The sequence below is a fragment of the Delphinus delphis genome, chromosome 4, assembly GCF_949987515.2.
Source record: "Delphinus delphis chromosome 4, mDelDel1.2, whole genome shotgun sequence".
In the NCBI taxonomy this organism is placed as follows: Eukaryota; Metazoa; Chordata; class Mammalia; order Artiodactyla; family Delphinidae; genus Delphinus; species Delphinus delphis.
The window spans coordinates 125828858-126117215 of NC_082686.1; the positions used below are offsets into that span (position 1 = coordinate 125828858).

Here is a 288358-nt window from a genome sequence, read left to right on the forward strand (position 1 = left end):
CCTCCTGTGAATTCCCCTCCTCCCCTTTTGAAGCCCCAGGCTCCTATCTCATTCCTTAGCTCAGGCTGGTACACAAGGCTCAATTGCTTGGGTGGCTTTGGGCCTTATATCTTTGTGGTGCTCCCCTAGGTATGTAATTAAATTTGTTTTTCTCTTGTTAATCTGTCTTTTAATTACAGGGAGTCTTGGCCGAGAACCTAAAAGGGTAGAGGGAAAATTACTTTTCCTCTCCAACAATAATAATTCAGTTCGCTTGGCAATATTAAGAGCATTTCTCAATCTCTAGTTTTGTAACACTCCATTCTCGTTCGAGGACACACACAGTCTATTGCTAAATGTGCCGCCTGGCATTTCTGTGTTAGGGGAAAGTGAACTAAAAATATCTTTTGAAAAGAATAGGAAAATTTCACAATTCCATCTGAGATTCTGGCCATCTGCAGACCTGTAGAATAAGGTAGGGGAAAGTGAATTAGAACCACACAGACTAAGAAAATTGTAATACATTGTCTCTAGGTGATAAGTTCTGAAATTGACAAGTGTGAAATATTGTAGGAGAAATTGCCAATCTTATGTCCTTCTATTTGTGACTCGGTGGATCGTAAGTATGGAGACTCAGTTCATCGACAGCTGAAAAATATTATGACAGCAAAGCCCAAGTTTCTGAAGGTAGCTTTGTAAACATCTTTTTTTTTTTTTTTTCTTTTGCGGTATGCGGGCCTCTGACTGTTGTGGCCTCTCCCGTTGCGGAGCCCAGGCTCCGGACGCGCAGGCTCAGCGGCCATGGGTCATGGGCCCAGCCGCTCCGCGGCATGTGGGGTCTTCCCGGACCGGGGCATGAATCCGTGTCCCCTGCATCGGCAGGCGGACTCTCAACCACTGCGCCACCAGGGAAGCCCTGTAAACATCTTTTAAAACAGTCTTTCTCACGACTAATGCTAGGACTTCGGCAGGGATGTTTGTAGTGAAGGACAAAATTTATTCTTGATATTTCTGTTAGTGTGCTTAAATAAATTTTTCTTTAAAATTGGAAACTGTAATCCTCTGTTACTACAGTGTTGTGGTGACTTGTGTGTGGGAAATGATGCTTCCCTCCACGTACTCTCTCCCACCCTTCAGAGTGAATTGGAGATTCCGAAATCATCACGGCTGAGAGCAGGAAGCAGATGGAAGGAGACACAGTGAAGGATTTTCTGCAAACCTCCCTCCTGAATATCGTGTTCTTGCCCTTCATCTTCCTATCAATCTACAGGTACTCAGTGGACCTCTTACCAGACTTGACATCCATTAAGCCCAAAACAGGCACGGTACCCAGGACCCACAATATTTTTAAAGGTCCATAAAAATGTTTTAATTTCTCCTAAAATCAAAAGAGAAACTTAATTTTTAGGTTGAAGAAAATATTTTCGTATATTATACTAACATATTTGTCCTTTATAGCAATCCATCAGTAAAATACAATTTAAAATGTTTTTTATGGAGGAAGAGGCCCATGAAGATAGAAGTACCTAGGGCTCTCGAAAGTTATCGTGGGGCCCTGCTCTTTAGGTCCTCGACTCTCTGTCATGAGCTGCAAAGGAAAAGGAGAAAACATAGGTTCTAAACTCTTAGTCCTTCCCAGCCTTATTCCTTTGGTTTTAGCCACTCTGTGGCCAAGCCAGCAAAAGAGGGAGAAGCTGTCCTAGACTTTGGCCCTGAGGTCCAGCAATCCACTGAGTTAAATATCCCCCCAAACTGAGCTTCAAGGGCACCGTCACCAAGTGCATCTAATGATGGAGTTAGCGCGCCAAGTAGATGGCATGGACTCAGTACAGCAAACTCTCTCTGCGGAGCAGCACCTCAGAATCCTAGGGAAATGCTGGAACCCATTCTGAAGCACTCCAAGCTGTGGAACCAACCTTTGGGGAAATGTCTAACCCAGGGCTGGCTGCACTGATAAACCATCCAGCTTGCCCATGGCCACTGCCCGAGACTGAGAGGGTCCACTCCCTCGTTGGCTTACAGGCTGCAGGCAATTTTATTGTTTTGTTTTGTTTTGATCTGAGCCCCCATGAACAGTCTCTGAAATGCAGATCCATTCCAGAAGAGAAAGGAAGTCAGAGGTAGCTATCAGGGATGGGTGGTACGAATAGTGTACACAGTGCAGAGGATGCCTGTACCCAGTTGCTCAGCGAGCTACTCATCCCACTCTGTGGCGTTACCTAGCAACCCCACCTGGCAAGTGTCTGCCATAGTGATCGCAGACTCGGACAGCAGGGTTTCCTGAAGCCATGGGACTGTACTATGACCTTGTCCTAGACCAGACCTAGTCCCCTCCTCTAGGGTATAGAGACCCCAGAGGCCCAGTATCTGACCCAGCAAGGCTGGACTAGAATCCCCTTTAAGCAACAGAAGCAGCCGTGTCACAGCTTGTAGAAGTATCTTCATGAGTGTGTACGTGGGTGTGATTTTTTTTCTTTTTTTTTTGGACTGGAGTGTGGAATTTTAATCCTCAGAGCCATCATGAATGGGTCAGTTCTCCTTCTCTTAGCCAGATGGAGGAACAGACACTCCACGAGGGTTCTGCAATAGGGGGCATCTCCAAGAAAGCTGGCAGTGGTGGCTCAAGGGCTGGTTATAGGGAATAGGTACCTGCAAGGAGTCACAGTAAAGAGTAAAAGAGGGTTCACTGTCATCCCACCATGGTGGGCTGCCACATTTCCCAACGTGCTGATGAAGGTCACCACCCGAATCTCTAACCGCCGTACGTACGTTATTAGGAAGAAAGTCAGCTTTATGGGAATGGAGTCCACTTTATGGGAATGGAGATGGTGTGTAATTTCTTCTAGAAAGTAGTCTATGCATTTATAGCCAGGAGTACTGTTCTGAAATCTTGTTTAAATAATCCCAGAATAATTCAATAGTGTGTTTTGGGGCCTCCTCTTCCACGTACTGGTTAGAGTTTGGAGGACTTGAGACTGGACCTTTTTGCTGATGGCTTCTAGGAATGATGATGCTGGGGTCACGTGCCAGCCCCCACCCAGCAGATCTAAGAGGTCAACTGGTACTGCAGTTATACAGTCAGGCCCCGCACAGCCAGGACCCACCTGAGGCAGGTCTACCAGTGCCCAGAAAATGCCATTCAGGAGAGCCAAGGAGGTGGGTAGAGGGAGCCTTAGAATAAGCTCAACAGCCATCTGGTCTAGACAGGACATGAAACCACACTCTCTATATTATAGGCAATAGGCATCACCCACCCTTCCTCAACCAGGAGCTTTCATAAAGGCAGTAACCTCCACAATGGAGACCATAGCACGAGAGGCTGGCAACTTGACATCAAATATAAACATTATAAAGCATTCAGGGAACACCAACTGATGAGCACACTGGCACTACTTCTGGTTATGCTCACTGTCTAGATTGAATGTAACAATCACCTTCCTTTCTGTTTACTTGAAGCAGACACCCTACAGGACTGCTATGGCTGTCTCTACCAACTTTTCAATGTGTTTTCCCTACACTGCCATATTAGTTTTTTAATCCGTACAGATACTAGTAGTGTTGGGTTCCTGCAGTGGTTCGAGTGATAAAGGCTTAGAAACTACTAGTAGGGATTATTTACTATTAAAAACGTGAGGAATTGTGGGCAGGATGGGAGAAGAGAATCTTGAGTTATAAAGATGACAGGACTCTGGTGGAGAGAAATGCGGGCTTTCAGGGTCAACACTGTGGATTCAAACCCTAGAAGCCTCTGTTTTTCTGTGTGGCAGAATTGCTTCAGCTATGGAAAGATTTTTCACCAAAGTGTGGTTTCTAGATATGAAACTGAGCAGGACACTGTGGGGACCCTCCCAAGTACAAAAGCCTTTCCATGTCCCCCGTTTCTTGTTTGTAGAGAAAAGGTTTCAGCCTCCTCGACATTCCCTGAGTTCCAAAGGGCAGATTCAGTTACTAATTAGAGGAGTGAGGGAATGCAGAAACAAAGGAAAGACAGTCAGGAAACAACAGCGCAGTGATGGGGCAGGGTCCTGGTTCCCCCTCCAGGGGTATACATAACAGTCCGATTCACATCTCTGAGTTCTTCTACAGGAACAAAGGCCCCCATGCAGGTGGGGGATGGCCACAAGAAGTGGACCCCAGACTGGTTGGAACCAAACGGCCGATGACTGAGATTCCTGGAACACCACCCCATTACTTCACCACCAACCAATCTGAGGAAGGTCACACACCCTCAGTCCTCCCCCCATATATTTTGCCTATAAAAACTGTTCCCCGAAAACCATCAAGGCGTTCAGGGTTTTTGAGCACGAGCTGCCCTGGTCTCCTTGTCTGGCGCCTTACGACACACGCTGCACTTTCCTTCACCACAGCTGGTGTTGGTAGGTTGGCTTTACTGTGCACAAGCGGGTGGGCCCAAGTTTGGTTTGGTAACATATAGAGTTCATAGCTGCAGACCAAAGGGAACAGGAAATGGCACACATGTGCTCTCAGACACGAGGGGTGTCTGCAGCGTCCACTCAGCACAGTGCGATGGAGAGATTTGGAGAAGCAGAGCTGAAGCTAGTTCAGAGTGCCTTGTGACCAACAGATAATAAACAACCTTACACTTGGCCACAAACCAAAGGGTCGTCTGAAATCTCACTTTACTAAACTAAGTAAAAAGGAAGAAGAGGATAGAGTGACCATGGAGTTCCTCAGAGAATACCAGGGAGGCACCAAAGTGCACCTGAGGAGCCAGAAATGGTGACAAGCTGGTCGTGGAGGAGGGATGAGCAGGTTTCCATGCCCCGTCCAGGATGCTCTCTGAGTCTCTGCAGGGCTTTGCTCACAGACAGTGTCCCCTAATTTGCTCCTAATACGACTGGGTTGGTCCTAGACAGGATTGCTGAGGGCCTTGGGCAAAATCCTCCCGTGTCCAGGAGATCTCAGCTAATGAGAAACGGACTTGAATCTTGGTGGGTGGAGATAACTGCCATGTAGGTTTCCTGTTTGTCAAAGAGAGACATCTGAAAACGACGGTACCCTGAGGAGAAACAAAACTCAGCAAACACCCCACCTCCCAATCTTAGAAGAAGAAGTAGACCTGGTTTGGGGGTTGGGGTGTGTGTGTATTAGATCAAATTTAGATGTTGACATTCTCCCCTGCCATCTAGTTTCAAACTCCTGGATTTTCTAGAAGGTATTTTACAAACTGTAGTTCTTGGTCTATTCGTGGATTGTGAAATCAATTTAGTGGGGCATGACCAATATTTTTGTTCTGTTTTAAATTTTTATTATGGAAGATATCAAATATATGAAATATTAGAGAGAACAGTATAATGAACCGCCATGTACCACGTGCGTCTCACCGAGTTTCAACAATTATCAGCTTGTGGTCAATCTTGTTTCATCTACACCCCAGCCCTCTGTCTCAACTATTTTGAAGCAAGTTCCAGACCTCATGTCATGTTAGCTGTAAATACTTTGTATCCCTAAAAGCTGATGCTTATTCCCACTTTAAAATGACATACAAGGACTAGAAAATAGCACGGGAAGGTTAAGTAATGTTTTATTAAGCTTTCGTTTCAGCTGTGTGTGTGTCTGTGTGCATATGCGTACACTTGGCTGCAATGTAAAATGTATTTCCTACAATGAGTCTCAGAAAAGCTCAATAGTCATTGCTCTAGAAGAAACTCTGAAGGACCCAGTCCTCACAGGAAGCCTCAGCATCCTCTCCCACCCCACCTCACGGATGGCAGAGGAGAATCTGGCTCAGTCCAACAGGAGACAAGGGTTGGGGGACTTTGCTGGGTGGGTTATGAGTTTGGAAGGTGACCTGGATGCGAGACATCCTCTTCTGAGAGGAGAGCAAACCTTTCACTAGGGAGGATTGTGACGGGGCAGAAGAGAAAGTATAGTGCAATAAATGTTTGCAGTCTCCTCCTTCCTTGCCAGGGAGGTCTTGGAGCCTGGCTTTCTGTTGCTGCTGAGAAGAAAAGATGAATTGAAGGAGGCCTAGGAAAGCTAAATGTGTCTCCTTACTGAAGAGCTGAGCAGAAGTGGGGAGGGGAGAGGGAACCAGCCAACCCTGGAGGAACTTGTGGAGAAAGTTTGCAAAGAGAGAGTGTGGAAAGGAGCCAGGGGAGATTTCTAAGTGGCTGCTGTGGAGACGGGCACGGATGGCTGAGGAGGGATTTTAGGATAAGTTGCTGTGCGTTATGCAATGTAGTTTGATTTAGGCCCTGCTTTTAAAACTTCAGTGGAGTTTAAAATCCTTTTCAGTGCTTTTTGGATGTTGAGCTAGTACTTCCATAGAAAGGAAAGGAGACTCAGCTGGTGTGGGTCAGTGTGAAATGCTTCCAGTCTCCTCCGCTCCCTACTTTACAGATCTGATTCTCATTCTTTCAACCTACAGCTCGGGCAGCCTTGCTGCCAGAAAGCCCCTTCTTGGTGCTGCCAGAGTTCCCATGCATTTCTTGTTATCACACCCCCATGCCCCATGGTATTGAATGATGATTACAGGCTGGTCTCCTTCTATTAGCCTGTGAGCAACTTGAGGGCCAGGACTCTGTCTGATTCATCTCAGCCTTCCCTGGGGCTGCTGGCACGTAACACAGCCTTAGTTGTTTCTCTGTCTTCAAAGAAACTAGGATCCTACCAGGGGTCTCCGGAAACAAAAGGGAAAAATACAATTTGGTATAAAATTAAGCATTAAATTTGTGTTATGGATTATCCTGCGTGCTTTATGAGTTCAGGACAGAAAAGGTGGAGTGATAATAACAACAACAAAAATAATAGTAAACACTTTTTAGTGCTTTCAACGTACCGGGCCCTGTTCTCAGTACTTTACATATATTAACTCATATAATCTGCACAAGAGCCTGATGAATTGGTTACTATTGTTCCCATTTTGCAGATGAGGAAGACAAAGCACAGAGAGGCGAAGTGGCTCACTTGCCCACGGTTCCACTGCAGGTGCGAGGTGGAGCTGGGCAATCTGATTCTAGACTCTGAGCTCTTTACCGGCCACATACTGAGTGATGGGTAGATGTCTTATGAAGGAGGAAGAGGGCTCAAGGTGCTGAGAGAAGAAAGGAGGTCATGCCGGGGCGTGTGCAAACATGCGGGAGGGAAGGAGGTGGGTGTGTTCACTGCCCTGTGAAGAAGGAGTCTTAGAAGGGGTGCTGGGAAATCGGGCTGGATGGGAGGTATGGAGCCTGGTGATGGGGTTGAGAGAGGGTGCTGCCGGAGTTAAGGGGCCACTGAAGTCTTTGGGTGGAGAAGTGCTGTGAAGAAGCCCACTTCCCAGGAAGATTTAGTGTGCGGGGTACAGCTTGGTAGGACTTGTGTGGGTGGGGCTAGAATCAGGGGGTCCCTGGAAGGCTGCTGAGGTTTTGAGACAGAGGCCTGAGGACCGGCACGAGGCAAAGCTCTTCCTCTCTGCCACGTGGGTGGTGAGAACGGCGACCACAGAGCAGATGTGAGAGAGATTTGAGAGGGTGGTCAACTGGACAGGGATCCCCCCCCCCAGCCGCCAAGGGACATGAAGTTCTGAGTGAGAGGAAGCAGAGGCAACCTCAGGGTTCCAGGACCCTGTGGGAGAATAGGGGAACCCCCGGAAGAGGCACATTCATGAAGACTCTGGATTGGCAAAAAGATGAGCCAGGTCTAGGCGAGATGGAGATGAGTGACCTGAAAGCATGGAAACCCTTCCCAGAGCCTTGTCTGCCAGCCTCCTTCCCTGAGAACTTCTCTCAGATTCCCCAGGAGCCAGGCATTTCCTGCCCTCAGGGATCTTCTGCATGGTCTTCTGCTCTCCTCCCTGCCCCCCTGATATCTGACTTTCTCCTCTTTCTCCTTTGGTCTTCGCTAAACTGCTACCTTCTCAGGAAGATGGTTCCCATTCCGCACCCCTGAAACTAAGTTAGTCCATTCACCGTTTGCTCCCATAGTAGCTGGCACTCTTCTTCATCATTCTCATCACACTAGTGATCGTTTCATTCATTTAGTCAACAAACATTTACTCAGCACCTACTATAGGCCAAGCACTGTTCTGGGAGCTGAGGAGGTGGCAGCGCACAAGACAAAACACCTACACTCACAGAGCTTACTCTCTAGGTGCAGGGCGATGGAAAAAATAAGTTAAAAAATACATAATCATGAACAATGTCAGAAAGCATACTAGGCTGGGTAGTCTGAGAAGGAGACGTTGAAGCTGAAGGCTGACTAGCAAGTCAGCCCAGCCAAGAGCTGGTGCAAAGGCCCTGGGGTGAGTGAGCTCGGCCTGTCCCGACGAGGGAAATAAGACCTGCGGCTAGGATGTGGTGGATGAAGGTGAGAGTCACGTGAAATGAAGTCTGAGAGGCCAGATCACGGAAATAAGGACACAGAGTTTAGAAACAAGGGTACGAAGACACAAGCTTTCTAAGCACAATGGAAGCCCTTAAACAGAGGAATCACGTGACACGATTTATATTTCTAACAGATACCCTGGATGCTGTAAGGAAAATGCGTGGTGGAGGGATGAGGGTGGAAATAAGGAGGCTTGAAATGTCAGCGGTCTGCTGAGAGAGGATGGGGGCCTGAACTGAGATGGAGAGGCTGAAGGTGAAGGGTGGGCTCAGGGTATGTTTTGGAGGTAGAGACACTAGGGGTCCCAGCTGGATTGGAGGCGGGAGTAAAAAAAGGAGAGGAATCAAGGACCACTAACCTATCTTAGGGATAGAATTGTGAGGAAGCCATTTACTGGGACAGAGAAGAATGTGAGAGAGGAGAGGGAGGACATCTAGAGTTCTGTGGGCATCATGTTAAGTTTGAGAAGCTTATTAAGATACCTCAGGTGATGTCTAAGTGGAGGGACCAAGCAGGTGGTGTATCTATTGGATATGTACCAGTCTGTAGTTCTGGGCAGGGATTCAGGCCAGAGATACAGATCCCTGGGCCATCAGCCGAAAGATGGTATTTCAAGCCAAGGACTTGGTCGAGATCATCTGTAGCTTGTTTGCTTTCTGACGAATGTGATGGAGAAGTCATCGCGAAGGAGATGGAATCCAGGGCTCAAGTGGTTGTGGTGATCTCCGGGGACACTTCATTCCAAGAAACAAGAGAGAAGGTGGGTGGAGAGTTCCACAGAGATGCTGGTATGTTAGGAGTCTACATCCTAGGTCCCTAAGTGAAGGGGTCCCTCCCTGATTATTTCTGTTATCTCAATGAAAAATGAGAAAATTTAACCAGCTGAGCACAAGAGCAGAGGAGGAGGTATTAGAAGTTTGAAATGATGGATCAATGATTGTTCAACATCTCTCCTTCGGAAGGACTGTCAGCCACATGGAAGTAAGAATTGGATCTGTCTTATTCGTTGCTTATGCCTGGTACCTTGCAAATTGTTGCACATGAAGTAATTGTTCAATGGACAATTGCTAGATGAAAGAATCAGCAACTGAATGAAAGTTAGACGTCTCCTCTGGTTATTTATTACTGCATAACAAACCACCTTGAAACTCTGTGGCTTAAAGCAGACATTTCTTAGTATGTCTCACAATTCTGTGGTCCTGATAAGCTCTACTGGCTAGTGTTCCCTTGGGATTGATTCCTCCCGTTGCGGAGCACAGGCTCTGGACGCGCAGGCTCAGCGGCCACGGCTCACGGGCCCAGCCGCTCCGCGGCATGTGGGATCTTCCCGGACCGGGGCACGAACCCGTGTCCCCTGCATTGGCAGGGGGACCCTCAACCACTGCGCCGCCAGGGAAGCCCCTTATGGCTTCTTAATTCATGTTTGTCTGGTGCTTGAGCTGCAGTGTCTGGGCCACCGGGGACTGGCTGGGCATCGCTCTCTCCATATAGCTTCTCCTTGTGGCTGGTGTGGTCTTCCTCACAACATGGCAGTCTCAGGGTAGTTGGATTCTTTCATGGTGGCTGGCTTCCCTCAGGGCTGGCTTCTCCTAGAATTAGTGTTCTAAGAGGTCCAGGTGGAAGCTGCAAGGCTACTTAAAACCTAGTCTTCGAAGTCTCACAGCATCACACCCATTATTGTTATCAAAGCAGTCACAGGCCCCCCAGATTCACCGGGGGTGAAGGAACAGGCTGTACCGCTCAAAGGGGGAAAGAACTGATGCAGTTTTCTTGGAGACAATGTACCACATCCTCTATATGAATGTGTCCCGTAGACCTGGAATTTAGGTGAAAGGATAGAACTAGAGACAGAAAGTAGAAATCATAGACAGAGATAAGGAGTTGAATTCGTGAGATGAATTAGGTCCCTTAAGGGGGAAATTGTAAGAAGGTTGAAACTTGGAGGACATCCCTGCTCACCCCTCTCCACTCATCAAAGGTAAAGAAGAGAGAAGAGGAATGAGGAAGAGAGAGTGGTAAAGAGGAAGGGGGAAGGATAGAGGGAAAGGGGGTGCAGAGGGAGAGGGGGAGGCAGGGAGGGAGGAAGAGAAGAGAGAGAGACAGAGAGACAGAGAGACAGAGAGAGAGAGAGAGGATTTGGTATCTAAGTGCAACTGAGCAGGACCCTACGGTGCCTTCCTGGGACAGACCCCTCCCTCATAGCCTCTGCTTTAGCTCCTCTCGGAAGTACCTAGGTAATAGTATCTCGTGCATATTTCCTGAGTTTTTCAGATGCTAACCCCCCCACCAAATGGAAGAGATTAACTACTTGATGACCATGAGCACATGGCCCCCTGACCTACTGGCACCTAAGGATGGATAACGTTAACCGCCCTGTTACCTCAGCATCAACCAGAGAACTCTTCACAAGCTGATCACATACCCTGAGCACTCCCTCCCTCCACCCCGCACCCCTGGCCTTTAGAAATGCTTTGCTGAAACCCTTCGGGCAGTTCGGGGTTTTCTTGGGCACAAGCCACTCATTCTCGTTGCCAGGCCCTGCAATAAATCTTTCTCTGCCCCAAACTTCGACCTTTAGGTTTGTTTGGCCTCACTGTGTGTCGGGCACGTGAACTTGTGTTTGGGAACATAACCGTAGCTTGTGGCATAAGTAAGAACCCACTTGCCTGAAGGGTAAAATCAAATGTGCAGATCTGTCTATTTTTAGAGACGACTAAGTCAACCCGATAAAATTAACGGTGGTTGCTGCCCTAGCCCTACATGGAGCAGAACTTTAAAACGTTCCACTTGGGTTTTAGCTTCTATTTACACCCAGGGTTGTTCCAGTTTGGTTTAGGTTCAGGGCAGTGACAGTGCAGGTTGTTTCATTGATGTTGTAAATGTCATCATTCACATACCCCACGGCAGTGTTGATTAAGTTTCACAAAACCTTCCAAAAGGAGTGATTTTGGTTCAGCTCTGGGTTTGAAAAAAGAGAATAGTTACGCCAGATTTAACATTGGGTTTGGGCTCGGGTCAGTTATCAGCTCTTTCAATAATTTCCTTTTTTCTTTGTCAATTCAACCAATTCCTGAGTATACTTTGTATCTGAGTCTCAGTTTTCATTAAGAAATGAGATTTTTATCTTTGCAGAGTTGCAAAAAAAAAAAATATAAAGCAGCAGGTCCTGTCAAAAGGAAAGGTGAATTCAATGTCAAATGATGGAAGCGCAAAATGAGAGATCCAGAGGCTCTAATGAGGAGGAAGTAAAGGGACAGAGAACAATAGGGAGTAGAAAATGATGGAAAGGAGAGGAGGTCAAATCGTCTCCGTTGATCTGACATTTTCTCAGAGAAACCTTTCCAGGTGTGGCAGTGCTGTATCCATGCCTCCGAGGAAAGTGCTTTACTTATCACTTTATTTATCGTAGAATCATACACCGTGTGATTTTCGAACAAAGGATAGCCAAATTAAAGTGTAGTTACAGTTCTTTTATATTAGCTGGTGTCTGTAAATGCTCACGTTCTTACACAGACTCTTCATGCCTTCTGCTCCTGGCTCAGAGTTAAAAGACTGGGATCAATGGCTTGGATTCAGCCTTGAGTTTATGAACTGGTTATGAAAAGCAATTACTCCTAGTTTAAGTTAAATTTCTCATATTGGGATGGCCTCAACATGGGGAATTTAAAGCTGTTGCTGAAGGTTGCTGGAAGGTACTTCCAAGCTTATCCGTCCCTACCCTTCATTTAACAGATGAGAACACACAGGCACCTGAATCTGAGAGATAAACTTACTTATTTTATTTAAAAGACAGTGCATTTCACAAGAGATTTTGTAGATAAACTTGTATAGATACTTTCAAAAAGATCATTAACAGTCAAGGTGTTAATGCCCCCTACACCATCCAAATAAACTCATCCTTCTCATCAATGTTTTGAACTGAGGCACATCAAAATGTGAGATGTCTTTTGAACTTCCTTTCCAATACCTTTGAAGTCCAATATCTTTAAGTCTGAACAGAAAATATCTATATAGTGATACTGTATTAGTCAAGGCAACCTCACTGCTGTAACAAATAAAACTCCTAATCAGTGGCTTAATAACAATATTTTGGGAAGTTATTTAGCTTGTGTTTCAATTTCCTTATCTGTAAAATGGGAATCGTATTAGCACGTGCCTCACAATATTGTTTTGTGTATTAAGTGAGCTGATATTTGTAGAACACTTCGAACAGTGTCTGGCACATAGTAACCTGTGTAAGTGGTTGTTGAATGGATGAACGAATAAATGTATAAGCAAATGAATGAATCAAAATGCTCATTCTTGGGCTTCCCTGGTGGCGCAGTGGTTGAGAGTCTGCCTGCCGATGCAGGGGACGCGGGTTCGTGCCCCGGTCCGGGAGGATCCCACATGCCGCAGAGCGGCTGGGCCCGTGAGCCATGGCCGCTGAGCCTGCGCGTCCGGGGCCTGTGCTCTGCAACTGGAGAGGCCACAGCAGTGAGAGGCCCACGTACCGCAAAAAAAAAAAAAAAAAAAAAATGCTCACTCTTTCTCATTTTCCAGTGTGGGTGCTCCTGGTCTGTTGGTTTTCCCTGGGCCCGTTCAGGGTCCCAGCCTCCTTCCTTCTCAGGGCTCTGCTCTCCTTGAGATGCTCAGGGTCCTCTCCATCCCCCCAGTAGCAGCTAGCCTGAGGCCCCTGATGTGCCCTTCCCTTCCTGACATCAAATTTGGAAATGATTTAAAATTGTCCAAGAGGGGAAAGATGCTGATTCAGCCGCCACTACAGAAAAGAGACCTTATCTGAGAGATGGAGATAATGACTCCGCCTCATTGGGCTCTTTTGAGAATTCCACAAAATAGCACATATAAGGTACCCGGCACACAGTACAAACACATGGCGGCCACTATTCACTTGTCATGGCTTGTGTACATTTGTCTTCTGTATTTTAGCTTTTCTTCTGTTCCTTTTCCTCCTCCTTCTTCTAGACTTTACAAATAGGTATCTGTATTTAACATTTGTGTTGGTATTTAATGACATTTCCCATAGTGTTAGATCTTATTTCTCAATGCCCCTCATGCCTTCCCAATTGTTTTGGCCTCTGGAAGAAACCTTCTGGATGAGGATGGGCAAAGTCCAAAGGCATCCTCTTCATGAACAGAGGTACTGATGCAGGTCATCTTTCAGGCTGAATTCTCCTTCATTCCTTTCTAAGCCAGCAGTCGGATTCCACGTAAAGGATGAGAAGCAGTGACACGGAGGGAACGAGGGTGCAGAAGTGTGAAACTTTATGTTCTTACTTCATATAACTTTTCCAAAGTAATTTATTTTTAGAAGTATTTTCTTTCAATAAATAAGTATTTTATAAAAAATACCAAAGAAAACTTCATAATCTTCGATTTACAATTTCTTAGTCGTTTCATTGTTTCCATTATGTGTGGATTTTTAGATTCAGCCTCAGGTGGAACATCCTTCCTTTTTTTTCCCAGGTGCTTGGGGAAGTCACACCTTTGCCAGGCTTCACATGTCATCTACATCGCATGTCACCTTTTGTACCACCTAGTGCTTTCTTCTCAAAAGCAGTTTTAACACATTCCCATTATAAAGCACAGAGAAGTAGGACCACTTTCTTTGAAATCTTGCAATGCTCTTAAGATGACTAGAGACACTTGGCCTTAGTGCCGCTGGGATGATTAAAGAAGTCGATAGCCAACAACTTCCCAGTTTTCTAAATGACAGGGCAGCTAATGTGGCTGTTATTTCCCCTAAAGACGCAGTGAGATATTAAAAATACTCTTGTTCGGGTCCTACCCCAGATTGATGACAGCAGGCTCTCTGGAGGTGGGACCCTAGCACAAGCGTGTTTTTACTCAAGCTTCCAATTCTGACGTACCTCCAGGGTTGAGAACCGCTGTGGAAGACACTCATAATCCTTCCTGAATCCACAGAGGAGGCACTCGATTATTTTATTTTTCTAGTCGTAGAGAGTTTACTGCCCATAACTGTATAAACATGATGGCACGTGAAGGTGAGAGGCCCAAAAACAACAGGAGCTGGACACTCTGTCCACTCTGTAGGTCAGAAGCCCCCGAAGTGTAGGTGCGGTGGCCATGATTCACTTCTCTGCAGCCCAAATTGCCTAAGGGGAGATGCAGTTGGCCTGTGGGGAATGAGGTTGTGCAATGCTGCTGGTGTTACCCTCTTGCTGAGGGTCCTGTGGTGACGTACTCTGTAGGGATGGGAGCGCCCTCACCATCCTAGGTGCCCTAGTTGACATCCAAATTGACTACGTTTTCCAATTGTTGGTGAGCCCTCTTCCATTTTCCCTCACCCTCTCACTAAACTCTGGTCATTGTGATAAGCAAGGTGTACCAACTGTGTCCCCACCAAAATTAGATCCTCTGTATTATTGCATATAAGTTGTGAAAATAAAGGATAGGTATTGGAGGGAGGTAGCATGAGGAGTAAGACATGTCATCTACTCATACAGGTTGATGTTTACAGTAACATTTTCTAAGCATCTGCATTTTTCAAGTCCCGGCATTGTGCTCAGGGTTAAGGCCAACAGCAGCTGCTAGAAATTCTAAATTTCAGGATCCCCTCATCCCTAGACTTATAGAATCCTCAGTTGACTTGGATGCACGTTTAAGTTTGAGAAACACAGGACAAGGACTCAAAGATGGCTATCTGTAAGGAGCTCCTGGCTTCTGGCAAAGAATACTTTTTTTTAAAAAGGTAAAAACATGATCTAATTCGAAAAGATACACGCACCCCAATGTTTATAGCAGCACTGTTATAGCCAAGACATGGAAGCAACCAATACGTGTTAAATGTCCATCAATAGATGAATGAATAAAGAAACTGTGACATTATACACACACACACACACACACACACACACACACACACAGACACACATACATATACATACAACGGAGTACTACTCAGCCATAAAAAAAGAAAAAATGTTGCCATTTGAAAAAACACGGATGGACTTGGAGGGTATTTTGCTATGTGAAATAAGTGTGACAGAAAGACAAATGCTGTATGCTATCACTTATATGTGGAATCTAAAAGATAAAACAAACTAATGAATAAAGAATGGATTTCCACATATAGAGAAAAAACCAGTGGTTACCAATGGGGAGAGAGAAGCAGGGAGGGGCAATATAGGGGTAGGGGGAAAAAAGTGTTATTATGGTATTATATGAAATCATGTGTATGAAACTTTTGAAAATTATAAAGCACTATGGAATTTAAAGAATCTTTCATTCACTTTGAAAAACATGATCTTGGAAAAATATAATGAGGATGTGCCAAAGATTTAAGACATTAACCATGAGATTGACAAAATGGCAAAACTGGTTCAAAAGAGGATAGGAAAAACTGCTAAATTTTGTCAATGGGAAAAAGAAAATGCTGGAATAAGATTGCAAAGTCCAGTATAAAACCTGTTAATGTCCTACAGCAACCTAAAAACCTTAACCTTTGAGTTTATTTATTTATTATAACATATTTATACTGAAGTATAGTTGATTTACAATATTATTAGTTTCAGGTGCACAGCATAGTGATTTAGTATTTTTATAGATTATATTCCATTTAAAGTTATTATAAAATAATTGCTATATTTCATTTTTTGTGCAATATATCCTTGTTGCCTATCTGTTTAGACACAGTAGTTTGTATCTCTTAATCCCATACCACTGTGCGTTTATTTTTTGATTGGAAAGAAATAGTTTGCCCCTTTACTGAGATACAAATCATTTGCAAATTATCAGTCTTCTACAAATTAACATCTAACTTTCCTGAACCTGGTCTCTAATCAATAGAAAGTAATAGGGACTTCCCTGGTGGTGCAGTGGTTAAGAATCCGCCTGCCGATGCAGGAGACACGGGTTCGAGCCCTGGTCCGGGAAGATCCCACGTGCTGCGGAGCAGCTAAGCCCATGTGCCACAACTACTGAGCCTGCGCTCTAGAGCCTGTGAGCCACAACTACTGAAGCCCACGTGCCTAGAGCCCGTGCTCTGCAACAAGAGAAGCCACCACAATAAGAAGAAGCCCACGCACTTGCTCAATGAAGAGTAGCCCCCACTTGCGGCAACTAGAGAAAGCCCGCGCACAGCAATGAAGCCCAACACAGACAAAAATAGATAAATAAATTAAAAAAAAAATAAAAGAAAGTAATAAGTCAAAAAAAGTTACTTTCCCTTTAGGCCTGCATATCAGATAATGCTTGAGTGTTACCTGAAAGGCTAGATGGTTATCTTAAGTTTGGGATAATTTCTTAAAAATTCAGAGAGGAGATAGATTGAGAAATCAATAATTGCAATAAAATATCATAGGTAGGGAGTGGAATCAAGATGGCTATGTGGGAAGACATGGAGTTCGTGTCTCCCCATGACTAGGGCACCTGCAGGACGCTGGTGGGGGACCTCAATGTCCAAGGTGTTGGGAGGAACCCCCAAGCAAACTGGTAGGATGTGGGGGGACTGAGGGGGGAGGAAAGTGGAGGGCTGATAGGACTGGTGCCTCTGAGGGGGTGGCTGAGATGGGGGAGGGGTTCCCACACCTGAAGGGACCCTTGGGGGCTCGGATCAGCAGGGAGCACACCCAGCGTGCCCCTTGCCCATTCAGCTGGAGAAGTCTGCCCAGCTCTCGGGCCAGGTCCTACACCCTCAGAGGCCCCCTCTGGGCTGTGTGCATCCTGGGAGCATAGGAGGGAGACTGGGGGGAGAAGGAGAACAGGAAAGGTAGGCAGGAGGGACCCTCCAGGACAGGAGGAGTGGGAGAGGAGCGGAGGGCATTGGTCCCACCCACTTGAGCCCAGGAAACTTACTGAGCTCTCACGTGGGGTCCCCCACTCTCTGAGACCAGAGGCGGGAGGCACGTCTGGGCCCCTTCTGTTCTGTTGAGCCTAAGCCCCACCATCCACACACCCAGGGCCTTTTCCAGCCCTGTGGGTCCTAAGCACAGGCCCTGCTCACTGCCCAAACCTCACCCTTGCTTAGGCCCCGCCTTCCACAGCCAAGGACTTTTCCACCTTTATTTTTCCTCCTCCTCTTTTTTACTATTGTGGCTCTGTTTACCTTCCAGTTGTTGTTTCATCTATATTTTTATTTTTATATTTTTTCTAATATATTTGTTAGTTTCCTAGTCTAATTTTATTTTTTGCTTTGTTATTGTTCTCCCACCCTTTTTTTTTTTTTTTTTTGCCTCTCTGCATGGCTTGTGGGATCTTGGTTCACAAGCCAGGGGTCAGACTGAAGCTCCTGTGGTGGGAGCTCTGAGTCCAAACTACTGGACTAAGAGAGAACCTCAGGCCCCAGGGAATACTTATCAGAGTGAGGTCTCCTGGAGGTCCTCATCTCAGCACCAAGACCCAGCTCTACCCAGCAGCCTACAAACTCCAGTGTTGGAAGCCTCAGGTCAAACAACCAGTAAGATAGGAACAAAACCCCACCCATAAAAAAAAGGAAAGAAAAAATGAGACAGCAAAAAAAATATGTCACAGATGAAGGAGTAAGGTAAAAACCTACAAGACCAAATAAATGAAGAGGAAATAGGTAATCTACCTGAAAAAGAATTCAGAGTAATGATAGTAAAGATGATCCAGAATCTCAGAAATAGAATGGAGGCATGGACTGAGAAAATACAAGAAATGTTTATGAAAGATCTAGGAGAACTAAACAACAAACAAACAGAGATGAACAACACAATAACTGAAATGAAAAATACACTAGAAGGAATCAATAACAGAATAACTGAGGCAGAAGAACGAATAAGTGAGCTGGAAGACAGAATGGTGGAAATCACTGCCAAGAAGCAGAATTAAAAAAAAAGAATGAAAAGCATCGAAGACAATCTCAGAGACCTCTGGGACAACACTAAATGCACCAACATTTGAATTATAGGGGTCCCAGAAGAAGAAGAGAAAAAGAAAGGGTCTGAGAAAATATTTGAAGAGATTATAGTGGAAATTTTCCCTAACGTGAGAAAGGAAAGAGTCACCCAAGTCCAGGAAGAACAGAGAGTCCCATCCAGGATAAACCCCAGGAGAAACACATCAAGACACATATTAATCAGACTAACAAAAATTAAATTCAAAGAAAAAATATTAAAAGCAGCAAGGGAAAAACAAAAAATAACATAAAAGGAAACCCCATAAGGTTATCATCTGACTTTTCAGCAGAAACTCTGCAGGCCAGAAAGCAATGGCAGGATATACTTAAAGTGTTGAAAGAGAAAAACCTACAACCAAGATTATTCTGCCCAGAAAGGATCACATTCAGATTCAATGGAGAAATTAAAAGCTTTTCATACAAGCAAAAGCTAAGAGAATACAGCATAAGCAAACCAGCTTTACAACAAATGCTAAAGAAACTTCTCTAGGCGGGAAACACAAGAGAAGAAAAAGACCCACAAAAACAAACCCAAAACAATTAAGAAAATGGTAATAGGAACATGCATATTGATAATAACATTGAATGTAAATGGATTAAATGTCCCAACCAAAAGACACAGACTGGCTGAATGGATACAAAAACAAGACCCATATATATGCTGTCTACAAGAAACCCACTTCAGAACTAGGGACACATACAGACTGAAAGTGAAGGGATGGAAAGAGATATACCATGCAAATGGAAATCAAAAGAAAGCTGGAGTAGCAATACTTGTCTCATACAAAATAGACTTTAAAATAAAGACTGTTACAAGAGATAAGGAATGATCTAATTTTAGATCATTTTAGGTCTAATTTTAGATCATTTTAGGTCTAAAATTAGACACATGATCAAGGGATCAATCCAGGAGAAGATATAACAATTATAAATGCTTATGCACCCAACATAGGAGCACCTCAATACATAAAGGCAAATGGCAACAACTGTGAAAGGGGAATTCGACAGTAACAAAATAATAGTAGGGGACATTAACCCCTCACTTATACCAATGGACAGATCATCCACACAGAAAATAAATAAGGAAACACAAGCTTTAAATGACACAGTAGACCAGTTAGATTTAATTGATACTTATAGAACATTCCACCCAAAAGTGGCAGAATACACTTTCTTCCCAAGTATACATGGAACATTCTCCAGGATGGATCACATCTTGGGACACAAATCAAGCCTTGGAGAATTTAAGAAAACTGAAATCATATCAAGCACCTTTTCTGACCACAATGTTATGAGATTGGAAATCAATTACAGGAAAAAACACTGTAAAAAACACAAATATATGGAGGCTAAACAGTGCACTACTAAATAACCAAGAAATCACTGAAGAAATCAAAGAAGAAATTAAAAAATACATAGAAATAAGTGACAATGAAAACACGACAACCCAAAACCTATGAGACGCAGCAAAAACAGTTCTAAGAGGGAAGTTTATAGCAGTACAATCCTACCTCAAGAAACAAGAAACATCTCAAATAAACAATCTAACCATACACCTAAAGCAACTAGAGAAAGAAGAACAAAGAAAACCCAGTCAGTAGAAGGAAAGAAATCATAAAGATCAGATCAGAAAAAAATGAAATAGAAACAAAGAAAACAATAGCAAAGATCAATAAAACTAAAAGCTGGTTCTTTGAGAAGATAAACAAAATTAATAAACCCTTAGACTCATCAAGGAAAAAAGGGAGAGGACACAAATGAATAAAATTAGAAATGAAAAAGGAGAAATCACAACTGACACCACAGAAATACAAAGGATTATAAGAGACTACTACAAACAACTATATGCCAATAACATGGACAACCATGAAGAAATGGACAAATTCTTGGAAAGGTACAATTTTCCAAGACTGAACCAGGAAGAATTAGATAATATAAACAGACCTATCACAAGTAATGAAATTGAAACTGTAATTAAAAATCTTCCAACAAACAAAAGTCCAGGACCAGACGGCTTCACAGGCGAATTCTATCAAACATTTAGAGAAGAGCTAACACTGACCCTTCTCAAACTCTTCCAAGAAATTGCAGAGGGAGGAAAACTCCCAAATACATTCTACGAAGCCACCATCACCCTGATACAAAAACCAGGAAAAGATATCACAAAAAAAGAAAATTATAGACCAATATCACTGATGAACATAGATTCAAAAATCCTGAACAAAATACTAGCAAACAGAATCCAACAACATCCAACAAAGGATCATACACCATGATCAAGTGAGTTATATCCCAGAGATGCAAGGATTCTTCAATATACACAAATCAATCAATGTGATACACCACATTAACAAATTAAGGAATAAAAATCATATGATCATCTCAATAGATGCAGAAAAAGCTTATGACAAAGTTCAACACCGTTTTTGGTAAAAACTCTCCAGAAAGTGGGCATAGAGGGAACCTACCTCAACATAATAAAGGCCATATATGACAAACCCGTAGCAAACATCATTCTCAATGGTGAAAAACTGAAAGCATTTCCTCTAAGATCAGGAACAAGACAAGGATGTCCTCTCTCACCACACTTATTCACATAGTTTTGGAAATCCTAGCCATGGCAATCAGAGAAGAAAAAGAAATAAATGGAATACAACTTGGAAAAGAAGAAGTAAAACTGTCACTGTTTGCAGATGACATCATACTATACATAGAGAATCCTAAAGATGCCACCAGAAAACTACTAGAGCTAATCAATGAATTTGGTAAAGTTGCAGGATACAAAATTAATGCACAGAAATCTCTTGCATTCCTGTTCATTAATGATGAAAAATCTGAAAGAGAAATTAATGAAACACTCCCATTTACCACTGCAACAAAAAGAATAAAATACCGAGGAATAAACCTACCTAAGGAGACAAAAGACCTATATGCAGAAAACTATAAGACACTGTTGAAAGAAATTAAAGGTGATACCAACAGATGGAGAGATATACCATGTTCTTGGATTGGAAGAATCAAAATTGTGAAAATGACTATACTACCCAAAGCAATCTACAGATTCAATGCAATCCCTATCAAATTATCAATGGCATTCTTCACAGAACTAGAACAAAAAGTTTTACAATTCGTATGGAAATATAAAAGACCCCAAATAGCCAAAGCAATCTTGAGAAACAGAGCTGAAGGAATCAGGCTCCCTGACTTCAAACTATACTACAAAGCTACAGTAATCAAGCCACTATGGTAGTAGAACAGAAACAGAAATATAAATCAATAGTACCGGATAGAATGCCCAGAGATAAACCCATGCACATATGGTCACCTAATTTATGACAAAGGAGGCAAGAACATACAATGGAGAAAAGACAGCCTCTTCAATAAGTAGTGCTGGGGGGCTTCCCTGGTGGCACAGTGGCTGAGAGTCTGCCTGCCAATGCAGGGGACGCAGGTTCGTGCCCCAGTCCGGGAGGATCCCACATGCCACGGAGCAGCTGGGCCCGTGAGCCATGGCCGCTGAGCCTGCGTGCCTGGAACCTGTGCTCCGCAACGGGAGAAGCCACAGCAGTGAGAGGCCCGCGTACCGAAAAAAATAAAAATAAAAATAAGTAGTGCTGGGAAAACTGGATAGCTGCATGTAAAAGAATCAAATTAGAACACTACGTAACACCATACACAAAAATAAACTCCAAGTGGATTAAAGACCTAAATGTAACACCAGACACTATAAAACTCTTAGAGGAATACATATGAAAAACACTCTTTGACATAAACCACAGCAATATCTTTTCTGATCCACCTCCTAGAATAATGGAAATAAAAACAAAAAATAGCAAATGGGACTTAAACTTAAAAGCTTTTGTACAGCAAAGGAAACCATAAACAAGACAAAAAGACAACCCTCAGAATGGGAGAAATATTTCCAAATGAAAAAACAGACAAAGGATTAATCTCCAAAATATATAAACAGCTCATGGAGCTCAATACCAAAAAACCAAACAATCCAATAAAAAATGGGCAGAATGGGGTTTCCCTGGTGGCGCAGTGGTTGAGAGTCCTCCTGCCGGTGCAGGGGACATGGGTTCGTGCCCCGGTCCGGGAGGATCCCACATGCCACGGAGCGGCTGGGCCCATGAGCCATGGCCACTGGGCCTGCAGGTCCAGAGCCTGTGTTCCGCAACGGGAGAGGTCGTGGCAGTGAGAGGCCCGTGTACCGCAAAAAAAAAAAAAAAAAAAAAAATGGACAGAAGACCTAAGTAGACATTTCACCAAGGAATGGTGATGGCCATACAGATGGCCAAGAGGCACATGAAAAGATGCTCAACATCACTAATTATTAGAGAAAAGCAAATCCAAACTACAATGAGGTATCACCTCACATCAGTGAGAATGGCCATTATCAAAAAATCTAGAAACAATAAATGCTGGAAAGGGTGTGGTGAAAAGGGAACCCCCATGCATTGTTGGTGGGAATATAAATTGATACAACCACTATGGAGAACCGTATGGAGGTTCCTTAAAAAACTACAAATAGAACTACCATATGACCCAGCAATCCCACTACTGGACATATACCCTGAGAAAACCATAATTCAAAAAGACATGTACCACAATGTTCATTGCAGCTCTATTTACAATAGCCAGGACATGGAAGCAACCTAAGTGTCCATCGACAGATGAATGGTAAAGAAGATGTGGCACATATATACAATGGAATATTACTCAGGCATAAAAAGAAATGAAATTGAGTTATTTGTAGTGAGGTGGATGGAACTAGAGTCTGTCATACAGAGTGAAGTAAGTCAGAAAGAGAAAAAGAAATACCGTATGCTGACGAATATATATGGAATCTTAAAAAAAAAAAAAGTACTGATGAACCCAGTGGCAGGGCAGGAATAAAGACGTAGACATAGAGAATGGACTTGAGGACACAGGGAGGGGGAAGGGTAAGCTGGGACAAAGTGAGAGCGTGGCGTGGACATATATACACCACCAAATGTAAAATAGATAGCTAGTGGGAAGGAGCCGCATAGCACAGGGAGATCAGCTCGGTGCTTTGTGACCGCGTTGAGGGGTGGGATAGGGAGGATGTGGGGGAGACGCAAGAGGGAGGGGATATGGGGATATATGTGTGCATATGGCTGATTCACTTTGTTGGGCGACAGAGGCTAGCACAGTATTGTGAAGCATTTATACTCCAATAAAGATATATTTTAAAAAATCCCTTTGGGGAAAAGAAAATATCATCGGTAATGATAAAAACAACTAACGTGTGTGGGGTGCTAGTCACCGGTCTCTGTTTTTTCTTGTATTAGCTCTTTTAGTCACTGTCTTAAACCTTCGAGGCAGGAGCTATTGCTGTCCTCATTTTATAGAGCAGGAAACTGAGCTAGTCTGTCTCCAGAACCTGTGTGCTTCACTGCCTCCCGTGAAAAAACAGCTGAGGGTCCAGTAGGATACGTGTGCATTTGTAAATTGGACAGAAGAAGGGACGCAGGGTGATGGTGGACTTAGATACACTCCCATGTTTCGTTTCTAATCTAAATTTTGAATCAGGCAATGAGATCTAACAACTGTGTGCTGTGAGGGCTGCCTGGAAACCCTAGAATGGTTTGGGTAGAATGCTTGATACAGTTGGCCAATCAGAGTCGCTGCCCCTGGTCATCGGACCGCATGTGTCAGCTCATTAAACCATCACTCACTCCCAATACTAGAGCTGAAGCCGTTATGTTGGTGTGGGGAGGGACACCTGGATGTGTATTATAGTTCAGTGGGACGGATATGTCAGTGTTCTTTGTTAAAAAAAAAAAGAATTTCATTAGAAGCTGGCATTATCTGAGAGTCTGAGTGCTTAGTCAGAGGGCTCTTGGGCTTGATTTGGTATCTAGAACCCATTTTAGCCCAAGGCCAATGTGTAGCCGAGCTGAGCTCTTCTTTTCTAATTAAAGAAGTCTACAATCTAACCCTCCCAAAATACATTAGTAAACAGTGGAAGGAATGCTCCAGCTTATAACACCCAGAGTAGGTGTTCGTACCCGTCCCACTGTTCTGCCTTTTGGGGGCTGGCACGCGTTTGAAGCTGGAGTTGTGACTTAATGAGGCACATTGTCCTCCCCAGCCGCCTTTTGTTTTGTCACAATTAGCTGCACGTGCAGAACTGTTTTCATCTGTAATTGCTCCCACGAGGGGGTAATTGCACCCCAAAGTGGTTGGCTGCACCAATGGTAGGAGCAATTAGGAACAAAAATGCAAATAATTGCAGGCATCCGAATTGCAGTTTTATAAAAGGGACACCCAGTAGAAGCTTGGCTGAAGACTTGGCCGCTCTCTTTTTTTGCCAGTGGAAGTATATTTGTTATTTGAAACCAATATTATAATCTCTGAACCTACCTTGACTTTCCACACTTCTAGGGGCCTCTTGGAAATGGTGTACATTACAGGACCAACGAAAACCCAGACCGATCCCAAACGGCAGATCATTTAGGACCTAGAAAATGAAGTAACTTAAAGTCAAAATTATCTTTGGGGGAAAAGAAGTACAAACGATCGAACAAATGCATTTTTATCATAACTGTGCATCTCATTTCCCCACACCAAACATAGGGGAAAATAGGGTTACAGAATTAGTAATAAAGTTATTTTTTATTGACTGAGCCTCTAATCACAGAATTCCAGGAATTCTAGATACACATCCTTCCCATTCCCGACTTCCCACTAAATTGTTCCCAAATAATGCAGGATCATGGCAACCTCAGTGAGACATGATCATAGCCTCTCTCCATGGCTTTGCTCCCTGCGACTGTTCCCTGCGATGTCCTCCTAGACTTCTCCATCCAGGTAGCACTGGGCTATGCCGGGTGGCCTTGGCTTTCTACTGCTCCGGATGGCAATGGGGGCTCCCAGGTTGTCCCCTTTGAAGTGGGGAAAATACACTGTTGTCCAATTGTGTTACGGCCTGTAACACGGGCCACGAGGGAGTGCGTCTTTCTGCTCTCCAGAAATTTTAGTGAAACATCTCTGTTGTGCTGCACCCCGCAGGCCCACAACTGTTTTAGTTGCCCAGACTTGGGACCAAAGAAAGAGCCCAGAGACAGTGAGAGACACTTCAAGGGTTAATTGGACAGGGGCATCTTACCCAAAGGGTCCTGGAGCGACACCACACCAGTGTGCAGCAGAACGTAGGCAGGATGTGGCAGAAACCTTCACTACGCAGGGGAGAAGGAGGCTGCCCTTTATAGGGGGAATTGACGGCAGGTGGGCACAGAAGTTACCAGGGCCAATTAAGCCTTATAATTAAGAGGATTGGATAGTCATGTGAGTGAAGCAGGGACTGATCAAGCAGGGGATGTACAGAGAGCAAGAGAGCAGCCATCTTGAGTGGTCCAACAATACAGCCTCTCCTTTATTTTTGTGCTTCAACTTCCCCAGCTCTAGCCAGACTGGGGAGAGGGGGTATAGGGGAAAGCTAAGCGTGGAGGGCATCAGGAAGACCGATGCGGAGGGCAATGTGAGCGCTGCGCCCTCCACTGTACGCAAAATCACCCCCCACTCAACATTAGCGCACACGCCAATTCTTCTTTTAGGAGTTTCCTCCTGTTAGCTTCTTGGACCCACAGGCAAAACGACCTACAAATGGGCTCCTCTTATTTAACCACAGTGTTCCAGAGGTCCCTGGACAGGCCTGAATTTTCCTGGAAACACAACGTAAGCTGCCTTGGGACCCCAGCTACAATGGTATTGGTTGACAGAGAAACATTGCCCTAAGGATGGGAAGGCAATATTTTATGGCAAAGTGTTTTACAGCAAGGAAATAGCAAGCACCTATTGATTATGGGCCCATGGGGGCCAATGTCACCAACGGAATGAAGAAAATAAACTCTTGATGTGTGTATTGTTTAGCATTCCTGTATTAGCAAAGTCTTTCCCCTGGGGAATAAGTTCTCTACATGAATCAATGCCAATACAACCAGAAGCATGTGGAAGAAATAGAGGAATACATAGTGCATTTCCTTCTGCTAGAAAACCACACTTTTGTCTTACTTGTAGGGTCAAAGTAGAACTTGCAACACTTTGGGGTGGAAAGTGGGAGGGTGAGGGGTGAGCTCCTTTGTGGACAAGAAACAATTTGGAGGAAACACTGGGCCACCTGTGGGCAGAATGTATTTAAAAAACAAAGGTTGGCCCAGCAGTGGAGATCTCGTGCGTGGCTGCTGCTCCAGGCATGAATTCTTAGTCAATTTAATAATAGCCTCCTCTGCCCAGTGCTGGGAAAGAAATGTCGTGTTCCATTTATTCTTGCTGTTTGTAGCATCTGGGATACTGCTCCATCATCCTGCCAATATAATTCTCCCCTCTTTCATAGCTGTAGGCAGCCCTTGTCCAAAAGATTTGCTTTGCAGATAAAAGAAGAGGCATTAAGTGGTCAAAAATGACTAAGGTGAGGGCTTAGAAAGTGTTTTTGCTAAGACTGAGAGAGGAAGTAAACAAAAAAAAAAAAAGAATTGTGCAAGGATATTTAAGAGGGCTGCTCAGATATGGCAACATGAGATGAAATGTGGTCCAGCCAACTATTTGGTTTGGGTAAACAGAGAAGGTAAGATCATTCTGAGTCCTAGAAAATCCCCTTGTGGAAAGTGACTGCCTCTGTGTCCCAGGCCTAAAAGAAACCTTATGACTGTTTGTGGAAGGAATTCTCTGGGCATAGGCTGCTGTCAGATTCTGTTTTCCTACCTTGGTGATCTGGTGTGTGATCCGCAGAAGGGTTTAACATCAGTGGCTCTGTGTGACAATGGCTTGCCTACGGAAAAATGGACAACTGCCGGACTTCGGTGTGTTACAAGGAAGGGCCTCCTTCCCCGTTTGCCTATGCTAAAATTAATTTAAGCTGGGAATAAAGGCTTGAATGACTCGCTTAGGCTTTCAATCCAAATATTATTTGGAGATGGTACATTAGTGGAAAAAAATCACATTAAAATGTAAATGATTGATATGTTCTTCTAAATCAGAAGGAGGCGATGAAAATGGGGAATAGCAAAACAGACATGTGATCTGTTGAGAGCTCTGGGTAGACTGATGCAGGGTGGTTGGCACGTGAGATGGTAGTTTTTGAATAGCGTGAATAAGAGGGATTTCTGGGTTAGCATCAGGAGGGAGAGCAGAGCATTTCAGGATGGCATGGATGTTGGCTGATTTCACCTGATTGGTATTCTTTCTCCTTTCCTTTTGGGGCACTATGCCTCTCACATTCCATGTGGTCCTGGAAGGGCTAAGTTCTCCCATGATCTTCCCCACCTCCCTATGATACTATCTGACCAATCAGAAGTATTAATCCTTCAGGGCACTAGCCTTCCCTGTGACATGACTCACAGACACTGGGAGAGAGAAGGTATCTATTTTATTCTAGGATTTCTAGTTGTAGGGATTGTGTAAGGCTGGAGTTGCTGCAGGCAATCTCCCCAGCAGTGTGGGAAAAACTGCCTGTGGAGCAAAGCGCCAAGAGGTGAAGAGATCTTTTTATGGCTGAGTAATATTCCACTGTATATATGTGTCAAATCTTCTTTATCCATTCATCTGTTGATGGACACATAGGTTGCTGCCATGTCCTGGCTATTGTAAAGAGAGCCGCAATGAACATTTTGGTACATGACTTTTTCTGAATTATGGTTTTCTCAGGGTATATGCCCAGTAGTGGGATTGCTGGGTCATATGGTAGTTCTAGTTTTAGTTTTTTAAGGAACCTCCATACTGTTCTCCATAGTGGCTGTATCCATTTACATTCCCACCAACAGTGCAAGAGTGTTCCCTTTTCTCCACACCCTCTCCAGCATTTATTGTTTCTAGATTTTTTGATGATGGCCATTCTGACCTGTGTGAGATGATATCTCATTGTAGTTTTGATTTGCATTTCTCTAATGATTAATGATGTTGAGCATTCTTTCATGTGTTTGTTGGCAATCTGTATATCTTCTTTGGAGAAATGTCTATTTAGGTCTTCTGCCCATTTGGCCATTTTAAACAGTAAAATCATCAACAAAAAAGCAAAAAAACCCCACAAAAAACAAAAAAACATGGCACTAAGTAGACTATGAAAAGGACACATCTTTTTAGTATGAGAGCTAAAGCATAGGGTAACTCCAAATTTTTGTTACTCTGTCATGTTTGCACATGACCATGAAGGCACTGTGAGTATTGATTTTGGGGTTACAAATAAATTTTAGTGAGTAGATGCATCAGCAAATGTGGAATCTGGGAATAGTGAGGATTAACTGTATATCATACAATGGAATCTCATTTGCCATAAAAAAGAATGAAGTGCTGGTACCTGCTACAACATGAACGAACCTCGAAAACATGCTAAGTGGAAGAAGCTAAACACAAAAGGCCACATACTGTATGATCCCACTTCTATGAAATGTCCAGAACTGGCAAAGTGACAGAGGCAGAAAGTAGATTAGTGGTTGCCAGTAGGGTAAATAGGGAATGACTCTGCTAGAGATATGGGATTTTTTTTTGGTGTGATTAAAATGTTCTAGAATTAGATAGTGATGATTGTTGTATAACTTTGTGAATATACTAATAACTACTGAAATGTATACATTAAAATGGTGAATTTTATGGTATTAAATTGTATTTCAGTTAAAAAATTAAGTAAAGTTTTAAACTAAAAAGAATATAGAAGGCCTAAAAACACTATCAATATATTTTACCTAATTGGTAATTTTAGGACACTTGATATAACAGCAGAATACACATGCTTGTCAAGTATACATGAAACATTCACTAATATAGACGATATTCTTGGCCATAGTACAAACCTCAACAAATTAAAAAGTATTAAAATCATACAAATTATGGTCTCTGTCCACAATTGATTTAAACTAAAACTTAGTAACAGAAAGGTATCTGGAAAATCCTTAAATATTTGAAAATTAATGTTTTGTTTTTTTTTTGGAGTTAAGTACATTTATTCAATTGACACCAATGGGGAGTGTGCGGGGAGACAGGTTATCTTTTCTTCCACACAAACCATCAGACGGTTTCACAGAGTCTCCCCAAGTGGAGAAGTCTAAATCAGTGCACACCCAGTGGACAGAGAAAGCAGATAGCAGCCCACTGTACAGATATTTACACATAATTACAGGACCCACAGGATGTGCCCTGGCCCATCCCCGCCTCTCCAGTCCCTGACCTGGACCCTCCTCTCCCACCCCAACCTCATTGCCTTTAGCTACAATAAATATCCCAGGGCCTGGGACATAACAGACCACTGAGAGGGCTGCTGGCCCTGGATGGCTGGACCCAGCCGGCCATGGGAAAGGGGTAAAGTTCCTTCAGAAGCGCCCCAACACAAAAGAGGGAGGATTTTCCTCAATGGAGTGGGATTCCGGCATTGCACAGGGATTGTGGAGACCCCTCGCTTCACCTCTCCATTCACCTTTGCCTGCGTAGACACTGATGTAGGCTTCTGCTAAAACGCAGTCCTAAAAAACCCACCAGTCAAAGAGGAAATCACAAGGTAAATTACAAAATAGTTTTAATGGAATGAAAATGAAACATAGCATATCAGCTAAAACAGTGCTTCAAGGGAAAATTATAGAATTAGAGACATATTAGGAAAGAAGAAATGTCTCTAAGCTTTCAGTTTAAGACACTAGAAAAAGAAGAGTAAATTAAACCCAGAGCAAGCAGAAAGAAGAAAATATTTATGAGAACAGCAGAAATCAATGAGATTTAAAATGGCAAAACAATAGAGAAAATAATTGAAACAAAAAACCAGTTCTCTGAAAAAAAAAAATCAATATTGGCAAACCTCCAGCAAGATTGACAAAGTAAAAAGAGCCGAAACAAATCACCAATATCAAGAATGAAGAGGGAGATATCACTACAGACCTTGCAGACATCAAAAAGACAATAAGGGAACACTATGAAGGATTCTACGTGCATAAATTTGACAACTTCGATGAAATGGACCAACTCCTTGAAAAGTATAAAACTACCACAGCTCATCCAATATGAAATATTTGAATAGTCCTATAACTATTAAAGAAATTGAATTCATGGTTATAAACCATGGTTTAAAGAAAACTTAATGAAAAGACACAGATTGGCATGACAGACGCAGCAACCTAGGTACACAGGCCCCTTGTTCCTTTTCTGTCCCACTTTGGTCTTGCTTGGATGCCGTGCCGACCTGCTCAGGTTAATTCCAAGGTAGGCTCATGTTAGCATTACTGTTTCAGTTTGCCAGCATCCTGTGTGTGGGGGCGGGAATTTGGTGGAATTTGGCTCTCCGCTATTTTCTGAGGCTAGAATGGCCTCAGTGATCACTTGTTTACTCTTTTGGTTGTTGAGTCCTTGCCCAGGGGCCATTTCCTGTCTTCACATGATTCCACCTTGGTAGGGGTGTTCCATGCAATATTTGGGACTTACACCATTTATCTGCATTTTAAAGTTAACTGGGCATCCTGTATTTTTACTTGTTAAATGTGGCCACACTTACCTCAGGCCACTTCCCCTAGGATTCCACCTACTGTCTGTCCCAGGTAACCCCTGAGAATATCTTTTCCATGAATCTTATCACTTAGGGTTTACAGTGACAATATGTTTACACATCCAGGAACAAAAACAGGCTCCTGTCCAACAACCTGGAAGAAGAATATTGTCCCTTCACGGTTCAGGCTATGTAGAAAGATGCGGGTCTCTTTTCTCTAAGCAGCTGTCTCCTCCACACAGGGAATCAAAAACTACCACAGGAGGAATACTTCTCTTTGCATGTTTAGGGAGAAATAAAAATTAAATTCTCGCCTTAGACTAGTAGTGATAAGTTAAAGATGCGCCCAATCCAATCAAAGATTGATTTGCTTCCTTTTCAATAACTCCTTTCACACAGTTTGTTAGAAAGATCTTATATGATCTGACTTTTTGCTAAGTGTGTCTGAGTCATCTTGAAGGCAATTTCATACCAAGAAAAACATACTGAATTGTGGCATCTGGTGCAAGGACTGGGAATTCTTTATGTCTGATTAGTGTTCTAAAATGTCTTATTCATGAATAAGCCAATATTTTAGACTTCAAGCACAGTCAACTTCATTACTTGAAATCTGTGATCTTATATTTGCCATGTATTTGAACACTTTTAAACTCTTAATAATGAAAATGAGGCTGTTAGTTAAGCTAAATGACATGACTAGGGTTATATACATTGATTATTACAGCATGCTTGAGTCAGAAACTTGCTTCTGCAATTGGTGATGAGATATCTACCTCTACATCTCTATCTATCATCTTTCTACTCTTCTGGTTCTCCATTTCTCCCAACATCCTATAAACCCTAAATTAAAAACATAAATAAAAAATGCTGTGACTTAAATATTTAACAACTGGATAGAAGGGCTTCCCTGGTGGTGCAGTGGTTGAGAATCTGCCTGCCAATGCAGGGGACACGGGTTCGAGCCCTGATCTGGGAAGATCCCACATGCCGCGGAGCAACTAAGCCCGTGCGCCACAGCTACTGAGCCTGCGTGTCTGGAGCCTGTGTTCCGCAACAAGAGAAGGCCGCGACAGTGAGAGGCCCGCGCACCGCGATGAAGAGTGGCCCCCGCTCGCCGCAACTAGAGAAAGCCCTCGCACAGAAAAGAAGACCCAACACAGCCCAAAATAAATAAATTAATTAATTAAAAAAAAAACTGGATAGAAGTATTTATCCACGGTTTAATTTTTCCCAAAAGCTACAATCCCTAGACTAAAACCACATGGGTGAATCATACCTATATGAATCATACCTATATACCTTCTTGCGTATTACATACATATATGTATATATCATGTTGGGATACATATAGTAGGCCTTTATCACATACTCCTAAATGAGTACACATGACTGGATGAAAAGACCAATGTATCTCACATTCCATTTCCTTTTGCCTGTTGCCGTCAATGAGACACAGACCTCAGCTTAAAGCTCCTATAGCAGAGAAAGTCTTTTGCCTCTCAAAAGTGCAAGTGCTCTATCATAAAAAAAACCTAGAGAGTGAGTCTTCCCTTCAACTCATCATTTCCCCAAAGATCCACAGTTTAGGGAGCGAGCAAAAAGAAGAGAACTGGAGAGGAGGTGAGGGGAGGTTAACTAAACTCTAGTGTGCCTTGACAGAGGGTTACCAAGGGCTGCTCCCTCCTCCAGGCTGAGACCGGGGCAAAAGGTGAAGAAAAGGGTGGAAAAAAAAAAACGGATGAGATCATAGGCACTGAAAGTGGTGAGCATCTGTACTCCCTTGCCCCTCCAACCCACTCGAAGGCTGGGGAGGCAGCCAGACACAGGGTCACCTGGAACACCTGCATGTGCCGGAGTGCTGGGTACATGGCCCCAGGCAGCCTCACAGAGCTATGCCCTGACCTCTGACAGCGCCAAACCCTGGGAGCCTTGCAGCCTCCCTGCATGGGCAATGGGATAGCAGACAGGAATGAGGATTTTATTCATTGGAGGAATAGCCATCGTTGGATAGACAATGACCCAGACCAGATGTCTCCTGCTACCCAATACCTGGGCCCAGCAACTTAGGAGGGAGAGGGAAACTTCCCTCGACTGAGGTGTTTCCACATAAGATATACCAAGTATGGTTATAAAGCGACTAAACAAAGTTATATATTTTATGCCACTAAGTTTGTGGCCTGAAATACAGTTCCATTATAGATAGATAGATAGATAGATATCAAATATAATCTTTCATATACTTAAATTACATACATTCTCTATTTTAGGTTTCTAGTTTGGAATTTTGCTGAGGACACAGACGATTAGGAGAGTGGGCTCTTCTATTTATGATGGAGACTTGGGAGACTAAACAGGAAATTATCACAATATAACTGTAGTTACAGTAAGAAAACAAAAAAGAAGATGTGTGTGTTTGTGTGCGTGTGCGTGTGCATGTGTGTGTGTGGTGTAGATAGACACATAGACAGAAATATTAAGCTACCACCTCTTTGCCTAGAGCAGTTATTTTAATGAAGAGGAAAAGCCAGATTGTCTCTAAAGCTTTTGTATAAACCTGAACAACACATCAGGTTTCTTCAATCCACTTTGCCAGCCTCAGCTGTGCATTTAATCTTGTGGCCTCTTGTGCTCTCCCAGAGGACAGGCAGAATTCCGACTGTAACTCCAGTGCTGGATCGCACTTTCTGAAACAGTCAGATGGTGGGAGATGCATGGGCTTAGTTTGACCCAGCAAGGTTTTTTCTCCATTAAGGACAAAGCATGAATAAATCAAACACACTTTCTGAACGTTTTGAGACAAAGCACAGATCTTAGGCTTCCATTCAGGAAGAAGGAAATGATACATTTATTTATCAAATTATGAGAGAAAAAAGAAGAATGTTTCTGGTTTCTCTTCATGAATCACTTAAATTAAAAAAGAGGTAGATTTGTGAAGAGCAACCTAGGTAGGTTATGAGAGAGGCAAAATGGTGGAGTGGCTGAAAGCACGGACCCTGGAGTCAAATGCCATGGATTCAAATCTCAGCTCTGCCTCAGTTTGGCCTCTGCACCTCAGTGTTCCTCCTTGTAAAGTAGGGTTTATAACGGTACTTACCTCACGGGATTGTTGTGAGTATTAAATGAGTACTCTGTCAAGAACCTAGATTAGTAAACATTATGTGTGTTGCTTGTTATTGCTATTTATTGTAAAAGGTTAACAGGCCAAGATCACCAACTTACCTTCCACCACATAGGCAGAATTGGAGGGAACAACCTGGAAATCAATATAACGGATTCAGGTTAGGCATAAGGAAGAACTTGGAAAGTTTTTGTTGTTGTTTTTTAAGTTCTGGAGTAGTTCACCAAAGAAGTTACCAGGACTTGAAAAATGCCTCTTAAGCAGGGTAGTTAGTTACTAATTTGATCAGCATAGTTTTGGTGTAAATTTGTTACCCTAGAGGCATCTCAGATGAGTGCCAACCATCTTGATCTGGATGGCTTGGAATTTTATTTAGTTGTCTCTTCTGACTTTAAATTAGCAATGTCACTGGTGATGATGGTGAATGGTTTGTCATTTCCTAAAGCTAAATTTGTCCTGGTGGTGGACCAACTGCATATGCAATCCCCAGAGAAGAGACTGCTACTAGAATATCATTAAAGTTTTCTTCGTATTCCAGATGATGAAGATTTACAAAGAGCATTTCAACACTCATGTGACCATTCAGGATGATTCTCCATGTGAGTTAATGCTATTGAACAAAACAGAAACTGTCTTAAAGTTTTCCTAAACTCAGTTGTGTGTCTTAATACATGCTCCCCAGTTGTTTGGAAACATGTCAAGAAGACACAGTACAGAACAATTAAAATAAAAAATTGAAAACTAGGTTCCTGGTACTGTCTGTAAGCTGCTAGTGGTTTGCCGAAAACAAAACCAGGAACCAAAAACCATCTGTGGTCAGTTAGTCTTTTGGCCACAACTAATTCAAAGGATGCTTTGAGATCAGGGGAGTAAAGCGTTCCACATCTTGGGGCCTGGTTGGTTTTACAGGGTAACCCTTTCCTAAAGATCAAAATACTAACAAACAAACAAAACCAGGCAGTTTGCAAGAGTTATAACTGACCCCAGTGTTGTCATCATAGAAAGAGTAACACAGCATTCAACCTATATACTGTGCAAATCATAGAGTTGAAATGACCTTAACAATACCAAGGTCCACCACTTCCCCCCAGTTTACAGATGGCAAAACCGAGGCTCCAAGAGCTCAAGCTCTCTATCGAAGGCATAACAGCTTGCTGGTGGCAGAGCTGAGCTAGGAATTCAAAAGTGCTGCCTAGCTCTCCAACTTCATCTCACACCATTCTCCTTCTCCCTCCTTACACTCTAAGAAAAGTCGTCTCCATTCTCTCCAACCAGACCAGGCTTGATCCCCCTTCAAGCCTCGGCACTTGACATTTCCTCTATCTTCCCCCCCACCACACACACATTCCTGTGGCTCCTCCTTCTGTGAGGTGTCACCTCAATTGTGAACTTTATTCCCTAATTAGACCCTGATAACCCACCAATTGCTGTCTATTTATTGTATCACCCTGTTTAATATCTGAAATTATCTTCTTTATGAATTATTTATTTTTCTGTTGTCTCCCTGCCGTTCTCAGGTAACCTCCAGGAGAGCTGGGACCTTACCTGTCTTGTTCCTTACTGTATTTCCTGCTTCTAGAATGGTGTCTGGTACAGCGTATGTACCCACTGAACACTGTTGACTGCAAAAAGGAAGAAAAAAACTTTTTAAGAGTCCCTCTGTTTATCTGGATCTTCTGATTACATCATGCTGCAACTTTTATTTAACACAGCATAAATAATAGCTACTATTTATATTTTCGAATGTTATATTTTCACGTGTTACATTTTCAAATGTTCTGTTAGGCCTGTTTCAAATCTTATTTCATTTAATCTTTGCAACAATCCTAGGTGTTGGTGTAATATCCTTGTTTTTCTGATGCAGAAGCTGAGGCTCAGAGAATTGAAGCGTTTCAAACAAGTGGCAAAGCAGCGTTCAAACCCATGCTTGTCCGACTGGAAAGTAATCAAACCTAAAGTAAGCATACTTGTAACATGCTTTATTTATTATATCTGTTCCCAAGTGTTCTATATCAGGGCCATATCAGTAAATGCCATTACAGAACACTTACCACACTGAGAGCTCAGAACAAGTTTTACTTTCATATTAATAATGAAGCAGTCAGTCGAAAGTACAGAGATGTTTATAATTGCATTGACCTTTGAATGGTCAAGTAAGCTTTGGCATTCTCATTTGTTTAGGATTTGATTTGTTTGTTGTGTCTGCCAGGACTCATGAGAGGAAAGGAGAAATCGTTGAGCTGCAGACTCAAGCCTGATAGGCCAGGAGGAGCTGATGTCAAGTTTTGGATTCGGCCCTGCAACTGTGCAGGAGGCCTGGACCTGTAGGCAATGGGCTCGGGGCTGATCCATTCAGGCTATGAATCAGGATCTTAAGAAGAATTGAAAACTGGACCCATGACCCTAGTCTTGTTCTCTGTTCCGACTGCTAACTGCTGACTGCCATCAGCTCCCCACGCTGTGACTATGGAGAGCTGTGTAAATGCTGACTGACAAACAGGCTGAGAGATAATTGGACATCATTTCTGGCTGGCAGACTTTTTTGACTCTTTTCAAGGCTAGTAAAACTTCTCTGCCTTGATTCTTACATCCTGGCCATTCTTAGAGAAGGGAGGTGGGACTCAGAGGAGGGTCAAACAGTTGTTCACTTCAGGTTCAAGGACGTTTCCAGTCCATCCAGAGAGCACCAGGGGGAGAAGGTTCAGGAGTGGTGGCACTGGTCGAGTCACTGCCACGGATCCTGGCCATGGTCACAGGCATCAGGCACATTCGTGACCACCCCTGGTGGGCAGGCAGCATCCTCCATAGACTCTCTCCCTCACACCCACTCTCTTTCCTCGCCCACCTCAAGCCCTCAGTCCTTATGTTACCACCATCCCTTCCTGCTAGGCTGTCTCCTGAATTACACTGTGCTAAGAGTCTCTTCCCCAGCCTAGAGTTCTACTGCAAGAGCCACTTCCAGGACTGGAGCTTCAGAAAGGGTAGTGTCCGCTATGTTTTTTAAAAAAATTTTTATTCTTATACATTTTTTAAAGGTTACTTTCCATTTACAGTTATTAAAAAATATTGGCTATACTCCCCATGTTTTTCCATCCATCCTTGAGTCTATCTTACACCCAATAGCTCCTACCTCCCACTCCCCCGCCCCTATGTTCCCCCCACCACTGGTAACAAGTTTGTTCTCTAGATCTGTGAGTCTGCTTCTTTTTTTCCATATTTACTAGTTTGTTGTATTTTTTAGATTCCACATATAAACGATACCACACAGTATTTGTCTTTCTCTATCTGACTTATTTTACATAGCATAATGCCCTCCAAGTCCATCCATGTTGCTGAAAGTGGCAAAATTTCATTCTTTTTTATGACTGAGTATTATTTCACTATATATATATATATATATATATATAATATATATATATATATATATACCACATCTTCTTTATCCATTCACCTATTGTTGGACACTTAGGTTGTTTCCATGTCTTGACAATTGTAAATAATGCTGCTATGAACATTGGGGTGCATGTATCAGTTGAATCAGTGTCTTCGGTTTTTTGGGATATATACCAGGAGTGGAATTGCTGGGTCTATTTTTAGTTTTTTGAGAAAATTCCATACTGTTTTCCACAGTGGCTGTACCAGTTTACATTCCCATTAACAGTGTACAAGGGTTCCCTTTCCTTTTCTTTCTTTTTTTTAAAATAAGAGGCTGCTTGCAATATTTTATTCCTTTTTTCCTTTATTTTATTTTATTTATTTTTGGCCTCGCTGCGTGGCTTGTGGGATCTTATTTTCCTGACCAGGGATTGAACCCGCACCCTCAGCAGTGAAAGCACGAAGTCCTAACCACTGGACCACCAGGGAATTCCCCCCTTTCCTCACTATATTTGTTTTCATCCAAATATCTCCTTCAGAAAATCCCTGCATTGATGCTCACCTATAATAACACGGCTGTGTACAAAGGTTACCCAAGGACTCAATGCAAAGGAAGGAAATTTATTTTTTAGGCCCTTCTAAAGTCTCGAACATCTTTTGTGCAAAGTAGAACCATGGGGATCAGATCACGAGTCAGCCTTATACTCTCTAGTGCCGGGCACCACAGAGCAATGAGATGCAGTGAAAAATATAAAGCCGGATTTTCAAACATGTTAATGATCAGAGGAAAGAATAGTACTTGTACATTAAACATTAAAAGGGAGGGGCGAAATATTGTTCTTCAGCAATTTTGGGATGGGAATATAGGAGAAGACAGTAGAGTGTGAAATTTTAATGAAATATTCTGGCTTTTAGGAGGAAAAGCAAATGAAGAGGGCTGGAAGGAAAGCAGGATATACTGAACGGAGCTAGAGGTCAATCTAAGAGGAGTGGTTTTAGGATTAGAATAGACAGGAGGCTGGTTTAGGGAATTTCATGGGCCAGAATCCTGGGGTACCACTGTGCCTGGGGATGCTGCATATGCTTCAAAGTCAAGGAGTGGGGCTTCCCTGGTGGCGCAGTGGTTAAGAATCCTCCTGCCAATGAACACGGGTTCAAGCCCTGGTCCAGGAAGATCCCACGTGCCGCAGAGCAACTAAGCCTGTGTGCCACAACTACTGAGCCTGTGCCCTAGAGCCTGAGAGCTACAACTACTGAGCCCACGTGCCACAACTACTGAAGCTTGAATGCCTAGAGTCCGTGCTCCGCAACAAGAGAAGCCACCGCAATGAGAAGCCCGCACACCACAACAAAGAGTAGCCCCTGCTCACCGCAACTAGAGAAAGTCCGCTGGCAGCAACGAAGACCCAACACAGCCAAAAAAATAAATAAATAAAATAAATTTTTGAAAAAGTCAAGGAGTGGATACGGGGCTCCAGTAGGAAAGGACTCATGTGTGCCGATTGAGATTTTCCAGCGACAGAGCTGGGGAGGACGGGCAGATTTTCAGGCAGGTACGTGGAGCAACTGCACCTTGATTGACCCATCAGTCATGCAGCTCACAGAAGTAGCACAAACATGGGAGCTGTTCCCAGGGTTGGCTGAGCTGTTACTGAGGGTCAGAGGAAGCCTTAGTTGTGGGCTTGTCAGGCTGAGCTCTGATGTGGCCTACGAGTGAAGTGGGGTGAGATGGTGCCCAGACTAGGGCACATCACACAGGGATGGGCAGTGGGCCCCAAGGGGACATGAAGAGGCTCATGAATCCAGATGCCTACAAAGAAGGAAGGGAGTCCACATGAGCGTCTGGGGAACTTGAACAGGAAAACAGGTCTTTGCCCTGCTTTCAGGGGCTTATTCTCATCCTATCCTGGTTAGAGCTCGTCTCTGCATGGGCTGCCTAGAGAGAAATGCAAAGAGGTGACTTGCTTGGAGAAGCCCTCAGTGGAAAAGCAGATATCACGTTCATTACCAGTGTTTCCCTTCGTTACGGGCTGGAGCTGGAAGCCAGGCAGCTAACTGGAAGGGACCAAAGGGGGATGGTCTGGAACAGACTGGGATGGTTTATGTTTATGCTAAGTTATTAGAGTAACTGAGGCTGTGCACCCATTCCTCACCTTGGCTGTATCCATGGGGTGGAGGGTATGAGACCAGGTGGGCTGCAGCTCGTGTCATGTGGAGCCCATGTTGTGAGAAGGCAAGAGTGATGACTTTAGTGGCATTGTCTTAGCAGCTGGATCAAACCTGACCTGCAACACCAATTACTACTGGATTTCAGATACATGAAAAATACATTTATTATTATTATTGTTATTATTGCCAAACTGAATGGGATTTTCTGCTTTTAGTTTTTGACATGGTTTTAATTGATGCCTTAGGGAAGGGTGAAGGGAGCAAAGCCTACAGGAGGAGTTATGATGGGCTACACAGGCCTCTCATTTCAGGAACTGGGTCTTCTAGAAAATAAATCCTACTGGCTTCTCTAGGGATGGTGGTTTTGAATATTACTTAAGAGCAGTCCACTGGAGTGAGGGCTTCCCTTTGGAAGCAGCAGCTCATACCAAAAACCGAACATAAGTTATGCAAGGCCAGTAACCATGTCCGGAAGGTGAATGGTAAGAATGCCGTTACTTTATGTTTGATTTGTTTTTTGAGCTTCCCTAAAAAAGATGGGAGGTGGGTCAGAATTTCTTGTACTCTGCTAAAGGTTTTGTTGAATTCATCTGTGAGGTTGGAGAAAACTCACAAAATTGGCCCTTCCAGATTGTTCTCTAGCTTCTGAGAAAGTAAGACAGCTGGCTGAGCGTGGGTGGTGCCAGGAGAAGGCACAGAAGTGTTCCTGGTAGAAGGCCCCCCAGCGTGATCTTTCGGAAGAAATGTGCTCCTGGGACCAGGACCCACCCTGCAGCCTCAGGCTCTCAGTCCCCGGGGGCACTGAGGCTGCTCTTCCAAAGAACTCTTTGGTTAGGGTTCAAAAAAGCACTCACTCATCCCAGGGAAAAAGTCACCTGCAAAGGAAAACTGCACAGGTAAGCAGTCTCCTTCAGTGGCCTGACGTTACCAAGAGACGGAAGCTCCCCAGTATTTCTATTCCTCTTTCATGGCTTGTATTTTCTCCAACGTTAAAATGCAAATGCTGCCAGGGTAAAGGTATTTTACCTGGGAAAGGAATGTCTTTGTGACCTGCCCTGATTTGAAGCCACACCCCCTTGTAGGACTGACCTTGGGAAGATCCTAAGGGAGTTCATTGTTTCTTGGGCGGAGATTGCTCCCTGGAAAAGGAAGTAGTCTGGGCAGCTGCAAAATGCTGAAGAGTGTTCAGCAGGCCCTCATCCTGGAGGTCCTTTACAAAGGCCTTCATTACATTGTTAACCTCCACAAAAATGGAAAGAACTATATTCATTTTTCTAAGAATGGTAGGTAGGGGTCACATTGTCACGCTAGGGAATTCAGACCGGATACTGCAGAGAGCTGTTCCAGAAGGGGAGTGACTGTCTCAAATATACCTTAAGAGAGTCCCTTCAGACATCAGGATGAATGGGAGGAAGGTGGGAGGATTTTACAATAGTCTAGGAGGGAGCTGAGGGGGACCTGATGTTAAGCTGGGACTGCAGGGGATGGAAAGGAGAGGGTGGGCTCAAAAGAGAGGAGCTAAAGCTGACTTGTATTGCTATTTAAATTGGAGGTTGAAGTAAACATATTGAAAATCAGCAAAGTTGATTTGAGAGTATAATGCTAACACCAAACAAGGCTTTCCTTGCGGGGAGTGGGATAAGATTGGGGATCCTGATGAAATGAAGGATTAAGCTAAGCAGGACGGCTGGGGGGATGGGGATCGTAGTTAGGACTAAAGTCCCCACTCGCTCTTTGATACGGACAACTGAGGTTTGCTCGGTACTGTGAAAGGAGCCATGAAGATGCAGCTTCCAGACTCCAAACATACTGGCCCCCTGGCCCCCTTCTGTTTGGAAATTCTGGAGTCGCCTTAGCACTAAGCATTCTGTAAACTGCTGCACGGTTTTTGCAACCATGCAAACAAGCATGCAACAAACATGCAACAAGCATGAAGATTAGTGGCCCTGGCTTCTTGCTTACCTATACATTAAATACGTATATTCTGCTTTATAATCATTACCATGGAGTCATATCCAGGTGGGTGACTTCTTGAGGCAAAGAACAGAAAAGTGTCTTTTACGACGTAGAGTGTCAACTACAGAGGAACATCATAAAGAAGCACTCACAGCTTAGCTGTGTCATAGGTCGGTGCCACCCACCGCCCAGGGGCTGAGGGCTGCTGGTAATTGTTGCAACTTCACCCATTGTCTCCCAGGCGTATCGGGCCTTGGCAGGATGTGGTGGGCGCCACTCTCTGCTTTCTTTGAACGCTCTCTCTTTCCGCTCCGGCCAGTTCATTAGCTGGCAGCAGGCTGCGGCCTCCTCTCCCACTGCAGCCACCTGACACCGCTTTGGGCTTTGTTCCCGCCCTACTGGAACTCGGTGGCAAAATCAGATCCAAGTCAGCGTTATTATGGGGACTGCAGAAGCAGCCTGTTCTCGGGGTTTAGATGTTCCTCCGTATTTGGCTTTTTTTTCTCTGCTGCCATCCTAGCGATCTCCCCGACCTCTCTCTCGGGCTCTGACTCTAACCTATCCATTGGAGGTCTACCATAAACTGCACTCTATTTGGGGCGTCTCAAAAGGGGCCGGCACGTAGGGACGAGGCAAATCCGCTGGAGAGAGAGGAATATGCACTTAACCCCCTCTTAAGGCACACAGTTCTTTGTCCCCTAGTCTCACTGAGAGGCCTTCTCCTCTTGCCTGTGTGGACGTAAGTGCCGATTCAGAGGTACGATTCAGGAAAATAAAATATCGCTTCTTGTGGGGCTCATAGAGAGCCTTCTGTTCACATTTTTGGGAAAAGTGTAGACCAATGTAGGTAACGTACACATGACCTGGGTGTATAGGGTATAGGAAAGCCTCATCTACTGGGACAGAATACCTTTCATTATGGTTGGTCTGATTCATTTTTATGTCATACAAATGTTAGCCGAGTTTTTTGTTTTTAATTTTCAAATTTTGGGGTAGCTAGATCCTAGGATTATAAATGGAACCTTCAGGAAACTAGATAAATGCAGGTGAGGGGTGGAACAGATGTCTAATTTCAACGTAAACCTGAACAATGTGGTCCCAACAAAACCTATTGATTTTTAGTTTCTCGTCCCTCCTCTGCAGCACAGGAGAGAAACCAGCAGAAAAGATGAACAAAATTCCCAAGGGAGTTTCTAGTTCTTTTGTTTTTCTTCATCTACTCATCTCTCCACCTTGAAGAAATTATATTTAGGACCCTGGTGAAATTCCGCCGCAAAGCATTCCTTTCAGACATTTTGTCCTGTAAGAGAGACAAAAAGCCGTTCCAAAGAGCTGATCTCACCTTTTTGTTGGAGGCTTCCGTGCTCTGTCAGTCAAAAGAATATTCTGCTAATTAGTCAGACAGCCGGTGAGTTAGGGCTGCTTGGTTTTTAAGGGAATAGGAATCGTACAAAGTGTAAGCATCTCTGACAGCTGGGATTTCTGCTTTCAGTTCCTTTGAAAGCAGAAATCCCAACTGAGTTCCTCTCCAGTGTGATCAAAAAAGTCCAGCCCTTCTGTGGTTCTGCGTAGCACTGAGGATTTGAACACAGGCCTGTGTGTGGGATGGAAGAGGAAACTTGCTAGGAGACAGGTCTGGGCTAAACTGCAGGGCTGGGTCGTGGGAGAACGGGGCTTACCCTTTTAGGCACTGAAGAGTGAATCGGAATTTCTTGGCTCATTTACTCCCATCATCTGGACTGGGTTGGCTTATTGCCCTTGGTCGTCTTTAACTTTTTCCTCTGTTCTCCTGTGACTTGTCATATACCAGTGAATCACAGCATAGGGCTTTAGAATCAGACAGACGTGAGCTCCAATCCTAAATCTCCCTGCCTACTTTGGGTGAGATTCCTAATCTCTATAAGCCTCAGTGTTTTCATCTGTAAAATGGGATAATAATAGCATCCAGGGTTACTGTGAAGATTAACCACAATAAAGCATAATGAGTAGCTGGCCTATCGCCTAATCCATTGTAGGTGCTCAAGAGATTATTTCCCTTCCTGGTCCTGGCTTTACAGTTGAATAGCTGGGAGACTTTTAGCAAGTCATTTAAATGTTTCTGGCATCAGTCTTCCTTATCTTTAAATTGGGTAGAAGGAGAACACAACAATAATGCTTGCTCACTGGTATGGTCTGAGGTGTCCGGACACATGTACCTGTGGTTATGGGCGATGGCCACCCCTGTGAGACCTGACCAGGGGCTCAGGGGCTGACCTCACAGCCATTGCCCTTATGGGATGCAAGAGTGTCTGGCTTATGTTTGAAAGGGGTCAGAGCGTGCATCTCCCCAGAGGTGGGACAAGCCTGAGGGCATACTCCTCGCAGGCGGACCTCCTAAAGGCAAATAGTAAATTGCTTTTCCTTTGTAAAGCGTGATGGTTAATTTTTATGTGTCAACTTGGTTGAACCACAGGATGCCCAGACATTATTCTAAGATGTCTGTCAGGTTGTTTCTACATGAGATTAACATTTGAATGGGGGTGGGTAGAGTGAGTAAAGCAGATCGCCCCGCCCAAGTGTGATGGGCTGCGTTCCATCCAAGGAAGGTCTGAACAGAAATAAAAGGCCAAACCTCAAGGGAGTAAGAGGGGATTCCTCCTGCCTGAGTGTCTCTGAGCTGGGACATTGGTCTTTTCCTGCCTTTGGACTTGAGCGGACACATCAGTTCTTTCTGGGTCTTGATTCCTACCGGCCTTCAGGCTGGAACGTACTCCATCTGCTCTCCTGGGTCTCCAGTTTGCCTCCATAACCACATGAGCCAATTCTTTATAATAAGTCCTTCACCTCTCTCTCTCTCTCTCTCTCTCTTTCTCTCTCCTACTGGCTCTGTTTCTCTGGAGAACCCTGACTAGTACAGAAAGTCTCTCATTTGTCACTCTTTCCTCTCTCACTGCTTCTGTCTTAATCCAGAGGCTTCTCATCCCAGAATATGAACAGTAGCAAAACTGATCTTTCTGCTTTCAGCCCTCAGATGAGTCTTTCTAAAATTCCAATTACCTCTTGTCTTTTTGCTACTCAAAAACTCAATGGCCCCATCACCTAGATAAACTGAAGACCCCTCGGTCTGATATACAAGACCCTCCTATCTGGCCCACTTTATCTTACTTCCCATCATTCCCCTCACAAACTCTTCACTCATCCACCAAGTTCTCACCACTATTTTCCAAAGACGATGTGCATATTCTCAACTCCTAGCCTTGGTCCATGTCCTTCCTCCTGCCCAGCACACCTTTCCCTTCAGCCCATCCTAAACACACCCTCATTTTTGCCATGCGGTTGTTACAGCCGTTGCATCTCATTGGTCTGGGAAACAAGTGCCTGAATTTCTGAGCTTAAGAATGGTTACAATAAGTGAAGCTGGGAGGGGAAGCAGGTTTGATGGGGGAATGTTTTGGTAAACCTTGGAGATGTCAAATCTGTGGCAATGGCATTTTGGGGGTATTCTTTCAAAATCACATTGGATTTCAATGAGAGAAATGTTGTTCAGGGGAAATGTTTCTTAAAACTGACAATCTTCTTTTACTCTAATTTTAAAAGTAGAAATAGTTTGATTGTTTTTTTTCTAGTTAGAAAAGAATAAAGAATAAAAGGATAAAGTTTAAAAAGACTAGAAAAAAAGAGGAACTTTCCTGGCGGTCCAGTGGTTAAGACCCCAAGCTTCTACTGCAAGGGGCACGGGTTCGATCCCTGGTCTGGGAACTAAGATTCCACCTGCTGCACAGGCGCAGCCCAAAAAAAAAAAAAAATTAAAAGAGCATTTTAAATGTTTTAAAAAGAAATGATGTCACACATACTCTTTTCAGACATTTTTATACATTATATTCAACAATATATTGTGAATGTCTTCCACAGCAATGAACATAGCTCTAAATAATAATTTTTAATGACCACGTAAGGGTAAACTAAAATGTATGTAATCAATCCTATACTGATGAATATTTAGCTTATTTCAACTTTTCAGTTCTGTAAACGACCTCATCATGTACCTCTAATTATTCTCTTCAAAGAAATTCCTCAATGTGGGACATAATAGTTTGTATAGTTGAGTTTGGAAAATTGTATTGATTTTTAGAGACAAAATTTGCAGGTGTTCATTGTGAAAATAGAAGAAAATAGAGAGATTAGCAAAACAAAGATAAAATAACTCACAATTCCATCCCCTAGCGATAAACTATAGCTAGGTTTCCATAGCACTCCATCCTGGAGATGATGGAACATTTACTGTATTATTCTGATCATTTCCTTCTATTTTCCTGTTTGCCCAAGTGGTTGAAATTTTATCTGGATAGTCATTGATGTCTTTACACTTTACACATTATTACTGTTTTTCTTTCGAGCTTATACGTTAGGTGTCTCAGCAAAATCAAGATTAATTCTGGGGGCTTCCCTGGTGGCACAGTGGTTGAGGATCTGCCTGCCAATGCAGGGGACACGGGTTCGAGCCCTGGTCTGGGAAGATCCCACGTGCCGCGGAGCAACTAAGCCCTTGCGCCACAACTACTGAGCCTGCGCGTCTGGAGCCTGTGCTCCGCAACAAGAGAGGCCGCGACAGTGAGAGGCCCGCGTACCGTGATGAAGAGTGGCCCCCGCTCGCCGCAACTAGAGAAATCCCTCGCACAGAAACGAAGACCCAACACAGCCAAAAATAAAAAAAAAATAAATTTATTAAAAAAAGATTAATTCTGACATGATACATTACAAATGTATCAAGAGGGAAAGTTATACCTCTACTGCTGTGTCTTATCAACTATATATTTAAATTTTTTTTTTTTTTTTTAGCTTCTGGCTCCTGCCTTGGAAACTGGATACGGTGCCACAATGCTGTGTCACCTTCCTCCAGACACACAGAGTTCAGCCTGCTCGGATCATGTGGTAGGAACTTCCCACTCATCCACATCATCAGCTTTTTGAGGAAAGAGTACTTCTCTCTGGGTTATTCCATCGTTTTATTCTTCTCCTCCTATGCCTCTCCGTCACCCAGGACTGTGCCTGGTGAGAACCCTGAGTTCAAAGAGCCTCTCTCCCTCTTCTTTAGACTTCACTCTGCATAGCACTGTATCTGCCTTATAGTAGCTGCTTAAATAATCAAGTTTTGAAGCAAATTATCCACCGGATTAGTAAGAGCAGGATGATGAGAAAAATAGGAACAGATGACTTTCCTGGCCATTAGGCATTTTTGCCTTCCTGGGGCTTTCCTCCACTTTAAAGAAAAGACTTAAAACTATATTTTACAAACTGCATTGATAGAAAAATTAATTTAATCCAGGCTGGATTTATTATTACATATTCATCATTATTTTATTACTTTCCCTTCTGATTTTAAAAGAAATAAAATCTTTTTGTAGGAACTGTGCCTGATGGATAAGGTGCCCATCTGAGTTTTGAAAGTTAAAAGAAATGTGATGCTAGAGGGAAATTCCCCTTCTGGAATTGGCCAGGTTTTTACTTTTGTGCTATTCATTGAGAGTTTGCTATAGTCCGAGGAATCCGCTTATGTGAATTACTCTTATGTAATCACCACACCAGCCCTCTGTGTTAATTACTACAATTATTTCTCATTTTACAGAAAAAGTAACCCAGGCATCCTGGGACAAAATTAAAGCCAAACTCATACGGTTAATAAATGGTGGGGCTGGGATTTCATTCATTGCACAAATACTTCTTGAGCATCTGCTGTGTGCCAGGCGCTGTCCTGGACACTAGGAAATGAGCAAACCAAAGTCCCTGCCCTTGTGAAGCCTCATACTCAGCCTGATCCCAAAGCCTGTGCACTTGACTCCTGTGCCCCAGGTCAAGCTTGTAGGCTTCTCCTATTCTGTGGGCTGAAGTTTTACAAGCGGTGAGGGGCTCTATGTTTTGTGAATGGACGGTCAAGACCCTGGCCAGAATTTCACCTACCTCTCTGCCTCTGCATATGAAATTAAGGCACAGCTACTCATTCCCATGGACTCAAAGGCTCTTCCATTGGGGATCCCTCTTCCATTCACCCTGCCCTGCCTCGGCAAAGACCGGCATGCCTCCTGTCCCCAGTGTTGTCATCTTAGTCTTCCACGATTGTCTAACTCACGGGTGCTGCCGGAGATGCCCATCTGGTCTGGTCCTCACCCCTGTTTAAGACCCTCCATGGCTCCCAATTGCCCTCAGGATAAAGCCCATATTCTCCAACCTGGCCTGTCAGGCCTGTTCTCATGTGGCTCTGGCTTGCCTCCATCCTCACCTCATTTTCCTTCTCTTTTCGCTCCCTTGCTCACCACTTTCCATTCCTAGTGAATGAACTAACTGTCATTCTTCATTAGTCAACAAGCATTAATTGAGCACCTACTATATGCCGTGCTCTGTGTAACATGCCAGAGTATAAAGAAGATGACCCAGTCCCTGATCTTTAGATGCCTACAGCTTGAGACAGAAGAGCAAACGGAACATTGTGCATTCTGTGAGTAGGACGAAAATACAGAAAAGCATGCAGTACTATGGGAGCCCAGGACACGGCAATGATACCTAACCCCACAGGGAGGAGAGCTCGTCCCTGAGGGCAGGTGGGTAAAGCCAGAGGCTTCCCTTGGGATGAGGACGGTGAGCCTAGAGAACAAATGGGGGGAGGTGGAGTGGTGAAGGCAGAGGGTGCTCCGCCCTGGGGGCCAAGGCAGCAGGTTCAGTCTGGCTGGGGCAGGTGACAGGTAGGCAGGGACCAGATCCTCGAGGAGGGGCCGGGGTCCCTGCGCAGGGGTTTGCATTTACCCTGAAGGCTGTGAGGAGGGTTGTTAGCAGGCATATGAGAATGAGGCCAAAGCTGGTATAGTAATGGAGGTGGTGGAGATGGAGAGAAGCGGGCAGGTTGGAGAGATGGTGAGGAAGTAGAAAGTCCAGGACTTGGTGCCAGCATGAAGGGAAAAGAGTGCAGTGATCATTCCCTGGCTTCTGGAACACTGTGATCTCACTGCCCTCCGTGTCTTTGCACTGGTTGCTTGTTGCTTCTGATTGGACCTTTTCTCCCTTTTCACCCAAATGATTCTGCTCACCATTGCCACTGAACTCAGGCATCACCTCTTTCTGGAAACCCTCCCTATCTGTCAGGATCTAGCCGGAAGGAGAGAGCACGTTATCACTGAGCACTTAGGGGGAATTAGTAAAGGGACTAGTTATAAAGGTGTGAGGGGGGTTTAAGGAAACCAGAAATTGATGGTGCCGTACCCCATGGCTAGTCGTACTGTTACCATCCCAGAGGCTAGAAAGGACCAGGGAGGAGATGGTTTCTAGAACCCCAAGGAAAGAGTTGTGTGGCAAGGGCTACCTGTCAGGGGCTGCGTCTTTCAGGAACAGAGGCAGCCAGTCTGCAATGATCCTGAGAGGAGAAATCCCAGAGAGAATTGGCACCCCAGACTTTCCTCCTTTCCACTCATCTTTTGCTTTATCTCTCCATTGGCTGAAGCCAAGCGGACACAGCAGGCGTGGGGGCCTACTGCTGCAGTCCCGACGAGCCAGCCCCAGGGCACAGAGCAGGGTGGAGAGTGGGCCTGGAAGACACCCTGACCAGCCCCAGCCCCAGCCTCTAGCAGCAGCCTCTCCCATTAGGTCCCACAACACCCTGTGAGTCTCACCATCACAGCATTGCTCAGGCTCCCACATCCCCACACACACTAGACTGTGAGCTCCGTGGGGGGCATCGGCCACGTCTTACGCGTCTTGGTGTCTTCCATGCCTAGCACGTGCTAAGGGCTCCATCCATATTGAGCGAATAAGGAGCCCCCTGATCAAATGCCGATTTCACATAGAGGGTAATTTCTCCATCTATTATCAGCTGATGCCTCAGGGTGGCTAATGGCAAGAAAGAACAAGTTTCAGCATTATGAGTTTGAAGTTACCGTCTCCAGAGGACACGTACTTCCTTGCTCTATTCTTTTCTTGCTGGATCAGTGTGTCATCAGTCAACAAGCCTGCTGCAGCTTCCCCTGTGGGGCGGGGTGGGGGGGGGAGGTGCAGAATTCCCACTCGAAATTAACACGCGTCTGCGATTGGTTTCCTTTTGTCACAAAGCTAATGCAAAGCGACGAAGGCAATGATGCGTTATTTCATGCAAGTGGTATAGGACGGATCAAACAAAAAGGTGTGTTGGGAAATTGAAAGTACCAGATAAAGGCAGTAGCACAGAGCTCACAGCTGTTTTGCCACTCGTTGTGTTCACACAACAGTGCAACCCTCAGGCATAAGCAGGATGACCGAGTTGCAGTCTTTCCTGTTTGACCCTGCTTCTCTATTTTCACAAGCATCCCAGGTCACCTCCTCTTTCCATCTGTCCTACACTGAGGAAATGGGGAAATCTATTTCGGCAGCAGTTTTCATCCCATCATATTCTCTAGCTTAATGTTTAAACCCTTTGGACAAGCATCTCCCACTCCACCCTTAGTGATGGAATATGTCCTCTTGTAATTGGGTCTCAATCATGTACCTACAGCTCCTCTTGCTGTTTGTTGTTAAAGGCAAACTCTCTTTCTTCACTTCATTGCAAATTCTTGCCCCGTCCCATACCTAGTAGGCACTCGAGGGGGATTTCTGATTAAAACCCACTTAAATATATCTACTGCCCACATGTCACAGCAGTAGCTCCCCACCTTGCCAAAAGTTGATGGCAGCAGTGTGTAATGACTTGGCTTCGTCCCCATTCAGCCACTAATCCTGTAGATGGATGATTTTGTTCCTACCCCCCACCAAGCCTAAGAAAAATCAGAAATGTTGCCAGCTTGCTACCTGATTCCTCTCTGCCTCCAAACGCAATACAAAACAAGCTCCCGTTTCCATGCTGCACATAAATAGATATTGTTCTCCAACTTCAGAAATGTCCTTGGCACGGAATGTCCGAGCCTACCAGTCACAGGAATTCTCTCTCTCCATCTTACAGGGCCAGGGCTGAGAACTTGGTAATTGTGTTCAGGAAGCCCAAGACGCACTGATCCTTTCCCTGTCCTGATGGCCCTGTGTGATGGAGGGATTAAACATTCCCTATTCAGTCCCCGGAACCTAGAGCCAAACCCACGGGAATTCATGGATGCATTCCATGTCTCCTGCTCAGAGATGCTACCGCCAGGCAGGGCTGCCACATTGCACCAGGTAAACGGTGCTTCCTGGGGCCGTGAAATGTGGTAGGCCTGATACCAAGCCCTGTCTTGCACCCAGCAAGGCCACTGGCTGTGCTGCATGTCTTTGCTCCTTCAGAGGCCCTCTCTGAGCTTCCCACCCTGCTCTGTGACCCAGGAAACAGACCCGTATGCATGGCTTCAACACCTCTGCCCTCCAGCTTCCCACTGGCAGGAGATTGGGAGGAGGGAAGTACCAGCAAACCCGCTTCGCTGCCAGGTTGCTGTGGGTTTGCAACCAAGGGCTGCAGCTCCTGTCAGGCAGCCCAGCCCTCTCCAATCAGTCACCTTCCTTCTCAGAGTTCTGGCGAGCACTCTGATTACCCCGGCGTCACAAGCCCCAGGGGATTGCGCTATCCCTTGTCACCCTCATCTTTCTAAATGGTTCCTCTAGGAAACTCTCTTAATGGTGACTCAGTTCGAGCGTGTCATCATTGATTTCTCGCCGGAATCCTGACCGACGCAGCGGTAAATAAGGCAGAACTAACACTAGCATGGAGAAGAGACAGGCGGCAAACACATCTGCAAATATACGTTATATGATTTTAGATAGCGATAAAGCTAAAAAAGTAAAATGGGGTAATGGGATGGAGTCATCACCTGACTCTGTGCCACTCCCTGCGCTTAACAGCCGTATTCAGCAGAGCACCTCCTTCCTCCTATCTTTTGTTTTTTTTTTTAGATCATGTATCCACATTGCTACTTTCATGTCAATTCCCTGGTTTTAAAATGAATAAATTATTTTCTTCAAAAAACAAAAAGGAGCACGACCTGACCGACATCTAGGGGAGAAAGGCTGTATCCTAGAGAGGCCTGGAAAGGCCTTTCTGAAGAGGGGACCCCTGATGAACACCATAATGATGAGAATGAGGCAATCGCACCAACATATGGAGGAAGAACATTCCAGAACTGCAGATGCAAAGGGCCCCAAATGGAGAAGTGTTTGAATAGCATGGAACCTAGCAGACCAGAGGAGAGTAGTAGTAGAAGGGGTCAGGGAGGGAGGGCACGAGGTGGTTTGGGTTTTATCCTAAGGCCACTGAGAAGTCATCATAGAATTTGGGACAGGGAGTTGTAAGCGCCACAGTCCTAATAGAAATCAGATTAAACCATGAAAGGGTTTAGCTGAAGAGAACGTGATAAAAGGACTATTCACGTAGGTGTGGTCAGGGCTAGGGAACTAATAAAGGGGTGAAACTTGTGGGAACTGGCATTAGAGAGAAGCTGTTAGCAGCCCTACACCTGGAGGGGACAAGGAAGGGGAGCCGTCACTGGCATGGCATCTGGGGAGAGAAGGAGCCGTGAAAGAGGGGCCGCTGATGGGAGCTGCATCTGCTGGCGACTCCCCCAGGCTGTTAGGAAGGTTTGGAGGGTGGAGATGAAGTCGGATTAGGGCACATCCTGAGCCCTGGGGGCTGAGTCCTGGGGAGGGTGGGTGACACAGGAGGTCTGGACTTCAAGGACCACTGGGCACCCAGCCGCCTGCACCTGTGACGTGAAGTAGAGAGGCTGGGAAGAAGGAATTTCATCTTCCGATGATTACCCTTAGTCCCAGAATGTCTCAGCAAATCCTAACAGTTTACTTAAACATGAACACCTTCAGGGCTGGGTCAGGGAACTGGGAGTTTCGGGGGAAGCCAAGAACAAGATGTGGGGACTGAGGTTAGGGGGGATGCCAGCCCACGGAAGGGCTTTCCCACTGAGGAGTTATGGAGGTGAACGCACGAGAGCCGTCTGGTACCTGGAGCCAAACCCCAGCTTCAGGGATGGTTTGTTCAGCCAGCTTCCCAGGCTCGACAAACTTTCCAAAGTCCTTTTACTGCTGTGTTCCCATCACCCCATGAAAGCCCGTCGGGTGCTGGTTTGGGCTGAACAGAGGCCTCACTCCCTTGCACCTGCTCACACCAAGGGGCACTTGTCAACTGGCTGGTCCAGGCTGGCAAAGACAGATGGCTTCCAACCCTCTACTCCTTAGTGCAGAGAAGCACAGAGTTCTTAGTGAGACTCAATTCCAGGGAAAGAAAACACTCTGGGGGTTTTCTCGGAGAAAGTAAGTATATATAGCCTTTTCTCCCCCCTCTCCTGGTTTCTGTCTTGTAGTAAGATACATCTGAAAAAAACAACAGGGCATTGCTTTCTTAGGAAGCCTCAGCTGCCCCCACTGACATGAATCTCATCCAGGGGTTTCTAAATGTTTTTAGCAGCACCACTCTTTTTATAAACAAAATCTGCCACAAAATCATAATGTATGACACAGGCGACATCCCAGTGGACATTTCCTAGACACCCCGGTAGCCCTGATTCTAGCCAGCTGATCAGTCTTCCTGTGTGTGCATATGTGTAAGCGAGGCTTACTGGGGTATAATTTGCATTCAAATTGTTTGAATTTGCATTCAGAAATTCACCCTTTTTCGGTATACAGTTAGATGAGTTTTGACACAGTCTTGTAATAACACCACAGTCCAGACCCAGAACAGCTCCATCACTCCCCAGATTCCCTCCCGTTCCTTCGGAGTCAGTCCCTTCCCCCCACCTCCATTCCCAGAAACCACTGATCTGATTTCTGGCCCTAAAGTTCTGCCTCTTCCAGAACATCGTATGAATGGAGTCATGCTGTATGTAACCTTTGGTGTCTGGCTTCTCCCATTCAGCCTAATGCTTTGGAGAGTCAACCATGGTTTTGCACACATCAGTAACTTGTTCCTTTTTATTGCTGAGTAGAAGTCTCTTGTTCTTGTGTGGTTTTCAGAGTTGCCCTTCAGCTTCTGATTCTTTTCTGCATAGCACATGAAGCCTTCCATTCAGATAATTTTCCTTCTTCCTTGAAATACTGGTAATGCCAGTGAAGGAGCACACGTGGAGGGAGGTTGTTTGACCCCAGAAGTGTCATCAGTGTGCCACACTGCTACATCGGAGCTGTCACTCACTGAACTGGCTCCCCTCACCTCAAAGTACCTCCGACTCATCCCAGGACTAGAATTCCTTGGAATTTTTTTTTTTTTTTTTTTTTTGCGGTACGCGGGCCTCTCACTGTTGTGGCCTCTCCCGTTGCGGAGCACAGGCTCCGGACGCACAGGCTCAGCGGCCATGGCTCACGGGCCCAGCCGCTCCGTGGCATGTGGGATCTTCCCGGACCGGGGCACAAACCTGTGTCCCCTGCATCGGCAGGCGGACTCTCAACCACTGCGCCACCAGGGAAGCCCCCTTGGAATTTTTTAATCAAAGCAAGGGAATACTGCTTGCTTTTTCTTTTAAATTATAATTAGCAGACACATTCTTAAGCTGGGGGAAGAATACAAGGGAATGTACCATGTTCAGAAAGAAACCTTGGCTGCTAAAGGTCTTCGAAGGACAATGATATGTAGTCCAAACACAAATCCGTACAAAAACTACAACCCCAAACTTCAGCTTTGGCCAGTGCTCATTCGACCACACGGTTGCAAGAATCTTTTGGATTCTCGATCCTGCCATCTGACAAATAGATTTTGTTCCTCTCTCAAAGGCCATGCTACCTGCCAATCATCTCACTAAGTTGGAACCTGTGTGCAGAGAATGAGGTGAGGGAGGAGGCAGAATAGGGGGATCCACACAGCCAGATCTCGGGGACTTGGGCGCTCTGCTCTGGAGTCTGGACCTTACGCTACAGCCAACAGGAACGAGCAAAGGACGGTCAGTATGCATTCTGGAGATCTCTCTATTGTCCAAGGTAGGGAAACCTGTTAGGGGACCCTGCCATGGTTCAGGAGAGAGAGAATGCGTCAGTAAGACGATGGAGAGGAGAGAATCCATCTCAGGGGCACGTGGGATGCAGAGTGAATAGTCTGGAAGGTGAGAGAAAGGAAGGTGCAAACAACTTCTTCTGGCTATACCCCAATAACACAGCGATGTATGTGCTGTGGTGTCCATTTCACAGATGGCAAAACTGAGCCTAATGAGGTTAAATTAACTCACACGAGTTTCCTAGTTAATATGCTGGAAATCATACCATGGTAGTGAGGCACCACGCTCGGCGATTACTCAGACATGTAAGATAGTGAGAAACACATTTAAGGGATTATCGGAAACTACCTTTAAAAAACCAAAAAGTTGCTTTGGGAAGAGAGTATCCCTGAGTCCTTGGAGAGCAGTATTTGCGCAGTTACCGCCAGTGACCTAAATGGAATGAGCAGATTTTAAGAGGGTTTGCCCTGGTCTCATCTTCCTCACTTATCCTCTTTTACTTTGTCCTTCCTCTTGCAGCTGGGAAAGAGAGATTTGTATAATAACGTGTTAGCATTTGAGAGCATTTCAGCAAAGCCGGCTGCCAGCTGCCTCTTCTGACAGAGACACATCCCCCAACATCATTTTATTCCTTTTGGGTAAGTGGCCTCCTCCCCATTTCCCAACTGCTTTGGAGATAAAAGAAGGCAGTGAGGGATTTATCCTTTTTCCCATAATATTGTGGCTGTAATTTAAAGCTGCCATAACTCATGTGAAGAACTGTGACCATAATACCATGGAAAAAGTCATCATTCAAACCCCGAGGGAAGAAATGTGGAGTCCTGTTTCTTCCAGCTGTAAATTGCCTCAAAACCTGCAGACAGCTGTGGGCATAGCCAGACAATGGAAACTAAGGTTTGGAAAGTTACCCGTGATGAACTGTGTTTTCTTTCTCCCCTTTTCCACATCTTCACTAGAGTCAAAATAGTTTTCTGTATTGGAAGGTGACCAGGACTAGATCATTGATCTGTACTCAGCTAGTACCTGACTCTCCAAATTTGGGGGATGCCCCCAAAGATTCTTAGAACCGGATTAAATTTGCAGATCATAGAGCCTGGTCAAGTTGGGTTGGATCAGTTAGACTCGTTCTGTGAGGATACCAGCCATGAGTCTTCTGGGGAGTGTGGCGTCTATTTTTCTTTTGTTTCTGGGCTGGGATGTTCAGACCTGTAATTTCTCCCACTCTGTTTTGGTCCATGCCTCCCAGCTGTGGGTGAGCGTAACAGCCTATGCTATGGTTAAAACTCACCGCCCTGATTACTCTCCAGTGAGCCCATGTAGGAGAGCATGAATCCCCTAAAATCTGCTCCCCATGTGTCCCATCACACTTAGCTCCGTCCAGTATGCTATACATAGGTATGAACACCTTCTATACATCAAGAACATTCTAGGTACTTTGTGCTCACTATATTATCTCATTTAATCCTCACTGCAGCTCTGCAAGTTAGAGATTAGCATTCCCAATTAATAGCTGAGGAAATTAAGTCATCAAGTGACTCAGTGAGTAAGGAGAAGAAAATTTCTAACCCAGGTCAATGGAACTCATCAAGCCAGTGCTCTTACCTCTCCTGGTTCACAGTTCTTTTAGGAGATAAGATGCATATGACCTCTGTTAGAAAAAGGAGGACAGGGCTTCCCTGGTGGCGCAGTGGTTGAGAGTCCACCTGCTGATGCAGGGGACACGGGTTCGTGCCCCGGTCCGGGAAGATCCCACGTGCCGCGGAGCGGCTGGGCCCGTGAGCCACGGCCGCTGAGCCTGCGCGTCCGGAGCCTGTGCTCCGCAACGGAAGAGGCCACAACAGTGAGAGACCTGCGTACCGCAAAAAAAAAAAAAAAAGGAGGACAAAATTCTCATACATGCTACTGAATGTATAAACTTCTAAATCAAATATTACCTAAATATTTCTGAGATATTATTTACTTTTGGAAGTTAATAATTTCCTATTCTTGTGCTTCTGCTTTAAGACTTGTGAGTTCAGGTTTTGGGGTTAGATGGCTTGAATTCAATGCCAGCTCTGTCAGTTCTCACCAGTGTGACTTTGGGTAATGAAGTCAATAACCTCTGTGTGCCTTTGTTTTCTCATCTTAGAATGAAGATTATAAGTAGTATCCACTTTATAGGGTATTTTATTTTTTAAAGAGGATAAATTAATGTAAAATGTCCAACACAGGTATGGCAAGTGGGTTGTGTGGTTGACTTACACTGGTGGCCTCAAGTGAACCACGCCTCCCAGTACTAAGCCTGTGTGTAATGCCCTCCCACACTGACTCTGGACGTGGCTGGATAACTTGCTTTGTCCAATGGGTTACTAGCAAGTGGTATGGAAGCAGAGTCTTAATTAGTGCTTGCACATAGGGGTTTGTCCCCTTGAGACATTTGCTCTTGGAGCCCTGAGCCACCATATGAAGAAGTTAGGCGATCCTGTTGGAGAGACCCCCCCCCCCCACCCCCGGAGAGAAAGATAAATGCCCACTGAAACCCTAGCTGTTCCATTCCAGCCATCCCGGCCAAGGCTCCAGATAGCCATCTTGGACATTCCAGCCCCAAAAGACACCGTGTGGAGCAGAAGTACACCCAGCTGAGCCCAATCAACCCACAGACTCCTAAGAAATAATAAAATAGTCTTTTAAGCCACTACATTTCGTAGCGGTTTTTAACACAACAATAGGTAACTGAGATAAAGTGCATTCGATAAATGTCAGCTAATTTTTTAAAGTTGTCATCATTATCCATTGACTTTATTTCCTCCAAAATAATAAACATTAAGACATGAAAAGCTGTGCTCCTTAATAGCTCATTCACGCAACGAAAATGTGTTTTGTTCCTACTATGGGGGGGATCAACAATGACTTGTCTCCCCCCTTTAAAAAATGGCATTTCCCCCCTCAGGTATTCCTTCATAGGAATTTTGAACTCTTAGATTTGCAAAACAGACACATTTAAATTTCTCATCTTGTTGAAATTATGATTTATCAACGGACTCTAATATTTATCCATTTATAAAACCTTTTAAAAATGCATGAGGGAATGAGTGTACAGCCCGACATTATTTTTCATATGATCTCTGACTCTTCTTGATAGGAAGTTGAAATATACTCAGCACCACATCAAAAGCAGGCGTTCAAGGATAAAAGGGCCTTTGAAAGGTCAGCCAGTCTGCTCCAGTCTAGGTAGGCTTTCATCTCAGCTGCCCAGAGAGCTGCCAAGGCTCCTGTTTTTAAAGATCTGCAAGCAACATTCCCTGGGTAGCAGCCGCAAAGCCCTTCACGCACTGGTGTTTCCAGGGGAAACCGTGGGGCGGGGTTCACTTTGCGTCCCCCTCAGGCTCCTACTTTGTGGGCTGCTGTAATTTAGAGTCATGTTGCAGCCCTGAAGTACCGTTTGGTTGAAAATCGTCCACTCCTCGCTAGTCTTACACACAGCTTCTGCTGGGCACACAAACAAGATGAGTTATAACAAAATTGTGCGGTCGAGAGAGCTTGCCTTTCCTCCCACAGTTCTCTTGTGGCCGGGACCTGTGGGCCTTCACCTCCTCAAAGACTGGTCTGACTTCAGTTGTTTATAGGACATATGAGTTTTAGCCTTGCATCATTTCTCCCTCTACGTTTGCATCTTAAGATATATATATATATATATCTCCCAATTATAGAATATAATAGAATATATCTCTTCGTACCCTGTTAATCTAATTTTGAAATCAGAGAGCTAGGAAGTGCAGTCTAATCCAACTCCCACACTTATCTGCTGTAGTCATTTTAAGATATGAATGGGAGTGGCAATGGGGGTCACAGAGGGACAAGGAAAAGCGTTTGGCCTGGAGACAAACATTCACAAAGGATCTCAAATTTAGATTTACGACATTATCTCCAGATGAGGCTTACTATAGAGTCAAGGACACAGATGCTTCTCATTCACCTCTAATCTGTGTCCCATTATGTGCCCACACCACCTCTCAGGTGCTGCGAATTAATTAAAGAAAAACAAACGAACTTGTAATTACCTGAGAATAGCACAGTTATATACCATTGTGGTTTTTGAGTTAAAATCATAACTTGTTAGTGTAAACATTAATATATGCCACAATTTTGTGATCCTGTTTCGACAATACTTTAAAGTAACAATAACGAAGCACTTGTGGAGTCCTTATATGCTAGGCACTTTGCAGGTGACATCACGACAAGCTGGTGAAGTGGGAAGTATTCCCGTTCCATTTATCCCATTTACAACTGAGGAAACTGAGGCCTGATGAGAAGTAGGCCCAGGGCCCATGTAACCGAGCAGGACCCTACGAGGCCTTCTCAGAATAGATCCCCACCCACGTCCTCTGCCTGCCTTTTGTCTGTAGAAAAACTTTAGTCAGAGAATAAATTTAATCAGAGAAGTGAGAAAATGCAGAAAGAAAGGAAAACAGTCAAGCAAGGCAAAATAATAATACTTTAGCCATTAAACAAAGTCATGGACCTTTAGTTCATCCTCAAGGACTATAGATAATATTCTGAGCCATGTCTCTTGAGCCGTTTTGCAGATACTGAAACCCCCCAGGGGGAAGAAGGTAACTGTACGCTGCCCACAAGCACGTAGACCCCAGACAGGCTTGATGATGCCGACTTCCAATGACCTCACCACCAGCCAGTCAGAAGAATGCCCACGAGATGATCACACCCTGCTCCTTGGACACTGTAAGTCTCCCCACTACCCCCTTCAGGGGGGACACACAGTTTTGAGGGCATGAGCCTGCTGTGGCCCCCTTCGCCTGGCAAAGCAATAAAAGCTACTCTTTTCTACTTCGCCCCAAACTCTGGCTCCGTGTTTCTATTCAGCCCTGGGGAACAGAGGCCGAGTTTCGGCAACACCCACAGGTGATCGAGCACAGAGTCGGGGTTTGAGCCCAGGCAGTCTGGCTCCAGAGCTAACACGTTCAGCCCCCAAATCTGCTGTGATTTTCATGTCTGAAAGTCTCCACACGTGGGGAGGACACCTCTTGTATCTCCCAGAGGAGCTGGACAAAGAAGTTGGGGAGGACAGGCGTGGGAATGATGCCGGGAAGGGTGGGCCCAGGTGAGCTGTGTGAGTGCTGAAACACAAACTGCAGTGCCTACTGGAGCCGAGGAGGTGAGGCTGCCTTCTAGAATCCACCAGGAGCCGGCCTGTCCTCCCCGCAACTTCCCAGCCTCGGCCCTGCACTGTGGTCCTGCCCCCTCCACTCTCTCCCTCTCCTCCCGGCTTTGTCTCCATCTCTTTGCCCCAAGACTCCTGCACCTGGGGGGGCCCTGAATCCTTTTCCTCTCTCTTCCCAGCCTGCGCTCCACCCTCAGCTCCCGTCTCTGGCCTCAGGGCCTTTGAGTGGAGGCCATGCTGTCACCCTTAGTGAGCCATGGAAAATTCAAGGCCCAGAATTTCTACTACCTCAAGCTCTGAGTTGACCTTTCTACGCCCAAAGTCCAGGGAGTCGAAGAGTGTGGAGTGGAGACGAACCTGTGAGTAAGAGGAAGGTGGATGGCTCAGGAAGTCCTGTTGTAACAGGTGTGTGGGGAAACGTGTGTTGACGTCACGGGCGGGGTCCCGGAAGCCGGCTGACGCTGCAGTCTGTACTTCCGTGTGCGTGTGCAGTCACGAGGAGATAGTCACTCACCACACTGCCGGTGAGCCTGGCCAGCCAGACAGGTCAGGTCACGGCCGTTTGAATCACGAAGCTCCACGGGCACAGAGGACGTGAGCTTTGTAATGGCCCACAGAATGTTCAAGGCCTGAAAAGAAAATCGATTATGGAAAAATAAAACCAGAAATTAAAAATAAATGTCTAATGAAATGCTTACAAACCGTAAGAGCATATCACCTAGTCAGCCACAAATCAACTCACATGTAACTAATATTTAATGTGGACTGTGGGTGGATTTCCATCTGATTTAATACGTTTGCAAGGATCTTCGACCAGCACTGAGGCAAAGGGGCTTGCTCCCTCTGTGGCAGCTGGCAGTGGGGATAGGATTACAAGTGCCAGAGGATTTGCATAGAGAGGAGGGCTCATGGGTGGGCACCACAGACCCTTAAAGGGGGGCAGAGTGAGACAAAGGGGGCCCTATCAAAGATGCCCCTACGTTCCCCAAAGTGAGGCCTTCCCTCTGGCTCCTTGAATCTTAAGTAAAATTCCAAAAGTTACAGTTTCGGTGCAATTGAATTTCTTGCAGAAGTCAGCAAGGGGAGTGGGTGGGGGATTGAGGAGGGAGGTTTGCCTCTCTCTCAGCATCTCTAAAACTGAATCCACCTCCATCTACAGTTGACAGTACCTAGGTTAGGGACACCCACCCTCCACGCAGCGGAAAATTCACATATAATTTGTAGTCAGCCCTCTGTATACGAGATTCTTCCACATCCATGCTTCTGCATCCACGGATTCAACTAACCGCAGATCACGTAGTACTGCAGTATTTACTTCTGAAAATAATCCACACACGAGTGAACCTGCACAGTTCAAGCCCCTGTTGTTCAAGAATCCACTGTACTTCTATCTTGGCGCCCAGTACCTCGTAGTTCCAGGGCCACTCTCTGTCCCCTGGACAATTGCAAGGGCCCCCTAATGGGTCTCCTGCTTCTCTGCAATCTTCTTTCCACAAAACAGAAACAGTGGTCTTTAAAAACCATAAAGCAGATGCCTTCCGACCCCGACTAAGAATAAACGCTCGTCTCCCTTTGTCTTTCACAAAGCCTGTCGTGACCTGGCCCCAGCTGGCCACGCATCTTCATCACCAGCCCCTCTCCCGAGCGCAGCGAACCTAAGCTACACAGCCTCCCTGCATCTGCCTCAACACGTCCAGCTCGGCCCGACCTCAGAGCCTTGGGCTTGGTGGTTGTCTTTGCCCGCAATTCCTCCCCAGGATCTGCAGGCCATCCAGCTAGCCATTTGGGTCCCAGTCAGAGGTCACCTTTCAGGGAGGACTTCCCTGACCTCCCAGGGGAAATTCACTGCCTCACAGGGCCTCACACCGCCCTGTCTCATTTTCTTCATCAAACTTTTTCACTCCCTGAAACTATCTTTTCTTGCACGTTATTCTTTTATTTTTGTTTACTTCTTTGGCTGCCTCTCACCTACTAGGATGTAAGTTCCTCTGGGACAGGGGCTTGCCTGTGGCTGTGATGCTATTGCCTGCAATAATGCCTGGGATGTAGTAGATGGTCAGTAAAATGCTTGTTGAAAGAATGAGTAGAAAAGTGAATAAGTGGGCCTGAATTGATGTGGGCCACAAGAGTGTGGAAATCATGGGAATTCTTTGAGGTCCTCCAATCAGGGGTAAACTAATTTTAACTAACCCTCCAAGGGGTCTTCAAGTAACATCTGGTTTATGTATGTATTTAATTATACCTTACCTCATTGCAAAAGAATTTGTGGGCATTTTCAAAGATACATAGAGTGCAGTAAAATTGTTTAAAGGGAAATAGTGAATATGGAGAGGAAATTAGCATTGAAAAACTACGATAAAATGATGGCAAGATTAGCAATTAGAATACATATCACAAAGTTCTTTCTTCCTCGACAGAAGTAGACTGCAAATTTGAACTTCTTATTAGCTAGTGACAGCTTATCTACACTAACGTTCTTAAAAGTGAGAAAAAGGGTAAAACTTTACTTGTTGAATTTTCACCTGTTAGCCATGAGTCATAACAACTATGGTAACATTAAAAGTGTTTCCAATTAATCTTATTAACCTTAGTTGTAGCGTTAACTATGATTTGTTACCAATATTTATCGAACATCTGTACTCAAAGGGCTCACGCATTCCAATAAACTCATGTACCTTCCTCATGTGCTGCCCTAATAACCTGGCAGGATTCTAACTACTCAAGACATTTATGGGGAGCAGAACCTGCAGGAAGGTTCGTTGACAAGCCCCCTACGTGATGCCGGTCTGATGTGGCTTAGAAAATTCTTACTTGAATTTAATTTGTAGGCTCCTTAATAATACTGAGTTTCATTTTCTTCATCTGCCTTCTCGGCCCACTTTTCCAGAATAAAACCCCTCTATTGGTTTAATTTTTTTCTAAAATTTATAAATTTTCCAAAAATTTTCTCATCTCTGTTCGTCTGGAAGCTTCCTGTGTTCTCCCTCTCCCTCTCCCTCTCCCCCTCTCTCTGCTATATGCCCACCTTTTTGAAAGGCAGTATAGCACAGTGTTGAAAGCATGGGCCGTGGACTATCGGCCAGGTTGCTTAATATTTTTTGCTTCAGTTGTCTGTTTGCAAAACTGGGGATGACACATGCACATACCTCCCAGGGTGGGTGTGAGGATTAAATGTGTTTGTACATGTAAAGCGCGTAGAAGCCTGGCACGTGGCAAGCACAATGCGAACTTTATGATTACATGCTATTCTGCTTTAAAGTGCCCCTGTGTCTGTCAGCAGAAACTGTATTTACTCCTGTTGTCTTCTATGTCTCTGAACATTACTGGAATGCCTTTCCCCTCTTTTCTGCTTGGAGAACTCCTATTCATCCTTCAAAACTAATCTTAGATGTTTCCTTCTGCAGAAAATCTTTCTTAATTGACACACCCAACCCCTCCCCTAGCTGCCTGTGTGTACCTCTCTATCACAGCATTCAGAGTACTGTGGGGTATTACCTGTTTGTTTGTCTGTCTCCACAAAGGACTATCGAGACAAAGGCTGGAATTTAACCCTTTGTGTCTTCAATGTCTAGCACATTGCTTGCTACATAGCGGTTGCCCAGTTCTAGGTTGGTTGAACTAAAATGAGTACAGGACTGATCCCATGGGGAAAAAATCAGTCAACAAAATGACAGCATCACATTTCTTATATGTTCCATACTTAAGCATTCCAGTATTATGCTTGCTTTTCTGACTGGGACTTAAAGAAACTATGTATTCTTACTCTTTATCATTTACATAAATTTAGATTTAACTCATCATAATAGGAGACAAAGTCCTATTTCCCTTGCAAAACACATTTCAGGAAAGTGGCATAAGCGTTGGACCCTTTACTGAGCCCTGGATTCAAACCCTACTTCTGCCCCTCCTACTAGCTGGGAAATGTGGGGCAAAGTAGTTCACTTTCCTGGACTTTGGTGTTTGTATCTGTAAAATGGGCATTGTGATGCCTGTCTCCCTCTCACACTTCTTGTGCAGATCAGTCGTGACGGTAGATGTGAATGTGCTTTTAGAACAGAATCTCATCCCTCTGCGGATGTTAAATCGTATGTTATTTGGGGAGAAATCTTGGTGTCTAGATTTAGGCACCTATCTAAGCAAGGGGTGGGAAACTATTCTGGTTGAAAGGTTAACTGGAGATAATATTCCTTTTGAATCAAGGTTCAGCTGTGAAGCAATTTGCACATTTATATTTTCAGTCACACCATTTCATTAGCTGTTAAAGAGAGGCAGGGTGTTAGTGCGACCCAAACCCTTAGTAGCTCTTCAGGGCATGCTGAGTATTCCTAAGGCAGAGGATGACTGTATAAAGGAAGGTGGGGACAGGGCCGAACAGTCAGGACAAAGACCAGTTTGCACACTCCAGACACAGGGCTGTGTGAATTATGACTATTTTTACATGGCAACTGAACCATGAAAACTTACGCATAGCGATTTGTCGGCTAGAAGATGTCTACATGCCAGTCCTTTAATTTTTCTTTGCTGCTTTCTAATTTTACTGTGATGATAACAAACGAAACCACAGCACTTCCATCAGAAACCAGAGCATGTCCATGAATAACTAACAGGCTGCATACAGTTTTCCCAGTGAATCTGCAAAGCCAAACGTGGGTTGGCTTTTGTGTATAAATTGCCAATGCTTCTTTTCCATTCTGGCGGGAGCTTTCTGAAGGGAACATTACAGCTGTGATGAATAACAGTCCTTCTAAAGAAGCTGGCGTGAGGCACACATTTCATCCCGCTGAGTGGAACACCATGCCTGTCGCCAAATGTGCCGGGTCTCCCACCATTAAATAAATATATACATATGTCACTTGGCTTTGTTTCCAAGTCCTGGGTTCTATAGAAGCCAAGCACTTTATTACTATTAATAATACTACAGTTACAATAGATGCAAAACCAAAGAATGGCGCTTTGTCCTTAGATGGTGCCTTTGATTACGTTTCCCATTGTTCATTACTTAATTGTTACTTACAACATCCTTTAACTCTTCGTTTACCACCACAATAAATGACGATATTCTTTCTAATATAAATTAGCTCTAATCAGCCAATATGCTAATGAGTCTATAAACATAACACTTACCTCACAGGATAATAACAGTTAACATTGATTATGCGACAGATATTTTTCTAATCATCATTATCCCCATTTTACAGATAAAGAAACTGAGGTTTAGGAAGGTTAAATGACTTCTCTAACATGGCATAGGTAGAATTTGAACCCAGACCACTATGTTCTAATGCTTCTCTATGTAAGTAAAGCATAAAAGTGCTGTTTAAACTTTTTCCCAAACAGTGGCAGAATCATAACCATTCCTGTGTAGAGAGGAGTTTTTTCTAGAGACAACGCTCATCAGTGATCTCGCAATAATTATTGTCATGATGCTTTTTTTTTGAAATGCTATTTAAAAAATTAACTCAGGGGCTTCCCTGGTGGCGCAGTGGTTGCGAGTCCGCCTGCCCATGCAGGGGACATGGGTTCGTGCCTCGGTCCGGGAAGATCCCACATGCCGCGGAGCGGCTGGGCCCGTGAGCCATGGCCGCTGAGCCTGAGTGTCTGGAGCCTGTGCTCCGCAACGGGAGAGGCCGCAACAGTGAGAGGCCCACGTACCAGAAAAAAAAAAAAAAAAAAAAAATTAACTCAGGGTATTAGTGAGAATCAAACAAGAGACTATGGAGGCAAATACCCAGTTTTCTGTTTCTTTTAAGAATTGTATTAGATGTAAATTTTTATTTTAAGATAACATCACTTAGTTTTTGGATGTTTCCTATAAACTTTAAGCTATCTTTCTGACTTCTCTCTCTCTACCCCCTCACTAAACTGAAGAAGCCTATGGAAACTGCATTTCGATAGCCCAGCTCCCAACCTCACATCCACCTCATCTCCTCACTCCCAGCTACAGTGTACCTATTGCCTATGGAACCAAATCCAAAATCCCCATGTCAAAGCCCTCATCAGTGTGGCTTCATCTTACTTATCCATTCTTATTTCCCACAACTGGTCGACATTTATCTTTACTCTCAGTCTAATCTCAGAGTGACATTTCTGTCCTTGAGACACACCGCTTATTCCTGATTCCACACCTTTGATTATACAGTCCCTGCACTATGGAATGCTCACCCCTAACATGTAAAGAAGCTTTAAGACCCATTTCTTCCTCGAAGCCAACCATTCTAGCCCATGTTTCTTTCCCCTGGTCTTCTTCCTTTTTTCCAGGTTTGATTTTTTTTTTTTTTTTTTTATGTGTGCAATAGCTCCTCTCTTCTCCTAGAGGCTGTGAATTCTAATTGTTTCAACATTTTCTTCTGCTCTCTTCATCATCTCTCATTGATCTACATTCCTTTAGGCTGTATATTTGTTTGGGGGTCACTTTCCTTCATACTGGATGATTTGTTCACTGTTGGTTATCCTTGGCCTCTGTTCATCTTGAGGGAAGAATTAAGACGTGTGACGGTTCTGTGTGTATGCGCAGTGTGTGTCACCTAGTGGCCTTCTCTGTAGAAGAAAAATGGCAAATTTTAATAGAAACAATGTCCTGCAATGATTTCCAAGGAAAAAGTAACCCATTCAATACCAAAGATTCATGAATAATGAAAATTTTGCTCATGAAAAAAATAACTGGGTAGATGCAGAAGGAAATTATTTAATTCTAGAGCCTAGTTTAACTGTATATTGCAGAGACAAAGTTGAAGTAATAAATCCCCAGTAAATCAGCTCCACAGTTTATAAAATGTGTAACGGCTCTCTTAGTTCTGAACAGATAAACAGAGTTCCCTTTAAAGCAACTGTTAAGGAAATTCATCTGACAGGATATTTAAAAACTTATTGATGCCTGACGGAAATTTTTTTTTTTTTTTTTGTGGTACACGGGCCTCTCACTGTTGTGGCCTCTCCCGTTGCAGAGCACAGGATCCGGACACGCAGGCTCAGCGGCCATGGCTCACGGGCCCAGCCGCTCCGCGGCATGTGGGATCTTCCCGGACCGGGGCACGAACCCGCGTCCCCTGCATCGGCAGGCGGACTCCCAACCACTGCGCCACCAGGGAAGCTCTGATGGAAATTTTTGAAAAACATAACTTAGAGACAGTTCCATTAATATAGTGTACACTGCCTCACAGTTTCCGTTTTTTAACCATCTTACAAAAATATTCATTTTAAATCACGTTGGCTCCTTAAGAGTTCTGTGGATTATACCTTTGTTTTCTTTTCACCTCATTGTTTCATTTTACCAGTAATTAAAACTGCAGTAAACCAGGAAGAAGTGAATGAGCAAAATATTTCTCTGGGCTGTTTTTCCTGTCTTGTTAGCAGAAAGTCTTCAGAATAGAATATTCTTAAAGTTTTTCAGGAGGTATTGAATTCACTCAAGGGAAACGAAACTTGTAAATGCCATCAAAGCCTCATTAATTCACTTTCACATATTTGCCAGTAAATCATTTTGTCATAATAGCCTCATTAATTCATCATTCTTGTTTTTTCCCTCTTTACCTATTCTTTTGTCATTACTTATTGGTGACCCCCCACAATAGGTAAAAGTACCTTCGGTCTTTGTTGATTGCTAGCTCTCCTGTCTGGTTTGTTTGGGGGAAGGAAGCAGAATGTTACAAATGGTGACCGCCTGGCTTCACACAGGTGCTTGGAGGACGGCTCACTGATTAATGAAAGTCTCAGTTTGAAGAAATTACTCGGCTGGATTTTTACAGCTTGACTCTCTGCCCAATGAGGTAATGGCAGAAAGTTTTCACTTGCCTTAAAGATGACTCCTTGTATATTATATCAAAAAGGAGCTGAGGGTTGCAATTTAACTTGTAAGATATAATTTGAAATATTAAAACGGAGGAAGTGCAGCCAGCAGACAAATTGAAGTGGCAGGGGAAGTAAGTACAGCCGAGGACAAACTCATCCTTGTTCACACAGTGCTCTCAGCTGCACCTTAGTTAAACTCACTGGGGGAGGGTTTTTCTTCCTTTCTTTTTTTTTTTTTTTTTTGGCTGCACTGTGTCTTTGTTGCTGCGGGCGGGCTTTCTCTAGTTGCGGCGAGCGGGGGCTACTCCTCGTTGCGGTGCGCGGGCTTCTCATTGCGGTGACTTCTCTTGTTGCGGAGTACAAGCTCTAGGCGTGTGGGCTTCAGTAGTTGTAGCACGCGGGCTCAGTAGTTGTGGCTCGAGGGCTCTAGAGCGCAGGATCAGTAGTTGTGGCGCACGGGCTTAGTTGCTCCACGGCATGTGGGATCTTCCCGGACCAGAGCTCGAACCCGTGTCCCCTGCATTGGCAGGCGGATTCTTAACCACTGCACCACCAGGGAAGCCCGCTGGGGGAGGTTTTAAACATACATCCAAAGCTGGCTCCTTTCTAGACCTAGTGAAATGAGCTTGAGAATCTGCGTATTTTAAAGTTTCCCGGGTGATTCTAGTGCATTGTGAGGGTTGAGGACGACTGAAATAATAGGGCAAGATGCATTACACAGTGAGTAGAAATAATTAAACTCGCTCTGTCCTCTCAACTCTGGGTCAGACACACCATGCGAGAAGGTGTAAAGACACAGAAGACATGGCTCTCCAGAGTTTTCTATCCTATCTGAGAGACAAGCACAAGTGAAGATAACTGAGTGCCGCGTAAGGCAAAGCATAGTTAGGTGGATGCTACGCCTATAAGGATTCTGGAAACCCCTGTGGGTATGGATAGTAAAGAGGCTTCCTACAGGGGGTGCGTTGAGTTGGAGCTTTGTGGTGAGCAAGGGGAGGGTGTTCATTGCAGGTGAGACAGAAAGCAAGGGAAGGAGTGTGCTTGGGGTATGAAAATAGTGAGCAGACTGCACCAGGGCTGTGGTTGCGGGTTGCCCTACTCTGTCCTCATCACCACCCTCCACCGATGCTTTACATCAGTCTTCACTGGAACCCCTCGGTGAAGTATCATTACAGGTGAAGAAACTGCACCTCAGAGATTTTAGGAAGCTGCTCAGTGTGTAGTCCCCCCTCCGCCAGAGCATTCAGGCAAGGCATCCAGGTGACCTGGTCTTGAGGGCCCGAGGAGGAAGGAGGGAACCCCTGTTAATCTGCAGCTGTGACACCGGTGGGGAGAGTTTGCAGGGTCGAGGTGGAGAAGCAGAGGCAAACTGACCTCTAATGCAAGAGCACCTGATGCCCTTGTCAGGAAGTCAGGTCAAGGTGAAGAGGCTCACAAGCCAAGGTCACCAGAACCAGAGCAGAAGGTCAGGAGTGACCCAGTGCAACACTGGAGACAGGCAGCCCTGCCTACAGCCAGGCATGTCCGTGCTCCTAGAGGCATGCTTGTGTGTGAGGCAGGAAGTTCTGACATGGTCTTCTGGATGCGACAGATAGTCTGTAACCTAAAATAAATTAGCATTCAAGGTTTTCTTAATATGGTTATATAAAAATGTTATACAGTATTATTTTCAGCAACATGCACCTCAACCTGCCTCACCCCATACCTGACCCCCAGAGCTATAAGGAGACGTTTTGTCACCTGGGACAAACAGATGGGCATTATTAACAGTGCACACCATCTGGCGGCTTTCCACTTTAAACCATTACTCTTGCTAACTAGATGTTACGCTTTCAAAATCATTATTTACGATTGTTGTGCCCTCTAAGTCGCAGTGCCTTAGGTCCAAGCCTTTTCGCATGCTTGACCCCTGGGCCACCCCTCCTCCAGCCAGTAGGGCTGTGACTTGGGCATGGGGTAAGGGTACGCTGTGTACATGTATGGGAATGAAGACAGCTAAGGGTTTAATGTTCTGCTTGTCAGGTTCATGAGAGAATGTAAAAGTATTAATGTTTATGGCATCCAGGAGGCCATGTCCAAACAGTACAGACCCTTTGAGTGATGTGATGAGTCCCCTTTAGGGACCTAGGAGGGACAGGAGACTCATGGAATCAAAACAACCAAGTAGCATAGAGACGTGATATGAATTTAGCGCATGTGATTCCCAAGCTAAAAGTTTCTTGCAACCGTATTATACCCTGGCTACTCAGATACCATGCGCATTGCAAAGAGACGTCAGCTGCAGTCCCTGTCCAGTATAGCTTTCAGCTTAGCTATACTGACAGGGCTGGAATGTATAAGAATATAAATAATAGGGCTTCCCTGGTGGCACAGTGGTTGAGAGTCCGCCTGCCGATGCAGGGGACGCGGGTTCATGCCCCGGTCCGGGAAGATCTCACATGCCGTGGAGCGGCTGGGCCCGTGAGCCATGGCCGCTGAGCCTGTGCGTCTGGAGCCTGTGCTCCGCAACGGGAGAGGCCACAACGGTGAGAGGCCTGCGTACCGCAAAAAAAAAAAAAAAGAAAAAAAAGATGAGAGAACATTAGGCACTGAGGTAGACCAATTCTTCTGTGGTTCTCTTTGGAACCTACTGATCTAGGTTATTCAAGATTGAATTTTCATTTCTATGATTTATTCTTTTAATATTTGTATTTTTTGAACAGATATTATAGGCACGTGGCAAAATATTTAAAGGATAGAAAAAGATACCCAGTAACTAGTAAGTTTCCCATTTTTCGGAGTCAGGAAACAAAATTTACCTTCAGAAGACTCAAATTCAGAGACGTTAATAGAGGGGCCGCTCACAGAGGTGTGGGTAGGGTTAAGGGGATTCAAAAAGGGACGTGCAGACTAGCCACAGCCTAAGAAGGAAACGTTGTCAGTGGAGCCCAGTGAGAGCTCGACTAGCTGTGTTCCAGACACTGCAACAAAGCGGGGAGAGAGCATGGAAGAAATCGCTCTTTCTCTCTTCCCAGCCTCAGATCTCCTGCTGGTGCCTCCCACCGGCCAAATCCAAGAGGAAGTCAACCATCAAGGGGAACTGGATGATGGCGGCTGTGGAGGACAGGCTCTCTGAAAGGAACAGAGTAGAGAAAGGAAAATGAGCTGAGGTGTTCTTGGGGTTGGGGACAGACCCAGAGAACAATCAACATAACACCCCTGACCCTCAGTGCCCTGCCCCCCGACCCCTGGCAACAATTGTTCGTGGTATTTTATAACCATCCAGAAATAGTCTATGTACATGCCAGCTCATTTTCTACATAACTAGTAGTGAACCCTTCCCCTGCTTCCCCTTGCCTTTTAGTCTTAGATTGGACCCCTTCTAGCATCCATGGAACTATCTTGTTCTCGGAGACCAGAAGTTCTAAGAGTGCGGTCCCCAAACAGGCAGCAAAAGCGTCACCTGGGAACTTGTTAGAAATGCAAATAAGTTACAAACTCTGGGAATGAGGCCCAGCAATATGTGTCTTAACAAGCTCTCTGGATCATTCCGATGCACACTACAGTTGGAGAACCAGCGTTCTAGCCTTTCTGAATGAGGCTGGCCTCACCCGATCAAGGCTGCTGGCTGCCCCCAGGTCAATGTACCTGAGAAATCAGTGAACAGAGAACCACCTTATCAGCCTCTCAAGGCTGTGTCTTTCCACTGTACCTACCAGTAAGAAAAACAAAAAGCATTAAGTATTGATTCAGTACCTGATCTCAACTCTCAGTACAAACCAGAACTCCAAACCAGCATGGAAAGAAGAGACTCACTCTTCCTCCCGACACATTCCCTTTTCTCTCTGTCTTTTTGTATATTTAGTTCTTTGGGTGCAGGTACTGTTTTCATATGTTTGGTTGAGTATGTGACGCAATACAAGCTAAATATAATCATGGAGACGTACAGTCACCACACGCTTAGGGCTGGCATCCGCTCGGAATCCACAATGAGACTCACTACCTGTCCTAGTCCCTCAGGGCACTGACTCTGTCAGGTGGGCCCAGCCAGGCATTGCTCAGCTGTTTAATGTGGCTCAAACACTTACAGCATATAAGGCAGTGGCCCACACAGAAGATGGACACCTTGTCCTTTGGAAGCTTGCAAACCAGCCTGAGGCTTGGGAGGCACTTATTGGCACTGTGATTCTAAGACCCTCAGTGTGCCTTGGTTCCCTATCTGTAGAATGGCAGTGATAGAAGCCGCTGGCTTGCACAACTCCCAGGAGCATCATTCAGGCAGAGTACGATGTGAGCAGCACCACCTGGAGGGTGAGGGATGAATGAATGAATAAATAAGAACCCCTCTGGTACCTGCTACTGGGCTGAGAAATTCCACCGTGTGGCAAAGAGCTGTAGTGGAAAGTGCACTTTGAGTCAGGCAGTCTGGGGTTAAGTCCGGGCTTCCTTTCTTTCTTAAAATGTTGTGACTCAGGCAAGCTCATTCAACTAGAGGTATCCCTTTGATGTATCACCTAGAGGCAGTGGCTGGCACATAATTACGGCATGCAATAAATATTTGTTGAAGAAAATGAATGTACATTCATGACTCAGTTTCTTACTCTGTATAATGGGGACAATAATATAACTTATAGGGATAAATTAAGATGAGTTGAAATTTAAATATGTTAACAAATGTTTTAAAATGTTAGACACACTGGAAGGAATTCAACATGTGCAGTTATAGTAACCATGTACCAGGGAATAATTTAAATACTTCACAAAGACTGTGAACCTGGGGTACCATGTCCTGAGTCAGACTCCAGAAATAGAACTGTTCTAGATTATTCATGATTAAATTTTCACTTCTATAAGGAACTGGAGAAGCAAGGAAGAGAGAGAGAAACATTTATAATAGTGGGCGCATGATCCTGGCTGTATATTAGATTCACATGGGGAGCTTCTAAAAATTGACAATTAAGTCAAATCCTGGGTCATGGGTCTTGAGCATGGGTATTTTTAAAAACTGCTCCCTGTGATTCCAAAGTGTAACCAAGAGGGAGAACTCTGACTTATGGACACCTATTACATGCCAAGTATTGTGTTCGACGTTAGACAAATACCATCTCCTTCAGTCCTCACAACAACTCTACATATTAGGTATTTTATCCCTATTTCACAGGTAAGGAAATCAAGGATCAGAGGATAAAGAAACATCTCCAAGGTCACCAACCAGTGTGATGGATCCTAGCCTGGAAACCTAACCTGGGACCGTCTGACTTCGAGGCCAGCGCTCTTTTCGCTGCTTTGCACTACATCTGGAAGTATCCTGTAAGAAGGGCATCAGAAGAGGGCATTGGGCCAAGAAGAAGGAGACAAGGGAAGGCGCCAGGGACCATCTGAAGTTTGGTCACTGGGGCAAGGCATAGCAGTATTACCAGAACAGAAAGGCGAAGTCCAGAATGCCCCACCTTATCTCCAACTGGTCCCCCATTGGGCTGAGCCTGGGCTTGCAGTGGGCTCACTGGCCCCCGTGGTACACATAGCGCCCAACAGCATTGGACAGCGTAGGCATGTGCTTCCTCGCGTGGCAAAGGGTCATTTATAACGGAAAATATGCGAGTTGTTTTCCTTTCCAAGTATGTGATATTTCTTGGCAAAATGCCAAGAAAATTCCTGAAAGTGTCAGAAATAGAGTTAAGTGTATTTCTAGTTAAGAAAGATTGGTTTTATGGCAGTAATTGACAGCTTCTCATGTGAACCAAATCCAAAATGCTTACAAAATGTCAGAGTGTGCGTCCAAGACAAACTAGCCCTCTTGAACATCTGTAATTGTGACATGGATGCAATTCTCTTTGGGTCTAGAAAATAAATTTTCATTGTGTATACCACCATCCCATAACTAACTATAAACTGTGAAACCCAAAGCTTGGATGGAGACAAACCCAATGTTTCTGTTCTTCTATGAAAGAATTATATGTGTCCCCTTTAAAACTATCTCCCAAAGCAATTGGGCAGGAGTGGGGGGAATAGCACATTTTTGGGTTATAAATTCAGTTTGTTTGTTTCTCCTGGGCTCAAGCCATACATTTGAGTTGGTCATCCAGGGCATATTTCAACAACTGGATCGTCAAATAAGAGACCTTGGGGAAGAAAATCTCTGCACAGTTAACTTCGTAATCATATAAGCAGTTGGGACTACCCATAGTTTTTACAAATTGCCCTTAAACTATTGGGAAGTGATCTAATCTTTCTGAGAGCTTCCTCATCTGTAAATGAAGGGGTATGGGGGTAGGACTTGATGATACCCAGAGACCTTTCCAGTCCAGAAATTCCATGCTTCTCTGAAACTCTACTGATTGAATTGACTCTTTAGGTCAGAATTTAAAATAATATTTTTTTTTCAGAAAAATAAGTTATTTTTATTTATTAAAAGACTGGTTCAATAGAACCATTTCCCCCAATTTTTTTGGCTTTTTATATGACAGTGATTTTGTAATGTAACTTTCTATATGGGGAACATAAAGATATTTAGTCTCCACTCTAGTATGGGTGATAGAAATTTTTTTTTTTTTTAAAGAAGCAAGTAGCAGCAAAAAAGTTTTTAGATTATACCAAGAGCAGTAAATGATTAAGAGAAAGACATAAATTTCAGATAAAAGTAGAAATGGATTCTTGGACAGCTTGAACATGAAATTAATAAAAACTAAAATATCTGACCACGTTGAAAAAGATTTAAATTTCTTGCCAGTTTCATACAAAATACTGACATCAACTAAGATAACAAAAACTAATAATATGCCACTACATCCTGGGCATCAGTAACAAACTAGTTAAGAGGGGTCATTAATTTAAAGAGTATTTAAGACTAGTCACTACCCAAGAAAACTTGAAATGTTCTGAAATTTTATAGCTTATATATGAAAGAAACTTGGGAGAGAACTTCCCAAATTTGATAACGATCCTAAAAATGTACTTCACCTTACCATTAACAAGGTATAAAACTTAAAGAAAATTTTCCAAGCCATCTAAAATAATGTTTCTTAAATTAAGGACTGGGCTCCAAAGCAGGGCTTACAATGTAATATTGTATATTAGAAACAACAGAGGCTTGAGAGCCAGCCAGACATGCATACAAACCATAGGATGTTCTGCCACTTCCCATGTGAACCATCACTTTGAGCCTCAGGTTCCTCCTCAATAAAATGAAAATAAGTGATAGTTATATCAGAGAGTTACTGTGAGGATTAAAGGAGAGACTCTAAATATAAATAGTACGGTAGTGCTAGTAGGTGTCATTATCGTTATTATGATTAATGAGATGGTCTGACTTCCTCAGCCACCTAGATTCTCCCTCTACTGTGCACTACTTAGAATTTGAAGATAAGGAATTATGTTGAGAAAGTGAGACCAGAATTAGGAGGTACCACAGGTTTCTTATATAGGTGATGGCATGGGGAAGTGATAGCTCGGAAGATGTTGAGGACGACTGAGGAAGAAAAACTAATTTAGAATAACATAGCGATGTTGAGTGTATGCTTCGCGCTGAGGTTTCGGAGGCTGATAACACCCCTTCCTTCCTGTTCCAAATTTGGAACCCACTGAGAGGTAGACACAAAGTCACATACATGGAGATCAAATTGAGACTTTGCTACTCATAAAGCTGGCTTGGAGGGCAGAGATTAAGCACACGGAACATGGCACCTAATTTAAGACTCCGCACAGCTCCCTCAGAAGGGCTGCACCACCGTGGGCCATCCCCACAAGGACCCGCTTTTCTAAGCTCACCTGTGGAGTTGCAGAGTCAGCCTCTTCCCCTGTAGTGGGGGCACTGGGCTGAGTTCCTTCTCCCAAATGTACCATTCAGATAAGTCTGGTAGCCCAGGGAAGAGAGAGTGAGGGACAAAAGAAGCTCCTGGAAGGGAAACTCTCAAACATTTTTTCCCCTCCTCTCTCCTCCTGGGAAATGGAGTGGTTAATCCTTTCCTTCTATGGAAACCTAAGGGGAGGTGGGGAGGAAGTGGGCCCCCCAGCTAACATTTCTTATCTTGGATCTTCATGCTTTATGCTTGCCTGGAACTGTTGGAATGTTTTACCAAATGAGGGTGAAAGAGAATTTTATTCTCTGCTTTTTATTCCTTTCAATTGATCTTAGATATGAGAAATTTGTAGGTAAAGCCTATACACACAGAAAGATATATAGATAGATGACAGATAGGTAGATATAGATGTATAGATACTTGACTACTATAGTGGATGTATTTTTTTTTTTTTTTTTTTTTTTTTTGCGATATGCGGGCCTCTCATTGTTGTGGCCTCTCTCATTGCGGAGCACAGGCTCCGAACGTGCAGGCTCAGTGGCCATGGCTTACGGGCCCAGCCACTCCACAGCATGTGGGATCTTCCCGGACCGGGGCACGAACCTGTGTCCCCTGCATCGGCAGGCGGACTCTCAACCACTGCGCCACCAGGGAAGCCCCGGATGTATTTTTTTTAACAGGCTTTTTTTTCTCCCAAATTTTTATTTTAAATAATTTATAGGATCTCAATACTGAAGAAAATTGCTTTGAAATGCTGACCTAAAATAAATAGATGGCCAGGTAGTTTTCCAGCAAAAATGGGTTTATTTGGGATCAGCAGAGAATTTTAATTTGGGGTCTGTAACCATGGTGAGTCACATGCAAGTGCCAGCACAGTGAAGAAAGGAGAACTCTCATCAAGGGGAAAGGAAGTTGGGAGGGCTGGAGTAAATAAAGAGTCCATGGGTTTTCACTGGTTGAGTTATTGCCAAGGAAGAAGAGGAGTTTTTTTCCTGTTGGGCTCTACTATCATGGCAGGATATGAGGGTCTCTCTTCCCGTCTCTCAATTCAATTTTTTTTTCTTTTTTTATTAGTTATCTATTTTATACATATTAGTGTATATATGTCAATCCCAATCTCCCAATTCATCCCCCCTGCCCCCGCTTTCCCCCCTTGGTGTCCATTCGTTTGTTCTCTACATCTGTGTCTCTATTTCTGCCCTGCAAACCAGTTCATCTGTACCATTTTTCTAGATTCCACATATATGCGTTAATATACGATATTTGTTTTTCTCTTTCTGACTTACTTCACTCTGTATGACAGTCTCTAGATCCATCCACATCTATACAAATGACCCAATTTCATTCCTTTTTATGGCTGAGTAATATTCCATTGCATATATATATACCACACATTCTTTATCCATTCGTCATCAGAAAATCTACAAACAACAAATGCTGGAGAGGGTGTGGAGAAAAGGGAACCCTCTTGCATTTTTGGTGGGAATGTAAATTGATACAGCCACTATGGAGAAACAGTATGGAGGTTCCTTAAAAAACTAAAAATAGAATTACTATACGACCCAGCAATTCCACTACTGGGCATATACCCAGAGAAAACCATAATTCAAAAAGACACATGCACCCCAATGTTCACTGCAGCACTATTTACAATAGCCAGGTCATGGAAGCAACCTAAATGCCCATCGACAGACATATAGTGGATGTATTGGTTATCTATTCTTGCATAACAAGTTACTCTGAACGCAGTGACTTAAAACAGCAATAAATATTATCTTACATAGTTTCTGCAGGTCAAGAATTTGGGAGTAGCCTAGGTCGGTGGTTCTGGCTCAGGATCTCTCACGAGATTGTCATTAAAATGCTGCCTGGGGCTGCAGGGCTGTAGTCTTTTGAAGCCTGACTAGAGCTGGAAATCCACTTCTGAGATGACTCACTCAAGTGGCTGCAGGGAGGAGGCCTCAGTTCCTTGCCACGTGGGTCTCTCCTTAGGGCTGCTTGAGTATCCGCATGACATGGCAGCTGGCTTACTCCAGGATGAGTGATCTAGTAGAAAGCAAAGCAGAAGCTGCAATGTCTTTTATGACCTACCTTTGGAAGCTGCACTTTGTCATTTCTGCAATGTCTTATTAGTTAAACAGTCAGGCCTTTTCAAGTGTGAGGAGACATACAGGTGCATGAAGACTGGGAGATAATTAGGGGCTAATTAGGGCCATCTTAGAGGCTGACTACCAAAGTGGTTGACTCGCCAAAGACTGAATTTTGTTTTCTTCACTTCTGGAGAGAAAATGGTCGGTGAATCCCATTGGTGGTCTTTGAGATATACCAAAGCTACCTCTTGCTCTCACCCCCAGATAAAGTATTATATTATTAATCAGCCTTTTGTGAATTTAGGCTGAAAACAGAAGATGCCAGGAAGGTTGGGACCACCTTTAGTACACAAATGTGGCAGTGCAGGCTATCTGTGGGGGGAATGCCACATGACTCTCAGACATTTTCTGAGCACTTACTTTGTGCTAGGTATTATGGCTTATGTACAGGATCACACTGCCTCCTTGACTGTGAGGTGGGACCTACTTTTCTGTTTTACAGAGCAACAACTCAGGCTCAGAAAAGTGAAGTAACTTGCCTGTAAGTGGTGGAGCTGGGTTGTGATCTCGGATCTGTTGAACTTTAGATCAGTGCTTCCCAAACTAAGACACACACAAATCACCCGGCAGGCGGTGGGATCGGCGGGGGTGGGGGGTTGTCCAGTTAAAGTGCAGAGTTGGTTTCAGTAGACTTTGACCAGGGCTGGGGTTCTGCCTATCTGACAAGCCCCCAGGCGATGCTGACACGGCTGAGGCAGGGACCTCTGTCTGGTAAGGAGGCTGCAGAGTTGTCTCTGAATGACTACACCAAGGGTGAGGACTTCCAAGCAGCACAGTACCTGGCACAACTAGTTGTCAAACAAAAGGCAAAACTCTGCAGAGGGGAGCTGAAACCCACTACACTCAGTCCACTATGGAAGCATCTTGCAACTGTGAAATCAGCAGGTGGGCTTATCCCACTCACCTGAGGAAAGGATGAGGGTTGGTTTGAGGGGCTCCCCTGGGAGGCGAGGATTTCCAACCATGCCCTTTCTGAGGCCTCTTCCTTTTTCTGGGGCCACATGCTCCCAGGTAGCCATTACCTGGAGGTCCCTGAAGGCCATCTGCTTCGGGGAGTGCATTTGGCACCGGGCAGGAAGCTGTGTTTCCCAACCTCACCACACTGGGCTTTCTCAGTGAAACTTCCAAGCTGAGGAAGAGAGCTGGGGTGACGAGCTCTATGTGTGTGTGTGGGGGGGGGGGGGGGCGGGGGGAGTGGGGCGGTAGGGGGGACTGAAGTGGCACCCTCAGCTGGGCTAGGGAGCTCTAGCTCTCCGCTCTTTTTTTTGTCCCCTACAATTGTGGCAAGAAGATCAATCCTCTAAGAATGTGTAGTATTTCCCTGAGAGACAAGACAATGAGTATTTTTCTTAGCTCATCCAGGAAGTTAACATACAATACATTCTTAATTGCATTTAGGAGCATTTATTCAATTGTAACTAGTGTAACTAGTAATTCAGAAAGTGCCCAGTAATACTAATGTTATAGCGCACTTGGAGCGCTTCCCTCCGAAAGCTCCAAGCGTTTCCTCAGTTAGGCTTTGAGGATGATGCTGGCATTTGGCTCCAGAAGCAAATCTGAATTCTTGTGGACTCTGTGTCCAGCGTTCATTACCCTTTGGTTTTCTAAGGCGAGGACCCAGTGGTTCACTTTCTTTCATCTTCAGATCATTTCAGTCACCCTCCAGCGTGATTCCTATAAGCCCTGGTAGGAACTTCAGAATCAAGAGGGAGTCACTCTCCATTTCATGGCAAACCTCCCTTCCCTCCACCCTCACCAAGCCCAGAGCCAGGGAGACACTCCTGTTTGGCATTTAGACTGGTCAGAGAAACCCTGTCTGGCTTTGCCACCTTATCAGCCATATAACCGTGGGTAAATGACATGACTTTCTACACTTTAGATTGCTCATAGTTTGCAGTCGATCCTTCTCAAACTCTTCCAAATAATTGCAGAGGGAGAAACACTCCCAAATTCACTCTATGAAGCCACCATCACCCTGATACCAAAACCAGAAAAAGATATCACAGAAAAAGAAAATCAAAGGGGGCTTCCCTGGTGGCGCAGTGGTTGACAGTCCGCCTGCCGATGCAGGGGACACGGGTTTGTGCCCCGGTCCGGGAAGATCCCACATGCCGTGGAGCGGCTGGGCCCGTGAGCCATGGCCACTGAACCTGCGCGTCCGGAGCCTGTGCTCCGCAATGGGAGAGGCCACAACAGTGAGAGGCCCGCGTACCGCCAAAAAAAAAAAAAAAAAACAGAAAATTATAGACCAATATCACTGATGAACATAGAAGCAAAAATCCTGAACGAAATACTAGCAAACAGAATCCAACAACACATTAATAAGATCATACACCATGGTCAAGTGGGATTTATCCCAGAGATGCAAGGATTCTTCAATATATGCAAATCAATCAATGTGATACACCACATTAACAAATTAAGGAATAAAAACCATACGATTGTCTCAATAGATGCAGGAAAGGCTTTTGACAAAATTCAACACCTATTTATGACAAAAACTCTCCAGAAAGTGGGCATAGAGGGAACCTACCTCAACATAATAAAGGTCATATATGACAAACCCACAGCAAACCTCATTACTCAATGGTGAAAAACTGAAAGCATTTCCTCTAAGATCAGGAAAAAGATAAGGATGTCCATACTCTCCACTCTTATTCAATGTAGTTTTGGAAGTCCTAGCCACAGCAATCAGAGAAGAAAAAGAAATAAAAGGAATACAAATTGGAAAAGAAGAAGTAAAACTGTCACTGTTTGCAGATGACATGCCACTATACATAGAAAATCCTAAAGATGCCACTAGAAAACTACTAGAACTAATCAGTGAATTTGGTAAGATTGTAGAATAGAAAATTAATGCACAGAAATCTCTTGCATTCCTGTACACTAATGATGAAAAATCTGAAAGAGAAATTAAGGAAACAATCCCACTTACCATTGTAATGAAAAGAATAAAATACCTAGGAATAAACCTGCCTAAGGAGGGGAAAGACCTGTACTCAGAAAACTATAAAACATTGATGAAAGAAATCAAAGATGCCATAAACAGATGGAGAAATATACCATATCCTTGGATTGGAAGAATTAATATTGTGAAAATGACTGTACTACCCAAAGCAATCTACAGATTCAATGCAATTCCTATCAAACTACCAATGGCATTCTTCACAGAATTAGAACAAAAAGTTTTACAGTTCGTTGGAAACACAAAAGACCCCAAATAGCCAAAGCAATCTTGAGAAAGAAAAACAGAGCTGGAGGAATCAGGCTCCCCGACTTCAAACTAAATCTTAGCTTTTAAAAACATGTGTATCTACTATATTCCTAGCAGTGGGTAGAACTCAGCAGGGAACCCAGTGTTCAACAATTCATTGCTCCTGTCTTTGACAGTACGAAGGTATAAACGTAGCTATGAAACAGGACAGAATACAAGTGCAGATTGAGAAAGAACACATTGTACCTATGGAGAAAAGGCTGAAGAGGGGGTGGTACAGAAAGAACCATGTTGGAGAACTTGCATTTGATAACCCCATTAATAGCTAATAGCTAGTATTTAATGTGCATTTGTTACATGCCAAGCACCCTCACAAATCCTTCATATGCATCTCATTTAACTCTCTTCATTTTTTTATTGTGTTAAAAAAATAAGACTTACCATCTTAACCTTTTTTTTTTTTTTTTTGCGGTACGCGGGCCTCTCACTGTTGTGGCCTCTCCCATTGCGGAGCACAGGCTCCGGACGCATAGGCTCAGCGGCCATGGCTCACGGGCCTAGCCGCTCCACGGCTTGTGGGATCTTCCCCGACCGGGGCACGAACCTGCATCCCCTGCATCGGCAGGCGGACTCTCAACCACTGCGCCACCAGGGAAGCCCCATCTTAATCATTTTTAAGTGTATAGTTCAGCAATGTATTTTCATTGTTGTGAAACAGATATCCAGAACTTTTTCATCTTGCAAATCTGAAACTATACCCAATTATATAACAACTCCTTTTTTCCCACTTCCCCCAGGCAGTAATAACCAGCATTTTACTTTGTTTCTATTAATTTCACTATTTTAAGATACCTTATATAAGTGGAATTATGTTTGTGACTGGCTTGTTTCACTTAGCATAATGTCCTCAAGCTTCATCCATTCTGCAGCATATGACAGGATTTTCTTCCTTTTTAAGGTTTAATAATATGCCATTATGTGTATATAGTACATTTTGTTTATGTATTTATCTGTCGATGGACTTTTGGTTTGCTTCCACCTCTTGGTTATTATGAATAGTGCTTCTATGAACATGGGTGTGAAAATATTTCTTCAAGACCCCATTTTCTGTTCTTTTTGATGTATAACCAGAAGTAGGATTGCTAGATCATATGGTAGTTTTATTTTTAATTTTTTGAAGCCTCTAAACTGTTTTCCATAGTGGTTGCACCATTTTACAATCCTACCAACAGTGCACAAGGGTTCCAATTTGTCCACATGAAGATCAAAACTTCTTTTCTTTTTTCCTTTCTCTGTTTCTTTCTTTCTTTCTTTCTCTGTTTCTTTCTTTCTTTCTTTCTGTACCCATCCTAATGGGTTTGAGGTAATATCTCATTGTGGCTTTGATTTGTGTTTCTCTGATGATTAGTCATCATTATGCATCATTCCATATGCTTGCTGACCATTTACATTTCATCTTTGGAGAAACAACTATTCAAGTTCTTTGCACATTTAAAATCAGGTTATCTGATGTTTTGTTGCTGAGCTGTAGGAGGTCTTTATATATTCTGGATACTAACTCCTTATCAGATACATGACTTGCAAATATTTTCTTCTGTTCTGCTGTTGCCATTTCACTCTGTTGACTGTGTCTTTTGATACATAAACGTTTTAAGATTTGATGTAGCCCCATTTGTCTATTTTTGCTTTTGTTACCTGTGCTTTTTGTGTCATATTCAAGAAATCACTGCCAACCCAATGTCATGAAAATTTCCCCCTTTGGTTTTTCCTCAGTTTTATTGTTTTAGGTCTTATATTAGGTCTTATATTTTGAGTTAATTTTTGTGTATAGTGTAAGATAAGGATCCAACTTCATTGTTTTACATGTAGTTTTCCAGTTTTTCCAACACCATTTGCTGAAGAGGCTGTCTTTTCCCCATTGGGAAGAGGACACCTCTTGGCACTATTGTCAAAGGTCATTTGACCATTTATGCAAAGGTTTATATCTCGGCTCTCTGTTCTATTCCATTAGTCTATTTGTCTGTCTTTATGACAGTACAAAACTGTTTGATTACTGTGGCTCCATAATATATTTTGAAATCAGGAAGTGTGAGTCCTTCAACTTTGTTCTTCTTCCTCACAATTGTTTTGACTATCCAGGATCCCTTGAGATTACATATGAATTTTAGGATGAATTTATCTATTTCTGCAAAATACACTGTCAGAATTTTGACAGGGATTGTGTTGAATCTGTAGATTGCTTTGGGTGGTGTGGCCATCTTAAAATATTAAGTTTTCTAATCAATGAACACGGGATGTCTTTTCCATTTGTTTGTGTCTTCTTTAATTTTTTCAGAAATATTTTGTGGTTTTCAGTGTACAAGTCTTTCACCTCCTTGGTTAGGTTTATTCCTAAGTATTTTATTCTTCCTGATGCTATTATAAACAGAATTGTTTCTTTACTTCCTCTTTACGTTGTTCATTGTTAGTGTACAAACACACAACTGATTTTTGTGTCTTGATTTCGTGTCCTTCAACTTTGACAAATTTGCTTATTAGTTCTAACAGGGGTTTTTTTGTGTGTGGAATTTTTAGGGCTTTGTACATATAAGATCATGTCATCTGTGAAGAGATTCTTTTTTTCTTTCTTTTCAATTTAGATGTGTTTTATTTCTTTCCCTTGCCTTAGTGCTCTGGCTTTAATGCTCTTCAGTTTGTGGATTAAAACATTAAGGTGTTAGGAAATGTCTTACTACTGCAAACATTTAAGACCTTCATTTCCCAAGATTCTTGTTTTTCATGTTTTATGCACACACTTAATCTCGATGGAATCAGCAGGAAAGCTGTCTTTTACCCAGGGGTCAGAGTCCTCCCTGGTCCTAAGTCCTCTCTGGTGGAGGACTTAGTTTGTTCATTCTGAAAAACAAATTATTTCTACCATTTTCTGAGGCCTTATGTCCTTACCTCCTCTAAAAAGAGCTGCTCTTTTAAAATAATCTCTAAAATTAGACTCTCCCATATTTCTGCACATATCCCCCCTCACCAGTTATGATACTTTAAAAATTGTCTTAAATATTTCATAATTGTTAGAATGCACAGCCAATGCTAAGAATTTTTTATGGATTCCAATACAGTCATTTCAACCATATATATGATATATGATGTTATACAGCACTGTATGCTGTCATTATTTTTCAGATGAGGAAATTGAGGCCCAGAAAATTTTTACATCTTATCCAAAGTCGTAGAGCTTGTGAGTAATGGTGCCAGATTTAGAACCCCGGCAGCCCAAGTCCTGAGTGCCTGCTTATCGCAAATGGCCCAATATCTAGCCTAAGCCTTACTTTTGTGTTTTAAGTGATCCTAAAAATGAATTCTCAGAGAACGTACCGTCAGGATGTGGACGTGGATGTTTAAGTTGCTGGAATTTCCTTCTATCTGGTGGTTCCTCAGAGAGGTATGTTCAGATGTCTGGGAGTCAATTGGTTTTTGAAACAAGAACAAACCCCTCGATATCCATATGGAGACTTGCAATCCTGCCTACACTTTAAATTAACCTTATTGACGGATTTCCTGCCAAGCTTAGTTTCATTTATTATGCATGTTCCTTTTAGTAGGTGGAAGAAAAAAATACATGAGAATTATCCTCTAAATAAAGCAATATATAAACCAGGCTCATAAATTTTCTAAAGTTTATTTTTATTTGCCAAGCTCTTCTGTATTTTGGGGGGGATAAGTGTTTATTTAATAAAAAGAAAAGTGATATCTTGAAATAAGGATATCTTAGTAGTAAACAGCCAGGAGTGGATCTTTTTTCTCTTTCATTCATCATTGTCAGCTGAAGACATTCTCAGCCTGCAGCTAGGGGTGAAATTGATGGCGTCTAGATGGGTGAGCCACTTCACTGTTTCTTCTTGAGCTTAAAGAAATTTCAGCCTGAAATTCCACCCTTTCTGGATTCTAAAATGTGACACCAGATACAGGTAGTACAATAGTTGGGCCTAAGACTTACTGCAGGGCTGCAAGTCAGAATCAGAATTCCCTGGAGGTGATGTGGGGAAAGCACTCATGGGGTGTTCCCATTTTGGGATGAAAAAATATGAATCAAGGAAGGGTGAATAAGGGAAAGTGCCTTTATTTAATATTTTTTGATATTACCTAAGATAGCCAGACAATGCAGTTTGTCGGGAATACTCTTCGCTTTTCATGATCTGGGGAAAAATATTGAAAAAAGAAACTTGGGTCATTGGTACCCATAAATGGCTACTTTATAACTGTTCTATCTCTCCAAACCAAGCTGGAGTTTGGGGGAAGGAGAGTGGTTCCCAAAACAATTTACAGCTTACTGCTTTCTCTAAATAGCTTGGAGCTCTAGAACTTTCTGTCTGACTGGGAAAAATAATGACCCAGTTGATCAGTTACATATGGGCTTGTTCAGAGAATTTCTGATGGAATCTGTGATTGCAATCCTTTCAGACCCCATGCTCCCTTTTATAACACATATTTGAATGCTCTTTTTATTATCCTGAAATGAAATTTAAATATTACACATTAAAAAATAAAACACTTTGTTATAAAAGGAGAACTAAGGAAAGTAATTTTCAATAAGAGATGTTTCTCAATTCACAAATACTCAGACAAGGCAACTGTTAAAAGATAATTTAAAAAACCAAACAAACAGATAAAATCATGACCCTCACCCAGATAAAAAATGTCTTTATGGTAATTAACTCATAAAGAGGAACCAGGCAAATGTTATAACCCATTCAAGAGAGAAAGAATGGATATATTTATAAATTGGGAATATTGAAATGATGTATAAATGGAGGAAAAACTAGTTTTGTCAGCAGTGGGGAAGAGAGGTTAACTGAACCTCTACCAGACAGGACAGAACACAGATGTCTACAGACAAAACTTATCTTGCATTGTTATCACTTATCTACATTTTACAGAGTTGTAGAATTGTTCCCATGGAATCAGATAACGCAGAGCGGTGTGCTATAGATAGCACACAGTTTTTCATCAAAGTACAAATTTTTGCCTACACTATCCTTAATGAAGTAATCAGACATTCACCACTATAGGTAAAAACACCCTGAATAAAGCATCTATACCCACAGAGTGACTCAGTTGGTTGAATTGTCACCTCAAACACATTGAACAGTGATGCTTTCAGATAGTTTCTGAAATGGAGACCAATACTTGGTAAATTTCTGAACAAAGAAAGTACACTGTTCCCTCAATTTGTATGGTACCTGAGCTCCTAGAAAAGGAGGTGCTTATTAAAATCATCTGAGAACACTTTGTATTAGTGTGTATAATGGAGGTGGGTTCTAGGTTAAGATCATTATGTTTTTCACCTATACGAATATCTGGCAGAGCACTCCAAAGCTGTGGGAGATAGAGCAAATCCTTTATTGTGGGGCATTTTCCTGTACATTGCAGGGCATCTACTACCCTGGCCCTGTCCTCTGAAGGCAAGTGGTACCCTCCAATCATGTGACAACCAAAATAAAAAGCCTCACAAGTTACCAACAGACTCCCTAAGGATGGAGTTGCCCTGTTGGAGAAGCAGTGTCAGAGCTGAAATATGCCCAGGGACCCATCGCTTCATCCCCATCTCCAGCAACACCATTTGCTCAGCCGGGCAGCTATGAAGAAAAGCAGAGGGCCTGCTTGAACAGGGTTAGGCCAAAGGTAACTTTTTTATTTTTTTTTTTGCGGTACGCGGGCCTCTCACTGCTGTGGCCTCTCGCATTGCGGAGCACGGGCTCCGGACGCGCAGGCTCAGCGGCCATGGCTCACGGGCCCAGCCGCTCCGCAGCATGTGGGATCTTCCTGGTCCGGGGCACGAACCCGCGTCCCCTGCATCGGCAGGCGGACTCTCAACCACTGCACCACCAGGGAAGCCCCAGAGGTAACTTTTAACTTAAAGAATTGACTCATCTCCTCCGAATCCCTCTCTTCTAGGTTTAACTAACCAAGTTGATAGACCAAGGAGGTCCATCACTGAAAGTAAATACCCATCCCCGCTCTATTTAAGCTGGAGTCTGCTTCTGCCTTTCTGAAGAATTCTTGCCCCAGGACCTGTGGTAGGGGGCGGGGTGGTGGCAGGCACCGATAGAAAATGGCACCGTCAAATGACCAAAGAGCTGGTGACAGAGGAAGGGGCGTGGCCCAGGAAGTGGGGGGACTGTGTGTACTTGCCACGGCTCAGGGAGTCGTCCCCACTTACCCAATGTCGCCAGATTTTCTGATTTTACTTTCAAAAGAAACAGGAAATCTGCACTTTTTGTATGCAATTTTTCAGTTCTTAAACATTGGCTCATGTATATGTATAGATAAATAGATGAGAGATAGAGAGATAGATAATGTACTTAACAAATGTATACACATATAGAAACACAGATACCTCCATTCATACATACGGCTCCTTCGAGTTAGACTCATAAATAATAGTGACTTAGGTACTGACTAGGACCCTCGTTTGAATCAGAATGAAAACTATGAGCTGGGTATTTTACTCCCATTGCAGAGATGAGGGAAAGTGGCTTCGAGAAGGTGAGTGATTTGCCTAGAGTCACAAAATAAGTAGCTGGGCTGTTCTGCTCCTGATACCAGGTTGCTGCCCAGTTTATGAAGAGACCACAAGATGAATGAACATTGTTCTGACCAAAACAAGCCACAGGAATAATTTCTGTTGAAAACTGCCTTTATGCACTTATTTAAGTGAAATCAACATTTCTTAAAGCTTCTTGACCTATGTCCCTAGCAGAAGCGTGGGGAGATTTCTAGAGAAGTCAGAGTATCCGAGTTTGATGGTATTTGCAAGTGACCTGGGTGAGCCATTTGCTGTGTTAGCCTGCCATCCGTCAAAGCCGGTGATGAGAGTGACTGAATCCCCAGAGGTTGCTTGTGAAAAATGTTAAAAGCTTTAATTGAAAGGATCTCAAACACAGACCCCAAGTAACTTACTCACTGTGAATTCCTGTCTTGCCCCCAGATACCCTGAGGCCCTGCCAAATACCAGGGCCAGGTCATTCTCATGTACTTAAGGCATAAACCCCTGGCAGGACCTTTGATGGTGCTCAGCTTGGAGTCCTGCGCAACTCCAACTGGGAGGGACGCACTTGGAGCAATGTCATCTGTCAGGGTCTAACCTCTTTTCTGTGAATGTCTGCAAATTAAACCAGCCTTATTGAAAATGGGGATGTTTCATATTTAAAATGTCTTGATTGGAATGTACATATGATGAAAAACATAAGCTTGGCTTCCTAAAAAAACATTTGTTGTAACAAAGCAGCAGGAATTCCATCAGAAGCTTTCCATGAGCTTCAGGAAAATCCTTTACCAGCTTCCTTTCCCTTGTTTGTGATTCATTCATTCATTCATTGCCTGACTCAGCTTAGGGTATGATCCCAGGCTTACATTCTATTCAAATCAGTAAACATTTCTTCTTCCAGTTCTAACTCTGGGAAGGTGTCCATAACCTTCCCCAGACTGCCTAGGGGGAGCATGGAGCAAAAGTTGTTAAGAATTCCTGAGTGAAATCTCTCATTCATAAGCTCTTCAAACAAACAAATAAAAATTCTGCCCCTTTAAAAATGTTTTTATTACATCCTTAATGCATGCTCATCAAAGACAAAGTAATGAGAGAAAAGATAAACAAAAACAAAAGTCTTGGTGATCTCACTTAAAAACGTGTGTGTTATTCAGGGTAAGTCATCAGACCTAATGAAATGTTCTCTGAATCTAAGGGAAAATTAGGCAAGAGCTGGCCCCCAAGTTCGCTGCATTCTTTTATTCTTGCAAAGTCTGACACAAGATGATCATTCAGTTGCCTAATCTCCCTGTGGATAAAATTTCTTTGTTGATAGATAAGACTGGTAAAACAGTTATCATCTGTATTTAGAATAATATATAATAGTTTAACAATTACCCACCAATATATACTCTGAGCTGACTATCCAAAGCAATTTAGGACCATTCTCTAAATGTATATTTCAAATCACGTCCCATTATGTGGAGCCCTTATGCTTATGAAGAGAGGCAGAGAATACAAATGTGGGAATGAGATGCAGGGAAGCACAAATTGTGTAAATGAAATCTGGACTGTTTCTGGGAACATAATTTCATGAATAAAGATGATCTAGCATCTCTGAACTATGTATTTTAAGATTAATATTTCTCAATAGTACTTGTCAAAGTGAGTGGCAGTAGAATCCATAATAAGTACTTTATTGAATTATATTTAGTTTAAATATAAATGTAAAAAGGCACCATGAATTCTCATGTCAAATTATGTCACCCAGAAGTTAATTAGTTGTACCATGATTCAAAAAAAGAATTCTTTTTAATTTGGCGGAATACAGGTTTGTATTTCTAACAATTCAATCATTTTTTAATTAATAAAATTTAATTTTTAGGTTCACAGCAAAATTGAGCAGAAGGTACAGAGAGTTCCCATATACTCCGTATCCCCACACATGCACAACCTCCCCACGATCAACATCCCAAACCACCGTGGTACATTTGTTGTAATCAGTGAACCTACACTAAAACATCATTTCACCTAATGTCCATAGTTTGCATTAGGGTTCGCTCATGGTGCTGTACGTTCTACGGGTTTTGACAAATTTATAAGGACATGTATCTAATTCCGCCATTGTAGTATCATACAGAATAGTTTTACTGCCCTAAAAGTCCTCTGTGCTCTTCCTATTCATCTCTCCCTCCCTTACAACCCCTGGAAACCAGTGATTTTTTTTTTTTTTTTTTTTTTTTTACTGTCTCCATAGTTTTACCTTTTCCAGAAAATCATTTAGTTCAAAATCATACAGTATAAAGCTTTTTCAGATCAGCTTCTTTCACTTAGCAATATTCATTTGTTTCCCTGTGTCGTTTTATTGACTTGATAGCTTATTTTATTTTAGCCTGAATAATATTCCATCATCTGGACGTACCACAGTTCTGTATCCATTCACCTACTGAAAGACATCTTGGCTGCTTCTAAGTTTGGGCAGTTATGAATAAAACTGCTATAAATATCTGTGCACAGGCTTCTGTGTGGACATAAGTTTTCATTTCATCTGGGTAAACACCAAGGCCCTTACACACCAGGCTGGAAACTGGAAGTCCTCAAAGGCATTATTTTTTAAATTTCTAGAAAACTACAATACTATGGTCAAAAGTTCTGCTGGTTATATTGTTCAGCCTCCTCATCTCAAATTGAAATCAGAACAGATAAGCCCACTTTGGGGCACACATTTTCCTTCCTTTTCTGAGCTTCTTTTCAGCATTCACTGAGTATTATTTATCAGGCAAGGCAAGAAAATAACCTTTTTCTTCTGGTTTCTTGAATCAAGAATCTACTTTGCTATTTTAACAGATCACTTTTCAAGTAAAAAATGGAAAGGAATCAGGAATTTGTATTTCTACATTTCCATTTATCATGTCCTTTTATGTCTATTTCAAATCCAAGTCCAAGTCCATCAACCCAGAATGTGGAATCACATCGAAAAAGCTCTATCAAAATTAGTCTCTGTTCCTACCCTCTATCTGAAAAATAAACTTAGAAGATAAAAATCTAATCTGCTGAGACTCAAATGTTAGGCTTTGTACCAATGGGTGATACAGGGGGTACCAAGGAGTGATAAGTACACTGATGATGTCAGTCAATATACTCATCACCCTCACGGTAACTATTTGTTGCCTGTCTTTTCTGTGAGACTGTCAGCTCCCCAAAGGCAGGGACAAGGCCTGACTGACTACTCTCTGGCACATGGTCAGTATTTCAATATATATTGGTTGAATGTATCATTGGTTCATCAGATATGTTAAATATTAATTAACTTCATTTGTGTAACAGTGATTAAGCACCTACTAGGTACAAGGCTGCATACTGGGTATTTGGGGTGTATGTAGATGAGTGTAGTTCATTCCCTGCCTTCCAAGAGCTTACACAACTGTCAATCGTTGTAGCAGCCTGTCTTTGTCAAGTCCATATCCCCTCGGGCTCCCCCTCCTCCCACTCTGGATAGTTCCATCAGGAATTATGGCTTCCAGCATCACTTCACATGAAGGCATTCTTTAGCCTTGGAGTAGCTCAGCACCTTAGAGGCAGGCTGGAATGATCAGAGAAATAACATCTCCAGAACAACTCACATCAAATGAAGGTGGCAGTTCCTTGCCCTTCAGTAGAACACTCTTGAGTACATGCCACTCAGAGTCTCAGGGGGTCCCCAATGGAGCTGAGACCAGATGCTCACAGTAGTAACCTGCTCATTAAGATACCCTTTATTAGCTTTTCTCCTTTCTTGGTCTCACTTCCTACTCTGTCACAGTGCTTCCTGGGATCTCTTCCCAAATAAATTATTCTCCCCAAATCCATCACTCTGGGTCTGATATTAGAAGAAGCATGGACACTGGAGTGTGATAAGTACGAGAGGTATGAACAGAGAGCTATGAGAATGCAGAGGGGGAGGGGATTAATTCTAGCTGGAGAAGACTTGGCATCGTTTGAATGCGGTCTAGGTGGGGGCAATGAGTGCACCTGTGGGAAGAGATGCTTCAGGCAGAGCAAACAAGGGCACGATGGTGTTGAAGAACACAACGCGCTCAGGGAATTGTAGGCAATTGGGTCCAGAGGGAATGTGGGTAGAAGAGTATCTCAGACTTTCCCGGAAAGTACTCCAGAGCCCCACACATTCCAGCAAGGAGGCAGTTCTCTCTGGCCACTTTCATCCTAAACTTCAGCTCCAGTTCCTTACCCTTCGTACACTGGTACTTTGAAATGGCCAGACATTCTTCTTCTCGTAGGAATCCGAATATAGAAAGAGACATAGCCACACATTATCTATAAAAGCAGCCATATGGTAACCACTGACCAACCCACTGTCTTTTTCAAGCACGGTACTTTCTTTCTGCCTGTAGATTTGAATTCATGTTTTCTGAGTTCCCATGACATGCTGAGCATTAGTATTTTGCTCTTTCTGAGGGCTCACAGTCTAAACATAGTGTCCATGCCACAACCCAGACAGGGAAATTTTCCTCCCTTCTGTTAGAGGGTAATCTTAAATTTTAAAACAAACCAACAAAAAAAGGAAGTGTGTCATGGAGTCAAAGAACATGACCCTGACATGTACACACTGCTCTATTTAAGATGGATACAACAAGGACCTAATGTATAGCACAGGGAGCTCTGCTCAGTGTTACGTGGCAGCCTGATGGGGGGGAGTTTGGGGGAGAATGGATACCTGTATATGTATGGTTGAGTCTCTTTGCTGTGCACCTGAAACTATCACAACATCTTTAATTGGCTATACCCCAATATAAAATTAAAAGTTTAAAAAAAACCCAAAAAACAAAGAACATGACTCAAGCTAACTTTACTTTGCAATCTACTCTGTTACTTCCTAAGCAAGTACCATGCATATGGATGGTCCTGACAAGTCATTCAATCTCCAGTGCTGACTCAATTATAGCCTCTTACCATGATCAACAACTGCTAAATTGATTATAAACCCAGAATGAGAGCTGAAAACCAAAAAATAGAGATGTGGCAGCAGGACGGGAGCAGAATAATTTGGTCGTTTTCCCAGCAGGGGAAAGCCAGTTTAGGAAAGCCAAAATGAGTACTTCTGGAACAGGTATACACTATTGGAAAATAACAGAGAAATTAAAGAAGTTATTAAAGCTCGCAAGAGAATCTGGGGAGAGAACACTACTCATTTCAGCTCAGCAGGAACCACTCTGCATTATTATGTCTTGCTCTATACTTAGCTTTGAAGAAAGCCACAAATTACGATGGTTAAATAGAGCTTTAGAAAATGGAAAATAGCAACATTGCAAGTACAGAAGAGCACTGGGGTAGAACACCCTCCATACCATTCCCAAACTGGGCTGGATCTAGAGAATTCCTGAAATTCCTCCTTCCCTCAAGAAGTTTAGCCATGTGTCCTTTATGAATCCCCATTATTATAATATTGCTTATGTAATAAATACAGCTTTGTTTTGTTTTTAAACCAAAGGATCAAACAAAGGTTGGGGGAGAAAGAAAGCTGCTGGAGTACTTCGACCAGGCTGAGTACTTGGGGAAGATGCTAACTTAGTACATACCTGGATTGAGAAGGGAATGACGGTGATCACATTTTTGAGCTCTTTGTACATTTGAGACATTGCTCTATATCATATCACATGTGTTAGCTAAGTTATCCTCATAACAACCTTATGAAATCGATACGGTGCCTAATCCATTTTATAGGTGAGGAGACTGGAGCGCAGAAAGGCTAACTAACTTGCTCAAGGACACACAGCTGGTGTAAGTGGCAGAACCAGGATTCAGTCTGACCCCAAAGCTTGTGTTCTTGATGACCACGCTCAGAGACCATGTTAGGAACTGAATGTTTGTGTCCCCCCAATATTCATATGTGGAAGTCCTAACTCCCCTATGTGATGGTATTTGAAGGTGGGATTTTTAGGAGGTATAGATGAGGTCATGAGGGTGGAGCCCCACGCTGAAATTACTGCCCTTATCAAAAGAGAAAGGGACACCACACTTCCCTCTCTCCACCATGTGAGGACACAGTGAGGGGCGGAACGGTGAGAAAATAAATTTTCTTTTTTAATTCTTTTCTCTTGAGTTGCGGGATCTTTGTTCCCTGACCAGGGATCGAACCCACACTCTTGCAGTGAAAGCACAGAGTCCTAATCACTGAGCCACCAGGGAATTCCTTAAATTTCTGTTGTTTAAGTCAGCCAGTCTCTGGTATTGTGTTACAGCAGCCCAAGAAGAGTAAGTCCGCAAAGCTATTACAACCAAGCTGTTACCCACGGAGTCAAGGAATTGTAGGCAGGAGAGTTTCAGCTGAGACCCAGGGATTTATTTCAGGGGCTTCGCTGTGAGTACCTTGCTTCCTGCAGGATAGGTCACAGAGAATCGCTTGGCCCAAGGGTGACGTACGGTTGATCCAAGACCAGGAGTTAGACTTTTGTGGGAAGCTGCGTAAACTAAAGCTCGGTACCTTCCCAGCTATCAGTGGTCACTTCATTCCTGAGTGAAGCTGCTGTTATAAGAAAAATATTCAGTGATTTGGAGCTGGACAGGGCTGTTGAAGAAAAACGGGCGAGTCAGTGGAACTAAGAAAAAACCTTCCTCCTCTCCTTCCTTGGAAGATGGTATGAATCAAGAGTTGTGTGAAATATGAGGAGGTTACTATTTGAGGTACCCTAGCGTGTCCCTCTCAGCCTTTCATAGAATCCCAGTCCCAGGGGGTTTAGCTCTAACCCACTTTGTTACAAAATTTTTGCCACTAAGAATAGCAAAACATTTTGTTCCTATAATATCCTTATGCATATATTCGCTATGTATGGGGAATTTTACTTCTATGGAATAGATTCTGAGAAGTGGGGTTTGTAAGAGGAAGACTATTTTTAATTTGAAAGATATTTTCAGGTTTGCTTTTAAACAGGCTCTAACAAATCACTTTCCACTGCTACTGTAGGGCATATTTGTCTTTCTTTCTTAAACATCCTTCCTAAGTTAATGGCTTTCTCCTCAGGGAGAAGCCAGATACTCACTTTCCCAGCATCCCTTGTAGTTTGAATGCAGACATGTGATCTAGGCTCTGCCAATTAGACACCACAAAGACTTCACATTAGTGAGACAAAGATACAGGTCCTCATAGAGTCCAATCGATATTTCCAGCTTCTAGACATAGCACTGGCAGTCATGCCTCATTCTGGAAGCTTTGCTGCTCCATGACAGAGGTATCCTGTCAACCCCTCAGTAGCGGGAACTGGTTTATCATCTCTTAAATGCACTCGCAGCTGTCAATCCCATTGCCTCTACCCCAGTTGGGGCCACCATGATCTCTTGCTGGGACAGCAGCAGCAAACTTCCACCTACTCTCCCAGTCCCTAGCATGATTAGAATCCATTTTCCACTCTGCAGCCTGAATGATCTTCCTAAAACTCAAATGTAATCATGTCATCCCCTTGCTTTTAAAACCTTTCATTTTCTCCCCTCTGCCCCAGGCTGAAGTTGCTATTCCTTAGCCTGGCCCACAGAATCCTCCAAGAGCTGACCAGGGGTTCCCTCCCCAGGCATGCCTCTTTCTTCTCATCGAATTCTATACTCTAGTCATACTGAACATTTCTCAGGGTTTTGATGGTCCCATGCATTTTCTCACTTCTGGGCTTTTGCAAACACTGTACCCACTACTTTCTTCCCTTCTCTTTTGCCTACCTAACTTCTTCTTCTCCAGTTGTCAGCTTACATGTCACATCTCTGATTGCCCGGGACTAGATTATGTGTCCCTTCTCTAGATTACCAGAGCACCTCATAATTCTTATCTCTGTTTTCCACTAAGTTATATAAAGGTAGGGACAGTGACCATTTTGTTCCTTTCTGCATATTCAGTGTCTAATACAGTGCCTGGCACATAGTGGGTAATAAATTCAAGTTTGTTGGATTAATAAATAAATAAACAGATGAGACAGATACTATTATCATCATTCAGTCATAGGGTAACTGAGGTTTACAGAGTCTATTTTCATAAAGTTAGGCTAGTTAACAGTGGACCTGGGACCAGAACACAGATCTTCTGACGCTTAGTGTATTTTCAACTATCCCTCATTGCCCCCTTTAAATGCAATTTATCACTCTTTTAAGCTTAATAAACATCATTGTGATGCACAAAACCCCTGTAAGGCAGGTATCTCAACCTTAGCACTATTGGCATTTGGGGCCAGATAATTCTTTGTCGTGGGGCTGTCCTACACATTGGAAGATGTTCAGCAGTGTCCCAACCACTAGATGCTAGTAGTATCCCCCTCCTGCTTGTCTCCAGACATTGCCAAATGTCCCGTGGGGGCCAAAATAGCCTTCAGATAAAAAACAGTGTTCTAAGGATACCAGGCACAAGCTGTTAAATCTCTACAGCTTTGCGTTGAGAATATAAGTCGCAGCACAGACATACCCCCGCCCCGGTGGAAAGATGCAAGTCAAGTGCAGATTCATGTCCAAACCTCGATCTTGCATCTTTTAAGCCACAGGTCACTGAGCCTCATTTTTCTCCTGTGCAAAACTGAGACCATAACACTCAAGATTGCAGGGAGAATTAGGGAGAAGGTACATAAAGAACTCAGTAAGTTACATTAATTTAACTAAACCACTGCTTTCTTTGGGCCAATAGCTAGTGCGTCAATTCACCCAAACATGCATAAAGAAAACATGACGAAAGAGAGGAGTTAGAAATTCAGGGTGAACTGGGATAGGTTTGATGGCAGAAGGCTTTTGCATTCTGGGAGGCCAAGAAAAAAACCCAAGTTTCAGGAATGAAAACAAGAATGACATTTGAACAAGCTTATGGGCCTGCTGCCTGTTACTTATTCTCTCATAATTTCATGGTTTTATGGAGAAAACAAATAAAAAATTCATACTTAATGGTATGTTACCATTTTTTAATATGATTACACACCCCAGATTGGATTGGTGTTGGACTTGGGGAGGCTGCAAGTTTCAAGATCTATCAGAAGGGGAATGAGGTGCTCAGCAGCTGCTCACATTCTCCCTCTCCTTTATGAATTTTAACGCATTTTTATTTAGTATTTGACATACTGTGTTTGTTTACAGATTCCTTCCATTTTGAATAGCAAGTCTAGAAAAAATATTTTTCTTCTAAGCATCTACCATTTTTTGCTGACTTCCTACTTTGACACAACAATGCTGCTCCGGAAAATGCTTTTTAGGGAATTCCACATGGTGTCACTGCCTGAGGGTTCAAAGGATTAAACTAAAGGGATATAGCATTCCTGCTGGGAACAGTAGAACTCAATCCTCTAACTCCACAGAACCTCCACCCCCTCCCTCTCTCCCTTCTCCTGCCTGGGACTCCAGAATTGCTTACTCCCCTCTATTCCTAGTGAGATGCTCCAAAATGCAATCTTCTGCAACAGAGCTAGATGCTCTTACTTAGGTCTAAGGATGTCTACCTCCTGAACCCTAAACTTGAAGATATAAGGAAATAATATCCACCAAAAGCCACGCATTAAAATGTCCACTATTAATACCTAGAGTCTGTCATACAGAGTGAAGTAAGTCAGAAAGAAAAAGACAAATACCATATGCTAACACATATATATGGAATCTAAGAAAAAAAAATGTCATGAAGAACCTAGGGGCAAGATGGGAATAAAGACACAGACCTGCTACAGAATGGACTTGAGGATATGGGGAGGGGGAAGGGTAAGCTGTGACAAAGTGAGAGAGTGGCATGGACATATATACACTACCAAACGTAAAACAGATAGCTAGTGGGAAGCAGCCGCATAGCACAGGGAGATCAGCTCGGTGCTTTGTGACCACCTAGAGGAGTGGGATATGGAGGGTGGGAGGGAGGGAGACGCAAGAGGGAAGAGATATGGGAACATACGTATACGTATAACTGATTCACTTTGTTATAAAGCAGAAACTAACACACCATTGTAAAGCAATTATACTCCATAAAGATGTTAAAAAAAAATATATTGGCCCAAACCTGGAAACATCCCAAGTGTCCATCACAGTGGAATGGACGGACTGCGGTAAATCCACACAGTAGAACACTACAGAGCAATGAGCATGAACAGAGTACAACTTCATGCAAAGACACCGATGAATCTACCATTAACTAAGGAGGGGAGGCACTAAAGAGTGCATTTGGTGCTCTTCGGTGATCTTAAAAAGCAGCAAGACTAATCTCTGCCGTTAGAAGTCAGCCTAGTGAAAGTCAGGAAGGTGGTAACCCTGTGTCAGGGGTAGTGACAGGGAGGGCTTCTGGGGGCTGGTTACAAGAGTGTGTTCACTTTGTGGAGAACAGTTTCTCTTTTGTTTTGAATTTTATTTATTTTGTTATACAGCAGGTTCTTAGTAGTTATTTATTTTATACATATTAGTGTATACATGTCAATCGCAATCTCCCAATTCATCCCACCACACCACTCCCCGCCACTTTTCCCCCTTGGTGTCCGTGCATTTGTTCTCTACATCTGTGTCTCTGTTTCTGCCCTGAAAACCAGTTCATCTGTACCATTTTTCTAGGTTCCACATATATGCGTTAATATACGATACTTGTTTTTCTCTTTCTGACTTACTTTACTCTGTATGACAGTCTCTAGATCCATCCACATCTCTACAAATGACCCAATTTCGTTCCTTTTTATGGCTGAGTAATGTTCCATTGTATATATGTACCACACCTTCTTTATCCATTCGTCATCAGAAAATCTACAAACAACAAATGCTGGAGAGGGTGTGGAGAAAAGGGAACCCTCTGGCACTGTTGGTGGGAATGTAAATTGATACAGCCACTATGGAGAAACAGTATGAAGGTTCCTTAAAAAACTAAAAATATAATTACCATATGACCCAGCAATCTCACTACTGGGCATATACCCAGAGAAAAACATAATTCAAAAAGACACATGCACCCCAATGTTCATTGCAGCACTATTTACAATAGCCAGGACATGGAAGCAACCTAAGTGTCCATCGACAGATGAATGGATAAAGAAGATGTGGTACATATATACAAGGGAATATTACTCAGCCATAAAAAGAATGAAAGAATGCCAATTACAGCAACATGGATGGACCTAGAAATTATCATACTCAGTGAAGTAAGTTAGACAGAGAAAGACAAATATCATATGATATCACTTATATGTGGAATCTTAAAAATTATACAAATGAACTTATTTACAAAACAGAAACAGATTTCGAAAACAAATTTATGGTTACCAAAGAGGAAAGGTGTGTGGTGGGGGATAAATTAGGAATTTGGGATTAACAGATACACACTACTATATATAAAATAGATAAACAACAAGAACCTACTGTATAGCACAGGGAACTATACTCAGTATGTTGTAGTAACCTATAATGGAAAAGAATACACACATACATATGTATGTATGTATGTATGTATGTGTAACTGAATCACTTTGCTGTATACTTGAAATTGACACAACATTGTAAATTAACTATACTGCGATGAAAAGAAAAAGAGCATGTTCACTTTGTGAAAATTCACCAAGCTCTTCATTTACGACTTGTGCATTTTTCCGGATGTAGATTATATGTAAACATTCACTAAAAAAAAATCAAACAAAAAATAAAACGTTTAAAAAAAAACCCCAGAAATTTCCAACATTTTTATTTCTTTGAAAATCCTCTTTCTTTCACTTTAGGCCTCTCTCTCATAAAAGGATATAGTCTCATAGCAAAATTATTTTAAGCTTTAATAACACTTTTCAGAAACTAGAAGAAGAGCTGAAAGATCTGAGTTCTAGTTTCCACTTAATTTTCCTATTGATTTCTGTGAACTGTGCATTAAGCACAGAATGTTACTGCCGCAAGATACCTCAGGGATCATCCAGTAAGTCTCCTCCAACACCTTCCTTCTCCATAATAGGGAAACCGAGGTCTAGAAAAATGAAGTGACTTACTCAGGGACATGTGTTCTTTAGTAATAAAATGGCATGGAAAAAAATTTCAAAATGAAAGTGGCAATGACAGTTTGTGGCCCCAAATCTTCCCTGATTTCTCCTTCTATTTAAGAATGAAAAGATTACTGATAGGGAGAAGCAACTGGGTCATTATATAAATACAGAACTTTATTTAATTTGCTCAATTTAGATAAGAGCTAATGCTCTCATTTGGTTATTGTGAAACAAAATTGCCTTTTAATTGGCACTTACAAGATAGTTTCTCTTTGAGGCTTAAAAAACAAAGATGAAATAGGAAAGTGTGGGTTATGCTCCCATAACAAACAGCCCCCAAATCTCGGTAGTTTGAAACAGCTCAGGTTTGTAATTATGCCACGTGTCTATCAAATGTCAGCAGGAGCTTTGTCAGAGGGGCCTTTTCATGGTCCTCTGTCTGGGACTCAGGCTGAAAAGTAAGCCAGTCTCTGGATTGAGACTGGTTGTGATGGCAGTGGGGAGAGAGAATGTATAAAGGCACACACTGGCTTTTAAACCTTCTGTCTGGAAGTGACACACACAACTTCCACATCCATCTGTGCATCAGAACAAGTCTCCTGACCACTCCCAACCTCCCATTGCAGGGAAGTACAGTCCTATGGTGAGTCGGGAAGGAGGGAGGCTGGAATATTTGGGAACAGCTCTAATAACTACCTCAAAAAGCAACTGAAAATTTCCCCCATGGGAGTCCCACATTTCCTCGTGAGTTTTACCGTAATCACTGAGACCTATGCTATTTAAATATATGATGGAGTGAAGATAGATAAACTCTGCAGAAAGTAGAACATAGACATAAAAGGCAGCATTGGCAGGTGTAAAAAAAACTCTTTCAACTGTCATTGAAATGATTTTTATGAAAGACACAAAGTGGTTTCATCTACCTTTCTGCAAGTAATTTAGCGGCTGAATGATCAATACTCCTCTAAAGTGCCCAGGAACCATTTTGACCAGAGGCAACTAAATAAATGAATTGCCCTCCAGGGCTGTAACATTAAACTTAAATGAAGGCCGCTTACACGGATGCAAACAAAGGTGTCCCTTGTGGTCACTGTAAGCATTAAACGTCAACTAGGGGAGAGTGCTTTAAAGCAGAAAGGAAAAAAAAAAATTCATTTTGGGGGGGCTCTGATCTCTAATGTTAAATTTTTTAAAAAAAGAAAGAAAGAATTTGACAGGTAATAGTTTGTTTTGCATGACTTTCTCCTGTTTTTTCCTCTGCCCACAACCCTAACCGTAAAGTCATCAGTACTGACAACTTACCCACTTCTCAGCCTCTCTGTCACTTTCCATGCTGAGTTTCAAGGGATATTGTCTTTGCTGAGTAGCAAATAAATATTGTATTAAAAAACATCTAGTTAAGACATGCATTTAAATGCACACGGGTCAAAAAGTAAAACTGGAATGTAAGTAACAGTTTATTAAACACACACCACAATTTGGCTAGTTAGGTGCCAATGCATGCTTTTTCTCTGGAATTAAATATCCTGTTTACGTGCTATCACACTTCAAATGATGCTGAGTTCAAATACTTTCTTTACAACTTGAAAAAAATGTTAATACGTATAATACATCCTTCTGGTACCTCTGCAGTAGGAATACTCGATGCTCTACAGTCATATTATTTGTTAGTTTCAATGTCCAAGTATTTGTGTGTATCACGGTATAAGACCAAACATGGACTTACGGTTGCATCAAGGAACACAACTGATCTAGGTTATAAATGATCTTCCAGTTTTTTAATTCTTAAAGAAAATTTTTTGGTGAAAATTTGTTTCAATGTGTATTATGAGTGAAAAAGTGATATTCAGATATGATTCTGGAATATTAAATAACATTTCAATGTTAACGGATTCTAATAAAGATATAAATTTTGAGGACCACACCAAGGGTATGGGCTCCTGGAACAGAGGTCCAGGAAGGGCAGACAGTCAGGTGCAGATGGTAATTTAGTGAGGCCAGGCCAAGGTGGGCCAAGCTGGGCCAGCGGATGGCGTGAACAGTGGTGGTCAGGGGGGCAAGGAGAGGAAACAAAATGTGAGACAGGGTCTTGCCTGCTGGGTCAGAGGACAAAATGTGAGACAGGGTCTTGCCTGCTGGGTCAGAGGCAGTCCAGATACATGAGAGCATGCCAGGGGACAAATTTCTCTGACACCCTCTGAAGGACTTCTATCTTTCCAACCTAAGGTCTCCTTGCTTGTTTCTATCTCCAATAGAAGTTTAGTCCTTCTGGGGCTGAATGTCAGCCTCATTCTTCTAAGAATTCTCTAGCTGGGGACAAAGGTCTTGCCTACCAGCCTGACTTTGACCTCCAAGGGTGGTCTCCATATTCACATCTGTTACCTCAGTGCCCGAGGTTGGCACATATAGGTGCTTAAATATTTGTTGAATAAATGAATTTTGAATTAATAAAACATGAGCAGAAAAATGGAATCTCAGATAACTTTTGTGTCCCTATAAGTGCTCCACTCAACCAGAAACGTAATATATCCAGTCAGCCAATCCCCAAACACAAGCCAACTCTGGGCCTTCTCACCCCAGACATCAATAGACTATGTGGCGGGCTGTGTGGTACCAGCCAATCAGAGAGTTTCTGTTTTTCTCTTACTTGCTCTTTATTCTTTATCCTATAAAAGCTTCCTGCTTTCCGCCTCATTTTGCAGTTCTACAAAAAAACACTGTCTGCTTCACGATGTGTTAAATAAAGTTCGGTTTCTATCATCTAAATTGTCTTCTTTAATCATTTTCAAACAGCTCTTACATAGGAACTCAAAGCCCCTTCGTTAACATTCATTTATGCTACAAGGTAGTTAGATTAAAAATGTCAACACTCTCATGATACAGAAGGAAGACCAAAGGTACAAGTGTAATTTCATGGGGAGGAAGTGTGGAAGAAGAAGATTAGTAACCTCTTAAATTACATTGATCTTACTGTTGACTAGTGAAGAGTGAGGTACCTAATTTTGTAAATGCCACAAGCAGCAGAAAAACACCCATGTATAAATATATGGCCTTTCAAATAAATTTGACAATGAGTGCATTTTGAAAATGTAGTAACCCTGGCCTCTCAGGAACAACACTCATCTTCAAACACCTAACTAAACTCTGGAGCAGATAAACACCTGAAGTTTGAAGCTGAACACCTTAGGTTAATATTTTATATCACCAAGAAAACAATAACAAAAGGGACACTGATTTTTTTAAAAACACTTTCAAATACTCCAAGCTTTTTTTGCGGTACGCGGGCCTCTCACTGTTGTGGCCTCTCCCGTTGCGGAGCACAGGCTCCGAATCCGCAGGCTCAGCGGCCATGGCTCACGGGCCCAGCCGCTCCGCGGCATGTGGGATCTTCCCGGACCGGGGCACGAAGCCGTGTGCCCTGCATCGGCAGGCGGACTCTCAACCACTGCGCCACCAGGGAAGCCCACTCCAAGCTTTAATGTACACTTTTTTCCAAAGCACACATTGAAAACATCACAAACTAACATTAATATCTTCCTGCATTTATAACTATCCTTGCAAATTTATTGTGAGAACCCTAATTGGGAAGCAGTATTTTCAAAATGAGTTTTATCATCTCTAGAAGAGCTTTTGTCCCCTTTGCTCTCTGGCCGACAGTGCACATCTTTATGCTCCTTCTGACTGGATTAATAGTGGATACAAACATGACATTTCTGGGATGGAGACAGCAGACCAAACCAAACCAAACCAAATTCACGTTGCCCTTAAACTTCCAGTTTCAAAAGGATTCACCAAAGTTCTCAGCAGTTGTCCTTACTTTGGCTGTACACTAAAATAGTCTGTGAGGCTTTAAAAAAAAATACAGATACTCAGACCCCAATAGAGACCCTCTGTAATCTTTGGAGTGTGGAGCCCAGAAATTTGCTTTACCAAAACTCCTATATGATTCTAATCCAGTGCCATGGTCTAAATCTTTTGTCCCCCTCAAATACATATGTTGAAATCCTAATGTCCAATGTGATGGTATTAGGAGGTGGGACCTTTGGGAGGTGAGTAGGTGAGAATGCAAAGTTCTCATGGATGAGATTAATGCCCTTATAACTGAGGCCCGAGACAGCTGCCCTGCCCTTTCCACCACATAAGTATACAAAGAGAAGTCTGCAACCTGGAAGAGAGTCCTCACCCAACCTTCATCTTAGACTGCCAGCCTCCAGAACTGTGAGAAATAAATATCTGTTGTTTGTAAGCCACCTGGTCTGTGGTATTTTGTTACAGCAGCCCGCACAGACTGAGCCATCCAGCTGGGGTTGAGAACCCATCAGGCTACAACCATAGGAACTGAGAAGCTGATCCGATAATGCCTGTTACATCTAACTTTCTTTATTTAGAAGGCCCAAACATCTGTTAGCCTGGAAGTAATAGCTTGATGATGTTCCTCAAAGTTCTCATTTTCTTATCACCTTCATAATTTTTACCACATTCATGGATCTATCACGTGTCCTAGTCTTGAATTAAACTTTTTCTCTAAATTAAATCACATTTTATTTTTTTTGAAGCTCCATAAACATTTAATAAGTTAACTAAAGAAATGTCATCAAAATCCACACGAATAGACAAGTTCTGTTGCAACTTAAAAGGGACTTTCCAAAGTCTTTAGTGGCAGTGGAATTTTGTACTGAACATCATTGAAGTAAGTAGTCCACTGGGCTGGGCCTTTGTTTTAGGGGACCATTGACGGAAACCACCCACCTTGGCCAGGCAACAATAATAACTGCTTGCACCTTTTGTCTCACAACAGGAGGTCCCGATAAGGAACACGGTGCTGCCTCGGAAAACTAACTGGGAGAATTCGGGAGGGGTCAAAAGGAGGGAGGAGACACCAGCCCAACCTCCCAGAAACCCTCACCCTGGAATCCATCTTGGCTGAGAGATGCACAGGCACCACCAGGAAGGACCGTGAGTTAGACCAAATATGGGCACAAGCAAGATGACTGGCCAGAGACAGCCTGGAAGCTAACCCCCTTCCCATAAAACCTGAGACTGCGAGCCACGGGGCAGAGCAGTTCTCCTGGGTTCCCTTACCCTGCTGCTCTAACCTCGAGCACCTCTTTCCAATAAAGTCTTTCGCTTTGTCAGTATGTGTGTCTCCTCGGGCAATTCACTTCCAAGAGTTAAAGAGACCACTCTTGGGCCCTAGAAGCAGGTCCCCCCTTTCCGGTAACGTGTGGACTTTTTGGTTATATGGCCTCTAATGTAAAGGTACTTTGCTATAACTGGATTTGACCTCTTCCATGTAAGAAGATCTAAATTTTAACGCAAAGTACTTTTGGGCTATGTTCTTCATGGCCGTTAGCACTGCTCAACTTGTTCTCATCTTTCTGACAGTTCACACTGGCATCAAAGGTGAATTCACGAGAGTAGAGGTGAGATATTGTTAGGCAAGTCTTCTTCTGACGTGCCTTAAGCATTGCTTCAAAATCAATATCGTCTGCCATTTTCTCTACATACCTGGGCAGGCTTTTGGGTCCCTGCGGCGCTTGTACTCAGAAAGAGGAGGGCGGCCACTGGCTGTTGCTACTGTTCGGTCTCTAGGCCCCAGGCCGTGGAACCGCCCACCCCAAATTTTGGGCTCTTGAGAGCGGACAGGCCCCAGTGAATCTACAAGAAACAATGGGATCAGAGGAGCCCGCAGGGCAGTTCAGGACGGCAGCTTCGGCAGCTCAGGATACAGCAGCAGAAAGCCCTCTGAAATGGCAGCGGCTGCTACCCCACGCTCACATTCACCAACACACACGGCGCCGCACAGAGCCCTCAGCACGGGCTCTCGCGAGAAGCTGCCTCCACTTCTAGTCTGGAGCTGCCGAAACATCACGAGATCTAAGCATGGCCCCAGCAACCCTGGCCCGTTCTCCCGCAGTGACTGAGCCACGGACATTCCCATCCCCCACTCAGAGAGGTACTTTTGACTCCACGCTCCAGATAGGCATCCACATCTCCTAAACTACATTTTAAAACCGAATGATAATTAAAAACAAAAATTTTTATTACAACCGTAAATAAGAAATCAGTAGTATTTGCCATCAAGAGAAGGCAATGGGGGAGAAAAAAGAAAAGCAAAAACAAACACCCTTGTATTATTCAAAGTAAGCCAGACACTGTTGTTTGCCTAAAGGTATCCAGACAGAGGACTGCTCTCTGTTAACAAGGGATTGGAGAGTCTTGTCTAGTCACCTAGCACACTGACCCCTTGCCTCAGACCTAGGTCTAAGGCTTAGGGCTACTCTTGGCCATTAGGATTGTTCAGAAAAGCCAGTGTGAGCCAGTTTGTCCTGATGAAACATGAGGAGGAAATTTCCTGGAGGCTTTTGGGAAAAAAAAATTTTTTCTCTCTTTTGAGAGACCCTGAAAGATAATGCATCTCTTCCTCTAGGTGCCGACTGGGGCCAATGTTGAGTACAAATGCCCTCCCTGGAGCAGCCTCAGTCATGGGAAGGGCTGCTGCCAGCCCGAGAGTGAGGCCAGATACTAGAGGCCCCAGATCCAGCTCAGCAGGCCAGCCAGGACTCCTCCCTCCTGCCCTCTAGGCTATTTCAGTCCTTGAGAACATCCTGAGTTGGGTTTTCTGTTTTTAGCAACCAATCACATCCTAATACAGGGGGAAAAGCAAGTGTTTAAAGATATACTAGCACCTGACAGATACTTGAGGATTGGGAGAGAAACGGTAAAGGAGTGATATCCGTATTGATTCGAGGTCGTCTAATGGCATGTATATCCATCAAATAAGGTTATCTTAATGGCATACAACCCTCACTTGGGAAGTATTTGTCCTAGGTCGGGAGAGATTGATGGCTTAACAGAAACAAAGCTTCAATAGGCTATGCTTGACTTACGTTTACTTCTTGATAACTTTTCTCAATAAGAAAATCCGAAGTGCACGTTGCCAGCTGCACTTCAACTCCCATAGGAGTCTTTGAAAGTGTGGGCTGGGGATGGGGGAAGAATGACTTATCAAAATAGTGTCTGTGCCTCTGGCGTTAAGCATGGAGCTCTCTGAGCATTTCCTATGCCATATCCTTTCATATAATCATTTTATTTGGGGGAATCTAATCTTAAAAGTACAAAACAACTATGCAGAAATATTTTAAATTTCTATATATTTTATAATAATGAAGTGACCTAAATGCCCAACAGTAGGAGAAGATTAGGTAAGTTATAGTACATCCACTTGTTGGCATATTAGACTACTAATTACAATGATGTCTCCACTAACAATGCAATGGCATATAACCACTTCTCTATTAAATTGGTCGGTGGAACATGCAGAAAGAAATATCGTACAGTATTTTTTAAACCTTTTGACCACAACCCAGAGTAAACAGTTAACTGAAAAAAAAAATGCCCAATCTAAAAGTGGCTAGCTATGTTTTATTGAGGGACCTTACTGAGGACAGTAATTGGGGAGGCAGCCTCTCAGATAGCTCTGAGGAACTGTTCCAAAGAGGTAAGGGAGGAGCCGGGATATATAGGAGGTTTTGCGTGGGGGTGGGGGTGGGAGGGGAGAACAGTAGTGGAACATCAAAAGATCCCTGATAATCACAAAACACAGACATCTCAAGTTAATGATTTTAGTGCTTTTCTACCTATGGGAAGATGAAAGAGACTGGGCTCATTGAAACTATTCCTTTGATATGCATCTTAACTATCTAGGGTCAGTATCCTCTTTTTCCTCCATCTTGAGTCCTGAACTCCCGGCAGGGCACACCCACCGTGGTTGGCGGTAGTGCCGTAGTGGATGGCTTGATGGCAACCAACTTTTGTTGTTTACTGGAAAGACAGGCAACCCTCTATCTCCACACAGTTCATTTTGCCTCTTGACCCAGGACATCTTATACATACTTTTATTACTAATACAACGGCTGCAGGAAGCAACGCTTGCCAATGCTGGGTGTCATGCATTTTGGTATTTTATATGAGCTTCCATTGGGTCTTTTCCAGTTCTTAGTTAGACCCACCACATGGGTTTCATCACCAATGACGGCTCGTGACCCTTCACGGATTGAGCATGATCCCAAAGATGGAAAAAGAACGAATGACAAAAACGTATGTCTAGAAAACATGCTTGGGGAGAACGTGCCAAACTGTCAACAGGCTTGCAACTCCAAGGGGTTTATTTATACTTTCCAATTTGTCTCTAATAAACTTTACTACTTTTTATAATAGAGATAATAGTGCCGTAGTAATTCTTAAGTGGTTCCCAAGGCTTCTCCTCTCCAAGCTAAGTAATCTCAGTTCCTCGCAATCCAATAAATTCACTTTATACCTCCTGATAAACTCCTGAGACCAAAGACAGGCGTGGCAGCGAGAGCCACAGGCAGCTTGTGAGCCTGAGTGCCACCCTGAACAGCTCTGGGCTTTAGCACTTCCTGACTCAGTGCCCCACGTGACCACTGCTGAATTATGTACACTTTAATGAGGAGATTGACGTCACAGTTATCTGAATCCTTGACTTCTCCTTTCCTTCCTTTCTTCCCACACAATTTTATTGAGTGCCTGTTATGTTCCAAGTACTATTCTAAAGCTATATAAAAATATCTTTTTGTATTTTTCAGTTTTTCTATAATGAGCATGGATTTCTTCCATAGTTAGAAGAAAATACACATTGTTTTAAAGGAAGACCTTAAGACATAGATCTTGCCTTCAAGGTGCCCACAGCCCAGGAAAGAAGGAGTCAGGTAAACAAATATGTCAGTATGGGACTTACCTCAGTCCCTTGCACACCTGCTGCTCCAGCCAGAAAGTGGCTCCTCCTTTTAATTGTTAGGGGCAAAGGGGTTTGTCTTTCTCCTTGCCCAGGACACCGTGAAATTCGTCTGACTCCCGTCTCTGCCCCCACTCCTTAAATCTCCATTTCCATTTGCTGGTTGAGAGAGAGAGAAAGAGCAAAAGTGGAGAGAAGAAAGAGAGAGAGGAGGGAGAGAGAGGCGTCTAGTCCAGCCAGAGCTGTTTGGATCCGGGGTGGATTGTACCTTGGCCGTAAGCATCTGACTGAGGTTAGTGTTGGGGGAATCCTGTGGTGCTGGGAACCCGTTGGAACTTTGCACCCTTCTGAGCTTGAACAGCATAACACAGGCTAGGTGGTCCATCAGAGTTTATTTCCCTGGTTTTCCAAGTGCGTCGTGGATGGCCTGGCTGGTGACCTCTGGAGGAAAGAGACAGCGGCTCCATATTGGTCTGGCATCAGTGACTGCAGCCAGATCTTTCTGGTTATTTTCAGGTTTTCTCAGTTAATGAGTAATGTTCTGATGGTAGCTTCTTTTCAGGACATTAACTTCTGATTCTGCTATTTCCCCAAAGAGGTTCAAACAAGTTCGCAGACAGCAAGCTGGATAAGTCACTAGAGAAAACTGCATAATACTCTTAAATCTATGCTCCAGTGGCCGCTGTTCCTGTAGAATAATTGATTTATCACCGTCTTGTTGAAGGAAGTGTCTGTTTGTTTTCCAACATGGGCGGCCTGTCAAAATGGAATATAATGCCAGGGGCAACTCCAGTCAGTCAGGGATATTTTAACTCAGCAATTCCTTAACCTTTTGGACTCTTGCTGTAATCAGAAAAATTTCCCCTCAGCATATTCTTTTAATAATCCCTTGGACACAGTCGTGGCAGATTCTGACACGTCTAACCATCACAGACTGCCCGGCCTGAGTGTTCACACAGCGTGTGTGCGCCTTCCAGGACCACGGTTCTGCTGAATTGTGTTCTTCTGATATTTGTGGGGCTGCTCGGGGAAACAAGAGGTGTCCGGGAGGCTGGGAGGCAGGTTTCAGGGTTCTGGAAAACCTGGCGAAAAACATTTCTCTCCAGTGCCTCTTTTGTTTGCACCTCAAGATAAATATTCCTTTGGCCGTTTTATAAACAGACTGCTAAAATGTCACCTTTTTAGAAGTGCGAGCGGCTTGTTGCGGAGGACTGCTGGCAGTCAGGCACACCAGGGGCAGGAGGTGCCTTGGCCTGAGTTGGCGATTTGACAACAAGCAGGCTGTTTGTCTGACGAGTTGGCCAGCACTGGAAAATGTCAAGGTACCATCTTTCACGCAGACAGAAAAAACAAAACAAAACAAAAGCAAAAAACCCTGCTGATCCTCTGAAAGTCAAACAGGGGTTTCTGTGTGCACTTCCGTCTCCATGAACGTCTCTCAGTCCTGTGTGTGAGAAGCATGGAGGGCGGAGCAGCAAAGGTAGTCTTAGAACCTGGGACGGGAGGGCCCAGCTGGTCTAGAAAGGGGGTAACCCCACTCTCCTCCCCCAGCCTTGTCTCTCTTAGGAGCAATAAACAATAGCTCATGGAATGAAGCAGACAGATAAAATGGGGTATTTACCAACCCAAACAGCCGGTCTGTAGAGTGCGAATGAATTAGGTCATCTTGATAATACATTTGGGATCCCCAGAAGCTTAATATATTGTGAGGCAAAGGAGCATATTATTTGCATTCACGCTTGTTCAATTAATGCAGAAATTAATTGTAGCTGGGTTCAGGCCCATCCACCCCAGACAGAAGATGGAGTCTGTTCTGCTTTGCTCATTAGCACACCATTGATGGAATTCCATCTGAATTCCAGAAATTCCCAAGAGACTCATAAAATATACCTTAGTTGCTACACAGGACACGCTGGAAAATGGGAAAATAAGTGTCTTAATTTGTAAACTGAGGAAAAATACTGGACGCCTCAGGAAAGGAAAATGCCCAGGACTTCCTAAGCTAATGGGAGCTGGTCCTCCAGACAGAAAGCCTGTTTCCATTCAGTGGCTCCCAAGACCTTATGTTCAGCAGGCCCAGAATTTTCTCAGCTCAACGGAGCAATGCTTGTTGACAGACACACCTGCTTTACATTTGAATGGTTCTGATGCAGCAATTTTTCACCGGAAGCTTACAGATTATAGTCACAACCCATTGCCTCCCATTGGTAATGAATGATTTAAGAGCGGTGCTGTCCCATACAGTGACCAGTGGCCACGTTAAGGACTTGAAATGTGACTAAGTCCCAGCTGCCATGTGCTGGAGGAATACAATACACACACCGGGTTTCAAAGACTCAGGACACACCTGAAAATGTTGCATAACTCAATGATGTTTTATATCAATTAGAAGTTGAAGTGATAATGTTTTGGAAAGAGTGAATTAGATCAAGTATATTATTAAAATTAGTTTCACCTGTTTCTTTTAATCCATTTTAATGAGGCTCATAAAAATTTAAAGTCACTTATGTGCATTATAATGGATAGCACATTGTTAATGGTTTCATTTCAAGTGTGTAAAGAGTCATCAGCTCCATTTCCCACACCCCGTCAAAAATCTTCTTTTGGGATGATTTTGAAGTCCTTTTAGTGAAATGCCAAGCTTTTTTTGTTGCCAGAATTAGTGACAACTTTCAAAATCCAGTGACTTTTTTTTTTTCGTTTTTGCGGTACGCGGGCCTCTCACTGTTGCGGCCTCTCCCGTTGCGGAGAACAGGCTCCGGACGCACAGGCTCAGCTGCCATGGCTCACGGGCCCAGCCGCTCCACGGCATGTGGGATCTTCCCGGACCGGGGCACGAACCCGTGTCCCCTGCCTCGGCAGGCGGACTCTCAACCACTGCGCCACCAGGGAAGCCCTCCAGTGACTTTTAAAATGGGCTATGACTACTCAGTAGATTTGCGCTAGGAAACCAGGAAAGAAACATTGGTCAAAGGGACAGTCCCACAAAGATGTTTTCAGTCAAACATTACATTTTCTTCACCAACCTCTTTCCACTTCTCCACCTGCCATCACTCCAACAATGCACAAAATGGAGGTTTGTCTGAGCCCCACTGCACAGGTCTGACACACATAAATAATTGTCTAAGAGTTATACCAAAATTTTACATACCAATAGGGCTGGATTCCTTTCAGACATAAAATACTATGGGCAAAAGGAACACAGGAATTAGTAAAGAGACTCTAAACCTGGAGGCAATGGAAGGACATGATATCCATGAAATCCTGCAAGTATCCAGCCATTCACAGCCATCTCTCTCTGAGGAGATGGTGTCAGTACCTAAGAAAGGTCAGATTCCAAAATTTCTGCCTAGATAAATTCATTTTAATGCTCTTTACATATTATCACTCTGTCAAGCTCAGAGGTCCATGAGAAAGAGCCTATGAAGAAATTGAACCAGAAGGATTCAGGAACCAAGATGCAGATTTGGGGAAAGTGAGGGATTAAGTGAAAGTCAGTTAACTGAAAAGTGAGACCTTGGAAGTTCCCAGCAAGCTGAAGATCAGAGGATCTTCTGTGGAGAAACTGAACCACCACAGAATAAAGATATCCAGAAACTGACATTTTAGGGTCGCTGTGAAAAAGCCAGATGGCCATACAATTGCCCCACAGTAAAGCCCACCAACCAACAAGCTTCATTCAAACACACAGTGTAGCTTAAGCTGAATTACCATATCCAAGGATGACAGCCCTTTAAGGAAAGCCTCTGGTATGAAAGGGAAAAATCAAAATTAAATATGAAGCCAAAAGTTAGAGGATAAAGAGATGATACAAAAAAACAGAATAAAACTTTAAATCCAGAAAGAGAGAATAGAAAAAGAAAATACTGGAAAGGAAAGGATGTATTAAAAACTAATAATAATATAAGAAAACTTATCAGAACTGAAGGACACGAGTTTTCAGATTGTAAAGGTCTAAGGAATGAATGAAAAAGAGCTATGTATCAAAGCCCATCACAAAATTAAGGGTCTCCAATGCTAAACAGAGGCACTCTAAATCTTCCAGAGAGAAAGCATGTCACATATAAGAATTGGAGGTCAGAATGACATCAGATGTCTCAACCACAGAATTTAAAAATAAAGGACAATAGAACAAGTTCAAAATTTTGATGGAAAATTATCGTCAACCTGGAATTCTATACTCACGCAAATTAGTGTCTTAATATGAGGATAAGCTAAGGACATTTCAGACATGTTGTCTCAAAAATTTACTTTTGATGCTTCTCAGAAGCTACTAAAGGAAATGCTTCATTAGAATGAGAGAGTCAACCAAGAAAAGAAGAAGACATGGGGTCCAGGAAACAGGGGAACAGGGAGAGAAGAGAAAGAGAGAAGAGAGGACTCTGAAAGAAATATCCCTGGGAGGAAAATCGATTGAATGCACTATGGATCAAGTTTGACAAAGTGGGGCATTGAACCGAGAAATGTCTTACAGAGCTATTCGAGGTATGGGAAGAGGTGAGGGAAGATCTAGCTAGTAAACAAATGAAATGAACAAACAGAAAAAGAGACACTTAGTAACTCCAGATAAAGCAAGTTTGTAAAGGAAAGTTGTGTGTGTGTACTATAACTGGGATTTACCTGCATCTAGTAGATAAGGGGAAAAGAGAAGGAGGGGCCTAAGAGAGACAGAATCCCATTTATTATAACAATGTCTAAAATCATTATCCTTGATTCTGGGGAGGAGAATTAAGGGAGAAGGAAGCATGAGTAACTAGGCAGAAGGTGATGTCCCTTGCTGAGACAGAGCAATGGAAAATAAGCAGATATGGGGAAACACTAGTTTTTCTGCTTAATTCTGGACATGTTGCATTTGAGGTGCTTATAGTTCACGCAGGTGGAGATGTTGAGCAGGAAGGGATATACTGGATATACTGGTCTGGAGCTCAGAAGAGAGGACCAGGCTGAGGATATCTAAGTGAAGGTGGTATGGGTATGAAGATGGTAAATGACACTGCTGACGTTACATGGGGAGGGGATGTAAGGTAAGAAGAAAATAGGGTCTAGGAACAATTCCTGAAGAATGACACAACATCAGGGTGAGAGAAGGGGAATGCATCTGGCAGAGGAGATTGGGAAGGGAGGTAAGAGAGGTAGAGAGTGTGAGAGTGTGGCTTCATGGAAACCAGAAGACTTCCAGACCTAATATGAGGGTAGACCCCACTCCCCATAATATGTTCGTTTCTAGTTGTACTTTCCTTCCTGTACTATAATGAGATGACAGTTTATGCAATCGATTCATTTGTTCATTGAATAAATATTAAATGAGCACCTACTATGTGCCCAAACTGTTCTAGGATGTAGATACAGCAGGTACAAAACAGACAAGGCCTGTGTTTTCATGGTTTATCTTCTAGGGGGGATTAACTGGTGGAGATAGTAAGGAAGGAGGAGAGGAAGGGAGTGGTCAAGGGTGTGAAATGCTTCTAAGGATTCAATAACAATGAGGACTGAAGAGTAGCCACAGGGTTTAACCACATGGAGCCGAGTTCATAGGAAGCATTAGTGTGGGGGACAGAAACCAGACCAGAAGGGCTAAGGAACAAATGATGAACCCATCAAGAGAGGAAACGTGGACAACTCCTGTGGGAAGAATGAGCAAGAAGGGTGGGAATAGAACAGTGCCTGCATGTATCTTCTTACGGGGAAGACTTCGGTCAGGAGTGATTGGTACATGTTTAACAGATGACAGGAAGGATCCAGGTTTGAGAATAAGACTGAAAGAGTAGAAAAAAATAAGGGCAGATACTGAGTAACGTGAAATTTCTGAGAAAAGGGGTGGAGGGAGGGACCTGGATGCAATTAGAGATTTGCCTTTGCAAGCAGAAGGGACTCCTTCCATCATATTAGAGTGGCAGAGATTTGAGGAAAATGGGGAAATTCAAACAGCAGTGACAGAAAGAGTGTTTGGAGATGGGAAACATGTGCATTTTTTATTCCCTGACCTTGAGGGAGGGGCATTCATTGTCTCAGGAGGAGCAAAAGAGGGAGAGAAGGAGAAAGGCAGGTGAGGTCAACAAAGCATTCAAGCAAAGGCACTGGAAGGAGAGGAGGCTGAGGGCGGGAGATGGGATGCTTGAATTACTGATTTTAAAAGATTTGTGGGGGCTTCCCTGGTGGTGCAGTGGTTGCGAGTCCGCCTGCCGATGCAGGAGACATGGGTTCGTGCCCCGGTCCGGGAAGATCCCACGTGCCGCGGAGCGGCTGGGCCCGTGAGCCATGGCCACAGAGCCTGCACGTCCGGAGCCTGTGCTTTGCAACGGGAGAGGCCGCGGCGGTGAGAGGCCCGCGTACAGCGGGGGAAAAAAAAAAAAAAAAAAAAAAAAAAGATGTGTGGGCAGGGATGGGTGAGCTTGAGTCTAGGGAAAGGTCATTGGAAATGAAGTTCAGGAAGTGCGTGGCCGAGGAACTGAATGATCCTGCAGGGTGATGCCCATGTAGCCAGGAGGATGGGAGGAGATAGAGCGGAGAGGAAGGTGGGGCCAAGGTCCTCAGTGCCAAAGCCTTTAGGTGACTGGCCCGGTTCCTGAGAAGTGAGACTCCACTTAGGGACTAAAAGGGGAACAGGTGAATCCCTGAACAAAAATCTTGGCAGTCGGAAGAAGGTGTAATGCATCCTGGGAGGAAATCCCCAAATGTTGGCCATGGGTTATTGACTGTGGTCCTCAGTAGCGCTCTGTGTGAGACCAGCCTGCCTTATGGGACCAGCCCTGGAGTTGGGCCTTGGGACTTGTTGTTCCCTTCTACCTTAAAGCCCCACAGTTTACACTTACACGGTACTTCACAGTTTACCTAAAGCCAGAGGCCTGGGTGTTTTGTCAACAGTGGCTTCTGTCTTTAGACAAAAAGCCACAGGTCTCAAGCAGTGTTTGGGGCAGGTCAAGCTTGTGTTCCCTTAAGCTGCAGGTAGAGGGCCACAGCCCTTATATTTAGAATAGTGAATCAGTGTTTCTGAATAGTGCTGTAGCTTATACTAGAATCACCCGGAGGCATGTGGCAACATGGATCGCTAGGTCCCACACCCAGAATTTCTGTTTCAGAGAGTCAGGGGTGGGGTAGGAGAATCTGCATGCTTAACAAGTTCCCAGATGCTGCTGCTGACCCGGGGACCATATTTCGGGAACCACTGGTGTTGAGCACTGTTTCTAAGTTCTGGCTGCACTTTGGAATCACCTGGGGAAATTAAAAAACTCATGTGGTCCGGCGTGAGGCTTGAAAATCAGGAATTTTCAAAGCTCCCCAGATGATTACACGGTACAGTGAGTGTTGAGAGCCCCCAATTTAGAGTACGGGCCCTGCCTGAGAAAAGCACATGGGACAATTGATTTCTTCCACTCTTCAAGCAGCCATAGATAATTACTTAAGCTATTTGGACATTCACTTTCCAAGAGATAGTTCATATAATGAACTACCATATCTGGGATTTATTTCCTTATTTGACTTTGTGATTTTTTTTTTTTTCAGATCATCATAGAGTGGGCTTTTCTAGTGCAGAGGGGATTGTGATATTTGTTTATCTGATTAAGACGAATCCACCATTTAAAGGGACATTGGAACATGTGGTATATTTCATTTCATTAATGGAAGTGACATGGCTCATTAAGTCCCACCAGTAAGTTTCCACTTGAAAACTGGGTAACTTCCTGGTCAGGCTTGTGGGGCTTTGTGTCCTTGAAAAGCACATTTCACTATAAGAATTTATAATTTGGAACCCACAGAACTTGCTTCTAAGTTGTCTGCTTTAAGGAGCCAATAGCAACCAGGGCAAAAGTGCTATGCGGTGCTTTTTGCACTCGGGAAGCCATCTTTTTTTTTTTTTTCCTGTTTCTCAGTTGATGTATACTTGGCTAAATTAGCGCTCTGCTGTTGACCATTATAGCTCCTTCTCTAGGGTCCATGATTCTGGGAGGTTAGAGTTGTGGCCAAGTTATAATGAGGTCCTTCCAATATTCTTATAACCAAATTACATTAAATAAACTTCAAGGGCTAACTCCAGATTCCTCAGCACTTTCTTTCTTTCTTTCTTTTTTTTTAAAGCCTCCAATGTAACATTGTAAAACCTGTTTGTGGTGCTATTGAGGAGTATGGATTTTGGAGTCTGAATAGCGGGGCTTAATTCCTAGCTAAGGCACTTCACTTTTAGGATAAATTACATAACTTCCCTGAGTTTTCATTTCCTTATCTGTAAAATGAGAATATTAAATGACCTGGCTTAACTACTTCACAAGTTATTGTATCAAAAGACACCATGTGTGGGAACACTTTCTGTAAACTGTGAAACAAAATACAAATGTTAATTGATGGATTTCTACCACAGTGATCACAGAATGTAAAATTCTGGAAAGTGGGTTTTTAGGGACAATTGAGGCTTCAGTGTAAATATTTTCATTTCAATTAGAGTGGAAACAAACACACTTTCCTCCTTTCTGATCCTGGGACCAGACCAAATAATTTACCTGCTTGCTCCAGGAAGTATTTGCTCCTGGAAAATAAGACTGAGGGCCAGTGAAAATGACTTACTAAGCGTTAACAACTTGCCTATCAAGACTCTTTAAGACCCTGTCCTCCCTGTGCCCAACAACCCAAAGCTATTGTGTTGTAAGCTCTGCCCAATCCGTTTCCTGCCTTCCAAGGCTTTTATCCCCAAGTCATTTATCCCTCTTAAAATCCTCTAAATATCCCCCCCTTGAGTTTCCCCTTTTGAGACACAATCTTGTCTGTCAAGGTGATGTTCTCTCTTATTACAATAAAGCTAAGTAAAGCTTAGTTTTTCCTAATTAACAGATTTTTCTGGTTAAAAATAAGGAAGTTGACACAGTATTGTTGAAAATCTCTCTATCTGTATATAAGTATGTCTATATATATATGTATATGTATATCTATATATCTATATCTATATCTATCTATCTATATAGTATTCCAACTTTCTTCCATAGCAGGGATGGCTTAGTATGAACATAAAGGAATTTTATCTATTTCCAGATACTCTTCAGTGCCCTAGATGATCTTATAGACGATCGATTTTTCATCTAAATGCATTGTCCGCAAAACAATTATTCCAAACCTCTGGGTAGTTGAGCCTTGGTGAAGTGAGAGCAGAATAGAGTAGGATTCAAAGCTGGCTGACTCAGAATATCTGGGACTGGAGCCTAGAAATAAGATAATTCAAGTTCCATGGGGCTTCTGATGCTCAACCAGGGCTGAGATATTTGGTTTAATGTATTATTAATTATGCAGAGTTGAGGTTCTCAAACTCCGATGTACATAAAAAGTCTTCTGAGGAGCTTATTAAAAATGCAGATTCCAGAGCCCCAGAGATTCTAATTCAGAGGAATAGGGTGGAGCCCCAGAGTCCACATGCTGATTAAGCATCTATAGTCTTCTATAGCTAACATTTTGAGAAGTGCTGATTGAAGTAGGGGAAGTAATATTCTCAGAGCTGCAGGAAACTGGTTATGATTAAAGTCTTTAGATAATAGCAAATAATGAGATACCATTTCCTGAAATAACACTTTTTAGTTCCGGGCTTTATTTTCCTCATTTGCAAAATGGGATCGATAAGATTTATTAACCATAAGAGGTGCCCATTTTTTTCTGTGGCAGGACCCTGACTAAAATCTGCACGATGAAAGAACAATTGACAAATTTATGAATTACGATCCTGTTTTGAACTATATTGTGTTAACATTGCTAAACTTCTTTAAATTCAATGTGTTGCCTTGAATAAAATACCCATTCTCTAGGAATACGTCAAAGTACGTATAGGTTTCTCAAATATATTTGATTTTTGTTCATCTTGGAATTTGAACTTAACCAGTGCTTTCATAAGTTCACAAATAGCATACAAATTCTTAAGTTAACAAACAATTGAGCTACTAAAAATGCCAAGTACTGTAGGATATGGGTAGAAGGGATGTGACAGGGGTGTAATAATTATAAAATAAGGTCAACCATAACAAATAAACAACAAAAAAGTTATGGGTCCAAAGGAGAGGGAACAATTACAGGAGAAGATGCACCTTTAAAAAGTGAAAATTATGGTATGTGAATTATATCTCAATAAATCTCTTATTAAAATGTATATTTGGACCCCAATACCACTTCTGGGTATATATCCAGAGGAGTTGAAATCGAGATCTCAAAGAGGTATATGCACTCCCATGTCCATTGCAGCAGTATTGCAGCTCAATTACTTATCTATTGGACCAAGGGTCCAATAGATAAGTAATTGAGCAAAATGCACTCCCACCTCCCCAAAAGAAGGCAAGGAAGTAGGTGGGGGTCTTCTGGGTGCCGAGCATCAGGAAAGCAGTTTAGGCCCATGGAGGCATGTAGCTCAGATTCTGAACACGACTGGGCAAAAAGGAGGAGAAAATACCGCTCCTTCTTTTGAATCTTCTATAGCAGAAGACATAAACCATTTACCGATATCTCCCATTTTAAAAATCTCAAACTATACTTCCTGTTAAGGAAGTATAAAATACCAGACTGTGGCTATGTAATCACTTCTACCTTCAGCCCCTAAAATGGGTATTAATTATATAATAAAGCCAGCATTTTTTTTTTTTTTGGCCACACTGTAGGGCATGCAGGATCTTAGTTCCCCAACCTGGGATCGAACCCATGCCCCTTGTAGTGGAAGCACAGAGTCTTAACCACTGGACCACCAGGGAAGCCCCCAAAGCCAGCATTTCTAAATGCCCTAACAATACATAAGAGATAACATTTATGTACAGTTTTGTGGTTTTTAAAGTACTTTTTAAAAAAAATCCATTTAATTACTCCCTTAAATGTAATTCCCATTTCACGTGTGAGAAGACTGGGAAATAGTCACGTTGGATAACAGTCAACTTGGTGGGAAGGGTTGAGGCCAAGATCCTAATCAAGGTCTTCCCACCTCCTAATCCCAAGGTCTCCCACCTTTGCTACGTGAATGAGCAGAAAAGATGGACATTTCTAGACTGTGTGTGTGTGTGTGTGTGTGTGTGTGCGTGTGCGCACGCACACACACTGTGCACTGTGGTTATTGTAAAGAACTGAGAATTCCCCCAAGTGATCTGGGAATCATGATTAACGTGTCATGTTAGAAAAACTGTTCCAGTGTAGATGGGTAGCCAGTGTTCACTGTGATATGAGAGCTGTCTCTCCAGCTGGGACACTGAGCCCTGGTGATGTCTCTAACCTTCCTAAATCACTTGTACATATTCTCTTGGTTGACGTGACAACTCTCTCCTCTTGTTGCTACTGATTTTTCATGGTGTTCACTGAACTGGCTGAGACTCTGGATTGGCTCATGGCCCATCTACGTTTTCTAAACTCTTCTTATCTAAACTCACAAAGATATAAACCATGCTTTGAGTTTCGTTAAGAGAATTAAAACTCTGCTAACCTAGAATAAAATATATCTGGTAAGTATAGAAAAGATGAAGTGTACTACAGTTGTTGATAACATGAGGAATTTGGAAACAGCCCAAATATCTCACAGTAGGGCCTTATACGTCCTATTTGTTTATCATCATGAGCAAATAATGATAGATCTACGCAATGAAATGTTATTTATTCATTGAAAAATGGTAGTTATAAAGACTACATAGCCACAACAAACAATATATTATATAATGAGGGGGGACGAAGCAGTTAAGAAATTGAATGTGCCCTGCAGTTTTTATTACGTGAAGAGGATCAGAATATGCCACCCCAAAATATGCCACTTTGGCATAGTATTGCTATGAGCTGAAGGCAATAAAAAAGCAGCAAATACAGAAAGAGCTCTCTGCCCTTCCTTTGTTTGCCTAAAAGCAGGATATAAATTTTGCTTTGCGAAGATGTTCCCCCTCCTCGCTCCTGGACCGGGAGCAAAACCACCATTATCACGGGAGACAGAAAGCCGGCCCTGAGATGAGTCTGCACAAACAAATCTTACTGAAATAACTTATCTTCCATTAGTTTCCCCATATATTTACTTTCTTACAATTTACCACTGCCAGGAGCCCAACCCCCTTTTCCTTTGTCTTGCGCTTCCCTACAAATTTATCACCCTTTGTTAAAATGGTATATTTGCCCCAAATTCTAACCACCCCTCAGAATTACTCACTACTGGGTTCTCCAGTGTGTATGAGCACTGCACACATAAACAAACTCTCTTTTATTTTCCTGTTAATCTGTCCTTTTAATTTGCAGAGCCCCAGACACTAAACATAAGAGGGTCGAGGAGAAACTTTTTCCTCCTCCACACACGTTAAATAAAAAGGCAGAAAGGAAATATACCAGCATGCTAATATTGGTTATATAACATATAGCACATTCAAACAGAAAAAAGTCTTGTCAAAGCAACATTTTGTAAGGACTGCAAATTAACTGAACACCAGCATCTCTACTGTTGCAAACAGATTTGGTTTAGGTGTTGATCAGGAATAATAACCTGGAGGGGTACTTTCATTTAGAACTTGATAAGGAGAACAGAACTTGATGAGAATGACTGAACCCAGGCTGTGAAGCAAGAAATATGCACAGTTTTACAAGAGAGCTGACAAAAGCATGATGATGAGTCAGGTTCTGAAGTCAGATTCTTTACTATTTGCAAGTTGCTTAACTTTTCTGTGCCTCAATTTCCTCTTTTTTAAAATAGGGATAACAATAACTTCCTGCTGTTGCTGAGGATTAAGGAATACTGCCTGTGTATGGTAAGTACTCAGTAGAAGCTACTAGAAACATTTTGATAATGATGCTTTTTCATTTCTTGCTAAGAAAATGATGATAATTCTTAGCCTTGTGTAGCCGAAGAATGGCTGTATCAAGTGTTTGGCAACTTGATTGCCCCCCCCCCCCACCCTGTTTGATAACCTGGGTGACATAGCCCTGGAAGTTTCTCTCTCTGGTCTGGGAGATCTGTGGTCTCTCCTTTGGGTGGAAAATTAACTCTATGTGTGGGGTCCAAAATGAAGATGATTTCCACAAGTGGGCAGAAAAACAGACGCCATGATATTTCCTATGAGACTCTGTCGTATGCTCTTTCCCACTCTGCAACACACAAGGGGATTACAGCTTCAACACGCACCCTGCCTCATGTTAGGCATGAATAGTGGGTGGGATGGAAGGGCTACGGGTGAGTCAGATGCAGGAGGCAGAAAGTGTCAGGGGACAAAATAGAATGCTGGACAAGCAGTCATGCCTTGTGACCTTGGGCAAATGGATTCACTCTGACCCTTAGTTCCTCTCCAGGTAAAATGAGGGGACACGGCTGGGTAGATTCCTTCTACCACTAACATTCTATGAGTCATTGCACCCCTCCCGGCAACCAATTCTGAAAAGACAGAGGAAACACTGCAGGTCCTGATAGCCCTCCATTGACTCATGTTATCCCAGGCAGATTGCAATGTCCCTCAAACCTTTTCTTTACCAGTTAGTCTGACTAATACTCAAGGCTGAATTTAGGCTGGAGTTGGGAGCAGAGGACCTGAGCTCCCACTTGTACAGACTGGGATTTTGTTGTCTTCATTGTCCTGGGCAGTTGCTGCCTCATCTCTGAGAGACTTTCATGCTGTTAACGCTGCCTCTTTCTCCCAGCACCCTGCGGAACTGTGCTGGCTGATTTCTCCATTTACTTTTCATAAGTTCAGTTTGCTTTTGGCTTTAACTTGGAGCTTTGGTGCTGAAAGAAAGGAGACAATATTTCCTCCACCCAGAGCTATTTTCAGGGCACAGCTGCCTAGACCCATGAGAAATAAGAGGGGGGGGAATTCCCTGGCGGTCCGGTTCTTAGGGCTCCACGCTTCCAGTGCAGGGGGTCTGGGTTCTCTCCCTGGTCGATTCCGCAAGCTACACAGCCGAAAAAATCCAAGAGGTAGGTATCTATGAGATTGAGATCATGGGCAAATCCCACCCTGCTCCCTCCTGGTGGGAGAAGAACCCAGTGAGAATTTAATCTCTGGAAGGTAGAGTCCAAAGAGTTTTGTGGGTGCTTGCTGTGTGCTGGTGTCTTATCAGCGATGGGTTGAAGGGGAGAGCTCTTTTCTGGGTGATGGGTGGAGCTGCCCATTAGCTGCCTTTGCTCAACTCCCAAGTTCCTGTGACTGACTGCCTGAGGTCTGGAAGAGGCCTTAATCTTTGACTGATGGGATGTTGGAACTAGAGGGTCCCCGAGAGCTGTTGGGCAGTGTGACCCTGAAGCCCTGTTTGGTGCTACCTTGGAAAACTGTAACACCAATGCTGATGCGGAACTCACTGTGGGAGGCCTTCTAGGTGGATTAGGGACCTTGTCATTTCATATTCACGTTGTGTGATCAGTACACATACACCCACAGACTCGTGTGCAAAGCAGGTGACTGGAGAACGGATGGCCTTTTTACCAAGGCATTTGCAATCTTCTCTCCAGGACAGCAAATAGCAGTCTGGAAATAATAGCTGTGTGTACACAGTATTTACTGAGCTCCTAGGATGTGCCGAGCACTTAATAAGGATGATATCATTTAACGTTCACTGTAATCTCATCCCTATGGGGCCACTTTTATCCACATTTTGTGGATGGGAAAACAGAGGCCTAGAAAATTTAAATAACTTTTCCAAACTCACCAAGCTACTAAATAGCGACAACAGAATGTTAATAGAAGTCATCCGTCTGTGGAACCCCTGCACCTATCAAGAAAGCTGAACTGCTTCCCCACATGTGATCTCTGTCCCAGTGACATGGTTAACACCATGTATTCTACAATAAATTTCATTCATTGTAGATGAAGAACCAGGACTTTTGGAACCTTACTGCCTGGATTCAAATCCTGTTTTGCCATCTATTGATCGCTGTAATGTTGGACGAGTTTCTTAATCTCTGTGCCTTCATTTCCTCACCTATGAAATGGAGATGATAAGAGTGCCAAGCCGATGGGTTGTGGTGAGGATTAAGTGAGATAACACAGGTAAAGCTCTTGGAACATAATAAGTGCTAGCCCTTCTTATCATACGTTAGCTATTTATTTTATGACAAACTGATTTACTGATATATTTACGGATTTTCTACTGTATACCATGTACTAGGTTCTTAGATGTAGGCAGAGGAGAGGGACAGGATCTTGTGGTTAAAGAGATAAGTTATGCAAACGGGGAGACAGATATTTAAACCACTTATGATATAAAGTGTTATATTCCACAGTGGTTCACTAAGAAAGGAGTGACAGGCAGGAGATAAAGCTACAGAGGAAGGTTTGGGGCCATATACGGCAGGACAAGGAAATCTTCTGTGCTAAGGGGTTGGAACTTCATCCTGTGTAGGCAATCAAGGAGCTGGGGCATCTTAAAAACAGGGGATGGGGGCTTCCCTGGTGGCGCAGTGGTTGAGATCCCGCCTGCCGATGCAGGGGACTCGGGTTCGTGCCCCGGTCTGGGAAGATCCCACATGCCGCGGAGCGGCTGGGCCCGTGAGCCATGGCCGCTGAGCCTGTGCATCCGGAGCCTGTGCTCCGTGACGGGAGAGGCCACGACAGTGAGAGGCCCGTGTACCGCAAACAAAACAAAAAAAAACCAAAAAAACAACAGGGGATGGCACAATCATTTAGGAGCTTTACTAACCTCTGTCTGAGCCCTGTTTAACCAGAGATGAGCATAAAACAAGATCCAACAGAAGAGGAGTAGTTCTTATGAAACTTCTCTGCCAGATATTTAAAAATTCTGTTTGGAAGCTGATCTGTAGATTTTATATAAGAAGGTTCATCGTACAAAACAAGGACTCCAAATCATTTTATATCCTGATCCCATTTGCAGCGTGCAAATGACTCTCATTGACTTAATATATTTGGTACCCACTAGCACGTATAAAGCAATGCTGTATAAATAGGAACGTAGGCCATGCTGCCAGGGGCTCCTTTTGTCAGGCAAGGATGACAGTGTATTCTCTTAAGAATATTAGATAATGCATGAGGCAGTTCCCTCCCTCGGTATGCCAGAGGATGTTTGAGTTGGGGACATAATCTCCGGGGAACAGGAATAATTTTAAGAGTCAAAACTAGGGTTGGCTGGTTTTTACAGCAGTACACCCAACCTGTTTCACCAGTTCCAATCTGCATGGCTGATTGACTAGCATGACCAGCCAGGTTTTCTTTGCCGTGTATGCCCGGCTCCAACACAAGGAGCTAAAGGAAGTGGAAAAACCCCAGGTTAACAATGAAATAGCCAAGGAAGTGAGCAAGGATTCAGCATAAAATTGTTCATTACAGTGTTGATTACAGTAGTATAATGCCCACCAATTAGTAAAGTGTTTAAAAAATATTATAGAACACCTGTAACACTCACTACTACGATTATTGAAAATGATGACGAGGAAGAATGGGTAATGACCACTCAAGCAGATTGTGCTGTATCATAATGTCAAAAAAAACCCCACCAAGCTTCTAAATTGATGGGCACAATAACATCATTTTTTTGGTTTTTTTTTTTTGTTTGTTTTTTTGGGGGTATGCGGGCCTCTCACTGCTGTGGCCTCCCCCGCTGTGGAGCACAGGCTCCAGACGTGCAGGCCCAGCGGCCATGGCCCACGGGCCCAGCCGCTCCACGGCATGTGGGATCCTCCCGGACCGGGGCACAAACCCATGTCCCCTGCATCGGCAGGCGGACTCCCAACCTCTGCGCCACCAGGGAAGCCCCTAAAATCTTATTTTTGTAAAAGAAAATAAAAGGTTCATATAATAATAACTATTGTCTCTAGGTAGTGAGATTATAGGCGATCTATGTTTTACTTTTTTGCTTATGTGTACTATAGTTTTCTAGAATGAACATTGATTAATTTTGTCTCTAAAGTTATTTTTTAAAAAAACAAACAAAAAAATCACCTTCCTCTCTCTCCCTGGTTCCTACCGACAGAGGTGGCAGCCATCTCCTATTTGCCTGTCTGGTGGCAGAAACTTAATCTCAGTCAATTTGAGGTTCCCCATTCTCACTGAGATTGAGTCTGAGCTCCAGGAGGCTATGTTACCTCACAGCTTTGGGAAGGGCCATCTGGCTCTTCATAACCATCTACTAGGCTGGCCCCTGCTTGGATGTGCAGCATTCCCTCTCCTGGTCCTCATGTGTGAGGTTATCTCATCCCCATTGCAGACCTCTGGGGCTCTCCAAGTGTGGCTCGTTTTGATTCTCTCAGCCCACTCTGGAGTCCACTTTTTGGTGCGTCTCCCTGTTCCGCTTGGGAGCATGAGGGAATTCTAGGAGGCTGCTGTGGGCCATTGACCTAGACACACCACATAACCATTTCCCCTCCTTACCTCTGCTCTAACCAGTGCAGGATAAGTTGGGGTGGCTTATCACCCCTCAGGTTCCAGCTAGAAGATAAGAAGAGACACCTTCTGCACCCGAATTCCTCTAAACTTTCTGGGGTATCTATCATTCCCTTGGCTTCCACTCCCAGGATGCAGCCCAGGGAAGACAAGGCATAGGGTACCTCTTCAGGGTCCCAGCTTTTTTTTTTTTTTTTTGCGGTACACGGGCCTCTCACTGTTGTGGCCTCTCCCGTTGCGGAGCACAGGTTCCAGACGCGCAGGCTCAGCGGCCATGGCTCACGGGCCCAGCCGCTCCACGGCATGTGGGATCTTCCCGGACCAGGGCACGAACCCATGTCCCCTGCATCAGCAGGCAGACTCTCAACCACTGCACCACAAAGGAAGCCCCAGATTCACTCTTTAATCAGTATTGGACTATCTATTTTTCCTATTTCCTTTGTGTCAGTTTAAGTAATTTGTGTTTCTCAAGAAATTTTTCCATTTCAACTATATCGTCAAATTTTTTGTTGTAAAGTTGTTACATTACCATCTTAAATTTTTAAAAAATATTTAGGATCTGTAATTATGCCCCCTTTTTATTCCTGGAATTGGTAATTTGTGTTTTTTGTTTCTTGATCTATGCTTAGTGTTTATCAATTTTATTGATCTTTTCAAAAAACCAATTTTTAACTTTATTTCTGTTTTATTTCTATCTCTATTTTTATTTCTTTAATTTTTGTTCCTGTCTTTATTTCCTGTCTTTTTTAAAATTTGCTTTTCTTTTTCTAGCTTCTTGGGATGGAAGCTTAGATCATTAATTGTCAAACTAAAGCTAAAAATTTCCCTCTAGGCACTGCTTTAGCTCTGCCTCAAATTTTGATGTGTAATATTGTTATTTCTTTGATTTTTAAAAACTTGTTTTTATTTTTTGAATAGGTAATGCAAGCACATAGAAACATGTACAAAAGTATATGCAGTGAAAAGTTTCCATCTGTTTCACTTGGAATCTGGCAAGAAACAAACATTTCCCCCACTTAGATGGTTCATATGAAGATAATGTAATAAGAAATTATTACAAAAGTATCAATAAGACTGAGGGATCAAACAAGGGATTTAAATTATTGTTAATTCATCATCAACAGGATGTCATTATCACTTTTAGGCCTGAAGGAACAAAATTAGGAAACGGTGCTCACAGAAGCTGGTAAAAGTTAGAACCATGAAGGTAGGGCCCTCTGCAGGTACCACAGTTACAGAGAGGTGAGGATACTGCCAGAACTATTTCACCAAGAAAATAGGGAGTGGGATGAGATATCTCCTGGCTACTCTCCTCCTGTGCTTCCATCTTCTGCTATTGCTTCTTTTTAGCTGAATCCAAGCCAGTCTTTAGGTGGTGATCTCCAGGACAGAGAACTGGTCAAAGAAGGGTGGAGAATGAGGGGCTGGGGGAAACGATTGGAGAACAACAAGCACAGGAGATGTTCAGTGGCTATGACATAACTCTGCCCTGAATTGCTAGGGTTGTTGCCTATTGGACATTTATAAAGAAAGGCACTCTGGTAACTGGGGAAATCAGAGATCAAACACTCTTTAACTCCATTCCAAAGAAAAGTAGGATTTGAATGATCACAGAAGGTATTACCAAGACAGTGTATTACACACTGTTAAACACTGACCTCAGTGTGGGAAGTGTACCCACAGCAGTATACAAAATAGTACAAGGACTCAGTATTATAGGACGTTGAATCACACACTGAGAAATTAATTCTCGTTTTAATTATCCCTCAGTGCTTCTGATTAAATCAAGAAGAAAGTTTCCACTTGAATATCTTAACAACTCTCTAATAAGAACAGACCTCTCCCACTCCCCCACCCCTACGTTGCCCCTCCCCCCCTCAACTATTGAGTATAAGATAGACTCAAGGATGGATTGTACAACACAGGAAATATAGCCAATGTTTTGTAATAACTGTAAATGGAAAGTGACCTTTAAAAGTTGTATAAAAATAAAAAGTTGAAAAAAAGAGAAAAAGCCCAAGTTCAGAGCTTTTGTCAAAGAAAAAGATCGAGCTAGAAGTTAATAACACTGTTTGGTTTTCATGGCTCTTATTTTTGAAGTAGCTGTCAGTTTACGGCAAATAATATTGGTTTTCCATGTATGGAAATAATGTAAGGTTTCTTTTGAAAAAATATATATTTAGGTAAGAACCAAGTCAGTTTAAAGAAAAATGTATAAGAGCACAGGAGGTAATCAGCTGTGGCAAGCATAGTGAAAGGATACTTAAAAGACTAAGTTTGGGAAACACAGCTCAATATTATTGTGAGGTGTTTATAGTTATCTACCAAAAAGTTTCTGTTCCAGTTTATAGTGTTCCAGAACCTTCTCTTTCTTTGATACAGAAACCATTGTTGGGCAGACAATGCTTTACTTCGTTTTAAGATAGTGTTTTTCCTTGCACATTTCTTCAGGTGCAGAGCATACAGTTTAAACCAATATTCAGGGCTGTTTAATTTTTTTTTGTAGTTTTTGGTTTTATTTCAGGACTTTTAATAATAGACAAGTCTTTCTCTTTTCTTTTTTCTTAAATATTTATTTACATATCTATGTATTTATTTATTTATTTTGGCTGCACCGGGTCTTGGTTGCAGCATGCAGGATCTTCGTTGCGGCATGAGGGATCTTCAGTTGTGGCATGCGGGATCTTTTAGTTGCAGCATGTGGACTTGTTAGTTGAGGTATGCAGACTCCTTAGTTGCAACATGTGAACTCAGTTGCAGCATGCATGCCGATCTAGTTCCCCAATCAAGGATCAAACCCAGGTCCCCTGCATAGCGAGCATGAAGTCTTACCCACTGGACCACCAGGGAAGTCCCCAAGTCTTTCTCTTTTCTTTTCCTTTTTTTTCTGAAAAAATACATCCTTCTTCTCTGTTCACATCAATGACACTTACAACAAAAACAAAGGGACTTCCCTGGTGGCACAGTGGTTAAGAATCCACCTGCCAGACGTAGACAATGGACTTGAGGACACGGGGAAGGGGAAGGGGAAGCTGGGACGAAGTGAGAGAGTGGCATGGACATATATACACTACCAAATGTTAAATAGATAACTAGTGGGAAGCAGCCACGTAGCACAGGAAGATCAGCTCGGTGCTTTGTGACCACCTAGAGGGGTGGGATAGGGAGGATGGGAGGGAGACGCAAGAGGGAGGAGATATGGGGATATATGTATATGTATAGATGATTTACTTTGTTATAAAGCAGAAACTAACACACCATTGTAAAGCAATTACACTCCAATAAAGATATTAAAAAAAAATAAAATATAGAAAAAAAAGAAAGAATCCGCCTGTCAATGCAGGGGACACAGGTTCGAGCCCTTGTCCAGGAAGATTCCACATGCCACGGAGCAACTAAGCCCGCGTGCCACAACTACTGAAGCCCGCCTGCCTGGAGCCCATGCTCTGCAACAAGAGAAGCCACTGCAATGAGAAGCCCGTGCACTGCAATGAAAAGTAGCCCCAGTTTGCCACAACTAGAGAAAGCCTGAGCCCAGCAACGAAGACCAAACACAGCCAAAAATAAATAAATAAATTTATTAAAAAAAAAAAATCCTTTTGTTTCCTTCCTTTGTGTTCTTGCCCAAATATAAAGACCTTCATAGTTTACCTAGGATGGACGATGGGAACCATTAAGATATTACTGGTTTTACCAAATCTATCTTTCCTGTATTTTTTTTTTTTTTTTGGAAAGGAATAAGAGGATTTGTCAGTTGAGGCTCTTAGACATAACAGCTCCGAGTGGGATGCCAAAAAAAAAGCTTTATTTGGTTCCCCCTTGGTACGTGTTGGTTGCCAGATAAATTATCCTAATAAGTGACATGCAAGGCAAACCCAATTTTAAAGATAATCCTGAAAAAATGGAGAAATGTGGGATAAAGCAAATATAGTACAATGTTAATTATAGAATCTAGGTGGTGGGTATATGTGGGCTCACTCTAAATTTCTTACAACTTTTACATAGGATTGAAAATTTTCTTAGCAAGATATTGGGGAAAAAAATCTTTAAAAGATCTATTTAGTGTTTTCCACTGGAAGTATGTAGGAAATAGGACCTTTCAGGTCTGTGTGCAGTTTGGTGATCTGTTTGGGCCCCTCAGCACTGTCCAGCACAGAGCGCGGGGTGCATCAGGTGCTGCCTGGACTGCACATTTGCAAAGCCTGGTTTAGTGGTTACAAATGCCTTTGCCTTTCACAACCGCAATGACCCCAGCACTGAGCTGTGAGGCTGGCGGGCAGATGTCATTACCACCATTAGTCTCTTTTTATAAATAAGGAAACTAAGGCTTAGAAGTAAGTAACTGTTGATCCCAGGAGCTCAGCCAGACCTTCTGACACCCAGCCCTTTGCTCTTTATTCTGTGTTTCTTTATCCCCAGTCAGAATTCCCACCCTCCTTTTTCTTTCTGGGCGCTGCTCTGTATTATCAGGGAGACAAAAGGGATCTGATAGACCAATTCAGGGAATCTAGCTGGCCGAGGTGTCGGTGATTCTAAAGTGCTAAATACGCTTCTCGTCCCGAGGGTGTTTGTATTTTAAAGAAAAAGAAATAGAGCAATTACTTAACCTTCCTTTAAATTTTTTTAGACATTTATTTATTATTTATTTGTCTATTTTGGCTGCTCTGGGCCTTAGTTGTGCTATGCGTGAACTTTTAGTTGTAGCATGCGGACTTAGTTGCTGCATGTGGGCTTTTTAGTTGTGGCAGGTGACCTCTTAGTTGCAGCCTGCATGTGGGATCTACTTCCCTGACTAGGTATCGAACCTGGGCCCCCTGCATTTGGAGCATGGCCTTTTACCCACTGGACCACAGGTAAAGTCCCAATAACTTAAACTTTAACTGTGTAACACAGACACAGCTGATGGAGACTGAGTCAGGGAAGGGCCAGGAGTAGAGGGTTGAGAGGACACAGCTGGCCAGGTGCAAATCATTCCTTGTAAGTAATCCGTGTCTCTGTCCACACAGAAAGCCAGCTTCGGTGAAACAAATCCATTCGCTAGGATTTTTCACATTGTGGTAGAGCAGTTCAATGGCAGGCGCACATTGTTAATTCTTTTTACATTTAAAATTTTGTGTTTGGGACAGAATATTCATCTTTTTAAGGAGACTGATAGCCATCTAGACCTGACATGGACTTTAGTCTTATTTAGCAGCAAATTATAACTGTCAGCTCTTTGTGAACAGATACAGAGAAGTAGGTGCCCATTTTTATTAAATGAAAGAAAGCCCTCATTCTCTAGAAGGAAAGTTTGTGTGAACCTCTCTCTGGTTTGGCTTCGCAGAGGTCCATGGACTCTAAGTGAGAATTGAATTGTTCAAAAGCAGAATGGAAAATGCCAATTGACCTGAGCTCGTATAACTTCTTTAACTCAAATCTAGCAGGCTTGTCGTCACACTACAGACACTACGCAGAGCAGTCTCTCACAGCATCAGATGGAAAGCTCATTTAATCAGATTTGGTCTGGAAATTTTTCTAGGGTTTCACAACTTATGAAAAAACTCAATATATCAGCACACTCAAAAATCTGCAGTGAGATTGCTTTAAATATAGACATATTACCAAGACCTGAGAGAGCACATAATGGAGGGTAAGTTTTCCAGCAAAGAGAAGAGGAAGCACAACCCCCTTGTGGGAGCAGAGTATCACCCCTGGATGGAGGCAGTGGATGTAGGGCTTTCTCAAGATGTGCTCCCCAAGCCTCCACCCCTATGAGAGTTTTATCAACTTTATTGAGATATAATTCATATATGATAAAATTCATCCTTTATAGTGTACAAATCAGTGGTTTTTAGTAGATTCACAGAGTTGTACAACCATCACTACAATCTAATTTTAGAACATGTTCATCCTCCTCCAAAGAACCCCTGGACGGTAGCAGTCACTCCCCATCTCCCTCTCCCCAGCTCCTGGCAACATGCTAATCTGTTTTCTGTCTCTATGGCTTTGCTTGTTTGGGGTATTTCATATAAACGAAATCATACAATATGTGGCCTTTTGTGACTGACTTCCTTCAGTTAGTATAACGTTTTCAAGGTTCATCCATGTTGTGACCTGTATCAGTTTTTCATTCCTTTTTACTGCCAAATTATATTCCTGCCATGGAATGAATATTTCTGTCCCCCCCCCCCCCCCCCGCCCACCGCAAATTCATTTGTTGAAATCCTAACCCTCCATGTGATGGTACTAAGAGGTGGAGCCTTTGAGAGGTAAATAGTTCATGAGAATGAAGCCCTCACGAATGGAATTAGTGCCCTTATAAAAGAGACCCCAGAGAGCTTCCTTGCCCCTCTTCCATGTGAGGACACAGGAAGATGATAGCCATCTGTGAAGCAGAAAGTGGGCTTTCACCAGACACTGAATTTGCCAGTGCTTTAATCTTGGACTTCCCAGCCTCCAGAACTGTGGGAAATAGAAGTCTGTTGTTGAAGCCACCTAGTCTATGGTACTTTGTAATAGCAGCTTGAATGGGCTAAAACAATTCTCTTGTATGAATATTCCATATTTTTATCCATTCATTGGTTTGTGGACATTTGGATTGCTCCTACTTTTTGACTGTTATGAATAATAATATAGCTATAAGCATTTGTGTACAGGTTTATTTGTGGACATATGTTTTCATTTCGCTTGGGTATATATCTAGGAGTAGAATTTCTGGGTTAAATGGTAACTCTATGTTTGACATTCTAAGGAACCGCCAGACTGTTTTTCAAAGTGGCTGCATGATTTTACCTTATGCAATGTATGAAGGTTACAATTTCTCTACATCCTTGCCAACACTTGATATTCTCTCTTTTTTATAGCCACCTTAGTGAGTATGACGTAGTGTCTCACTGTGGTTTTGATTCGTATTTCCCTGAAAAACCAATGGTGTTGAGAATGTTTTAATTTTATTGTTGAATTGTAAGAGTTCTTTATATACATGGATACAAGGCTTTCCCTTCCCTTCCCTCCAGAGGGTAGCCCTTACCACCTAAATTAGCAATTACAAGAAAGAGCAAGAAGTAGGTGTGAATGCTATCCTACTTAAGGATTACCTTGCCTTGTAAGATCTGGAGGTGGCCTACCTATGTGGGGGCAGGCTGGGACAAGGCTGTTCTCAAGAAGCATTTTGGAGCCTGTGCGAATGCTTGGAAGGGAACTGAGTTTAAGCCTCAGATATCTACACCAGCAAGACCGGAAGAGATGACATTGACCAGGAAGATTCTGTGTCCAGAGATTTCCAGTTACCAGCTGCTGCCATAAAAGTCCTATACATCTTTGCTATTCAAAGTGTGGACCTTGAACCAGAAGCACCTATATCACCTGAGAGCTTATTAAAAATACAAAATCTCACCCCAGACCTCCTGAATCATTTTAATAAGAATTCCAGAGATCTGTATGCACTTATGATGATGCATAAGAGAAGTTTCTTCTCCTGTCCTCAAATTTCCAGGTAAGGGCAGACAGACCCAAACAAACAAACCCTCAGTGAGTTGATGTCCTCTAACGTGAGCATCTTGGATCAGCACAGGAGTAAACCAAAGGGAGTATCTCAGGCCGGGCCTGGGACCGGGAACCACACTAACACACCTACAAGCGGTTAACTAAGTCCTGAAAGGTTTATGCCCTAGATAGGTGGCCACATGGATTGGGCCAGTCTTGTGAACTACTTTTTTTCCCCTTCCTCTTTTTTATTCTTCAACTATTATCCTACTAGAGAAAAATTTCAGGTGTCTTAACTTGGATCCAACTGTGTCAAAAGATTTATTCTCTTTCACCTAACAGGGGATCCTGTCTTTACTTTCTTGGTTCAGATCCTCTTGGGAGTGACAGGGACCTTGGCAATCATCTAGGTTATTCTCCAATTATCACCAAGCCAAAAAGCCCTGGAAATTGGCTGCTTCATGGAACAGTCCCTGCGCCCTTTGCCAATGGAAAAGTGCTGATGTCACTCTGATACTAGCAGTTGGCTGCCGAGTGGTCATGATAAAAGGGGACAGGCTAGTTGAAAGCATGTAGATAGGTGGAAGGGAGGGCCAAGGGGATTTATATGCAAGTATAACAGAAAGGGTGCTAAGCTGGTGTTAGCTGTGTGACTTTGGGCATGGCTTTAACCTCCCTGGGTTTTCCCTACCTGTAATAAACAATCAAAGCAGTTAACACGCACTCAGTTCTTAATAGTTTATGTGAACTATTCATGTAGTAGAATTTTCACTACAGTTTATGATAGATCCTGTCATTTCCTCCATTTTACAGATGAGGAACCTGAGGCACAAAGAGGGTTACTCGCTCAAGGTCACTCAAGTAAACCCAGGCAGTCTGACTCCAGAGTCTGAGCTCTGTCAACGGAGAGGGTCGGATTAGACGAATGTTAAAGACTCTTCCCATCCCTGCTATTAATTTTCTCTCTTGTTAAACTGGGATAATAATAGAGTTGTGAAGATCATGAGATAACACAGATTAAGTGCTTAGCACAGTGCCTGGATCGTAAGTGCCAGTAAATGTCAGCTATTACCATCATTCATACTTTTACTCTTACCACTGCCATTTTATGGAACGAATCACTCTTGCCATCTCCTCAACAGCTGCCAGAGTGCACAGTTAGCACAACTGAACCTATTAATAAATTCAAACAATGGGTCAATTCAGTCATAAAATCAAACAAGCCTGAACTGATGCTGAAATGAATTGCCTAGTTAAATAGTCTCAAGCAGTGCTATCCAACAGAACGTTCTGTGATGATGGAAATGCTCTATATCTGTGCTGTCCAATAAGGTAGCCACTAGCGGCATGTCCCCATCGAGCACTGGAAATATGATTAGTGTGACTGAGGGACTATTTTACTGTATTTAATTTTACTTACTTTAGTTTTCTAACTTAATAGCCACATGTGGCTGGTGGCTACCATATTGGATCACTCAGGCTAAGGCCTATCTGGTAGCCAAGAACACTTGGTAAGAGAACTCGAAAGTGCCAGGAACAAGAAAGGGAGTTGGAAGCTCCTGTGGCCACAACTCTGTTTTGTTACAGGTGCCTTAAAGAATCATGGGTATTAGAATGCTCAGACTTCAAAGGATTCCCTTCGTCTATTAAGTGGGGATGTGGAATTTTTAAGGGTGAAGGGCAAGGTGGTGGGAAGAAAGAAGACAATTCCACTTTCCTCACTGGGATACCCCCAATTGATTCTGGGTAGAACTAGATTCCTTATTACTGTTAAAAATTATATGGTGGTAGGGGCTTCCCTGGTGGCGCAGTAGTTAAGGATCCACCTGCCGATGCAGGAGACACAGGTTCAAACCCTGGTCCTGGAAGATCCCACATGCGTGGAGCAACTAAGCCTGCGCACCACAACTACTGAGCCCGAGTGCCACAACTACTGAAGCCCACACGCCTAAAGCCCGTGCTCTGCAACAAGAGATGCCGCCATAGTGAGAAGCCTGCGCACCACATTTTTAACCAAGAAAAAGTGAATAAATAAATAAATAAATTTATTTAAAAAGATTATTTGGGGAGGGATAGTTTATACCCACACTATGTAAAGCGCCATGGCATTCCATCTTTCCAATGCTCTGTTTTACTATATGCAGAAACTAAAAAGTGATTTCAAGTTGTGGCTTGAATGATTAATTAAGAAAAAGATCATCAAAATGGATGATCAAAGTATCATAGACTTGGAAGGGGCTGTCTCATAAGCATGTCCATTACAAACTGGCATCTTAGGGAAGCTACACACACATCCCTGGGACACAAGTGTGACACTGTGCCTTGCCTTTTGGACTGACTGGCTTTGGATCCGGAGAGGAGCGGTCAGCCAGGTGGTGATAGCACTGCCCTCAGCTCTCAGCCTAGTCCTCTGGGGATCTTACCCATTTTTTTTTTTAATAAATAATTTTCTGATGATATAAGGATAGCAGTGAGCGCATTTCCATCTAAGTCTGTAAACACGTGACTGCTTCCCTGGTACAAATTACTAGACCTTGTATCATGTTCTGATTCTAAATATTTTGAGCAGAAGAAGTCCCCCACCCCTGCTCACTCCCCCCCTACCACCAATGAATAATTCACCGGCTGCCAAAATTGCAGAAGGCCAAACTGAAACCGAATGAGGCTAGCTTGTGTTAAACCAATTTTTAAATGATAGTAATTAAGAGAGTTTTTATATAGGGAAGGCTTTGTTTAGATTGAAAAGTTAAAAGCCACCGCCAGAAACACAAGGGTCTTGTGCATAAAGGCTTCCCTTTTTGCTGCCCAGCAGTCACTCCGGCCAGTGTTTGAGCAGTGAATGCTAACACAGTGGTCCGCCCTGGCGTTTTCCCTACTTCACCACTGTCTTGTGGAGTCCACCTCGGAGAATGCCTTGCACCAGGGCTGCAGTCTCTCAGGCTGTCTGCAAACAGACACCAGGCCATCTGTCCTCTCGCCTTCCACCCAAACACAGCTGCTGGGCTCTATCCCAGCTCCAGCCATCTGGAGGAGGAACAAAGGCCCCTCTCCTCACCCTCTCCCCGGCTGCCGAGGGGAGACTGGGGAGTCTTGGCCTCGGTGAGGAAAGGAAAATGGAAGAAGCAGCCATGTTCCCTCCTAGTGGTCAGCAGCTCCTCCCCCTGGTTCTCGGGGTCGATGAAACCCTTCATTCATTCCCCAGACATATGTCAAGATGCTCTGGCAAGTGTCAAGCCTTGGACCAGGCTCTGGGGACTCGAGAATGAGACCCAGCTTCTGGCCTCTAGGAGCTCACAGTCTGGTGAGGTTGATGGACATGTACACAGTCAAGTCCTCCGTACGCAGAAGTGAAAGGTTGGAGGAGCTAGCAGAGGGATGCTTGACCCAGGCGAAGGGAGCCAGAGAAGGGTTCCCATGGCGGGGCATTGGACTTGATGTCTAAAAATGAGTTCGCACTGGGCACCGGCAAATCAGAATGGGGAAAGGCTGGCCCAAGCAGGAAGTGTATGAAACTCTACATGGTGGGAGGAGGAAGGTGTTGAAGGGAGAGGACAGACAGGGAGAGCCAGACTGTAGTGGTCCTTGATGTCCATCAGAGGATAAGGGGAGACAGTGAAGGGCTGTGAGCATGGGAGGCTCACGGTCAGAAGTGTGATTTGAGAAGATTCTTTAGATGGTGGGGAAGAGGACAGACACGAGGGAGCGAGCCTCATTTAGACCAGTCACGGTAATCCAGGGGAGAAATCGTGGTGGCCAAACGAAGTGAAAAAGGAGACGAAGAAATTAATTTGAGGGAGAAATCATCACTAAAAATGCTAGCTCGAAACCCTCCAAAACAGTTCCCAAATAATTTTTAAGTTCAGAGTAAGCTCTGCAAAGGAGGGACATAAAACTACTCTTCAGTGTTACTGAACTCAGAACTACGTCAGTCCCATCTGAGAAGAGTGACCTCTTCTCAGATAGGAAAGAGCTTGACGGTACAGGGATAGCTATTGCCCCAAAGGGCCCACGAGCCACCTGGCAGCCACAGACGGTATAAGCTGGCGTGTCAGGCTACTCTCAGAAAGGATATTTACCAAGAGGTATCAGACTTGCTGAAATGCCTCCAATCCCAGCTCAAGCATTTACCTAAGATCTTCGTGCCAGTTAGGTCCTCAAAGCCACCAGGAGAGACTCCCTTTCTGAAAGCAGGCTGTTTTGGTGGTTGCGCTCAGCTCTGGGGTGCTTTGGGCCTCATTTGGGGAAATCTCAGGGCAGCGGAGGGCAGCCTCTCAGAAGAGCGGTGTGTCAGTCACTGCCCCTTCCCCCTCTTGCCTGCTGCATGAATCTGCCCACAAGATTCTGCATGTCAGAGGTCCATGGGCTGTTCAGTTTTTTAATTAAAGGAAAAGAAAGTGAAGGCCCTTTCTGTTCTGATGCCCTTCATTCCTGGTCTCCTTACAGCACGTGGGGTCATAATTTCACAGGAAGAATCAGGAGCCAGAAAACAGGGATAGAAATTGGTTCCTCTTAGAAAGGCAGGGACCAAATGTTAGTGACAATCTGATTTAAGATAGAAGAGGAAACAAAGGATGCCACAGCTCCATCCCTTAGGTCTATGCAATGGGCTTAATACTGACTCCAGGAGAAAGAGCCTGAGGCCTGGCTTACTGCTCAGAACCCCAGTTTCTAATCATAAAAAATACTTCCAAGGCACTTTATTATGTGCATAGTTTTCCATTTTTTTAAAAAACGTGAGGCATGGAGAACTGTAGTAGGTCATAGGTCTGGCAGCTAGATTAAAACACTCTTTAAGACAGTGAAAACTCACACCATTATTTTTCCTTCTCGGTGATGAATCTCAATTTCCATTCTGAGGAATTCTTTTTCACTTTTAACACATAAAATTTTAAAATTACAACTGCTAAAAATAACCATGGGTAGATTTTCCATTCCTTTTCTTCTGTTTCTCGAGCTCTTGTATCACAGCTGCTTTCCTGTAAGGAGGATTGTTTGGTAAGTTTTAAAAGAATATATTTTCTCTTGCTTTCATTGTTGCATTTTGAGCATCTTCTGTTATTAATGTTACCCTAAATGAGACATTATAGAAACAGTAGATAAGCTTGTTCATTCAGCTGATTCATAATTTCTTACCTAAAAAAAAGCATATCAGTAGTTTTAAAAGACATGATAAATTAATACTACAGTATAACCTTCAAAACAGATTGCTGAAGGGCCCAAGGATTACCACTTAGTGCCTTCGCTGAGAAAGGTTGTTTTTGTTTGTTTTGTTTTTTTCCTTCTTGGTGTTATTCCCATATTTTAAGAGAGTAAAAGAGAATATTTTCTGTCAATCTTGTTTTTAAAATTCATGCTCTTTTTAATCCTCCATGCATCGATTTCGAGAGCGGCCATCTTTGTAAAGTCCGTTCACTTCCCTGGGTCTCAGTGTCTGTATCCTGAGAGGAAGTAGGAGAGGTAAAAGATGTATAAGGTCTCAAGAGTTTTAATGTTCTGTAGTTTCCCCATTTAAATGCTCCTTCTTTATTCTGATAGAATCCATACTCTTTCTCCTACCACAGTTCCCGAGTGCCTGAATGCCTGCACTCCCCGCTTCCGCCTTCCCCCTGCTGCGGGCTCTGTTATCGTGGGCCTTGAATCACATTCTTTCAGCCAGAGAACACTCGACACAGTTTGCCCTCCAAGAACCTGCATACTTTTGTGGGACCAGAAGGGCAAGTCACATGACTTCCCTTGCTTGTCTGGAAATTGCTCCGTCAAAAGATTTCTCAGCATTTCTTTCACTTCATTTATTCCAGATCCTTCAAATCCCACATTGTTCTCATGCTCACAGCTTCAACAGATGGTCTTCTAAAAGGAAAAATATGTTGCGGTGTTCAGTTCCCCTCTTACATCCCTCACTTACCTACCCTTGAAGTCTTTTTCACATCCTACTCTCTTCTAAGCTTACATGTATACAGATATTTTTCTTTTGATGTGGTGACCCCCCTCAACCATAATTTCTTATTCTTTTTTTGCTTGAAGTATAAACTGGTCACTCCCAAGACAAACTCTGCAGGCAACACAGCTCTATACCTTCAGACGAATGCTGAGACTTTCATTAAAATAGTCTTGTTTTCTGTTTAAAAAAAGATGTTTTAGGAGTTCCAAATCCAGCTTTCTAGGAACGAAACATAGAAGCACGAAACCAGGGTATTTTAGAAGAAGCAGAATCCTTTGAGATGATGCCATGGGGTGGCCCCGTTTTACAGAGTAGAAACTGACAGTCTGAAACCGGGAGACTCGAGGTCTTGTTACGAGTAGTGGCAGAGTTCAAACCGGAAGCAGAGACAGCCGCGGTCTCAGACCAGAGTCATCTCTACCTTGGTTTCTTCAACTGCGAAGTGCAAAGTGTTACACAACCATGAAGTGAAGTACAGGGCTCACAACAGGATTGAGAAAGATAAGTGAGTTAATATGGTAAGTCCTTAGAACAGTGTCTGGCACAAAGTAGCATCCCATAAGTGTTAGTTTATTGTTAGCAGAAGTACTGAAGACCCATATTGTAGGGAAAGGATGCCTTATATTGTCATTGTGTGAATTTTGTGGAAACTTTTACATTTCTTTATTCTATGGAGTTTCTGTTAGAAATTTGAAGGATAGGATTAGGCCCCAAATCATGATACTGATAAATTCACATAAAATATAATAATAATAATAATTAAAAAAATTTTAAATGTCACAGCATTAAATATGTTTTATAAGGTAGATGGCATTACCAAGGGCATAGAGAAACCCTTGATAATCTGTTTTGTTTTGTTTTACCGTATTTATCAACTTTCGGCTTTATAATGGTTTTCTCCAAAAACATATACAATATTCTTGAACATAATAACTTCCTCTATTTTTTTTCTCTTCTTTTCCATCCTGATTATTCCCCACTGAAAACAAATTTAGGGGCTTCTAAGGTTTTATAAGAGCAGCAGTCTGTCCTTTCTACAACCCAACAATGCAATCTGTTTGTCGAACATGCACCTCACTCTGTTTTTAGTTATAATATTTGTTCCCTTATCCCTCTGATATTTTCATTCTTAAGACGGAGTAGACAGGAGATGGTGGCGAGAAATCTTCGAAGAGGAACGGCTTAAAATGAAAGCACTGTAAAATGTCAGTGTGTCAAGACTTTACAATGTGATGTTCATGGGATATAAGTAGAAGGAGCCAGAAAGACCTGAAAAAAGAACTAAGTTATTTGCAAAGTGGTTGAAATGTGGTATCCATTTAGAATTCCCTTTCAAATGTCAAGTTTGTGAGAATATTTTTGAATGCATGGCTATTTTATATATGCGTAATAATTGATAAAGATACCCTGAGGAACAGCAGATAAATTCTGGGGTGTTAAGTTGGGGCCTGATTGAAGTCATATAACCTCATCATGTCTTAAAAATGGAGCAGGGGCTTCCCTGGTGGCGCAGTGGTTGAGAGTCCGCCTGCCGATGCAGGGGACACGGGTTCGTGCCCCGGTCCGGGAAGATCCCACGTGCCGCGGAGCGGCTGGGCCCATGAGCCATGGCCGCTAAGCCTGCGCGGCCGGAGCCTGGCAGGCGTTATGAATGAACCCCTCCTTTGCTGAGAGGAGGTGTATGGACAGGGATAGGCCAGTGGTTGAAGGAGAAGTGAATCAGCGTTGAGGGACTGGATGAGGAGACTGACTTCCTGTTAGGAAGTGCACTATGGCTAAAGCCCTCACAACACAATCCCACTCGGTCCTCACCACGCCCTGTGAGGTAGGAACCATGACCTCATTTCTACATGAGGACACTGAGAGTTATCCAAGGTCATTCAGCTAGCATATGAGACCCAGTGAGATGGGAAAGGCGCAAGAAAAGGAAGAAGTATTGTCCAGGGTGGGTGGAGGATGGGGGGTGTGAGGGTCTTTGACTCACAGTCAGGCTTGTTGAAGGCAAGACAGGTAAGGGGTGAGGCGGGGGCAGCTAAGAAGCCAGGAAAGAGTCTGGAGCTGAGACGGCACAAAGGGGCGACCACGGCCTCAGCCAACGGAGTGTCCAACAGCATCTAGAAGTGCAATCTCGAAACCATGAAGGGGGTGGGGATGGGGAAAATATGAAGAGATACAGCATTTTTTTCTGATGTGTGATAGATCGCTCTGGCTTTAACTAGGGTGACTATAGGTTGGTTTTCTGGGGCCGCTGTCAGTAGGTGAGGTGGAAAATTGCAGGGGTCCTAGTGGTTCTATTCCTGTGATCTTTGCTTTCTCAACCAGTCCCTCATTGGCTGCTAGGATGTGAGGTCAGTATGAGACAATCTTGCACACGCTAAGCCAGGCCACGCCAATGCCAGACCCATTATTCATTTAGACCAGATGATTACCATCTCTCCAGAGAGGCGAAAGCCCGACAGCGCATGATGAAAAAAATTAGGAGGTGTTTTTCCACCCCCAAAATGGATACGTTTTTAGAAAATGAGGAGACATTGGATGCACACAGACATGTATCCATATGTGCATATACGCGTGTTTACACTCAGGGACACACACACACGCATGCTCACACACGTACTTCTAAAATGGACATTTTAGCAGGAACCAGCTTTTATTTGAAACACAATTTTTATTTTAGGTCTTATTCAAGGTTGTGTTCTCTGGGAAGCACTCTCTGAAATGAAGGTTAGTGTGCTGGATGTTCATTCAGTAGTGGTTTTAGGATCAACATTTGTGAAAAGGGGGAAAGAAAGCGTTGGGAGAAACTAGCGCCACTGGCCGCCTGACAGCCTCAGCCAACCCTCCAGGGAGCTCTGGAGTTAAAATGGCCCTTCAAGGTGTCCCATTGTTAGGTCAAAAGGCTGGGCTTTTCTACTTCCACCTCAGTCAGTCACTGGATATAAGCCGCCCTAGGAAGGGTCTGTCCCCGGCAGAGGCGGCTCTTTGCAGCCGAGGTTCACCCTACAGAGGCTGACTGCCAACTGCCCTCCCAGCAGCAGACGCAACATATCCTTCCTTTAAGAGAGATGGGGGGGCCCATCAGTGACATCGCTATGAAGCTGGTTCTAACTGACTGTGTGCACTTGGGCAGCTTACTTTTTCCCTCTGGGTTTCAACTTTATCTCCTACAAAAGGTTTGGTTGGGTTTCCTTCAGCTCTAAAATTCTGAATTTTTCAAATCAAAATCAATTTTTCAGAGCCAGACTTCTACCTTGTCTTTAGCAAATGGAGAGATGGAGAAAATGATTTTCATTACCTAAGTTATAGATACACAGGTAATGAAAAGGTATACACATATATACATATAGGTGGAACGTCTTCTTATTCCTTTTGTCACAAGAGGGATTTGGCCAGAAAGTACAAGCAAGAGAAGAAATGGAATTGATTAGATAAGAGTTGCATTCTTGGCAGCACTGAAGAGCTACCAGGGTGGCCATATAATGTGCCGCTAGAATACAGAACACAAAATTCAGGTTGTTTCTTAAGCCTTAGATACTCCAGACTCTCTACCTAATGGTGATGACAGTTTCCTCTCTCTCTCACATTACGGTGATTAGGATCAATTGTAGGAACATTAAGGAAAAAAAGTAACCTTCTCATTTCTTCCTTTATCAGCCAGCCCACAGGATCTTCCACCTCCCCCCGAGCTAGGTTTTTCAAGGCTCGTGTGGGCATCTGCCGTGTGGAAACCAGATGGCGGTTTTCTTGAATCTGCCTGTTCTACTTTAATAGCCTCTTTGCAAAAAGTTAACCCAAAGAGTATGCTGCAGGTAGGGTCAGCATGAGAAAACCGTGGATTCGGGTCATCTGAGAACACGGGATCCCCAAATACCAAGATGATGTGAAAAGAATTTAAAGGCAAAACTCACTGCGGACACTTTCAAGGGTCTATTGCTGGGTGAAATAGGCAACATGGTAAAACACACGCAGGAAATGTGGCTCTGGTGTTTTCTTTGGGGTGGAGGGGGTTGTAGAAATGGTCACCCGTTTGTAGGTAGGAGCTGATTGGTAGGGGAAAGTTTTGATGTCTAGTAGAGCTTACCATTTTCTAGACTTCAGGGCATATCTCTGCCTCATGGTGAGACTCTCAGGATGGACCAACTTGATTGCTGGTGTTTGTCTGTTAAGAGAAAATGGTTAGGGCAGCATGGATGGTGGGGGGAAGGGGCGATATTATAGGATTCTGGGGTGAAGAAAGATAGAATGCTCCGTGGGTTTTCAAATGCCAGTCTGCAGGCTGGGATCAAGCTGGCTGCTTCAGAATCACTTGGGGAACTTGTTAAAAATAGACATTTCGGAAACCCATCCTCAGAAATGTTGATATAGTAACAAATTCTCCCGTTTGAGTCTGATACGCAGTTAGGTTTGGGAACTACAGGAGTAGTTGGAATGTAACGCTTAAATCACTGGAATTCATCCATTATTCAAAAATGTGGCTATTAAGCATCTTCTATGAAAAAGTTGCTCAGTTAAGTTCTGTGGGATTTATAAATATGTATAAGACATAGGCTGCCTCCAATCCCTTTGAGCATGAGCAGAGGACTAGCTAGGAAGGCAGGTAGGTGACAGACAGGGATGTTCTCAAACATGAGTTTACAGTCCAGAGGGATGCGAAGAATAGAATAGAACTATCATGCCAGGGGAAAATGAGCAGATGTTTTAAACCAATTTAGGAAAGAAGAAGGAGACAGCTTGGCAGATTTCCCAGAAATGGTCCCTAGTTTAGATGTCCAAGATGTCTTGGAGAAGACAAATATGAATTTCAACCTCACAAGTTTGCAGAAAAAATTCAGTGAAAGCACGTATATAGTCCTTAGCACAGCATGTGATAATCATTAATAAATGATGGATATTAATAATTGTAGGAGATTTAAAGGGCTGTGGGCAAGTTCCGTTTTCAAAAGTATCACTCCCTCTCTGCCTATAACAGTGCCTATAATTCCTTAACTGAGTTTTGAAGTCTTATTGGGAAAGACTTTTATTGAAGAAACTATTTTGAAAGGCACATGCCTTAAGCTTTTAATAGTCTAGGAAGAAGGAGAAGAAAAATAGGGGACAGTGATCCCATGGAAGGACAGAAGTCAGACAGGAGTTGAGGTGGAGTCAGAGGCCAATTCTCATATATCCAACATGATTACTGTAGAAGCTGTCCTCCTGAAAGTGGGCCAGTGGCCCAAGGCAGCTGGTATGGCCTATCTATGTGATCATTCAGAGCCCAGGCCTCCTCTCCCTTAACTGCACCTCTTCCTCTCAACAGTTGGCACATGGTGAAAGAGACTATGGGGAAGGTTCCTCTGTTTCTTAACCACCTGGCTCTTTACCGAACTCTGGTGCTCAAACTTCTTTGGTGAGAATCAGTCCCTTGGCCCATCTAGACATAAGTCGGTAGGTGGGGAAGGCTGAGAAATATAACCCCTAGCTGGATAAGGGGACTCAAGACTCTGAGTCTTGAGGGCTCCTGAAAATGTGACAGCACATTCACAAAGAGGAGTCAGAAACAGAGAGACACGGGCTTAGCCAGCGAGAGAATGCACTAAAGTCAAGAAACAGGTCAACGTACAGATGCCCCAAATAAATGAGCTTTTTCAGGGACAAGAAAGTGGATAAGCTAGGGTACCAGTCTGAGAGAAGAGGAGAGGGAAAGCAGTTGGGAAGCTTATAAGGGACTGAGCGCAGAGATGAGGAATTTGGCTAGAAGTTAAGGAGGCCAAGTATATGTGACTAACCCCCGATGGAAATTGGAGCTTCCATTTGGTGTAACAAGCATGGATGGTTGACCACAAAAGATCCACGTTCCTCCTGACCAGCCGGAGGCTACGTTTCGTAACCTCCCTACCTCTTACACAGAGATGGGCTCCGTGTTTGGTGCTCACCAATGGAGGGCAAGCAGAAGACTTTTGTAAAAGGTCAGATGAACCAGAAGGCCGAGATGCACATGGATCTCCATAGAGTCTGTTTTCTCCATTTGCCAGCTGCTAAGAGGATGAAGAGGAAGAAGGAGCCACAAGGTGAAAGGGCCTCCGAAGGATGCCCTGGAAGCCATACAACCTGCGTTGGACTGCAATGGGAATGGGAAAGAAACTCTGTGGTTTGAAGTCTCTGAGATTTCAGAATTGATCTATTGCAGCAGCTAGTTTTACTTAACACATATAAAAGGTCAGAGGAGGTGTATGGGGATCAGAGGCAACTCAAGAATCAAGGTGATGACCCCTTTGAACTCTTCTCCTCGATAAATAAAAGACCGAAGGCTGATAAATACAGCTGCCCCCCATGTCTCTTTAGGCAGTCACCAAGGTCAAGTAAAGGGAAGCTTCCCTCTCCTCCTTACTGCTACCCTAGGTTTCAGGCTCAGACTTTTAGAGGATTTATTTATCTTCCTTAAGGGTTCCTTTTTTTTTTTTTTTTTTTTCTTTTGGCCTGCCGCGGGGCTTGCCAGATCTTAGTTCCCCAAGCAGGGATTGAACCCACGTTCTCCACAGTGAAAGTGCAGAGTCGTAACCATGGGATCGCCAGGGAATTCCCTCCGTCATCTTTGAAACCACTTTTATTCTAGACAAAAATGTTGGAGGATAGGAAGGACACGGTGTGTTTTAACCTAACTTTTTGTGGGGAAAGAGGGGATAGAGGAACAGAATCAGATAAACAGGGGAAAATCTTAGTTGTAAAGAAAAGGGCACTGCTATGCTAAGAAAACATTGTCGAATCTCGGACCTTCATGTTTGCTAAGTGAGGTAGTTCTTTAATTAGGCCAATATGTCAATGGGTCTTAGGTGGGTAAAGCTGGGCTTAGAGTTCAGTTTGGGACAAGTTGCTAGGGAAGAGCTGAGTTGAGTTATTCTGCATGAAAATGTGAGAAAGAGAGTTGAAAACAGTAAGAGAGGTGAGAAAGAGAAGAGAGACAGCAAAATCCTGAGACATCAGGAAGGTTTGTGGGGCGAGAGTGTTAGGGATGTTCTATTATGGGAGGGAGATGGAAGACTACACCCATGAAACACTACTGTTCAGTGTTAAACGATCTGGTCACGCCTATGTAAGTCCCTCTCTCTTCTCATATTTTTAGTGGACTTTCACACCAAAGACACCTTCTGCGGGAGGTTTTTCAGGGGTGCCCAGGGAAGGGCTAGAGTTCCACAAATGAGCTGGCAAACTGAGGATCGGGGACAACATTGTGCAGGGTGGGAGATGACCTGTAGACAAAACTGATCCAGTCGAGTTTGGAATCCTAGGTGGCCATCCATTCTACAACGACTGAGCACCTAACATTGGCCGGGCACTATTCTAGGACAGGAGGACAATGCCTTGAACAAAATAGATAAGATCCCTGAGAACTCACAGTCTAGTGGAGTGACAGACAATACATAACTGACCAAATAAACAAATGAGAAAACAAAGCGTGGGGGTGGGGGGTGTGGTGGTGAATGGACTTGAGAATGGACCTTGCAGAGGCGATGTTGAAACAGACTGTTCCCATCAGGATTTGCGAACATCTTAGGCGGTGGAGATCCGGGTCTTCCAGGAGCAGAGTGACCCCAGTACACGTGGGTTACAGACCAATCCCTTACTCATTTCTCTTGCTTAATCCTCTCCCTCCTCTCCTCAGGGAGGTATGTTCTTTTTCAACGGACAATAAACACGTCTTGAGCCCTTCTTCGTATGCCACGGAGAGACGTTTGCTTCTCAGAGGATGAAATCAAGGTTGTCACTGAAGGAGGGTTTCATGGATCCCGCTTCCCTCAGGTCCCTAAGGAAAAGGCGGTGAACTGCCAGTTTGAAATGATTTGATCCCACGCTTGCCTAGAGTCAGAAGAATAAAGCTAACTAGAAGACCCCTTAAGCTCCTCAGCTGTTCCGAGGGAAAGATGCACTCCACCCTCCCCCAGAGGGCAGACTTCCCGGTAGGCGGAGAATGACATCCTTGCGAAGCAGGCAGCGCAAGGGCACCAGCTCTGGTTCGGAGAAACTGCTGAGCCCACGCTGGCTGCCGAGCTGCCTGCCAGAGTCTCGGCAACGAAAAGAAGGGGCTCCATCTAGTGTTGTTACAAAACAAGACCAAAGACATTCTGACCGGTTTATTAGGTGAACAAACACATCCTGTCTTCTGAAAAGAAAAGAGTACCCCAAAAAAGCCAGAGCCGCTAGGTTGTGGGAGCTTAGTGTAAAGCAGAAGCCGGACTTCACCACTGGCTGGGGATGGACCCGGCAATGGAAAGAAAACTAAATTGTCTTACCCTCTTGCTTATCAGTGTTTCCCCCTAGAAGGGCAGACCCCACTGCTACATGCAAACTCATCTGTTATAAAATCAAGATCTGGGGACTCGACAACGTCCAGAGGAATCTGGGGAACCACACAAACTGGGTCCCGTACTTAATGATTTTTGGAGCCTTTGTACAAGTATTTGTAATTGATGGGTCATAGGGTTTGCATATCTTCAACTTTAGCTAATAATGACAAACTGCTTTCCAAAGTGGAATATAACAATTTATTTACGATCTCCAAAACGTGATATTGTCAATCATTCTCATTTTTGTCATTCTGATGGGTATGGTCATGATACCTCAATGGTGTTTGAATTTGCATTTTCCTAATTAGTAGTGAAGCTAAGAACTTTCCATACATATTTTTTTCTATTTGGATATCCTTCTTTGTGAGTTACCTGTTCAAGTCTATTGGCCATTTTTCCACGAACTTTTTCTTTATTATTTTTACCAGTTTTTAAGATATTCTGATTAAGAGATATTTATTAGTTATATACATTGATATATATTCCCCTCTCAGGGTCTGCTTTTTCGTTCTCTTCATGGTGTCTCTGGATAAAAAAATGTTCTTAATTTTAATGGAATCTAATTTATAAATCTTTTCTTTTATGGTTTGTTTTCTGTGTCCTTTTTAAAAAATATTCCCTGGTGGCGCAGTGGTTGAGAGTTCACCTGCCGATGCAGGGGACACGGGTTCGTGCCCTAGTCCGGGAGGATCCCACATGCCGCGGAGCGGCTGGGCCCGTGAGCCATGGCTGCTGAGCCTGCGCCTCCGGAGCCTGTGCTCCACAACGGGAGGGGCCACAGCAGTGAGAGGCCCGCGTACCGCAAAAAAAAAAAAAAAAAAAAAAAAAAAATTCCCCTACCCTGATGACAAGAAGATACTGTCTTATGTTATCTTTCAAATGTTTTATTACATTGCCTTTTGCATTTAATCCTGCAATCTCCTGAAACTGAAATTTTGTTGGTAGGAGGTAGTACTCATGTTTTTTCCTTCCATATGGGTATCCAGTTGTCTTAGGTCTATTTTTTGGAAAGACCATCCTCATCCCACTCTTCTACAGTGTTCATAAATCAAGTGTTCATTTGTGTTTATGTTTTAGAATGATCTATTCTGTTCCATTGTTCTACCTTCTCCCAATATCAAACTGTCCTAATTACTGGAACTATATTATGCCTTCATATCCTGAAGAGCTAGCTAGTCCTCTCGCCAAATCTTCAAGTGTCTTGGTCCTTATTAAAACTTCGTATTTTTGCATAAAATTTAGAATCACAAGATTGCATTAAGTCTGTAGGCTACTGGAGAATTGACATTTTTATAATATTAAATATGCCATCAATAAATAGGGCTATTTGTATAGGTCTTTAAAAATTTCTCTCAATGATACTTTTTAATATTCCACCTAGAAGTCTTGGACATTTTTTGTTAGATTTATTTTTGGGTGTTTGATGTTTTATCCTTCTGTAAATGTTCTTTTTTTTAAAATAGATTTTATTTTTTGGAGCTTTTGTTTAGCTTCACAGCAAAATTGAGCCGAAAGTACAGAGAGTTTCCATATTCCTGCCTCCCCCACCCCCAAATCCCAGTTTCCCCTTTAATTAACATCTTGCATTAGTGTGGTACCTATGTTACAATTTACAAACCAATATTGATACATAATTATTACCTAAAGTCCATAATTGACATTAGTGTTCCCTCTTAGTGTTGTACAGTTCTTTGGGTTTTGACAGATGCATAGTTATGTATCCACCATTACAGTATCACACAAAGTAGTTTCACTGTCCCCAAAATCCTCCTTGCTCCATCTGTTCATCCCTCCCTCTACTCTAACCTCTGACAACCACTGATCCTTTTACTGTCTCCATAGTTTTTCCTTTTCCAATATGTCATATAGTTGGAATCATACCATAGGTAGCCTTTTCAGATTGGCTTCTTTCACTTAGTAATATGCATTTAAAGTTCCTCTATATCTTTTCATGGCTTAATAGCTCATTTCTTTTTGGCTCTGAATAATATTTTATTGTCCGGGTTTACCATAGATTATTTATCTACTCACTTACTGGAAATCATTTTGGTTGCCTCTAAGTTTTGGCAATTTTGAATAAAGCTGCTATAAACATTCATGTACAGGTTTTTGTGTAGGCATAAGTTTTCATCTCCTTTGGGTAAATAACAAGCAGTGTGATTGCTGAATCCATGGTAAGATTATGTTTAGTTTAGTTCTTTTCCTTTTTTTTTTTGAATTTTATTTAATTTACATTTTTATACAGCAGGTTCTTATTAGGCATCTATTTTATACACATCAGTGTATACATGTCAATCCCAATCGCCCAATTCATCACACCACCACCCCATCACCACCCGCTTTCCCCCCTTGGTGTCCATATGTTTGTTCTCTACATCTGTGTCTCAATTTCTGCCCTGCAAACCGGTTCCTCTGTATGATTTTTCTAGGTTCCACAAATATGCATTAATATACGTTATTTGTTTTTCTGACTTACTTCCCTCTGTATGACAGTCTCTAGATTCATCCACGTCTCTACAAATAACCCAATTTTGTTCCTTTCTATGGCTGAGTAATATTCCATTGTATATATGTACCACAACTTCTTTATCCATTCATCTGTCGACGGGCATTTAGGTTGTTCCATGACCTGGCTATTGTAAATAGTGCTGCAGTGAACATTGGGGTGCATGTGTCTTTTTGAATTATGATTTTGCCTGGGTATATGCCCAGCGGTGAGATTGCTGGATCATATGGCAATTATATTTTTAGTTTTTTAAGGAACCTCCGTACTGTTCTCTATAGTGGCTGTATCAAGTTATATTCCCACCAACTGTGCGAGAGGGTTCCCTTTTCTCCACATCCTGTCCAGCATTTGTTGTTTGTAGATTTTCTGATGATGCCCATTCTAACTGGTGTGACGTGATACCTCATTGCAGTTTTGATTTGCATTTCTCTAATAATTAGTGATGTTGAGCAGCTTTTCATGTGCTTCTTGGCCATCTATATGTCTTCTTTGGAGAAATGTCTATTTAGGTCTTCTGTCCAATTGTGGATTGGGTTCTTTGTTTTTTTCATATTGAGCTGCATGAGCTGTTTATATATTTTGGAGTTTAATCCTTTGTCCGTTGATTCATTTGCAAATATTTTCTCCCATTTTGAGGATTGTCTTTTCCTCTTGTTTATGGTTTCCTTTGCTGTGCAAGGCTTTTAACTTTCATTAGGTCCCATTTGTTTATTTTTGTTTTTATTTCCATTACTCTAGGAGGTGGGTCAAAAAAGATCTTGTTGTGATTTATGTCAAAGAGTGTTCTTCCTATGTTTTCCTCTAAAAGTTTTAGAGTGTCCAGTCTTACATTTAGGTCTCTAATATGTTTTGAGTTTGTTTTTGTATATGGTGTTAGGGTATGTTTTAATTTCATTCTTTTACATGTAGCTGTCCAGTTTTCCCAGCAGCACATATTGAAGAGACAGTCTTTTCTCCATTGTATATCCTTGCCTCCTCTATCATACATTAGTTGATCATAGGTGCATGGGTTTATCTCTGGGCTTTCTATCCTGTTCCATTGAACTATATTTCTGTTTTTGTGCCAGTACCATATTGTCTTGATTACGGTAGCTTTGTAGTATAGTCTGAAGTCAGGGAGTCTGATTCCTCCAGCTCTGCTTTTTTCCCTCAAGACTGCTTTGGCCATTTGGGGTCTTTTGTGTCTCCATACAAATTTTAAGGGTTTTTGTTCTAGTTCTGTAAAAAATGCCACTGGCAATTTGATAGGGATTGCACTGAATCTGTAGATTGCTTTGGTAGTAGAGTCATTTTCACAATATTGATTCTTCCAATCCAAGAACATGGTATATCTCTCCATCTGTTGGTATCATCTTTAATTTCTTTCATCACTGTCTTATAGTTTTCTGCATAAAGGTCTTTTGTCTCCCTAGGTAGGTTTATTCCTAGGTATTTTTTTCTTTTTGTTGCAATGGGAAATGGGAGTGTTTCCTTAATTTCTCTTTCAGATTTTTCATCATTAGTGTATAGGAATGAAAGATATTTCTGTGCATTAATTTTGTATCCTGCAACTTTACCAAATTCATTGATTAGCTCTAGTAGTTCTCTGGTGGCATCTTTAGGATTCTTTACGTATAGTATGATGTCATCTGCAAACAGTGACAGTTTTACTTCTTCTTTTCCAATTTGTATTCCTTTTATTTCTTTTTCTTCTCTGATTGCCATGGCTAGGACTTCCAAAACTATGTTGAATAATAGTGGCGAGAGTGGACATCCTTGTCTTTTTCCTGATCTTAGAGGAAATGCTTTCAGGTTTTCACCATTGAGAATGAGGTTTGCTGTGGGTTTGTCGTATATGGCCTTTATTACGTTGAGGTAGGTTCCCTCTATGCCCACTTTCTGGAGAGCTTTTATCATACATGGGTGTTGAATTTTGTCAGAAGCTTTTTCTGCATCTATTGAGATGATCATATGGTTTTTATTCTTCAATTTGTTAATATGGTGTATCACATTGATTGATTTGCGTATATTGAAGAATCCTTGCATCCCTGGGATAAATCCCACTTGATCATGGTGTATGATCCTTTTAATGTGTTGTTGGATTCTGTTTGCTAGTATTTTGTTGAGGATTTTTGCATCTATGTTCATCAGTGATATTGGTCTGTAATTTTCTTTCTTTGTAGTATTGTTGTCTGGTTTTGGTACCAGGGTGATGGTGGCATCATAGAATGAGTTTGGGAGTGTTCCTTCCTCTGCAATTTTTTGGAAGACTTTGAGAAGGGTGGGTGCTAGCTCCTCTCTAAATGTTTGATAGAATTCACCTGTGAAGCCATCTGGTCCTGGACTTCCATTTGTTGGAAGATTTTTAATCACAGTTTCAATTTCATTACTTGTGATTGGTCTGTTCATATTTTCTGCTTCTTCCTCGTTCAGTCTTGGAAGGTTATACCTTTCTAAAAATTTGTCTGTTTCTTCCTGGTTGTCTATTTTATTGACATAGAGTTGTTTGTAGTAGTCCCTTAGGATGCTTTGTATTTCTGCAGTGTCTGTTGTAACTTCTCCTTTTTCATTTCTAATCTTATTGATTTGAATCCTCTTCTTTTTCTTGATGAGTTTGGCTAATGGTTCATCAATTTTGTTTATCTTCTCAAAGAACCAGCTTTTAGTTTTATTGATCTTTGCTATTGTTTTCTTTTTTTCTATTTCATTTATTTCTGCTCTGATCTTCATGATTTCTTTCCTTCTGCTAACTTTGGGTTTTGTTTGTTTTTCTTTCTCTAGTTCCTTTAGGTGTAAGGTTAGATTGTTTATTTGAGATTTTTCTTGTGTCTTGAGGTAGGCTTGTATTGCTGTAAACTTCCCTTTTAGAAGTACTTTTGCTGCATCCTATAGGGTTTGTATCGTCATGTTTTCATTGTCATTTGTCTCTAGGTATTTTTTGATTTCCTCTTTGATTTCTTCAGTGATATCTTGGTTATTTAGTAACGTATTGTTTAGCCTCCATGTGTTTGCGTTTTTATGTTTTTTTTCCGTAATTCATCTCTAATCTCGTAGTGTTGTGGTCAGAAAAGATGCTTGATATGATTTCAATTTTCTTAAATTTACTGAGGCTTGATTTGTGACCCAAGATGTGATCTATCCTGGAGAATGTTCTGTGCACACTTGAGAAGAAAGTGTAATCTGCTGTTTTTGGATGGAATGTCCTATAAATATCAATTAAATCTATCTGGTCTATTGTGTCATTTAAAGCTTCTGTTTCCTTATTAATTTTCATTTTGGATGATCTGTCCATTGGTGTCAGTGAAGTGCTAAAGTCCCCCACTATTATTGTGTTACTGTCGATTTCCTCTTTTAGAGCTGTTAGCAGTTGCCTTATGTACTGAGGTGCTCCTATGTTGGGTGCATATATATTTATAATTGTTATATCTTCTTCTTGGATTGATCCCTTGATCATTATGTAGTGTCCTTCCTTGTCTCTTTATTTTAAATTCTATTTTATCTGATATGAGTATTGCTACTCCAACTTTCTTTTGATTTCCATTTGCATGGGATATTTTATTCCATTCCCTCACTGTCAGTCTGTATGTGTCCCTAGGTCTGAAGTGGGCCTCTTGTAGACAGAATATATATGGGTCTTGTTTTTGTATCCATTACGCGAGCCTGTGTCTTTTGGTTGGAGCATTTAATCCATTCACATTTAAGGTAATTATCAATATGTATGTTCCTATGACCATTATCTTAACTGTTTTGAGCTTGTTTTTGTAGGTCCTTTTCTTCTCTTGTGTTTCCCACTTAGAGAAGTTCCTTTAGCATTTGTTGTAGAGCTGGTTTTGTGGTGCTGAATACTCTTAGCTTTTGCTTGTCTGCAAAGCTTTTGATTTCTCCATCGAATCTGAATGAGATCCTTGCTGGGTAGAGTAATCTTGGTTGTAGGTTCTTCCCTTTCTTCACTTTACGTATATCATGCCACTTCCTTCTGGCTTGTAGAGTTTCTGCTGAGAAATCAGCTGTTAACCTTATGGGAGTTCCCTTGTATGTTATTTGTCCTCGTTCCCTTGCTGCTTTCAATAATTTTTCTTTGCCTTTTCTTTTTGCCAATTTGATTACTATGTTTCTCGGTGTGTTTCTTCTTGGGTTTATCCTGTATGGGACTCTCTGTGCTTCCTGGACTTGGGTGCTATTTCCTTTCCCATGTTAGGGAAGTTTTCAACTATAAACTCTTCAAATATTTTCTTGGGTCCTTTCTCTCTCTCTTCTCCTTCTGGGACCCCTATAATGTGAATGTTGTTGTGTTTAATGTTGTCCCAGAGGTCTCTTAGGCTGTCTTCATTTCTTTTCATTCTTTTTTCTTCATTCTGTTCCATAACAGTGAATTCTACCATTCTGTCTTCCAGGTCACTTATCTGTTCTTCTGCCTCAGTTATTCTGCTATTGATTCCTTCTAGTGTAGTTTTCATTTCAGTTATTGTATTGTTCATCTCTATTTGTTTGTTCTTTAATTCTTCTAGGTCTTTTTAAAACATTTCTTGCATCTTCTAGTTCTTTGCCTCCATTGTTTTTCCGAGGTCCTGGATCATCTTCACTATCATTATTCTGAATTCTTTTTCTAGAAGGTTGCCTTTCTCCACTTCATTCAGTTGTTTTTCTGGGGTTTTATCTTGTTCCTTCATCTTGTACATAGCCCTCTGCCTTTTCATCTTGTCTATCTTTCTGTAAGTGTGGTTTTTGTTCCACAGGCTGCAGGATTGTAGTTCTTCTTGCTTCTGCTGTCTGCCCTCTGGTGGATGAGGCTATCTAAGAGGCTTGTGCAAGTTTCCTGATGGGAGGGTTGGGTGATGGGTAAGAATATGTTTAGTTCTATAAGAAACTGCCAAATTGTCCTCAAAAGCAGGAATACCATAGCTGATGTTGCTGCTCATTCACCAGCAATGAAAGAGAGTTCCTGTTGCTCCACATCTTTGATAGCAGTTGGTGTTGTCAGTCTTCCAGATTTTGACCATTCTAATAGGTATATAGTGATATCTCTCTGTTGTTTTAATTTGCAGTGCCTTAATGATATATGACATTGACCACCTTTTCATATGCTTATTTACCATCTGTATTTCATTTTTGTTGAGGTGTCTGTTCAGATTTTTTGCCCACTTTAAAATCAGGTTGTTCATTTTATCATTGAGTTTTAAGTTTTCTTTGTGTGTTTTAAATAATATCCCTTTATGTGTCTTTTGCAAATATTTTCTCCTAGTCTGTGACTTGTCTTCTAATTCTCTTGAGAGTGTCTTTAGCAGAGTAATATATTTTAATTTTAATGAAGCCCGGGTTATCAGTTATTTCTCTCATGGATTATGCCTTTGTAGTTGCATCTAAAAAGTCATCAACCAACCTAAGGTCATCTAGATTTCCTCCTATGTTATCTTCTAGGAGTCATAGTTTTGTGTTTTACCTTCAAATCTATGATCCATTTTGAGTTATTTTTTGTGAAGGGCATAAGGTGTGTGTCTAGATTTTTTTTTTTTTTTTTTTGCATACAGATGTCCATTATTACAGCCATTTGTTGAAGGGAACTATCTTTGTTCCATTGTATTGCCTTTGCTTCTTTGTCAAAGACCACTTGACTATATTGACCACTCCTTCAAAATTGTGCAGGGTATTTTCCTCTTCATGTAAACTTTAGAATCAGTTTTCCAATATCAACATAATAACAGATTTTGATTTGGATTGCATTGTATCTATAGATCAAGTTAAAAAGAATTGACATCTTGACAATATTGAATCTTCCTATCCACAATATAGATTATCTTTACATTCATTTAGTTCTTTGATTTCATTTATCAGAACTTTGTAGTTTTCCTCATGTAGATCTTGTACTTATCTTGTTAGATTTATGCCTAAGTATTTCATTTTTGGGGGTACTAATGTAAACGATATGGCATTTTAAATTTTAAATTCCACTTGTTCATTGCTGGTACTAGAAAAGCAGTTCACTTTTGTATATTAACCTTGCATCCTGCAACCTTTCTATAATCACTTATTTTTTCCAGGAGTTCTTTTCTCAATTCTTTCTGATTTTCTACATCTATGATTATATCATAGATGATACAAGATTAACATGCAAAAAATCAGTTGTAGCTCTATATACTCCAATGAGTATATGGAAATCAAAATTAAAACCACAATACCATTTATAATCACTAAAAAATTAAATACTTAGGTAAATCTAATAAGCCATGTACTGGACTTGTATGCTAAAAATTCTGCTGAAAAATAAATAAAGACCTTACAAAAATAGAGGAATGTACCATGTTCATCTTCAACATAGTGAAGATGTCAATTCTCCCCAAATTGAACTATAGTTTTAGTTCAATTCCTAACAAAATCCCAATAAGAATTCTTGCAGATATGGGCAAACTTGCTCTCAAATATATATGGAGAGGCCAAGAAACTGGAATAGCTAAAACAATTTTGAAAAAGACTAAAGTGGACTGAATTGCTCTACCTGATTTTTAGACTTAGTATATAGCTACAGTTATCAAGACAGTGTGGAATCGGCAAAGTGATACACACAAGGATTAATGGAACAAAATAGGTAATTCAGAAGTAGAACCTGTGCACAGTATGGCTGGCTGATTTTTGACAAAGGTGCAAAAGCAATTCAAAGAGAAAAGATATTCTTTTAATAAATGATGCTGGAACAATTGAATACGTATAGGCAAAATAATAAAAAAAAGAACCTTAACCTAAACCTCATACTTTGTAAAAAAAAATCATCTCAAAATACATCATATTTTAAAATATAAAACCATAAAAATTTCAGAAGAAAGCAAAGGAGAAGATCTTCAGGATCTAGGGCTAGATGAGGAGTTCTTAGACATGATACCAAAGCACGATCCATTAAAAAAAAAGGCCAATTGTAGTTCATGAAAATTAAGAACTTTGTATAGGATTCAGCTAAGAAAATAAATGCACTAGATACAAACTGGGAGAAAATATTTGCAAACCACGTATCTGACAAAGACATATCTAGAATATATGTATATATATTTAAACTCAACAGTAAAAAACAAACAAACAACTCAATTAGAAAATTGGCAAAAGTAATGAATAGACATTTCACCAAAAAGGATCTCAATGGAATTATGCTAAGTAAAAAAGGCCAATTGTAAAATGTACCATATAACTCCATTTATTCAACAGTCTCAAAATGTGAAAATTGTAGAGATAGACAACAGATTACCAAGGGTTAGAAGATGATAGGAGAGGAGGATGGGTGTGAGGCTGGCATGAGGAAACTTTGTGGTAATGAAATAGTTCTGTACCTTGATTGTGGTAGTGGATATATGAGTCTACACATGTGATAAAATTTTATCGATTGCACACACACACACACACACACACACAACTGATGCATGTAAAACTGGTTAAATCTGAATAGGTCTGTGCATTGTACCAATGTCCATTTCCTAGTTTTGATATTGTGCTGTATTATCATTGGGGAAAACTTGGTGAAAGGTACACAGGACCTCTAAACTACTTTTGCAACTTCCTGTGAATCTATAATGATCCAGAATGAAAAGGTTTTTTTTTTAATTGAAATATAGTTGATTTACAATATCGTGTTAATTTCTGCTCTACAACAAAGTGATTCCGTTATACATACTTTCTTTTTTGTATTCTTTCCCATTATGGTTTATCTCAGGATATTGAATATAGTTCCCTGTACTATACAGTAGGACCTTGTTGTTTAGAAAAGGTTTTTTTTAAAACTACATTTTGGTACTGGTTTTACTCTTTCTTCAAAATCTTTACAGAGGATGCCAACAAGTGGCAAATTGGGGTGATTTACATTTGTACTATGTATTCTTCACAGCTTGATGACAGGGACCCTGAATTGAAATGAAATATCTGCATAGCCACCTGGCAGAGGAAGCGGGGAGGAAATCAAGAATTTGGGCTAGAACAGGGAAGCAGTATGTACAATCGTTCTCTGAAAGGGATTTTTTTTTCAAGGTGTTGGTTTTTTGTTTTTTGTTTTTTTTGTGGTACGCGGGCCTCTCACTGTTGTGGCCTCTCCCGTTGGCGGAGAACAGGCTCCGGACGCGCAGGCTCAGCGGCCATGGCCCAGCCGCCCCGCGGCACGTGGGATCCTCCCGGACCGGGGCACGAACCCACGTCCCCTACATCGGCAGGCAGACTCCCAACCACTGTGCCACCAAGGAAGCCCCAAGGTGTTGATTTTTTTAATGATCTTGAGTAAACGGGAGTCAGGGCAAGGCAGGCAGTCTTACAGAGGGGGTGTCTACAAGTGAAAGGGCAGGAGGGGAACCCCTGGAGGCAATAAAGAGTGAGGGTAACAAGAAGAGTTTAGAAAAGAAGAACTCACCCAAAAGACAAGGTGAGTGGAGGAGGCTATACATTCAAAACTGAAAATGATCTGAAGAGGCAGTACTTGATAAAATTATGGGGCATTTTAATTTCTCACCCACCAGACAGACATAGTGAGTCTCTGTTGTGGTTTCCATGAACCTCTGAATAGTATTTGTTGAGGTGAAAAAAAGCTCCGTAAGATCCAGAAATATTTGACAATGTGTATTTACCATATAAATCTTAAAGGGAAAATATCCTGTTGCAACAATGTAATTGCTGCCTGATTGTCTTGTCTTTTGTTACCAAGTGAGAAAAATACAAATTGTTTGTTTGCGATGGTTCTATGGTGTTCTAAAAATATTTGCATTACCCTCAAAGGGATAATTGGATAAAGACAAAAATGGGAAAAGCTTGGGTAACAGACACGACTGGGTTAGAATTCCAGCCTCACCGCTCACCAGTCTGAAGACTCAAGCTCCCTGAACCTCAGTCTTTTCAGATGGAGACCTTCCAGGGCTGTTGTGAGGATTACAAGCAATATATGGAGAAGCGTCTAGTACAGTGCCTGGCACACTGTTGGCATATGGCCATTGATAAATATCCTGATTCTTACATTGTTATTGATAATGAGTGAGTCTTCAGTATAACACCATTCACTATAAAGTGTTCTTTTGTGTGCCCACTTTCTCGTGTGACTCTTTCTTGGGCTAATCCAAAGGAGACTAGTTACTGATAAATCACAAAGACCTCCATCCAAAACAATCTTATTTTATAAGACTGTCTCCTGCAGTGGATCCCAAGGATAGAGTTACAAGGAGGTCTTACAGCATTTATTTCCCCAAACAAATTGCAAACCTTACATAGTAGTACATTGTATTAATATCATAGAAATCATATACTGCAGATCATTTTTTTCTCCTAGAAATCCAAATAACATAGCCACAACATAATCATGAAATAGTTAATAGATTTACCCAGAATACTACAGGAAGTCAAGGCAAAAATCGTACATATTTTTGTCCCTCAGAAAAAAACCCAGGTTTCTCCACTTCTTGACAAAGATTCTTTACTTGACCAAACTTCAGTCAGTCTCCTGAGCCTTCTCCTGGGCCCGTCTGTGCACCTTCTTTCAAAATCCAGTTTTAGCAAGAACTCTGCCAAGACATTTTACCAAGAACCCCCATCCTTCACATCTGACTGCTCTGAATATCTGATCAGGTTCCTTATCCTCCACCGTCCCCCAAATGATGTCTGATCACCCTGGCTTGTCTTCAACAACAATCCTGTTAGGTCCATTTAGCTAGAACTTCCTTTACCCCTAAGGTTTCTTCTAAGTGATTTTTTTATCCGTTCACTCCCACTCTGCTCCTTGGCTATACATTCCCACTTGCCCGTGCTGTATTCAGAACTGAGCCCAGTTCAGTACTGAGGTCTCTTCCCCACTCTTGTAATAGCCCTGAATAAAATCACTTTGTACTGCTCTAACTACAGTCCAGCTCTGGTTTTTCTTTGACATTCTCAAATCCCAAGAGTCCGAGTCATGTAGGTATTCCATGAATTCACTAAATATCCCCAAACTTTTGTGGGATTGAATTACATATTATTACTACAAATCTTTGAAATGGAAAAAAAAAGAATAAATTTCCTGAAAGAAGTAACTATGGTTGTTCTCCCACCACCAAGTTCAATGTTACCCTCCTAGGCATTCATCTTTCAGTCATCAGCGGGTCCCCTTTTCTTAACTGAACCCCAAATGACTCCCTCTCAGGCTCTTGTTCATTCACTTTGTTATTAAGACTTCTCAGATTCCCTCGTGGTCCAGGAACCCAGTGAACCCTGGAACATTTGGCTGTACTGAGTCTGCTGTCATGTTCCAATGGCAATGGAAACAGCTTATACTATAATTTCAAAAAGAGAACAGCGGGGAAAGTTTGGAAAGAACAGTTCTCAGGGAAAGTCAGGGAAATCAAATTAACTGGGAAGATTTAATTTTCACAAAAATATTGCCTCTACCCCGAGCTCTCTCTGAGGTCTGCTCTATAAATGAACTAAGTCTATGGAAGAAAAGTGCAGTGGAATTTGATGACAGAAAAGGCATGTTATTTTTAAAAATTAAGGAAAGAAATCATGACTCCAGCTCTTTTCATAATCATAAATAGTCATTGCCTAGACCCATAAAATCTACAGTGGGAGAGACCTCAGAGATTATATAAAATCCAGTCCCATCATTTTATGGATGAGAATGAAATCTGAAGGTGTGACTGAATGTTCTCACAGACACACAGATCCTTAGCACCAAGCTGAAGGTGAAAACCCAGGACACCTCATCTGTGGGCCAGGATCTTTACGGAAAGAGCAGCCACTTAGGTCGCTGTATTAGTCAGGGTTCCCCAGAGGAACAGAACCAATAGGATACATACAGATATACAGAAAGGAATTTATCATGAGGGATTGGCTCACATGATTGGAGACTGAGAAATCCCACGATCTGCTGTGTACAGCTGGAGGCCCAGGAAGGCTTGTAGTGTGGTTCCAGTCTAAATCTGAAGGCTTAAGAACCAGGGGAGCCAATGGTATAATTCCCAGTTGGAGTCTGAAAGCCCTAGAACCAGGAGCACATCCAAGGGCAGAAGAAGACAAACATCCCAGCTCAAGCAGACAGAGCAAATTCACCCTTCCTTCATCGTTTTTGTTCTATTCGGGCCCCTCAATGGATTGGATGATGCCCACTCCCATTGACAAGGGTGATCTTCTTTACTTAGTCTACTGATTCAAAGGCTAATGTCTTCCAGAAACATCCTCACAAACACAACCAGAAATAATGTCTTATCAGCCATCTGGGCATCCCTTAGCTCAAGCAAGTTGACACATAAAATTAACCATCACAGGGGCTTCCCTGGTCATGCAGTGGTTGAGAGTCCTCCTGCCGATGCAGGGGACACGGGTTCGTGCCCCGGTCCGGGAAGATCCCACATGCCGTGGAGCGGCTGGGCCCGTGAGCCATGGCCGCTGAGCCTGCGCGTCCGGAGCCTGTGCTCCGCAACGGGAGAGGCCACAATGTTGAGAGGTCCGCGTACTGCAAAAAAAAAAAAAAAAAAATTAGCCATCACAGTCACCATAAATATGTCTTGTTTTTAACTATGTCTTGTATCTCCTCTTGTAAATCCAATAAGAACCTCAAACTTAACAAAAGGGTGCCTTGTTTGCTGTGTTTATCATTACATCCAGTGCCTAGACTAGTTCCTGATACCCAGTAGACAATCTGTAGACCTGATAGACATCACAGAGAGTGAATATTAAGCCTACTCTCAGAGGTATACCTGCCTATTCTAGGCCTGTGGATCAAGCTTTGTCGATGTAATTTGTAGCGCATTGCCCTTTGGCAGATTAAAATGGCCACACATTCTTTGACAATATTCCAATCGGGAGGTAGGTCTAAGTCCCCTTGCTCCAGAATCTAGCTGAGCTCTGTAACTGCTTTGACCAGTATAATACATTGGAAGTGATGCAGTATCTATTTCCAGGCTCAGTTTTGAGAAACTGGAAACTTCTATTTGGAACTTTTTCTTTCTGGGTGCCCTGAACGACCATAGAATATCTGACCAACCAGAGACCATCCTGATGGAGAAACTATGTATAAGTGCTTTATCTGAGACCCCACTGAGCCCTGCTTTACAGGCTACTCTGCCAAGGCACCAGACATGTGGGTGAAGCTGTCTTGGACCCTCCAGACCAGCCCATCCACCAGCTGAGTACCACCCAGTGACCTCAGTCAATGCCATATGGAGCAGAAACATTGTCCAGCTAACACCGCCTGAATAAGAGAGATAATAAAATCGTCATTGCTTTAAGCCATATGTTTTGGAGTAATCTGTTATACTGTAATAGGTAACCAGAAGAGGCCCTACCAAAAAAAACAGAAACCCTCTCTGTGCCTTTATGGAAGGTTTAATTAAGAATATGTTTGGCTTGGGCTTCCCTGGTGGCGCAGTGGTTGAGAGTCCGCCTGCCGATGCAGGGGACGCAGGTTTGTGCCCCGGTCCGGGAAGATCCCACATACCGCGGAGCAGCTGGGCCCGTGAGCCATGGCCACTGAGCCTGCGCGTCCGGAGCCTGTGCTCCGCAACGGGAGAGGCCACAGCAGTGGGAGGCCCGCGTACTGCAAAAAAAATATAAAAAGTAATATGTTTGGCTGTAAATAACAGAAAACCCTGTTTAGTGGCTTAAACCAATAACAGAAGTTGAGAGCTGGGCATCCTGGAATGGCACAGCTTCTCCAGGCTGCTAGCAGGGACCCGGGCTCCTTCTAGCTTCCTGCTCCACACAGGACAACCACTGCCTCTGCTGCCACTGCACCAGTGTTCCAAGACAGTAACAGTAGGTAAGGGAACAAAGGTCTGGGAGATCAGCAGGCAAATCTGCTTCTTTTGAGGCGTTTTTCTGGAAGTCTCATTTTTAATGACTTTCCCTTACAATTCACTGGCGATAACTCGGTTCACGTGGACTACCTCTAGCTGCAAGGGAGTCTGGAAGGCAAGAACTTTTAATACAGCACATTTGACCCTCATAATGACTGAGGTTAGCAAGAAAGAATAGGTACTGTAGAAGCAATCAGTGTATGTCACAAGGAATTCTTCCGGTCCTGGGGCTGCAAACTGAGAAGGGCTTGCTCCTATAGACCCTGACCTCCTACAGAGAAAGGGTTTAAAGCATAAATTTCCTTAGAAATGTAGGTGAGGGGACTTGTCTTGAAGCTGAATTTTCATAGCAAGTTCACTGTTTGTTTGGTTGGTTTGTTTGGTTGGTTTCTTGTAGGTTTTTTTTTTTCTTTCAGTTAAATTCATCTGTACATTCATTTGGGATGGCTTAAGGAATCCTATGAATTTTTCAGAGGAGAGTGTCCGCTCCCACTGCCAACCACCTTTTGGAACTGACATTATCTTCTTGGGCGGGGAAACACCAACAGCCATGGCTGCTCCAAGGAATGATTTGAAATTTGCTCATCCCCAATATAAAAGGCCTTAATAACTAGGGCAACCCATAACAATCATTTCTGTACATCTTTGCATGACAAATGAACAAAGATGCAAATCGGCTTTCAATAGCACCCATATACACAAAAACTCATTACAGAAATGGAGGCTCGTCATGTTGGGAACAAACATTTTTTTAAAAAAACAACCTCATCTGAAATCCAAATACCTCACAAGCGCTTGAACGTGTAACATGGCCTAAATGTTAATGAAGCAATTTGCCTCACTCAGCTGGATGGGCAACGAAAGAAACCCTTTTCAAGACACAGCTGTCAACAATTACCCTTGGTGGGGTGGAGCTGGCCGATATTCAGCATCTTAAAACTCATGGAAATGTGGAGCCTATTTGACTGAATCCATTCCAGACTCCAAGGAAGACAGTAAACCCCTATTTATTTGGCAGGCCTGAGAATGGGATATTCGGGTTAGCTGGTCATCCCCAGCTCAGAAAGAAGGGACAGATTTTTGTAAAGACTCCCGGATAATACAGAAAGCCCCTAACTGAAGAAGGATATAGGATCTAACCTACCCTTCTCTTGATGTGGTGATGCAGATGGCATTTCAGGGTCTGGCAGGGCCTCAATGATTTCATATGATCAGGGAGGTACTTTTTAATTTGGACTTTCTGATTCTGTATTTTTATTAACAGAAGTTCATTTTACTATATTATGGTTACTTACAGGAGAGAGCCTTGATTCTGGCTGAGAAGTGCTCCTTTGAGAATTACTCTCCTAACCCCAACACACACACACACACACACACACACACACACACACACACACACACACACACACACACACACACACACACACACACACACGTGGATCTAGCAGATGTGTTTGAATTGAGTGGCCCTCTGACCGCAGATCATTGGACCAGGAGTAACCCCTGACCAAAGGGAGATAATCAGATTCTCTTTCCTGGGAAGTTGGAGGCAAATATTCAGAGAAAGCCCTGTGATCTCCATCAGTCTCCTTGAGCAAAGGACAGGGGAACTTGGGATCTAGAGAGTGACCATCTTCCTCTGTGTGCACAGAGACACAAAGAGCCAGATGGGAGAGAAAGAAAAAGTAAGAGGTAATTATGGCGAGTAAAGACCAGACTAAAAACCAATGGGCCCCAGAAAGAGACTCCCAGAGTGGCCGCCTGGGTTCCCAAATACCCTATAGTTCCTGGGTATTTCCTGCCCCTCCCCCCCCACCATGAGACCCAACCGCACTTCCTGCCTTTGGTCCCCTGGCGCTTCCTCGGATCTTTCCATTATGACATAAGCTGGTTTGAATGGTTTGGCAGAGGCTGTCAATTGCTTCTCCAATCTTCATTCTTCCCTTCTTCCTCACTAACTGGAACCAGTTTTATTCGGAGCGACTAAAAAGACCACAATTCCTCTTAGTCCAGAGCTGGTGGATGGGATCAAGTGGGCTCGTGAAGGGGTTATTCTTCCTCCTCTTTTTCTCTTTTGCCCAGGGCAGAGCTGAGACAGACAGTATCTTCTTTCTCTCTGGAGGAAGGGAGGGAGGGCAGATCCCTATGGCTGGTGGTAGGCCAGGCCTAGGTTAACTCCCTGGAATTAACATCTTTTTTTTTTTTTTTTTTTTTTTTTTGCGGTACGCGGGCCTCTCACTGCCGCAGCCTCTCCCGTTGTGGACCACAGGCTCCGGACGCGCAGGCTCAGCGGCCATGGCTCACGGGCCCAGCCACTCCGCGGCACGTGGGATCTTCCTGGACTGGGGCACGAACCCGTGTCCCCTGCACCGGCAGGCGGACCCTCAACCACTGCTCCACCAGGAAAGCACCCAGGCACTATTTTTGTCTGCCCAGCACTTGGGCTCGACCCTTCTCCCCTTCTCCACTCCTGTGGACATGCATGCAGTCAGAACAAGCATAATTGTACCTGGTGACCCCTGCCCACAGCTGACTGGCCCAGGGGTGGGGCAGTAGCAGTTCCTCCTTCTACCCTTAACCACCATCTGCCCCTCAGTTGTTTGTTTGGCTCAGGGGTTGGGTACCTAATGCAAGCTGTTGCAATCAAGTCCCTTTTCCAGCAATTTTAAGTTTATACTAAGAAATCACAGTTTCGGGGCTTCCCTGGTGGCACAGAGGTTGAGAGTCCGTCTGCCGATGCAGGGGACGCGGGTTCGTGCCCTGGTCCGGGAAGATCCCACATGCCGCGGAGCGGCTGGGCCCGTGGCCCATGGCCGCTGGGCCTGCGCGTCCGGAGCCTGTGCTCCGCAACGGGAGAGGCCGCGGCAGTCAGAGGCCCGCGTACCACAAAAAATAAAAAGAAAGAAAGAAATCACAGTTTCAGTGTGACAGCTTTCTTCGATGGCCAATCCCAATCCAGAGATAACAATTTTAAGGATGATGCTTTGGGCATCTACTCTACAGATATCACGGTTGTGTTCAAGTAGGACAAATCCAGAGAGCACACATCGCTTCCCTCCAATCCATTGATCATTTGGAAACAGGAGCCACATGACTGTTCCAAGTTTCCTTTTTTCAAAAAATAAGATGTTCATATACTATAGAAGTCACCATTTGAAACTGTACAATTGAGTGCATTTTAGCATTTACACAGAACTGTGAAACCATCACCACTATCTAATTCTAGGACAGTTTATCACCTGAAAAAGTAGCTCCGTACCATTAGTACTCACACCCCACTGCTCCCTACTCTGAGGCTCTGGCAACCACTAATCCATTTTCGGTCTCTGTGATTTTGTCAATTCTCTACATTTTATAGAAATAGAATTACACAGTATATAGCCTTTTGCGTCTGACTTCTTTCACTTACCGTAATGTTTTCAAGGTTCATCCATGTTGTTGAACATATCAGTACTTCATTTGCCAAATAATATTCCTTCGCAAATATATACCACATTTTGTTTACCTATTCACCCATCAGTGGACACTTGGGTTGCTTCCACCTTTTGGCTATAGTGATTAATGCTGCTACAAACATGGGTGTACGAATCTCTGTTAGAGTTTCTGTTTTCAATTCTTTGGGGTATATACCTAGAAGTGGAATTGCTAGATCTTATAATAATTCTATGTTTAATTATTTTGAAGAACAGCCATACCATTTTCTTTTATTATTTTTGCCCCTATTGTTAATGGATTTTTTTAATTGAAGTATAGTTGATGTACAATACTATATAAGTTACAAGTGAGTCATAATTTGAAAGGTTACACTGCATTTATAGTTATTATAAAATATTGGCTCTATTCCTCGTGTTGTACAATATAACTTTGTAGCTTATTTTATACCCAATAGTTTGTAGCTCTTGTTCCCCTACCCCTGTCTTACCTTTTTTGTTATAATAGAATTATTTTCTTAATTTCATTTTCAGATTATTCGTTGCTAGTGTATGGAAATATAATTGATTTTTATGTTGATTGTGTTACAAATTCCTTTTTTAAATATTGAACTTCTGATCTCGGGTGTGGGACTTGCAGAGTCATTCCTTTCCTTCTTTTTCTATACAAGCCCTGGGATGGCATTCCCTCAATCCCTGACTGATGCCTTGATCCCTCCCAAGCTAAAATCTAAGTTTTATGGGCTGAAAAAAGAACCTGAAGACATTCAATATCCCCAGTGGAAGTCATAGCATCTTAGAAGTCAGGAGTTCAGAGTTAACCCCTCAGTGAAACCCCTGAGACTGCAAATTTGGGGGTAGGATCAGGGGATGGGTAAGCTTTTCAGCATCCTCCGATGCAGGGTTGACCCAGAAGACTCTGCTTTGTGCTTTTAAATAAGAAAATATGACATAATGACTCACAGATTGTTAGACCTTAGAGATCTTCTGGAGCCATGAATCTTAAATTATTATATCTTGATCCTTACTCAATCCTGCCCAAGGCCCCCATCCTCTAATCCCCCACCTCCAGTGGAAAGACCCACCTTAAACCAGACCTCAGAGTCTCAGTGAATATCCCAACTGACCTTCCTCCTCCGAGATACTATTAGGCTCTGTCCAGGTATCATCCTCCCTTACCACAGCAAGTAATCAACTCAACTTTGTCTTATTGACACTTAATTCTAGTGCCGTTATGGGGTATAGCATTCAACAAGATAAAGACTTAAAGGAAACAGGCAAAAATTAAATCTATTAATGAATGACAATAATGTAATTTTCTAAAATATCAATTTGGGTACAACTGGGGAACATTGAAAGTAATGATTGTATGGAATTGTTCATTTTCTTAAGTGAAATAGTGGCATTTGGAGATGGGAGATGAAGGATTTAGGGATGAAATATGATATCTGCAACTTTTCTTCAAATCAACAAGAATAAAAAAATATATAAATATTTTCATGCACACACATATAGAGAGAAGGAACTCAAACATGGCACATGTACATACTTAGAGAGAGAGAGGCGAGAGTGAGTGTATATATATAGCAATATGTTAACAATTATTAAGAACTAGGTGGAGTGTGTATGGTTTTTTTTTACTAGTTCACCTTTTCCATATGTGTGAAAATGTTGAGGGAATAAAACTGTTAAGGGAATAAATGGTTAAGTAACGGAAAATTGGCCTCCTACTTCAAATGGGGACCAAGTAATTTTATTTATTTTTAGAGCCAGAAATGATTGAACTTTTCTCCAAATAGAACCCAAATAACTTTGTTATTTATTTCTCTAGCCTTTTCTCATTTGTGGAGGCATTTGCAGTTAACCATTGAGAATACAAACTGTCCACAATAATCTTAACTTTAAGCAGAAAGCTTTTTTTTTGGTTAATAACCCTTTTCGGGACTGGTATATAGTTACACAAACTGTGCCTTGCACAAGAGGGCAACTTCATGAAGATTCCCCGGAGATGTGCAAGGAGGATGACCAGTTCACCCCGGTTTGCCCTGGGTGGTCCCAGTTTTAGCACCGAAAGTTCCACCTCTGCTGTTGGTCACTTTACATGTAATGCAGAAGGCCTGGCTGTGCTTTACAATATTGAACAATGATGAAGAGGGCAGAGCACAACCTTGACTCTTTACAAACCTGCATTAGCATGCTGTTCTGTCAGTGTGATGGTTCTGGCTCCATGTGCCATCCCACTAGGCCATGCCTCTCCATGTCAAAAAGTGCTTTCCACCCACAGCGTCTAGCCCAAAGGGGTGACGTCAATGTCAGGGACACTGCTCAGAAACTATGACATATACTTTGTCGGGCATAGACTGAAACCCTCCAATACAGGCAGAACAAAAGGCCAATACGACCAGCCAAACAGGTGAAACTTATCATGTAATAACTGCTACTTTACCAGAGAGAAAATGGAGATCTGGAGAAGTTAAGCAATTTGCCCAAGGTCTCAGGGCTTGTAAGTGCAGGGGCAGGATGTGAGACCAGGTTTGTCTGAGCCTAGAGTTCCTGATCCTAACCACCCTACTCCTGCTCTGCACTGAATGTTTGTAATACAAAAAAAATTCATATGTTGAAATCCTAACCCCCACTATGATGGTGTTAGGAGGTGAAGCCTTTGGAAGGTGCTTAGATCATGAGGGTGGAGCCCTCATGAGTGGAATTAGTGCCCTTATAAAAGAGGTTCCAGAGTGCTAGCTTGCTCTCTCTCCACCATGTGAGGTTACAACAAGAAGTAAGCCTACTGCAACAGGAATAGGGCTCTCACCAGAACCCCACCATGTTGGGATCCTGATCTTGGACTTTCAGTCCCCAGAATCCTGAGAAATAAATTTCTGTTGTTTATAAGCTACCCGGTGTATGGTAATTTGTTATAGCAGCCTGAACAGACTAAGACAATTCCCTTCCAGCTCATCATGTTTCATGAGCATTGAATTTATCTGACTGGTTCCACTTTCCCAGGAAGAGTTTGCATTTTTTACAGGAATTTATAAAGATAGGAACCTCTGAGTAAGGAAGGCACATTTGCAGGGGTGGCATTTCTAACAGCACAGAGCCATGGAACTCTCCACACCTATCGGATGGGCATCCCCTCACAGCTGTGATCCACAGCCTCCTAGCACAGTTACTGTGGAGGAGAGGCTGAGAGCCACACTTTGGAATGAGGTAGACTTGGGTTCAATACCTGCCTCTGCCCCCAAAAGCAGTGACCTTGGACAAGACATTTAACCCCCCAACTGTAACATAGGGATAATTATAGCCCCTAAAGCGTAAAGTTACTGTGAATTTAAGCAACGTAGCTCACGTGAAGGACTGAGAACCTGGCACATTGTGAGAGACTCTTAGGAAAAACACTCTTTCTAAAATGTCTATTACATTAAGTGAAAATCATGTGTTCCATTTTCATCATAAGATAAACTAACACATTTAATGTATGTACTCTAGTGGAGCCAAGTCACACATGGTTCAAACTGAGAAGAGAGTCATATTTTTAACATCTAAATACGAAAAAAATAGATTTAAAAAATCCAGTTAAAAATTAGCACTCAAGTCTTTTGAAGGAACAAGTGATCAAATATAATCCTTAATAACCTGTCTAGTATCCCCTTGTCTCTTCTTCCTGGTTTTTTTTGTTTTTGTTTTTTTTGTGCGGTACGCGGGCCTCCCACTGCTGTGGCCTCTCGCATTGCGGAGCACGGGCTCCGGACGTGCAGGCTCAGCGGCCATGGCTCACGGGCCCAGCCGCTCCGCGGCATGTGGGACCTTCCCCAGACCGGGACACGAACCCGTGTCCCCTGCACCGGCAGGCAGACTCTCAACCACTGCGCCACAGGGAAGCCCTCTTCTTCCTGTTTTTGATGAACCTCAGAGTTTCCCAGCCTTTCAGCTCGCTCCCCCCAAAACCCTCCTCCTCTCCCCACCCCTACTCCTACTTCTTTCCCTCCTCCTCCAGTTTTTTTTTTTTTTTTTTTTAGCTCCATCCTTCCCTGTCCATCCTCTGATTTTACAGCATAAAAGTTTTGGAATTATATATATATGTATATATATTTTAAGAAACACACTGAAGTATGTGGGAGTGAAATAACATGATGTTTGAGATCTGTTTTAAAATTCTTCAGAAAAGAAAAAAAGGATAAAGGAAATAAATGTGGCAAAATCTTGATAATTGTTAAATCTGGTTGATGGGAACATGGGTGGTTTTTTGTTTTTAATTATTGTCTCTTCTTTGTGGAGGTGAGAAATTTTTCACAATTAAAAAAATATCTTAAGTTTTGGACCAGTGCAGCAGAAAGACTCTCCACAAAGTGGGAGGGGGGCAGAGGAGAAGCAGGAGGGAAGCATTTGACCTGGCCATTTCATGTACTCTACAAAGCCAGGAGAGGAGGACATTTGTGACCATTCTGACCTTAGTGCATTTTACCTGAGGGGTGTCTAGGAAATCTTCCCAAACCATTATCTGTGGTTACTAGGGATCAAATTGGGGTAAAGGGGAGAAACTCTGACTTTTTACTTTGTACACTAATGTAATATCCGATTTTTTTCTTTTTTTAAAGAACAACTAAAAGAAAAGCTTTCTTTGTATTCTGAAATCTACCTCTCTGTAACCCTCACACCCTTGATCTATTCCATCTTCAATCAAGAGCTCTTCAAATAATTGAAGATTATTAAGGAACCCATATTGAATGAGGAGCCTTTAATGGACACTTGAGGTCCAAGGACTTAACTTGCAAAAGCTCCTTATCAACATGTGCTCTGTATGCTGTGCATTTTTGACAGATGCTTTAATGTAATCATTGCCTTTCTCACAGAATGTTCTTCTAGCTTGGCTGCTTCCCTCTTAAATTGTGATTCCAAAAATTGAATGTAACACTTTACATCAGTGTTCTCAACTGAGGGTGATCTTGCCTCTCAGAGGACATTTGGCCACATCTGGAGACATTTTTGATGGTCAGGACCTGGGGAGGGATCGGGAAGGTGTGTGGTTGCCATGGGCATCTAGTGGGTAGAAGCCAGAGATGCTGCTTGACACCCTCCAATGCACAGGACAACCTCCACTACAAAGAATTATCTGGCCCAATGGGCCAACAGTGCCCAAGTTGAGAAACTGTTTTACATTAATGTGTATCCAGAGTCCAGTAGATGCATTACCTTTTAAGGTCAGGACACTTTCAGAACTGCAATTCATTTTGCTACCCATTTTCATAACTCTGTCGCACTCTTGCTTCACATCAAACTGATGCTGAAGAAAACATTCCTCCTTAAGGAATGATCCCACCTCCTCCTTCATCTTACATATATACCATTGATTCTTTGAACGCAAATGAAAACTTCCTTTGCTTTGTTAAATTCCACATTGCCGACTCCATTCGATGGGAGTTATTTTCCATGCAGGATATAAGTTGTTTATCCTTCCTTTGAATAAGCAACTTTATGTTACCTTTGTTAAAACTATTGATAGAAAATCATTGACCAGCATGGGGCCAAGGTTGTGTGTTTCGTGGCATGTCAAAAATAACCCTCAGCTGGACACAGATATGAGTCACTACATTGAACGTGCTGTGTTCAACCAGAAATGACTTGGGCAAACAGTCATCCAAATGGTCATGCCATCTCACTGACAACGGTATCTTCTATGGACTAAATTGTATCCTGCCCCAATTTATACGCCAAAGCCCTAACACTCAGTGTGATGATACTTGGAGATGGAACCTCTGGGAGGTACTATGGTCTGAATGTTTGTGTCTCCCCAAAATTCATATGTTGAAATACTGATGCTCATTCTGATGGTATTAGGAGGTGGGGCTTTGGGGAGGTGATAAGGTCATGAAGGTGGAGCCCTCGTGAATGTGTTTCATGCCCTTATAAAAAAGGCCGGAGAGGGACTTCCCTGGTGGCGCAGTGGTTAAGAATCTGCCTGCCAATGCAGGGGACACGGATTCAAGCCCTGGTCCGGGAAGATCCCCCGTGCTGTGGAGCAACCAAGCGCGTGCACCTCAACTACTGAGCCCGCACGCCTAGAGCCCGTGCTCCACAACAAGAGAAGCCACCGCAATGAGAAGCCTGCGCACCGCAACGAAGAGTAGCCCCCGCTCGCCGCAACTAGAGGAAGCCCGTGCGCAGCAACGAAGACCCAACACAGCCAAAAATAAACAAAATTAAATCTTAAAAAAAAAAAAAAGGCTAGAGAAAGCTCCTTTGCGCTTTCCACCTTGTGGCAATAGCATAGTAAGTCGACAGTCTGCGGACCAAAAAAGAGCTCTCACCAGAGCCTGACCATGCTGGCACCCTGATATTGTCCTTCCAGCAGTAAATGTCCTCTGCTTATAGGCCACACAGTTTGTGGTATTTTTATTATAGCATCTGGAACAGACTAAGATAAGAAATAATTAAGTTTATATGAGGTTATAAGGGTGGGGTCCTCACGATGAGATTCCTGCCTTTATAAGAAGAGACCAGAGAGCCCTCTGTGTGTCTGTCTGGCTCTCTCTCCCTCCTCCCCATCCCTGTCACTACCATGTGAGGACACAGGGAGAAGGTGGCTGTCTGCAAGCCAGGAATAGAGCCCTCGCCAAGAATCAGATCTGCCGGCACCTTGATCTTGGGCTTCACGGCCTCCAGAGCTGTGAGAAATAAACGTCTGTCATGTAACCCACCCAGTCTGTAGTATTCTGCTGTGGCAGCCTGAGCTGACTAAGACAGTATCCTTTGACACAGGAAATATTTTCCTATGTCTATGTCATTTGTAATCTGATAACCCCATCAACAGGTGCAACCTGAGATTCCTTCACAGTGCATTTCCCATTGATTTGAATTTCAGGAAAGGTTCTCTATATGGCTGCCTTGTCTTTTTGTTTTATTTCATAGAATCCATGATGCTATTCATTATAAAACACCCCATTGTTTTGTGTAGTATGAGAATAAAAGAAACTGCCCGATGTCAGAACGTTGAGAGAGGTACAAGACACATCCAGTTTTAAAGGGGTGGAAAGGTTAAGAAGTGTTTTGTAATCGAGGACCACAGTGGCCCTGAGCACCAGGTGTGGCTCTAGGAGGGCAACAGAACCAAGCATTTTCAGACAGTGGGATGGGTCTTAGAGCTGAGAGTCCCTGTCTTACTCTGAGCTCCTTTCTCGAGGTCCACATTCAGAGAGTAGCTCTTTCCTCAGGGGTGCTAATGGAGCAGAGATCACTTCGCTATCCCCACCTGCTGGGGAAAAGATTGTCGCTCAGCCATCCAAGTGTTGACCGATGAAGGTTCAACCAGGTGCTTTTTTTGCTGCCTGGGCAAAAAGATGTCATGAGATCTGTCTGTATCTGACCAGTGACTTTAATGAAATGGGGCCCTTCCCATTCCTGGCTTGAAGCAGAAGTGTTCCCTTGTGGGTAGACTACAAAAGAACAGGTCTGGAAATCATGGAGATAAGGCGATTCATAAGGAATGGGAACCAGCCTGGGACTCGAATATATCACACACATTTTGGAACAAGTCCACACCAGAACTGAGTTCTGAAGCAGCATTTTCCCCCGGATTCTCTTGGCCAGGAACTAACACAGAAGCCCAGCACCCAGATTAACAGATCGTCAGGGGCTCTGGGTCATGGGAGGAAGTGGATACATTCTGAGGGTGATGGCAAAGCAGTGAGGGTTCCTGTGTTGTTTTCCTCTAATACCTTGTGAAAAACCAACTCAGGATTCTGAGCCCCGAGGCACCAAGGCAGCCTCTGGGTTTGCTGGAGAGCTGTTCTATTCTCAGTCTCCCTGCAGAGGCCCTAGGCAGCTGGGGTTCGCAAGAGGAAACCCTCTGCAGCTGCGCTCCGGTCGCTGGGCTGGGAGGCTCGGAAGCAGGTGATCTTTGAGCATCTCTCCTTCCAGAGTCTCTCACAGAAAGATCCAGTTGGTGCTGTGTGGCAGTGCTCCGGCGGAGCCAAGGACCTTCCATCCCCGATGCTCTGGCCCCCTCCTTGGAGTGCGAAACGTCCCCGCCTGCAGCACCTGCAGGGACTGGGGGCAGTCAGGCTTCTCAAGCTCTCTGCTTGGGTGGCGGCGCTCTCTCCCAGTGCCTTTTGCTTTTTAATTGAGAAGCACCCCCCACTTCACCATTTCACCCTTGGGGGCAGCAGAAACGAGCATCGGTGACCCCTGCAAGCCGAGCCCCGCATGTTGTGAGCCAGCCAGAGGGACCTCGTCACCAGCGAAACTGGCAGCTACAGAGATCCGTGGGCGGGCAGTGCGTTTGCTTCCTCGTGCTTCCCCACCGGGACTCGCAGCTCTGCCTCCACACATGTCCCAGCCGGGAAGCTGCCCACGTGCGAGGCGAGGGGCCACGGCAGTGGCTTGTTTCTTGGCCATCGCCACCGGGGGTTTTGTATTTCTAATTTTAATGTTGTCATTTTGCCAAAGAAGCAAAAAAGCCTATGCCAGAAGTGTTTTAACTGTTTAGCAATGTACGTTTTCTCCACCTGACAGCCCCAAAAGACAAATCCGGGAGAGCATGGGGTAGTGGGGGAGGAACCACACAGTAATAATAGCAGTCGGATGCTACACTGCAGCCTGCAGCAGCACCTCCGCTGGAGGTCAATTTAGAATTCTGCAAGAGAGGTTTTTTTTTTCCGTTCTGGTTTGTTTTTTTAAGATGTTGGGGGTAGGAGTTTATTAATTAATTTATTTATTTTTGCTGTGTTGCGTCTTCGTTTCTGTGCGAGGGCTTTCTCTAGTTGTGGCAAGCGGGGGCCACTCCATCGCGGTGCGCGAGCCTCTCACTATCGCGGCCTCTCTTGTTGCAGAGCACAGGCTCCAGACACACAGGCTCAGTAGCTGTGGCTCACGGGCCTAGTTGCTCCGCGGCATGTGGGATCCTCCCAGACCAGGGCTCGAGCCCGTGTCCCCTGCATTAGCAGGCAGATTCTCAACCACTGCGCCACCAGGGAAGTCCTGCCGAGAGAGTTTTTTATTTTACCATGATGGGGGAAAGGGGGGTCCTGACTTTTTTAGCGGATAGGCTCCTTTTCCAAACAAGAGATATTTTTCTGCATCCTGGATGACTGTCCCACTGGACAGGAGTGTGAATGAGAGATCTGTTTATAGTTATACGTGCATCAATCTAACTCGATCACACAGTATTTTTTGCAAGGTTTTAATATACACTGAGATTTGGGGGAATGTAACTAGAGTACAAATGGACAGAAGGATGGGCTTTGTTTTGTACAAAATTTCACCAGGATTGTTCACTATTTTGGAAAAATCACATGCAGTGTTTGAACACTGGGTCCGTCTGCGTTTGCACCTGTGACATTCTTCGTGGGTTTACGTACAGGTGCAAAGATCTGGCTCTTTCATATCTTCCATTGTGAGTGTGGCTGGGCTCTCCCTTGTTTAAATATATATATTATTCTACTCTTAGATATTACCTTCCTTTTACTTCTCCTAATAATATAGTTAGGATCTTACACTGAAATTTTAAAATTATGCTTATAAGTAGACTATATTATCCATGAATTTTATTTCAAGATGGAAAAGGGGGTATTAGTTTTCTATTTCAGTGTAAAAATTTAAGACACATTTAGTCACTTAACACCGCACAAATTTATTCTCTCCAGTTTCCGCGGACAGAGGTCCAGCACAGCCTCAGCTGAGTCTTCTGCTCAGGACCTCACAAGACTGAGATAAAGGAGGGTGTTCGCTGGCTCTGTTCTCACCTGGAGAGTCAACTAGGACAAGATCCATTCTAAGCTCACTTGGGTTGTCGGCAAAAGTCAGTTCCCTGTGTTTGTAGGACTGAGGTCCCTGTTTCCCTGCTGGCCATCTGCCAGGGTTGCTGTTAGCATCTAGAAGCTGCGCTCAGATCCTTGCCAGGTAGTTCCTGCTGCAGACCCTCTAACAATGTGGCAATTTGTTTGAGAACATCTAATATTTCACCTTCTTTTAAAGGTCAGGCCCACTAGAGACAATCTTCTTTTCTATTAACTCACAGTCAATTGGTTAGTAACCTTATCATGGGAGTGACATTCCATTATATTCACTGGTCCAGCCCGTACTCTTGGATAGGAGATTATACAAGGTGTGTACCTTGGGGTATGAATCTTATAATTCTGCTTATAATTCCGTAAACAAACATCTGTTATTAAAAAGGGGGCATTGGGTCTCACAGAGCTGAAGAACATTACATGCCATGAAAGGGAGTTTTTCACATACATTTATCTTACTTAAGCCTCAAAACCACCTCTTGAGGTAGACATTATTTTTCTGGCGACTCTCCCCACAGCCAGTGTGAAATACTGCTTAGGCTGCTTTAAAAATGCTTAGAGCACCAGCACAGCAGGATAGAAGAAGAAAGAGAAGAAAAGTTTAAGCTTTGATAAAACTTATCTGGAATTTGCAAAGTCTAAAAATTTAGAGGGAATAAAGCTCTTAAATATAACGAGAGCAGGCAGGAATGTTTTTTCTTTTAGTATTTTACATTTTTAACTGTTTAATTAAAAAAATCTCTTTGCTAACGAACTGTAAGTAATTCCACCCTGGTTCCATTTTACAGCTAATGTTTATTTAGCACTTCTTATGTGGCCGGCACTATTTTGAAAACCTTGGCACAAATTAACTTATCAAATTCGAACAAAAACCCAGTGAGGTAAGTTGTACTGTCTCCATTTTACAGGTGGGGAGAACAGAGCAAGAGGGCTCAGTAACTCATCCAAGGTCACACAGGTGTCAAAATGGGAACTGGACCCAGGCAGTCAGAGCCTATGCTCTTATGCGTTTTACTCTGCTGCCTTCTGCTGAGAAACCCGAGAGACTCTAGGAGGATTTGTCCAAGATGTCAAGTCTTGCCCACAGTCACTCTCTTAGTAAACAGCCCACAAATTTCAACTTCCAACCCTCCCACCTCCAGAGCCTTTGTTTACATACCTGTCCTTTGCAGCTCTCTTTCATTTATTTTGCTTTGAAAATTTTTTATTGTGGTAAGATATATGTAACGTAAAATGTGCCATTTGAACCATTTTTAAGTGTATAATTCAGTGACATTAATCACATTCACAGTGTTGTGCAAGCATTACCACTATCCATTTCCAAAGCTTTTGGTGTCAACCCAAGCAGAAACATTGTACCCATTAAACAGTAACTCCTCACCTCCCTCAGCCCCTAGTAACTTCTACTCTACTTTTTATCTCTATGAGTTTGTCCATTCTAGATATTTCACATATTTGAAATCACACACGTATGATAAATACAGTGCAAACACAAAAATACAATATGTGTCCTTTTGTGACTGACGTTTCTTTTTTTTTTTTTTTAATTTTTTTTTTTTTTTTTTCGGTACGTGGGCTTCTCATTGCTGTGGCCTCTCCCATTGTGGAGCATAGGCTCTGGGCGCGCAGGCTCAGCAGCTCCGCGGCATGTGGGACCCTCCCGGACCGGGGCACAAACCCGTGTCCCCTGCATCGGCAGGCGGACTCTCAACCACTGGACCACCAGGGAAGCCCGTGACTGACGTTTCTTGTAGCTCGTTTTCAAGGCTCATCCATGTTGTAGCACATATCAGAATTTCATTCCTTTTATGGCTCAATAGTACTCCATTATAGGGACTTCCCTGGTGGCGCAGTGGTTAAGAATCCACCTGCCAGTGCATGGGACATGGGTTCGAGCCCTGATCTGAGAAGATCCCATATGTCACGGAGCAACTAAGCCCATGCGCCATAACTACTGAGCTTGTGCTCTAGAGCCCATGAGCCACAACTGCTGAGCCCACGTGCCACAACTACTGAAGCCCACGCGTCTAGAGCCCGTGCTCCGCGACAAGAGAAGTCACTGCAATGAGAAGTCCGCACACTGCAGCGAAGAGTAGCCCCCACTCGCTGCAACTAGAGAAAGCCCGCATGCAGCAACGAAGGCCCAGCACAGCCAAAAATAAATAAATAGAAGATTTTTTTTAAAATATAGTATTCCATTGTATGCGTATACCACATTTTGTTTATCCATTCATCTGCTGATGGACACAGATTGTTTCCACCTTTTGGCTATTGTGAATAGTGCTGCTATGAACATTGGCATACAAGGATCTGATGGAGTCCTGTTTTCAATTCTTTGGGGTATACACTGAGGAATGGAATTGCTAGACCTTATGGTAATTGTACGTTTAGATTTTGATAAGTTGCCAAACTATTTTCTGCGGTATCTGTACAATTTTATATCCCCACTAGCAATGTACCAGGGTTCTGATTTCTCCACATCCTTGCCTACACTTGTTATTTTTCCTTTTTTTATTATAGTCATCCTGGTAGATGTGAAGTCATATCTCACTGTAGTTTGGATTTGCATTTCCTTAAATGACTAATGATATTGAGCATTTTTTCCCATGCTTATCGGCCATTTGTATGTATTCTTTTTTTTTTTTTTTTTGCGGTACGCGGGCCTCTCACTGTTGTGGCCTCTCCCGCTGCGGAGCACAGGCTCCGGACGCGCAGGCTCAGCAGCCATGGCTCACGGGCCCAGCCGCTCCACGGCATGTGGGATCTTCCCGGACCGGGGCACGAACCCGTGTCCCCTGCATCGGCAGGCGGACGCTCAACCACTGCGCCACCAGGGAAGCCCTTGTATGTATTCTTTAAAGAAATGTCTATTCCAGTCCTTTTCCCATTTTTTATTTGGGTTGTTTGCCTCCTTTGCTATTGAGATGTAGTTCTTTACATATACTGGAGATTGCTTGACTGATAACTGTTGATCCTCAACCACTCACCTGTCAGAAAGTCTCAGAGATCCAGGTGGACACAAGCATGCCTTTAATAAGAGACATGAAGCAGGATGCAGAAGAGAGTGGGAGATGAGGGACCTGAAACATCATTTACTGCTCTATAGCCACCTACCCTGCTCTAAAGCCAGCCACCCGCGCCCGTTAAGAAAAGAGCTGTGCATTCTGCTTCTCAATGCTTGTTACTCTCATCCACAGAGGCTCTGTCAACCTGCCTAGCACAAGAGTGGGGGACCCTTCAACCCAGGTTCCACTGCCCTCCATCCAAAACCACAGCTGCAGCAGAGAGACTGGAGGAAGGAGGGGGGTGTGGGTGTGAGGAGGAAGACCAGAGCACCTGTCATGTGGGGGGTACCCCTCCTCACAGGCAAGATCCAGGGCTGAGACGGTGAAACCTGGGATGAGAAGATAAGCTTGTGGGAGAAATGACCACAGGGGATGGGCGTGAGGATGTGAGGGGATAAGAAAGAAAATCAGGAAAGGATGAGGGGCAAATATCAGAAAAGAGCAGGCGGTTGTCGCCAGATCCAGGGAGAAAGGCTTCCCGGAAGCCCGCGTGCCGATTAGAGGACAGCAAAACTCTACGATTTAATGACGACGCTCCTAACTTCACACCGCGCCGTCTCATACTCCCCTCCTCTCTGGCTGGCGGTAGTCTTAGCTTGTGGTGAGCAATAAGCATTCCAGCTTCCTTAATTGTTTGTTCATCAGGCCACAGGTAGGGGGCCACGATAAGGCAAACAGTTCCACACCAAGAAGTGAGCCTGGCCTCTGGCAGTTGGGGACATGGCTGGGACAGCAATGCAGAGAGGGCAAATCTCACTATATCCCAGCAACACCTGCCTTGTGTCAGGAAGCATTGCTGACAGAGGCGGAGAGGGAGCTAAGTTTAGCGGCGTGTGATCTACGCCAGATCTCCGGGAACTTGGGGGTGTGGGCGGGGCTCAACAGTTCCAGGGACCCCTTCCTGCCTTAAAGCTCACCAGTATCTCAGGGAGGGGACCCCAACTTCAACACAGTCACTGGCTCCTGTAGGATGTTTTCCAAACAGCTGGTGTGCAATTTACCATGCGACGTGTATAGACAGGTTGCCCCCGTGAGCTGGCAAATGAAACCTTGGCCCAAATCCTCCTACCTGAAGCCCACTTCAGCCAAGGATGACACAAGAGAGGATGAAGATGGTTCCATCCAGGCAGCCAGGCGATGTGAGAGCCAGCGGCAAGGGGCCACATTAGTCATCCAATACGGGATGTGGGTGGGGAGGGGATGGAAGCAATGTGGGAACCTCTGAGAAAAGCAGCAGTGCTGGTGAAAGAATTCAGGTTTCCAGGATGAGATCAGAGCTTTAAGAAAAGAGCTTCAAAGTGATATTAAACTGGAGGAAACGAGCATAACCTTTTTATCGACGTTCCCACTCATACATCCATGTGGGTATGACTCTGTGGCAATGTGACTAATTTTGTGGCTGCCTGAACAGGTGTGCAGAATAATAACAACATTGGGAAGGCTACAGTTTAAGTGTTTACTGTTGCCAGTCTCTGTTCTAGGTTCTTTCCTGTATTATCTTTGTTTACTATACAAGTCATTACCCAGGGAGGAAACTGAGGCATGGAGAGTTTCTTCACTCAGAAGGCAGCAGGATGCACTGACCTGGGAAGGCTCAGGATGGAGAAACAAAGTCTGGCTGCTGGAAAGGGGCGAATGAGGTGACGAGGCTGGAGGTGGACCATGGTGCCCCAGAGGGAGATGGTAGCAGGAGGAGCCCTGTCAGCACGCAGGTGGCACAGTGTCTCTGACCCAAGCCATCCATGTGGGTCATCAGGACATCAGTTGGCCTCTGAGAGGACTGCAACAGGCCACAGGTTCTACATAAGAGGTCAGAAGGTAAGAAACTCTGTGCATACAGAGGGGTCCTCTTTTCTACCAGCCTCCAAGTGTGTAGCATGGAATCTGGCCTATAGTAGCCTCAATATATATGCTTGTTGAATGAAGAGGTGAGTGAATGGGTAGGAAAGAGGTGCTAACAAGAATCAAGCTGTGCTCCTGTCCTTAAAGGATGGGGAAACCAGCCCATCCTTCAGACAGAGCCTCAGAGAAAGGGAATAAGTGTGGATGTTTGGCAGAGGCTGGTGGGTAGCTTCCACGATAACCAACACTGACCTCTGACTCCCGTTATTTAAGTTTAAGTGTAATCCCCTCCTCTTGAGGGAGAGCTGGACGTAATGGGATATCCTACCCAAGATTAGGTCACAAATCTGTTACCGAACCAAAGTTGGGTCTGCTCACCCAGCATGCAGTAAGGCCAGTCTACTGACACCAGGTTTTGGTGAAGAAAAGTACGATGTTTATTGCAGGTGCTAGCAAGGAGAATGGGTGGTTCATGTTCAAAAGACTGAAATCCCTGATGGCTGTCAGGGAAAGGGTGTTCAAAGACAGAGCAAGGGAGAAGGTTGTGAGGTACATGATCAGCTTGTGCTCAGTTCTCTGATTGGTTGATGGTGAGGTAACAGGGTGATGTTTGGAGAATCTCAATCATCAGTTTTTTGGCTCCAACTGGACTAGGGGCTACATCCTGGTGGTCAACATGCAGTTAACTTCTTCCACGTGGTGAGGGTTTTAGTATCTGCAAAACTACTTAGACATGTGTGTCAGACTTATCTTTACCTTCGAAACAGAACTGGGTGTCCTTGTGACTGATTTAATGTTTAAGTTATGGATACTTTCCTGTCTGACTGTCCTATCTTTGTTTCTGCATTCCTTACTTCTCCAAACATTAACTGCTAGGGCCTGTTCTTTGTTATACATGGAGGGCCTGGGAGGTCACAGTATATTTCCATAGCTGCTTTTCCCAGTCAACAGTAAGCAGGGACACAGAGGAGTCTGTCACCAGGAAGGTCCCGCAGGGTCCTGCTCAGTTTCAGATCTAGTGCCTTCTATCTTGGGGCTTTTTCTCTCTCTTGCTTGCTCACTCTGACAGAAGCCAGCTGCTGTGTTGTATAAGCCACCCTATGGAAAGACTCATGTGGCAAGAAACTGAGCGGCAGCTCCAGCCAAGAGCCAGCCAGGAACCAAGGTCTTCAGTCCCACAGCCCACAAGGAACTAAATCCTTCCAACAGCCATGTGAGAGAGTTTAGAAACCGATTCTCCCCCAACCGAGTCTTCAGATGAGACTGCAGCCCCCAGCTGACAGCTTGACAGCAACTACATGAGGGCTCTAAAGCCAGACGCATCCAGCTGAGCCCCACTTGATTCCTTTTTCTTTTTTTAATATTTATTTATTTCGGCCATGCCAGGTCTTAGTTGTGGCACATGGGATCTTTGTTGCAGCACGTGGGGTCTTTAGCTGTGGCATGTGGACTTCTTAGTTGCGGCATGCGAAGTCTTAGCTGTGGCATGCATAGTCTTAGCTGTGGCATGCATGCAGGATCTAGTTCCTCAACCAGGGATCAAAACTGGGCCCCCTGCATTGGAAGCATGGAGTCTTACCCACTGGACCACCAGGGAAGTCCCCCTCCTTGACTTCTGACCCACAGAAACTATGAGATAATAAATGTGTGTTATTTTAAGCTGCTAAATTTTGGGAGTAATTTGTTATTTAGTGAGAGGCTATAAACAAATGAGAGCGCCAAAGCTACAACTGATTAAAATCAGGTGAAGCCCATTCACAAAGCTAATTACATGCTGACACACCTGAGCATTAAACTACTGCTTCTGAAATGCAGCAGAATTCTTGATCTATAGATAAAAGAAAACCATGTGTAAGGATAGGAAGAGGCAACTTATTCCATCGGCAGAAACAATATCCAAATGAGTGCCGTTCCTTCAAAAGCAATCACCTTGGATGAGGGGACACTTAATCCAGTAAAACCATTTTTCCAAACACATCTGGAACAACTCTTAGATATTCCACCATGAAGAGCAAAGAGGTTGTTGGTCACATCTCAATAGTAACAGATACCCTAAGATGGGAACCCTAAAATATCTTCCTGTGGCTATGCTAACCCTGGTGAGCTCCAAGAGAGCTCGGTTCCAGGGGCAAAGTCAGCCTAGGGCATTCTGATACCTGTGGAGCTTTGGCCCGAGATCCCCTTCTGTTTCTCCCCCTGAGGAACTGGCTGACCAGGATGTGAGTGGAGAAGATTCCTTGGGTCCAAAGTGGAAGAGAGCTTTCCCACAGTGGTTTGTAGTGGGGTGCTCCGAGTGGGTTACTAGTGAGTCCACGATCCTGATTTGCTGAGGCCTCCAGGCCAGAGAGGCTGGGGCATCACCGTGGGCCTCTTGTTGGTTGCTTGTTGGTTGCTGGGCCTCTTGTTGGGTGAGCTGAGGGCGAGCAGTAAAGGATGTGCCCTGCCACTGGCACCCGGGCAGCTCCATCCCCTGTAGAGGGTAGCAGTGACTGCCTGGATGAGGGGCCTATGCAGCTGCCAGAAGAGTCTGGCTCCAGGGACCCAAGAAGCAAAGGGCCTCTGGCCTTCACAGCTCTCCAGTCTCCCTCTTTGTATCCGTGGCATACGTCTGGCTACTTGCTGCAAGATAAGCACTCTAACCATGCGTGCATGTACCCTCTGCAAATCAGAGCCCCTGATTTTGAAATACTTGATCTGAAAATGTTTCATTGAAATCAAAATCTATTCTCCTCATCATAGGAAATGCCTACATTCCCCCTGTCTTGAAAGAAGAGTAAGAACACTTGATTTCTCTTTTGTTATAATTTCAAATGTTGTAAATTTTGGAATGGCTGCGAAACGGGTCTTAAAAATCGTATCACTTTCTTTTGCAAATGAAGTCATTGATGGTGACTGTCAAAATTCTGAAGAGGTTATTATTAAAAAGTCTTGAGGAATTATTGCTAGGAGTCTTTTTTTTTTTTGCACACAGGATCTTAGTTCCCTGCACCCCGTGCAGTAGAAGCACATAGTCTTAACCACTGGACCCCCAGGGAAGTCCCTCAAGGAGCCATTTTAAGCATAAATCTGATTTTAGAAAATTATATAGATGGAAGCAAACTCAAGCTTCTTATTAAAAATATTCAGGGACTTCCCTGGTGGTGCAGTGGTTAAGAATCCGCCTGCCAAAGCAGGGGACATGTGTTTGATCCCTGGTCCAGGAAGATCCCACATGCTGCAGAGCAACTAAGTCCGCACGCCACAACTACTGAGCCCACGGGCGGCAACTACTGAAGCCTGCGCACCTAGAGCCCATGCTCTGCAACAAGAGAAGCCACTGCAATGAGAAGCCCGTGCACCACAACCAAGAGTAGCCCCCGCTCGTCGCGACTAAAGAAAGCCTGTGCTCCGCAACAAAGACCCAATGCAGCCAAAATAAATAAATATGTTCAAAGATTTTACTTGGAAGTTTCATAAAAATTCACTACTTCCTATTACATAATATAAGAAAAATGTGATGCATTTTTTTCACCATCCCCTACATAGATGTCTCCAGATAGCCTCCAGTTCTAGCATTAGCCCTTTCTATGTATTTATGATATGCAAATGATTGGGAAGCTTTGGGACAGAAGAAGCCCCACTGCCGCAGGGCCCACACCAGTTCAGACCCACCTTTGGAGGTGGGGAAAGTGAGCCGAGGCTGTGTGCTGAGCTCCTCTCAGCGGTGTGGGTACCGGTGAGAGGCTAAGAAGGCATTCTACACAGACAGCTAGACCTTGCCACCTCCTCTCCCACCAAAAAGAGAGCTCCGGCCCCACCACCAAGGCCAGACTCTGTTTGCTGCTCCCTCCTTCTCCCCGATACTTCTCCGGATACTCTAATGCAGGTGGTGAGTCTTCATCCCCTGAGGGTGAATTAATTTCCCGAAAAGATCTGAGTCACCGGCAGCTACATTCAAATGAATAGAACACATTTTAAAGGGCTTCCCTGGTGGCGCAGTGGTTGAGAGTCTGCTTGCCGATGCAGGGGACACGGGATCGTGCCCCGGTCCGCGAAGATCCCACGTGCCCCGAAGCGGCTGGTCCCGTGAGCCATGGCCGCTGAGCCTGCGCGTCCGGAGTCTGTGCTCCGCAACGGGAGGGGCCACAGCAGTGAGGGGCCTGCGTACCCCCCAAAAAAACAACAAACAAAAAAAACGCATTTTAAGATGGATAATAACATTTGGAGTCCCAAAGAAGCATGATATAAATTGATTTTTTTTAATATGTTTTCTAAATGGACTCAGAGGGCAATTTCCTAAGCCAAAGGCTTTGATGCCTGTAATAATCATATTGGTTCCTGTGATTTGCAGGAAAAGTGTCAATTAGATACATCAGGTCCAAGATGTTTAATTAAAATCATTCCCATTGCTTTATAGCTGTGCCTCTCAAGATACACAAAACAAACTCTCAAAATAGAGGCTTCCAAGAGGCGATAAAATAGCTTTACTATTGTTTCCAATGAAGTTTTAACAATTTCATTCGGGGGTTTATCTTCATAAAGAAGTAGAAATGATAAAAGCGTCAGTTAAGAATGATTGCAAAACATTAATGTTAATTATTTATATTAATTTCAGACTAAAGGTGGTTTGCTCAGAAGACAATTACAATTCATAAGAGAATGAGTGAAGGAAAAGGAGACAATGGATGTAAATACAGATGTGGAGGCCTCTGGGCAGTCCCTGGTAACAAAACAGAAAACCTGGACCGACACTGATTTTTCCCAGAACTCCAGAGCAACTACAGGATTTTTCCATCATTTTGCTCAGTTTGTTCTATTTTTCCCATTTGTTTTAAATATATGTTTATTCGCTGTTAATTATGAAAATAATGTCTTTTTGTTCCGAAAAAGAAAAATCAGAATAGTGCAAAGTAAAAGATGAAAATTCCCCGATTTTTTTTTTTTTTTTTTTTTTGCGGCACGCGAGCCTCTCACTGTCGTTGCGGAGCACAGGCTCCGGACGCGCAGGCTCAGCGGCCATGGCTCACGTGCCCAGCCGCTCCGCGGCATGTGGGATCTTCCCGGACCGGGGCACGAACCCGTATCCCCTGAATCGGCAGGCGGACTCTCAACCACTGCGCCACCAGGGAAGCCCCCCCGATTTATTTTTTTTACATGAAATATGATTAATTACAATTTTGACACCCTCCCCCTCTGTTTTATTCTACAGTTCTCGCTTTTCTCACGTTCCCTCTGTTCTGCTTCCCACTCCCCAAGGCCTCCTCCTTCTCCCACTTCGGCGCTCCGTCCAGATTTCTTTTGTGGGTTCGGTCCAGCCTCTGAAGGATCATTCCTGGTGCAGGCGGCTCTTTTAAGGCGGGCTCTCCGCTCCACTGGCTCCCTCTTGTGGCTCTAGAAGGGCACTGCATACCACGGAAGGGAGGCCTGACCTTGGGAGAGCAGATCCTGCATAGGATGGTGAGCTGAACAGTTCTGAATACTATCAGGACTCAGCCAAGACTCCACTGTCTAACTAACTCTAAAGACATGTCCAGAGAGCGGTCTTGGTCTCCTAATAAATGTGAGGTCACCTCTGATTGCCTCTCGATCCCTAGATTTCTCAAGCTGTCCTAGGCTTTCCAAGAATTATCAAAAGAGCATAGCCCGAACACTGCACTGTTTAATTGAAATTTGCTACAAGACTAGAACTTGAAAGTTCTCACTAAATAAATAGATAGATAGAAAATGAGGCGATGGATGTGTTACTTAACTAAACGGGGAATACTTTCACCATGTATATGTATATCAAATCACCACGAGGTACACTTTAAATATTTTACAACTGTATGTGTCAACTCCATCTCAGCAAAGCTGGGGGGCCGGGGAGTATAGCCTGCAGAGTTGAAGTGTGTGTGTGAGAGAAGAGTGTGGTTGTGCGTGTGTGTGTGTGTGTGCAGGTGTAGTCGGGAGGAGAGACCAAGAAAGGGGGCTTGACAAAAGCTGCTACCTCACCTTACAAGTCTTCTGGTGGGACTTCAAAATTCATTTGCTTAACATACAGATATTAAGCACTCAGAATACGCCAGCACTGGGGCTGCCAAAGCGAACCAGATACATTGCTGCAACCAAGGTGCTCTCTTACAGCAAATGGGAGAGACAGCTCATGGGAAACAGGAACAAGCTCTGAATGACATGGCATCAGAAGATCTGAGGTAGAGCCTCTTCTCCACCACTACCTGGCACCGGGACCTTGCAGCGAGTCACTTAACCTCACTGCGTCTCAATGCTCTCATCTCTAAAATGAGGACAAATGCCCCCCTCATTTGTCTTCCTGGGGTTGTTATGAGTAAGTCGACTGAACTAATTAATTTATGAAAGTGCTCTGAGAACTCCATACAAATGCAAGTAGATGCTGTTAGTATTTTCAATATGAGAAGGGCTTTACCAAAAAAACCTGTATATCTATCACTTCCCTACAGCCTATGCCTGAAATTCTCACCCAAGGAGTCACTCTTTCAGGGGTCTTTTTCACAGGGATCATGTGTTTTTACCTGAGGGCACGGTGTTAATTGGTCAGATTAACCCATCCATGGACCACACCTCCTGACACCCCTGTGGAGAGTCTCACAAGAACCGGCTAGGTGACTCACCCCACACTGGCAGTGCGGTATTCCAATCTTCAGCTGGAACTGTAGTTCCTGACCATCATGTCATCAGTGGTTCCAGCACCGAGATCATTCCATGTTCCTTTCCCCAAGAGTTTCCAAGCACCATCTGCGTTTGGGCTGGCTCTACTCTGGATTTTTTTTTTTGTTTTTGGTGTTGCTGCTGAGGCCATGGTGAGGTGACCATTAACTCAATTCTATGACACAAGGTTGTAGCAGAGGCTGACATGCCCAGCCCACATCTCCTTAGCACTTGCCTTGAAATTCCAATGGCTACTTTTGTGAAAACCTGATTTTTGTCTGCTGAGGGCTGTTTTGGGCTACCAGGGAGTTGATGTTCTCCAGACACAGCCCTCAAGCAATGACAGCTGAGGTGTGGGTGGAGAAGCACATCAGCTTCCTCATCCCTCAGGGCAGTGGGTAACTCTGAGGAATGTTCCAGAGTATTTCCCAGTGCCATTAAGCCCCAGTGTTCCCAAGAGGACGACTGCTGGATAACACACCCTTTATTAGCTACCTGCCCTTCCCTGTCTCTACTGGTGCTTCCTGGGATCCTTGTGAAAATAAACTACTTACACTCAAATCCTTGTGTCAGGGTCTGATTTGGGAGAACTCAACCTAAGACAACTGGTGTTGGAAGTTGTCTTGAGGCAGAGCCTCAGGATGGAATTGTGGAATAGGGTCATTCCGCAGCCCAATGTTTGCAAGACCCCATTGTTGGTGCTGAGTGGAGTTCTGAAAGATTCTGTAAGATTCCCATCTCACTCAGCTGTGGATGAGTTCTCTAAGATTCTCATCGGCAGTGAGTTGAGATGGAATCTGCCGGAAGGAGATGCATCAGCTCATGCAATAGCTCCGACCCGTTAGAGATTCGGTGGCAAAGACTGGAGAGTTGCTGAGTTGTTGTTAACTATAACTGAAACCCTGAAGGAAGAAAACGACAGGCTCAGTGCAGCCAGCCATCAACTTAGAACACAGTGCGAAAGCCATAGGGCTTCCACGGCAGCATTTAAAATCCTCGTCTCCTGCAGCTGGAGGGCGGGTCAGGAAGAAAACCAGGTCTAGGACCCGATTGTCAGAGTGTTGCAGTAACAGAGGAGGCTGCACCACAGCCTTGGCATGTCTCCTATGCGGAATTGAGGGTCCTGAGAAGAAAGAGTGGGACCTGGAACTTGAGGGAGGTGAGCCTGAGATCCATGAAGCCTCCGGTTTCCTAGAAGCTCTGGGATGGCAGCAGTCACCCCTCCTCCCACTTGCTAGAGGAGACCAGCTGCCCCTCACCTGGAGGTTAGACAAAGGCCTCCTCCGAGCCAGAAACCTTGCTAGGCTGTGTTCACTGTCCTGAAGACCTGCTCTTGCGTCTCCTCACGGCTGCTAGATCAACAATTAGAGTCAAGTGTCAGTGAGGCTTGGGTGGTGAGTAGTGTCCCTGCTTTGGGAGGAAAGGGATCATTCACCCAAACAGCCACAGGACCTGGCCTGAGTGCTAACGGGCTCCAGGTGAGTTCTGCCAGCTCTTCCGTGCACCCGTCCTGATTCTACGCAGAGGGACTCAGGCATCTTTTCCCAAGTTCATGTTCAATGACTTCCTGTTGGTGGCTGGAAACCGGCCTTGGCGGGAGCATGTACAACATGAAAATCTTCCAGGGCCACACGTCCGGGTGAGGCTTTTTTCTTTTCTCCCCTTCCTCCCCTTCCTGCTCTCCTTCCTCCTTCTTTGGGGAAGCTGGTTTACGGGATACCATGGGAATGAGGAAGAGACCCCAGTGTGGTTCATGGACCTGTCTTGGACCCATTTTGAGACTGACTTGGGCCATTTATCACACTGTTCTCTGTACGCCACTCGACCAGGGAGCCATGGTGGTGATTTGGGTCCCCTGTTATCAGTAACAACTCAGATCCTTGAAAGAGCTGGGTATTCCCCGTTCCCCAGTGTAGAATTACTGGGGTAAATGGCGATGGGGTTTGGAGGGCAGGGTTAGGGGAAGAGCTACCGAATATGTTTGGTGTGGAATGTTGCAGGATCCTTCCTGAAAAGGAACTGGCCTCTCCTTCCGTAATGTGCTCTTGGTCTGAGAACCGACTCACGCCTAAAAACTGGATAAGGGATCGTGATTTTTCACGGTGGCAGCTGGTACCAGCCTTCTGCTCGTTTGCTCTTGACCTTTTCGTATACATGGGTCAAGCAGCACCCCCGTGGGCTGCCTATGACCTCATCCTTAGACACACCGTGGTCTATCAGTCATCACCAGAGGCCCTTGCAGGTCAAAGCCCTTAGGCTGTCCTTCTGCCTTGCCCCTCACTATGACAATTACTTCCGGCTTGCCTCTGATGATTGCCTCCACTTCGCCTTTGGTCTTCCAGAATTGTACCAACCCCATTGACCATGGAGCCCAAGTCTAACACAGCGTCTCCTACAGTCAATCTTGGCCTGCGGAAGACAGCCACTGCCGTGCTTCCGCGGATGTCGGTGCCTCCCCAGCCGTAAGTAATGGATTCCTTGTTACTCTGGTAAAGAGAATGTCTTCTGTGTCCTCACCAGGGTAGGAATCCTGAGTCATGAGAAAGTGCCCTATATCAATCCACTCTGCCTTATTTTCTATCTCCCAACCCTGACTCAACACTCTAAGTGTCCATCCCCTAATATGTTCTCCCATGCCTCTCTCACCCGGAAGTTTGTTAGAAATGCAGAATCTCAGGCTTGTCCGAGACTTACTGGATCTGAATCGGCGTTCGAATGAGATCCCAAGTGATTCATATGTACATGTAAGGCTGAGAAGCACTGCCTCAGAACCCTCCAGAGACTCCCAGCAGAAAGAGTGTTCAGCTCCTTACGCCTGAGGAAAATAGCTGTGACTTTCTCCATCACCATCATCACCACCCCCATCAATGTCATCACCACTGACTGTCATCAGTACCCCCATCGAGCGGTGTCCATTGCATCTCCACATAAGCAAGGACCATTTTTATAGAAGCCTACGCTGAGCAGACAATGCCTGGGCCTAGCTGACATCATTTCCACAGACATTTTTACAGAGGAATGAGGTGTTTTCTTTTTTCATCCTCTGACAGGGTTCTGTAACTTACTTGCTTTCACTTATAGTTTTAAATCACCTTCCCCAGCCGTCCCCACTTCCCCTGCGCCCACACTTCACTGCTTCTCAGCTACCCAGCGCGTCCGGGTTCCTGCCTCTCTCTGCCCCTCCACCTTTGCCCACTTACTCGCAGGCTTCTGCTATTGTCAGAACAGCCAAAGACAACAATGCTTCAACTGGCAGGAAACAGTCTTCACACTCTCAGGATTTCCTATTATGTGATGTGCAGCCTTTTCCAGAAACACAATTGCACCTAAATATAGAAACTGCCTAGATGCACCTTCATCTCAACACAATGACTCCATGGCCGCTGGGACTGGCCTTGAACAAGCGCCAAGCACTTTGAAATGCAGAGACACTCTCTCAGTGGAGGTGAAGGGAGCTGCTTCCAGGGATTTCCATGTGAGGGTAGGCAGCTGTTTACTTATTCCCCATTCTTTTGTTATTTTGTTTGATTTTGCCAGTAAAGCTTGGGTAGGAGGAAGGAAGGAGGTAGAGAGGGGGCCATGGACCAAAAGGAAGGGATGGAGGGGAGGGGGCTAAGGAAGACCAGGAGGCGGGAGTGATAACTATGGGATGGAGGAGATGACTCAGGAGAAAAGGAAAAGTGGCAGATGACTCGTTGAAGGAGGGAGGATGAACTGCAGGAGGAAGAGAGGAAAAGAAAGATTGCAATATGCTTTGCAGCCATCTCTGCACAGCTGGAATGGTCAAGACTTCACAGCTGGTGGGCTTCCCTGGTGGTGCAGTGGTTGAGAGTCCGCCTGCTGATGCAGGGGACACGGGATCGTGCCCCGGTCCGGGAAGATCCCACATGCCGCGGAGCGGCTGGTCCCGTGAGCCATGGCCGCTGAGCCTGCGCGTCCGGAGCCTGTGCTCCGCAACGGGAGAGGCGACAACAGTGAGAGGACCACGTACCGCAAAAAAAACAAACAAAAAAACCCAGCATCTTCACACTAAAGAGGATATAGGTGTCGGTCTCATCAACCTGAGGCCAGAGAAAATAAACTGCAATTGAATTGCATGGAGCTAAATGCAATGAGATGGTATTAGGGAACTGTTAGAGAAAAAAACCCAGTTAAAAAATAAAGACCTGGATTGGATATTTTAGGAGGTGATCCTGGAAGAGAGTTTTTCAATGATGATTCTGGGAGAACACTTTAATGACCTGGAAATTCAGAAGAAAACAGAACTGGTGAGAAGCCAGGAGACAAGTGAGTTTGAAGTTACCTGAAGAGAAATAGGCAGAAGGCTGTGAGTGCCCCCCCGGGGCGGGGGGTTGGCAAGCTGTCATGAGTCAGAGTAAAGCAGACTCAGGTTCTAATGCCATCTCTGCCCATTACCACCTGGAACTTGCTTCTGGAAGTACCTGGACGCACTTGCTTCACCTCTCTAAACCTCGGGTTTCCCATCTGTAAGATCAGGACAATAACATGCATTCCACAAGTGAGGATTACACAAGGTGTGAATGAAAAGTTCCACTTCCCAAGTATTCTGTTCAGGGGATTTACAGGCAAGATTCAGGAGGTGATGAGAAGGTAGTTTTGTCCCGAAGTCAGGCGTTGGACCAGAGAGAAAAGGAGATGCCAGGAGGCCCAAAGTAGAGGGAGTTTAGATTAGACCTGGTGAATGAGCAAAAAGTGCTGTGACGCTAAAGACCTAGACCGTGTGAGAGGTGGAAAAATGGTGGTGCAGGGGAAAGAGCCAGGTTCTGGTACACACTGTGTCTCAGGGCAGCCAGAGATGTAGGAAGATTCTCCCTCTGGGATCAGTCCAACTACTAATACGAAGGTAGCTAGAATCACAACCCCTAGTGAAATAATGGACCTAGCCAATGAGCATTGTGTCCCTTATCAATTTATGGCTTCTCAGCCCCCAATGCCCCTTTCAGTACCTGCTCTGTGATAATGAATTGGACTCTTTTACAGAGAGTGCAATGTTAAGCTTTATCGGTAGAGGGCGCTAGATGGACATCGCAGGACAAAGGGGGCTCTTCTTCTAGGTCCCAGTCTCTCTCTCTCTCTCTCTCTTTCTCTCTCTCCCTCTCTCTTTCTTGTTTCCCTTGCACTGGCTGCATAGCCTGTCAACAGTGCCTGCCCCGCCTCAGCCACATGCCTAGAATGTGTGGTCCATCAGAGACCTCGGAGACCGCGGACGCCCAGCCTGGGCCCAGTGACCGCCTTGCCTCAGCCCTGTGCTGTAGACACTGTGTACCCCAGGCCTCACACCTGCAGTGGAGCCCCACCTCCTCCTGTGAGCTGTTCTCCAGTGTCAGCTGGCCTGCACCCCAAGATGCTGTTTCCCACCACCCTCCCAACGTGAATGTCACACACCAGGCCTTCTACCCATCGCGGTACCCACCAGCCTCAGCGTGCCTGCATCCGTGGATTCTTTCTTGCTCACCTGGTGGTTGTGACTGACCGAGCAGCCCTGTGAACTTAACTGCCAACTTCTAGTGTGCCCAGCCATACCTTCTCCAACTGATTGGGAGACCCAGCCTTGTGGGGAGACCCTCTCGCCAAGCTTATCTTTCCTTGAGTACTCTCCCTTAGATAGAGGATACCCAGTAGGGGTCTCTTTACATCTTCACAGTTACTTTCCTATCAGAATTAATAATTCTTTATATTAAGTGTCCCCTATTTGAATTATTGTGTGGTTTCTGTTTCCTGAGTGTGCCCAGACCAACACAATCATGAATGGCTGCTAACCTCACAAAGAGACAGCCAGAGGTTAGTAACCATTCAGGATTGTATAGGTGGTCTTGTTGGAAATATACAACACACCTATAAACTGTTCTTGTCAAAACAACAATCCCATCAAGCCTTAGATCTAACTACAAGCATTCAAGAAATATACAGGACACAGGAACATGTTAAATGATATCATCAGAGGCAATCAGCAAAACCCAGGCTGAGAGAAAGTCCATAGGAAAAATAACCAGAAGTCTTCAACACATGAGCGGAAGAACCTATAAATTAAAAGAGATTTAAAAAGCATATTAACCAATTAAAATTCATAGACATTCTTTGGACCTGGGTTCACACAGATTGTTTAAAAAAGACTTATGAGGCAATGGAGGAAATGTAAACACTTACTGGTTATTTGATGACACCGAGGTAATTATTTTTTTAAAAATATAAAAGCTAATGGAGGAACTTTGAACCCTGAATAATTGACAACATAAGGGAATTATTTTTCTTATTAGATATGATGATAATGTGGATATTTCTAAGAGCTTTGAGTTTTTAGATTTACTAACTAAAAGATTAACAAATGGAACGGTATGATGTTGGAGATTTTCTTCAAAATAATCCTTGCATGGGGATGGGAGAATATGTTGGCCATGAGTTGATAATATTGCAACTAGGTGATGAGTACTTGAGTTCATTTAAAAAAAATTTTTAACACTCCTACAAACTGATAAGAAAAAAAGGCAACCTAACTGAAAAATAAGCAAAGCTTATAAGTAGGCAATTCGTGAAAGAATATACACGGCCAACACACACGTGTAAATGTGCTCAACCTTGCTAATAATGGAGAAATGACAAATATTAAAAAGCAGGGCTTCCCCAGTGGCGCAGTGGTTAAGAACCTGCCTGCCGACGCAGCAGACGCGAGTTCGAGCCCTCGTCCGGGAAGATCCCACATGCTGCGGAGCAACTAAGCCCGTGCGCCACAACTACTGAGCCCACATGCCCTAGAGCCCGTACTCTGCAAAAAGAGAAGCCACCACCATAAATGCGTGCACTGCAACGAAGAGTAGCCCCAGCTTGACACAACTAGAGCAAGCCTGCGTGCAGCACCAAAGACCCAATGCAGCCAAAAACAAATAAATTAAAAAATACATATATATTAAAAAGCAGTGGAGAATCAATGAGAATATGGGAAAATGAGTATTCCCATTGGTACTACCACATTAAAGGATTAGTTGGCAGAATTCTTCAAAATTTAAAATGTGCATTTCTGTAAACCTAACAGTTTTGCTTCTAAATATACCAATCTTAGAGAAATGGTCAAATGTGTGGACAAGAATATTAGTTTACTGCAATATTTTTTTGAAATAGCAGCACCTTAAGAAGCAAACCAAATATCCATCAATGGAGAAGTGGTTAACAAAAAGAAGTAGTTAAAACACCATATAGGGACCCTCCGCAGCAATTAATAAAAAGGACTACATGGGCTGGCATGGTTAAGAGTTCTAGGACATGTTGTCAAGTGAAAAAAGCATGATACAAAGAAAGATGTTCCGTTTGATCTCGTGTCTGTAAAAATAAATCTAAACTAAAATACCTAGAATAAGTCCCCCTAAAAAATGGCATCTTTGTAAATGTTTACACATATACATGACTTCATATATATACGTATTCTGCTTTCTTGATTTTTCATAAGAATACCCTCATAGTGCTTGTATAATTTTCTTTTACTTTATAAAGTATTTGAACATTGAATCACTAACAAATAAATCGTTAGTGATCTGACCACGAGAAGTTTCCATGGTGCAGAAGGAGACGGACCACAGTGGACTGGGAGGGTGGTGGTCCTTCCTCAAAGGCTACGGCCTCCCGCCAGGCCCTGGCCCACACTCCTCACCTGGTCCCATCCGTACGTAGGTAACCAGCCAAGCTGTAAGATATAGGAAATCAAATATGTTTTTCTTATTTAAAAGGGTTTCCTAAATCTGTCTTGTCATAGGATTTTCGGTCCAGAAGGGATCTTCGAGAACAACTCCTTCAATTTCTGGCTTTTAAGGATGAGAAAGCTGAGGTTCAGAGAAGCTAAAAGAGTTACCCAAGGCCCCCAGACTATCTGGCTATATACCAAGAGGGCAGCCAGGGAAGCATGCCCAGGAAACTTCTGAATGTTTGGGAACCAGGAGGAAGTAAGTAGGGAATTATGTGTTCAGGACGAGCGTCCAGATTAGAATTCCTGCAAAGTTGCTGACAGCCACGTATGAATGACCACATCCAGTGATAAATCACCAGGATCAGGACAATGAATCATCCCAGGCTTTGTTCTTTGTGGGACGGCACATTTTTCTCTGGCTCTCTCTGTTCTATATCAGGAGACTGTTTCCACCGGGGTCACCGGGCTGAAGGACCCACTAAATTTGGCCTCATTCCTGTCTTGGCAAGCTGCCGTGGCCAGGGTGATGGAGGAGTGTTTACACGTGTCAGGCCCCAGGAACATTTTTTGCTGTTCTGTCTGATAAAGCCCAGAGTCAGATGGGCAGAGTGGTAAAAAGAGCACTGGACAAAGAGTCAGCTAGCTTGGGACTGGTTTCTGTTCCGTCGTGAACACGCCTGTGTAAGCTGGAGCCAATCATTCAGAGGTTTCTAAGCATGCAAAATAAACAGGTTCAATGTGATTCCCCCAGGTCTCGTGTTTTGGGAATCTGTTTGGGAGTGAAAGTAGCTTCCAAGCTGAGTTACCATTTTCAGAATAGATTCGCTCAAGAAGAATGAAAAACCAGTGCAATGTTGGAGATATAATCATGGAACCAAGGCCAGATACTAAGGAAGGCAAAGGAAGGATCAAGATTGCCATCGCTACTCCATCCAGGGAGAGCAAGTAGGTTCATCCTCAGAGCCAGTTCTTTGTAGTGGCTGCCTGGAGCAATGTGTTGGGAAGGATCTGAACTAAGGCTGAGCTCAGGGAAGAGTGTTCTCTGATCCATTAATGATGTCTGCCAGAGGTGAGAAGGGGACAGAATGGGGGGAGGTTCACCATGTTTTTATTACTCCTGCACCCAGTTTCTACATTTATGCTCCTGTAGCCATGAACCCATGGACCCAACGCAAAGTAGGAAAATGCACGTGATGAAATCTTAGAAAATTTCACGAAGCTGGCTCATTTGGGATAAGAGAGCGGGGAATCATGAAGCCTGGGTTCTGTTCTTTGGTCTGTCACTAAATAGCTAATAATCTTGGAGGAAATCAGGAACAGGTTGGGAGCCCTATTGAAACCAAGTCCCCCTAAAACCGAGTTCTCCTGTCAAGTTTATGATTAACTTGTCCTACCAAAACTTCATTCCCTTTCTTGTCCTGCCTCTGTTCCCCTCAGGATTGAGGAGTATGAAAGAAAAGGGGGTATTGAAGCTGAGCAGGATCCTGTGGGACCCTCCTGGGTACAATCCCCTCCAAGTCCCTGCATCTCATTTAACCTTCCCTGCGTTCCGAAGAGCAGACTCAAGCAGTTAGTGATTAGAAAAATGGAGTCATTTGTCTCCCAGTTCCTCCTGAAGGGATAGACGTAACAATCTGATGCATATCTCTGAGTTTTTCTGCAGAAATTAAGATCTCCACCAGGTGGAGGATGGTGACTATGTGGTGACCACAGCATGTAGATGCCAGAGTGGTTCGAACCAGAAGGTTGATGATTAAGGTTCCTGACACATCACCCTATTACCTCACCACCAACCAATCAGAAAAATGTCCATGAGCTGATCACCCTGAGACCCTCACTCCCAATGCTGCCTTTAAAAACCCTTCTCTGGGGACTTCCCTGGTGGCACAGCGGTTGAGAATCTACCTGTCAATGCAGGGACACAGGTTCGAGTCTTGGTTTGGGAAGATCCCACATGCCACAGAGCAACTAAGCCCATGCGCCCCAACTGCTGAAGCCCGCATGCCTAGAGCCCATGTTCCACAACAAGAGAAGCCACCTAGATGAGAAGCCCGCGCACTGCAACAAAGAGTAGCTCCCACTCGCTGCAACTAGAGAAAGCCCACGCGCAGCAATGAAGACCCAATGCAGCCAATAAATAAATAAATTTATTTTTAAAAAAACAACACTTGTCTGAAACCATTGAGGAGTTTGGGTCTTATGAGCATGAGCTGAGCTGCCCGCTCTCCTTGCTTGGTGCCCTGCACATAAACTCTGTACTTTTCTTCACCACAACCTAGTGTCAGCAGATTGGCTCTGCTACATGTTGGGCAAGCAGACTCTTGTTTGGTTCGGTAACACTATGATCTAGCATCTGTTATGGTTTGAGGTGTGATAAGGAAGGCCACCAAAGAGTCTTTGAAGTCAGGATGGCATATGGACCAGCCCTAATGGTCCTGCAGCCACAGAAAGTGTTTCTTATGGGCAGTTTGGCCCAGTTTTGCCTTAATTAATGTTGTAATTGTACAGACTTTTAAATAAATAAGGTGATTTATATATTTTTCCATTGTGATATATTTAAAAGGGCAGAAAAAAGAAACCAAAGGAAAATTGTCTATACTCCTATCACTTGGATCCAACATTTGACATCTTGTTGTATTTCCTTGTTATAAAGAGAATTTGATGTAAATGTCTTCTTTAATAAGTAGTAGATTTACTTTTTTTTTTTTGGTCATGTTCAGGAAAGTAAACCACGACCCAGAAGAATGAGATATATTAAAAATTCATTAGATGATAATTACTTAATAAAGTTAATTGGTAATAATAATTTCATGTTATGATTATTACCATTATTATTGTTACTGAGCAACTAACCAAGGCCAGGTGAGCATGACACTATTTATGCCAACATTACTTCTAAGTCTGCATATAGAATTGAGGCAAACCAGGACCTTTTGTGAAGTTATATGTAAATGTGAATAAGGACCAGAAGGTAACACATAAAAATAATAAACTATTTTTTAAAACTTTATTTGATGTTTTGAAATTATCTTATTCAACAAAATAAAATAAACATCACTTGCACATGTGAAAGGAAGCCCTAGGATGGCTTTCCAAGGCAGGGTGGAGCAGTGTAGCATACTGTACTGGCTAGACTTATTGGTTCTGAAGTCAGACTTGGCCAAATCCTGGCTCGCCCAAATGAAGAGGATAATAGTGCTACCTGCCTACAAAATCACTGTGAGGATTAATTGAATTAACACATGTATGATGAGTAATTTTATGTGTCAACTTGACTGGGCCATGGAGTGCCCAGACATTTGATTAAACATTTTTCTGGGTGTGTCTGTGAGGGTGTTTCTGGGTGAGATTAGCATTTGAATCAGTAGTCTGAGTAAAGCACACAGCCCTTCCCAATGTGGGTGGGCCTCAGCCAGTCCATTGAAGGCCTGAATAGAACAAAAAGGCTGAGAAAAGGAGAATTCTCTCTCTCTCTTTTTTTTTTTTTTTTTTTTTTTTTTGTGGTATGTGGGCCTCTCACTGTTGTGGCCTCTCCCGTTTTGGAGCACAGGCTCCCGACACGCAGGCTCAGTGGCCATGGCTCACGGGGCCCAGCCGCTCCGCGGCATGTGGGATCTTCCCGGACCGGGGCAGGAACCTGGGTCCCCTGCATCGGCAGGCGACTCTCAACCACTGCGCCACCAGGGAAGCTCTCTCTCTCTCTCTCTCTTTCTCTTCCCATCCTCAAACTAGGACATCAGTCTTCTCCTGCCTTCAGACTGGGACTTGAACTAGAACTATACCCTCAACTTTCCTGGGTCTAGCACATACTTAGCACTCAATAAATCTTGGTATTAAGATACATCATGTTGAATCAATCATCATGTTTATCAAACAGGACAAATCTTGTTACTGCTGAATGGACGGCTCCCTCAGAAGATCTTTGGTGGTGATACTCCATGCAGAAACTGTTGCTAAGATTCAGAAGAGGGGTGTCCTCACTGGCAAAACATAAAATGTGCCCACAATAAGTTCCCAAAATTTCTCAAGTTCAGAAGCCGTTGAAGCTCTGGTTCTTAGCCTCACCCTCTCTAATCTGTGCAGCACACCATTGCCAGGACACTCTTTCTAAAGCACTTTTTAAAATGCTACCAGCACCTTGAGGATGAACTCATTCATTTCTCCCACAGGTATTTATTGAGGCACTGGGCTCAGTTCTGGGGACACAACAGTATATGAAAATACCATGTCCCTTGGGATTTCCCTGGTTATCCGGTGGCTAAGACTCCACGCTCCCAATGCAGGGGGCTCGGATTCGATCCCTACTCAGGGAACTAGATCCCACATGCGCAACTAAGAGTTCGCATGCCGCAACTAAAGATCCCGCATGCCACAACTAAGACCTGACACAGCCAAATAAATAAATAAATATTAAAATCATATAGATACCACATTCTTGTCATGGGAGCACATAGTCTGTTAGGGAGCCAGACACCTTCACATACATACACCTCCCCAAGCCTAAACTGATACAGGGCAACAACAAAAAAGATCTTGGAACTGTGGAAGGGATTGCTGGGGAGACCTAATTCAGAAAGCCTTCCCCAAACTGCCTTTACTCATACCCTCCTCATCCCAGTAAGCCACTTTGATATATGTTAAATACGTTTAGCATAAATTCATTCATTTGTTTGACAGATACTACAGGCACTCACTCACGAAAGCTTTCAAGGGACGTCTTTGGCACTGGAGGAACCGAAGTTCCCAGACAGGACATGATTTGCCCAGTGTTGCTGAGCTCAGGAGTAAAGGGACCTGGGTCTGAACTTGGAACCAACTTCTTTCTCTTTCCAGCTCCCCAAACTCTCTCCCACTCTCCCCCTTCCCCAGCATCACTGGGGTGCCCTCAGTCTGCCTTTGTCCATACTGTTCCTGGGATGTTCCCCTTCTCCCTACTGCTCATCTAAACACCTCTGTGTGGTCCACCCTAAGTGCAATAAGAGAGGAGAAAAAGGAGCCACCATCACTGGCTGAGTCATTAAGGAACAACAGGGGGTTTATGCTGGACCTTGTAGGATGTGTGGGATGTAGGATTTAATTAACTGAAATGTGGAGAAATAGAGTCTGGACTTGGAGAACACTGGGGAGAGGTGATGGATGGCTCCACTGACCAATTATATGTTGTTTTGAGTAGCCTGGGAGAACTATAGAAGGTGGGACATGAACTTGGCTGGGTGGGGTCGTATTATGGAAAAACAAAAAATGTGCCTACCCTCAAGAAATTCTCTATTAACTGGGGATCCAGAAACCGCCTCGCCCCAAATAATTGCTCTGTAATAATTCTTCATGCCCAGAGGGCAGACAGCAGAAGCAAGAAGAACTACAATCCTGCAACCTGTGGGGAAAAAACCACATTCACAGAAAGATAGACAAGATGAAAAGGCAAGGGTTATGTACCAGATGAAGGAAAAAGATAAAACCCCAGAAAAACAACTAAATGAAGTGGAGATAGGCAACCTTCCAGAAAAAGAATTCAGAATAATGATAGTGAAGATGATCCAGGACCTTGGAAACAGAATGGAGGCAAAGATCAAGAAGAGGCAAGAAATGTTTAACAAAGACCTAAAAGAATTAAAGAATGAACCAACAGAGATGAACAATAAAATAACTGAAATGAAAACTACACTAGAAGGAATCAATAGCAGAATAACTGAGGCAGAAGAACGGATGAGTGACCTGGAAGACAGAATAGTGGAATTCACTGCTGCAGAACAGAATAAAGAAAAAAGAATGAAAAGAAATGAAGACAGCCTAAGAGACCTCTGGGACAACATTAAATGTAACAACATTCGCATTACAGGGGTCCCAGAAGGAGAAGAGAGAGAGAAAGAACCCGAGAAAATATTTGAAGAGATTATAGTCGAAAACTTCCTTAACGTGGGAAAGGAAATAGCCACACAAGTCCAGGAAGAGAAAAAAGTCCCATACAGGATAAACCCAAGGAGAAACACACCAAGACACATAGTAATCAAATTGGCAAAAATTGAGACAAAGAAAAATTATTGAAAGCAGCAAGGGAAAATGACAAACAATACACAAGGGAACTCCCATAAGGTTAACAGCTGATTTCTCAGCAGAAACTCTACAAGCCAGAAGGAAGTGGCATGACATATTTAAAGTGATGAAATGGAAGAACGTACAACCAAGATTACTCTACCCAGCAAGGATCTCATTCAGATTTGATGGAGAAATCAAAAGCTTTACAGACAAGAAAAAGCTAAGAGAATTCAGCACCACCAAACCAGATCTACAACAAATGCTAAAGGAACTTCTGTAAGTGGGAAACACAAGACAAGAAAAGGACCTACAAAAACAAACCCAAAACAATTAAGAAAATTGTCATAGGAACATACATATCGATAATTACCTTAAACGTGAATGGATTAAATACTACAACCAAAAGACACAGGCTTGCTGAATGGATACAAAAACAAGACCCATATATATGCTGTCTACAAGAGACCCACTTCGGACCTAGGGACACATACACACTGAAAGTGAAGGGATGGAATAAGATATTCCATGCAAATGGAAATCAAAAGAAAGCTGGAGTAGCAATACTCATATCAGATAAAATAGACTTTAAAATAAAGAATGTTACAAGAGACAAGGAAGAACACTACATAATGAGCAAGGGATCAATCCAAGAAGAAGATATAACAATTATGAATATATATGCACCCAACAAAGGAGTACCTCAGTACATAAGGCAACTGCTAACAGCTCTAAAAGAGGAAATTGACAGTAACAAAATAATAGTGGGGGACTTTAGCACTTACACCAATGGACTTTAGCACTTACACCAATGAAAATTAATAAGGAAACAGAAGCTTTAAATGACACAATAGACCAGATAGATTTAATTGATATTTATAGGACATTCCATCCAAAAACAGTAGATTACACTTTCTTCTCAAGTGCGCAAGGAACATTCTCCAGGATAGATTACATCTTGGGTCACAAATCAGCCTCAGTAAATTTAAGAAAATTGAAATCATATCAAGCATCTTTTCTGACCACAGCACTATGAGATTAGAAATGAATTACAGGGAAAATAAACATAAAAACACAAACACATGGAGGCTAAACAATCCGTTACTAAATAACTAAGATATAACTGAAGAAATCAAAGAGGAAATCAAAAAATACCTAGAGACAAATGACAATGAAAACATGACGATACAAACCCTATGGGATGCAGCAAAAGTACTTCTAAAAGGGAAGTTTAGAGCAGTACAAGCCTACTTCAAGAAACAAGAAAAATCTCAAATAAACAATCTAACCTTACACCTAAAGGAACTAGAGAAAGAAAAACAAACAAAACCCAAAGTTAGCAGAAGGAAAGAAATCATGAAGATCAGAGCAGAAATAAATGAAATAGAAAAAAAGAAAACAATAGCAAAGATCAATAAAACTAAAAGCTGGTTCTTTGAGAAGATAAGCAAAATTAATGAACCATTAGCCAAACTCATCAAGAAAAAGAAGAGGACTCAAATCAATAAAATTAGAAATGAAAAAGGAGAAGTTACAACAGACACTGCAGAAATACAAAGCATCCTAAGGGACTACTACAACAACTCTATGTCAATAAAATAGACAACCAGGAAGAAAGAGATGAATTCTTAGAAAGGTATAACCTTCCAAGACTGAACCAGAAAGAAGCAGAAAATATGAACAGACCAATCACAAGTAATGAAATTGAAACTGTGATTAAAAATCTTCCAACAAACGGAAGTCTAGGACCAGATGGCTTCACAGGTGAATTCTATCAAACATTTAGAGAAGAGCTAACACCCATCCTTCTCAAAATCTTCCAAAAAATTGCAGAGGAAGGAACACTCCCAAATTCATACTATGAGTCCACTATCACCCTGATACCAAAACCAGACAAAGATACTACAAACAAAGAAAGCTACAGACCAGTATCACTCATGAATATAGATGCAAAAATCCTCAACAAAATACTAGCAAACAGAATCCAACAGCACATTAAAAGGATCATACACCGTGATCAAGTGCGATTTATCCCAAGGATGCAAGGATTCTTCAATATATGCAAGTCAATCAATGTGATACACCATATTAACAAATTGAAGAATAAAAACCATATGATCACCCCAATAGATGAAGAAAAAGCTTTTGACAAAATTCAACACCGATGTATGATAAAAACCCTCCAGAAAGTGGGCACAGAGGGAACCTACCTCAACATAATAAAGGCCATATATGACAAATCCACAGCAAACATCATTCTCAATGGTGAAAAACTGAAAGCATTTACTCTAAGATCAGGAACAAGACAAGGATGTCCACTCTCACCACTATTATTCAACATAGCTTTGGAAGTCCTAGCCATGGCAATCAGAGAAGAAAAAGAAATAAAAGGAATACAAATTGGAAAAGAAGAAGTAAAACTGTCACTGTTTGCAGATGACATGATACTATACATAAAGAATCCTAAAGATGCCACCAGAAAACTACTAGAGTTAATCAATGAATCTGGTAAAGTTGCAGGATACAAAATTAATGCACAGAAATATCTTTCATTCCTATACACTAATGATGAAAAATCTGAAAGAGAAATTAAGGAAACACTCCCATTTACCATTGCAACAAAATGAAAAAAATACCTAGGAATAAACCTACCTAGAGAGACAAAAGACCTGTATGCAGAAAACTATAAGACAGTGATGAAAGAAATTAAAGATGATACCAACAGATGGAGAGATATACCATGTTCTTGGATTGGAAGAATCAATATTGTGAAAATGACTATACTACTCAAAGCAATCTACAGATTCAGTGCAATCCCTATCAAATTACCAATGGCATTTTTTACAGAACTAGAACAAAAAATCTTAAAATTTGTTTGGTGACACAAAAGACCCTGAATAGCCAAAGCAGTCTTGAGGGGAAAAAATGGAGCTGAAGGAATCAGACCCTCTGACTTCAGACTATACTACAAAGCTACAGTAATCAAGACAATATGGTACTGGCACAAAAACAGAAATATAGATCAATGGAACAGGATAGAAAGCCCAGAGGTAAACCCACACACCTATGGTCAACTAATCTATGACAAAGGGGCAAGGATGGAGGCAAGGATATACAAGGGAGAAAAGACAGTCTCTTCAATAAGTGGTGCTGGGAAAGCTGGACAGCTACATCTAAAAGAATGAAATTAGAACACTCCCTAACACCATACACAAAAATAAACTCAAAATGGATTTGAGACCTAAATATAAGACCGGACACTATGAAACTCTTAGAGGAAAACATAGGAAGGACACTCTCTGACATAAATCACAGCAAGATCTTTTTTGATCCACCTCCTAGAGTAATGGAAATAAAAACAAAAATAAAGAAGTGGGACCTAAGGAAACTTAAAAGCTTTTGCACAGCAAAGGAAACCATAAACAAGATGAAAAGACAACCCTCAGAATGGGAGAAAATATTTGCAAACGACTCAACGGACAAAGGATTAATCTCCAAAATATATAGACAGCTCATGCAGCTCAATATTAAAAAAAACAAACAACCCAATCCAAAAATGGGCAGAAGACCTAAATAGACATTTCTCCAAAGAAGACATACACATGGCCAAGAAGCACATGAAAAGCTGCTCAACATCACTAATCATTAGAGAAATGCAAATCAAAACTACAATGAGGCATCACCTCACACCGGTTAGAATGGACAACATCAGAAAATCTATAAACATGAAATGGTGGAGAGGCTGTGGAGAAAAGGGATCTCTCTTGCACTGTTGGTGGGAATGTAAATTGATACAGCCACTATGGAGGACAGTATGGAGGTTCCTTAAAAAACTAAAAATAAAATTACCGTATGACCCAACAATCCCACTCCTGGGCATATACCTGAGAAAACCATAATTCAAAAAGACACATGTACCCCAATGTTCACTGCAGCACTATTTACAATAGCCAGGTCATGGAAGCAACCTAAATGCCCATTGACAGGTGAATGGATAAAGAAGATGTGGTACATATATACAATGGAATATTACTCAGCCATAAAAAGGAACGAAATTGGGTCTTTTGTAGAGACATGGATGAATGTAGAGACTGTCATACAGAGTGAAGTAAGTCAAAAAGACAAAAACTAATATCATATATTAACGCATATATGTGGAACCTAGAAAAATGGTACAGATGAACTGGTTTGCAGGGCAGATAGGTACACAGATGTAGAGAACAAACTCACGGACACCAAGGGGGGAAAGCAGTGGGGCGGGTGGTGGGATGAATTGGGAGATTGGGATTGACATATATACCCTAATATGTATAAAATGGATAACTAATAAGATCCTGCTGTGTACAAAAATTAATAAAATAAAATTCAGAAATTAAAAAAAAAAAGACTAGTTTTTTCTTCCTTTAAGAAGAAAAGAAATATTCTTCATGCCCAGGCACAATACTGCACACAGGGCAGTTTCCAAAGTTCAATACCAGATGGACTGATTGGCTGAAATTCTTCTGAACTCAGTTGAAAGCCAACTCCAGACCTTTCCATCTGCTGTCTCCTTCTTTGTACGAGAAGACCACATTTTCCATTTGCTTTAAGACAGCTTAACATTTTTGCGGCATTACTGGGGCCACTTTAATTTATCACTTTGTTTTAAAGAACCACACCATCCAAAAATAGCATAAAATTACTCATTCTATTGGAGGGCGGATGGTACTGCAGCCTTTATATGAGACGTGCAGTCTTTCGCTGATTGGGTCAGTGTGAATTCAGTCGACTTTCTATGAGTTCTAACGGTCATGAATGGGAGGCACTTGTCTTTCTGAAGCAAGTTATAAAGTTTTTTTTTGTTCTTTGTGTCTTTTTTTTTTTTTTAACCACCAAAGCCACTGAAGAATGTCTGAGCAACCACAGAGAGAATCTGGGCAGCTGGGTTCTAAATTCCTCCCTTGTCTAGATCCAGGCAGGCTGAAATAGTTTAGAAAGAGTTGACTTACCAAACCTTCTCTTTCTCTCAGCTTTCCACAATGTCATTTCATGTATCTATTTCTAAAATATTTACTTTTACATCAGATTTCGTATTTTAAGCATCCTGAAGAACTTAGTTTGGGATTTCACTGGAGCCTGGCAGATTATTCAAAGGGAGAATTTCCTGAGAAATAGAAATCAGGTTGGTTTTTCCAGAAGTTTTGTTGGGATTATTCGTCATTGCTCTCATTATAGACCCTCTTGCGCCTTTTGCTTTCTGCCCTTTACCCCACCCCCTGTACAGAAGAGGGTCTGGTTTTCGTGGTCTGTCTTGAAAAATCACCATAATGGAATATATATGAGGATTAGGCACAGAAACGACAGGGCTTATTAAATCTCAGTAGTCAAACTCGCTCTTGTGTTTCCCATTACCGCTCCGTCTTTGAGACGTTCCAGAAAGGAAGAATCCGCTTGTCCCATGGGAAATGCAGCCCCTCCCCCAGGTTTAGCAGAACCTTGCCTGGGGTCAGTCATTATTGGAAGACTGAGATGTTTTCTCTCTTGTTCACTTTTAGAAAATCCTATTTCAGAGAAAACTTTTGGGAGATTCATGTCATCAAATTCTGTCAGGGAGGGGAAAGTCTAACTGTTCGTGGTACTGTTGAATGCCCTGTGTAAACCACAGAATCTGGGCATTCATAATCCCTCTCCCCAGGGAGCTCAGAGAGCTTTGCAGGCATTGCTTTCTTTTACTTATCCTCACAAGGGACGCGAAGAGAGAGAGGGGGCCACAGGGCATTAACCCATCCTCCCGGCATGCTCAGCTGCTATAGGACCACATTCCTTCATTTTCATTCTGGGCTCCTCCAACTAAGGAGAAATGTGAAGACTTAACAAGGTTTAGAAGAAACCCTAAAATAACTACTAAAGGTAGAGCCTCCAGAACGGGGGCAGTTGTCAGGCTCTAGAGGCACCCCTGCTTTCGTAGCTAGGCAATGACATTGGCAATGCACCTGTGAGAGAGCAAAGGAGGCTTCTTACTTTATTTAATGCATGGGAATAAGCAGGTGACTTCGGGCCAGAAATGATTTACTGACCCAGGATACACCTCGCCCGAAAGGGAGGCTCTCCCACCTTCTGCCGCCAAGGAGGGCGGCTGACACATCTCGCTGGCAGTCTTCCACTTTAAAGGACTAATCTGCTGATCGGTGTAGACTCATCTTCCTATGGGCTGACAAGAAGAATCTGGGTCAATGGAAGTTTATGGTTGTAGGAGCAGCCAGGCCAGGATGTGAACTACTGTGATTCCATATCTCACTCTGTGGCCAAAGTGACCAGGAACACACTCTCATAGGAAAAAAATCCCTGATGTCAGCCTGGTCTCTAGGCAAAAAGTAAATCTAGAGTCATCTCTTCCCTTTTGGCATCATATTCCCTCTGGAGGGTTGGAAACCTTAACAAACACACACACGGACTCTTCCCCGAGCCCGTATTAGCCCATGACTTTGCTCAATATGCTTTACAGAGAAGATTTAATGAGGTTGCTCTCAGTGAGATTGTGTTGCCTCTCCGAGGGGTATTTGCATTTATAGAAGAACCAAACTAGAGGTCGAAGAGAAAAACTGATAGAGATGGGAAATTGGCAAGTCAAGTGGAGGAGGTATAGTACACCCATCCCTCCCTTACACATAGGTTATAACAGAAGTGTGGCAGACATCTGTTCTACCTACTCCAAAATTCAGGGCATAGAGAAGTACAGAGACCAGCCTGGAGGAGACCTGGGTTATCCTCAGAGGTCCGCTGCTGGCTCTCCAGCGCAGTGGCTTGGGCCTGACCCTTCACCTCTCTGGGTGTCAGTTTGCTTCTCTGGAGAATGACAGATGGGAAGGAGATGCAGTCACACCAGTCCTTCTCCATCTCCTCTGCTCCTCCCTCTTCCTTCTCCCTCACCGTTGGGGTCACCGTGTAGATATCAGAGTTTACTGGCCACCTGTGTAAGCCAGAGTGGAAAATCGTGGCCTACTGCCAGTTGACTCCAGAATGTTTATATAGGTCAAGTTAGGGAGCAGCCATTTGGTGCAAGGGTGGAATTAGCACGCATTGAGCTTTACGTAAGAAGGCATCCAGTTCCCCAAGCCTTCTTTGGCTCCAATACTAACTACCTGGTCCCCAAGATACCTAGAGTTTCTTGAGGGTAGTCTAGAGTTTCAGGATTCATAATGTCAGCCTCAACGCTGGGGTCTGATCTTCTGGCTGCTTCAGATGGACTCTCTCTTCAGCTCTTCTGTGCTCCTTTATCTTCCCTTCTTTTCTGCTCCAGCAGTCTGGAAACATGCAGTCCCCTGCTGGGCGCTCCCTGTCTTACATGGGAGGGAGAGTGGAGGCCCTGGAAAACTCATCAGCTCCTACCAGACCTAGCGGAGGCTTCGGGATGGGCAGAGCCGCGGCCAGGAAAGGGCATAACCCAACCGGTTTTATCAGAGCTACCTGCCTGAGAACTATCAGGCAGGGCACAGGTAATGATTTTAATAAAAATTAAAAATAGAACCTGCAGAACAGGTCTTGTTCTTTTTTCGGGGTGCTAGAGCCTACTGCCAAGATCAAAGTGATCCCCGTGGATGTGATGAGTGTGGGGGAAGACCAGAGAAGGCACTGGTGAATGCCATGAGATTTGCGTTGTTTTAACCTTTCTGCAAGAGGTCCATGCACCTGGTTCCATGCTCAGATGCTGTCCAGATGATTCATAATCTAGTGTTGTTGGCTTCAACACACATTGAAAGGTAACTAGACCAAGTGTACACTAAGTCAGGAGCTACTCATCTGCAGGCCCTTCAGTTCAGGGCACCAGTTGTGTCACGGGGCCCCTATCACGTGCTAACCATGCTGCTAGGAGCTGAGGATACACGGTGAACACTCCACTCTCCATCCTTCCCTCCCCTCGGGGGCCAGGCATATAGTCAGGTGACTTTAAAATGACATGAGATGCAGAGAGGGCCATGGGAGCACAGAAGCGGGCCCCTTTCCCTCTCTTGGTGGTAGGGCGGGGCCTTGGGGAGACAAAACGTGAGGTGTGCCTTGCAGGATGAAAAGTTACCCAGGTGAGAGGGAGGAAGGAAAGAGCATTCCCAGCAGAGGGAGCTCTCTTTTTGTATATCGTGGTTGGGAACTCAGGTGGGAGAAGGGAAAGAAGTGATCAGGGGGAAGAAAAGGATTGCATCCTCTCTTTTTTCTGTTCTCCCCACCTCCACTCTTATCCCTGCAGGAAGAGAGAAAAATCACATTGCGGGGTGAGTTTTTGCAGCTTAAAGAAGATATAATATTGGAGTACTGTTTCTGATAGCAACAAAACCAACTAAAAAAACCCAACCTGCAAACAACTTGACTGTCCATGCACAGGGAAATGGTTAAACATATATGGTGCATCCGTCGATATTATGGAACAGTATGTAGACATTAAAAGGAATAAGATAGATCTATATGTACAAACAGATATCTAAGAACTATTAAGTAAAAAAGTAAGTCATAGAGAAAATAAGATTCAAAAAGTAAGTCATAGGGGCTTCCCTGGTGGCGCAGTGGTTGAGAGTCCGCCTGCCGATGCAGGGGACGCGGGTTCGTGCCCCGGTCCGGGAAGATCCCACATGCCGCAGAGCGGCTGGGCCCGTGAGCCATGGCCGCTGAGCCTGCACGTCCGGAGCCTGTGCTCCGCAACGGGAGAGGCCACAACAGTGAGAGGCCCGTGTACCGCCAAAAAAAAAAAAAAAAGTAAGTCACAGTAGGATATGTATAATATGTTCCCATTTTTGTAAAGAAATAAACACTTCATTTGAATTTATTTACATTCTGTGCATTTATATGCATATACATATATAAACACAGAAAAAAAGTTCTGGAAAGATATTCAACTTCTGGGGAAAGGAGTCGGATTGGAGGATGGCAAAGAAAGAGGGACTTTCACCTCTTATTAAATTCACTTCTGTATTATTTACATTTTTACCTGAGCATGTATTATTTGGGTAATTTTTTTTCAGTGGAGGAAAAAGCAATCGAATAGAAGGACAAAGTTCTTCAGAGGAGTGCTCACAAAGTCTTCTTTGTTCATGCCTTTCACTCCCACATTCCTGCACTCTGGACACTCACCTAAATCCAGGGGAGACCGAGATGCCCCAGAAGCTCAGCTTTGCAGCTCTCACCATAAATAAAGCCCAAGTGAGAGAACCAAAGTGAGTCAGTGTACGAGGAGCCATTGACCCGTTTGCAAGCTTCCACGTTGTTAGAAGAGGGTGGGGTGGTTAATTTGATTCTCTCTCAGGGTTATTTTTCTAGTATTAAATAATTCTGGGGAGCCCTTTTGTGATCACCTACAAATGAAGAAGTGAAAATGTCATGAAAATAAATCATTAATCAACTTATTTATTTTAATATATATTTAACATATATATGGCTGAATCACTGTGCTGTACACCTGAAACTAACACAACGTTGTAAATCAACTATACCTCAATTAAAACAATTATAATGTTGTGTCAGAGGCTATCGTACCCAAGAGCAGTATTTTCTAAAATAGTTCCTCTCACCCATCTCCCACTTCCACCCACACATCAATAGATTTCATTTGATCCAATGTAAAACCAACCACAAAACAGAAGTCTGTATCACTAACAATGCTTCAATGATATCATGTTAAAGATTTCCCACCAATACTAGATCATCTAGTTCTTTAGCGACTCCCCTGCAGAAAAGTTCTAGGTGAGGTGCTGTATCAAATTGACCCCCCTAGATGAGGAGTCCCTGATTATACTTGAGATTCCTTTCCTGGACCTCTGGTTCAAGTCAGATCTAGTGAGAGCTTCTGGCCTTCTTAACCCTTTAACTTGCCAGGGATAGAAAATGACCGTAAGTAACAGAGCTTTCTCCCAAGTCTAGAAATCAGAGGCTGTGGTGTTTGATGGTCTTTCCCGCTGTTTGGTTCTGGAGGTCTGGTCACTTAACCTACTTATGTTCCCATTTCCTCACGTCTAGAATGGTTATGCAGTTTTTATGGCAGAGAATGTGTTTAAGCTGGGTACCACCCTCAAGGGAAAAGCTCTGAAAGTAGAGAAGAGAATGGTGGTCTCACACCAAAGCAAAGCAATCCATAGAGGACCATTTTCTTTTGCATAAGATATTCCCCAAATGAGAAACTAGAGGTAAGGGGTGTTGCCCTGTTAGTCAGAGACCCTTATGCCCAAGTTTGTCTAAGTCTGAGGTTTGTAACTGGGGTCCCAGGACATAATTCAGAGGGTTCATGAACTAGCTGGATGCAGGAAAAAATTCTGCCTTTATTTTTATTAATCTCTTTCTGAAATTTAGCAACTTTCCTGTTTTAAATGTGCTCACGAACCACAGTAGTATTATTCAGTCAGTACCTGTGACTTGGTCACCAGTAAGAATCACAGATAATCTATAGAACATTACAGTTATCCCAGATATTTGCACTCATCTTTACCCCAAAATTATAGTAGGTATTTGACCTGCAGTTAGATCTTGTTATTTAATGCTTAGTCAAGAAGCACATATATTATTACTATATCACAGATTTTTAAAAAATATTCCAATAATTTATTTCAATATAATCAGATTCCTTTATAGCCTAATATGTTTTCTTTTACTGTCATCTTTAAAGACAATATTCTGAGAAGGGTTCATAAACTTCACCAGACTGCCAAAGGAGTTCATACCCAATAAAGATTAAGACCCTCTGCTCTAAGTGGGGTTAGAATGGGGCTTGCAAATGTTCCTAAAGGTCTGTGTCAATGTCACTTTATTTACACATTCCTGAGATTCAGCCCCCAGCTCACTGAGCTCCTCCTAACCAAAAATGCTAAGGAAGAAGCTACATCTGTATAAACACCATCTGACTAAGTGTCAGGTTTCTTCTTCTTCTTCACAGTTGTTTGAAGCCAACAGTTAATGGCATTAGAAGGATCAAATATCCTGTGTGGCTGGAAGAAGAGAGAGAACCTTCTATGAGATTACAACCCAGGCAGTTTTGGTTTCACTCTACTACACTGTTTGCTTTGCTTTGAATTAATAAGTGTTCTGAAAATGAAAGAATAAGTCACAAGCCTGTAAGTTGCTAGTTTATTTTCTCAGTAGGACATTGGGGCATCACCTAATAGCTGCTTAACAGCACAATTTTGAAGAGTCATGCCTCGGATCAGTGCCTAGACCAGGCATGACAAATGGATTTTGCCCTTATCTGATCAAGTTACCATTATGTTGGGAAGGGTTCTGAGGCCACCTCCAGGCTTGAGGGCCTGTGATTGATTGTTGATGTCTGCTATGGTAAAGGGATGTAGCTATGTGCATGCCTGTGATTATCCTGAGTCCAGTCCTTACTGGTACCAATGGCCACCTTTACTTGAGACCCACATAGAAATACATTCTTAAACAATCCTTCCATGTCTCCTCTCTGTGCTGAAGAGAAAGGGAAACCTCAGTTCCTGCAACTATTTTGCCAACTTATTGATTTAAATTGATGAACAATTTAGTGATGACCATTAAACACAACATGACATTGTAAAAAGCTGCCTGAGAAACCAAAAAACATTTTAGCACAATTGATGAGGGAGAATTTACTCACGATAATTAATTTGATCAAAGAAAATGTGATTCCTGTGCTTTCCTACTGCTTATTTGTATCATAAAGTTTGATCTCATGACTTCTGCTCAGAAACACATCTTCCAAATCTGATGCTCATGGACTCGGTTTCCCTGGCTTTGTTTCCTGTAGACCATGCTAGACAGAGTTAATGCCACACCCTGTGTTTACAGAGGGCTTTGGACTTTACAAAGCTGTTTCTAAAACACTCTCTCTTGTGGCATCTCTCAGCAGGCAGGGAAGGCTCAGTTGTTATCGTTATTCCTGTTTCACAGATGAAGAAACTGAGGGTCCAAGAAGTCAGGTGACTTACCCAGAATCCTATCATCAGTTCAGTGCTCTTTCAACCACAGATGTTGCCTTGAAGGATTCTGCTTGCTGATATCAGGGTCTCCTGATATATTAGGGTTACAGTTATGGTTAGGGTTAGGGTTTCCTAAATAAAGGAAGTCTTTTCAAAAGGAAAAGAAGACAATCCAACATTCCTTTATGGTTCAAAATATACTGTCATCTACTTATCCAGGCTTCCCACGTTGGCCAGGATGAAGGTGATTTCTGGTTTTCTTATTTTTACACCTGTTTTAGCAAAATTTAAGGAATCTGCTTAACTATTTGCACTTTGTCCTTCCACAAGTCTGATTCCAATTAATGGACTCTCAAGCCAAGATTATAATACATCTAATACAACTCACCAAGCATCCTAGCTTGTCTGTGATTTGGGTTAGTTTTTGCTTGTTTGTTTAAGAAATGATGAAATAGGCAATTTGTCTGACATGTAAATATTGACAGGAAGGGGAGGACTATTAATTTCTTCTAGTTAAAATATGCAAGGAAAGAAAATGGATGGATTTGCTAGATTGCCTCAGACAAACCTGATTAAGGTGGTAGTTTCCCAAGTAATTCATGGTTCCTAGCAGTCTTGTTTGACTAGTGATTGGGGCCCTGGCCCATATTTTGACCGAGATTCTAGTCCAATTTTCTGATCTCCCTTAGCCCATAGCTGTGAGCTCTGGCTACAGAAGTGGTAGAGTTCCATTGTTTCTTCTAATCTCATACATACATTGTTTGTGTACCACCAATGTGCTTGTCACCCTCAAGGAATTTACAGTCAAGTCAGAAACAGACAAATTAAAGAGTCATTCAATTTAAAATAAGGAACTCTACAGTTCTTTAAACTCTATAGTTTAAAATAAAAAGCTCTAAAAAGGGAACACTACTACACTGTTGGTGGGAATGTAAATTGGTACAGCCACTATGGAAAACAGTATGGAGGTTCCTCAAAAGAATAAAAATAGAGTTGCTATGTGATCCAGCAATCCCACTCCTGGGCATATATCTGGACAAAACTCTAATTTGAAAAGATACATGCACCGTTATGTTTTCGGGGGGAGGTTGTTTTTGTCATTTAATTAATTTATTTATTTTTTAATTTTTTAAATTTAATTTAATTAATTTTTTTATACAGCAGGTTCTTTAATTAGTCATCCATTTCATACACATCAGTGACACCTTTATGTTCATAGCAGCACTATTTACAATAGCCAAGATATGGAAACGTGTTTATCAACAGATGAATGGTTAAAGAAGATGTGTTACATATATACAATGGAATATTACTCAACCCTAAAAAAGAATGAAATAATGCCATTTACAGCAACATGGATGGACCTAGAAATTATCATACTAAGTGAGATAAATCAGAAAGAGAAAGACAAATATCATATGATATCACTTATATGTGGAATCTTAAATATGACGCAAATGAACTTATCTACAAAACAGACTCACAGACATAGAGAACAGACTTGTGGTTGCCAAGGGGGAGAGGGCATGGGGGAGGGATGGCTTGGGAAGTTTGGATTAGCAGATGCAAACTATTATATATAGAATGGATAAACAACAAGGTCCTACTGTATAGCACAGGGAACTATATTCAATATCCTATGATAAACCATAATGGAAAAGGATATGAAAAAGAATATATATACATATATATGGGTATATATGTATATATATGTGTGTGTATATATATATTTATAAAACTTTGCTGTATGGAAACTAACCAAACATTGTAAATCAACTCTACTTAAATAAAATAAATTTTAAAAATAAAATAAAGAGGTCTACAGTGTCTGATTGAGAACCTCAGTCTTTGGGGCTCACAAAAAAATCTCTTGGAGGAAAAGACATTTAAACTAAACCCTTAAGGAAGAGTAGGAGACAGCAAGGGGAGGGGCTGAGGAAACTCACGTAAAAGGTGAGAAGGCAAAAGAGTGAGTTCAGGGAAGAGGGGTTGGCTCTGGAGCAGAGTGTGTGAGCGATGGGATGGAGGTAGGGGGGAGGTGGTGAGAACACGGCTGGAGCAGTAAGCAAGGGCCAAGACCATAAACAATCTCAAGTGCATACTAAGAGTTTGGAGTCATATCCAGAGAGCAATTATAAAATATTACTTTTATAACGTTTGCTTTGGCTGCTCTGTGGAGAATGGAGTTGAGGGAAACAAGATTGCAAGCAGGGAGGCCAGCCTCAATCCAGGCCAAGGGTTCTAGCAGCCTTAAATAGAGTAGAGGGAGTGGAGATGAAGAAAAAAGAATTCAGGACTCACCAGGTCAGTATTCCAATGTTGCAGGGAGTTCCTGCTGGTCCCCTTCGTTGGGTTACCATTTCCATGTTGGCCTTGCCCTGTTTCACTCACCCCTGAGCTGCAGGCACTGAGAGCATAAGGAAGGCCCACAGTTAGTAAGAACCAATGTTGGTTAAGCACAGTGAGTCTGCAGAGGGTTTTTTTAGGGTCTCAAGTGAAATCACCAAGTGTTTGTAACTATGTTTCATTTCAGGCGCCAATTCTGATGCGAGAGGCTGAGACAGGTGTTGGATGTTTGTTTTAGGACACACAGGGAAACAGGGAAGCAGAGGGAACCATCTTGACTGTGATGAAGCCAAGCTTCATGGAGCACTAAAATGTTCCTCAAGACACCACAGTCCCCCAAGAGGCTCAAAGCAGTCTGGTAGCCAGGATTTCTCTGCCTCTGCTTTTATTCCACCATCAACTATAATATCAACTCCCTGGGTACCTCATGGCTTCTGCTTACTGCCTTTAATGTGTTGGCCTCGGTCTCTACTGCTTTTTCCCCACACCTCGGCAGCCCTAGCTTAATATCATTCCAGGGTCCCCAAAGGCCAGAGATCATCCTCCTTGATGGTTCAAGCAGAAGACTACTAGGGAGGATTATTAGTGGTTCGTTTTGGGTCACATACCCCTATCCCTGCACCAATCACTGAAATTAGGGGGACAAGAATATATGTGCAGCTGGGGACTGGGGGCCCTACCGCAACTACATCTCATGGGGAGGAGTTCTGCACAAAGTGGTAATCCATGAGCAGCCCAAAGCAACTTTTCTGAAAAGAAAAAAGTGTCATTGGCGGGTACTTTGGGCTTTGTGGCCTGTCCTGAAGCTATTTTTCTAAATATAGTAACTGCTTTCACAACTTCGAGTTTCAATTTCTTCCGCTAGAGAACAAGAATTTGTCAGGTTAGACGGTAGTCAGTTTTTTAAATAAATCTCCAATCTATAGAATACCCATCAGGCTTTGGGGTATGGGCAGAAAGAAACAAAACAAAGAAGAACTACTATATACTGTCTTTTTCTCAATCAAGGGTCTTTTAGTAACAGACTGTACCAGTAGTGTTTCTTTGATTGCAAGCAACAGAAATCGACACTGGCAAACCTAAGCAAAATAAAATGTATTGGGAGAATGTTGGAAGGTAACAGACAGGGCATCTCTGAAGGCTATGAGACAGGAATCATAGGATTGGTAGACTTTGTAGCAGAAAGAGTATGTCAGAGAATACCACTGGGACGAAGAGCTCCAGATGCACACATAGGTGATGAAATTATAAAGAAAAGCAGGAAAATCATCTTCATAAAAGTCAGGATAATGGTTACCTCAAGAAGTGAAGACAGGACCAGCTACCTAATTTGCAGGGCCCAGCGCAACATGAAAATGCATGACTGCTTGGTGAAAGGTTATTAGGAATTTCGAGATGGCGACTGCAAGAGCATGAAATGAAGCCTGGGACACTTCTGAGCATGGAGCCCTGGGCCACTGCACAGGTCGCATACCCGTGAAGCTACCCCTGAATGAGCGAGAGGGTTTCGATTGGTGAGGGACACACTGGAAGGCTTAGGAGGCTGACAATCTTGACATTGGTTCTCGCTTTCAATTATTTATAAATCTTTCATGTAGTTTTATGCACTGTTCCCTAAGTGTCGTTATATTTCACAATTTAAAAAAAAATCCAACCACATCTTCTGTCCCATGTCCACCATACAACATTCAACATTTCAGGGGAAAGAGTGAGTGGCAAAGTTCAGACCAAATGTCATTGTCCCAGCTGCCATAGGAGGATAGTAATCTAATAATAATAACAAAAATGGGAAGGCAAACTAGAACAAGATGAAGAACAATAATAGCAAGTAGACGAGCTAATACGACTGAGCAGTTGCTACATGTTTCAGATGAATTAACTCAGTAAATACACATGACAGCCCTATGAGATCGGGACTTCCCCCTACAGCTTCCAGAGTGAGAAATGGGCACTTGGACTTATTGATCACTAAGATGTCACACCATGAAGGGGAGAGAATTCTCCAAAAGGAAAGTGGGTATGTTGGGATATAGAATGGGTGTGGACAGCCAAGAAATGCCGAAGTCCATGACACAGGTCAATGAGACAATAAGGCTTTGGTACAGGCTGTTCTTTTTTGCATTTAATAATCATTGGTTGGTTTTCCAAGTTTAATGCCCTATGGTAGGTAATATACAGAGAAAACAAAGCGGAACAAGAGAGAGGCCTTCAAGTTACAATACGTCACTTAAGAAAAAAAGGGGGAAAGAGGGAAAAAATACCTCTAAGGAAAGTTCACGTACATGGAAATAATATATAAAGTGCTCAGGATCTAAGGAAGATGAGTGCTGGATGTGTTCAGAGCCATTATTACCATATGACTTATTGCCTTCTTAAGGTAGCTTCAGCCCTGCAAAGATGGACTCAGAAACCTAACCCTGCTAAGGGGGTCATTTCTTCTACAGTGAGTCTGCCTTCAGAGTTAACCTGACCACAGACATCATCACTTTTTTGCCAGACTGGAACAGCTGAAGAGCATGACTGCACACATTAGATTCATGGATATGCAAGGCTGCCAAGTGGGGACTCATCAAGACACAGAAATCTGGAAATCCCATTAGCGACAGATGCAGCCCAGCATGCGTGTCTGGGGAGGCCTTGGCTACAGCTCTTGGGACAAAGACGGATTCATCTTGGATCATGACAGCCATTCCAGGCCAACCTGAGATCAGTGTGAGGAAGAGACATGGCACAGGAAGGAGAGGATAAAGCCAGGCTGGTCACAGCCATTCACTTGCCCCAGGGCAGGGCAAAGAGGCCAGCTGTTGGAGACAAGGGTTCAAATCCCTGGAGGTTCCCTAACCCAGTGTTTGAATTAGGAACCTGAGTGCCCGAGTTTGAATCCTACCTCTGCCACTTCAACTTGAGCAAGTTACTTCGCCTCTCTCTGCCTCGGTTTCCCATCTGCAAAATGGGGATGACGCATCCTAGGGTTGTTAGGATTAAATGAGATAACCCATATACACTGGCAGTGATGATTATTGGTACTGGTGTCCTGTATAAAGTGAGGGATGGAATAAAAGGATCTCTAAGTCTCTGTCTCATGCTAACATTCTGTGACAATCTTAAAGCAAAAGTATTTATGACTTTGGATTTCTATTAACGGAACTTATTCAATTGAAGGCACTACCTGTGAGTGTACTTTTGCTTCTATTTTTATGTCTATTCAAATCTCTGGTGATATTCATGCACTGGCTTATGTGAAAGACGAGTATTTTAACCTAACCGCTTTAACATTTATAATCAGTGAAGCCAAATGTTGAATAGGGAGGGAAACTTGGAGACCTTATTTGTCTATTTTTACTCAGCCCTACCTTTTACAAAGAGTTCATTCAGGAAGGACTGAATTGAAGCTGAAAGGGGCACACGTAAATGTGAAGATGGTCATAATGACAGAAGAATTCTAGATTTAGAAGTTCAACGTGGAGATTATACTTGCTGAAAATATTCTTAATGTATATTTTAGTGGTAAATTGTTAACATTCTTTCCATATTTCCTGACCTCAGTTATTCCCTTTCCTCCACTGTGGTTAAGGGTAAAATTCAGGAATGGATAACTTTCAGAGAACCGAGGAGACAGAACTTTGCCTGTGGTCAGAAAAAAAAGGGGGGGGGGAGTTTTAGTTGCTTCGAAGTTGGTTTATGAAAAGTCAGGGGAAGGAAGGCAGTGGGAGGAGGCCTCTCCGGGGGCCCAGCTGAGGCTCCAGCTCCCCATTTGTCTTAATTTGGCTTGTGGTTCTGAAGGCCCAGGGAAAACACAGGCTTCCACTAATGTAGCCCAGGCAAAATATTGGAAGAAACAAAGCTTAGACGTTTTGTACAAACTATAGAAAGTAAAAGCAATAAACTGCAAAAACAGATGAGACTTTCCTGATGGAGGTACTGTAATATCTCAAAGCCAGTAAAAGAGTCCTTCAAATACATCCTCAAAGCAACTAGACTATTTATCGTGGTGTCACATTTATGACCCACGTAAGTAGCCGTCAACTAATATCATTATAAAACTCTGATTTATAAGCACTTACATTGGATTTTTCCTCCTACTGGAACCTCAAATTAGACAGGACCACCTCCCTATTTGCATGAGGAATTCCTGTCGTAACTGGGGACCGTGGATGTCCTGCAGTCAAGATGGTTCCTGTTGATGACAGTTTTACATATTCCATTTTTTTCCAGGGGCAAAAGTCATAGGCATAGGTTGAATTCTTGGTAGGGGCTCTTTCAGTTTCCATTATGTTGATAATCAGATACAGAGAATTTCCCTGGGAAAAGATCTCTCATAAAATGATGAATAAATCACTTGGACTGATCCCAGATGGAGAGCCCAACGTGACTTTTAGAAGTTGAAACCTTTAGATTCTTCGGCAACGTTTTGGTAAATCCATGTTTTAAAACAGCAGCGAGCCACACGTTGGTTTTGTGAATTACGTCTGCCACCAGATTTGTGAGGCCGGGGACTAGGAAAAGATGACGACGGTAACCCCGCAAATGTTTCATTTCTACCCCCACTCCCACCCCAAAGGAACAACTCTCCTTTCAGAGCCAAGTCCTGACTTCAAGGCTGCCCACAGTGCCGCTCTCTGAAAACTCCGTAGAAAACTAGGGGATGGAAGGCGATCATTTAAAAGAGATCACATTCAGTTTTATTAAAAAACCAAAACAGCTGGGGCATTGATTTGCAAGCTCTGTCATGCCATTGGTATGCCTGACCTGGCCAAGATATTAAAAAGATATTTAAGGCAATGTCAGTAAGTGTCTCAGGCACAAGCTTTGGCATATTCCAACAGCATTATGGAGCTGCGGGTAATTCGTCTTCCTTTATGTTTCGCTATGCAGAGAGAAGGGAGGGAACATTTACAAAATGATTTACTGTGACACATCCATTCTAATGAAAGCCTGTGCCGCCCGCCAGCACTCCTGGCCGATCTGCCCCCTCCCAGATGCTCGGCCATATGTCCCATGCTTGGCGTGAGTGACAGTTGTGTTGGTGGAGAGCGATTCCTGGGATCTGGGTGTTTTTAATAGCAATCCCAGAAAGCTCTGAGGTTGCTGGCTTAGGTAAGAAGGGCAGCAGGAAAGGGCCCATTAGTCTGGGGCTAAGTGTTTTTAAAGATGCTGCAGCGGTATAACCGTAGGATGGAGTAAGATTTACTGTCTCCTCGGGGCCTGGAGGATCGCTGGCAGAGGAGTTCCGGCTTAGTTGGTACAAGTTTCCACCATTGCTGGCCTCCCCCGCTCAGGTTCTCCTCTTTCTTACCTCCCCCCAGCTGGCTTCCCTCTGACTTCCTGCAGCAGCCGCATTCCTCAGTTGCCAGAAACTCGCATCCTAGCTCCGTCTCAGCTGCACTGTTACTTACCGCTTGCTTCCTGGAAGCAGCTGCTGCTTTGACCACGTGCATTTCTAGCCCCCTGCCTATTGCGACACTAGCTTAATTGCCTTTGCCTCTTGGAAGGAAATCAACGTTTATTGAATACCGACTATATATAAGACATCATGCTTGGCCCTGTGAAAGACAGAAAGAAATCTGGTGTAAAGATGGGTCTTTGTCTCAAAAAGTCTACAGTCTGCGTGTGAATTAATGCTCCCAGCTTAGTCTTTGGGCAAGTTTCTTAACCTCTCTGTACCTTAGTTTCTCCATCCATAAAATAGGGAGAATAGTAATACATAGGACGGCTGTAATTAAATTAATGTGTGCAAAATGCTTAGAATAGTACATGACACGTGATAAGCATTTAATAAATGTTAGCTAGTTTTGAGCCGTAGTTGGAGGAAAGAGAAAACAAGAGAAGTAACATAATATTTATCTGCCATACCCTGTAATAGGAGTTTATAGATGTTAACTTAATCCTCACAATACTACGTAAGGTGGGTATTACTATTACCCTTTCATTTTGGAGTCAAGGGAGATTGCCAGGTTAATAACTTATGCGAGTTTCCACTGTTGACAGAGCTTTCAGTCAAGGCCAAAACTACTTGGTGCCAAAGCCCGTGATTTTGAAAAGTCAAATGATTTAAAATGTAAATAATGTTTCCAAAATACTAGAGGATGTATGGCAAGGTGATATGTCATTGATTTCCCAATAACTTGCACAGAAAGACATTCCAACAAAAACATCAGGGAGGAAAGACTAACTGGAAAAGGTGGGGCTGGAAGAGAATCTTGAGGGATGAGTGTAATTTTGGAAGCGGGCAGCAGAGGCCCGTTTACTGTGTGAGCGATCACAGGGAAGGAGAAAATTGCACCATCTTTCAAGAAATGGAGCACAAACCGGTTTGACCAAACCTGAGAGCTCTGGAAAGTCTAAAGATGGCATGTTTGAATACTTTCCTATGGAGGGATGGGGTCAAACTGAGTGTCTTAGCAGTGCTTTAGAAAGATTTGCTCCACAGACATAGAAATCAAACTTTTGGTTACCAAAGGGAAAAGTGGGGGGAGGGATAAATTAGGAGGTTGGGATTAACATATACACACTACTATATATAAATAAAATAGATAACCAACAAGGGTCTACTGTATAGCACAAGGAACTCTACTCAATATTTTGCAATAACCTATAAGGGAAAAGAATCTGAATAAGAATATATATATGTATATATACGTGTGTGTATGTATAAATGAATCACTGTGTTGTACACCTGAAGCTAACACAACATTGTAAATCAACTATACTTCAATAATACATATATATATAATTTTTTTTTTTTAAAAAAAAGAAAGGTTTGGGCTTCCCTGGTGGCGCAGTGGTTGCGAGTTCGCCTGCCGATGCAGGGGACACGGATTCGTGCCCTGGTCCGGGAAGATCCCACATGCCGCGGAGCGGCTGGGCCCGTGAGCCATGGCCGCTGAGCCTGCGCGTCCGGAGCCTGTGTTCCGCGACGGGAGAGACCACGAGAGTGAGAGACCCGTGTACCGCCAAAAAAAAAAAAAAAAAAAAAGGTTTGCTTTACAAGAGAATACAAAATAATCTGGAAAGTAAGAGTACGTTGGGGGTTAGCATAGTCCTCTTAGCAAGAACTACCAGGGTCTGCCTGAGGATGGTGACAGGGGTAACAGGTAAGCAGGAAACAGATGTCATCCTCAGAAGGGGTGACTGAAGGGGGTGAACAAAGAGGCTCTTTGCAGAGGGGCAGAGGGCCGGGTAGGGCTGGACTCTACCATCAAGGATAGGGTCATCCTCTCGAGCTAGCAACAGGGAAGAGCTCTTTCCATCAGGACGCCTGAAGGCGCTGAGTGCAAAGAGCAATTCCTGGACTCAGGGAGAGGAGCTGGACGGGGAGGACTGCCTGGCGGGAGCTGTGGCTCTGGGCAGAGGGACACAGCCAACCTGCCGTAAGCAGCAGACAGACGCCAGGAAAATAAGTACCCCATCCTTGTCTCCTCCCTCCTCTCTCTTGCCAGTGCCCCTGGGCAAGGGAGCCCTTTGCTGCAGTCCATACAGATCATGGTTCCTGAGCAGAGAACAGGATGGAGAAGAGTAGAGGGAAGACTTGGGCATGCAGATGGAAGATACCCAACACGAGAGATTTGTTACAGGATTAGGTAATTGACATGGCACTGCGCCGGGCACACAGAGGATACTCAACACTTGATGGTTAGTATTATTTCTTATTGTTTTTCCTGCTTTGGTTGGCTTGGTACTCATGTGTCCAGCTCAGCCCCTCTGGCCTCACCACAAAAGAAGAAGTTTTCAAATCCCTGCAGAAGCATGAGAAGTGAAACACTCAAAAGTCAATTGAGTTTTTTTCCTGCAATCTTTGGCCTCTAATATTTTTTTCTTAAAGAAAAAAAAAAAAGGAGACTTGGAAATCATCTCTTTTAAACACAACCATTGTGATTGTTTTATTGGAAGTTCTTAACAGAGGAAAGGGACTTGTTTGTTTAGATTGCTATGCAACAGGAAGCATTGAGTAAATGGTTTCTCAGTTTTTATTATTTTAAACTTCACCCAGGAGAAAATCGATCCAAGTTTCAGAAAGAGAGGAGGAAGGGAATCTAGGCTCTAGTGTTTTCAAAATTCTAAATTGCAAATAATAGGAGCTTAAAACAAACATTCACAGACAGAAAACTGCCTTCATAATTCTCACTTTCAAGGTAAAATCAATAGATAATGGCTTCATCCAGCCAAACATTTTTTTCCGGCCAATTTATACACTACCTGCTAAATAATCTCTGAAAGTTGAAAATGTATCAACTTTCAATGCAAATATGAGCAAAAGGTTAAGTGGCTCTAGAAGAATTCTTTTTCATCGCCCTTCCTGCCTCTTGACATGCACAAAGCGCAGCTAGGCAGAAACAGTCAGAGGTAAAAGGAGAAGAGGGGCAGATGCCTCCTCAAATTCTCACCCTATTTTAAGCTCCATCTTCAGTTTTGTTTACAAAAGCTTCAAATTCCCCCCCCCCCCCCATTGAACTATTTCTCATTATGCCTAGAGGTTTCTGGTTGACATTCACACTGATGCTAACTCTATCAGATTGGCAGCCCTCATGTAGTTTCTGAATTTTCTGTACAAGCTAGAGGGGGAAAATGTACGCGAGTTAAATGCCCTGAACTTGGTTAAATCGGACATCTGGAAGCCCATGGTGAGGAAAGAGAGCAAAGGTTAGGAGAAAACTAACAGCAGCAACTAGCAAAACGAACTTTTGTCTGGAGCAACAAGAAGGCACTGCAAACAGAGATCAGCCCCTATGGCCCAGTTCATCATTTAAAACACAATGTCTTACTGCTTTATCTAATATCAGAATATACCACAAAGTATAAAGAAGTCAATAAAAGTATTCAAATACAGCTACCCAAAGACTGCCAATACTGACACTTTGATACATTTCCTCCCAAGTTTTTTTTTTAAACATGTATATATTCTACATGCATATGCATGTAAGTTAAGATTGCTAAGAAACACAATGAATATTTTTGAAACTAAAAACCAGGATTATTTTACACATGCAGTTTTATGTCTTGCATTTTAGGCCTAACATTATATTTATGCATTTCCCATATCATTAAATATTTTCAGAATGGGTATTTTTTAAAATTAGCTACATAATAGCTTGTCTTGCAGAAGTAGCATAATTTATTTAACCAAACTCATATTGTTGGCATTCATGTTGTTGCCAGTTTTGACTGTTACAAATAATATTTTGATGAAGATCCTTAAAAGAATATCTTTTTTAAAAAAATTTATTTATCTTTGGCTGCGTTGGGTCTTCGTTGCTACACGCGGGCTTTCTCTAGTTGCAGCGAGCAGGGGCTACTATTCATTGCGGTGCGCGGGATTCTCACCGCGGTGGCTTCTCTTGTTCCAGAGCATGGGCTCTACGTGCACGGGCTTCAGTAGTTGTGGCACGTGGGCTCAGCTGTTGTGGCTCGCGGGCTCTAGAGCGCAGGCTCAGTAGTTGTCGTGCACGGGCTTAGTTGCTCCAGGCATGTGAGATCTTCCCGGACCAGGGCTCGAACCCGTGTCCCCTGCATTGGCAGGTGGATTCTTAACCACTGCACCACCAGGGAAGCTCCTTAAAAGAATATCTTGTATTTCTGTCTGTAGGGATAAATTCCTAGAAGTGAAACGACTGGGTGAAAAGCAATTAAAACATAGAATCCAAACTGTCATCTAGAAAAGTTATGCCAACTCTTGGTCCTGTGGGCAGCTTATGAAAACACTCATTTCATTACACCCCATCATTCCTGCAGACTGTCATCTTTAAAACTCTTTGCCTATCTGAGGGGTGGAAAATGGTGCCTCGATATTTTCCAATTTCATTTTCTTTCTTAACATTTATTTGCCATGCCAAACCAACTTTTGCCACCTTTGAAAAATCTGATTTTCTTTTGAGTGGACTTTGGAATGCCAACTCCCTGGGAAAAAACTTCCACGAGACATGAGAATACAACCCTCTTAATATAAATGTCACCAAATCTCCATCAGCCTTCATTTTAATAATAATGCCAAACAATGGATTCTTTCCTGTCACGTTTGTAATATAGTCATACCAGCTTTCAAAGGCTGGTGCATCCTGGAACTGCAAGCAAGAGACACTGGCGGTTCTCCAATCCGGAATGACAAGTGAGCATGTCTGTCACTCTGAGCCCACAGGGTGATGGAACAGACACATGGGATCGAGTGACATGAGTACCCATCAGCAACCTGACACTCGTTCACCCCTCATATGTCAGGGATTCCCAATCTTCATGCCAAGGACCCTTTCGACAGTCAGATGAATTCTACAGATCCCTTCTCGGAACAATGCCTTTAACTGCATAAAATAAAATACCAAGGATTATAAAGGAATCTAATTATATTGAAATTTTGTTTTCAAAATATTTATAAAAATCTGTAACATAGCCAAATATGTGCTTATTTATTAAGCACTAAATAACAAACTCTAGTGGCAGATCGAATAACTACCGTAATTGCAAAGTGGTAATGAGGGTAAAGATATTCCAAGATATCTACCAAACTAATATAATATGAGAATATTTATTATTTCTATTAGTGACAAAGTCCAAGTTCTGCAAATACTCTCTTGGTTTGTTGCCTACATTCATGATGAAGGAAATGTTGCCTTTCAATAAGAGGTTAGTAAAAGATGTAATTTTTTTTTTCCCATCATGGAATGCCTGAGCTCTCTCCATGGATCCATGGTTACATGAAGTGTTCTGAAAGTAGGAAATTATGTAAACGCATTATCTGTACCTCCTCCCACTTCTAGAACTGTGACATTTTCTCTGGGCCCTGTCCATTATTTTTTTTGCTCTAATTACTACGGTTCTGGGAAGCTGTTGGAACAGGGCAGTAGGGTTGGCCACAGTGGAAGATCTTAGTCAAAGGGTTGAAGCCATGTGTTAAAAATACTGTCCTTGACGAAGTTGCAGACCTGCACTCTGATCGCATGCCATGTCTAGGACTGCTCCACCAAGCCTGGGAGCCAGGAGCTCAGGGTTCCAGCTACAGCTTTGCCACTAACCAGTGTGTTACTGTGAAAAAGCCCTTTGACATCCCTGAGCCTCAGGTTTTCTTAACTCAAAAAAAAAAAAAAAAAAAAAAGATTTGGAAAATACAGTCTCTAAGTTCCCCTTCCATCTCGCACAATCTTTGACTTTAAAACTTTCAAAAACTTCCATTGTATTTTGATGATTAACGTAGCTTTCCAAAAGAGTTCTTTAGTATCCAGAACAGAAAGCCTTACCTGTTTTCTAAAATAAAGTTTATCTGTCACTGTCAGTCTCTTTTTCCATTTTTTCCTCATCCTCCTTCTAAAACAGAGACTTTTTCTGTTCCTGAGAGCAACGGAACCTGAACTCTTGTGTTGATTCTAAAGTAGAACTAGAAGTTTCTCTGGAAACCACTTCTCCCCACCAGGTCTGAGTACCTAGGACAGCCAGTCTCCATGTCAGCATCGGTTCTAATGGTCCCCAACCACTGCTCATAGAGCATCCTTCCTTCCTCAATAGGTAAGTTTCCCTTCTGTGCTTTTTCCCCTGAAACACTAGGCAGGGACTTAACTCTCTCTGTGTTGTTGCAGTGAACAAACTGAGTAAAGTATTCTGTTCTCCTACTCAAACAGAGTTCACGGAGTAAATATTTCTCATGGATTTTCCTTCCTAATCGCCCAACGTTTTAAAACACTTGGCATTCTGCTCCATTCAAGTGGTCGGGGCCACATTCAGGGAGAGTCTGAGCTTCAGGTGTCAGAGTAAACAGGAGTTCTGGGTGAATGAGGGGGCCTGGTAGGAGCACCCGGAGCCCTGTGGGCCCAAGAATACTAACAAGGCTGAAGGGAAAGGCTCAGAGGCAGTCCTGCTCTTGGCAAGCCCAGGCAGGGTTCCCTTTGATGTGAAGTCTTGCTTGATATTGCTTTGTGTGTCTGCATTTGTCCTTGGCAGGCAGAAGGCAGTTCCTTTCCAACAATGAGGTGCCCTTGTGTATTGCTGCCTTCCACTGAAACAGTGATGCATGCAAGCAGCTCCCAGGGTGACAGGCAAGTGCAGGGGGGAGGCTGGGGCTGGTGGGAGGGGTGGGGAGGACGCTCAAGGAGAGCCCAAGTGCCAAGGATATTAACAAGGAAGCTGAGACAGCCTGGGAGTTTGTACCAGAGCTCTCAAAACATTTTACCTTGAAGTAGGAACAATTTGAGAGAGATACAAAGTAATTAGCAGCAAAACGTTGAAAGTGATTTCCTTTGACTGGAACACAAAGAAGTTTAGAAATATGAATTGCAATCAAATAGTGGCTTGTGAATATTAATAGTCACAATTGACTAGACTTCTCTTAGGTTTTGTGGATAATATTAGCACTGTTCTCTAAATATTTCCAGTTCTCCACCCTTTCAAGCAAAGTGGGTTGCACTTCCTGGTCTCCTTGTGGTTGGGTAGGGCCATGTGACTACTTCTAGCCAGTGAGTAGAAGTGACATGGGTCTCTTCCTGCCTGGAGTATTGAATTACTGATGTAAGGCTCTCTGGAATGGGGACCACCAGTATTTGAGATGGTAGTTTCTCCCTCAGCCTGAGCCTTTAAATAACTATAATATCAGAGTCCCCCTGCCAACCTACAAGGGACAGGTAGCATGAGCAAGAAATCAGCGCTTTTGGTTTAAAGCCGCTCATAATATTTGAAAGCTGTTGGCTACTGCAACATAACCTGGACTATTGTAATTGCTAAAGGCACAGAAGATGCTCCTTTCCTTGTCCTGTTACGTGGAGATTAGATATTGAATTGTATCAAACTGATCTTGGACTTCCATGAGAAAGCATCCTCACTTTATTTAGGCAATAGGAGCTTTCACAGCCAGGGTATTTCTCTAGGGAGTGGCATTGCAAGTCAGTTGTCTGTGGATGCATCTCTAAGCCTTGACCTTGGGAAGCCCAAGGTGTTGTAGATAAGAGCCATGATAGGTCCCAGAAGATGCAGAAAGACGTTCATTGGGGTCTCACTTAGCTCAAACAGAGCCAAGAGAGAAACTTTATCAACGGAATGCATGAACTAAGTGTCTCTTTTCATATCTTTCTATGGTCAGAGGGCTTCAATCCCTGAGCCACTTTGAATGTAAGAGTAGAAAAAGTGGAAAAGGAAAAACTATGGCTGGAGAAAACTCACAGATTAAAAAGAACTCTGCAAGAATGTTGGCAAAACTGGAAGAGATGTGATTTACATTACAGAAAATAGTTTACAGTACTGGTAAGGCACAGAAGAAGGGAGATTTGTTGGGGCTTCATGTGAGGTGTACAGAGGGCTGCAGTTAGTCCAAAAAAGCTTCAAGGAAGTTGTTTTCAAGAACTACTGGACTTTTGGAAGGAAAAATAGAATGGAGGGTCAGGAGAAGGGCAATACAACCTGAAGCCCTTCTAGAAGCCAGGTCAAGGTGACTCTACAAGAAGGCATTATAGAAATTTGGCCTGAGGGGTCTGGTGGGGTGTTCCATTTTTTGGTAGACATAGAAGAGGGAAAATTCAGGTGGTCAGAGGTAGGCTGATAGAGAAAGAATTTTAAAATAATTAATGCTAGGAGAAGTACTCCAAGCAAAATGTTCCAGGTAGGGGAGAGAGGGTAAAGTGACAAAAAATGACAAAAGCAGCAGCATTAAGATTACAACCTGGGATGGGGATGGTGTTGGGGCCTGAGGGAGCAAGAAACGGGAAGCTGCCAGCCTCCATAGGAGGGAAGACTGAATGGTTACAGTGATGTGACTGGGAGCGCTAACTGTCTTCCATATCCTTCCTTGCCCCCTTCCTTAATGGTACTCCCTATTTTAGCTGAGTATACAACCGTGCAGAATAAAGATTACCTTGCTTGCCTCCCTCTTCAAATAGACGTGACCATTTGAAACAAAGGACATTGGTGCCCTTAGTAGTGCCGAAGGACTTCCAACTTCAATTTCTTTTCTTCCATCTCACAATGACTTATCCTTGAATGACTATTTCCCTCTGCTATGCAAGTTTCTTCATCTCTTGCTCCTGTCAGCATTCAGTGCAGGAAACAGAAACCATTTTAGGTACCTCAAGTAGAAAGGAATTTAATACAGGGAATTGAGTGCTGCAAAATTACCGGAAGAGCTAAATGTAAGTGAGGAAGACCTCTCAGATGGAAAGCTCGTGCCTCTGCTAGGTTTTGAGGTTATAACCCTGTAGCTCTGAACCGGAGGTCAGGAAATCACTGTCAACACCCAGGGGTCGAGGAACTGCTGCCAGTTTTACAGTTGCCCCATATCCGTGAGGCTGGTCAGAAGAAAGTGAGATGTGAAGTCTGTCCACAGCAAAAACTCAGTTCTGCCAGAACCTGTCACTGCTGCAGAAATAAAATTGGCCTTCACCTGCATTTCACCTTCCAAATCTCATGGGAGGCATCTGAAACACTGGCAGCAAGGGAGCCTGAGAAATGTAGCTGTTAACCTTCCAGCCCCTGTGATACAAGGGCCATGTAGAAGGGGATGGGTGTGAATAGTGAGTGCCGACACGGCATACCTGATCCATCCCTGGAGATGTCAGACATTCTCAGTAATATTCTTAGATGGCTTCCCTGCTCATGTACTTCTCTAATAGCCAATTTAAAAACATTGTCATCTATTTATTACATGCTAAGACTATGTTGGGCACTTCAAAGTGAACAGAGTGATAGCTTGGTTCCTATAATCTGAAGCGTCTTCCACTTGAAAAACATGTGTTCGATTTCTGTCCGGTACTCAAGAAGCATCGATAGCTTCTCGTTATCTACCAAATAAAGTCCAAGTGCCTTCATTTAAATCTAACAGACTCTCTAGAATCTAACCTCAACGCTTGTTTTCATTTTTATCTCTCATTTTTCCACTTAATGAACTCTTATGGGCCTATAAACTGGATTGTTTTCTATTCTCTATACATATGCCTCTCTTTTCTGCCACCAACACTTTAGCCACACTGTTTCTCCTCCTTAGAATGTCCTTCTTCCCGATGTCTCTCTAGGTCAAAGCACCACTGATCCCTTAGTATCCAGCTCAGATGTCACCTCTCTGAGGAAGCCTTTCTCAACGCCGTACAGCTGGGATACTCCTTCACATAGCAGAGTCCATGGAACTTGATCTATGTTCCTGCCATGGAATTTAAAACAGTCCACCTTGTATAACAGCTTTTGGTATAAACATAATTTCTTCTCTAGTAGACCATGGACTATAGAGGAGCAAGGATTATATTTCTTATTTATTTTTGATCCCCCACAGAGCCATAAAGTTTGTTGAGTGAATAAATGTAAACCTGGAAGACAGTCATTATTCTCAAAGATTTTATAATCCAACAGTCAGATATTTTTTAAAGTACCTTCACTCTCTTTTTCTTAGCATGTGAAATCTGAAATTCTTTGCTCAGAATTTCATGCTCTCCAGCTAAATGACACCCCTGACATCCTATCTCGTAATTCTTTAACTTTCAGTGACAATAAATAAGCTTTTTTGTTCTCCTCACATGTCTTGTTCATCTTTCATTTCCTGTTATTCCTGCAACTTAGTGTGTAATTTATATGATGTCATTTTCCATTTCCTCCTAAACCCCAAATAAGATGGGAATGCCTCCTTAATGTCTATAGCAATAAAAAAACAATTAGCAGATTGTGTTTCTAATCTATACCAACAATTAATGCAAAAGATGTAGCTTGATTATACATGATGAAGAATATATTTCACCAATATATTTTAAAATTCCATGTCAGGTAACTCTATTCACCAACTCTTTATTTATGAAACACCTCCAATTATAAAACAAGTCATAGGCCTTAATCTTTTTTATCAAACAAAAGACCTTAGACATGGAATTAGACACAAAAGCATTATAATTTAATTGTACCTTTTTTCTGCCCTACGTCAAATTTACCCTTTATTAAAACAACAGCATTTGTAAATGTTTTGGTTTCCTTTCTCAGATACAATATGCCCATCCCCACAATTAGTTCACAGGTTCTTCAAGGGAAAATACATCTTCCTTCCCTTGAACTTTTATCCTCTAGTGTCTAACCCACTGCATCTAGTATTCCAGTCTTTAAACAATAAGAATTCAAATAATGCTTATTTCAAGCCATCACTACTAAAAAGAGCATGAAGGAAGTTGTCATTGATTTCTTTGTGCAAAGTTGTCTCTCCAGATATTATCTAAGCAACCTCTACCCACTGTTCAATAAAAGAATACTTTTTCTAGATATTTCTGAGAACATAGCTGTCTATTATATGAAAAATAGCATGGTCTTGGGCTACAAAATGAGTAGGCTTATAACCAGTAATAGAGCTACATAAATCTGGACTATACACGCTATCATGGAGACGGAGATGCAGCGCTAAGGGAATAGAGTGGAAAGAATGATTACCTCTTCTTCTTGGGACTCATCTTCACCAGTCAGAGAACATTTATCCATCAGGCATACGTGTTGGTTATGCTTCTGAATTTGCAGAAGGAGCACTTAATCCTCTCCTCTCACTAGCAGGTTGTTAAAGCATCTATGTCTGCTCTTATCAGCAATGTAGGCTTTTATGTTCCAGGTAGGTTTGTGCTGGAGATTACAACCTTTAACTCCCTGTGGTCTCATTCTAATTCAAAGTCCAGTTGTGAGAAATAATATTTACAAAGAAGTGGTACAAGGACATTGCTGCCCATACATTACACTAGCTAGGCTAAATGTTGCCCTTGAATTAAACGAGATCATAACAGGGCTGTGAACTTGAGTTTTGATTCCTTGTAGACCTCCCTTTTCTAAATTTGTGCCTTAGCCTAAGCCATCAGCCTATAGAGAGAAACATGAAGTCTCATGGAATATGATAGTACTTGCTGCTGCATTTTCTGCATGGATTGATGTTTAGGGCATAACCTGAGGAATCACACAGTATCCTCCTTTTGAGGACACCCAGAAGTGAGGCTGCTCTACATCAGGAAAATCTGTTCATATTGTCTGTAGAAGACACTAACCCAAAGCCATTCCCAAGGCCCTTGCTTGCCCTCCTTTCTCTGTAAAGGCCAAAAAGTCAGATGCTCACTTTTCCAGTCTCTCTTGTAGTGGGGGGAATTCATATGATCCAGTTGTGGCCATGAAACATAGAAGGAAGTCTGCAAGGAAGCAATGGCAATTGGCAAAAGGAAGGGGTGGCAATTACTTTCCTGATGAAAAATACATGTGGGAGGAGAGATCTCTAGCCTGTCCTTACCTCTTCTCTCTACCTTGGTCATGGATGTGATGTCTGGAGTTGTAGCAGCCCACTTGAGGCAGTGAGGCTACAGAGTGATAAAAATCAACACCCTAAGGACAGTAGGGAAGACAGATAGAAAAAGCCCGGGTCTCTGATAACATGACTGAACAAGTGTCCACCTCTGGACTTCCTGTTAGTGAGAAAAATAGCCCCTGATTCATGTAAAGCATTATTAGCTGTGTTTTCTGTTACTCGCAGCCTAATAGATAATTAGTTTTTGTTTTATCAAATGTTATAAGTCTTGTAATTAAGCCTGTCTTTGTCTTAGCTTTGGCTACCAGAAAGTTACAAAATTGTAACTAACATCTACCATGACATATACTCTGCTAATTTTTGTCTCTGAATTTTGTGGGCTTTTTACTCATGTTTTTATTTCACCCGATTCCTCCAAGTACTTATTTTTTTATTTTGTATTATATGCATTTTACAAGTCAAAATTTTTTTCTAGAACACAGCAACGTATAAATAATACATAAACAAAAAATCCAGCCCTGCCGGAAGATTGAAGAAGTCATGTTTGAATAAAGATTTCCCAGAGGGACAACACCTGTGCCTCACTCTTCAGTTAAATTCAGTAATTACAGTAATTCCTAAGGTTGTAACTGAAGTGAATCAGTAAGTAGTTTAAATAGTGGCCTATTAAACGTTGTTCTCTATTAAAATTTCAGAACTCTGAGATCTCAAAGTAGGGGGAGCACAGACTTCAGGAGATCTATAAACCTTTTGACATAAACACAATTTTGTTTGTACACACAAATGTGCGTTTTCTGGGGTAAAAGCCTGAGACTTTCATCAAATATGCAAAGTCTGTTATTCAGAATAAGATTAAGAACTTCTGGGTCAAGTTACATTTACCCTTTTTGAGTCTTCCTCCCCCTGGATCACCATTGTGTTTCATGTGGGGTTTTGCATTTCTGTCAAGACCCCGGACTTCTGTCACAGTGCAGATGCCTGCTTCATCCTGAGAGTACACACCCCATCCACGTTAGTGGACTTGCATTGATATGTAATTATTTACACTGCATTTGGTGTCTGGAATGGCAGTCTCCTGTTGATCATTCTGGAGGCTCTGAATCCATCGGCTGCCTCCCAGTGGGCTCGGTGTGTTGTAGACACACAAATCAAAGTAGTGTGAGGGAGGAGAAAAATCATTCCCTTCCAGGATAATGCATTTTTCATGAGAAACAGGTCATTAAGAACCATTGCCTGATGGTTGCTCTCATTCTATCTTTTCATCCTTCCTCTCTTGTCAAATTATTTGGCCTCCTTCTTCTTCTCTCTGTGTTTCCCCTCAGCTTCATTCCTCTGCATTTGATTAGTTTACCATCTCCTTCTTTCTAATATATTTAAATGATTTCTACCTGATATGCATCTTTGAACTATTTTCTTGCCTGACTTTTGTTCCTTTTCCATCACGTGGCATCTGTCTCTTCATTTGCTGTTGTGCATTATACCCACATTCTAGCTGATACATTACACAGGTTTTCCCAAACTTATCATTTCAGTTCCCAGTACATAAACAGACAATGCTCTTACCTGTTTTTCCATGATACTTTGATTCTCCCTGAAGTTTTAATTTTACTGCCCATTGTCATATATTTCTATTCCCTTTTACGCCTGTGAATACAGACTCAATAATTTACTTGTGCCAATTTTCTATGCTGTCATACAAATTCTGTGGCAGTTTCCTCCCAAATGATGGACTTGAAGTGATCAATCCGTCACATGTCTTAGAGCAACTTTCTCTTCTCCGGTTAAAATCAGGAGTGGGTTTAAGTGAGCCAGAGATTTTTGAGGAAGGAGATTTCTGTCATGAGAGGAGTGACTACCGTGAAGGGAAAAATATCTCAGTGAAAACTTCTTTCATGTTTCTGTTGACAGTTCTTTTTTTAAAGCAACTGAGCCAGTTATAATTTTTAGCAAAATTTAATTACATGCAGAGAGTAAACATCTGGAAATCATCTTGGGTAATCAGTGTGAACTTATATGGTAAATCAGAGACTTATATGCAAGAGTTTAGAGATTACAATCTTAATGATCATTATTCATAAAAACCTTTGTTTTCAATCTGTCTTTAAGAAATAATTAGAATTCAAGGCATTCATGAAACAGGAAACTTGCCACTTTATTTCTTACTTTATGTATATCTCCCTCAGGACAGTGGGGTTTTGGAAGAAGGAGTTTAAGTACTGGTTTGTTTTTAGTGTGTAAGCTTTTTTCTTTAAGGCATTTATTTGTGAAATTTAAGAAGCAGTAGGAATTCTAAGTCAGGCAAGTAAGCTGGAAAACAATAAAACTTGAAAATTACCCAGGCGTGAAATCCCCTTGATCTAAGGAATGCTTCCAACATTAAGTTCTCCATAAGCGTGAACTATAAATGATAACATTCCAAAATTAGTTTTTGAAGGAAGGCTCATAACAGGAAACTTGATCATCTGAAATTAACCCAACCTACCTTCTCACTAACCTAAAATAATAGCCTCCGCCCCTACCCAATATGACCTAAAAATAATAGATTGCATCTCACCCCAATGTAACTTGGCTTGAGCCCAAGGATTAATACATACATACATGACACTCAGAATTGCACCCAAAAGAAGCAGCAGCATTCTCTTTCTCGTGAGCTGTCACAGCGCGGTAAGCCTCCCTGGCCCTGTAATCCTAATTAACGTTAGTCGTCTACACTGTGTTCCAGTGTGAAGAGCAGAGCGGCAACACTCTTTGCTGGGAATCAGTCTCTCAAGAGGCTGCAGTTTCAGAAGGTGTGTCTCAAACTCTCTATTCTGAGTCTTCCATTCTCAAAGGGATTATGTGTCTTCACTCTGAAAGCTGATAACCCGAGGAATTAAAAGGCTGAGACAGGAAAGAAACACAAGGAAAATGCTTGTTTTTATTTTTTCATTTTACACGAGATGGTCATACGGATATAGACCAGAAAATGCTAGAGGTAGGAGAATAATCGGTTTAAAATAGTAAAGAGTGGGGAGAGGCAAGGAAGAGATGAAGGTGTAAAAAATAATGGAAAACAGAAAAAGTGACCAAAGGGGAGAAGCAGATAGCAGGGCTGCATTCTGACTTTTGTGGGCCTTGGGAACTTTTGCCTTATGGGTTTCATTCTCCATAAGAAAATATTAAAACTTAGATTTTACTATGGCGTTGGAATAAAGGTGAATATACTGATCTTTGTATTAAATTGTTTAATTTAATGACCTGAAAGGTCATTTTTTTCTTCTGATTTTAAAAGAAATAAAAATATTTTTGTGTGCTTCTAAATTATTAGGGGCCCAAGGCACCCTTCCCCTCTGCCTAGTGGAGAAGTGGGCCTTATAGGTAGAGTGAGGGAGAGGGAGTTAGCAAGAACTCTGCTCAGAAGTGAGTTTAAACTAGCAATGTAAAAATTAAATAAATACAGATATCGGTGCCTCACCATAGTCTAGATCGAAATTATGTGTCATCCCTAATCACTCCAGCTAACCGTTATTGACCAATTACCATGCGTTAAACGCGCCACCTGCTTTATCTCACTCATTCCACACAACAACCTGAAAGTTAAGCAGACAAAGATGTGCCTTGAAACCTTAGGGCCCCTCACTTGCTCTGCTTCCTTCCAAGCCTCCGTGCCTAGTTTTTAAGAGGGTCTCTCAAGATGGTCTATGCGTCAAGCCCTACAAAACCTGAACCTGTTCGTATAGGTGTATATGTACAGTTGGTGTATGGACAGACAATGTCCTCCCAATTCACTGTTCAGCTCACTGAAACACACAAAGGCTAAATGATTTGTAGGTTGTTCAGAGTCACAGGGCTACTTGTTAAAGGATAGACTTACGGAGATTGAGTTTGGCTAAAAAATAATCTTGATTCATAGGTTAGAATCAGATTAGATGCAAAAATAAGTGTAAGGTGCCCAGAACTCCATTCTCAGCCTACGCTTCCCAGGTAATCTCTTTAACATCTCCGGCTTTAGCTGTCACCCCATGGCTGGTGACCACCAGATGTATAGCTTCAGCCGTTTCAGTTAGGATGCTTTCAACTGCCACTAATAAGATCCTCACCCAATGATCATAAAAGATATGAGAACGCTCATGTGAGAGGCCATCCCGCGGTAGAGTAAGCTTCCAAGATGGCGGATGCACAGATTCAACAACATCGTCAAGGAAACGAGTTTTCCCTCTCCACTCTGCAGTCTTCAGTGTTGGCCTCATCCTGTGGCTTAGTACCTTTGTGTCTGTAGGAAAGTTGTCAGCAGCACCAGAGCTATAGGCTTCCTCATCCAAATCCACTGAGAGAGAAAGCCTGGCTTCCCGTGCCTTTCCAGAAGCCTCCTTGCCTCTCATTGATGGGAATTAGATCACATGCCTATTCCTGAACTAACTTCTGGCAAGTAGGATGATTTGGGGATCAATACTTTTAGATCAATCAGGCCTACCTTTGAGATGAGGTCAATTTCCTAAATCACTGAGAGAGGAGTGGAACGGGTGTTGCAGAGTCAGCAACAATGTCTACAATTTCAGCTCCAGACCTGGTCTGATAAGTGCCCAGCAAGCATCTCCCAATCTTACCATCCACAGTCATATTTGGTGCAACATGTCCAAAGTGGAACTCATGGTCTGCTTCTAGAAACTGCTCTTCCTCCCATGTGCCTTATTTGGAAAAATACAAAACGAGAACTCAGAAAATAACCTCTTCTTCACCCTCCCCATTACCCAGTCAATCATCAAGGCTACCGCCTGCCAGTATCCTCGGCATCACCCTATTTCATCCCCTCATTACTCCTTACTTGAATTATTGTAATATCTCCCTACGTGGCCTCCTTTGACCCATATCCCTATTGCTACCAGAAGTATGTTTCCAGATGGAGTAATAAGGGAAAGAAAGCTCATGTCATTACTTTAAATAACTTCCATGAGTAGCTCCCCATTAGCTTCTGGATACGACTCATTTATACATTTATTCGATATATACTTACTTGGGGTCTCCATAAGGCAGAATCTGGGCTCAGTGAGATGGATAAAAGGATGAATAAAATCGGTGGGGTCCCTACCTTCACTGGGGTTTACAGTGCAAGGGACTTTGGAGGGTATGGAGAGGAGGCGCCTGGAGGGAAGTCCTGATCCAGTTTTTATAGGAAATCAGCACTTTGAGCTTGCACGTGGGAGGGAGCTGGGGAAAGAGCAAATAGCAAGCAGTGTCCCCAACTCCCAGTGTCCCCAGAATTTCCTGAACCTTAATAAATTACTCATTGTATTGTCCTCATAAGTGTTTGATTATGTCCCCATCTCTCCCTTTAGACTATTGTCTTGTTCAACTTTACATCCCCAAAGACTAAAATTTCTGTGCAGCTTACTTTTTCATTTCATCAATCTGTTCATTTATACCCTGCCTTGGTTCCCCCTGCCAAAAAAATATTTGGGGCTGCCTGATCCACAGTAGAAATGCAACAACTATGGAACACTTTTACAAGTAAAAAGACCCCGAGACCCAGAAAGCTTAAACCTGTTGACCAAAGTCAACCAGGTAAAATTCTTCTGAAAACTTTTCCTGTGAAAGTTGGAAGAGTTATCATGAAAAGTGAGCTCTCAATCATAGGAAGTATCTGAAGACAGGCTGTATGTTGTGGGTCATTGGTTATTCTTAGGTTCTTGTGGTCTTGTCCAAGCTGTGATTCTACAAAGCACAGTACAGGTAAGTGATTTACAATCCCTTAGAGAAGTTCTTAACTTTAAATACATTTTACAGTGATTTTATCTCTCAAGTTCAAGATTTTAGGGAATTTTTGGTTAATACCTATAAATAATATTTATATAAAGAAGTTTAATAGTCTCCAGGCCAATACATACTCTAATGAGAATCCTAAAGCATGTTTACCTATATAAATTTACCTTTTAGAATATGAATGTGTATAATAAAGATAGCACATTTTGAATTTTGTCCACGAAAGCAGCTTCAAGTGAGTGAGTTGTGCTGAATGGCTTTAAGGAATAATGCAACTTCTGGAAATCCCATGGAGGCAGCCAAAGTTGACAATGAAACAAGAAGTAACCTTGAGGGATATTTTAATATACGAATGCTCCTAATGAGTATGCTAAAATCATGTGAAATATCTCATGTGAAATATCAGTATCAACAATTTGTGAGGCTTATCATGTGGATGGAATACTGAGGATATGAAGGCATTAAATGTCCAAAGGCATTGCCTTAGGATGCCCCTGGGATTCTTAAGTGCAATTTTTACTTAATTGGAGTTCATAACTTTTCACTGGACATTCTACCTCCAAATTATAATTAAAGTAATTGTGAAAATTATTGTTCTTATTTTGACTGTGTGACCAAAATTTCTGCAGTACATTTTGTATGGAGCAGGGTGAAATTATTTTTTTTTAAAAATTTTTTTAAAAATCTTTGAAGACATTTTGATAGAATTTACCTCTCCTAAAAACTTTTTGGTCTAATCCACGATATCTAGCTGAATAGCATTGCCTACATTCTTCTTTATCTGTTAAAGAGTTATTTGTAGACTCTATGATGAGCCTTCTCCTACCTCTCTAGAAATGCCAGAAATACTACTAAACCCACGAGATATAGATATCTCGTGGGTTTAGTATCTATAGATAGATAGTTTAGTATATATAGATAGATATAAAACCACCTAATCAAATTCCTCCTTTCCAGGCATTTTCTGCTTTGTGGAAATGAGCTGCAAAAGACCTGGCAATTCAACTCTCAATTATAAACAAAGCCTACTTATCTTAAAACTTGGTCAGGGCAGAACTCAGTCCACAAATCTCTTTTCAAATTGTGCCTAGTAATTTGCTTTGTGTTTGTGGAAAGACACAGCTTGTTAATAGTAGGGCTCAACAGCTAAACTTAGAAAGAGAGTCCAAGAGGAAGAACCCAAGGTAAACAGAAACTTCCAAAAGTTGTAAATAACAAAAGACACACAGATGATGTGTGTTTCATTGAGTTGCCACATCATAGGCTCATAGTAAATGAGTACAACATGGCTCAAGATCTATGTGTACAGTTTCTCCTATTACCTAACACAATGTAGACACACTTATCACACTCCAATCCTTGCCTTCAACTAAGAAAAGTAAACAGTGTCATGACATCATTCACAGCCAATCACAGCACAGCCACGAGGACGAAGGAAGTGTTGGGAGAGTCCTTTTGCAACTGAGAGACAAGGTGAGAGACAGTATGTTTGATAAGTTGTCCTAACACATTCCTGGGGGTTCTGAGCTGTATTTATAAAGTAACATTCGTTGGTGGCTCAAAAACTGTCCTAGGAGGCAGGCAATATGTCACGTTCCATAAGAGGAGTGATTGTGGTGACGGACCTAAGGTGACCAGGAGCAACCTTTGTTCACTGTTCCATCACATGGCTCTATAATAAATATTAGTCATCCAGTGTACACATAGGATGTGGTGAGGCTTCCTGTTGAGGGCAAAACCTTCTTCCAGAGATCAGAGTACACTCCCTGTTCTAGGCAGATCCCTAATCAGATTTACTATCTTTACCTTGGAAAAAACCACGGCTTTCCCATTAAGTAGAAGCTGTCACAGAGCAGCATTGGCGCCTGTATATTACAGTTGCTTTCAAGTTCTCCTTTTTCCTTCTGAGTCCCAAAGAGTTCATGGTTTCCTGGTTTTGATTAAACCAGATTGTATTTTAAAGTTGTGCTTCTCTCCCTTATCTAGCCTCCCCTAATTTAATGTAAAATGTTCCAAATGATCTCACCTTGTGGTTTCATTGACTAGAGATACTGCAAAATCAGAAGGCACCTCTATTATACTAGGAGGCACACGCGCATTTTATCAGACTCTATCTCTTCTGTTCTCTACGAGAACACAGCTCTCTCAACACAGGTTTGTAGATCCTTTACTGGACTTCAGCAGACATTTAAAAAAAAAAGAGAGACACTATGATATCATCAACAACCTAAAATATTGTATTATTTCTTTGGCCGATTTTTACTTAAAAATATAAATATAATGTAGTTTTGACTTTTTCCCTACAATAGAATAGCCCGTTACCTTAAACATTCTCAGTATATAGGACACATCATATGCTATCTCTTCCTATTCAAAAAAGTAACAGTGAGTTAGAACTGACAGAAAGAACTGACACTTGATACCTACTTGGGATTTATGGAGAAAAAAAATAACATGTTACATACACAGAGCAAATCCTCTGAGCAACTTTACTGACCAGCAATACACCCACTTTACTGATACTGCCTCATAGAGGATGAAGCCTGAGCCAAGTTAGATCCTTTCATTGTGACTGTTGCCTTTCTAAGAAGGATTGTAGAGTTTTAAGGAAGGCCAGCCCCTGTTTGGGCAGCCTGGTGACTGTAGCAAGACTTTCTCTTAGACCCCAGCCCATCCTTCACTCTCACCAAGCACTTCACACTTGCTCCAATCCTCCTAGATGGAGCGAAATATTAATAATTAGAACTCATTGGGTAGCTGGAGTCTCTTGGTATATTTTAAATTCCTCCGCCTTCAATAAAAAGCTCTCTCGGTGACACTGGCATTTAATAAGATGTACAGCTGGTTCCGCATATAAGGTGCCTGAAAGTTGCCGCTGTGTCCTAACAACAAGTAAAAAGCCGAACAGACTGAAAAATCAACAGTTCTTCTTGGATCCTTAAGAGCAGGGAGGACACAGGGCTAATCACTGCTCCCAAGGTTGAAGAGAGAGACATGCAAACACAGGGAGCTGCTGCTTACCAGAACAGACTCAGGAGTACGTCTGGGTAGGAAAATTACCTGATCTGTAACTAATGAATTGCTGGAGGCTGAATGAGAAAAAATCTGAGAGTTAAAAACTCCAGGGGCACCCAGTCATACGGGGACCCCAACAATATTGTAAGATTTACCTCCAGGAGCTTGACCAGTTTCCCACAGTAAATTTGGGGGGAAATCCTCTTGAGCTCCCTGCAGGAGGAGGGGAAAATAAACCATTTTGAAATATGCCAGAGTATTTTGTTCCTAACAAGGCCTGCCCTCAGGGGGCAGTATTTAACCAGACCCTACCTGCTAGGGTATTATCACAACCTAACTGACATGGGGAAGGGAAATACCCAACTCCAGCCCACTCTAGCCATCCTGCTCCACCTAAGAGAGGAGAAAAATACAGAGAAACACTTGTGAAGTCCATAGTCTAGAAGCATAGGCTCACTGAAAGACTGAGATCTAATCATAGGAGTATAGAACACTTCCCCTCTCCCCACACCTCACTGTCACATTACTAAAGGTTTATTTACAGCAGTTCCTTTTATCTAGTACATTATGCCTAGCTATCAACAAAAACATACAAAGCATACTAAAAGACAAAAAATTTGAAGAGATAGAGCAATCATCAGAACCGGAAGTGGCAACAGTATTGGAATTATCAGACCAGGAATTTAAAACAACTATGATTAATATGCTAAGGGTTCTAATAGATAAAGTAGAACAGATGGGCAATGTAAGCAGAAAGATGTGAATCCTGAAAGAAGAACCAAAAATAAATGCTGAAGATCAAAAATATTGCAACAGAGGGCTTCCCTGGTGGCGCAGTGGTTGAGAGGCCGCCTGCCGATGCAGGGGACACGGGTTCGTGTCCCGGTCTGGGAAGATCCCACATGCCGTGGAGCGGCTGGGCCCGTGAGCCATGGCCGCTGAGCCTGCACGTCCGGAGCCTGTGCTCCGCAACGGGAGAGGCTACAGCTGTGAGAGGCCCGTGTGCTGCAAAAAAAAAAAAAAAAAAAAAAATTGCAACAGAAATGAAGAATGCCTTTGCTGGGCTTATTAGTAGACTGGACACAGCTGAGGAAAGAATCTCTAAACTTGAGGATATCTCAGTAGAAATCTTGAAAACTAAAAAGCAAAGAGAACAAAGACTGAAAAGAAACAGAACAGAATATCCAAGGACTGTAGGATAACCAAAAAGGATATAACACATGCATAATGGGAATATCAGAAGGAAAAGAAAGAGAGATAGGGACAGATAAAATATTTGAAAAAATAATTTCAAATTACTGAAATTCATGAATGGTATTCAAAACTGAGAATTCAAAAACTGAGAATTTCCCCAAATTAATGTCAACACAAACCAGAGATCCAGGAAGCTCAGAGAACACCAAGCAGGATTAAAAACAAACAAACAAACAAACAAAAAACAAAAAAAACCAAAACTATACCTAGGCATATCATTTTTCAAACTACAGAAATCAAAGAAAAAAAGTCTTGAAAGAAGCCAGAGAGAAAAAACCTTGCCCACAGAGGAACAAAGAAAGATAAGAACTACATCCAACCTCTTCAGAAGCCATGCAAGCAAGAAGAGAGTAGACACCAACCTAGAATTCTGTACCCTATGAAGTTATCCTTCAAAAACGAAGGAGAAATAAGGACTTTCTCAAACAAAAATTGAGAAAATTTGTTGCTAATAGACCTGCCTTACAAGAAATGTTGAACGTAATTTTTAGAGAGAAGAAAAATAATATAGGTCAGAAACTCAGATCTACATAAAGAAAGGAAGATCATTGAAGAAGGAATAAGTGAAGGTAAAAAAACCCCTTTATTTTACTTATTTTTAATTGATCTAACAAATAACTGTTCAAAATAATAATAGCACCAATGAATTCAATTATGTACGCATGTGTATATTGCTCATGCGTATATATGCTTATGGGTGCGTATATATAAATGAAATGAATGACAGAAATGATAAAAGGGATGGGAGGGAGGAATTAGCATTATTTCGTGATTATAAAGTACTCACACTACCCATGAAGTGGTAGAGTGTTATCTGAAAGTAGACTTGGATTAGTTGTAAATGTATATTGCAACTCTAGGGCAATCATTAAGAAAATGGAAAAGAAAAAGCATAACTGATATGCTAAGAAATAAGAGAAGATGAAATCACATAAAATGCTCAATAAAACCATAAAAGGCAGAAAAAAAGTGGAAGACAAAAATAGAAACAAAGAACAAGGGCAACGAATAAAAAACACAGTAACTAATATAGTAGATATTAATCCAACTATATCAATAATCATTTTGAATGTCAGTAGTCTAAATGCACCAATTGAAAGACAGAGATTGTCAGAGTGGATACAAAAACAGGACTCAACTATATGTTTTCTACAAAAATTCCACTTTAAATGTAAAGATGCATATAGATTAAAAGTAAAAGGATAAAGAAAAATATACCATGCTAACATTAAGCAATAGAAAGCAGGAGTAGCTGGACTTCCCTGGTGGCACAGTGGTTAAGAATCCACCTGCCAATGCAGGGGACACGGGTTCGAGCCCTGGTCCGGGAAGATCCCACATGCTGTGGAGCAACTAAGCCCATGTGCCACAACTACTGAGCCCTCGCTCCACAACTGCTGAAGCCTGCACACCTAGAGCCCGTGCTCCACAACAAGAGAAGCCACCTCAATGAGGAGCCCGCACACCACAACAAAGAGTAGCCCTTGCTCACCACAAGTAGAGAAAGCTTGCGTACAGCAACAAAGACCCAACATGGCCAAAATTAAATAAATAAATAAATTTATATAAAAAGAAAAGAAAGGAGGAATAGCAATATTAACTTTAGACCGAACAGAGATCAAAGTGAGGAAACTTATTAGGGATAAAGAGGGGCATTCATAATGGTAGGGGCCAAGTTTCTGAAAAGACGTAACAATCAGAGCATCAAACCTCATGAGACAAAAACTGATAGGAGAAATAGACGAAACTACTATCATAGTTGGAGATTCAACACCCCTCTAGAAGAAACGGACATACCTATCAGACAGAAAATTAATAAGGATATAGTTGAACTCAATACTGCTATCAACCAACTGGATATAATTGACTCTTTCATAAAACAACAGCAAAATATATGTTCTTCTCAAGCTCACATGGAACATTCCCCAGGGTAGACCACATTCTGGGCTATAACACACACCTCAGCAAATTTAAAAGAATAGAAATCATACAATATCTGCTCTTGGACCACAATGGAATTAACTAGAAATCAATAACAGAAAGATAACTGGAAAATCCCAAAATACATGGAAATTAAACAACACACTTCTAAATAACACATGGGTCAAAGGAGAAATCTCAAGAGAAATTAAAAACGAGATTTACCTCTACCACACACCTAAAATCCAGGATTGTTCTTGGCCAGAAGTCACTCACAAGCCTGAGCAGTTCAAAGATCACTGACATCCATCTATGGACAATTCCATCTTCCTTGTACCTTAGTCCTCAAGCTAACCATCACTGTTCCCTTTACCTTGGCTTGCCTACTTCCCTCTAATCTCTGGGAAACTCTTCCTACTTTACTGATCTCCCTCTGTTCTCTATAAGGCGAATGTCATGTCTCAGACCTCCAACCACATATGCTATCACAGTCAGGACCAACACCAGGATGCTAGGACGCCCAGGCCTAACTATCAACCCTCATCTCCTCCAGCTTTATAAGCGCTGCTCTGAGGCCATTATAGATTTGCCCATTTTACTTTATTCTGATCTTGTGTCCAGAGTTTAATGGGGGGAAGGTGAAGGTACCTTCTGTCAACCTCAAAACCTATGGTCCTCAGTCAAAAGGATTTCAGGGACAACTGATCCCAGAGAGCATCCACTCTTTTCCATCCTTACCCCCAATCCAAGATTTTAGCTGAGCATCATAAAATAATATCAACAGCCCTTTTCTGTTTCAGTCAGTTCAAGTCAGTGATGTAGTGATTTTGCACTTCCTGATACTTTAAAGGACTTTTGAAAGAGAGTCCTAAAATTTCTTTTGACCTTGTTAAAAGAGTTGTTTTGGAACAACTTTAGAAAAGATTCCAAGATGGGAGTGGGAGAAAAGCGATAGGCATAATATGTTTTATATTCAGAGTTTCTTCATATCAGATAAGATTATTTTATAGAGAATTTCTTTTTCATATGCTTATTTTTTAAACCACATTTTTTTTGCTGAGATGTGTCCCATAGAATTATTGAGCCCTAGACTTCTTTCCTACCAGGGGCAGAAAGTGCACTTCCTAGAGAGAGATGACATCTCTGAAATGGAGCTATTTGTGGAAATTCCTAAGTCTCTCAGGGGGAATTTTTCTTTCACTCAGAAGGATCGACCACAAAGCAGGTGGTCCATGCTCTGGTGAGTTCCAGGGCTAGCCTTTGACAAAACTGAGTAACTGGCAAAGTTACACTTTGCCAAATCCTCCTACACGCCCACGGCCCAGACATACACCAAACACCACAAACCCTAGTCTGGCCAATGTCCAGAAACCTCCCACCTTCCTTCTCCCCTTTCTATGACAATATCCCCTCAGGAGGCTTACCTACTGTAAACAGAGAAAATAGGATCGCATTACAGAATATTGAAAGTCATTGGAGGTTTTACAGTTTTAAAAACACTAAAAGTCATCTAGTAGAATTATTTTCAGAGTTGTTCATTTGTAATATTTTAGCTGCAAAACTCTTTCTTCAAAAGAAAACTTGAAAGGAAGAAAGCAAATAATACAGATGATGAATATATATCAAAGAAAAGCAATATATACACAAAAAAATCAATATATAAATAAGATAGTCAAGAGCTGCTAGAGCCCTCTCCTTTCCTAGAGGGGAACCTGAACATCCCCAGACTTAGAAAACTACCAACCTAATCCAGTCTCTTCAATTCACAGATGACGATCTTGAGCCCCAAACTGAACCAACTTGTCCAACATTGCCCAATGAAATGATGACAGGGGTCAAATGCTCTTCAGGGACATGTCCTTACTATCACCGAGCCTGACACAGGCCCTCAGAGATCCTGCAATAAATGTTAATTATCTGAATTCAACAATTTATGCTATGGTGTTAATGGCTGGCACCATCTTTATACATTACCCCTCTTAGCGGTGTTTGCTTTCATTTGAACAGGATTCCGTTCCTTAGATCAAAGAAAGGAATATCTAAGAGCAAATATGCAGATGCCACGATAGGCTTCTTGGTACAGAAAACTGAGTGTAGAATAACAAAACCTCTAGAGAGGGCTATGCTGTCATTTAAAAATCATGTACAATTTTATAATATAATTTGTGTGCTGGGTCAGGGGCAGGGGAAGAATCAAAAGCAATACTTGTTGTTTTCATAAAAGTATCTAAAATAAGAAAACCTAAACCAAAGCATACTGACTGGTCCGACGTGTTAAAGTTAGAATGAGGACGTATTCAGAGTTGGCCCTTCAGGGTAGGACAAGTTTGTTAGTTACTTGTGATGTTAGCACCCGTGTGGTACAATACACACTGTTCTATGTCATAACGTGAGCAGAATGTTTTCTGTTTCAAGATGAGTGTAAGTTTTATTTTAAAGTTTGCCTTGATATTACAGTAATACAGTACAAAAATAAGGCTTTCAGGCCTTCAAAATGTATTTCTGTCTCTTATTCTATTTCTTCCTGCCCATAAATTGAGAAAGTTGCAAGAAATAAGTGGGGGTTATCGAAGTAAATGATGGCAGGTATTATACTGTGAACAAATGCATCAATGGAAAATCAACAAAAATTCAATTTCTTGTAGATTGAGAAAAATTGTCTTTGAAAAAAAACAACTACACTACCCATCACCACCAACGGCCTCATTCATTACTCAACCAAGCTGACTATATACTTTCTCTTCAGTCCTTCTCCTTTTTACATTGTTACTATTATTGGAGTGTGGTTTGTGACAACAGGAAGAAAAAAAGAAACTCATGTCAATTATGGTTTCTGATTTATTGCAAAAAAAAAGAGATTCAACTTCCCCAGTGTGTTGTAAATCCCAACACTCAACAGCTCTGTGTGACTATCATCTTGATAGTCAAAATCATGCAAATCTAATATAAAATGCTATGAAGTTGTTTATTTTTCTTCAAGTCACTGGTGTCAGCAACACATGAAATTGAATAAGGAAGTCACAAGGGTAGTGAAAGTTTTCTATCTTGAAGTTAGAAGTTAAAAAAAAAATCCATTTTACATTCTGTGTTCTGTCAAAATTATAGCTGGCGAGAAAATTAAGAAGAAATTCCAAATTATTTTCCTGTCCAATTCTACCATCAAATGACGAACATCAGTTTTTGCCCTCAGTCAAATCATTGTCCTTTTCAGCCATTTTGATGGCTCCATCAAAAGGGTGTTCTGTTCAACTGTTTGCTCATGTGTCCAAAGATGGTGGGGAGGGAAAAAATTCTATAGTGGATCCTTAGACAACAGGGGTTTGAACTGCATGGGTCCACTAATAATGGATTTTTTTTCAAAAGTAAGTACTACAGATTACAGTACTACATGATCTGTGGTTGGTTGCATCCAGGGGTTCGGAACCACGGATACAGAGGGCCGACTGTGGAGTTATACTGGATTTTCCATTGCCCTAACCCGCACCTTGTTCAAGGGTCAGCTGGATTTTGTGAACTATGCGAGACTATCATTAAGGCTTAAAGTAAAAATGATAAGAATGTCTGCGGAAGGTGCTCCGACCATCAGAATTCTTGCTGAAAATCCAAGAACAAAAGTTAACTTTTGTTGCCAAATATTAGCCCTCCAATCTGGCCAAGGCATCTGCAGGAAGACCTCAGCCTTGCTTCCAGAGCACTAGACTGTCTACCTTGCTTTGTGAAGATCTGCAGGCTCGTCACATATTTCTAGCCTTTGTTGAGTTCTAGGTTTTTTGAGAAATATGATTGGCTGCATTCAAGAATTTAAAGATTCAGTTGCCCTATTTTTGGAATGCAGAGAAAGCGCTAGGAATAAGTCTTCAAAATACTTAATAATCAGTACTGCATGGGCAAGGACAAGTGAGGACTCAAGCTGGCCACAAACGATAGGTATGGCTGCATTGGACTGTGTGTAGTGAATACCAATTTTTTCACCCTTCAAAAATAACAGTGAGATCGAAACATAGGTATCAACATGAAAAGATGTCCAAGTTAGATACAAGCGAGGAAATAAAGTGGAATGACACTATGTATAGCATGGCTCCATTTATAAATGTTTAGAAGCATCTAAAGAGACTTACAAAATACTCTCATAGAATTTTGACAAACATGTGCAGAACCTTGGGCAATAAGATCTCCTGAGTCTGATTCCTAAATTCTAGTCCTGATTCTACCATGTTGCCTAACCCTTTCATGCCTCAGGTTCTGTACAATAAAGGAGTTAGATTAGAAAATCATTACACCTATCTACAGTTCTAGTTTGCTGTGAGTCAAAGAGTATTCTTCCTTAGTTTCCTTTTGTGAAATAAGGGGTTAAAAATAGCTTCCTCAAAGATTATTGTGAGGCTTTAAACAAGCAGGTTTGTAAAAGTCCTTGGTAAACTTTTATATTATATTATAATATAGTATAGTATATTATTATATGATATCAATAATAATCCGTAGCCTTAAAAAGCCTCCACTACAATTTATTAGTTGTTGGTACTAGTTCTTCCCAACTTCAGCTCAGTTGGGGATATTACCTACACATATTCTTCATCATCAAACAAAGAGCTTTAGATTTAAGGTTATTTCAGGGGCTGAACCGTATCAAATGTCAGCCTCAGGAAGAAAAATCTATTGCAGCAAAGTTGACAATTAACCTCTGAAAAGTGAATCCCAGTTTCACACTGATGTCCTTAGTGAAATCAGAATCATGTTTCCCAGAAAATATTTCAGTGGATTAGGTGAAAAACTCATTTTCCTATCTGAAAAGTTATAGAAGTCGGATTAATCTTTGCAGGGTCTCTGTCAACTAAAATAGTCTATGGTTCTGATTCTATTTTAGGATTCAGTACAGGAGGTACTCTCCCTCAAACTGAGATGCCAATGAATGGGACCCGCTCAGATTTCCATAGTGTCTTAGGAATGTGTATCCTTTCTGGATGTCAATCCAGTAAAGTTGAGTTTATTCCAAATTTGCTTCTTATGAAACTGCGTGAGAACAGAAATAGGATTTGGTGATGGATGTCACTGAGTAGACAATTTAATATAAAGAACTTCCTAACAACCAGAGTTGTCCAATATACTGGGTTGGCCAAAAAGTTTGTTCGGTTTTAAGTAAAAATAAGAGACATGTTTCATTTTCACCAAGAATTTTATTGAACAATGTATTCATTAACCGAACGAACTTTTTGGCCAGCCCAATGGAAATAGCCTACCATTGGATGAATTGAGTTCCCTGGGAGGAGAAACAGTCAGGAGAGGGATCTCACTGCTTGTTGGGGAAGATTGTCTATTTTGTATAGGGTACTCGCGTTAATCTTTCAATTCCTCTAATGAATTGTCATCATGCTGAGAACAAGTTTTTTCCTTTGGCCTGTTTCTGGATTTCTGGACACATTGTAAACATTCAATAAATATATCTTTAAAGAATGAAGAAGTAACACAGAGAGGAAACTTGCATTTATCAAGAGGGGCATACAGAAAGTTTAAGATCTCTTAACTGTGAAATTCTTGGAAGGGTTCATTGTCCCTTGGAAAAGTAAATTCAGTAGTAAAAGTGCAATGTCACAGTGACAGTTTTGAAATTTTTCAGAACTCTTTGCTACCTCCAGACAGCTGTCCATTTTTTCTTTCAGTTGTCTGCTTAGACTATTCACTTTCTTTATAATTTCAGGCCCTAACTTTATACTTGGACCTTCTGGAACTAAGAAATCATTCTTTTTGCTGTACCATGTATAATCTTTAAAAGAGCTATACTGCCAAATCATCTTTTACCAGTGGAAGCCACATATTGATAACAAAAAACTCTTGATTCCAAAAAGTTTGAAGTCTTACATTAAGGCAAATAAATCACAAAGTTGGTAACTTCTGAATTCTACAAAACTTGTCTGATTCGAATAACATATTCTTGAATCTCATGTCATTGAGTCCATCCAGTACCCTGATTTGCTCATGTCTGTGTTTCACACCCTGAGTCTCAACTCTTTAGTTGGTGGTAAAATCAATGTAATGGGTTACAAACCAGAATTTTTGAAAAAAAAAAAAGAGTGAAATCGCAACTATCAGAATGCATCATATCTAGTAAGGCGAAGTATTTTTTCACAAAACTTTTATTTTAGTAATTTAGATTTCTGTGTATGTGTGTATATACATGTGTTGTGATGTAAAATAAATTTCTTACAATGGATCATGAGGGAAAATAGTTTTGAAAACCACTGGTTTACAGGCTGTTCCAGGACACTTAAAATAATGTCAACAGTATGTCTCTGGCTTAAAAGGTCCACTCACTATCCAATTTTCTCAGAAGATTCTTTTGATAGATAATCAGGCTTATACATGGTAAAATTACTCAGTTCAAAATTTTTTATCAGCAGTAGGAAGAACAGATGACCCAGTTCTCAAAGTTCACGCACTTGAGCCAACTGGAATGAAAATAAGAAGTGTAGGATGTTATTTATTTTACATCATCCGCAGATGAACGGAAGGACAAGTGCTTCATAGCGCCAAGGGTCCCGACATTTATGACCTGCTTCCTTCTCTGGTGTCTACACACAGGCATCCTTCCTTCCCTGGATTTAACTTTGTTGCCTTTCTTCTTTCTATCTTAATAGCCCACTATTACAGTCTCCCTTATTTCTTTTTCTCAGGCACTTGGCAAATACGGGAGGCAAAGTTTACAAGAGTTAAATATTTCTAAGAATCTTACTTTTAAAAGGTTGTTAGAAAGGAGCCCTTTCATCTACCCTCCTGACTTTCTTTTCCTTCTCTTCCCCCACTCTCCCAAAACCACAAGAGAAGTGGTTAAGGCCACTCCTGTTGCTTAAAGTGGGCTCTGTCTCCTCTAGAGTGTAAAAAACTACTAGCAGTAGTTGGAAGAAGTCAAAATTTTTAAAAAGATAAGTGAATGTAAACAGTTTTAAATTGCCTTTTTAAATTTTCTTTCGGTAGCTTTACATAGCTATAAATAATATACAGTTCATAAGAAGAAGAAAGTTGATTCTTATAAATATTTTAATCTTTCAACAGAACTAAAATGTTGAACGCATTTCACTTGGTAATATATTCTCCATTTAGTGGTGCTTTTCAAAAAAGCTTTTTTCCCCCCATTTCCATCTTATCAGTATGGGGCACAGAGAATATCTTACTTGAGGCTGAATTTATTTTCCCAATTTTTTTTGGAGTGTCTATTCTCTAAAGAAAGTATTATTAAAAGCAGACTTTTTCAAAATGGACTTTAACAGTAATTATTTTCTTTGAATATGAGAAGGATATTTTGATTTCCCAAATGCACGTTAACTGAATTCTTGAACTGGATCCTTTTGTGGCTGAATTTTCTCTATTTTTTTCTGTAATAGAAACATGACGTTGCCTCCGAGAGAATGCTGAAGCTTAAGACCCCTTGGTACGTGGCTTGCATGAACTAAAGCCGAGGATATCAACTTCATTTTTCTACTCTGCTGTAACTTCTAGAGGTCACCAGTAACTTTTGAACTATGGACATACTCAGTTCATCTTCTTGTCCAGCTCCATGAAACCGCTCTTCAGAGACAGCAAAAACAACTCAAGTTTTCTGTGAAGGGACCTCTGATGGTGGAAAAGACATTTTGTTTTTGGGGGGCCTCAGTAACCTCCACTGTATAAAGTAAGAAAGTTAGCTAGAATAAACTCCAAGGACTTTTTTTTTTTTAAACTTTCTAGCTCTAAAAACGCTTTGATTCTGTTAACCAATACTTAATCGTCAAGTTGACACAACCAATTTTTACATTATTGTTGTGCTACAAATGTATTAGCTTATTTTTACGCTGCCTAGAGTGGACTTCTTAGAAATATATTGAATTTCATTGTATTATATGTAAATCTGAGCATTTGTCAATGGGAGAAAAAAGAGGAAAGCTAACACTGGCTCAATTATTAAATAAGCAAAGCCAAGACACTGGAGGAGTGTGAGAAAATTTCACAAGGCCAGAACGAAGACAACCTTTGGATTTCTTCTCTCTTTGGTTGAGACAGGTGACCTGTAAAATGTGCAAGATCAGAAAAGACTCACAAATCAGATGGTCAGGACAGTGGCAGCCCACGCCCACAGGACACAATACAATTTGGTCAAGGTACAGTAGTTCGGTTGTTAAGAATCTTATCTTTCTTCTAGTAGCTATATAAACAGTTTGATGTGTTTGCTCTTTTCAAAGCCTCAAAAAAAGGAAAAGTTGCCAAGATGATTCCCAAAATAATTAATGAAAACCCTGCTCAGTCAGCAGCAGCTGATTTGAGTTGACCAGCGCGTACCTCGAGGCAACAGGAAAAAAGATCCTTGCAGCCCTCTCCTCAGGCAAGAATGCTGCCATTATCTTGTTTCCGATGAAGAAACACCTCCCCACACATTCCCATGGATTGCTGAAACTAAAAGGTCATTTTCCTCCAATCTAGAAAACAAGGTAAAGGGAACTAAGGTAGGGAGCTCAAATGTAAGTTTTGAGAAGCTTCCAGAAGCCTTCACTTCTGCCTAGAAACTTCTCAAGAGGAGGCTTAGGGCTAGGGAGATAAACAGTACTATCACATTACTGATCCTAGAGATGTTTTCCCCACTCCCATTTGTCTTTGAAGTAAGGTACCCAGAAGCAAAAAAAGGAAGAAAAAGAAAACAACAACTTGGGAAAGACACAGGAACCATAGTACATAGATCCCTATCTCCACCTTACCAATCTTTTTTTTAAGTTTATATATTGAAAATTTTCAATATACAAAAGTAGAATAGTATAAAGCTTCCCCTGTACCCATCACTCAGCTTCAACAATTGTCAACTCCTGGCCAGTCTTGTTCATCTCCACCCTTCCCACTACCGGCCCCCCTCCCAGATTATTTTGAAGCAAATCTCACACATCACATTATTTCACAGATTTTAGAGATGACTTTTCCTGATGACTTAATTCTAAGTCTTTCATTTTTCAGAGGTCAGGAAATCCCAAATGAAGGAAGCAAAATGAAAACTTTAGGTAAAATTATGACTGTGATTAAAATAAATTATATAAACTTGTTATAACCTAAGTGGAGTTTTCATTATATCCAAGAAGTGGATGTCTGTTAACCATCAGGCAGTCAGCACATATTTACTGAGTATCTCTTATGTTCCTGGTTCTGAAACCATGCACCTCAGATTGGGACTTGAATTCATGTGCTGGGACTCGAACCCGGCCAAAACCCACGGTCTTCCAACTGGGATCACACACCTGGTTTCAGGACTTACTGAAGCTCAGGTTCTTTGTCTCATTGCAGAAAGAGTTCAGTGAGAGACAAAGTGATAGGTAAGAAGTGGGTTTATTTAGAGAGAAACACACTCCACAGACAGAGTGTGTGTGGGCCATCTCAGAAGGTGAGAAAGGCACCAGGGTATGGGGTTTATAGTGGTGGGTAATTTCACAGGCTAATGAGTGGGAGGAGTATTCCAGCTATTTCAGGAAGGGGTGGGGATTTCCAAGAATTGGGCCACTGCCCACTTTTTGATCCTTATGGTCGGTCTTGGAACTGTCATGGCGCCTGTGGGTGTGTCATTTAGCTTGCTGATGTGTTACAGTGAGCGTCTACTGAGGCTCAAGGTCTAGTGGAAGCTGACTTCTCTGCCATCTTGGACCCATTTGGTTCTAATCAGTTTATGTCATGTCCTTGGGCTATGTCATTCTTTCAAAGGTTGTACCCTGCTCCCTTCCCTCCTGTTTCAGTTCTGTCATATCACAAAGCCTTAAAAAAAAAAAAAGACCAATGCCGCCTGCCGATGCAGGGGACACGGGTTTGTTCCCGGTCCGGGAAGATCCCACATGCTGCGGAGCGGCTGGGCCCGTGAGCCATGGCCGCTGAGCCTGCGCGTCCGGAGCCTGTGCTCCGCAACGGGAGAGGCCACAACAGTGAGAGGCCCGCGTGCCACAAAAAAAAAAAAAAAAAAAAGACCAATGGCGCTGATATATGAATATACAATTATTTTCCTAGGAAAAGACCAAAGGGGGTGAAAAGTGGAAGTACATGCACATCATTAAAGAAAACAGGTCTTTGTGGTCCCAAAGTTAATAAGCTTTTATTATTTATTAGAACTCAAAAACAACATGAACTTAATTTATTAGACATTCTCAGGGATAATAAATAGAAGATCTGAAATCACGCTTAGACATTTGGTAAGGTTTTTCGGTAGATTTTTTATCTAGCAAAAATAAAATACCTCAGAAGACAAGGCCCTCCTGATTTTAATAGGGCTACCTTTTCCCAGCTAGCCTGCCAGGAGCAATTGCAATCGTGTCCACACAGACTTACATGCACCTACATTCCTGGAAAGAGTGCAATAGAGGTAAAGACGGGACTTCCCTGGTGGTACAGTGGTTAGGAATCTGCCTGCCAATGCAGGGGACACAGGTTCAAACCCTGTTCTGGGAAGATCCCATAAGCTGCAGAGCAACTAAGCCTGTGCACCACAACTACTGAGCCTGCGCTCTAGAGCCCGCGAGCCACAACTACTGAGCCCACATGCCACAACTACTGAAACCCGCACACCTAGAGCCGGTGTTCTGCAACAAGAGAAGACACCACAATGAGAAGCTCGTGCACCACAACAAAGAGTAGCCCCCACTCGCTGCAACTAGAGAAAGCCCGCGCACAGCAATGAAGACCCAATGCAGCCAAAAATAAAATAAATAAAAATTTTTTTAAAAAAACCTTTCTTTAAAATAAATAAATAATAAAGGTAAAGATGAAGAAAGGCCTCATTATGGGGCCACTTTACAACTTTATATTTCAAGATGCAGTTCTTTATAATCTAACAGCCTATCTTTACAAGCTAGTAGTGAGGTTTTCTTTCAAAAAAAAAAAAAGCTTAAGAATAAAGATTCTCTTATCTAAAAAATTTATTTTTCTTTCCTTTCTTCAATATCAATATTCTATTTTCTGATGAGTTGAAGATTTCTCCTGTCCTAAACTGGCTCATTAAAAATATCCATGGACTTCCAAGTTTACTTTAACTTGAAAAAAATTTACCTCAGTTTTGAAAGAACTGTTTCCTCCAAACATTCCCACTTCTGAATGCTCCCTACCTCAGGGAGAGCAAACTTTCAGCTTTCAGTAACTCTGAGCACAGCTCTCTGCCTCAGACAAGACGCAGATTCTCACAAAACCAAGACGGGATGGGACGAGGAATTCTCATGAGGTCTCACTGAGAAACTCATATTAGACCCGTTCTGATGTCTTCTAGATCTTAGACAGTTTGGACACAGTTTTGTTTTATGGCAGAATCTGTATGAACTGTTAAAGTTCTTAGATTCACAATCATAAACATTTTTCAGTGTTCATTCATGGAACCAAAGTAGAAATTTAAAACTTTTGGGGGGAAAGTTTACTTATATTATAAATAATATATTTTCATCATCCTCAAATGTCTTGAACACAAACTGAATGTTTACTAAATAATGTTTTGTGGTCCTTGAGTCAAATGTTACTAAAACTTGATATGTTGAGAAAATTGAGTAAAGGAAGCTCCAAGTCAAGGGGAAGAAATACTTCAAGAATTTTCCATGAGTTGGTACGTCTTCAGATTGAAAAATATGTAAATATGAACTTCTTTGACCTCTTCATGAAATAGATGTTTTTCTTTGAAAAAGAATTATTCATACAATTAGTTATACCATAAAGAAATCTCTTTAATTCCATCTTTGCTAGTAATTACAGGGCTATTTTTCATTCCCACCTCCAATATTGACATACCATGACATGCAACACGCAGCCTTATAAAATCAAAATGTATTCAAAAGCCCTACAGAGAAGGACCTGGCAGTCAAAAGGGGAGCAATCCTTGCAGAATATTCTGATGATAAAAATAATGCCAGACTCATGGACTCTTTAGGGACTTAATGTCCAGTTTATATAGTTTATAAAGTCTTACATTTATAAATGAGATAATTGGGACCCGAGGGCATTATGCTGTCTACCTAAAGTTGTAATGGCAAAAGCCACTTGTTTATATCAACAAACCTTTACTGAACATCTGTTCTATAGCTGGCGCTAGAGATGTTTTGGAATAAAGAGATGCAAGCCACAGTTCCTGCCCCTACCTTCCCTGCCCTGCCCAAGGGGTTCACAGTCCAGCAGAGATGACTATCTAGGAAGCAGACATACAGAGTGATAGCCGTCTTGTTGGAGGAATCCGCAAGGCGAGCTCCAAGACCCAAAGAGCAAGAAATCAGGTAGAACTTTCTGGATGTGGTGGGCTTTGAGCTGGAAGTAAAGGAACTGGTCAAGAAAGGAAGAGATCACAAGAAGAGGGACTGGCTCCTCGGGTCTTTCTGCATTCACATCAGACCACATGTACTGTTAAAATATTTGGAGTCTGAGTTTGATTTTTGTCTGTGAATGATTGTTTCTCTAGGTCAGAATATGGTGCTAAAGGAGTGAAAGCCATCAAGGGAAAGAAACCCAAACCAGCCACTTAAAACAAGTCTCCCACTGACCACAAGGGGGAGAAGATTAGAGATGGCTGGGTTCGGGCAAATCACTCATCATTCTTGCTAAAAACTACCAGCAAGCAGCTTACATGGGCAGAACCTTCCTATAAATGACAGTTTGCTTCCTGACTTATTCATTTTATCAGTCTGTGTTCTTTTCAACAATCACTTTGACATGTAGGTAGAAAATAGGAAATCTTCAGGATAGAATATGTAAACCACAACTTCATTAATTCAAGCATTTATTGAGCTTCTGTTATTTGCCATGTCGATTTTTTAATGATATTTTAATCATACTTTTAAACCTTTTTAAAGGGGTCTTGGTCTTTGGATTTTCCCCATTTATTTATGTGTTTATCCGGCCCCTACCTTGAAGGCATTCCTAGTCTAGAAAGATAGTTACACAAAGAACTCCAGGACGATACTGTGAAAATTATATTGCCCTACGGAAAAGAGTGGATCAGCATGTAGAGGACGGAGCCCTGTGGATTGAAGGAGACCAGTAGACTAAGTATTGATGAAAGACAAGAAGAAGAGTGGTTGCAGAACACCCTCAGAACAGCCATAAGTGACACAAAGTTACCAAAAGTGGGATTTCTGGATATTTTAAATTTGTGTGTAGTGTCAGAATGTGTAGAGTTGGAGAGTGGTGTCAGAAGTTTATTTATTCATTTATGGAGGCTGTGGGCTCTTCCCTGTCCTCTAGACTCTAAACAATTGGCGATCTCCTGGACCTCTGGAAGAGAAACCTCATTTCTGACCAAAATTTAGGACCCATGGTATGACAAATATATGAGGAAAATGCGTCGAAGATTTTAAGTCAGGATTGTCACAGAAAATCCAGGGTGTATGGTTGCAATGGCCAGCAAATTCTATGGGCTTCCTGAGGGGGAAAAGAATCGGGAATTTCCTCGTGGTCCAGGGGTTAGGACTCAGCGCTTTCACTGCCGAGGGCCAGGTTCAATCCCTGGCCAGGGAACTAAGATCCTGCTAACCGAGTGACACTGCCAAAAAGTCAAAACAAAACAAAATAAAACATTCCTCATGGGCAAGGAAGTCCTTTGGCCTAAAAATAAATGTGATAAACAGAAAATTATGAATCAATACTGGGTCACTTCAGACATAGTTCAAACTGATTCCCTGTCAGTTGCACTCATTAAGCTCAACTGAGCAAAGTAATTTTCCAGTGTCAATGGATCCCACATTAAGACAATATTATAAAGACTTAGCAAAGAGTTCTGGTTGCTGGAAAATCTAGAAATTGCTTTTGCATGTTTTTCTCTAATCTATCCCAGTCTACAAATATTTATATTTTCACCAGCATGTACTAGAGGCAATATTCACCAGCTATTTCCAACTCTCCGCAATCTGACATGTGGTCATATTGCACTTTCTCGGCCCTTTTTCGTTGGTTCAGGCCATGTGACTATTTCTAACAAACAAGATGAAAACAATGAAATAAATTAGAACATTTAATTGATGTTTTGAGAGTCCTCAGATCACTCTTCTTTTTGGCACAGAGGTCAACTACATTCAAGATGGCAGCGGCTCTGTTAGCCAAGGTCAATGAGAGAAGACAAAAAATTTAACATTTGTCTCAGCGTCTGCAGCCAGACCTAATTTCCTTCAAGACACATTCCCACAGCCTGGTGTTTTCAGTGACTGCCATTGCCTTTCTTATATCACCCCAAGACTAAGCAGTCTCTTCACCTCACCTCTCTCCCTTAAAATGACAGGCTATCATCTCCAAAGATCAAATTCGTTTATGTCCCCAGCTGATTTCTTGGAAGTGTCTTTACCTATATGGGAGATATTTTTCCTTCTCTTTGGTCTACAACATTGACTAAATGTCGGAACAGAAGCTGTACTAGGCAGTAAAATGACAGCCAGCCGGGGTAGCACAGAAGGAACATCAGAACACTGTAAGTACTACTTTGGCGGGACCTCCCCGGTGGTCCAGTGGCTAAGACTCGGAGCTCCCAATGCACGGGGCCCAGGTTCGATCCCTGGCCGGGAAAATAAATCCCACATGCATGCCGCAACTAAGACCCCACGCAGCCTAAATAAATAAATAAAATATTAAAAAAAAAAAAAGTACTACTTTGGCTCTGAATTCTCATGACAGAAAAGAAAAAAAGCACAGGCTCCGGACACGCAGGCTCAGCGGCCGTGGCTCACGGGCCCAGCCGCTCCGCGGCATGCGGGATCCTCCCGGACCAGGGCACGAACCCATATCCCCCGCATCGGCAGGTGGACGCTCAACCACAGCGCCACCAGGGAAGCCCCAAAATGCCTTTCATTTAACCGTCACAACAACTGTATAGATGGGTATGTTACTACTGATTTAACAGCTGAGGTTATCAAGGCTCAGAGAAGTTGGGTAACTTGCTCAATGTCACCCAGACAGTAGAATAGTGTGATTTCATCCAAGATAGCCTCGCTCCATAGTGCATGCTTTTGACCATCACTCTACGCTCACCACCTCCTTAGGAATTGGGTGGGAGTTGGGGAATATGCTTTTTATATTTTGGTGTAGCATTATTAGGCTTGAAAAGTTACTGGGCTTGAGGAGAGGCCCTGTTCTAACTCCTTTGTGAATGATTTTTATTTAATTCCATTTACTTATCTCACAGTTTTGTTTTTACTTAACTTTCCATATGTTTTTTGTCTTGTCTCTGTAACAAGCTTTTAACCTCCTGAAGACAACCCTTTGAAATCCTCTAGTGCCTAGAACAGTGCCCCTTGCATAGGTCAGGGATTAGTTGCTGATTTGAGTTTCAATGAGCACAATTCCACCACAACTTCCTTTCCTCCCTCCCATCCTGCCCTGGACTTTTTTTTTTTTTTTATCTTTTTTTTTTTTAAAGGCTTTACCTTTTTAGAGCAGTTTTAGGTTTACAACCAAATTGAGAAGGAAGTACAGAGATTTCCCATATACCCCTTGCTTCCATAACCTCCCCCATTATCAAAATGTACCATATCACTCGCCAGAATGGTACATTTTTTACCAATGGTACCTTGACACATTATAATCACCCAAAGTCCATTGTTTACATTAGGGTTCACTCTTGGTATTTTATTTCTTTGGCTTTGGACAAATGTATAATGACATATATTCTTCATTAGAATATTGTACAGAGTACTTTCACTGCCCTAAAAATCCTCTGTGCTCTGCCTATTTATCTCTCCCCACCATTCCTACCAACAACAGCACACCCACCCCATCCCTGGCAACCAGTGATCATTTTATTGTCTCCAAATTTTTGCCTTTTCCTGAATGTCTTACAGTTGGAATCAAAAAGTATGCAGAGTTTTCAGATTGGCTTTTTTCTGCTAATAATATGCATTTAAGATTCCTCCATGTCTTTTCATGGCTTGACAGCTCATTTCTTTTTAGTGTTGAATAATATTCCGTTGAATGGATGTACCACAATTTGTTTATCCATTCACTTACTGAAGGACATCTTAGTTGCTTCCAAGATTTGGTAATTGTGAATAAAGCTGCTTTAAACATCCTTGTGCAGGTTTTTGTGTGGACATAAGTTTTCAGCTCCTTTGGGCAAGTAACAAGGAACATGACTGCTGGATCGTATGGTAAGACTATGTTTAGTTTTGTTAAGAAACCACCAAACTGTGTTCCAAAGTGGCATTTTGCATTCCCACCAACAGCATATGAGAGTTATTTTTCTTTACATTCTCGCCAGCATTTTGGCTATTCTAATATGTACGTAGTGGTATCTCATTGTTGTTTTAACTTGCATTTACCTGATGACATATGATGTGGAGTATCTTTTCATATCCTTATTTTCTATCTGTACATCTTCTTTGGTGAGGTGTCTGGTAAGGTCTTTGGCCCATTTTAAAATTGAGCTGTTTGTTTTCTTATTTTTGAGTTTTGTGTTCTTTGTATATTTTGGATAACAGTTTTTTATCAGATGGATCTTCTGCAAATATTTTCTCCCAGTCTGTGGCTTAACTTTCCATTCTCTTAATGGTATCTTTTGCAGAGCAGAAGTTTTTAATTTTAATGAAGTCCAACTTATCAATTATTTCTTTCATGCATCTTGACTTTGGTGTTTTACCTAAAAACTCATTGTCAAACCTGAGGTCATCTAGGTTTTCTCCCATGTTATCTTTTCCCATGTTATCTTCTAGGAGTTTTATGGCTTTGCATTTTACATTTAGGTCAATGATCCATTTTGAGTTAATTTTTGTAAAGGGTGTAAAGTTTTGTTTAGATTCATATTTTTGCATGTAGATGTCCAGTTGTTTCAGCACCATTTCTTGAAAAGACTATCTCTGTTCTATTATATGGCCTTATTATATTGCCTTATATTCTTTGTCAAAGATCAGTTGACTCCATTTATGTGGGTCTATTTCTAGGCTCTTTATTCTGTTCTACTGTTTCTATTTGTCTATTCTTTCACCAATACCACACAGTCATGATTACCATAGTTTTAGAGTAAGTCTTGAAGTTGAGTAGCATCAGTCCTCCAACTTTGTTCAACTTCAACATCGTGTTGGGTCTTTTCCTCTTCATAAAAACCTTAGAATCAGTTTGTTGATGCACATAAAATAACTTGCTGGAATTTTGATTGGGATCTGGGACTCTTTTTAACTCATCCTTTAACCTCCTGGGTAGGGAGACTTTGGGATAAGTGCTGTAAACATATTTTAGAGAAGTCCTCTCTTCTCTGTTCTCCTCCCTTCCTTTCCTTTTCTTCTACTCCTCTTCTTCCTCCTTTCTTTCTCTCTCTCAAACTAGTTGTAAGACCAAGAAGAGGGTAGGACCAAAGGGACCATAAAAACAGTCCATGCCTGCTAGACTTAAAATTTTAGCTGCTTTCTCAGGGATAGGATGTGGAGGTAACTGCAATAGAGTGAAAAGAGGAATGATCTAGGAGTCAGGACACAAGGTGGAGTTTTGCTAAACGTCAGGATGTGCTGTACAAGTCACTTGGTCAACATGGGCCTCAATCTTTCCATCTGTAAGAAATAATGATAGCTAATATTTGTTGAGCATCTATTATGATTCCTGATACTGTCCTAAGAGGTTTAAATGAAGGAGGATGAATAGGTCGGTGTTTTTCAAACTTTACTTTTATTCAAGGGAATACTTTCTCTTTTTTTGGGGGGGTGGGGTAGGAGTTTATTAATTTTATTTATTTATTTTTGCTGTGTTGGGTCTTCATTTCTGTGAGAGGGCTTTCTCTAGTTGTGGCAAGCGGGGGCCACTCTTCATCGCGGTGCACGGGCCTCTCACTATCGTGGCCTCTCTTGTTGCCGAGCACAGGCTCCAGACGCGCAGGCTCAGTAGTTGTGGCGCACGGGCCTAGTTGCTCCGCAGCATGTGGGATCCTCCCAGACCAGGGCTCGAACCCGTGTCCCCTGCATTAGCAGGTAAATTCTCAACCGCTGCGCCACCAGGGAAGCCCCCAAGGGAACCCTTTCTTAAAATAAAGTCTCACATGGCTCCCCAATACATAGAACAGATAAAAGGGGAATACCACTTTTATTTATAAGTTGAAAAGTATAACATTTCCTAATGAAACAACTGAAGAGATCACAATTTGTGACCACCACTGCATCCAGCTTTGATCTATAATACATTTGAATAGCATGCATATTTTTAGTTTTAAAAATAACTAAAATTAAATTCACTCAAATGCTTGTGGATCCCTGAAAGCAGTTTTGTGGGATCCCTCGTTTCCACAGAGCACAGTTAAGAAGCCGCTGGGTGAGTTTATCTCTGAAGTCCCTTCTGAATTTCATGTTCTTTCTGCATCTGAGCTTGGCTCAAATGGCAAAAAATGCTGCCAAGAATACACACAGAGTATATATATTTTTCTATTATTTCACACTAGATGACCTTGGGTTTGACAGTGAATTTTGTTTTTGTTTTTGTTTTATTTTTGGCTGTTTTGGGTCTTCTTTACTGGGAGCAGGCTTTCTCTAGTTGTGGTGAGCAAGGGCTACTCTTCGTTGCAGTGCGCAGTCTTCTCATTGCAGTGGCTTTTCTTGTGGAGCACTGGCTCTCGGTGCACGGGCTTCAGTAGTTGCAGCACATGGGCTCAGTAGTTGGGGCGTGCAGGCCCTAGAGCACGCAGGCTTCAGTAGTTGTAGTGTGCAGTCTTGTAGTTGTGGCTTGCGGGCTCTAGAGCACAGGCTCAGTTAGTTGTGGCGCACGGGCTTAGCTACTCTTCGGCACGTGGGATTTTCCCAGATCAGAGATCAAACCCGTGTCCCCTGTACTGGCAGGTGGATTCTTAACCACTGTGCCACCAGGGAAGTCCCAACAATGAGTTTTTAAGATGTAATGCCAAAACGAGATGAAAAAATAATTGTTAAGTTGGATTTCATTAAAATTTAAAACTTCTGCTCTCTGAAAGATACCATCAAGAGAATGAAAAGACAAGCCACAGACTAGGAGAAAAATATTTGTAAAAAACATATCTGAGGGCTTCCCTGGTGGCGCAGTGGTTGAGAGTCCGCCTGCCGATGCAGGGGACACGGGTTTGTTCCCCGGTCTGAGAGGATCCCACATGCCGCGGAACGGCTAGGCCCCTGAGCCATGGCCGCTGAGCCTGCGTGTCCGGAGCCTGTGCTCTGCAACGGGAGAGGCCACAACAATGAGAGGCCCGCGTACTGGGGAAAAAAAAAAAAAAAAAAAACATATCTGAGAGAGGACTTGTATCCAAAATATTCAAAGAACTCTTAAAACCCAACAATAAGAAAATAACGTGATTAAAAAGTGCATACAATATCTAAACAGAGGGACTTCCCTTTCGGTGCAGTGGTTAAGAATCTGCCTGCCAATGCAGGAGACACAGGTTCGAGCCCTGGTCCGGGAAGACCCCACATGCCGTGGAGCAACTAAGCCTTTGCGCCACAACTACTGAACCTGCGCTCTAGAGCCCACAAACCACAACTACTGAGCCCGCGAGCCCAGAGCCTGTGCTCTGCAACAAAGAGTAGCCCCAGCTCACCGAAACTAGAGAAAGGCCGTGTGCAGCAACGAGGACCCAATGCAGCCAAATAAATAAATAAATAAATTTATTTAAAAAATATATATCTAAACAGACACCTCACCAAAGAAGATATACAGATGTAAATAAGCATAAGAAAAGATGCTCAATGTCCTATGTCGTTAGGGAATAGCAATTTAAAACAACAGTGAGATACCTCTACATACATATTGAAATGGTAAAAATCCAGAATACTAACAGCATCAAATGCTGGCAAGGATGTACAGCAATGGGAACTCTCATCCATTGCTAGTGGGAATGCAAAATGGTTCAGCCACTTTTGAATACAGTTTGATGGTTTCTTACAAAGCTAAACATAGTCTTACAATAGGATCCAGCAATTGCACTTCTAGGTATTTATCTAAATGAGTTGAAAACTTATGTCCACACACAATGAAATGCTGCAAATGAATGTTTATAGAAACTTTATTTATAGCTGCCCAAAACTGGAAACAACCAAGGTGTCCTTCAATAAGTGAATGGATAAACAAACTGTGGTACTCTCACACATTGAAATATTATTCAGTGATAAAAGGAAGTGAGATATCAAAGCCACAAAAAGTCTTGGAGGAAGAATCTTAAATGCTTATTGATAAGTAAAAGAAGGCCGACTGAAAAACTCATTCTGTATGATTCCAACTATATGACATTCTGGAAAAGGTCAAGCTAAGGAGACAGTAAAAAGATCAAGTGGTTGTCAGGGATTTGGGGGAGCACGGAGGAGGAATGAATTGATGGCGCACAAGGGAATTTTAGGGCAGTGAAATTACTGTGGAGAATATTAATGGTGGATACGTAGCTATGCATCTGTCAAAACCCATAGAACTGTACAATGCTAAGAGTGGACCCTAATGTAAATTATGGACTTAATTAACAATTATGTGTACCTACTGATAACAAACGTACCACACTAATGGAAATAAATACATTAATACAAGAGGAAACTGGGGGTGGGGTATATGGGAACTCTCTGTACTTTCTGCTAGATTTTTCTGTAAACCTAAACTTCTCTAAAAACATAAAATCTACTAGTTAAAAACAAGAACAACATCACAACCAGTCAAGAAAGAGAGGGCAGGAAATAAAAGAAATGCTTTATATTTTAACACCTTCAATAGTATTTTTCCCTGGTTTTTGAACAAGGGACCTGACATTTTTACTTTGCCTTGGGGCCTGAAAATTATGTACCTGGCCCTGTTTATCACTTTGTATGAATAATAATAACTAATGTTTATTGAGCACATACTATGCACCATGCACAATGCTAGGCACTTTTAATATATAATTCCATTTAATTTTGACAACAACCCTATGAGGTAGGTCCTATTTTCATGCCCCCTTAGAAATAAGGAAATCAAGGCTTGAAAAGTTGAGTGTCTTGATCCAAGTCACTTAGCTTGTAGGAGAAAGAATCAGACTTGAACCAAGCCATCTGATTCCAGAGTCCGTCCCAGGTCCTGACCACCAACTGTAACCACTGCCATCTTAGATTTCAAGCTTTCTGAGCTACTTCTTTAGCTATGCCATTGATTGCCAAATATAAACCTCACTGACTGCAGCGCTCAGGCATCTGCCAAGATGACAGTCTTGCAATTTTAATCATCTTGGGCTTAATGTGAATATTCCCAACTAGCAGATACTTTTAACAAAGCCCCTTAAATTCTTTGGATGCTGCAAGCTGTGTAAATGCACAGGAGTCTTGTGAACATCATCATGGACGGTACTTCTTTAGACACATAAATCATGAAGGCTTTAACTTTCTCTGAGAAAACATGCAATAAATACATGCTTTTATAAAGCCGACCTCGACAATTTTGATTCTGAACTGAGAAGACACACGCAAGATTTGAACAACAAGAAAAGAAAATCAAAATGAGTCCTCTCAGCTTCTTTGCATAAGTTTTTCCCATACTTACTCCTGCTTTTTTTTTTTTTTTTTAACTGGCTCAGCACATAATTACAGGGTTAAGCAAATGAGAACTTGTTATCTGCATGGGTTTTGGGGCGCAGTTGTCTGTACAAAGTTCAGGACTGTGACCATCCCGTAGGCCTCAGCTGTGCAGCACAGATATGTGCCTCAACTTACCAGATCAGGTCAGCTCTGCAGAAACCAATCTCTCTCATAGTAACCACTGATCTTTAAAGGATCTGATATGAACTGGTCTGCTGAAGTGAGTTCTGTTCTTCTGATAGAAAGCCAGATACAACTGAACGGTCGAGGCTGTCGTGAGAGCCTTTAGAAGTTTGCAGTAGATGTGTTTAATCCTGCTGTGATAGAGTGAGGTAGCCCATACATCTCTGCTTCTTTGCTGCATGATGGACGCATGGGGGATATGTTATGATAAAAATCCCAATTATGCCTTCCACCATCTGTTAATAGCATGTGCTTGTGGACACGTTGCCAGGAAATATCGAGAACAAAGGAATGAGAGGCTCTCATTCCACAGAAATGAATCTCAGCTCCCACTGACGCTTGCTGGTTTGGTTACAGATGTGTCCGTGGCCTCAACGCCCAGCCCCACACAGCACAGAAGGCCGCCTTGGGGAAGCTAAACCAGGCCAGGTCTGTTTGCAAGATGGACTCAGTGGAAGGCAACATTGACGTTTTTCTTACAATGTCTCAAAAATACAATTAAAACAGAAAGAAGCAACTAGCTCCCACTTCACATACATATATGACTAGCTCACTGATAGTCATTAAAAAACCTCAGCGCTCTTTGAGGAAAAGGCATGAACATGGCATGTTTTGAATCAAGTTTTATAAAAAGATTAAAATGTACTATTTAAAATATGTAGTCTGGAACCGTCATATCTTATTCCATCAATTTTTTCTTCCAAATGATTGAGAATAACTGTAATAGACATAAAACAATCTATAGAAATAAGCAAGAACTTAATATAACTAATATCTATCTATATAATATAACTAATATCTATATTATAGATATATAATAACTAATACATAATTAGAACCCATATACAAAGCAATGCACTGCACTATTAGTTTCCACCTCTATCTAACTAAACTGGTATCAGAGTTAACCAGTAAAAATTCTGCTATATTTTTGAGATTTGTCTATTTTATAATGTGATCCTAGAAAATACCTGGATTTTTAAGAGACATGTCTAAAGTACTACAAGATGGAAATTATTGAGTTCCAGGAAACCGATAGCATATATGAGATGTTAGAAGATGCGCAATTTGCTCATTATAACATATAACCAGGGATCTTAGCATACAGACCACATGCAGAAATTCCTTGGTAGAAGTTGAAAATACATCTGTGAAAGCATGAACTCTTCATCTATGTATAAAATAAAACAAAACTGAAATCCTATTTTTGTCCCCAAAAATCCCTTTGATGATACCTTTGAAAAGTTTTTTAATTAGGACAAATTTTCCTACTAGCATCATCATTAAATAACACCTTCCTATGCTCACCTCGCCAAAATTCACTTCCTTCCTCTCCGGCAAACATTCCTTCTCTGGAGTCTTCTGGCACTGCATTTCCCTTGTCAGGGGAGCTGCATGCTGCCCCCCATCTACCCTGAAAGCTGGCTGTCCTCAAGAGGAAGGTCACACAGAAGATCTTGATTAGAATGAAATTCATGCATTGTTTTCTAGTGTAACCTACTCACTTTAGAGGTGAAGAAATTGATGCCTTCAAAGTTAAATGATCATCACGTGGCTTCTTACTTTAGCTGCTAGAAATAGAACTTCTGATTCTCATTATAGTGTTCCTTCTACTACATTTGCTGCCTTTCTTTATCCATTTGTCTTTCCACCTCTTTACTCTTCCCCTCCCCACTCCTAACAGAACCCCTAGCCCGAATCAAACTGCGATTACTCTTCAACCCCATTCTCACGGGACTGAAAGGAGGAGAAAGGGAACGCCCTCCCCTTCCATTCTTTCTTCCTGTGTCCCTTCTCTCTGTCCCCTCTGTAAACAAAATTTTAAAAGGGTTAATACCTAGGCACATCATTTTAATGGATTTTTAAATTAAGAAATTAACACCTAATTCTTGTAGAATACTTGAAAGATACAATCATAATGAATAAGACAAAAATCATCTCTAAATCCACATCACAAAGATAACCCCTGTGAAGATATTGATCTATTTTCTTTCTAATATTTTTTCAATACATAGCTCCGTTTTAATATTCTTGAGACTATCTTAGAGATAAGGTTTTAATTCCAGCTTTTTTTCTCACGTCACTAAAAATAATTTAAAGCATAATTGTAACTATTGCTTGTATTTTATTATAAACTCCATATTGAAAGGATTGCTGACTCCTGGTTAATCATTATAATGGACTCTGTCTTAGTGGAGTACTGGTAAACTGGCTTTCTGGGAAAAGAGCCCTGATTTGCAGCATTTGCCAATTTCCATGGTGTAAATACTACTCCTATGACTGATTTCAAGCTACCAAGATTTAACAAATGACTCCCAGACATTTCTGAAATTTTAACAATAGCTTTTTTTAAAAATTTAATTTAATTTATTTTTGGCTGTGTTGGGTCTTCATTGCTGTGCGTGGGCTTTTCTCTAGTTGTGGCGGGTGGGGGCTCCTCTTCGTTGCGGTGCACGGGCTTCTCATTGCAGTGGCTTCTCTTGTTGTGGAACACAGGCTCTAGGCGCACGGGCTTCAGTAGCTGCAGCATGCTGGCTCAGTAGTTGTGGCTCGCGGGCTCTAGAGCGCAGGCTCAGTGGTTGTGGCACACGGGCCTAGTTGCTCCACGGCCTGTGGGATCTTCCCCGACCAGGGCTTGAACCAGTGTCCCCTGCATTGGCAGGCAGATTCTTAACCACTGCGCCACCAGGGAAGCCCTTTAACAATAGCTCTTGCAAGCTGGTATGAGCCAGTGGCCACACACCACGGACTAGGTGTCATATCTCTGCCCTCAAGACATCAACACTTAAGTAGGGTGGCAAAGAGGTCCTTGATAAGCAAAGAAATAGCCTTAAACCCATGGCTGTCTTAATCTTCTCCTTAGTGTTTTCATCTAGCTGTGTTCCCAGCTGATGGTCTTCACTGAGTAATCCGTCTCTACTAATGACCTCAGAAAAAGACTGGCAAACAGCGTGGAATATCCTTCTATACTTCTTTTCACATTCCTTCCCCTGGTTCCTCAAAATCACCTTCCCTAGGCTTTGCTTCCTACTCTCTGTTGCTTTTCAATCCTAATGGTTTCCAGCTGTGTAACTTCTATTCAGGTGCCGTTACATATGTTTTAAACATGGAAGAACACAGTTAATCTGAAATGAAAAAAAAACAACTGACATGTAACTAACCTTGTGGGTAGGTGGAATGAGCTTTCAATCAGCTTTCTTTTTTTATCTATTCACTGACCTGTTCTTTTTAAAAGATAAATCTTAAGACTGTGACATTAGGCTCAAATGCAGAGCTTTTCTGAAAGTTTGATTGCCTAGAATGGGATTCTGTTGTCCATGAGCTTCAGAACAAATATGCTGAATTTGAATTTGAAATGTTTCATGTATCATCACATTGTTATTACTCTTGGTCTTCTTAACTAAGTAAAAAATTAAGTAAAATCTTCAGATATTTTCTGAATTCATCTCGTTTCCCCACAAAGCTTAAGTGCAGAGCTTACGTGCAATACATCTGTTAAATGAATGAAGACTGACACGGGGCATACAATGAATAGCAGTAGAGGACTTCCCTGGTGGCTCAGTGGTTAAGAATCCGCCTGCCAATGCAGGGGACACGGGTTCGAGCCCCGGTCCAGGAAGATCCCACATGACTGCAGAGCCTGCACTCTAGAGCCCGCGAGACACAACTACTGAAGCCCGTGCATCTAGAGCCCATGCTCCACAACAAGAGAAGCCACCACAATGAGAAGCCCGCGCACTGCAACGAAGAGTAGCCCCCGATCACCACAACTAGAGAAAGCCCGCGTGCAGCAACGAAGACCCAACACAGCCAAAAATAAATAAATAAAAATAAATGAATGAAATAGCAGCTCTCCATAAAGTAATATCTGCCCTTAAAAAAAAATGAATAGCAGTAGAGAAAAGGTCAAATATTACAGTGTTAATTGTGTCATAAATAAAGCTTAGGAAGTGAAAGGACCTGGGGTGAAATCCCAGTTCCCTATTTACCAGCTGTGTGACCTTGAATGAGTCATTCAATCTTTCTGCGCCTCTGTTTCCTCATCTTAAATAGTTGGATAATACTTACTTTTGTAGGGTAAGATTGTGAGGTGTTTCAGTTATTTATCTCCATGTAACCAGCTACCAAAACTTACTGCTTTAAAACAGCCATTTATTTTGCTTTTAATATTGTAGGTCAGGAATTTGGGGAGGGCTCAGCTGGGCAATTTGCCTCTGTTCCACGTGGCATCTGTTGAGTTTGCTGGGCTGGCGGTCAGAGATGCATGTCATAGGTATATGTATACCTTCGTGTGCATTAGTGCCTTAGTGCTTCCTGGCATTTCCCTCTCATCCTCAAGGTTGGGGGGTGGTGGATGGCAAACCTTTCCTGTAAAGGGCCAGATAGTGAATATTTTAGGCTTTGAGGGCCATATGTTCTCTGTCACAACTATTCAACTCTGCCATTAGTGTAAAAGCAGCCATAGCTAATAATGTAAAGAAATGGCTGTGTTTCAATAAACTTTATTTATGACATTGACATTTAAACTTCGTATAATTTTCATATACCACAAAATATTATTCTTTTGTTTTTTTCCCCCAACCATTAAAAAATGTAAAAGCCATCTTAGCTCAGAGGTCCTGCAACATAGGCAGTGGGCTAGATTTGGCCCATGGGCTATAGTTTGCTGACTCCCTACACCTGGGCCTTTATATACAGCCTGGGCTTCTTGCCGCATCATGGTCACACTTCTTATATTAATATAATGGTGGGCTTCCAGCAACAAGTGTTCCAGAGACAGGAAGTGAAGGCAGCCGGGCTCTTAAGGCCTGGGTCCCGAAACTGGCACAATGTCACTTCTGCCATATTCTCTTGGTCAAAGCAGTCACAAGGCCCATGTAGATCGAAGGGGATGGAGAAATTAACTTCTCTTGATGGGGAAGTAGCAAGGTCACAGTGCGGAGGAGCAAGTGGAAGGAAGGGAGATGTATTGTGGCTACAAATACAATCTACCACATGAGGATCAGGAATAATGTTTATAAAGTAACTTCCTTAAGATGTGCACTCAATGTATGATGACTCACGTTACTATTAATAGTATCATTGTTAACTCTGAAAGGAGAGCAATTAGCGTTGAGAGTCACACTGAGTTTCTTATAGGAGAAATGCAGTGAAAATTGTCCAAAATTAGGCTTTTAAGAATTTCTCACTTATATTTTCCTCATCTGCAGTAATAGGGCTTATAAGAGTAACTATACTGCAGAGTGGTTTTGAGAAGTTAATGAAATAAAATATGAAAATTGCTTAGGTAGAACAGGCCTGGTATGAAGGCAATTATGTTATTATTATTATTTTACAGTTTGAAAAAAAATTGTTTTCAGTTATCTAGGCTTTTCTAGGACTTCTAAAACCTAGACTTTCGGGCTTCCCTGGTGGCGCAGTGGTTGAGAGTCTGCCTGCCGATGCAGGGGACACGGGTTCGTGCCCCAGTCCGGGAAGATCCCACATGAGCCATGGCCTCTGAGCCTGCGCGTTCGGAGCCTGTGCTCCGCAATGGGAGAGGCCACAACAGTGAGAGGCCCGCATACCGCAAAAAAACCACAAACAAACAAACAAACCAACCTAGACTTTCAAATGCAGCAGACTCTCAAATGCAAGATGCCAAATCACCTTGCTAATAACTTCAGGGACTGTTAACCGATACGTTGGGGAAAAAATGTTTAAAAACTGGGTTTGCCTTATTGAAGATTACACATATAAAAATACAAGAGTTACAGATATACACACCCATTCATGTACACGTTGCAGATTTCGAGATAAATTTGCTTTACATTTTTTTAAAGACTAATAATCATGTTTTAGATGCATTTTACAGAAATGAAGGCCTCAGCAAATTTGAAATATTGATATTGATCACTGTAGTAGCAATGGCAAGGGAAGAGAAACAACAACAAAAAAAGAAAAGAAACTGATTGAGAATGGTAAATAGGGGGCCAACTGAAGCGTTTGGGGTTTTGTTAATTGGTATTGTTTTCAGTTGGTGAGTGTCTAAAATAAGGTGGCAACTGGGTAAAGGGATCAATCAGGACACAAATGAGAGGTCTAAGCAACTGCAAATAAACTAGATTCCTGAGTAAAAAATCTTGAATCTTGCTGTTTGATCACCCTTATCAGGCAGAAGCCTGAGAAAATAGAAGAGCTCTCCATCCAGCCCAGAAGGTCAAGGACGCACTTATCATCAGCTCCACATTCCTAAGGGGACGACCCTTTACCGAGAATGCAGAAAATGGCTGCTTGATCTGGAACAAACCCTGGCTCGTGGGGCTGGATCTTCACTGGACCATGGCAAGGCAGCATGCAGCAGCTTACGACTTGGACTTTGATGCTATTCTACCATTGAACAAAATCTTTGTTGATGTGAGAAAACAGCCCCAATAAATTAAGTGAGAAAAATATATGCAAAGCTACGGGTATAATGTATACAATTTTTATCAAGCAACACACAATGAATCTATGTGAAAAAAAAATCACAAGGCCTCACCAAACATGACACAGACTGTCTCTGTGTGAAAGGATTTAGGATGACTTATAGACCTGCTTCCTTGGAGTTTTTCTTTGTTTTCCAAGTTTTCTGCTGTATGTTACTTCTAAGACAGGAAACAGTTCTTTTAAAATATAACTAGAATAGAAAGAAGAAAAACCAACGATTAAGTGATATTGAGAGTAAATTAGACAATCTATTTGACAGTGCTTGTTAAACAAATCAGTGCTCTACCTCAATACATAACATCTCAATTCAGTCATGATACAGTATGTTAAAGATTTAATTAAAATTTGTATGTGAGTGAGGCTCAATTAGGAGGTATAATAAATACTGTGTAGCTATCAGGTACTACCATACTTAATTAAATAATAAAAACTTATCAAGAAAAGTGCATATGAAATTGCAGTTTCCAACATAGAGACTTAGAGTGAACTTATATCACTTAAGGATCTTCAAAAAATATACCATCATGTTGGAGACCACGACATCATCACGTCTGAATCATGGGTCTATTCGAAGAGGCTGTGGTGGAGTGAGGTCGGGGTGGGAGAAGGAGATTAGACCAACCAACACATGTGTTATCCCTTCAGGGACAAAAAAAAAGATCATTGTAGGATTGAATTTCTTTGTTTCCCTTAGGTTGTGATGGCATCACAAAATCCTCCTTCCACAAGGCAGTTGCTTCATCCTTTCTTTCTTTTTCTCCAGTACCTAGTGCTTGGTCCTTGGTATTGCCCACTAAATGTGTGTGTGATGAAGAGGGCCAAAGTCTTGTTCCAGGTGGGGAACGTGCTAAAAACAATCCCAAGGTCTGTATTGTAGAAATACTACTTTCAATTACAGTTGTGCCGACACACAGCACACTTAATCACTATTCAACTGATATGATTATCCCAGTTGATAAGAACTAATCCTCATTTCCTTACACTTGTCTGTGCTTGCTTAATCACTGACCAGTCATCAGTCACAGGCTACATAAGTCAAAAGGAAAAATGAACTGCTTGCTCATGCTGTAAATTCTCTAACAATACCTGTGTCGTATTTTCATTTTGCCCCCTTCACCTTTCAGAAACTCCCCATTTATCCAATCATGAAAAAGAGGAAGTCTTTTGGTTTAGCCTTATAGTCCCTGACTGGACGGGGGGTGGGGGGGGGTGGGGGAAGAATGGTTTTGTTTCTAATCAGATCTGTATGTCAATTCGGGAACACAAATTCTCAGAAGGAGTGATTTTACTCCCTTTGTATCTGATTTTGTTTGAACCTCCTGTGCTGCCTCGCCTATATGGTTACTGACCCAGGACTGTGCTGAATGGCTGGCTTGACTGCTGAAGGCCCTTGATAAGAGATACACTTTTGTCCTTAGCGAGTTTGCTGTTTGGGAGCATTCTGTAACCTGGGAGCTTGCTTGTGAGCGTCCATTCCCCATGGATCCTCAGGAATTAGGGACTGACCCTGTTGTTCCTATATTAAAAGCAAGTCCAGGAAGAAAGAACCCTTCATGTGCACGTGTCCCGTTAGCTCATTCCAGAAGGGGAAGCATGCAGATCACTCAGGGTCCCTTCCAGCTTCACTGAAATTTGGGTTAATTCCTTTGTGCACTGATTCAAGAAATATTTAAGTGCTGACAATATACAGACCTCTGTGCTAGGTTCGGTGGGGATATTCGGTTGTTAAAAGACACACCTCTAACCCTCAATAAATTTATATTACATGCCAATTTGCAGTCTTGTTGGTACAGGCAAATTCTCTTCCAAATAAGCAATACAAAAAGGAATGCTTCCATACCGAGTCAGTGGCCTACCTATTTCAAGAAATACTTGAAATTGTGTAACGTCTACGTGATTTTTTTTAAGTGTATTGGCAGCGTGCCATAGAGAATATGTGGATTGTAAATGCCTAGGCACAAATTAAAGTTCCTGCTGCGCTTCGTTAGGACACTAGGTGTCTGGGGACCTGGGGCCAGGTTTTATAAAGGGAAGCTTGACCCATGTGGACAGTGTGATGTGGCTTCTCTACAGTAAAATAGTAATTCGTCAAAGGAGTGTGAGACGTCATTTAACACAGCTATTAGGGAACTTGAAGACATGGCCCCTGTGTTTTTCACTCGGACTTAGATTTCCTTAACCAGTAGGATATTTCAGCTCCTTCTTTGTTTCTCAGTTCCTTAACCCTCTCTCTGTGACATCCTTACCCTTCGACCCAGACTGCTGCACGATTGGTTCTCTGATGTTTTTGGCAACACTGTCTAATTTCCTTCACAAATCATTAGAGGCTATTAAATGTCTATTCCAGAAACTCCTCCAATGCACATGTCATCCAGGCGGGGAGAGAAGTACATTTGCAGAGGACATCCAGGAAGAGAAGCTCTGAGAGCCAACTTTCCAACCCCACAAATGAAAGGGGAGAGTAGGTCCTCTAACAAACGCAAATAACTGTGGTTAATGATCTTAGCCCAATCGTTCTTATCATCTGGTTTTGGTTTTGTCCATCCTGTTAATTAGATTAGGCCAGATTAGGGCAGATTATAAAATGAATAAATGATTGTGCTAACTTCTCTGAAAGCATCAGGGAGTTGCAGTCACCTCCTCATTTCCTGACCACCTTCCGGTTCAATATAGTAGAGTCGATGTAGGCAAAAGTCTAAAGCTGGTGATACTTTGACATCGACACCCCCTTTAAAAGCTGTCACTTTCTCTTACCATTTGATAAAATCATTCAGTACAGAGGATGAGGGACTTATGAGTTTCCCCTCATGTATCTTTGTAGAGCAGTTTTAGGTGCACAGCAATATTGAACAGAACGTACAGAGATTTCCTATACACCCCTGCCCCCGTATCGATATCTCCCATTGAGCTGTACGTTTGTTATAATTGACAAACAAACATGGACATGTTATTATCACCTAAAGTCCATAGTTGACATTAGGGTTCACTCTTGGTGTTGTCCAGTCTAAGGGTTTTGACAATGTGAAATGACGTGTATCTATATCTACCATTGTAGCATCATATGGAAACATTTCCCTGCCCTACAAATCCTCTGTGCTCCGCCTATTCCTCTCTCTCCTCCCTAAACCTGGCAACCCCTGATCCTTTCACTGTCTCCAAAATTCTGCCTTGCAAAGAATGTCATGTAATTGGAATCCTACAATACATAACCATTGCGAATTGATTTCTTTCACCTAGTTACATGCATCTGAGGTTTCTCCATGTCTCTTCATGATTTGATAACTCATTGCTTTTTAGTGCTGAATAATATTCTACTGTGTAGATGTACCAGTTTATTTATCCTTTCACCTACTGAAAGATAATCTCGGTTGCTTCCAAGTTTTGGCAACTGAAATAAAGTTTCATAAACATCTATGTACAAGTTTTTGTGTGGACGTAAGTTTTCAACTCACTTAGGTAAATACCAAGGGGTGTGATTGCTAGATCGTATGGTAAGAATAATGTTTATCTTTGTAAGAAATTGCCAAGCTCTCTTCCAAAGTGTCTGTACCATTTTGCATTCCCACCAGAAATGAATGTTAGAGTTCCCATTGCTCCACATTCTTGCCAGCGTTTCACGTTGTCAGTATTTTGGATTTTTACAATTCTAATAGGTGTGTGGTAGTATCTCGTTGCTTTAATATGCAATTCCCTAACGACAAATGATGCCACGCATCCTCCCATATGCATATTTCTCATCTGTATATCTTCTTTGGTGAGATGTGCGTTCAGATCTCCTGCCCAATTTTTAATCAGGTTGTTTGTTTTCTTACTGTTGAGGGGTTTTCTTAATATATGTTTTGGATAATAATCCTTTATAGGATGCATTTTTTGCAAATATTTCCTTCCGGTCTGTAGTTTGTCTTTTCATTCTCTTGACCCTCAGGTGTCTTCAAATGGAAACCAGAGGACAGACAGTGCTTAATCCAAAGCAGAATTTCTTAACCTCAGTACTATTGACATTTGGGGCTGGATAATTCTTTGTCATGGGAGCCTATCCTATGCGTTGTAGAATGTTTAGCAGCAACCTGATCTCTACCCACTAGACGCCAGTAGCCGCACCCCTCCCAGTTGTGACAGTGAAAAATATCATGATATTAGTAAATGTCCCCTTGGGTGGGGAATGGGGTTAACCCCTCACTGAGGACGTCTAATCAAAATGAATGAATCAGTATTGATGAAATTTAAGTCACCAATGAGGAAAGGGAGGTACAGAGATATTTTGATTCAGAGGCCTTCCCAGTGCCCCAGGAACCATTGCTAGTGGGTTCCTACTAATCCCATCCTATTAAGTACAGTGATCATACATCTTGATTTATTTAGGATATGTTTACACCTATGGTCCCAGCAAAACTATTCATTGTGCCCCCTTTCACTTTCAAAGATATCCCAGTTCAGAAAATAAATTATAAATAAAGCCCATCTGGAGTCTACAGGAACTATAAGCCCAGTTTGGGCCCTCCTTTACCGTCCTCTGGTCTGGGGTGTCTGGAGTAACTAGTAACTATTGGGTACAGATAGGGATGTTGAAGAAATAGAGAATCAAGAACTTTCCCATAAAGCCTTGACTATGTTTTGTTTGTTTTGTTTTTTCATAAACTTATTTATTTATTTTTGGCTGCATTGTGTCTTCGTTGCTACGCGTGGGCTTTTCTCTAGTTGCGGAGGGCAGGGGCTACTCTTTGTTGTGGTGTGCAGGCATCTCACTGCAGTGGCTTCTCTTGCAGTGGAGCACGGGCCCTAGGCGCACGGGCTTCAGTAGTAGTGGCAGGCGGGCTTAGTAGTTGTGGTGCACGGGCTTTGTTGTTCTGTGGCATGCGGTATCTTCCTGGACCAGGGCTTGAACCTGTGTCCCTGGCATTGGCAGGGATTCTTTTTTTTTTTTTTTTTTTGGCAGGGATTCTTAACCACTGAGCCACCAGGGAAGTCCATTGGCTATGTTTTTAAAGAGCACTGGGGTACAGGCAAAAAAAGGAAATGTCAATCAGAATATTTTGTGTTTGTGTATCTGATTTCATGCGTATTCATTAGTGCCTAAATGTTGATTTTCTTCCTGTACACTAGCAGGAAATTCACCATGGTGTAACTCTACAGTGTGAATGGACAATTACTGTGTAATTTTAACAGCTGCTGAAATCGGTAACATTAGACTGTACTTTCATCCAGTTTATATCAGGAGGATATAATATACGTCATAGGGCAGAAATAAAGCAAGTAGCTCTAAAAGACCCTGTCTATTAATTACAGGTATATTAGCAATAATAGCCCTTCTTTCATTTTCATTTTGGAGCTAGTACAAATTATCAGACAATAACACTCAAAAATGCTTAAACTTTAGCTTTTTTTAATGAGTGTTATTATTTAGCCATTATTATTATGAAACTCAGGATTACTACTGCAATTGAATATAAACCATGACTTCCTGGCCTCCAAAGCAAAAAATAAAATAAGAATTAAAAATCAGTCATTCACCTGCATTTACCTCATTAAAGGAAGACTGCCAGTTCATCATGAGACATAAATTTGTTTTTCTAGCTTGAATGATGTCACATGAATTTAACAAAAGAGTATTTTCCATAAAGGACATGGAAAGGCAAAGCAAGTGGTATTTCCAAAATCAGTTTTTACAATAATGGCGAGAACATCTTCCTGTGATAAAGCAGTTTCTTTTATTGTTCCCCAAAAGTGCTAAGAGCAGTGTGCAAAAGCCTAGAGGTGACAGCTAATGTGTTCTCAGTGGTGACAATCAGGCGTTGCATTAATTGTTTTGCCTGTTTTAACTCAGTTAATATTTACACCACCTTAAGAGGGTAACGACAGGATTCAAACACAGGGTGTCTGCCACACAGCCCGTGAGTTCAGCCATTCAAATGAGTGGCTTCCAGGTGATGTGACTTGCTACAGAGTCAGAGCTTATTGATGCTAGAGAAATGAAGGGTTAGCACACACCACAGACTCCTTCTAGATTCCAAAATTTCAATGCTCTCCCATGCTTGTGTGAGAGAAGGCGTTAGCTGAAAATTCAGGGCTAAACTTCCTTGGCATTCACCTAAATTGCAAGTTGTGTACATATGTATGTATGTGCGTGTGTGTTTAATTGGATTTTCAATTTAGAGTGAGGAAACATTGCTTCCCACTTCGGAAACAGAAGACTTCTAGAAGCTCACGATAAAGCTCATGAAATGACACATCTTCCAGGAGAAGAGTTCTAGAGGCTCAAGAAGGCTATTTGGAGGATTCCTCTAGTGGTCCAGCGATTAAAACTCCACAGTCTCAATGCAGGGGGCACAGGTTCGATCCCTGATCAAGGAACTGAGTTCCCGTATGCCACATGGCAAGGCCAAAAAATTTAAAATAAAAAAAGAAATAGTGCTTAGGCTTGAGCAGGTGATTTCAGGGAAGGTCAAGCTATGGCTAATAACCTTAAAAAAAAAAAAAAAGAAGAAGGCTGTTTGGACATCACATGACTCACGTGACTCTTTCCAAAAGAGAGCTTTCTTAAATTGAGTGTAAATGAGATATAAAAACATAAGGATTACATTTCCTTTAAAAGAGCAGTGTTTAAAAACCGATAGAATGATTAGCACAAGAAGAAATCGATACTACCCCAGATGGCTGGTCTTGTCCCACTCCTGAGAGAAAGCCCATGTGGGTTCTCTCTTAGCTCTGGCAGAGGGAGGCCCTGCCAGGCAAAGTGAAATTTCAGGACCCAAAGCTGAGTAAAGTAGTAAAAAGGAATCAGGGGGAATCAAAATAAAGTTTTAAAAACTTGGTAGGAAGCCACGGTATTGTTGGAGATCTGGTATGAACAGAGCGAAGCTACGTGAATCCTGGGGCAGGGACTAGCTCTCTTTCGGTGGATGTTTTGTTGTCCTTGAATGCTAAGCACAAGAGAGGAAAGTGTAGGTGGCAAGGGCAGCTCCCTTCCGCAAATCTCCCCAGGCCCCTTCCTCTGCCATAACGTTTTGCGGAACGACTTTTCTGTTTACCCTCCAAATTAGCTGTGAAGTTTTTGCCTGCCAACTTTAAGTCTTCCTAGGCTTCTCCGTTCTGCCTGTCTTCTTGGATTAGATTCTCTCCAAGGCCAGGACCCCTGGAATCTCAGCTCCATTTCCGAGGTAATTTCTGCAGGAAAGCAATTTTGGCGGGTCAGCTTTTAATATATTCGGTGGCAGATGCAGGGGCGGGAAGGGGAGAGAAAGAACACAATTCTATTAGCCTTGGAAATCCAACTGGAGCCCCTGGTAGTTACATTTTTTTGAAACTTATTCATTATCCAGACATAGGACAGACTCCAATGGAGGACTAATAATTCATATAATAAACTTCAGAAGACTACCAAAACACAGAATCTCTCCTGGGCGGCCAAGACTCCAAGATGTTCCCCTGGGACTCCGATAATTTTTCAGGAGGGTGGTCCTTGAAGAACTAATAGAGGCTAAGTCTGGGATGTGAGCACTGAAGTTCTCCGTCACTTCCCTAGAGCCTCAGAATGAGGCCCTAGGCTGGCAGAGGAAGAGCAGTAGCAGTAGCCTGGCAAGGGCCTAGCAAGGACACAAAAGACTCTCAAGGAGACCTTTAATTCCTAAACAATAAATGGTCACGGAGTTACAGATAGGCTTTGTGAGGGAAAGAAATGGAGCGCTAAATCCAGCTTGTCCCAGCTGAGCCCGGCCCAGAGGCAGCACCCGGGTTGGGTCTCATCTGTCATCACAGTAGGGGCTAATCCGTGGGGCAAGGCCAGGGAGGATTTGGGGAGGAGGTTGTGGATGCCTCCTGTGAACTCAGCGTTCAGGCCAGCACACTCACCGAGGCAGATGACAGGTGTGAGGTCTTGGTGACATTTGCTCAGGTGAAAAGTGCAGGCCATGGTGTTATCAACGCTTTGTTCGGCTGGGCAGTCATAATTCTCCCGAGGTCATAGGATCTTCAGTGTCAGATAACTTGGTTGGGAAAGGCAAGGAGATAGAGCTGCCCCTTGTCTGGGAATGTCTTTAAGGGTCACCTTAGCTGCTATGTAAATATAGTATCAGGAAAATGTTCATTTGTATTCATTATGCTATTAGTTAAGCACCAAAAACAGGATTATTCTGGGTAAAAATTAAAGCTTCATGATTAACCAAGGGTTGTTCCTGACCAGTTTTTTTTTCACCTTCATTACTCGCAGAACTTTTTTTTTTTTCACTTTACATACAGTAAATTAACTACCCCCAACCCCATTTCTTTTTTTTTTTTTTTTTTTTTTTTGGTGTACAATTCTGTAAGTTTTAACAAGTGCACAAAGTCATGGAACTATTACCATAGTCAGGATGCAGAACAATTTCCTCACCCCCAAAATGTCCTTAATTCTTCCCCTTTGGAAAAATCCACCTGCCCTCAGGCTGTAGTAACTCCATATTATAGTTTGGACTTTTCCAGAATGTCATATAAGTTGAATTACATATTATGTAACCTTTTGGTTCTGCATCTTTCACTTAGTGTAATGCATTTGAAAATCATTGATATTGTAGTTTCCAGTTGTTGGCAATTATCAATAATCATAAACGTTTCTATAAACATTTGGATATAGGTTTTTATGCGAACTTGAGTTTCATCTTTCTAGGGTAAAAGTAACTAGGACTGGGACTCCTAGTCATATGGTTTGTGTATGTTTATTTCATAGGAAATTGCCATACTGTTTTGGAGAATAGCTATACCATCTTATATTCTTATCAGCAATGTCTGAAAGTTCCAGTTTGTCCACATCCTTGCCAGCACTTGGAAGTGTCAGTTTTGTTTTTATTCTTAGCCATTCTAATAAACTACCTTGTAGTTTTAATTTACATTTCCCTGATGACCAATATATTTTTGAGCATATTTTCATGTACTTATTCTCTACCTATATATCTATCTTTTTTTGGTGAAGTATCTGTCAAAATCTTTTGCCTAGTTTTATTGGGTTGTTTGTTTTCTTATTGCTAAATTTTAAGAGTTCTTTATATATTCTGGATACAAGTTCTTTGATGGATATGTGATTTCTAAAGATTTTGTCCCAGTCTGTAACTTGTCTTTTCATTCTCTTTAGCACGTCTTTTAAAGAACAAAGTTTTATATTTTTTTGAAGACGAATATGTCATTTTTTTCTTTTGTGGATCATGCTTTTGGTGTTTTATCTAGGAACTCCTTGCCCAATCCAAAGTCATGAAGACCTTCTCTTATGGTTTCTTCTAAAAGTTGTATAGTTTCACTTTTTACATATCGATATATGATCCATTTTGAGTTAAAAATTTTTTAGAACTTTTTGGAAGGGGTTACTTGTTCATGGAAACCACCATGCTTATTTACATTTGGTCCCTGGTATATAAGCTTAGAGCTACAAGATATCTTTATTAGAGGTAGACCCAGTATTCATGTTCTTTAAGCAATCAACAAATATTTATTAATAATGGCATTTCGCTTTCATTGGTGCCTTCTGAGCAATTTAGAACGATCCTGGTTGGACATCCTGTGCTCTGAGGTCATATCTCTGGATTTCATCGTTCTCACTGCTATTCCCATAGAACTGAAGCTATTTTCATTAGCAGCCCACTGACAGATATCAAGGAGTCGGAGTCCAAAGGGGAAAGTAACTGTCTTATATCTCTCCCGAGTAAAATTCCATTTATTTTTCTCCTTGACACAAAAAGACTCTAACTACACAAAGTGAAAAACAAAACAGAAGTAATTGGTCAGGTAATTCAAATTTCCAAAGTTCTACTGATCTTCTCCATCTTGACCACGTGCACATTAGCATTCTACACAGAATCAAAAGCAGCTTGGAGGTCACTTCATCCTCTAGTCCTTCATCCGACCACTTAATCGAGCCAATAAGTATTATTGCTGAGAGCCTCCTATGAGCCAGAGGCTGAGTACATGCCAGATAAGAAAATCAAAGGCCAGCCAAGTGAAGGGAGCTGCCCACAGCCTGGGGCGTACTCAGGGGGCACTAAATCATGGCTCTCACATTTCTCTCCACAGCAACTTCCTCACCTTTCTCCACATCCTCCACAGGTCATAACACGCTGATACTTCTCTCCCAGAGAGAGTCTCAGCCCCATTGGTGAATGAGAGGACATGTGTGTCTTTGGGTTTCAGGGAGTGGACTGCAGCTCAGGGATGTAGATTTTGGGAAAGAGACAGTGTTTGGGAAACGAGTTTAAAGAGAAGTCTTGAAAAGGAGGACTGTGGTTTGGGGGGATGAGGTAACTAGAAAGAAAGGGCCAGGGGCTGTGGTTTGGAAAGAGCATGTTAAGAAGGGAGGCTATGATTTAGGAACATTTTGAGAGGAGGGTCTATAGTTATTGAGAAGGGAGTAGGGGGAAGAGGTATGTGGTTAGGACAAGGGGGTTAAAAGAAAAGATAGGAGAAAGAAGAGTAGTTTTAAGCAGTGATCTGTGGACTCAGGCCAAGAGTTACTTATCTTAGACTCAAGTTTACAATTAGATACATTTCAAAAGAGTACCTAAAAGAACAAAAGTACAGTTTTGGGTATTATGCAGTAAGTTTTGTTTTTTGGAGTTTTTTTTTTGTTTTTTTCTTTTTAGTTGACTTTTGGCTGCGTTGGGTCTTCGTTGCTGTGAGCGGGCTTTCTCTAGTTGTGCCGAGTGGGGGCTACTCTTCGTTGCAGTGCGCAAGCTTCTGATTGTGGTGTCTTCTCTTGTTGTGGAGCACGGGCCCTAGGCACATGGGCTTCAGTAGTTGTGGCTCGCGGGCTCAGTAGTTGTGGCACTCACGGGCTCTAGAGCACAGGCTCAGTAATTGTGGAGCATGGGCTTAGTTGCTCCGTGGCATGTGGCATCTTCCAGGACCAGGGCTTGAACCCGTGTCCTCTGCATTGGCAGGCGGATTCTTAACCACTGCGCCACCAGGGAAGTTACGAGTTTTGGGGTTTTTTTAAAACAATAACTTTGAATGTTTCCTCGTTTAAAATAAGTGTTTAGGTAACATTCTCTTGCATTAATGATGGTTTAAGAATGCCACAGGATTTGAATTTTTTCTCCTCTGTAGTGGCCGGGTGGAAACCCTGCCTCTTTAAAGACAACCATGCAGGCAGAGCAGTATGCACTAGAGCTGGGATCACACCTGTCAAATAACAACCCAGCTGGACACAGAGAGGTGGCAGCCTGAGCCTTGTTTGTACATGGAATGAGAATGAAATATCTGGTCTTACGTTAAGAAACTACCAAGTAGGAACTCAGATATGGATTCACTCCAGAGCTTGCAAAAAGAACAAACCAAGAAGTTGGCCCTCAAAAATTTATGTAAGTTCCTGGACTTCCCTGGTGACACAGTGGTTAAGATCTACTCCCGAAGATCCCACATGCCGCGGAGCAACTAAACCCGTGAGCCACAACTACTGAGCCCTCACTCCACAACTATTGAAGCCCGCACACCTAGAGCCCATGCTCCACAACAAGAGAAGCCACCACAAGGAGAAGCCCATGCACCGCAATGAAGAGTAGCCCCCCACTCACTGCAACTAGAGAAAGCCCGCACGCAGCAACAAAGACCCAACGCAGCCAAAGAAAAAAATAAAATAAAATATAATGTTTAAAAACTAAATGAAAGGGATCCTTGTTTTTAAAAAAAAAAATTATATAAGTTCTTGAAGGCCAAGCCAGAGGGAAGACCTAGGAAGACCTCCGGGTTCTTTGGCAGAGAAGAAAATACTTGGAACTTCAGTCACTCAAGTGAGTGCTCTCATGTATTTATTTAAGATGCTGTTATGAACTGAATGTCTGTGTCCCCCACCACCAAAATTAATATGTTGAATTCCTAGCCTTCACAATGTGATGGTTAGGAGGTGGGGTGTTTGGAAGGTGTTTAGATCATGAGGATGGAGTTGAATGGGTGAATGGGATTAGTGCCCACATAAAAGAGACCCTGGAGAGCTCTCTGATTCTCTTTCTGTCATCTGAGGACACAGCAAGAAGACGGCACTCTGCAACCCAGAAGAGGTCCTCACCAAAACCCAAACATGCTGCCATCCTGATCTTGGACCGCTAGACTCCAGAACTATGAGAAATAAATTTCTATTGCTTATAAGCTAACCAGTATATAGTTTTTAACATAGCAGCCTGAACTAACTAAGACAAATGCCTGGTGGTTAAACAAATGTTCATAGCAGTGTTATTCACAATAGCCAAAAGGTGGAAACAACCCAAATGCCCATCAACTGATGGTAGATCCATACAGTGGTATATTATTTGACCATAAAAAGGAATGAAGTTCTGATAGATGCTACAAAATGAATGAACCTTAAAAATATTATGTTAGGACTTCCCTGGTGGCGCAGTGGTTGAGAGTCCGCCTGCCGATGCAGGGGACACAGGTTCGTGCCCCGGTCTGGGAAGATCCCACATGCCGCAGAGCGGCTGGGCCCGTGAGCCATGGCCGCTGAGCCTGCGCGTCCGGAGCCTGTGCTCCGCAGCGGGAGAGGCCACAGCAGTGAGAGGCCCGCGTACCGCAAAAAAAAAAAAAAAAAAAAAAGAAAGTTAAGTGAAAGAAGCCTGACACAAAAGGCCACATATTATGTGATTCCATTTAGATAAAATGTCCAGAATAGACAAATTCATAGAGACAGAAAGTAGATTAGCAATTGCCATAGGTTGGAAAGAGAGGAGTGAGTAGGGCTTTTCTTCTGAGGGTGTTGAAAGCATTCTGCAGTTAGATACTGGTGATGGTTGCCCAACTTAGTGAATAAAAATTTACTGACTTGTACACTTAAAAAAAAAAAAACTAAAACCAAAAAAGATGCCCATGGGACATATATCTCTTTCTGTTGTTTAAAAAAACAAAACAAGACAAAACCAACTATTCGTTCTGTAGTTGGCTCTTCTCCTGCACGGGCACAGATGGCATCACTGTGGTCATCGCTACCCTACACTCCAACCAGATAGGCGCACATAACGTTTCCCAGCTCTGGGCTTTTGCTGAGGCTGGTACGTCCACTGGTAGCCCTCTCCCCTTCTCTGCCTGTCAAAATCTATGACCCCTTTGAATGCCACCCAATCCAGGAAACATTTTCCTCCCCTAGGAAGGCTCCTCTGTATGTTCAAACTCTCTGATCACCCTTCTCTCTCTCACCGCCTTCAGCTTACTCCCTCCGGCATCATGGGATTTGTGTACCTGTATAAGCTTTACCTTGCCCTGCCCTGGAAGCTGCTTGAGGGGCACAACCCTTGCACCTCCCATGCTAGCCCAGTGCCCGTCCCGTGCTAAGAAACGAATAGAAATGACCTCTAATGGGAATACCAAGTCACTCTTCAAGGCACGCTAGTCCTGGTCTACCTCTCCTCTCTACTGCTCTTGGTTATAGGGGGACCCATGTTTCTATCCTTCCACCCCTTACTGTTTCCATTCCCACAGGAGTATGGGGTCTCAGCACCCAACACACCCCTCACTCCCCCCAAGGCCTCCTGCCGCCTCTTGGACCACATAAAATCCCCCCTGATTAATGCTCGAGTCCTATGATTACCTCTGAAAATGGTGAGGTCATTTTATCCTATTGTTGGTGCACTAACATTAGGCCATGCCACCAGGATGCACAGCGTCGTTCCTCTTTCCACGCACCCCTCGCAGTGCACCAGCCTCTGATGTGGCCAACGTACCTAAAAACCGAGGGAAAGTAGCAAGGCTTACAGGAGCGGGAGATGGGGTGCAGTTGGGGTAGGACCCACAGGCCCTGCAGCCAGCTCAGCTTGCCGAACCTGTCGGTGGGCAGGAGGGCACCTCTGCTAGAAGCACGGGATCTGTGTCTCTGTATTCCACGGACGGCAACGTTTCATCAGCAGCGTTTACTTTCCTCATTTCTTGGTTCCAACTAAACCTAAAGGACTGTAAATAATTTTAGCCCAATTTATAAAGTTTGAATTTACTTCTTCCTCATGATCGGGGCAAATTATTGCGAACTGAATCAGGTATTGAGTGTTAGAGAGCATTCTATTTAAATGAACCATGTGGTGAACTCATTTGTAGAGCGAATGGTCACTTCCTAGTTTATTTGGATGTAAGTTTGGGATTTTTGTGCATTGGATTTCCTTCCAAGAAGGTAAAAGTTTTCTTAATAGGTATGAGGTAGACTTTGAAAAGTAGCTTATTTCTTACTGCAGAAGAAACAGATGTTCCTATATCATGTGTGTTTTAAAACATAAAAGAAAAGACTGATTGAGAATTTATTATGCCTCAATCACGCTAACCACTCAATAAATAATGTTCAAACGAAAAAGAAAATGAGAAAGAAATCACTCATATTCCCACAAGCCAGAGGTAACCACTGCTAACTTTGCGGTATCTGTCCTCCCAGCCTTTTCTGTGCCTATTTCCAGTGTATTGCTGTTTTATAAGCTGCTGTTTTCACTTAACAAGGCGCCATGGACATTTTCCAGATCACTAACAAGTTGCAAGGTATTCCCTTGTTCAGTTGGATGCAGTCTAACTGTATCTCAAATGCTGACCCACAGGCGTCCTAGCCTAGGGAAGGAGGAGAGACCATCCAGAATTAGCCCCTCTCTGTGAAGCTGCATGACACTACATTAACACTTTTCTGTCCCATCCAAAAATATTAGGCTAAGAGAGTAAAATACACAACCCCCAGCAAAAGGGACCGCTGCAGCCAGTCTGTGAACGTAGTACACGGCAGAAGTGTGTGTAGATAGGTCACCTGTCTTGTGCTGTCTGCTGGGTGACATAGCTTGCTGGGGTTTTTTTTAAGCCTCTGGCCATGGGAGGAGCTGACGGCAGCTTGATTGGTCTCCTGCCAACCACGAGGAAAGAAAAAACCCACTCGTACTGTCCCTTATCACTGGGCCTGAGCCCCACAAGTAAAGTCATTTCCTCCCTCACTCTGTGTCATGGATTATAGACTCACAGTGTTTCCACTGACCTCTGTGATCGAGGAAGGATTGTTCTTTGCCAGGAGCACTAAATCTGCTTTGAAGTTCCTGCAAGGGGACTCAGAGGCTACAGAATGCTAAGCAGGCTGCCATCTGCACAGAAGGGGTGCATAACCTTCCAAGTCAAAGCTCTCCTTGCAAGGTGATGTTCAAGAATAATTTATATTCATGGATAAAGATACCAAAAGGAAGCTACAATAGGTAAATGGATCCAGCTCGCTCCTTGAGTCTATGAAGGGTTAGGATTTTATTTCCTTAGTTGGGGAGGCAGTATAATAATTCTGCCTGGGAGTCAAAATGTCTCGGTTGCCGCCATTTCCTAGCTAGGTGACCATAGGCAAGTTCTTTGACTTCTCAATCATTCATGTTCTTCAACTGGTAATACAGATAATAATTACAAGTCTACATCAGTTTCAAAGGGCATGTTGTGCAGATTGCATTAGGCAATGTGCACAGGCACTTAGCAGTTTCCAGTTCACTGTAATGACTTCGTGAATGTTAACTATTTTTATTGTTATTGCAATTGAGCTCCAGTCTTGTATAAGGGTAAGTGATGTGTCTTATCGTGATCTGGGATTTAACCTCAGGGTCTATATCTTCGAGATAAAACCATGGAGACTACACTCAGTCAACCAGGGAATCATCCCACAGACATACTGGTCTTAATCCATTTTGAGGTATTGGAGGGTGGGAGGGAGAGAGCAGTGTCTATGACAGGAAATACTCTTGTGAAAAAAAAAGGAAAGAACTGATGAAGTAATTGAGATCAGTCTAATGTTATTTGTAAACTGACTCAGTTTAGTAGTTTCACAAAGATGCTAGATTGTGAAGCTTAAACAAACTTTGAAAATCACAGGGGCTTTCTGTGGCTTGACGTTACCACTTTATGTTGCCGCAGTAACATAGCTTGCCCCAAAGCTGCCGCCATCAGCAGAGAATTTGGCAAAGAGTTGTGGCCGCCATGTACCTCCCCCGTTATCCACCTTCTAGCACATGTGTGCCCTTCCACCTGACTCTCTGTTCCTACCAGCCCTACGAGGTCTTATTTTGCCTGAGACCTTCATGGACTCAACAGCTGGGCCCAGGCTGGACTAGTGTTATCGTGACTTGGCAACTTCGCATTCATAGATCCAACCCCTGCAAGCAGCTCAGGATAGGAGTCCTCGCAGACTCTGAAGAGTCTGGAGCTGTCAGAAGGAGCCTGAGAGCTGGGATCCACAGGCACTCAGTTCTCACTTTCCCTTTTTTTTTTTTTTTTTTTTTGCCGTACGCGGGCCTCTCACTGTTGTGGTCTCTCCCGTTGCGGAGCACAGGCTCCGGACGCGCAGGCTCAGCGGCCATGGCTCACGGGCCCAGCCGCTCCGCGGCATGTGGGATCTTCCCAAACCGGGGCACGAACCCGGGTCCCCTGCATCGGCAGGCGGACTCTCAACCACTGCGCCACCAGGGAAGCCCTCACTTTCCCTCTTAATGGGAAAGTCACAGAAAGCCAAGCAAGAGTAATTCTCCTTGTTAAATACTGATCACTATCTGTATTGGAACCACCAAATGTATGCCTGCCAACTGTCAGAGTCCGGAATTATTTTGTGGGATTTTAGAATCTCTAATCAAGAGTTT

The 288358-nt window shown here is 42.6% G+C and overlaps 1 long non-coding RNA gene across 4 annotated transcripts; it reads right to left on the minus strand.

The window, feature by feature from the left end:
- Positions 1-339: 339 nt before the first annotated feature.
- On the minus strand, positions 340-107752 carry LOC132425068 (uncharacterized). 4 transcript variants are annotated; one of them, XR_009519333.1, is made up of 5 exons: positions 107494-107752; positions 76690-76955; positions 59701-59972; positions 24578-24674; positions 340-442 (listed from the first exon to the last, which is right to left on the minus strand). It is a non-coding gene; the product is annotated as an uncharacterized lncRNA (long non-coding RNA). The 4 variants fall into 4 exon arrangements; XR_009519331.1 differs by lacking the exon at positions 340-442 and adding an exon at positions 4662-4961; XR_009519332.1 differs by lacking the exons at positions 340-442; positions 24578-24674; positions 59701-59972 and adding exons at positions 65582-65880; positions 69930-70242.
- Between the last annotated feature and the right edge of the window lie 180606 nt (positions 107753-288358).